The sequence below is a fragment of the Amphibalanus amphitrite genome, unplaced genomic scaffold (assembly GCF_019059575.1).
Source record: "Amphibalanus amphitrite isolate SeventyFive unplaced genomic scaffold, NRLGWU_Aamphi_draft 000763F_arrow, whole genome shotgun sequence".
In the NCBI taxonomy this organism is placed as follows: domain Eukaryota; kingdom Metazoa; phylum Arthropoda; class Thecostraca; order Balanomorpha; family Balanidae; genus Amphibalanus; species Amphibalanus amphitrite.
The window spans coordinates 1-288,358 of record NW_024882257.1 but is presented as its reverse complement, the minus strand read 5'-3'; the positions used below and the strand labels follow the sequence as shown (position 1 = coordinate 288,358).

At 51.7% G+C, this 288,358-nt stretch overlaps 10 protein-coding genes and 2 non-coding genes across 17 annotated transcripts in view; 7 read left to right on the top strand and 5 right to left on the bottom strand.

The window, feature by feature from the left end:
- The window catches only part of LOC122365775, a 24,276-nt gene extending 18,113 nt beyond the window's left edge, over positions 1–6,163 (top strand). Inside the window, exons 3-6 of the mRNA XM_043337301.1 lie at positions 3,101–3,225; positions 3,386–3,589; positions 4,750–4,836; positions 5,315–6,163. Coding sequence (XP_043193236.1) covers positions 3,101–3,225; positions 3,386–3,589; positions 4,750–4,836; positions 5,315–5,540 — 642 coding nt within the window. The 3' untranslated portion in view covers positions 5,541–6,163. The remainder of the gene's footprint in view (positions 1–3,100; positions 3,226–3,385; positions 3,590–4,749; positions 4,837–5,314) is intronic.
- A 17,740-nt stretch (positions 6,164–23,903) lies between these two features.
- On the bottom strand, positions 23,904–24,251 carry LOC122365776 (TATA-binding protein-associated factor 2N-like). Its single transcript, XM_043337302.1, has one exon. The coding sequence runs from the start codon at positions 24,249–24,251 to the stop codon at positions 23,904–23,906; it is 348 nt and encodes a 115-aa protein (XP_043193237.1).
- Positions 24,252–29,489: 5,238 nt separating this feature from the next.
- On the top strand, positions 29,490–41,392 carry LOC122365786 (NEDD8-activating enzyme E1 regulatory subunit-like). The gene is made up of 11 exons (XM_043337323.1): positions 29,490–29,721; positions 29,932–30,096; positions 31,567–31,749; positions 32,222–32,315; positions 34,471–34,729; positions 35,458–35,609; positions 35,906–36,039; positions 36,826–37,028; positions 38,649–38,785; positions 39,399–39,516; positions 40,324–41,392. Exons 1-11 carry the CDS (start codon positions 29,645–29,647, stop codon positions 40,434–40,436), a joined length of 1,635 nt encoding a protein of 544 aa, XP_043193258.1. The 5' UTR covers positions 29,490–29,644; the 3' UTR covers positions 40,437–41,392.
- On the top strand, positions 38,479–38,560 carry Trnas-cga. Its single transcript has one exon. It is a non-coding gene; the product is annotated as a tRNA-Ser (tRNA).
- Positions 39,006–39,087, bottom strand: Trnas-cga. The gene has a single exon. It is a non-coding gene; the product is annotated as a tRNA-Ser (tRNA).
- LOC122365788 (vesicle-associated membrane protein-associated protein B-like) lies at positions 41,196–50,187 on the bottom strand. The gene is made up of 6 exons (XM_043337324.1): positions 50,018–50,187; positions 47,027–47,182; positions 46,508–46,614; positions 43,972–44,082; positions 43,256–43,351; positions 41,196–41,938 (listed from the first exon to the last, which is right to left on the bottom strand). The coding sequence occupies exons 1-6, from the start codon at positions 50,073–50,075 to the stop codon at positions 41,771–41,773; spliced, it is 696 nt and encodes a 231-aa protein (XP_043193259.1). The 5' UTR covers positions 50,076–50,187; the 3' UTR covers positions 41,196–41,770.
- Positions 50,188–53,705: 3,518 nt separating this feature from the next.
- LOC122365782 (actin-1-like) lies at positions 53,706–55,238 on the top strand. The gene has a single exon (XM_043337315.1). It carries the CDS (start codon positions 53,916–53,918, stop codon positions 55,029–55,031), a length of 1,116 nt encoding a protein of 371 aa, XP_043193250.1. The 5' UTR covers positions 53,706–53,915; the 3' UTR covers positions 55,032–55,238.
- Positions 55,239–100,008: 44,770 nt separating this feature from the next.
- Positions 100,009–103,010, top strand: LOC122365779. The gene is made up of 2 exons (XM_043337310.1): positions 100,009–100,134; positions 101,487–103,010. The coding sequence occupies exon 2, from the start codon at positions 101,512–101,514 to the stop codon at positions 102,832–102,834; it is 1,323 nt and encodes a 440-aa protein (XP_043193245.1). The 5' UTR covers positions 100,009–100,134; positions 101,487–101,511; the 3' UTR covers positions 102,835–103,010.
- Positions 103,011–103,744: 734 nt separating this feature from the next.
- Positions 103,745–162,387, top strand: LOC122365777 (cytosolic carboxypeptidase 1-like). Of its 2 annotated transcripts, XM_043337303.1 has the most exons (24): positions 103,780–103,912; positions 104,208–104,341; positions 121,831–121,913; positions 124,186–124,252; positions 128,462–128,475; positions 128,525–128,657; positions 129,294–129,425; positions 129,829–129,960; positions 131,720–131,863; positions 150,273–150,494; positions 151,251–151,713; positions 152,056–152,178; positions 152,595–152,711; positions 153,091–153,208; positions 153,463–153,619; positions 153,923–154,056; positions 154,388–154,501; positions 155,592–155,723; positions 157,078–157,253; positions 157,546–157,633; positions 157,907–158,083; positions 158,553–158,717; positions 159,291–159,409; positions 160,073–162,387. In XM_043337303.1, exons 2-24 carry the CDS (start codon positions 104,227–104,229, stop codon positions 160,194–160,196), a joined length of 3,249 nt encoding a protein of 1,082 aa, XP_043193238.1. In that variant the 5' UTR covers positions 103,780–103,912; positions 104,208–104,226; the 3' UTR covers positions 160,197–162,387. The 2 variants fall into 2 exon arrangements, with proteins under 2 accessions (XP_043193239.1, XP_043193238.1); XM_043337304.1 differs by lacking the exon at positions 128,462–128,475 and having other exon boundaries at positions 103,745–103,912; positions 128,511–128,657.
- Positions 134,282–142,100, bottom strand: LOC122365778 (balbiani ring protein 3-like). Of its 4 annotated transcripts, none has more exons than XM_043337307.1 (3): positions 141,987–142,100; positions 135,122–137,468; positions 134,282–135,040 (listed from the first exon to the last, which is right to left on the bottom strand). In XM_043337307.1, the coding sequence occupies exons 1-3, from the start codon at positions 142,009–142,011 to the stop codon at positions 134,860–134,862; spliced, it is 2,553 nt and encodes an 850-aa protein (XP_043193242.1). In that variant the 5' UTR covers positions 142,012–142,100; the 3' UTR covers positions 134,282–134,859. The 4 variants fall into 4 exon arrangements, with proteins under 4 accessions (XP_043193242.1, XP_043193243.1, XP_043193244.1 ...); XM_043337308.1 differs by having other exon boundaries at positions 134,282–134,949; positions 135,130–137,468; XM_043337309.1 differs by having other exon boundaries at positions 134,282–136,687; positions 136,985–137,468.
- Positions 162,388–162,665: 278 nt separating the features above from the next.
- LOC122365781 (thrombospondin type-1 domain-containing protein 4-like) lies at positions 162,666–272,780 on the bottom strand. Of its 2 annotated transcripts, XM_043337312.1 has the most exons (17): positions 272,650–272,780; positions 247,441–247,513; positions 240,967–241,127; positions 240,464–240,548; positions 238,745–238,844; positions 233,679–233,824; positions 181,726–181,930; positions 169,703–169,875; positions 168,267–168,465; positions 167,742–167,951; positions 167,311–167,440; positions 166,766–166,964; positions 166,200–166,439; positions 165,558–165,704; positions 164,993–165,311; positions 164,017–164,472; positions 162,666–163,399 (listed from the first exon to the last, which is right to left on the bottom strand). In XM_043337312.1, exons 1-17 carry the CDS (start codon positions 272,670–272,672, stop codon positions 163,296–163,298), a joined length of 2,970 nt encoding a protein of 989 aa, XP_043193247.1. In that variant the 5' UTR covers positions 272,673–272,780; the 3' UTR covers positions 162,666–163,295. The 2 variants fall into 2 exon arrangements, with proteins under 2 accessions (XP_043193247.1, XP_043193248.1); XM_043337313.1 differs by lacking the exons at positions 233,679–233,824; positions 238,745–238,844; positions 240,464–240,548; ... (1 more) ...; positions 247,441–247,513; positions 272,650–272,780 and adding an exon at positions 217,366–217,491.
- Positions 272,781–278,786: 6,006 nt separating this feature from the next.
- Positions 278,787–286,892, top strand: LOC122365780 (kelch-like protein 10). The gene is made up of 7 exons (XM_043337311.1): positions 278,787–279,731; positions 279,873–280,054; positions 280,950–281,161; positions 282,062–282,210; positions 283,777–283,963; positions 285,078–285,200; positions 285,693–286,892. Exons 1-7 carry the CDS (start codon positions 278,874–278,876, stop codon positions 285,992–285,994), a joined length of 2,013 nt encoding a protein of 670 aa, XP_043193246.1. The 5' UTR covers positions 278,787–278,873; the 3' UTR covers positions 285,995–286,892.
- Positions 286,893–288,358: the final 1,466 nt, after the last annotated feature.

Below are 288,358 nucleotides of genomic sequence, written 5' to 3'. Positions count from 1 at the left end.
TATATGCGTGTGTGCGTGTGTATGTGTGTGGGTTGGGGTGGGGGTGGGGCCCAGTGGCGGTCGCAGGGGCATCAGGGCCATGCCCTCCACTGGCCCTTGAGAGCCCTGTACTGGTCTCTAGGGCTCCCAAACCGGTCTCTGAGGGTCCACGCCTCTCAAGGCCTCATTTCTGTTTCTGGGGGCCCAAGACTGGCCTTTGGGTGCCCCCGAGGGCTCGACTGACTTCTGAAGGCCCGATGCCGGTCTCTACGGGTCCACATCGGCCTCTGAGGGCCCATACTGGCCTTTGAGGGTCCTCTGCTAACCTCTGGGGTCCAACACCGACCCATGCTGGTCTTTTAGGACCCCACACTGACCTCTGACTTCTGAGGGTTCCACGCTGGCCTGTAAGATACCACACCGGCATCTGAGGGCCCACGTCGGCCTCTGATGGTTCCAAACTGCCCTTGGAAGGCTCTGTACCTGTTTCCGAGGGCCCCACACTGGCCTGTACGGACCCACGCTGGTTTTTATAGGGTCCAAATTGGTCTCTGATGGCCCAAACTGACCTGCCAGGGCCCAACACCGGCCTCGGATGGCCCAATTTCTGTCTCTGGCAGACAAAGACTGACCCTTGGGCACTTCTGAGGGCCCGTACTGGCTTCTGAAGGCCCGTTGCCGGCCTCTTAGGGCCCACATTGACCTCTGATGGCCCATTCTGGCCCATACTGGTCTTTGAGAACCAATACTGGCCTTCGAGGGCCTTACACCGACCTCTGAGGGCGCCGAACCGGGCTCCTTGGAGGGACCCACACTAGCCTCTGAATTCTGATGAACCCACTCCGGTGGGTATCTCGCACTGGGCTCTGAGGAACATTGACCTCCGAGAGCTCCACACTGGCCTGGAAGGGCCCATATTGGACTGACCTCTAATGACCAACTGGCCTTGGAGGGCCAGTACTGGCCGCTCAGGGTCCCAAACCGGCTTTTGAGGGGCATGACCGGCATTTGATGGACCGAACCGGACCCTGGTGGCCCGAAACAGGCCTCAGAGGACCCAACAACAGGCTCTGAGAGTCCCATCTCTGTGGTCTCTGTGGTCCAAGGAAAAACTTTTGGCGTTTCATGCCGTCCTCCAAGGTTCCCTGTCAGTCTCTGTTGGTCCCCATGTCGGAATTTCGGAACTTGAGGGCCGTTATCTTGTCGCAGCGGGCCCATTATGGACTATTGCCATATCGGGGTCATATCGGTTTCTGAGGGCTCATGTCTGCTGCCATGGGGCCCACACTGGTCTCTGATAGTTCCATTTCGGTCCTTGAGAGCCCGGGCTTCTGAGGCATCATGGGCTTCTGAGGCTTCTGATGGCATCATGGGCGCCTCATGCTATCTTTTTAGTCTCTGCCGGTCTCGGAGGGCCCCCTGTTGATCTTTTTGGCCCATGCTGGTCTTTAAGGGCCTCTGCTAGTCTCTGAGACTCCCATGTCGTTATTTGTGACTATTGTGGGTAGGATTGGCACCACACATATCTCTTAGGGCCCATACCAGTCAAGGAGTCCCACATTGACCTGTCAAGGCCCAACGCTGGTCTCCAAGGGCTCACACCACCTCAGAGGTTCCCAACTGGCCTTTGATGACCCCGCACTGGCCTCTGATGGCTCAGCCAGGTCTTGTAGGACCCACGTTGGAGTTCAAAGATCCATACTGTTGCGCGAGCTCTCACCCGGTTTAAGAGGGTCAATACTAGCCTTAAATGATCTAACGCCTGACTTATATGTATAAGGGCCTCATACTGGTTTCAGAAGACTCTTGTCTGCTCCTGAGGGGCAAAACTGTCCTTTTATGGCTCCTTTCCGCTCTCTAAGGACCATCCCCATTCCGTCAAATGAGAGCCCTACCGGCCTCTGATGACCCCACGTCGATCCTTGGAGATCCCACGTGGGTGTCGTTAATGCCCCACGCAGGTCTCTCCAAACGCTATATAGGCCTCTGAAGGACCAAAAGTTATACTTTTTGCCCCCCCCCCCACACCCACTTCTTAGGGCTCTATGCTGGCTTCATAGGAATCCATACTAGCCTATATAGGTAGGTATGTACCCCTTGCCGTCCTCAACGTGCCCCAAACCATCCTCTGGTGGACTCTTACGGGTCTCAAAGGGCCTCAAGGCGGCTTTCAAGCATCCCAATCGGTTCGGTTCTCTTAGGTCCAACGCAGACAAGTCATGCCGATCTCCGAGGAGCGATGTATGAGACCACCTGCGCGGCATTATCTCGTTCCTGTAAGGAGTTATTTGCAAAAAAAAAAACTCTGGTGTCCTTTGATGACTTCACATGACTTTACAGTTGCCCAAGAGCAAAAAAAGGCCTAAAGGTAGTCAAGGTTGATCTTATATGAAGCCATTCATGGTATATTAGGCCATTCCAACGCGTTTTAGGGGGAAAACAAGGCAGTTGATTTTTCCCCTTTGACTTACAATGGGGAGGCCAAGAACTTGACCTGAACTTAGGTCATCGGTATCAAAAAAGAGATAAACAAATTGTAGCTACCAATGACCTCATTACATCCTGCAACTTGCAAAGGACTCCGTCATCTACTATAGCTCTGACACGGTGACAAAGTTGAAAAAGTGATTTGAGGTCGGGTCATTCGAAGTGACCTGGTGACTTGACCTTGAAAGATAGGCTGGTTCAAACTTGCACACAGTATGTAAAATTGATAGGGGAATAGTCATGCGAAATTTCGCGGTTATCCGTTATTTACGAAAAACCTCAGGGGTGGGGGGGGGGGGTGGATATCCGCCCCCCGGCGGTACACGGGTTAATTAAGATAAAACACCGCCCCCTCCCCCCGAGGGTCGACAGGGGCCCCTTTGCCAATTCGCAACCCCCCCCCCCCCCGCCAAGTTTACGACCGTCCCTGGTGGCGCCCACTTCCGGACCATTGCGCCCCTCGGAACCGCTTTTGGCGCCTTTTCAGGGCTGTGCAACCCCAATGAAAAACAAAAAAATCCACCCCTGACCGTAGCGACACATTTCCGAGCCTCTAGAATTGTTTCTGTAGGCCGGCTTGAATTTAAATGCTAATATGCTGAGCCTGGGCTGACAGGCGCCTTTTCTGTCGCAGAGTAACATTGTTCTGGCTATCAGCGCCACGGGCACCTCTGTGGCGTTGATGCACCCTAACGGTCGCGTGTATCAGTATGGAAGTCGTGTGGAGATTCGCACCAACGACACGGAAGGCAACTGCAAGTAAGTCGATACTCATCGAATACGCGAACGGGGTTGATATAAAGATCACACAGATCGCCAGGCTCACAATATGATAGCCTTGACGCAAAAGATAGACTCCAATGCCTATAGCCTTTATCCGTCCATTCCTCAAGTCCTTGTCCTTCACCTCCTGGCGCAGGTACGCCAAGATGTGGTACAAGGGCGTCAGCTTTACGTCGGACAGCTGCGCGCTGGTGTACCTGGTCGATGCTGCCGGCACGCGCTCCACCACGGACACGTTCTCCGACCTGAACCGGGACTTTTCGCTGGACGTGTTCTACTCGGAGTCGCGCTACGGGCCCGACTGTGTGCACGAGTGTCTGGCCGCCATCGACGAGGCCAGGTGAGACGGCCGCTCACTGCACATGGACGGGGTCTAGGTGTCATTTTGTCTTATGGAAAGCGTATTGGATCGAGGAGAACTCCCTGGGATAAAGTTAATGCATCATCGATAACGAAATGATCTCGTAAAAGCTGGATGTTGCGATTTTAGAGCTATATGATTTTAGATCACCTCACTTCCAACGAGCGAGATAATTTACCTGTCAGTGGTGTCGCCTAATGGTAGTTACTCTTTTATAATTGCATTTCGGTGTCATCTTCCGGTTTATCTGTTCTAGACGGAGTTACACTTTCATGCACCGAAGGTTAATGATGCCGTCGTGCGGTAGATGGCTCCTTTGAACGATGGATGGTCGGGGACTCTCAGCTGTCGATGACACAAGCTGACGGAATATCTTGTTAGCGATTGATTTATGGTATGATTTGGGATGACCGTCTCGAATGTAAAGAAATCGTTTGCGGTGTATGGAATCGAAGGACGATATCGTTCCCGATAATACCTATCCCCTCTATCTATAGCGTCTAGATTGAGATGTGAAAGGACCGAGCCGTGGTCATTTTTTGGTGATGATAATTATTACCCAACATAAAGCTAGATTAATTGAGCGTCTCCTCCGCTTTAGATAAAAAGTGCCACTATAGATTTATTATGTTGGCAAACCCGAAAGGCCCAAAATGATATTTTGTCACTGGAAATAGACACTTCCAAAGTTCTCTCAATTAAGCCGAACCGTGTTTAGCCCTATGATGGGCTGATGCTGTCCCTCAATTACCTTTTCCCGTCCGGTCAATTTAGAGTCATACTCCACTTCCTACCATTAAAGCGTTGTCAGAATTTCGCGTTCAGTTGGTGGAAGCAATATCGATGCTTGGGTAACGCTGAGCTGACTGAAAGTCATGCCCCGGCCATCTCAAATCGTTAAAGAGGACAGACAGGAGCCGGGTCATCAGGCACGGCTGATCTCTGTCCGACCGACCGCGGAATGTGTAACGACGCGATCAGTACAAACAACGGGTGGGGCTGAACAGCGCTGCCGCTGGATCAGAGCCCGGATTACAGGCACGCAGGGCTGGGTGGGTACCGCGGTATGTAGTGAGAACAGCTCCGTGCGGCGGCTGGAGGTCGCCGCGTGCTGAGCCGGCGCTGCCGCGTCCCCGCAGGTACTGGGTGGCCGAGGACGGCAGCGAGGTCTGGGACGTGGCCGGCGTCCGCATCACCCAGCAGCTCAACGGACAAGTCAAGCTCGTGTAGGTACTAGCGGTGTATTGGCGGTCGGCTGTGTAAGCCCGCCCCACACAATGGTGTCGCTCGTTGTCCGTAATGTCGCCCTGTTTGGATCGATGACTCGATACGACCGCAGCTTTTCCTGCTGCTCGGCCGGTGTCACGGGCACCGGTCTGTGCCTGACGGCTCGGTAATGATATTATGAAGTTTGATTGATTAGTTCCATAAGCTGCTTGAAACGTGCATTCTATAAATAGCGGCATTCGGTGCGCTTGTTTAAACTGAAGTCGTAAGAATGGCCCCTTCGAATTCCGAGATATTTATTGGTATGTTTAGGCGTCCCTTTGTAGTTTCATATATCTCTATTGGCTAAAGTCAGCCGATGATAAATAGGACGTCTCTATAATCCCGCTATTTTATAGTCTTTCAGCCGGCTCCCATTGCCTTTTCACTAGGTAACCTATCCTAGGTCCTCACCGTCAATTTTCCCGTCTATTTCAGCGTCCAGCGGGACAACGGTAAGCGTCTGCTGCGCACCTCGTCCACTCTGGGCACGGCCAACATCACCACGCCGTTCATCCACACCACAGCCTCGATGGGCCAGAACCCGCACATCTTCGTGAGGCGCGGCGAGCGGCGGCTCCATTACGACGCCACCAACTTTGTGGTCCGTAACGCCGGCCACTCAGCCGGCTTTGACGACCGCGGCCGCCTCAAGGTGTACTAGATGTACGGCCGGCAGAGCCCGCCCAGACGGAGGATAGCCGGGCGGGCCGGATCAGGAAGGTGCCCGGTGAGTACCGCGAACCGGGGGCGGCCCCAGAGGGAGGCCAATGGACGCCGCCTGTGCTGCTGCTGTGAATATCCGGCCGGAAAACGCACCGGCTGCCGCGGCGCGGCGGTGAGGGCCGGCTGAGGCGACTCCGCCGGCGGGTCACGCGGCCGACGGCGCCCAGCCAGCCTCCCGGTGATCGAGTGAGGACCGTGGTGTCTCGCTGCTATGACTGGAATCGCTGTAACCTTATTCGGATGTTTTAGAGAGCGTGCGACAATCATGATGTCAAGTAAGATCTTTACACTCCGTAAACGGCGAAACTAATTTGATTTTCTCCTGCATTCGGCTTATGTTGTCAATTTTCATCGGAGCAGTTTACGCTTTTACGGAGGGATGCCTTAGCTGCATCGCTTAAATATTGTCAGCGTGTGTTTACTTGTTCTTTTCCACTATTAACTTCAGCTGGTTGATTCAAATTAATTGTTTGTAGTTAGTGTTCTGCAGATCGACTTCCTATTCGTGATTTGATTCTTCAACAAAATCATTCAATTAATAAAGTGCATATTGTTACCATATTATGTTTTTCATAATTTACCAATTTGAGCAGTTACTTCGCTATTGGAAACAAGCGAATTAAAAAATGAGGTGGCGGCGCACCAATGAATTTTACACATCAATGAATACGCTAGATGAGCAACATTGTTGCAAGTTCGTCAGTACCGGGAATACAAATAATACCTTCGAAGGTTAATCCTTAGGCGTCTGAGCTGTTCGTTTCGCTTGCAGCTCGCTTTGAGCGGTCCGAACCAGAGAGAGAGAGAGTCAATAACCTTGGGGGCGTCAGACGGCGTAACGTGTTCCCCCGCCGCCGCCGCTGCGGTCAAACGGCAGCGGCTTGGTGACCGCGCCGTGTTGACTGTCACATTTGTCAACGAAAAACACGGCGCCGATATTTGAATCCCCTACTTGTCTGAGCCTAAGCCTCTGCTACCAGGATGCTCGGATGATCCGCTCATTGAAACGAGTATAGCGCCCATGAAAAATGTCGGCTAAGCCAGCGTGCCGCGCACTTCATAGCAGGATCTGTGTAGAGTGAACCCTCTAGCTGGTTGTGGTAACTTGGTAAGCCGCAGAGGGATGTCTCTATTACTTTTTCTGAGTGAAATCCGCCGGGAAATCCAGTGTCATGAATGCTTATTACTGCATTACTGCAGTCAAAATAAGCTGCTGTTGCGTACACCATTCCGAATAGATGGGTCTGTTTATCCCTTCCGTTCTGCCATGCACCGTGCATACCTTATATGCGGACACCATGTCTCAACACAGCATCGCATCAGCTTACACATCTGACCCTAAACACGCAGCACCTAGAGCCTCACGGAAGTGTATAAGCCCACAGCCTCTCCCAATGTTATGCAGTTTGTCGAGTATTTACAGTGCGGGCTGCCCATCTCGGCTGAATCTCTGTGCCGGTTGAGGACTGCCGGGTGCTGACTGCTGCTCGTCGTGACCGTAGTGACGGGTCGTTTGACGCGGACACTTGGGACGAGCGGCGTAGTAGGCGGGCTGTACCTGTCAGAGAACACGGACCGGAGACTGACGGCGCGGGAGGCGGGCTGTATGGGGGGAGGGTACACGGAGCGGAGACTGACGGCGCGGGAGGCGGGCTGTATAGTGGGAGGGTACACGGACCGGAGACTGACGGCGCGGGAGGCGGGCTGTATGGGTGGAGGGTACACGGACCGGAGGCTGACGGCGCGGGAGGCGGGCTGTATAGGGGGAGGGTACACGGACCGGAGACGGACGGCGCGGGAGGCGGGCTGTATAGGGGGAGGTACACGGACACTGGAGACTGACGGCGCGGGAGGCCGGCTGTATAGGGGGAGGTACACGGACAATGGGGACGGACGGCGCGGGAGGCGGGCTGTATAGGGCGAGGGTACACGGACAATGGGGACGGACGGCGCGGGAGGCGGGCTGTATGGGGGAGGGTACACGGACAATGGGGACGGACGGTGCGGGAGGCGGGCTGTACTAGGGGAGAGACGGTGCCTCCTGTCTTATCGAAACGGCATCCGGCTGAGGGGCATCATGAAACCGCATCGCTGATCAGCAGGTGACATAACCAGCCTAGATGTTGACCTATGAAGAAATCGAAAGAATGGACTGGTGGAAGAATCAAAGAGCTCATCTGTTAAAACGGTCGGCAATATTCCAATGGACCCTTCAGCATTTAATTCAGTAGCGTGAAGCATACTTGAAATATCACGTTAATGGTAGACTGTCATTTATCAACCAAGTGACATCAAAACCGGTTTCTGTCCATCAATTGGTTGTGTGACCGCTAGCCTCAGAGTTCACATGCACATACAGCGGTGAACAGGAGTAGGAATATCGGGTGACCTGCACTTAGGCATGCCTATTGCCCTTCCTGTCACCCATTTCACTACCCTTTATCTTTCTCTTCCACGACATTTATCTCTCACAAAAGTATATTTTTCCAGACAGTCGGCTAGACGGTCGCCCGTTTTCCCGTCTTCACAAGGTCAGCCGTCCGTGGATGATTTCCCAAAACAAACGTGTAGCTACCTACCCATCGAGTGGCGCCAGGTATTTCCTGTCGCTGCCATGTTGTACGCACATTCTGCCATTGATGCTATAGCCGCCGGAGGTGTAGAAATGCCCCCTGTCGGCCCAATGCAGCATATTTGTCGCTCCATGCCGAATAACGTCTCATGAATGGACAGTCACCGTTTCGACGAATTCGCTGCAGATATCTCCGACGGCCCATAGCGCCAGCAGTGTCATTATTGTTATCTGATACACTGCTGCCGGCCGAGGGGAGATCAAGTGGTGAGATTGTTTTTGAAACGCCATTAGTGTCGCATGTTTCATAACTGCTCCGAGCTAATCCCCTATACAGCGTCGTCATCTCAACAGTCGCCGGCGCGGCGCTGTATTCCGTTTTGATTGGTGGGAGGATCAGCTGGCCGTGGTGCTTCCAAGAAACATTTTGTACAACTCGCCTGAGCTGATCACTCTTGTTAAAATTTAGACAGATAAAGGGGCACATTGGAACGCACTTAAAAAAAAAAACATCGCAGAACAGTTGAAAGCTGCTGCTTGTTGCAATCTCGATGAGCTAATAAAGCGGGGTATTATCCAGAATACGTAATATGTGTTTCAATCACAGTGACTTGTCGCGTTTTATATGATTTCCAATGTCCGTGAACAAATGTTTGCGTTTAGTGCTGACTTAAGTCTTTTGTTTTATGGTGAAATTCAGACGGTTTCTCTGCCCCTGCGCTTATGCACCTCTCTGACTCTGACACTGCATAATAATCCTTTTTAAGTTGTAATACAGGCTATGCCGGAACAATTAAAGTACCCCGAACCATGTTTTTCACTAAGTTCGCTTCAAAGTGTTTCACGCCAAGCAAAAACACGCGCTAGCAATGTTTACCAATAGCGCTGACAACTGCCGAACGAAGCTCAGGCGCCGCCGCCACATCTCAGCGCCATCACACAAAACAGAGCCGCAATGCAGAACGAAAATAACCCCGTCGAACTGGTTTGATTTGTGGCCAACTCAAGCAGGCTGCCTGCAGCCCCAAAACACACTGCCCTCGGCGGGGTGTTGCCAGAGAACCGTTGAGTCGCCCTACGCATCTGGCAACTTCGCACGCGGGGCGGGAAGGTCGCTAGCCCCGGCGGAGGACGGTGGGTCATGTCCGTGTCGGTTCGGAGCGGACCGCCACATCGCTGGGTGGACGATACGACCGGGAACGGCAGATGGAGCGCCGACAGTTCGGGTGACGGACGGTGGTTTCTGTCAGCCGTCCATACACACCTAGCGTGTGTTCGGCATCCGCAACATGTTGGATATTCTCTCGGATATTCCCTCGGATATTCTCTGTCGGATAATTATTTGCGTGAAGACACGTTCGGCATGTCCAGTTTTAGGGAGACTTGTTCGTTAGACATTTATTCCCAAAATTGACGTTCGGCATCTCGGTGTCGGCTGGCTATCAGCTGACGACAAAAGAATCATATCCCCTCGGCCTCGACTCTGCTCTGAGGATCCTCTCCAGCGAGGGAAAATTATCGGCGAGAATTTTCCATTTTCGCGATACCGAACGTGATGCCGAATAATATCGGTGATAATCATCCCTCATTTTCCGGTTGCGGAACACGCGCCTGGACTCCCCGCGAGGCCTCCGTCCCGTATCCGGTCACTCACTCAGCGCTTCTGCCGAGATGAGCCGAATTTGGAGGCAGCCCGTCGGCTCCCCGGCCGGCTCTCGCGGCGTAATTAGCTTGCCGAGTCGAGCCGATTAGCATGCGGCGACTTTGTGGCGAGACTTGGCGTAGTAAGCCGAGATTTTCCATTATGCTCTTGACATGTGCTGACAGAAAAGAACTGGAAGTTGGCATTCGTAGGAGTGCCCTTATAATTGGTTGGAATTGCGAAACCGCGAGCGCAGGTGGCATAGAAGTTACAAAGTGGTCCAAAGTGAGTGTTCAGAAAAGATGAGCCTCATTTTTACACTGGAGTTTACAAACTGCGGTGTCATCAAACGTTAATCCTCTGATATGCTTTGTAAGTCTGTATTTTATTTGGCTTGGGATGAGGAACCAGACTGGAGATCACAGCTCTGCAGTCTGACGCTCAGTAAATTTGTCGCGAATTTATCAGCTTACCGTGCCGTAAGAGAAGCATACTGCCTGAGATGGGACGCCGCAGAGGCTTCTCAATCGGTGTGATTTATCGGCATTATACATGCAAGCTTCCTATCTCCATAATCCCTTTGCCCTCGCAAAATTCGACAGATCGGCTCCCTCGGCGCGGCCGATTTCCCGGAACTGGGCGGCTACTTAGCACACTGCGCGGCGCCGGCGGACTTCACACGGCCCGGTCCGGTCCGGCGGCGCCGTCACCACGGCAGCGTCACTGCCGGCCGCTACAAACACACCGTCTGTCCGTCATCAGTCATCGCCGAACGGCCTGCGTCACCGTGTGATGAGCCTATAGCCGGCATCATCAGCGCACCGTCCGAGTCGCCCCGAACGGGACGGAGCCGCGGGTGTGAGCCCGTCTGACCTGACTGTCCCGATGGCGCAGCGGGCCGCGCCTGTCACTGGTCTGCATTGGAACGGTGCCGGCTGTATCCGCGGCGTCACTGGGGAGGATCCCTGTGAGATTGTGGTGTGACTGTGCTGTCTGAGCTGTCTGCGGGGTGTCTGGGCTGTCTGTGTTTCGGCGCCCCCCCCCCCCCCTGTCCTGGCTCCTCCCCGCCGCAGCGGCGCGGTGTCGGCGCGGCCGCCCCGTGCGGCGCCCGGCCGCCATGGACGGGTAGTTGGCCGTCGGCTGTCGATGGGAGAGGACCGTGCGCGGCTCCGCGGAGCAGATCGGACGTACGCGAGCGCCAGTCCTCGGTCTGCGGCGCCGGCGCGGCCCCCTTCAACTGTCAGTCAGCGGCGGTCGAGCGGGACTCATGCGGTGCGGAGCTGGCAGGTCGCGGCGGCCGCACTGCAGAGATCAGTGAGTTCTGAGTGATTGGAGTGAACCGGATCGGAAACGGACCGCGCTCTGTCCGACCGTCGATCCGTCTTATCGACAAGTGATCGCAAATTTGAATAGCCGACCGCGCTACTGTTAAAGTTACATCACATTTTCGTCGTGGGACGGCCTTCACAGAAAAATGATCGCCTGAGTGGGTCAAGTCGCGTCATCTTTCGGAGTCATCTGAGGTACTGCATATTCACCTTCCATTTATCGGGCTGCAGAACCTGTAGCCCATAAACTTTCTCCTCCCGCCGTCGCCCTCCTCTGTCCGCGATGCTGTTCTCGCAGTGCGCGCCCCGCTGCTGCGGCTGCGTGCCGCTCCGCCGCGGCGTGCTCGCCATCGGCGCCGTGCTGCTGCTGGCGCACGTCGGGTTCGTGGCGGCCGCGGCCGCGCTCTACACCCTGCTCGGCGACCGGATCCGCGCCGACCTGCTGCCGCGCCTCTATGTGGTCCACCTGCTCAACTACACCAGTGCCGAGCAGCACGCGGCCGCCGTGGACACCACCAACCGCTACATCTTCATCCTGGAGCGCGGCCTGCTGGTGGTGGTCGGCCTGAGCGCGCTGGGTGCCGCCGCCTCGGCGCTGCTGCTGCACGCCGCCCGCCGGCGCGTCAGCCGCCTGCTGCTGCCCTGGATCCTGCTGCACGGCTGCCTCTTCCTGCTGGGCACCGTGGTCGTGCTGGGCGGTCTGGTGTTCGGCATCATCGAGGGCAACCAGCACTGGATCCGCTACAGCCTGGCCAGCGTGCCGGCCGCTGTGCTAGTCTGGTACTGGTTCGTCATGGTGTTTGTCTTCTACATGCAGATCCGGCCCAGCCCCGGCCGACACGACCCCTACAAGATGGCGCCTCTGCCCACCAGCGAGACTGTATAGCGGCGGCAGAGCCGTCCTCCGCGCCCCGCACTGACCTGGGATGAGTGACCCGAGCTGGGTCATCAGGCGCTCCGGTCTCGGGGCAAGGTGGATGCAATCAAAGTCAGGTTTGTCTGTCGTATGGAGTCGCCATATGACTCCCATCGGTCGCGAGGGCTGGAACGGCAGAGACGCTCATGAAGTGTGCTGTGAATCGACTGGTCGGACAGTTCTTGTGGATGGGCGGTGCCACGCTACCTGACAATCGTGCTGCTTCATCAGCCTGCCGGGCTGAACGGGCCGGTTTGCCTGTCCGTACTATCTGTGCGTGTGTGCGTTGTGCTCGACTGGGCTGTGCTAGCGGTAAGTTGTGGGCGTCTCGCGGGCTCTGAGCCGGTCTCGCCGGGCGTGTGATGAGGCGGACACCTGTTGGAACTGGCGCACCCGCCGCTGATCCGCCGACCGGTCTGTGCGTGCGGCGTAGTGCGTGCTGACGTAGTGTGACGCAGGGACGCACCTCGGCCTCTGACGCAGGCAGCCTCTCGCGGTGAACGCACTCGTCAGCGGAGCCCAAGGCCGGACAGGTCCCAGCCGACGCCGAGTGCGGGCGGGACGTGGTTTATTTATTTTCTGAAGCGTTCTGGCTTCTGTGCTACATCGCAAAGCTTTTGTATACGGCCCATGTAGGGCCGGCGCCGCATTCAGTGTATCTCGGGGCCTTACATGACACCGGACAGGTTGTATCGTGAGCGACCTGCCAACTGGCCACCGGCCAGCTCCATGGAAATGCTGCGGCGATGGCGCCTTCAAGCACTGTCAGCGCTCGGGCTCGACCTTTCCGTAGTGTCTGTGATTGTGGGATCTTTGTCTTTCAGGGGCCGCTCTTCGCTCTCCTAGCACCCAACGTTCATTCAACATCCCCGCATCCAAACACTAAACAGACCAGGGTCCTCTATCCCCAGTGTTGCTCCCTGCAGGAGTCTGTCAGTCTGCCGTTGCTCTCGGGAGTGCGCCGGCCGTCTGAGACTGACCACCTGTCCGGTGTCGCGGGGGCCAGAGCCGCCCACGCCGAGGGTAATGGGCGCCGGCGGCTCGGCCCGGTCAATCTCGCGGTCAGCGCCGATGGCGGACCGGATTGTGGGGCCGGTATTGGATGACCTGACCCCGATCCGTCCCGGCCCATTAAACGCCCTCGGTGGCCGCTGCGCCGGTCACTGAATGGGAATGACAGGGAGTCGAGCTGATATTGGGGAGCACATCGATATCACATGGCCCCGAGAAAATGACGCCTTTTGTTTGTTATTGCGCTGTTGCTTTTCGACGTTTATTTATCGTGTGGACGAAGTGTTGTGCGGTTGTGAAATGACATGGAACATGTTGCTTGGTGTTTCTGACAGACGAATACAGTGAACTCAGCTTTATTCTGGGTAGTTACTTTACGTTTTATTCGTCAGCCGCCCTGTGATATTATAGTTCATAGGCACAGCGTTAATACCTAAGGGCCCATATTGAACTTTTATAACGATTAATTGAAAAAGTGCAACAAGAAAACCCATGAAGCTTTGTGCAATCATGTACCAATGTCCCTGTGTCACTAATTTATGTATCCCTGACTCACTCGTGGTGTTCTTCCTTCGTCATTTTTGACCGCTCAGTCTGAGAACAGTGAGCTTATATAAGGACCCACCTGAATGATAACTGGAGTTTCGACCATTTTATGCTCAATAGATTCACCTTGCACCAATAACAAAATGTGGCACAATGAATCGCATGCTAGTTGAAAACAAATGGAGCTGGACTAACAGGATGCTAGCCCGTATATCTTGTTAATACCGAGTTACCACGGGGAAGTTCAAGCCCACAGGAAGTTGGAATGAACGCTGAACGCTATCATTCGTCTAGAATTATATTGCATTTAATTAGTTATACCTATTTTATATGCGTCAATACGGAGCTATAACATCGCTTTTAATCGTGCTAACTGGTAGATAAAATAATTTAATTGCATATCTGATGACTAAAATGCACAGCCGTTATTGAGTCGCCGCTGCTCCCCGGGGTCTCTTTGCCAGCAAATTGTCCTCAGTGTGACATAAATCGGCCTGGCCCGGTCATTGGCATGCAAAATGGGACTGAACGATGGCACCAGCGAATTTAATCGCAGGATCGGCCGCAATGCTGGACGCTGCATTTTTAATCGTGGATATATGAGAAACGTTCCGAAGTGTTTTAACTCACACACGACACCCGTTTTAGGCTGCTCGTGTAGAAGCAACGAGGGCGATTTGATGGCGAAATTGAAACGTTGCTGCAGCAACGTTATACCTACCATTCAACGGTTGGGGTTACGAATGCATGCGTATCCCCAGAAATCAGTGGGTAGGTATCAGTAATTCAGTATGTTTGTTATGAGGATGTTTGGGAATGATATGCACATACTCACTGCTCGTTGGAAATGAAATGAAAGGACCACCATTTGAATATATGTATCTTCTTTCTCTTTCCATTTACCATTTACATTCCATGATATAATAAATCCAAGGCCATCTACCAATAAGTAGGGATTCTATCTATGACATTCCATCATGCCTATTTTCACGGCTTACAGGCATGTATCTATCTATCTAAATTAGGGATCTCAAGTGTGCATACCTATAGCATAGTCGTCAAAATAGTTACGATCTCACGGTAACGACAGAACAAGCTGGTGCCTCAGCGCCCGTATACGGATGGTGATTCAGGTAAACTATCGCAGTAAATCACACGCGGTATTTGCTGCTTTATGTCTTACATTATCTAACATCGCTTAACGATGGAAAGAACGCCACAAAAACAAGCCTATTTTCTATGAAAAACAGTTAACTTTAAGAATTCGTTTCCTTCCTGTGCCTGCAACTGCTTAAAATGGCAGAGTAAGACTATATTGCTTGGAAAGGTTGGTAACTACAATTGTGTTTCCTGGCAAACAATTCTATCCACGTCACACGTTCGAGATGCATAGCCTAAAAGTCTCATTCATGTCATGGACGTGCCATTATTCAAAGATATTCACCCAGCTGGGATATTGGCACCATCGTGGGATTCATATCGCCGCTGCATCCCAAATACAGCTGAATAGCGGCTCGGACGAACCCAGCGGCAGCAGCAGCGGACAGCGACGGCAGACCGAGCTGTGGGACTGACGTCTGACGACATCAGGACCGTCACTGGCGCCACAGGGCCGTCACTGACGCCACAGGGCCGTCACTGGCGCCCTCAGAGGCCGTCTGACGCCCGTCACTGGCGCCACAGGGCCGTGAGACGCCCGTTACTGACGCCACAGGGCCATCACTGACGCCACAGGGCCATCACTGGCGCCACAGGGCCGTCTGACCAAGTGAGCCTGGCCTCACTTGGTAACTGTCCTGACCCGACCAGCCGCCCGACGGCTCATGAAAACGGGCACGATCCGTGGACACAGGCACTAATGGACAAGGTGGGCGGTGGGCAAGACGTGACACCGCCCACACAATTCAGTAGATATTGTACAGAGAACGGCACTGGACGCGCCGCTGATCTAAAGCAGAGTATTGCAGAGGAATTTGAACAGCTGTACATAGAACGTGTCTGGAATTGTCCTTAAAGGTGCTTGCTCTAGCATTAATGTCTCGTCGTACCTGTCACGGCCTTTGGAGCAGAGGTGCCGTCGGAAGTCGGAACCCTCGCCTCTCCTCCCACCCAAACCCACACTGTCCAGTTAGACTGAAAAACAGGTGTGTTGCGATTGATCAGAATCATACCGCGCAATTTACCGAATAGCTGATCATGTTATACCAGCCCGAAAGCGTCAAAGCTTAGGTACGATTCTGATTTCTGATAGCTTCTGAACTAATATTGCTTGAAATGCTGTTAATTTGGGAATATTTTGCATATGCTCAGCCCATTGGCGTAAGAGCTTCAGCTTAGTGAGCCATGCATGAATTTTGACAAGGAATGCGGTAACTCGGACCTGCGCTGCCTATTCAGATCACCAGCGTACCGTACCGACGTGTCTCGGGTGCCTATCTGCCTACCCGTCAGACGGCGGTCCTGCAGACGGTATAGGCGTGTCACGTGTCACACACGGCCAGACGCAGGGGCGGGTCACATGGTCGGTGAGTGGTTTACCTGGCTGTCGTACCCGCTCACTGGGGTATTCCGGCCGCAGCAGACGAAAAAGGCACGTGTTGTCTGTGATCCAGGCGCCAACGGTCCGAGACTGGCCACAGCAGCTCCAATGTCTGGGTCTGAGGGATCAGCGGCGTATGTGACTGGCTGGCGGCAGACGTTGACGCCCCAGAGGCAGATTTTGGCGCGGCTGAGGCGTAATGCACATTGTTCACAGAACCCTCCGTTAATCCACAGTTGGCTGGCGGGGAGTGAGCCCCCTCAAACCTGCCTGGGACCACCACTAATTGACAGCCGCGCCGGCTGGCTGCAGTCTGAGGCCCCCGCCGCGGCACATGTCCCACGAAAATCCACCCATCGCTAGCCGGGTGATCACAAGCTCCGAGAACTCAGCAGGGAGTTGCGGAGCTTTTAGCCGTGACGCAGACGCCGCCGGAAGCCGCGGCGATCACTCACCGATAGCCTTTGACTTTCATCTTGGGCGACCTTATGCGGTCGTTTTACATATACCGGCCGCCGCTCGGACCGTGGCAGGCGCTCAGCCGGCGGCGCCCGAGGACCGCGATATTCCGATCCATGGACCAGCCGTCGCCGGTCGGGATATCAGACACTGATCGGGAGATGTCACCGTCGGGCGTCCGTCTGACTGACCTGACGGGAGGAAGGAAAGGTGCCTCCGTCAGCGGCAAAGGAGAGGTGACGTGCCTGCCACACCCTGGACCCTAATGGCGCACCACTGGACCCGGAGGACGCACCTCTGGACCCGGAGGACGCACCTCTGGACCCGGAGGACGCACCCCTGGACCCGGAGGACACACCTCTGGACCCGGAGGACACACCTCTGGACCCGGAGGACACACCCCTGGACCCGGAGGATACACTCCTCTGGAAACATGGACAATGGATGGGTAGGACCAGCAAGCCAGATCAGCATATCTCCAGCGTTATTGAGTAGGTGGAGCGCAACATATACCTACGTTTACTTATGCGGTAACGATAAGTAACTGGCATCCTATAATGTAGACTTTCGCAGTTTACGACGGATGGAAGGGTTTCTTTGTTGACGTTCTTTGATAACGGTCATCCATTGGTAGGTATTGTTGATGTTTTGTAGTTTCTCAACTGGCATTCCTATACCCCCAGTAATGTGAGCAGTTAGGTGACGTGCTTCTCTTGTTTACTCTTCTGAGACCGATGCCATTTTCATGCCAGTATTCGCATCAATATGTGTCAATGCACGGCGCAGTATGTACAACCAACCAGCCGCTAATGCATTATGGCCATCGGCCGGGGAAAAGTGTGTGTATTTTTAGGTACGGGTGTTTGCGTAAGTCATGGGAGCTCATTTTACGTGTTGCTGAATAATGCATTTGTTTATGACAATGGCTATTGATTTTACTGACTCTGAGGACGAAGGAAGTTGATAGGTACAGTGACCGCTCAACAGTCAGCTTGACAGCAGCCAAACATGCAACAGCTTAACAGTCACTGACGCTGTGCAGCAAAACAGTCAAGCAACTGTCCGACAATTATATAGGCTAGGTATAAGGTATATGACATTTACCTATATGAGAAGAGGGGAGGGCGTAACAAATGCAGTACACTTATGGGGCAACGGTTTCGTCACGGCTTATTGCAGTGATCTCGCACACATTCCGAGAAATGCCACCACTACTGCCACTGTGCACGGAAGAGACAACTGCCTGCCGACCGAATCATGGATGGAAATCGGATACGCGATCTGGCGGTCCCGCCGCACTAAGGCCGGGGGGATCCAGGGCGTCGCAAGTCCATCTACGACACGTCGCAAGTTACGACACATGTCCCGTCGCAAGTTGTGTCGTAGCGAAAAAGGAGGGATGTTGAGGAAAGAGGGGTTTGTCGGAGGATACGACAGAACGTAGCTGCGACAAGGTTTAAATACCCACTTTACTCGAGAATTTAAAAGGCTACACGATCAGCTGATCCCGTAGTAAGCGTCAGTAAGGTCGAAAACTCTATCAAGCATAAAGGAACATTCGTCCTTCTGGTTTGCGAGCTTATGAGACAGCCAGTTCAAGCATGTTCTCTGATTCTGAAGCTTTGTCTCATCTGGGTGACTTGTGGTTGCTAACGCTCACGTGAGTTGCCATGAATTTTGGGATCGATCACAGGAGATTTGTGGCGCTATAGGGCATCTAGAAGCGATGCTTTAGAAGAAATGAGTGAAGAGAGTATGAGGTCACAGAGAGTTAGTAGAGTTGGAGATTGAGGTCACAATTGGAAGTTACAGAGGTCATCTGGGACACTTCAGGTCACGGAGGTCAACTTGGGGTCATCACAGAGCTCAATTGGAGACCACGGAAGTAATCTGAGACACGTCAGGTCACAGAAGGCAACTTGGGGGCACGTCAGGTTACAGAGGTCAACTCGGGGTCATCACAGAGCTCAATTGGGGGTCATCTGGGACACGCCAGGTCACAGAGGTCAGCTTGAGGTCATCAAAGAGCTCAATTGGAGGTCACGGAGGTCATCTGGGACACGTCAAGTCACAGAGGTCAACTTGGGGTCATCACAGAGCTCAATTGAAGGTCATGACGGTTATCTGGGGCACATCAGGTCAGATAGGTCAGCTTGGAGTCATCAGAGGGGTCACTTAGAGGTTACAGAGGTCATATGGGACACGTCAGGTCACAGAGGTCAACTTGAGTTCATCACAGAGCTCAATTGGAGGTCACGGAGGTCATCTGGGACACGTCAGGTTACAGAGGTCAACTTGGGATCACCACAGAGCTCTATTGGAGATCACGCAGGTCATCTGTGACACGTCAGGCTACAGAGGTCAACTTGGGGTCATCACAGAGCTCAATTGGAGGTCATCTGGGACACATCAGGTCACAGAGGTCAGCTTGGAGTCATCAGAGAGCTCAATTGGAGGTCACGGAGGTCATCTGGGACACTTCAGGTAACAGAGGTCAACTTGGGGTCATCACAGAGCTCTATTGGAGGTCATGGGGGTCATCAAGGGACACGTCAGGTCACAGAGGTCAACTTGGGGTCATCACAGAGCTCTATTGGAGGTCACGAAGGTCATCTGGGACACGTCAGGTTACAGAGGTCAACTTGGGGTCATCACAAAGCTCAATTGGAGGTCATCTGGAACACGTCAGGGCACAGAGGTCAACTTGGGGTCATCACAGAGATCAATTCGAGGTCATGGGGGTCATCTGGGACACATCGCTTTTAGAATTTGGAGAATCTTTTGGGGGATGCCCCTCGCAACGTCCAAGACCGCCTTTCTGGATTCGCCAGTAGTTGCTGGAATGGTGTTAGGATACTTCATATCCATGAATACCCCAATAAATGTGAATATAACATATTATGCACCATGTTCAACACTCTCGCTGGCGCGGATTGAGGCCTCATAGACGAACCGTTGGTCCTTGCTTTATAACTCGCGTTAGCGGCAACGGATTGCAACGAAATTTTCAGGATCTCAAGTTTCAACAATTTTCCACGTACCATGCAAATTTCGTGACCATGACCCCAATGACCTGTGACCTGTGACCTCTCCCTCAAGGCCATATCAACTTGCGACACAACTTACGACTGCTATTTCAAATTCGTAAGTTGTGTCGTAAATCAGGCACTTTGCGATAGACTTTACTTCTTAAGTAACGCTACTCATCAATTGATCCCTCCAAAAACGACTTACTACACAACTTGCGACACGTCGCAGCTGCGACGAGGCTTACGACGCTCTGGATCCCCCAGCCTAAGTATGTACAGGGTGTCTCAAAAGTTCGTTCACAGGTACCAGCCATGCTTTTTTGTCAATAATTCTGAATCAACAATTAATTAACGGTCGAAATTTTGCATGGGCATTCGTAACAACCTTCCTCAAGCAGCCTCATTGTTTTCAAGAGCATTCGACCCTTCATGAGCTCACAAAAAGGGTTCATCTCTGACCATGGGTCAGGCATGAAAATGGAGGTCGCAAAATCGGGTCGGCTAAGAAACTCTCTATTTCAGGAGTAATGGGAATGGTTAAGTCGGAAATGACCCATGGCAAACTGTCGGCAAGGATGAGTACAACATGATGATCATCTAATAAAAACGGTGGCTAAAATTTTTGATGGACAAAACCATGCGAGACTAACAGCGTTTTGAACGACCCTCGTACGGCAGCAGACTCGTGCTCCGGAAAACAGCTTAAAATGAAGTCATAACTATTGAAAACTGACAAGAAGCTCACAGACAGAGGTTACCCAGTTTCACAAATTGCAGGTCATCGTAAAACAAAGACAAAGTATCATTTTAAATTGTTTATTATATCTATAACGCTAAATTTTGGGGGAAAATAACACGAAAATCGTCAATGCCAAGGACAACTGACCCTTCAAAAGTGTCAATTAATGTAAATTTTTATCTTACGAAGTTTCAAGAGGCAGATCTGGAGCGAAAAGCTTTCTTTTAGACACAAAATCCCGACAAAACCGCACGATGGACAGGTTTTGGCCGTTTACAAAGCAGAACCTCTCCTGAGGAAAACACTCCGCAACCCAGTGAAGATCTTGTCATGGGGAATGATGAGCGTTTGGGATTTGCAAAATTTGCACAACGTGTCTAAGAAACAGATGGCCGACACATTCTTCTACGATATGCTGCGAAAAATTTGCCCCTGGCACTTCCCATTTGTTCAGGAATGGGGTTGTTTTGAAAAGGACAATGGTGCTTGGGAGGTCGGCGCCAGTCATTCATGAAGGAGTTAGCGCCAGAGAAGACCTACAAAATACTCACGGATGGTGTCGATGCAAGCTGTCAGCTTTCAGAGAGAAGCGGATGTTGCCGGGGAGCTCGTCAAACCTAAATCCGACGCAGAAACTGCAGGGGATTCCCCTACAAAAGCTTGAAAGCTGGTAACCTTTTATCAGCCTCCGGCAGCTGACGGAGCGACGAAAATCGGTATGGACAAATATTTTTGGAGATACAGCAAATAGTTTGATTTCCAACCTTCCGAATCAGTTGTCAAAGCATGCATATTTGTCTAGTGTGCACACAGACACCAAAACCTTAGATTTTTGGCCGGTTCTTATATGCTTTATGGGCATGGGAAATGTGTGAACGAACTTTTGAGACACCCTGTATTATGTCGGACGGTTGGACGGCTGACCGCCAATCACTCCGGCCCGCGCTCGCGGCCCAGGTCCGTGCATTCCGACGCAGTCCGAAACCGGCCCACATCGCTCAGTGGAAATAATGCAGAGGATCTTCAGATTCCCGCTGGATCCCTTTCCTCCGCTATGGGAGCCTCGCTGACTGCATATGTATCTCACTGACGGAGATTACCGCGTTAAGTCAGGCGGACGGTTGCGTTTCAATGGCCCGAACTGAGATCTGTCGCCGCTCCGACCGGTTCCTCGGGTGATGTCAGTCCCTAGTCGGTCCGTCTCTGGCATACATGGAGATCGGCAGCTCGGAACTCTGCCGCCGATCCGATGCGTATACCTACTCCCCCGGTGAATGTGCTGACAAACGTCCCGGCCCGGCCGGCAGTAGGTCGTCCGCGCCTCGGAAGCCAAACTGCACTTGAGACGGCTATTTATGCGCATTTCATCATTGTAATATGACATGAGCGTATGCTTTTACCCATCGACTGAGCCAAGCGCGACCTTCGATCAGGTGGTTGTTTTAATGGAATGCATTACATCAGTCAAAGTGATTGCCACAAAGCTGTTAATTGGTCCCAGACACCCACAGGAATGCGGGGATCGCGCATGGCATCACTCAGTGCGGTTACCAATAGGTATAGGTTTTCGCATACATATCAGTATGTACAAATACGATTTACCGTTAGTTTAAGCGTATGATGAAATTCAGACTGCTTGAGCCTCGACGCAAAATTATGGAATAAATGCTGTTTGATCGGCAGTCCCATACAATTAGACAGTAAGACAGTGTGATTTTCGTGATGGAAGTTGTGTGCCATTTGAAGTTATATTGATAGTCTCCCTATGAGCCCATCGTTATCGCTGCCATACAAAAAAGCGAATGAAATTTACAAATTAAAACGATACTGGTTTTGCAATGTTCAGGGGCACCTACTACCGCCTACTATCCGTCCCATGAAACGCCAAACAGAAGGAAACTGAATGGAGGGTCAGTCCAATCTAAAATCTTTGTACGCAGTGGCGTCACACGTGCTGCCAACATAGAGATCTGATATAGCTGCCAGGACCAGCTGCTCCACGTCGGAGCCGGCTCTGCCGCTGAGTCGGCGTCTCAGATATCAACAATTCATCGCCGGCTCTCTTGAGTGGCGGTAAATTTATCAAACCGGGCGTTAATGCTACATTATGGTGATAGACGAGACGGTAATGCGACTGCTAGTGACGGCCTCGTAAGAGAGATTGATTGTTGTGTTAGCCAGTTAATGCACTTTATTTCTTCCATTTATTAAGGGGCGAAACTGTTATCTTACCGAAAGGTTTTCCGTTGAAACCGTTATTATGCCAACTTTCCTAATGACCTGACGGCCGTCCCCACCGTGGGACGTTTTACGACCGTATCGCCAGCAGCGGGGCCTGATGAGACGCCTCCGATACCGCCGGACCGTCACCCGGAAACTGTCGAGAGCAGACCGGCGGCAGAGATGGATCGGTGACCTGGGCTGGTCGTGAAAGGGAGGGGGGGGGGAGAGAAGGTGACGTGAGGAGGTTCATAAAGGCTAGGAGAACGGCACTGGACGGTGGGCGGACCGCTAGAGGCGCAAATTGAGGGTGGGTCTAAGAGACACTTTAGGTACTTTAATCTCGGTGCTAGTCGAGTATTAGCTGACGCAGGTATGTGATTGATGGTATCGGTTCCTTGCAAGACCTTGGATGTCTTCATGCGATTCGGCAGTTGTAATGGGTTCATTGGACTTAACGATAATTGAACTCGGGTAAAAGGTGTCCGTGATGAGACGTTCTGTTGATAATGTACCGTTATGCGGCGGCACGATTCCCCCGCGGTGGAAGAGTGATTTGTTGACGGTCTGTTTGCACCACATTTCTTCATTTGAAGCACTGTAATTTCACGGCCGTCTAGGCAGATAGTCAGCAATTGGACACCATTCCATCGGGGGTCGGCGGCGCTGATAAGAGGGCTGGGGTTCCGCTCCAGTCAGCACATCTGTTGGGGGAGATTCAGGTAGCAGGATATATCCAAAAATAAATAAATACCACAACTCGCGACATCAAGGCCTGCTCGAGGCCTGGGCCAGCAGCCTTCCCGTCCGGCCGCGATCTTCATGAGAGCCGTGTCACAACACCAGCTCATTGGCGATTGTTCTGTCCGTCACAGGGACAGGCAACAACCGCACTTCCCTCCACGACGGCGCGAGTGTAACATGAATACACACGGCGCCCCGCCACCATCCGGACGGGGCACTCTCAGGTGTACTCCCGGGCGGCATCCGGGTCAGACGGGGGAGGGCTGAGCATATTGAACTACTTACGCTGAATGTGCGGCATGCGTTTGACTGCCATATTTGCAACCATGCCAGGTAGGCATTGGATAGCACTCGGAGTTAGAGATAAGCATATTTATTGTATTGCAACCAGTTAACATTATAACAATATCTGAAAGATGTCTCGGTGCTGAAGACGATTATGATTCACTCGGGATAGCTACAAATCACAACACAGAACATTAGGGTAACGCACAGAACGGCAAAACAAACTCTCCAGGCTGGATGGCGGGCGGCCGGCCGCCGCCGGAATTCGACCTCAAAGCTCGTGGTCGCCGTGGTGCTCGCTGCCGAACCGGTCGCCACCGAACTGGTCGCCACCCTGGCTCCGGAAACCGCCGGCATGGTCGCCGCCGAAGTCGCCGCCGCCATGGCCGTGGTCACCGCCGAAATCTCCGCCGTCATGACCATGGTCTCCGCCGAAACCACCATCGTGGCCGCCGTGGTCTCCGCCGAAACCTCCGTCGTGCCCGCCGAAGCCGCCGCCGTAGTCGCCGTCGTAGTCTCCGCCGTGCTCTCCGCCGCCGTAGTCGTCGTACTGCGCGCTGGAGCCGCCCAGCAGAGCGCAGACACACGACAGCAGGAGCACTGCGGTAGCCGGACGCATGGTGAGAGAGGGCTGGATCAGGCTGTGAGCTGAGGTGAGCTGCTCTGTGAGCTGAGCTGAGCTGTGAGCTCCGGAGCCGGCCGCGGGCCTTTTATGTGGCCGCAGGTGTTACACGGGACGGCATGTCGTGGGTTGCTCAGTAGGGCTCGTGAAATGTAGTCGTAAGAGTTGACGCAACGTTGGCCGCACGCGCACTGACGGCGTGCGGGGTCCGGCGGACAGCGCTCTGCGCCGGGCCGGGGTCGGGCCGGGGTGTGAAACTCGGCGTCACGAGTCCCGATGGCGTGCCCGCCGCGCGCCGCGCGGGCCAGCGCAGCTCGTGACACGGGAGCACCGATTCACGGGAGAGACACGTGCTGCTATACGAACTTCAGGCGCTGCGAACTTGCCGCAGATTGTCGTGATCCATCAAGATAAATGGATGGCACAATGGGTGTTTAGTTGCAACTTGCATATACCTTCAGCGCTTTTCTTCTTAGAAGCAAGCTCATTTCCTTCTTATGATAAATTGCATGGTTTTGCTGCCAATTTTTGGCTGGGAGCCTGACATCATCCTATACAATGCTTTATTCACTTACATAGATGACGCAAACATCATTATAAAGCCACCTGGACGTTATTCCATGTCTCGGGACCCTCTTTCGAGATAATCATTAATCTTTCTTCACACGCAAGTTCTGATGAACCGTGGATGAAGTTGCTATGCCTACTAGAACTCTACTTTAACTCTTATAATCTCACGATTTATTATGAAATCTCATTTTTTATCATTTGATCATTTAAAACTACTGCGGTAGGTATCTTATCTTCTCAGCTGTCCATATTATTCTATCATGCCGTTTTACCATCTCGTATGTGAGAAGAGAAAAGGAATTATGCATCTGCATAAGGCACGTAATTGTTCTATCAAATAAATGTAATTTAGGACATTTCTTCGCATGGTTGTTAAGTCGTCTTTCCAACCCCGTGGGAGCCCCGGGCGTGCCCCGCTATTCTTATTCCTCCGATGTCTTATTGACAAGTGGCGCAGCCGTTTTCTTGTAGCATCCATCCAGCCTGTCAGAGTCACAGCGTTCAGTCAAACGAATGGCACGCCCGGCCTGTATGTCAGCTCCTATTTTGCTTCCTTGTTGGAAATTCCAAGTCCGCTCCATCAAACAGACAGTCACAAATAAAGTCGTCGTAGCCCGAGACGTGACTCGGACAGCAGTGGCCGACTCTGGACGCTCCGTGAGGCGAGGGGGGCTGAATGGTTGAGACATGAAGGGTTTAATGTCACCGCAGTAATCGGGACATTCTAGACATGGACATGCACATGTGCAGGAACAAACTGATTCTTATTGCACCAAAAGCAAAACCTTATAGGTACATATGCGCCCTTCTCATCCTCGACGTAGATAATCAGAGACTGAGGTGTGGGGGATTTTCCGGCGTTATTTTGCCACTGCATGAGGTCGCTAACACGGCTGAGCGGCGCGGTTTAATTTGCCGGTGCCGTGCGGTGTCGTCTCGAATTACCTCTGGGCGGCCGGGCCTCCCGCACGTGACCTGTGTGTGACGGTGGGCGGCGGACGGGGCCGCTCAGTCGCCGTGTCCAGTTCCATGTTGTTAGAACTGGCCGAGCCGCCGACTACACGATACGGTACGGCTTCGTGCCCGAAGTGCCGACGGTCGGCCGGCCAAATCCAGAAACGTGATCAAGAACCCTAAAATATAGGTAACATGTTTGATATAAATGCGAATGTTATATGGCATCTAAACGATTAGGCGATACTTTTACAGTGAAGTCCCACTTCCCAGTGCTCCTAACCATTACATTTCAATCGAATCTTCTTCTCGTGTTGTCCCCGATGTAGGTAGGCGACGACATCTTTGATTGCAACCAGTGGCCACTACTTCGCTCATTTACATACTTGGTCTTACTAAATGGGTTTAATTGGCAAATATGCACTATTATCTAACCTAATGAGGAAAGCTAACTGACGCCAATCGAACATTGAGCGCCGACCACTGGTCATACGTTTACAAGTTTTACAACTGTCGGAGGCAAATCGTTAACTGTGTGTCAACAAATGCGGATTTTACCTGTTTCACTCCTCGATCTTTCAGAGGACTCAATCGTAAACATCGGCCACGATTCAGCCGACGCTGAGCTTGAGAATGTCATACACTTATTTTTAGTCATGAAACGTTTGTGATAAACCTTCATCTGGATCGATATGTCGATTGCTGTTTATTAACTGAATGTTCAATCCGCCTATCGTATTTCAGAAATGATTTGGTGAATCGTAAATAAATTGCTCACGCCAAATTTGGTTTGCTTTCCGAATGTCAGGACTGATCGGATAGCATTTGCGGTCTGTTTGAATAACGGCGCCAGATTCCCGACCTCCATCAGTGACCCTACCTATTGGTCAATATCAGTCCGACCAGTAGGTATACCGTTAGGCGTTACTGATAGGTATCCAACAGCAAAATAGCAGTGAACGTCTTTACCCTGAGCACTTCTTCTGCACGGCCTGATGCGATTATTTATTTCTTTTAAAAAATCGCTCCAAAAATCTTATTTATAGCGCTATGTTTTGCAAGGCTGTCGCCTGTCTCAGTAGCCAAAGGCGATATAAATGCTCCTGCGTGTCTCTAAAATTAGCGTTTGAATGATGACAATGTCAGATAGCTAGAGCAGGATGATTAATAACCAGCGATCGGCTGTCTGCAAGATGGGATGAATGGTGCGTCTGTGGCTCTGCTTCCATTGCTGCCAACACAAATCCCGCCATCTTATTTATGTACATTGCTAGTCATTATATTGGGAATAAATCCCGGGAGGGTTGGATTGTTACCATCCGCAGAGCGATGCCAAAACCTCGGATGTCCGAATATCATCCCCGTAACATTAGGAGTTAGGACCAGTTTTGTTTTCCTTTTAACACTTTTAAATATGCCTTTATATCGCCTTCTGTTTACTAGACACCGTCTTCATGACAATTTTGCTGTCATACCTCCTGCTCCTCTCAGAAACCTTGCATTATGTATGTCTCTTAGTTGATCGCCAACAGTAGCTATCTGTCTTAATTGGGGCTCAGAACAGAATTCTGATTGATCTTGTGGCTGGGATGTCCCATTTTGTCTAGCTAAATAAATTCTTTCCGATATTTTTTCCATTCATATTGGATAACAAGATAACATTTCCCACGGGCAATAATTATTTCGTAAGCAGACAATGGTTGACAGAAGCCGTTTATTATACGTAAGTAACCTACAGTAAGCAGCAGCCGGCCCGACGTATAGAAAATAGTCATTAGATTCATACCTATATCCATCTAACGGTCATAGGACAAAAAAGAGTCACATTCGTAAGGTACTCGGTACTTAGTTTTAACGGTGACCTGTACAGATTTCTGTCAAATGAAGCAGACGTGATGCCTGTAATCAAATGTCATCAAAGATAACAGTCACGTCGTCAAATGTCATCCGACCTCCACAGTCAGACTGTCACAGAGATAAATGGCACAAAACCAACCTCCTGTAAATTATCGTTCTCATTCACTTTAATTGCCTGCACTGCCTCCTGAGCTGCAGAGCCGGCTCCCCTAACCTGTATAGGGCATAGTGCGTATAGTGCATGGGAAACTTGATCTGTATTGCATGGAGACGAATGATATAATTGTTTTGTCTCCAGCCGTCACTGGACCCAGTCCCTCCTCTCCCTGCCCCGGTCCGCCGCTCCGGCACGGCGCGGTGGCTACAAGGACGCTGTCACTCACATACTCTCACCGACTGGTATAAAACTCCCGACATCAATCGCTCATCGGGTGACTCATAACTCAAACGCTGGACATCACTCGCTTCCTCGGCGTATGGGTGGCACTCACAGGGTCGAGGTTAGCCGATCTTTCAGCCAGCTTATCGTCCGTCGTCCCGGCCCTTCGTTCATTCATTCAGCATTTATTGAACCAGTCCACAACGACCGGGAACACTTTGGATGCAACCTCCTTTGATCTCAAAGACGGTGTTTGATGTGTGAAATAGGGGACTTTAATCTGGAGCTATCACTTATGAATCACAAGCAGCTAGGGCGCGTTTGAACGGCAGGGAAGTCGTCCGAAAATCTTTCACTATTAGCATTATCCATGTCTAATCTAATACGGGATACCTAGGACCCAGCCATTCAACTTTCAAGGTTTATGCTTCCGAGCTGAAAGGAGAAAGTACCTAACGCCAGCACATTTCTGATTCACTATACGTTCAATGTTCAGTGTGCAGTGTGCACTGTGCAAAATTGCACATTTCAAACATAGAGGCATACCTAAGCAAAAAAGCAATATCGTGTTCATTACGCTTATGTTGATGCGGCCGATAATGTAACACTCTGCTTGCAGCATAATACTAGGCATAACATATCCGCCACAACGCCGTATACCGTTTTGACAGTGTTTGCTGCTGAACTTGACTGCAGGGATCCGTCCCCGTTGATGATAATTGTGAATTGATCAGTAGGTACCATTTGAGCAGTATGAATCGCAAGGGGCCCCGGGCGCGAGGCGGAACCAAGTAAACGACTCATAAGCATAACGCATATAAACGTTTGCACTACGCGTAACTGCAACACACCTTTTAGGTACGGCAGTGTGTGGCTATTAGCAGTAGCGGCGAAACACCTTCAACTAAGGGGGGGGGGGGGCACCGCCGACTTTTGGTCCCATTCTTTCCATGCAACGCCCATACATGGGACTAATGTTAAAATGCCCAAATCAAAGGGGGGCACGGCGCCCCGGTGCCCTCCCCGTTCCGCCGCCTTAGCCTATGGCTATTAGCCGTTTTCACGACGGCCATCGGTACACATTTGGGTCAGATTAGGTGCAGGTTGGCCGATTGGGTGTAGATTCGGTCAAATTAGGTTTACTGTGCTTCTTAAAAGTTGTTAGTTTGGGCTGCACAGATGGCCTAAACCTCATATTTCAAATTACCTATCAGACATTACTTTCGATTAGCACTGAAATAAATTCATGATATGAAGATATTTGTTGTAAAATATTAAGAGATTTGGGGCAGATTTGGCCAAGGTGCAATTGTCACTTGCCAGATAGCCCGTCGTAAAAAAACGGCTAGATCCATGCCAGCTATTATCCCGCACACCCCGCAGGCTGAGGAGCAAAAGCAGTGAAGGATTTTTTCCTTATGAAGGATAACTTCAAAGACAAATACATATCCTGAGCTGCTGTGACGAATGTCGGCGCAGGTATTCCTTTGATGTGCCGGCCGGTGACATTTGCTTATGGCTCGGATATTGATATTTGCGTGCTGTGCGGATTATTTTAATGCTGATAAATTTACGAATGCTCTCAAAGTTGAAGTGAAACGTGCGTGAATCTGAATATTTCACTGATATTATGTCCGCCTCACCTGCTTCGAATCCGAAATCTCCGGATATTTCGGAGAAAAACAAGAAGTACGATCGGCAATTGAGGTATGAAATATTTTTTTTTTGTGTTTTCAGTGCTTATGAAAAATAAGGTTCAATATTTCATATTATTGTTCTAATTGCTGCTTTCAGATAACGCATCAATGATCAAGTATACACTAGCTGATTTTGGCAACCATATTTATCTTTGTGGGCTCCTAGGTACCCATTTTGATTTACTGATATTAACAATTTCAACAATTACCACATTCTCAGGCTATGGGGAGACCATGGCCAGGCAGCTCTGGAATCTGCATCCGTCTGCCTCATCAATGCCACAGCCACAGGCACAGAGATGCTGAAGTCACTAGTTCTGGCTGGTCTGGGGTCATTCACTATTGTGGATGGCAAGATTGCAACTGCGGAAGACATCGGCAACAAGTGAGACATGACCTGTGTGAGATTTTCATCACCTTTAAGTTAAGCTGAATATATGCAATTTTCAGATGGCATGCTTGTAAAAATAAAGTACGCACAGGTAGTGTGAAAATAACTTTTTATGATGGCAGTCGGGGGAGGTTTGGTCAATCGTTGTCATTTTTAGCACGTGCTATTTTTGTCACACGTGCTAAAAATGACAACGATTCTGCTATTTTTGACAACGATGAGGCCGATTTCACTCCTCAGCGAGGAAATGAAGATTTTGGAAAGATAAACACTGATTTTGGAAAAGAAGTGCTGCCACCTGGTGCAAGACGAAGAATCCAGCTTTAATATGCCTGTTATTTGTATGGTAGTTTGTTTTGTGGCATGAAGTTGGAACTTAAAATTGAAGCATCCGAAAATGATCGATATTGATCGAAAACATGATGTTGATGAAAAAATAATATTTTAAGTTGAGAGAGGAGGCCATTTTATCCAGATGCAGTAGTTTACTTCTTGAAATTATTTTTGCTAATGACGGCTGCTAATTATCCCTCATTACATGGCAGTCGTCGTAAGCAAAAATAATTTCAAGAAGTAAACCACCGCATCTGGATAAAATGGCCTCCTCTCTCAACTTAACATATTATTTTTTTTTCATCAACATCATGATTTCGATCAATATCGATCATTTTTGGATGCTTCAATTTAAAGTTCCAACTTCGGGCCACAAAAAAGGGTATACTTCAACGTTGGACTACCATACAAACAACGGCCATATTAAAGCTGGTTTCTTCTTCTTGCACCAGGTGGCAGCACTTCTTTTCCAAAATCAGTGCTTGTATTTCCAAAATCGTGATTTCCTCGCTGAGGAGTGAAATCGGCTTCATCGTTGCTAAAAATAGCTGATAGCGTTGTCATTTTTAGCACATGGTTGCCAAAAATGGCATGTGCTAAAAATGACAACCATTGACCAAACCTCCCCCAACTGATGGGCAACAGGTAAAGAATACCAAAGGCTGGTGCAGTTAACATTCAGATGGGTGATATTCTATTTTCCATCCTTTTGTCATGTCAAATTGCTCATTATGTATCAGTGCAATAGGCCATTAAAGGGAACTTTTGTAGCATTCAGTACTCAGTAGTTAATAGGAACTACAGCAGGGTGATGCCAGGCTGCTGCCCAGCTCTAATCCTTTTACATTGAGACAGTTGATAGACCCATGGATGGCACAGTCCTCTCTTGTGTAATTTTATCATAGTTCTTATCCTATCTCTGTCTGAAATAATGGATAAGAAACACAGTTTCATTTTAATTTAACCTCAAACTCACTGATACAAATTAAGTAGATATTGAAATTAAACTGATAAAAATCACTGATAATAGTAGTTGAAATATTGCTCTAATGAACAGTAGCATCCATCATTTCTTCCCTGTGCATTCAAATCATTTCACCCATTCCCTGTGTGCTGTCTCTGCCCTGTCAGTTTTTTCCTGCCGTCGGACTGCGCGGGGGAGAGCCGCGGCCGGTCCGCCTGCCGGCTGCTGCTGGAGCTGAACCCGGACGTGCGCGGCCAGCATGTGGAGCAGCCGCTGGAGAGGCTGCTGGACACGGAGCCGGACCGGCTGCAGGCCTTCAGCGTGGTGGTGGCCACCGAGCTCACCGACAGGTCAGCAGGGGCCAGGGGGGGGGGGGAGCAGAGACCTCACAGGCAGGTCAGCAGGGGGGACCCAGAGACCTCACAGAGACCTCACCAACAGGTCAGCGGGGGTGGGGGTGGGGGACCCAGAGACCTGACAGGTCAGCAGGGGGGGGGGGAGACACAGAGACCTCACTGACAGGTTAGCAGAGGGGAGGGGGCAACAATCCTACCGACAGGCCAGGCCGGAACTGGAATCCCAACGGCCTCATCGACATTCTAACGATCGACATTCTTACGATACCTTTCCGAAGTAGCCCTTTTGCGTTGTTCAACTTTGTTATTGCATTTATGGACACTGCAGATTAAAATATGATGTGCCGAGAGAAGCTGACCGGACAGATAAAATGTTATGGTCTCTTAGAACGTTAGATAAATCATTGCTCTGTCTGGTATTGTCAACCCGTCTGGTCTCGCTCCTAACTCTCTCCTGCGTTCACAGCTGCCTGTCGCGTCTCTCAGAGGTGCTCTGGTCGCACAATGTGCCCCTGCTGGTCGCCAGAAGTTACGGCCTCGTCGGCAGCATACGTCTACAGGTGAGAGCGATCGACCCGACACCTACCGGCCGGGCGGGGAACTAACGCCCCAGCGCCTTTTCTCCGCGGCGCCTGTCGGGTCAGAATCAGAATCAGAATCAGAATGTATTTCGTAACAAATCCATTAAATCATGGTTTTTCGTCGTCACACGTCATATTATTAAAACGTATGTACAGGTAGGTAGGCGCTACAGTACCAGTACAGTGCATGCATCTACAATCACATATCGTCACGTCCAAATGATTATTGCACAACGCGCAGATCACGGCGCTCGAACACCACCGTGCTGGACGCGCAACAGATGGCGTCTCAGCCGGGACCTGAAGCCCCGAGCGTTCACGTCAAATGGCAGCCGGTTGTACTCCTGCACGCCACTGTAGCACTATTTATAGTCTGTAGCACAGACGGCGGCGACCCAGCTCCGTCCGTATTCTCGTTAGGGCGCGCTGCGAGGAGCCTCGTGTCTGGTATTGGTGCTCAGCGACTCCACCGATGCAACCAGCTACGCTCTCAGGTCTCCCCGTGGTTATCGCAGTGTGAACCAGGCACAGCCGGTGGTACATGACAAGGCTTGGCGCGTCTAGCCAGTTGTCGAAGTTGTCGAAAAAGTTGTCGAAACACATCAGATATGTGGTCATGTTTCCGCCTGCCGCTGACGACTCGAGCTCCAAAGTTCAACAGCTTTTGCACTCTATGGAGCTGCGTCGCGTTACACGTGCCATACACTGAGATGCAATATCTGACAACAGACGTGACAAGGCCTTGCACGATGGTTACAAGAGTACTTTTTGGTATGGTGTGTTTGGCGTGCATTAAACCTACGAGAATGCCCGTACACTTCGCTGTAACATGGTCGACATGTGGCTGGAAATTTAAATGGCAGTCCATGATCACTCCTAAGTTTCGTACCACCCTGGAATCTGGCACGACGGTACCCAAGAAGTTCATCGCGACCGGCGGTAAGCCCCTCAGCATTCCAGGGGTCCCCATTACCAGTGCCTGCGTTTTGGCTGCGTTCAGCTTCATGCCGTGAGAGCAAAACCACGTGTATACACACTCGAGTGCGCGTTCCATGAGAGCGGTTATGCGCGGCAGGTCGCTCTTCTGGCCGCTGACGAGCAGTTGTGTATCGTCCGCAAACTGCACCACTCGGACTCCGTCCGGCACAAACAGACTTAGCTCGTTCGTAAACACCGTGTACAGGATGCAGCTGAGTGAGCCGCCCTGAAAGACGCCGATCGAGTTCGGCTTCGCCGCAGAGCGCGGTCGACCTTCCTGGGTGCGCAATAGGTGTCAGGATTGCCCCAATCGCTGTCTGAGCCGGTGTCTGGGACATTGTCTGGGCTCCCGTTAGTCGGCGACAAATAAGGACCGTCTGCGAATGGATAACGGGACGGTCCGAATCCGTCGATAAGTCCGCGAGTTTTGCGTGCAGCTCGAGTATTTGCATGGCGCGTGGGCAGTAGCTACCTACTTCAATGTGCGACGATACGGCACACCTAGGGGTTGGTTTGTGACGTGTTGGCACTGGACTGGAAAAAGTAGCAATAAGTTCGTGCTGTAACGAGTGCGGTGCTACTGTGCTACGACGTCCAGCTGGGTTGCAGGGAACCTCATGGCACTCATTTCTCTGACAAAGGAGATTGCAACGTCGCACATGCATTGGCAGATGGTCGATGGCGACATGATCTCCCCACTAGTATGTTGTCTTGTTTACTCCAAACTCGATGCAGTAAGGGCATTCAGACGATATTCATCGCTGATTGTATCATACATGGAACGTGTTTTAGCAGTTTTCGGCGTAGTTTTCTCCTGTCCTGTGTTGCAGGCAATGGAGGCGTATATAGTCAAGACTCAAAGATATAAGCTGTTGACCTGTATCTACCATGTGATCGCCGGTGCCCCTCTCCCGTCAATGAATGCCAATGTCTTCCGCTATCCTAGTGCCGTCGAACCCGAATGATCATTATTGCTGTTAGTTGTTTAACTGTCTTGTGATAAACATTTCCCTCACGGTGATCGGTGTAACCCATTCGGTAACTCCACTGGCCTCCGTCCCACCTGTCGGTCAGGTCCGGGAGCACCTGGTGATCGAGTCCCACCCCTCCCCTGACCTGTGACCCCTGCCCTGACCTGTAACCCCCCGTCTCTCAGGTCCGAGAGCACCTGGTGGTCGAGTCGCACCCGGACCCGGACAGCGTGGTGGCCGACCTGCGCCTGCTGCGGCCGTTCCCGGCGCTGGCCGCCTTCTGCGACTCACAGCAGCTGGAGGCCATGGACCGGGCCGCGCACGGACACACGCCCTTCCTGGTGCTGCTCTACAAGGCGCTGCAGCGGTGGCGTGACGAGCACGACGGAGCGCCGCCCAGCGGGTACCGCGAGAAGAAACAGTTCAAGGAGACACTGCAGCAGTGTAGGTGGCACGGATGACGAGGGAAAGCTCTTTGGGTGTGGATTTGATGAGCCGTGTACATATATGTGCTTTGTGGTCGAAGGGTCGTAACATGCAATGCCGTGTCGGGGCTCACATGACGCACCACATTGATCTGATCTCTGACCCCTCACCACCGCCCTTTGACGGAACCTCTCCTTTCAAACATATGTCCTATTCTCACCTGTGAGTTTTGATTGACTCCAGACCCTTTGTCCTCTGACGATCCCTAGTCTGACATATTACCTTGACCCTGTCTCCGACCCCTAGCTCTTCCCCTCCCCCTGTGCCCCTAAGTCCGTCTGAGGACGTCTGACGGCGTCCCGGAGCTAGATTCCCCTGACCTGTGACCTCTGACCTGTGACTTCTGACCCCCGCTGTCCCACAGTCCGTCTGAGGACCGCTGACGGCGTCCCGGAGTTGGAGTCCCCTGACCTGTGACCCCTGACCTGTGACCCCTGACCTGTGACCCCTGACCTGTGACCTCTGACCTGTGACCCCTGACCTGTGACCCCTGACCTGTGATCTCTGACCTGTGACCCCTGACCTGTGACTTCTGACCTCTGACCCCCGCCCCCGCTGCCCTTCAGTCCGTCTGAGGACCGCTGACGGCGTGCCGGAGCTAGAGTCCCCTGACCTGTGACCCCTGACCTGTGACCCCTGACCTGTGACCCCTGACCTGTGACCCCTGACCCCCCGCTGCCCTTCAGTCCGTCTGAGGACCGCTGACGGCGTGCCGGAGCTGGAGGAGAACTTTGACGAGGCAGAGCGGGCCGTCAACACGCTGCTGACGCCGCCCTCGGTGCCGGAGGCGGTGCGGACCCTCTTCGCCAGCCAGCAGTGTAACAGCCTCACCGCCAAGGTACCGACTACCGACGGTGGAGAAACTACGGCGGGCTGTAGGACATTGGAAGACGTGTTGGTGGTACCTGTTAACTTAACGGTGCTGGAAAACGTGGAGCCACAACACTTTTCTGAATATTCACTGAACCCCCTTCTCTTTCTTCCTCTTCCCAGAGTAACGACTTCTGGGTGTTGTCTTCCTCTGTCTATAGGCTGACTCGCTCCCTCCCCTCTCCCCCCTCAGAGTGACGACTTCTGGGTGTTGTCTCCCTCTGTCTATAGGCTGACTCCCTCCCTCCCCTCTCCATCTCTCAGAGTGACGACTTCTGGGTGCTGGTGAAGGCGCTGCACGAGTATGTGGAGAACGAGGGCGGGGGCCTGCTGCCGGTGCGCGGCCCCATTCCGGACATGTTCTCCGACTCGGACCGCTACATTCAGCTGCAGAACATGTGAGTTACGGCGTGAGAGAGGTAGTGAGGCGTGGGTGAGAACGGGTGGGAATGTGAGAAGGGACATGCCGAAGGCCTGGCTTGTATTGCTCGCGACCTTTGGAGGGATTCTGGTGGTCGGCTTGCGGTTTGGACTATGTCGCGACAATAATCTGATAGGTGTTCGGTGACGAGTGTTAAACTGTGGCGTGATGTGGTTTGTAGTTTGTACTTTGGTCTAATGGCGCAAGGTCGAAGTCTCCCGGCTCGATCTGTGGTATCTTTGGCAACACGATAGCGCGACGGTATCACTCACGGATTTATTGCAATCTTCGGAGCCAGACATCGTTTATCAAAGTATACGGGCTTTACCTCCCTCATTGTGACCTATAACTGATGTTAGTTGTCTTGTGCACATATTGCCGATGGAATATAGTCTGACTGCTCGCCTGCCCAGACCCCTCTCTTAGTCACGGGGGGGGGGGGAGAGACCCCTGTCTCCCCCAGGGATGTTAATCCGCGCATTTACTGCACTTAATTAAGCAAAAAGTAATTTGTGTCAAGAGAGGCGTGTTTATGCTCGTTACTATAGGTTGTGTACTGTGTAGCCGTGAAGTCGCGCGGGCCAATGGTGACCCAGACAGGGACCCCCAGTTACCGTGAGGAAGCGCGGCGTCGACCCTCTGGCCCATATGACCCCCTCCTCACCCCCTCCCCCAGTTACCGCGAGGAGTCGCGGCGCGGCGCCGAATACTCTGACCCCTCTCTGACCCCTCTGTGACCACTGTGACCCCTCTGACCCGCCAGTTACCGGGAGGAGTCGCGGCGCGGCGCCGAGCAGGTGCAGCGGCGCGTCCATCTGCTGCTGGAGAGCCTCGGCCGGCCGGCGGACGTCATCAGCGAGGAGCAGGTGCGCCAGTTCTGCCGCAACACGCACGCGCTGCGCGTGTTCGAGGGCACCTCTGTACAGCAGGAGCTGCGCCACCTGCGGCTGCCCGCCAACGAAATGGGTACGTGGACGGGATCATATGGTGGGGGTGAGAGGGTGGGGTCGTGACTTAACCCTCGCCGGCCGAGGGGGGGGGCGGGTGCCGCCCCCCATAGGGTTTTTTCGCGATAGCTCCGAACACGCTGGCGATAGAGAGCTGAAACTTGGCATACCTGACCTTTGATCCAAGCCGCATCTTTTGACACCAACCGCATTTTTGGGTCAGGTCAGGTCACTGACCTATGACGTCATAAGTGAACCTCTGCACGGTCTTCAGATGTCGCAACTTCGCAACGCCCTCACTGCCAGAGGAGATGTCACAGGGAAATGAAACTTGCAGGATCTAGTATCCATTATGAGTGCCACAACTTGTATATCTCGGATTTTTCCTAAAGGTCATATGAGGTCAGGTCATTTTCGTGACCTCACCATTATAAGTCAATGGGGAAAAATTCAAACTGCTATTCTGGCGCCGGGAACGATCTCCAACTATCTCAAGCACACAGAATCGTGATTTGATGCACTCCTTGCAAGGTTAGATGCGTCACTTTTGCAATGTTGACCTTGCGTGACGTCATTTATGACGTCATCAAGGTCAAATTAGTTTTTCGTCAATAACTCTTGATCAAATTGAGCTAGCGAGTCGGGGAAAGCACCAATGGACTCAGGAAGGCCTGCCGAATCGAATGATATGCGACATGACCTCTTTCGACCAACTTCGTGACCTGGGGGTGCTGACCTGACCTTGACCTGAGGTCAACACCCCAAGTTGACCTGACCCGGACAAAAAGTATATCATTCGACGCGCCTGAGCGAGGCGAACACGATGCTGCCAAAATCGGCGCTCTGCGGCCGTTTTTTGCGAAGTTATTCACCAAAAACTGAACCGTACCTTGGGGCACTTGACCTGACCTCAGAGGTCACCGGTTGACCTAGGACCTTAAAATCGGGTACCAATCTCTGCGTCTCGTAACGGCGCACACGCTCGTTTTTTCCGCGACGCGCTAGCTCCACCAGGGGCGAAACGGCGAGGGGGGGGGGTCGTACCCGCCCCCCCCCCCTCGGCCGGCGCGTATGTAGAAAACCAATACGTCCGGCGAGGGTTAATAGTAATGTGTCCTCCTGAACGGACTGTCTTCACAAAACAACTTTAGGATGTCCAACTGCGTTTACTCAAGGGATAATGAATGACCTATTCCCATATCACCCCTGTATGCCATTATGCTATAACTACATTACCTTCATGACTTCTGTATGACCGATATGACCATTGACCAATATGGCCCTTTACACTCTAAGCAAATTTGATAATGCTGGTTCTAGAAACAGATATATTAATGTGTGTAAGCATTATATGGGGCGTGCGCTGAGTGTGCAGCTCAGTTGCCACGGTTGACAGTGATGTAAATGTATGATTCAGATAATTTTTTAAAAATTGCCTGCGATTTCAGCCCAAACCAAAGCTGTTTGTAGCAGTCGTGGCCGAGTGGTTAAGGCGTCAGACTCGAAATCTGATGGGGTCTCCCCGCACAGGTTCGAATCCTGTCGGCTGCGTAGTTCCTTTGCTGCTGCTGCTGACCTGTCCGTCAGGTCCATCCCCCCCCCCCGTTCCCTGACCGTCCCCCACGGTCTGGGCCCCCAGCGGCGCACCTGCAGAACCCGGAGAGCGAGATGGTCATCTACGCGATGCTGCGCGCCGCGGAGCGGTTCCGATCCGAGTACAGCACGGCGCCCGGCGCCGAGGACGACCAGGTCGAGACGGACGTCATCAAACTCAAGGTACGCGGCGCAGGCGGCGGGCAGGGAGGGGAGGGCACGGGAAGACCGACACTGACATGGGGAGGATGGATGTCAATCCCATCACTTACTGTAATTAGGCAAAAAGCAATTTGCGTCACGAGCGGTGTATTTATACAAATTACAGTACGATGTACAGGTGTTAGGTCGCGCGGCTCAACCAACATGGTGAACCATTTTCGGGGCAAGGTCGAAAAGTGTTCGCAGCCGACAGGATTCGAACCTGTGCGGGGAGACCCCATCAGATTTCGAGTCTGACGCCTTAACCACTCGGCCACGATTGCTTGTGTCAAAGTTGCTCTGAATGTGCAGTCAAATTATAGTACAGTTAACAGTACGCCACGCTCACGAGTGCTTATTCATCGAATGCTCACATGGCGCACGCAAGTAAGTAGAGTGTAGAATGCAGTATGCACCCTAGTGACATTGTCCTTCCAAAAGGAACTTGCGGAACCACCCATTCCCAGTCTGCCCACGGTAGGACGAAAATAGCCGCCTCTCCGTCCCGATCCGTACCGCCGCACACCTCTGTGCAGTGTTGGCCGCTGCGCCGGGATGACAGCCGTCCCCCCCCCCCTCCCCGTGTCACCTGCAGGCGTGTCTGAGTCGCCTGCTGTCCGACTGGGGCTGCCAGAACACCATCAAAGACGACTACGTCCAGGAGTTCTGTCGGTACGGCGGCTCGGAGCTACACACCGTGGCTGCGCTGATCGGTACGGAACGGGGGGGGGGGGGGGCAGGGGAGGATGAGACGGGCGCTGGAGAGGGATTGAACTCTGAAAAGAGCGTCAGTGTTTGGAAATGGTTTCCATCCTTTTCACCGTTCCTAATTCACTTTGAATGAATTTGCGTCTGTATCAATATCTCGATACCCGTGACTATATAGTCACGGGTATAAGCATACTTAACCATGATATTCCTGTCTTGTAAGGTCCCCTGACCACACCCATTGACTGCTAACCCTGACCTCAGTAGCTGACCGTGACTTTTCCATAGTCCGCCGTCCGGCGGTCGCGGTGTTTACTCCCCGGGCTGCGGCGGCCCGCTCGTCTCCGTCCGCTGGCTGGTGTTCTGGCTCGACACAGGTGTTTGTTCAGTGTAAACAGCCGGCGCCGTCCGGAGATACCGCCGTCTCACCTGGACTGGGTGGAGGGAGGGATGGCCTGTGGGGGCTAGAGAAGACTGTTCTGTCAGACTGTGACGGGCCTGCGCTGTGAGACTGTGACGGGCCACGGCGTTGAGAGCACGACGCTGTGTCCTGTCAACCATTTCATCACGTTACTGTCGTCGTCGTCGTCATTCCCCGTGCACAGACTGTGACCTCTATGTGACCTGTGCCTCCCGACTGTGACCTCTCACTGACCTGTGACCTCGCGGTGACCTGTACCTCCCAACTGTGACCTCCCGGTGACCCGTGCCGCTGACTGTGACCTCCCGGTAATCTGCACGGCTGCACCGCCTATGACCTCTCACTAACCTGTGCCGCCCGACTGTGACCTCTCTGTGACCTGTGCCGCCAGGGGGCTGCGCCGCCCACGAGGTCATCAAGCTGGTGACGGGGCAGTACGCGCCCATCGACAACACGTTCATCTACAACGGCATCAGCTCGTCCAGCGCCGTGTTCCGGCTGTGATAGGACTGTGCGATCTCCGCTCCGCCGCCGTCGCCGGTGCCGGCGGCGGGGCCCGCTATAGGACGCTTTGTGCATCAACTGTGCTATGAACTGTTAGGTGAACTGCGAGAACTTAATATGAACTGCGAACCAAGTGTCAAGGAAGTGTCGGGAAGAAATGCGGTAGAAGTGTTGAAAACCGTAGCTAAGACCATTATTACCCTGCTGAATTCCGTTTCTGAATGTGTTTCCGTGCCCTCAGTGTTCCGTGCTTTGTGCCGAAGTGTACCTCTGTGTTGCCTCAGCCGTGCCGTGTTTGGAGAACTCTCTAATATCTCCCACAATGTGTGAGATGGTGTTACCACTCAGAAGGAGCGCACCCGTCGAGGACCAGTGGGTCCCGTGGGAGGTCTGGGAGGGACGGCGAACCGTCTCCCAGCCGCCGGTCGTGCCGCGTTCCCCGCGTAACCGGCGTGATCAGTGTTCCGTGAAATATCTGCTGACAATAGAAGTCACGTATGAATCGTAGAGAGGCACGGAAATGTGATGGCGATTGGCGCGACAACTGAGTGATGGTTAATGTATCAAAACCAAATGTAACATCTCCGAGGATTCGGTATATTTATGACTGATTACCGTCTACCTATTCGACTGACTTTGACTTGACCTTTGACTTGTCCGGCGGTTTTTCAGCGCCCAGCCCCCGGGAAAACGTTCCCGCCGGACGTAGACGGCTAATGGACTGAGCTGGAGCGGCAGACGGACGTCAGACCACGTCTGTAAATAGGTAGAGCGCGCGGCACAGCGATCACTCGAGCGTGTATTGATCTGATCCTGGGAGGCAGCATACAGCTATACAAATGGCAAATTAAACCGTATATACAGCGGGGCGGGGCGGGGCTCGGGTCAGCCGGTTGGACCGTGACCCAGACTAGCGTGGCGCGCGGCGCTCCGAGGCGCGGCAGCGCGGCCCCTCCGCTCGGGCGGCCCGCTGGACCTCCGCCGGTCAGAGCCTCCTCAGAACACAGCGCCGGCACCGGGGATCGAACTGCGGGCGACCGCACCGCGGGACGGCGCGCCGGCGGTCGCCGCTCAGGGGGCACTTCCACTCGGGGACACACCCGGTCCGCCGCGGCGACGGGAGCGGCGCGGCACACACACACCCAGCCGCCGCCGACACACCGACAACTCTCCAGCGGTCCGCTGCAGTTTCACCCGTCCTCAAATGTCTCTCTTCTCGACTCAAACCGTTCTTCCTCTCCGTCTCCTCACCTCAAACCGTCGCTCCTCTCGTCTCCTCCCGTCTCGGCGCGTCCCGTCCCGTGTCAGCGATAGGCCCGCTCCGGCGGCCGGCCCTAGATGACCAGCTTCCCGAGGATGACACCCACGACCAGCGCTACCAGCGCCAGCACGTAGTACATCATGGGCTCGGCGGGCGCGGCGGTCGGCGGCAGAGAGGCCGCCGCCGAGGTCACCGGCCGGTCGCCGGCCGCCGCCTGGCGCCGCAGCCGCAGACCCTCCTCCTGAGTACGGGTGCAGAGGGGAGAGGTCAACTGAGGGGTAGGGGTGGTACGGGGAGGGGTGGTACGGAGGGAGGAGGGACGGACGGCGGGGTCGGCAGTGAACAAAAGGGGAGGAAAGGCATGGTGGTCAGGGGGGGGGGGATAAGCTGGAGGAGTAGTCGTACGAAGGATAGTCGTGCTAAAGACGGGTTCTCCACTGACAAGGCGGGCGAATGGCGATCTTTCCGGAGGATGATTCTACAGCGACACCAAACATGAAAGGTCGAAGCACCGAAAGAACACTGTTTTGGAGGCGGGACTCGGTGGACGGTACAAAACCACTTAACGAACGGACGGTGAAAAACTGTTGGGACTGGGAGGACGAGTCAAACGTCAGGACATCTGAACGGTCAAGCGAACCAAGCACAATAAATAACTGAGTGCCAGGAAGAGTGGAAAGAGTAGGTAGAAACGAATTGAATATAAAGCAGGACGAAATGAGATGTCGCTAAGCGGCGCTACATATTCAGCGCACGCTGGAGGAGTGAAAGGCGGCTATGGCCCGGCTCAGCGGCTGAGAAGCCCTACGAGAGCTCGGCGAGGGCTGGTCAGAGACAGTCGGCTTCCTGCGGCCGGGGTTTGATAGGAGACGGACCAGTCTGGTCTGTGCGGGTCGCTGGGTCCGGGTGGGAGTGGCGCCCAAAGCTCTGATAGTACCGGGGCTGACGGGAAGGGGTAGAGTACGCTGTTGCCGGGGGGGGGGGGGGGGGGATAAGGCTCTGGCGCACACACGGCCGTTGTGCGCCTCCAACATTCACTACTGTGTACCGGTGATCGGAGGGACGCATGGGAACTACTGATTAATTCAGTAGTTCCCACTTGCCACAAGTTCACTTAGCAAAGGGAACCTATCCTTCAATGGAACGGCTGACAGGAATCATCGCAGGCCTTGCATGCGTGATAGCTAAGACGTTACAATGCAATGAGTACATGAGTTGGCGCTACCCGCATCAAACACAGCAGCGAGTTAGTGCCACGCAATATCACGTTGGAGTCACAGCGAAGCAGGCACACATGATGTGCGGCTTCCTCCTGTTGATGTCTGCGTTACGGGACGGAGTCACGACTCGGCGTGGTTTCATTAGCGGAAAAGCCGCTACCTCCCCTCATTAATTAAGGATTCCACGTTCATTACCGCAAACCCAGTCCACGCCGCATCGCACGCACGGCGAGCCACAGCGCACACATGGAAAAAGGTGGGTTCATGCGTGGCGCTAGGGCTTGTTCTCAGGCATGGTATAATATGTGTGCCGTAAGGGGCGGTTCACACGGACGCACCTTGAGCTGGAGATTCTCGGCCATGACGTTGCTGATCTCGTCCCTCAGGTGTTTGACCTCATCCGTGGCAGTCTTGATGTCTTTGGGCTCCGGGTGCTGAAACCGATCCATGTGTCAGTCGGTTAGATGGTGGTGACAGCTCCCTGAACAATTAGCATGAAGACGTGAATAGAGAGGCCTTCGAGGGGTTGTAGTAGTTTCACTGGCGAACTTATAGTGATAGACAGCAACCGAAAACAACCAGGTACTTGGCAACGGCAACCACAATAACTGCAGACTTCAGAGTTCTGGGAAGCAATAGCATGTCCATACCCTCACGATAACATGAACCAACAGCAAAATGCCCGTTCAGCTCCCCCCTCCCACACAACAATCACAGCGTACATTGGCTATACCTGAACCGTCTCAAAGTTCAGGACACCACCAGCAGTGGAGACCTGACGAGTCCGTGGGCGGTGGACATACCCAGCGGCCAATCTGTTGGGTACGACCACTACCCTTTCTGACGGCGGGGCGGGGGCGGGGAGGCCACTAACGATAACGGCGGGGGCAGGGGCGGGGTACTGACCCTACCGGAGGGGGCGGGGAGCGGCTATTGACCCTGACGGCGGGGGCGGGGAACTGACCCAGACGGCGGAGGCGGGGGCGGGGCACTGACCCTGACGGCGGGGGCAGGGCACTGACCCTGACGGCGGGGGCGGGGGCGGGGTACTGACCCTGACGGCGGGGGCGGGCGCGGGCGCCTCCTCCGCCACGTCCGTCGGCAGCTCGAACACACAGCGCATCTTGCTGGAGGTCATCACCTGCTCCGGGCTGGCGTTCTTCCACTGGAACAGGGATTCGGGAGCGGTCAGAACAAACACGGCAACGCCATCGAGACACAACACGATTTACCGCCTTCTGGAGCAGTGGAACACCTGGCAACACAACTCATAAACAGGGATTCATAGCCTACATCAGATTGGCGCTCCATCATAGTAACAGAAGGGCGAGACGGTTGGCACCATCAATTCAAATTCACCGTGAACAAGGCACCATCGTGCCACCCGCATCCTCATAAACAACGAACGAACGGGCATACGAACGGACGGGCCCAATCACCGACACACAGGATGGCGAGAGGACTCTGATCATCGGGCGCAATCAGCGCCCCGGCGCGGCGAATGTCACAGCTCGGGTCAGATCGAGAGCCAAATGTCAGGGAATAGCAGATGGGCGGCGGACCAGCTCTCTCCCAGGGCTGAGTGGGCAGACCAGCACTCGGCAGTATTTACTGAGTTGGTCGGCAGGCACAGATTGTATTCGGTCAATTTATCATATATCAAACGGAAATTAATCCGTTACTCGCCAATGCAAACTCAAATCACCACGTACAAAATGTGAAAATGTATTTTTCATAGCTCGCACAGGCCCATGTATTGTTTTCAATATTGATAAATCTATTCATCGCCCAAATACATTGTCCAGTGGCCGCAAAACATCAAACCTTACAAAACGTTGTCGCCTGCAAATAGTTCGCGTTCCCAGAAGCGCGTGTCGGTGCCCGGGGCCCCTCTGCCCCCACCCCGGTGTTTACCGGTCGCGCCATGACAGCAGCTGGCAGCCGGTCCGGTCCAGACGGGGCTATTCCCGGAGCCCATCGGCCCAGCAAACGACAGCCACTTAAAGCCCCGCGCGCCCCGGTCCTAATGAAGACGCATAAATCGGACCGGGTCGACTCAGCTGGGCCGGCCGGCGGTGACGTCACTCCGCGCCCGTGACGTCAGAGTGACGTGGTGTCGTGACGTTATATGACGGCGGGGCACGGCAAAGAGTTGATGCTGGTCGGGAATCGTAGACAAGGCTCTGCCGGATATATCTCCAGCGTTAAACTTGGCACGGCTGGTCGCAAACCGTGAGCCCAGCAGGAATACTTTTGTCGACAGCCCACGAGACGAGACATTGTTTTGGACCGACTCCCGCGATCAGCCACGTTCAATTTGTGCAAACAGCATTCTCCCTGCTCGCTAACTTTCCGCCGTGGAATATTCCGGCGTGACTCCTGGACATTAAGATTGGCGAACACACAGTCAAGAGAGTGACGGACGACCATGCCGTCACACGTATAGACCATCAGTCATACCGTCACAAGAATGTGAGTCGGCCAAGACACCGTCACGATAACCCCATCTGGTCATGGCTTTAGCTGGCCACCCGTGACCGCTCTAGGGGTTACCGTCTGTCTGACTCGGACAACGGGTCGATTATCGCCCCGATTACCACCTGTGACGGTGGACCCGCCCGGCGACTGAAGGTCAGGTCACTATCATTTTCAGTGATCACGAAAGGCGATATCGGTCTGGAGAGGCTGGCGATGCATCCGATATTGTACAAACAGAACGACAGATACGATATCTCGTGCAAGGCCGGTTCATAGATCAAATTACAGCCAATATCTCGACTAGCATTCATTATTTGCGTCGAATTACGATCACATTTCAGCGACTTATGACAAGTAGACGGCGAAAGCGAAAGTGACCCGAAGACAAACAAACATAGGAAAAACAGAGCGACCATAATGGTCAATGACTTTCGCTACATGAGCAACCAACCGCAAAATTATCGCGTGCCATGATTGTTTTGTCCAGCGCCTGTGTGCATTTCTTCCCGCTCCCCTTCCACAACACACAGCCTGAGTGGACGTGCCGGGACAGCCTGATCGCGTGTCGGACGTTACACTACCCGCCCAATCTCGGCCTAATCGTCACGGCAGCGGCCGCGCGTGACCGTCCAACGGTACCTCCTCGTCCGCTCCTCCCCCACCGTAGGCGAAGAGCCGAGACCGCAATATCAACCTCTGCATCGCCAAGTTTGGAAAAGTGGAAAGACAGTGAATGTCCCAGTCACCAGACTTACTTGAGGCCCACAAGCTCGACGAAATACAGATCGAATCAGCGAATCACGATACATGAAAAACATTCCACGATATACACCAGAACATCGCCGGCAGCTGCTGCAATGGATATCCACACTATAGGAGGGTTTCAACATTTCTGACATTTCACGATCCTTCAAAAAAGAAAAACAAAAGAATAAAATACTTTGAGGCTCAGTGCAAGTTGACACATAGTACCTAAGCAAAAAAAAAAGAGCAAAGTTTGAGCGAAAATTAGACAGAAGTCCTTGACATTATCAATAATATTATCATCGTGTAAAAGCCCGTCACATCCTTTCCTAGGGACAGTGTATGAGGGGGCTCTGCCAGGCACTCACCAGAGATTCTAGGTCGCCCGTGTCTCCGTCTGGCAGGAACATGGTCTGCACCATAAACTTGTGCTTGTTCTTCTCAGCAGGGTCATAGTTAAAAGGCTGCAGCATTACTGTGAAGATATGAAACATGGTCATCAGTCAGCACCCAAGAGGCTGTGGAAGTTGAACTTAACTACACCTATCTCTGGAGGGTAGGACTCCTGTGGTTGCAATGAAAACTGGATTGCCCAGTTGTCACACAAAACAGCATCACATATTTCACATTGTAACACTGTCAGAAGGAGATGGAACTGGGTGCAGTCTCCCCTGTCAGCTACAGGAAGGCCAGCTGCCACATAATGAGACCTAAATGTGATCTGTCACACAATGACAGGTCACCAGCAGCTGTCACTGAGTGACAGAACATGACAGCAGACAGGCAGGAGAGATTTACAGGACCGTGGCTGCCACTGAGCAGACTATCAGGCATGCAGATCAAGGCCCAGAGTCCAAGCAGTGACTTGGGAATGGGATAGCCCTCACCTGCAATATTGGTTGATGCTCCTGCATTGAGGACTCCCTGGTTGGGTCGCACACAGTATCGCTTTGGTGCTGTGGTTTTTACCTTGAACGTAACCTTCTTGTCAGAAGTATTTGTAATTTTAAGACTGCTGCTTGACACTTCATCTTTAAATGGACCTGGAACATGAGGGCATGGTAACCTGTTAAAGGCATGTAATGCAAAAAGGACACATCACTTAAAGGACAAAAAGAGCTTCTAGAAACAGAGACACACATAAGGTATAGTCGACTACAGAATGATGTTCCACTCCTCAGAAGCTATCAGTTGACCGGAGCGCTAAGTTGTGCCGTTTATCAGCATACAGGGTGTCCGGATAGTTCTGGCGCTTTTCAACATTTTCTAAAACAAATGCCATTGGTTCATAGATACTAATCAATGGATCAAAACAATGACCAGGGACACCAAGCCACATGTTTCCGCTACCTGCTCATTCAATGTAACCATCGCCGGCGCCGACGACGGCCTCGACGTAGGGGAGGAAGCGTCTGCGGGTTTTGACGATGCGGGGCATTTCCAGGTCCTCCCATGCTGTCATGATGCGAGTCTTCAGCGACTCCAGGTTGGGGTGAGAAATGGCCTAGATCCTGTTCTACAAAACGCGTAGCACGCCTTAGTCGAGCGGGTCAGGTTAGGAGAATAAGGCGGCCTGATCTCATTTCGCCACGGTGATCTGGCCCGGCAAGCTCCTCTGTCAGTTTAGCTTGAATGGCAGCGGCGTTGTTGGAGGGTGCTCTGTGCTGTTGAAATGCGAAGTGACCCTTAGGGCATGTCGTCTTGACCCTCGGGTTGATGTGGCTGTCCAGGAATCCCTCGTGGGCCAGCCTGTTATTCATTTATTCGACATTGACGAAGATGATGGGACATTTTTGTCCATCAGACCCCTGCACTTTCTTCGATTGCCGCGTTGAAATGCTGCTCCGTTCCCATATCGCGTTCGAAACGGTCTGAGAATATTTTCTAAGGAATTCCCGATTCGAAATAAACCTTTACCTGCTAAACCATTCATCGAAAAACGCCGCATCGCGCTGCAACTCGAGCCTCGTTCAAGTCGCACCCGGCCGCCGCGCGCAGGCATTCAGCGACAAGGCGCATCTTCGCCCATCTACCCATCACTGAAAACGATTTCAAGGTCATATTTACACGACCTCTGGCTGAGCAATCAACGAGGGGTCATGTCTGTGATGATTGGCTGAATGTCCAATAATCACAGCGCGCGTTACACGGCGTCCAAAAGAAGCGCCAGGACTTTCCGGACACCCTGTAGGTGGGCACCGTTCCCCAAAATTGTAACTTCGTTACTCGTTCCTCCGTTCCCTCAAAACGTGACTTCCGTTACTCGTTCCTCCGTTCCTCTGTATATAATGTAACGGAAGTTCTTTTAGTCCGTTACTCTGTTACAGCAAAATAAAAAACGTTAAAATGTTGGGTATTTCAAACATTTTTGAGACCATTCTGACACAAACTAAACCTACCGAGAAAGCGGAATGCCCACCAAATCTACCAAGACAGTGGGCACTGATTGGACACTAAACCTTGGAACGTCTGGTGGTACTGATGCGCATCACTTGTCCCCGGCCAGATGCCGGTTGCACTTCACGAACACTAGACGTTCCAGGTTGGCATCTGACAGCATAGGCGGCGGAACGGGGGGGGGGGCACCGGCGCACCGTGCCCCCTTTGATTTTGGCATTTTAACATTAGCCCTATGTGCGATGCATGGAAAGAATGGGACAAAAAGTCGGCAGTGCCCCCCCCCTCTCCCTTAATTGAAGATGTTCCGCTGCCACTTTCTGAGAGGGTAGCCCTTTTTGCACGTAGCACATCTTTTCCCATTGAGAACATGCGCTCTACTGAGGCGCTTGAAGGGACGCCCGTGTTGAACTTTGCGAACACATACTGCAACGCCGGCTCATTGCGGAAGGCCAGTATACACTGTACACTGAGGCCATCTTCCGTCTTCAAGTCAGGGCTGCTCAATAATCCACTATTCCGCTGCTGCATTAATGTCTGTGGGTTAGCTGAAAGATCAACCCGCTCGGACAACGAAAAGTAACGGAGGAACGAAGGAACGGACTAAACTGTTAACTTGTAACGGAGGAACGAACAACCAATGTAACGGAAGTTACTTGGTCCGTTACCCTTTTTAAAATGTAACGAGTCCGTTCCTCCGTTCCTAAAAATTGTAACGGCGTTCCGGAACGGAGGAACGGAGGAACGGATCGTGCCCACCTATGTTTATCAGGCAATTAAGCATGTCGATTGTGAGCATTGGGACAAAGCTATAATTTGTTAACTCAGCCCGTGTGATACGGCACAGCCTACCACTCCAGACAAATAATTGCCTGTGAAAAGTGGAACATCATTCTGTAGTCGACTAGGTACATTTTTACTGGGCAGCATGCATTTGCAGTGCAAAAGACTTGAGCGCTTACTTAGCAATAATTCTCTATTTGAAAGAGGCTTATGCAAATGATTGCTACTATAAAGAGCATTTAAATTAGACAGTAGAAATAATCAAAGATACCTGCTCTGCTTCATCATCAAGAAGAATAAATCACAAACCAGAACAAACTGATTTAGCTGTTCATTACTTTCTCAGAACATTGTAAAGCTAAGATCCTTATAAATCATATGCAATGCATGCACACTTTTTATATAATTCATAGACACAAACAAAATGCAACTCAACCACCCAAACACTACAACTAACACAAAAAAGCTGAAAATTGGTCTCAGAATAATGATAAGGTTTAAGCATCTCAAACATGACATAGCGAAGACAGTATCTGAGTATAACAAGCTTGAATTATCCAAAAAAAAAACAAGGAAAATTCCTGAGTACTAGCACCCCGCATGTATTGCCAATGACATATTTTCCAAACTCATACCTAGCAACTACCAATACCCGGAATGGCAATATTGGCAATATTGGCAATGTCGCATAAAAATACCTTTGAAGCGAAGTTGTGCGGGGTCAATGACAAGAAAGGAGTCTGATGTCGCCGCCATCTTCAGCCAACTGATCCAAATATTACTGAATAATCTCAATATTACCAAAATAATAAATACAGAAATCCCATTCAGTTCACGCCCCTCCTTTCCACACCGCCAGCAGATATGTTGTCAAATTAGCGCATGCGTGACATATCTGACGTCAAACTGGAAGCAGTGCTGCCAGATTGCTAGTATTTCAGACTCGATGAAGGAAAGGCAAGACCTGATCACGCTTTTATTTTCGCCACTAGATGGCAGTGTAAAAACGCCTGAATGCATACTGTACCGCAGTGTACGTCCAGGCCAGCGCGGCGTCGATGATGTGAATGGTGACTGGAGAGGTATTTCTCGATTGAGCTGTAGTGTAGCCAAAGCCAGTTAGATGTCAAAACCTGCCAAGATGGCTCCATTTTTTTTTACTAAAAAATATAAACGTTCACTTCCCTCGTAACTTTCAACCATTTCTCTTGCGAGTGTTGAAATAATCTCCGTTTATCCTCGTAAATTTTAAACCGCAATACTTATACTTTATTACATTCAGCAGCGATACATTTCGATAGACGATAACTCTAAATCATAAATGACGTTAATCATGAGAACAGCCAACGTATGCCACAGTGGCCTTCTATAAGTGAACTGAACAATATTGCCTCATGATATCGTCACATTCAGTGGCAGCTGATTCACCTTGGCGACGACAATGCTAAGCACGGTCACTTGGTGACTAGCGACTAGTGAAAACATTGAAATGTTTACGACCCAGCGCACGCACGTTGCAAAGCGCCGACCATGTCGCATACAGCAGTTTCTAATATCTTTGGGTCGGACCATACATTACTCGGTGTCAGTCTATTTCTTATTTACCAACTAGGCACAGCGCCGTACCTACACTATGAGGTCTGAAACGATGGTCTCGGTCTCTCCGATTCCCTGGAAGAGACCACATATGGACCTTGAGCACTGGCCACACCAGACCAAAGGCATCGCCGCGGGTTAACCGTGCACGGATTCTACAATATGCTATATTCTGGTTATTGAATATCGGTAGAAAGGTAGGGTCAATATGCATGAAAAGAACATCACATATCAAACAAATCTTTGTGCGCTTAACATAAAAATCGTAGCATTCCTAGTCAATAGGAAGAAGCTTTAGATACATATTTGATTTACCAATGCCTTCAATATTCGATACGATATCGATAGGTATTGATACAATACACAGTCATGGCTACAGAAAGAAAAACAACAACTACGCCAGCGTAGTAAGACGACTGACGAGTCTGACACAAACTTGCAATTAGATTAGACGAGATAACAACACAGCTGACAAAATATTGACAAAATAAACGCTAACAGCACAGCGTTTACAAATTATTACGAGAACACAGCTGAACGCTTATAAAAATACAACCGTACCTATATGAAAAAGCAAATACTTTTTTGGTAATGAAACATAGCAAAATCATTGCCCATCGCAACTGGATAACATAATTGGTAAACGGTCACACGGCTGTGACTGGTCAGCAATCGGCCCAATCGGTATAGGCCTGTCTAAACACAGAGCAGCTGCACGGTTTACCAACTATCACAGTCACATTCGAGCCAGATGCGTCGAAACTCTCCACAATGAACCCCCCACCGAGTCCAGAGCACACGCCGTTTGGGTTTCACGTAGCCGTTGTCTCGGCGCGGGAGCGTCCAGCTGCCGTCCGGCCATTGGACGAACTGGACCCGTGCCAGCTGCCCGGCCGCCTCGGGGCACACGCAGGAGACCCCGGCGACGAGGACGATGACGTCACAACCACTCTGACGTCACACACCTCAGGACGGCCGGCGCTGTTCCGTCCGGCTGGGCCATCACTCGGAATCGGGGTCAGGTGGTTCGATGTGTCACCGTTTCCCTTTGAAAGCAAGCTTCCTCCGAGCTCTGTTTCGTAGGACACTATCGTACTGTCTATTCGACTATGAGACGGCGCCGTGCCGTCGTCTGCCTCCAGAACGATACAGTTTTCCTCGACGTCGGGCGACATTTCATCCCCAGACAGCGCTCCTATCGAGTGGCACAGCGAGGTCTGCAGGTCCGGCGAGCGACTCAGATCGATCGACAGCCGAGAGCCGCCGCTCGGTCTCGCCAGCACCACCGTAATGTCTGAGGCTTCGGACGAAGAGTCCGAGGCGCCGAGCCCGTCCAACACCGAGAGCGCCGCGTCCGGCGACAGGCAGGAGCTGTTCAGCACCTCACTGAAGGCGGGCAGGCCGCGCAGCACCTTCAGGGCCATGTCCGGAGAGAGAGCCGAATCCCTCGGCGGCGGCGGCGCGTCTGAAGGAGGCCGGACAGACGCTGTGGTGGAGTCAGGTCCAGCCACCTCTAGTGCGGCCCCTCCAGTGCTGCCCTCTGCCTCTGTCTCGGCGTCCTCAGGCCCGCTGAACTTCACCACTACGAAGTGACCTCCGTTGGCCGTCACCGGCAGGCAGTTTGTGACGCCGCCGAGCTGAGCGGCAGGACCCGGCTCCTCAGAGTCCTCTGTGGAGCCCTCCTCCAGACAGTCGGAGTCGCCCTCGGCCAGCGGCGCCGCCTCGTCACAGATGTCGCTACCGTCGGTGTCCGAGGGACTGTCCTCGGCAGGGCTGCCGGCTAGCGATCGGACCGAGCTCATGTCCTCCGCAGAGCCGCACACCTCACTGCTGGACGTGATGACGTCATCTTCGGCCGCCAGCTCCACACACACCACCACGTCCCGGCAGCCAGTGCCCAGAAACTCCGGCGAGTCCCTGCCCTCCACAGCGGCCGGCGGCGACGCGAGACCCGAGTTCCCATTCTCTCCGGTAGATGGCAGGCTGGGCAGCGGCAGCTCGGACACGTCAGTGGCTATGGAGCGGACCACCTCGCTGTTGGCTCTCAGCGCCTCCAGAATGCAGCGCGGCCGGCACGAGCGGCGGTGGCGCCACCTGCCGGTGACGGAGCGCGGCCGAGGGCTGCCGGGTACCGGCTGGTACCGGCGGCCCAGCGAGCCGCGCGGAGCCCTCGGCGGCCTGCGGCGGCCCCCGCACGGCGCCGAGGCCGTCCGAGAGAGCAGACAGGCCGGCCGCGGCGGCAGCAGGTACCAGGGCTGCGTCTGAGAGGCGGCGCTCTGCTGGCTGGGCCCCTCGGCCGACCGGCGCGTCTCCTGACTCGGCCGGAAGCGCGCCGGCACGATCTTGGAGGCCGAGTCTCGCGCCTCGAACGTCATCACGCACGAGGCGACCACCACAAAGCCTGCGAACAGAAAAAAGGGTCAATAGACAGAAAAGAGTGAACCGAAGTTGATGTACTCAGTACCCCAGTCTCGACGAGAATGGCCAGCGGTATTTGATAAGTGTGTGGCCATTATGATAGGTATATGGTAATGGATAAAGCATGTTCAAACAATTTTTAATAAACCGTCGTAGGTATAGCTGATCAAGGCGTTTAGTAAACGACGTAATTTCATGCTCCAAAAAGGTAGGTACCCATATCTGACTTCCTCACAGCTTTTGAGGCTCGGGGACTTTGATGTTTCTGACGTTTACAAGTTTGACTACGAAGGGTATTTGAAAATCAAAGCACGTGAAACCTTTGAAAAGGCTGTTTTTGTTCCGCGGGCAGAAAAGTCGATCGCCGATAATGATGGTCTTTGTGGCGCAGTTGATGCAGATGGCGCAATCACACACTTTTGAAACAGAGATTGCGGCACATTTGCTATACTCCGAATAAATTAACGGTTATGATTATGATAAAATCTGAAGTTATTCTCGTAGTCTAGACATCGTCAGCACCATTCTATGGGACAATAACAAACCGCAAATCAACGGCATTCACCCGAGGGCTGGCATAAGATGGGCGATGGTCCACCGGCCGCAGTCCTTGATAACGGATCGGGCTTCTGCAAAGCCGGGATGGCGGGGGACGACACTCCGAGCGCCGTGTTCTCATCGATCGTCGGTCGGCCCAAACATAAAACCATGATGATGGTCGGCGCAGGCCAGAAGGACTCGTACGTAGGTGAACAGGCTCAGGCCAAGCGAGGTGTACTCAAACTGAAGTATCCGATCGAGCACGGCATGATCAAAGACTGGGCCGACATGGAAATGATTTGGGACCACATGATCAACCAGGATCTGAAAATCCCGCCAGAGGAGCATCCGTTTCTACTGACTGAAGCGCCGCTAAATCCTCTGAAAAACAAGGAAAAGATGATGCAGATCTTTTTCGAGAAATTCAACGTGCCGGCGTTTTACGTGGCGGTGCAGGCGGTGCTGTCTCTGTACGCCTCCGGACGGACCACGGGCGTGGTGATCGACACCGGCGACGGCGTGTCGCACACGGTGCCCATCTACGAGGGGTTCGGCATGCCGCACGGAATCCTGCGCCTGAACCTGGCCGGCCGGGACATCACCGACTACTTCTGCCGCCTGATGACCGAGCAGGGAACCAGTCTCACCACCACAGCCGAAAAGGAAATCGCCAGGGACATCAAGGAGAAGCTGTGCTACATCGCCGTCGACTTTGACGCCGAGATGAGCAACAAGGACTCGGTCGACTACGAGATGCCCGACGGCAACATCGTCACCGTGGCCAACCAGCGGTTCCGCGCGCCCGAGGCGCTCTTCCAGCCCTCCCTGACCGGCATGGAGTCGGACGGCATCGCGCACCTCACCTACAACTCCATCATGAAGACGGACATCGACGTCAGGAAGGACCTCTACGAGAACATCGTGTTGTCCGGCGGCTCGTCCATGTTTAACGGGCTGGACGAGCGACTGCAGAAGGACGTGCAGGCCATGGCACCCAGCACCATGAAGGTCAAGGTCATGGCCGACGCGTCGCGAAAGTTTTTCGTCTGGATCGGCGGCTCTGTGCTGGCTTCACTGTCGACGTTTCAGCAGATGTGGGTCTCTCGAGCGGAATATGATGATGTCGGGGTCGATATCGTACACCGGAAGTGCTTCTGAGTAGGACAGAGTTTCATGTCGAGACTGCTTTGTTTGAATATCAACGAGGACCATGAAGAAGTTTTCAACTTCGTTCGAAACTATCACCGGACTTCATCTAAACTGTTCCTGAGATGGGCGAGTGTGAGGATAGTGTAGTATGTTCGATAAAATGTGTAAAAGTTGAAATGGTAAACGGACAGTTTACATACAAGACAACATCTACCAGCCTCAGTCGTATTGCGAGCAGATCTTTATGATATTAGCCTTTCTTTCGTGGGTATAGGGTCATATAATAAAAGCCCAGAGCCCTAAGGTACAGGGTTTATATTTAGTGACTAGTCATCCTCCCGATTGTATGGCTCAGTGCTTTCGTTTGCTCACAATTCGGCACGATCTCAACGAGCCCTCGGCTGCAGCAGTCGACATTCCGTCGCCTTTGCCATTTTGTGACTCTGGGATCTTAATCGCCGGCCGCCTGCAGCCAACAGTCGGCTCATAAAGTGAATGGTGCCGCCAACACTCGGCTGTCGCCCTGGCGAACGGCCGGGCGGCGATAAACAGCCGGTTCGGCTATCGCACGGCAGTAAACCAGCAGCTCGAGGGAGCGGATATTTCGAGTCTCGGTTCAGCCGTGCGCGACAATGACGAACATTCCCTAAACAGTCCATGCTTCACGAAACAGTCACTCTGTCAGAGCTGTGCAAAGCGTCAGTGGACGGCACAGAGCATTGAGCTACCAGCCACCTATGTTAGAAACGCACAGCATGGGCCCGATAATTCGGTCTTTGCAGGCAAGGACGGACAGTCCCACCAAGCGCTGCATTGCGGTACAGCATATCCGTCCAGGCGTTTCACCGTGCTGCCATCTAGCGAGCAAGAGGTAAGCTCATGCAGCAAATCGGATGGGCTGAGCGGTCTGCTGGACTCATGTTTTGACTTTTATCATTGCCTATTGATGTGTTCCCACCTACTCGTGCTGTTCTGACATGCTGTCGGCGCCGCTATCCTATTTAGCCTGTCGGCACCGATCGCCGCTAACCCCAGCGGACGGGTTATTCATCACGGCCGGACCGGCGCGAACAGCGCTGCAGCGTCCAACCCCACACCAAACCAATTAGCGGTGGCACGGACAGCGGCGATTTGGGCCGTCCGAACGCGGCTCCAACTTTGTCGGCGGGCCGCGCGGCGTCCAAATGACCCGCCGTCATTCATGGGTTGCAGTTCAGAACTCGGCGACAGGACTACCGGCTCAGCCAGCGGCTTCGAGCGCGGTCGACAGATGCGAGAACGGCGCTAAAATGGAATGTTATGACATGTGAGCGATGAAGTCACTTACGACACTTGGCAACAAAATTGATATTTCAAAAATGTCAAATAAGTAATCATATGCAAAATAACGAAACAAATGTAGCCTGCAATACAAATAATTCTTTCCTCTAATGCAAAACCTGTGTTTTTGCTAACGTTTCAATGACCGTGATTCTTCGTAATTCTGCATTTTAAACTCTAAAATGACCATATACCTATGAAATAACCCACCCGCGGGATCATCCACCCAACTCGTCAGTGGAATCCGATGTTCCCGATATTTTGACTACCACCTCATACATCAGCCCGGCGAGTTAGGTCAACCATGCCGCATTAGGGGTCAGCAATTTACTGACCTGCCACCAAACGGGCGTCCGATCAATTCTGCTGCCAAATCGACGTCATTGTACGGCTACCAACTGGCGCCGGCGATCACCGAGGTGTGATTACCCACCAGTGCTCTGGACCCTGGTGACGTCAGAGGGTGGCTATGACGTCAGAACCGGACCTTTCATGTCGGGCCTGTTGGGCTGTGCACACTGCAAAACGGTCGTTTAGTGGAATATCTCAACTATGCAGATTGGAGCTGGTTTTATGGTGCTGAACGTGCACTTCACGAGCATACATCGCTACAATTATGGCTAGAATATGTATGGGGTTGAGGCTCAGCTCGGCGATTTGACACCCTATTTACCAGAAATGGACACTGAAACATATAAAGCAATTTAACGTCAGCTGCTTTGCGCCTTTTTGCTCTACATGACACACGACTGTGTGGTGTGTTTGAGGCTTGCAGTTTTTGTTTCATAACCAAATTGGCTGTTTTCACTAAATCTATTTACGCTTAAAATGAATTTAAAGCAGTGCAGTGGTGAATGTTTGACGATTAAATTCGAAATCGCATATCTATCTACTATACTATTTGTGAAATGAAACTCTGTCTGTGTTTCTGTCTGTTTGCACCGTGCAGAGGGGTGCTTTGACGCCGTGCACAGGTCAAACGGTGCGGTCGAGGGGGCTGAAATTTTCGCAGGGCGTTGATGACGTCACGCGCACGTGCAGTGTCGTGTTTCGGGTCCCGGGGGTGGATGGTTTGCACGTGGCACGCCCTGGAAAAAGGTGCATTTTCTCCAAATTTTGCTCGGATCTCAAGCTTGCTTCAAGGCATCGGCAGCCGGGTTCAATCGCCTTTGACAGTAAAATGCATGACGATCGGCGGCGGGTGCCTCTCATTTGCGGATTGGCAGCTTATTTATTTTGATAAACAGAGGCGAATGAAGGTGTTGATTTTCGGTAAATAAAGACAGTTTTCAATGCGCTTACACAAATGCACCGCGTTTGACGCAATGCGCCACATTTGTCACGATGTGCCATTTTTGTCGCAAATTTTTGTCGATGTGCCATTTTTGCCATTTTTGTCCATTTTTGTCGCCATTTTTGTCGCATTTTTTGGAGTAGCGGTAGGGGTAGTGGTAGTATTAGGGGTAAGGGTAGTGGTAGGGGTAGTGGTAGGGGTAGTTGTAGGGGTAGTAGTAGGGGTAGTAGTAGGGTAGTGGTAGGGGTAGTGGTAGGGGTAGAAGTAGGGTAGTGGTAGGGGTAGTAGTAGGGTAGTGGTAGGGGTAGTGTGATAGTGGTAGGGGTAGCAGTAGTGGTAGGGGTAGAAGTAGGGTAGTGGTAGGGGTAGTGGTAGGGTAGTGGTAGGAGTAGTGGTAGAGGTAGTGGTAGGAGTAGTGGTAGAGGTAGTGGTAGGGGTAGTGGTAGGGGTAGGGGTAGTGGTAGGGGTAGTGGTAGGGGTAGTGGTAGGAGTAGTGGTATGGGTAGAAGTAGTAGAAGTGTGGTACAGGCCGATCCAATGTAATGTGGTGACCTATACGACCTGGCCTCACCGAAGGTGACCTGGCCTGACCCAGTGTGACCAGGGATGACCATCTTGACCTGACTTGACCCCGTATGACCCAAATTTCATCCAAGTAAGCGCTCAGAATAGTTATTATGTTCAAAATTTTCCTCTGTACGTTTCCGTCCATATCTCTGCTTCCAGACGACAGACCGATTTAAATCAAACACCATTCGAAAGCAAATTGGCTGGTGCGGCATTTTCTGGCTACGCCGCGAAGCAAGTGGCGCAGCCGCTTGTCTATTTTACTATTTAAACAGGATCCATCTGTCTGTCTGTTTGTCCGCCACGCCGTGTAGTGGGTTCAATTTAGCCGGCCTACAGGGCAGACGGTATATCGTAGGGGGTTGAAATTTGCACACCTTATAGGTGACAGAGCGGGTCAGCGCCTTTTCTAGGTTTCCACTCGCTGGGGTGCACGGTTCGCGCGTGGGGCGCGCTGGAAGAACGCCAATGAAATTTTGATTGGTTCTTATACCTTCATTGAGAGCCGGGGTCGACAAACTTTGTGGACTAAATGCATGCCGATCGGTGGCGAGTGCCTCGCATTGGCGGATCGGCAAGTTATTAATTTGAATGAAAAGTGGCGAAAAAATGTGTTGACTGTCGCTAAATGGGTACAGTTTGTGATGGAATTTACAAATGCACCGCGTTTGCCGCGAGGCGTCACATTGGTCACAAGGCGTCATTTTTGCCGCAAATCGCACAGTTTTGTCAAATATGGTCTGATAAAGGTGCAATTTGGTGCAAAGATGCATGCTCAATCACCGGGTGAAAATGCACCGCGTTTGCCGCAATGCGCCACATTTGTCACAATGCGCCATTTCCGACAAATACGATTAAGGGTATTGGAATGGCACGAATAGCGGCAGGGCCAGAACTTTTAAAGTCTGATTTTTTTTTTTAAAAATAGTTATTGGATACAATTATTATGTGACCTGACATGACCCAGTGGTAGGTAGTGGTAGTGGTAGGGGTAGTGGTAGGGGTAGTAGTAGGGGTAGGGGTGGGGGTAGTGGTAGTGGTAGGGGTAGGAGTATGGGTAGTAGTAGTGGTAGGGGTAGGGGTAGTGGTAGGAGGTAGGGGTAGGGGTAGGGGTAGTGGTAGGAGTAGTGGTAGTGGTAGGTGTAGGGGTAGGTGTAGGGGTAGGGGTAGGGGTAGTGGTAGGGGTAGTAGTAGGGGTAGTGGTAGGGGTAGTAGTAGGGGTAGTAGTGGTAGGGGTAGGGGTAGTGGTATGGGTAGGGGTAGTGGTAGGGGTAGTGGTAGGGGTAGTGGTAGGGGTAGTAGTAGGGGTAGTAGGGGTAGTGGTAGGGGTAGGGCTAGGGGTAGTGGTAGGGGCAGGGGTAGTGGTGGAGGCAAAAGTGTGGCCCGGGCTGATCCCATCGGACGAGAGGTACCTATGTGACCTGACCTGACCCAAAGTGACCGGGGCTGACTCCCTTGGCCTTTCTAGACCCCGTATCAGCCAAATTTCATCCAACAAAGCCCTCTGAACAGTTCTTTTTTAATTCTCTTCACATTTCTGTCCCTGTCCCGTAGCTCAGTTGGTAGAGCACCGGACTCCCGGTGGTGAGAGCCCGGGTTCGAGACGCTCCGGCGCTCGATATTTGAGACTCCTGACGGGGATGGTCTGCGGTTGGTGGGAGCAGCCGCAGCCAGTTGAAGTCAGTTGAGTGGGACAGGCCGTGTCCGGCTTTGAAGGGCACGTTAAACTTTGGCATCTGAATTCTCCCGTTACCCGGAATTGCGCGATCGGACGGTAGGGGTCGGGGTCTACGCAACAAGCTCTGCTTAGCGTGGGCTCCGGCTCTGTCAATCCGTCCATTCAAACATTCGAGCTAAATTTATTAAAAAAAAAAAATCCGTCCATATCTATGCTTCTAGACGACACATAGATTTGAAACGAACACCATTCGAAAGCAAATAGGCTGGTGCCGCAATTTTTTCCTACCACGCAGCAAAGCAAGTGGCGCAGCCGCTTGTCTATATTACTATTTGAGGAAGGCGTAGTTTCTGTCTATTACGAAGGTCGCGACATGGTGCTACGTAGCGCGGGTTACAGGTCACACCGTTGCACCTACCGCGCTGAAATTTGCGCAAGTTATAGAACAAGGATGGACAACGTGCCTTTGAGCGGTCTCGGCTCGATCGGATCGATAGCGAGCGCGTGGCGCGTGCCCAAAAAGTGCAAATTCGCGTCATAGACTTTACATGTATAAATCGGCTGGCAAAAACGGGCGAAAATGGCTAAATTTGCCCGACATGGGTCCGTTCCCCGTGCAATATCTCGGTAGCCGTGCGCCCGATCGGCACGGGGAAAACAGCATCGTGTAGAGAATCGAACGGGCAATCGAATAGTGTGCGGTGCAGGGGTGGCACGCGCCACGTGCAAGTGTGAGGGCAATTTCATTTCAAAAAGTGCCATTTTAGACGTATTTTGGATTTTATTTTATTTTCCCGTGACCATCAGACTGAGAGAGTTGAAACAACGTCAATTGCCAAGAGAAATGTACCGCCTCTCATGGAAAAATTGTGGACAGCTAATTGATCAAAAACAATGTGGAAAAATCGCTGAATTAAAATGGTATTTGTCCACAATGTGCCACTAAAAAGATACACGGGATTTGCTGCTTAACCTGATACGTTTGACAATTGAAATTGCTATCATTGGAAAGAGCATTCAATTCTCTCCAAGATCCAATCATCACGTTTGCATGACAAGCAACAGTATTCTTAAAAATATAAATGTTTTAAACCTCTGCAAAACGATTTTTAGCGAAAATTATCTACGCCTTTCATTTGTCTTAAAACTACGCACCTCAATTATAAAGCACATTTGACAGATTCTGAAGTGGAAAGCATGCTTATCAGACACGGGTACCTCGATGCGGTGGATATTTTTTCCACAAACCAAAACGTTTAGCCGTCAAAAAGCAATCGACCGAAATGGATAGATAACCCAACCGACACAAGAACAACCGAACACCCGCCGATCGAAAATATCCCTTTTCGCGTTGCGGAGCACGCGGGTCACCCTAGTAACTGTCCTAATCTAGCATTATCACACTTTATTGTACGACTTATAACATACCTACTGCTAACTATTCAATAACAATCTATGTGGCTAAAACAGCCCCTACTATCGTTTTCGGCGGTACGTTTCCATCAGCCAGCCATGGGTCGGTAGGACGCCGATGTTTTTCAAGGGCCTTCCTACGAAGCAGATTCGCGGAGCATTCTTGCGCGGATCTCATCAGCATACATTATACAGCACGCCTCGATAACTCCGCGGCAGCTCGCCGCATTTTCACGCACACCACACGGCGCCCCGTCTCCTCCTGGGGCATCGTTAGGCCAACACAGACCGGGCATCTCGTCCGAGCAAATCACGACATGAGCTCAGATGGCGGCATTGGCAGAAATGTCGTTAGGCTAGCGTCGTCAAGCGTCATTGACGAAATCAGTCGAGAAGACTGATGTGACAATATCGTGGAGTGATGCGATGTGACAGCTAGTAGGACTGTGTTCAGCGCCGCTCACCATTATAACGTTGACGTTTTTCTAAGCATTATTGTAGTAGCCAGTGACACAGGAAACCCAGCCATCAAGGTCAGGCAACCGTAACACAGTCATCATTACCATACAGACATTTCGAACGAACTAAGGTAAGATGTGCCAGTTTGACTGATTCCACTGACGTAATTTCTGGGCCAAGGTGGATGAGGAATATATCATACTAACACGTTTATACATTCGGAACCATAATTATACCGACGGACTTCCACGTCCCGTAACGCTGCGGTTCCCTAATCCCTGTCTCACGCCCTGGGCGCACGATCCGTGTGCCGATGACGCTCTGCCGTGTGTTGCTCGCCCAGACCAGCGCCGTGTGCTGTGACAGCTCCAGCCGAGTCAGAGGTGGCGTGACCTCCGACGTCACGGGAGGCGTTACCTAGGTCACGTGACCCGAACTGTGGCGCCAGTTCGGAGCTGTCGTGGTTCGGGGAGCAGTCGGTCGTACCTCCGTCATTTGGAGGTGCAAAACATGGCCACAAAACACGGCCAAGTTTCGAAACTGCCAAACTCCCGGATATTGAAAGTTTAAGCCTTTGGTTAACTGTCAGCAGGCGGTACCACGCAGCACCTCAATTTGAGCTGAGTAGTGTTTGTGAGACTTCCTAGTTGATCAACTTTCCACAAAATAAAACATACGGTAATATCCGATTTCCCAACAACTATTCGAGCGACAAACACACAAGCTTCGCTTTGTGCGAGTTCCTCCCCCTCCTGCCAGTGCAGCGTTCAGCGGCTCCTGCCTCCCCTCCCCACAGCACACCACCATCAGGTGTTCCTGACCGTGACCCTTCCGTCCCTCCCGGGCTGCCGGCGGGCTGCCGCGGCGCCGGGTCGATGGCCCGGCCGGCCGTCTCGGCCCGCGCCCTCACCGTGTCACGGCCCGGTGTCTGACGGCGCCCCTCCGGCGGCCGACGCCCCTCCCCTGCCGATTTGTAATGTCCCTGACCGATCAATGAAGGCGCGGCCGCTTCATGTCGGCGGCGACTCTCAGGGTGGCCCGGCCCGAGACGGAGCATCGGCGGCGGCCGACGGGGGCGGGGGGAGGGAGGGAGAGAGAGGGAGAGAGAGAGAGAGAGAGAGAGAGAGAGAGAGAGAGAGAGAGAGAGAGAGAGAGAGAGAGAGAGAGAGAGAGAGAGAGAGAGAGAGAGAGAGAGAGTGAGAGTGAGAGAGGAGTGATGAGGGAAAAAGAACCAAAGAAGGCGGATGAAAGAGGAAGGACAAATTACTGCGACCTACAACAGCAGACGTTGTCTCAGAAGACAACAGCCTCGGATGGGGAGACGGTAGTAGTTGACAATGTTAGGATGACGGGGGCGGAAAAACGGCAGATGACGGAGGGCTGCCGGCACTAGCGGTCGATGTCATACACCGGTGATCAATGACGACAGACAAAGACGGCAGTCAGTCAGCGGGGAATTACAGGCAGCTGTCGAGGCGGCAGACGGTCTAAGCCTGGACAGACTGAAAGACAGCTGCGCTATCATAAGCTTTAGTCCGTCGTAATTAAAGGCTAATGGATTTTCTGCAGTCTGGAGTGGCTTCTGGCTGTGACAGATTACGAGAACTGACCGCATATTGTCTGTGAGACTGCGAGCTACAGCCTTTGGTTGTGACTCCCCGAGTACCTCACATTAGTGAGTGAAGTAAGCGTGGGTCTGTGGAGTCTGTCGGTATCACCCGAGTAGATACAGTGCCGGCAGCGGTCTGTAGTCTGCCAAAGTCCCTGTGTTGTTATGTGGAGTCTATAACACCCGAGTAGGTATGGTGCCGGTTGTGGTCTGTGTAGTCTGCCAAAGTCGCTGTGTTATTATGTGGAGTCTATAACACCCGAATAGGTACAGTGCCGGCAGCGGTCTGTATAGTCTGTAAAAGTCCCTATGTTATTATGTGGAGTCTATAACACCCGAACAGGTATGGTGCCGGTTGCGGTCTGTAGCCTTTAAAAATCCCTGTGTTATTATGTGGAGTCTATAACACCCGAGTAGGTATGGTGCCGGCAGAGGTCTGTAGTCTGCCAAAGTCGCTGTGTTATTATGTGGAGTCTGTAACACCCGAGTAGGTAATAGGTATGGTGCCGGTTGCGGTCTGTTAGTCTGTAGAAGTCTCTGTGTTATTATGTGGAGTCTGTAGCGCCCCAGCAGGTATATCGCCGGCGGTGGTCTGCGGCGGATATGGAGGGCGATCGCTGTGGATGGCGGCAGAAATAAATTGGCCTGTTCGGGGAAATGGAGTTAATGGAGCTCTTCATCATGGCGCTTCCGCCGCTCCACTACTAAAGGCGCCCTAGCTGGGGAGGCCGGTGGTTCCCTCCTTCCCCCTGCGCAACAGTGTGAAGCTTATAGGAGGGATGCTGGTGGCTAGAAACGGTTATAGTTAAGAAAATAGGTAGTTGATGCAGTCAACTAGGTAGAAAAGGAAGAAAGCTCGTGCGAAAGATGACGATCACTACCCAAACACATTTTCAAACATCATATGTCATTGTTACCCAGCCAGCAATCCCACTCCGTTCCCGATCGGGATTTTCGGACTCAGCCCGCACCACCCCGATCGGGACCGGAGTGGGACGGGATTGGGAAATGAGACACTTTGTACGGGCTGGAACGGTCCGGATATCCCAACCTACCCCGCACGGCCGGTTGGGAGATCCCGCACGTATCCGGACCGCCTTATCACGTTTTAACAAGCGCTGAACTCCGATCCCGATCGGGATTCCCCAAATCTCCCCGCACAACCGGTTCGGAAATCCCGCACGCACCCGGATCGCCTTATGGCATTTTAACAAGCGATGAACTCCGATCTCGATCGGGATGTCCCAACTCGGCCCGCACGGCCGGTTCGGGAATACCGCAGGCATCTGACATATTAACCGCAGTCTCATAACCGCAGATTGCTGTTATGCAGATGCGACCACTTTGCTTGCGCCACCGCAACCCCCTCGCCTCTTCATTATTCTCCAATTCAACCTTTATACCTAATGCCTGCACGACAAAATGAATTACATTGGACACTGAAATATATTCACAAATTTACTGGTTGCACACAGGTCAATTTTTTACAAATTCACAGCCTGGCCAGCTCATTCGTGGCGTCGGCCATCATCTTAGCGCCGCTGCAACTTGCAAGGCGCTGGCACAGCGGACTCACTTCCGGTGTTCACAGTCATTATAGCAGGCCTGCGCCTTGTTCGTGTCGGCTCCTCTGCGGACAGTGTGTCCGTGTGCCGTCACGGGCTTCAGAGAGCCACCGCGAGACTATGTAGACGGCTGGCATCTGGTCGGGCGGTTCACCACTGTGCGAAGAGAGCATCTGAAAATGACCAAGAGGTAATTAATCAAAGTCTGTGACACACTAAAAATCACTAAGAAATAACCCACATCTGACATTTTACATGGTATGCCTGGTAATTCAGGTTTTCAAACCTACAATGCAACCATTAACGACACTTGACAATGAGACCAAACATCTTCTGTCCATGATAACTGATCAAGCTCATGCGACAGCACGATTGTAATTCACATGTCGTACAACCACAACGAACATAACAATTTTTATTACCTATAGCTTTCCCGCTCCCTACATCACGGATGAAGTGTGCACTACATATACTCACCCTGTTCTCAAAGACGGACTGATTTCCCTGCAACGACAACAGTTGAACCGACCGCTTGCTATGTAGAGCCAGTTCAAAAGCAATATCCTGAGGCAGCAGCTCAAAGGAGGGATAGACACTTGACCAACGCGGCAACGAGACTGGCCGCTGCAATCAGAGGACGCGTCTGCCTGCACGCGGCCCATCTGATTGCTTTTCCAGGCTTTCTGGGCCACCGGATATGGTGCCCGAAGCGCCTTCTCAGATCGGTTGGGATAACAACGTAAATCACAAGCCTGTCTAAACATGGGATTCGAAACATGGGATGGGATTCGATTGGGCTATCCGTATCGCGTCCAAACCGATTAAGCATGCGGTCCGGAAATCCCGAGTCACCCCTACCGCCGGCCTCTGAGGTCCGGTATCGATTGGGACAACCCAAGCCTACCCAACCCGGTAGGGACAAGTCGGGACATCCGGAGCCTATCCTGACCGTCCCCAACCGCATCCCGGACGAATTGCTGGCTGGGTAGTTAGCCTATTTTCTTTTCTTTCTTTCTCTCTCTCTCTCTCTCTCTCTCTCTCTCTCTCTCTCTCTCTCTCTCTCTCTCTCTCTCTCTCTCTCTCTCTCTCTCTCTCTCTCTCTCTCATTCTTGTTTATTTTTCCGTTATAGAAGTCGATGACAAATGAAAATATGAAATTCTTCTTTGCTATCAATAATGTAGGCTGCATAATCGATGGCCATTCGTTCGCAGTTAGCATTTGTCAACTGCAATTTCTGTTCGTCTGTTTGCCGTCCAACATTAAGCTAGATTTACGTTCGATGCGCCGTTTTCACCGTGTCCGGCCTGACAGCCCATCTTTTCTTCACCCGCCACTGTGAGACTGCCGCGCTCCCCGTGGTTCAACAATGCAATCGATCATGGTCACAAAGGTTGAACGGCTCGTGCATCATTGAGCGTGTGCCACCCGTCCGTCAGCCGGCCGAGGCCACTGGCGGCCAGCTTCAGTTTCATTTTAAATTAACGCGGAAGCATTCACTGTGCACACAGGTAAGGCCTGTGTCACAGTAGCGTGCCGTGCCTGACAGTGCTCGTATACCTTCATGACGAATAGAAAATAATGCCAGCTATTCGTAATTAGTGGCCATGAAAAGCTCGCTGCCATTCCTCAAAATTTGATGTCGAGTGCTCTGCCAAAAGGCATATGCGCCGACTAATTTGTCAGGGCGGCGTGGCTTCTGCGTGCAAAACATGCACTTTCTTTTCCTAAGGAAGTAGAACGAGCTTTGAGGTAGCGATTGAGGCCAGACAGACAATGCTACCGCATTAAAGTGACCATCCCACCTTAAAATAAGGTTTGAGTTGAGATAGCCAAAATCGGGTGGAGCGACAACACTTTCATGCCAATTCAATAACTTTTTTGAAGGTGGAAGGGTTCCTTTGAGCACAAGTTGTAACCTTATTGCGTAGCAGTACTTGATCCAATTTCGCACGATTCGGGAAGGTCCTTTAGATGATTTTCATGGCGCCATTGCTCAAAATTCAACACCCTGCTCATTCGTATTTGACATGTAGATTAACCCACGAGCCGCTGGGGGTGGGGGGGGGGGCATAAAGTTGCCCCCCTTTACGTTTTGTGGAATATCTCCAAAACCTGATGAGCTACGAACGTGAAACTTGGCATAGCTTCAAATGAATACCTAGGCAATGTTTGAGGAAAGTTTGGTGGTTGTAGCGCCTAAGATGACGTCACAGTGACGTCATTAAGTTTTGTCGTTTTCCGATATGGAACGTTTCTGACGTCACTGAGCATGACACTTCACTGTAAATGAACTAAACAGCACCTGCTGTCATCCTAACACACTTCTAAGTACACTTCACACATCTAAGTACACTTCCATCTAGTTCCTGACCAATAATCGGCCCTTTCTATTCGGTCCCCTCCCATGTATCTGATATATCATGAGGAAACTGCGAGTCGCAAATCTATCATTTGACTTATGACGTCACTGTGACGTCATTTCAAATGAGATCGACACCAAATTTAGACACAACCTCGGCTAGGTATTCAGGAAGGTGTGTGCAAAGTTTCGCTTCTCTATCTCTTCGCGTTGCGACGATATCATCCCAGAAGTAAAGGGGGGGGGCAACTATATGCCCCCCAGCGGCCGGCGGGTGGCGCGGAGGCCCAGCGGCCGCCGGGTTAATTCGGCTCGTTTCAAATTATGACTTCATACTGATCAAATCGACATCGTCATCGAGTATGACATCGACTTACAACACGATTAACTGTTTAACGTCATCAAGGCAAGAGGTCAACATCGATAGCTACGCTCATAAGCCAGTTCCGTTTCATTGAACCTTGTATGTAGTGATGGGAAATATTAAAACAGCACTTACACTTTCAGCAACAGATTGAAAAAGTTAACACCAACAAACAAGTCATTTCCAGGTGTTTGATGGAAAATGGATTGTTCTACGAACAAAATAGCCTATCCGACTCAAAACTTTTCTTCTGGTCAACGTATAGATCAACCCTTTCTCCCTGTTATACCACTAAAACAGCTGGAAGGCTATAGACGATAAGCATATCGAACTGATAGGGCTAGATATTTCCATACTGATCATTTACTATTTTCAAACAGATCATTACCTACTTTAATTCTCTACTACATTTGGTGCGAATATCTGGCCCTCATCCTGATGTACTGTACACTGTATGCAGTCTCAACATCTGGTCCGGTAGATCGTGCCGAATTCGAGCGTCACTCCTCGGGACCATCGGACTCAGAGCTGGGCGCTCACGCGTGACATGGCTGCCAAACGGTCTGAAGTCGGCGCACCGATAGTTTGAAATGGACGTCAGAAAACCTCGACGGCGATCAGAAATTTCGTCGTGTGCAGCTTGTTGACAATCTTCGAGAGTAGTCAGCCTTTACAGAATCACAATAGAGTTGCAAGCTTTCTTCAATCTTCCCGGTCGTGAGCGAACATCAATCGAATGTAAATCAGCTCACGGCGCTTTGAAGGCTATATTTGGGCGATCTACAGAGGTTGCATGGAGCTTAGGAAAAAAACGCCCGGACTGCATACATACCCTAGACTGCCGATTTCGTTACACACCGAATTGTGCTTCTTCCTCTATTTCAATAACCTGGAAATGTGTTGCCTTAGCGTAATTGCACATGTAGTTACAAGCCGCTTACATATTAAAAAAAAACGCTGCACCATAACCATCATATGCTTTCTGCTACAACATTTCGCGCTGTTGCCATTTCCATACCGGGTGATGGATGGACTTCGGTACAACAGCCGCTTTCCGACTAAGTGGATTAGCTCCAGAGTCATGTTGACACTGCCATAGGCCAAGCCAGGCCAAGGTTATGTTTATATTTCATTTATACGTGTGCCCTAAGTCTTACTCTGTCACATGATAAAATGTCGTCGTTTTTCTGGACGGTAACAGTCGTGTGCTGATGAGGGCGAGGCTAGAGTGCCGTCCAAAGGCCCGGCAGCCAACGTCTAATGAGATGAGAAATGAGCCGGACTGTCACACCCCCTCGTTCATCACCAGTAATTGCTCTCCGCCAGAAATATGTAACAGCACGAGGTGCAATAGCCTTCACATCTGAGATGTATGCTGTGCCGGCGGGCACCGGAGCCAGGCGGCGCAGCAGCGGCCGCCAACCGGGAAAATAACACCCGCCCTAACTGAACTATTTACACTCACAGGCTGGTGGCAGAATTCCTATGCAGTTACTTAATTTTTCAAAACTTAATTTGCTTGTAACTTTAGTTAAATATTGGGTATTCCCGCCTTCATTGTGTTTTCTGCAACTAAAAAGTTCTGCTGAAAAGAATATACAAAGTTTATTTAATGGCATCGTTTTAACAACAATCATCCTTCTAAGCTCGATTTTGCCATTCCTCTGTTTGGCTATGTTTACTGCGCTTATTGCAATTGATACCCACAATTAATTACTGCGCACGTAATTTCAACACGGGATAACAGGAAGGCCTGTTGCCTTTACCATATCGCTCGGCATTCGCCGCCCTCATAACCGCCGGATGTGTGCCGCCGCCAGTTCGCCGCGGCGGAGACAGCAGCCGGCTAATAGGGGCGGCACCGTCCCCGGTTCAGCCGTGTAAACAAACCGTCACCGCCGGTAGGACGGCGCGCCGGTCCGGCAAATGAAACTCCCGCTCCGTGCCGCGGGGAGGACGCACTGACGGTGTGGTGTGCCGCTACCCGGGGCTCCCGGCTGCAGTCCCGCCTGTAATAGGCCGCGCGGCGCGATAAGCCCCTGTCGGGACCGGGCTGCAGGACTGCGGTGTCGGCCGGGCCGCACGGGCAGACGGTGGACGGCGGACGGTGGACGGTGGACGGCGGACGGCGGACGGTGGATGGTGGACGGTGGATGGTGGACGGTGGACGGTGGACGGCGGGCGGCGGACAGCGGACGGTGGACGGCGGACGGTGGACGGTGGACGGCGGACGGTGGACGGTGGACGGTGGACGGTGGACGGTGGATGGTGGGCGGTGGACGGTGGACGGTGGACGGCGGACGGTGGACGGTGGACGGTGGACGGTGGACGCCACGGTGAACGGTGACGGCGGACGGTGGACGGTGGACGGTGGACGGTGGACGGTGGACGGTGGACGGTGGACGGCGGACGGTGGACGGTGGATGGTGGGCGGTGGACGGTGGACGGTGGACGCCACGGTGGACGGTGACGGCGGACGGTGGACGGTGGACGGTGAACGGCGGACGGTGGACGGTGGACGGTGGACGGTGGACGGAAGACAGGTAACAGTCATATCAGATAACATGGCTATTGGCTGTTACGTGGCTGAGACGGCGGATGAGCCCAACTGTCTCAAAGGGAACAAAACTGGCTCATGGAACCCAGAGTTGTTTCATTTGGTACAAAGCTGACTCTCACAGGTCAGAACTGTCTCACGGAGCCCAGGGCTGTCTCACGGAGCCCAGTGTCTCGCAGATCCTATAGCTATCTCACTGAGAGGACCAGAGGCACATTGCTGGGTCCCAGACCTATCTCACAAGGACACAGAGCCTCCATACTAAGGCCAGTATCACACGGAATGATTGCAGACTTATGGTATATTGCGAGTCCTCAAAAATATAGTTTTCATGAAACACATCACATGCAACTTGCAACCATTTAGTAGGGACATACATCATAGCCTGTTGTCTTTCCACAACATCATAAATTAAGGATAATGATATATTTGCCATGATAATTGAATGTTGAAACTATCAAGGTTAGGGGAAGGAGAGATAGAAGAGACATTACTTCAGCGCTGTGTTCTGAAAAACGTTAGCGCTTCATTTATGCGAAATCCGAATGCTTGCTGTACTCTTGTGATGACCATTACATTCTCCACCCAGGTCATGGCGACCCTCTCTTTCTCCGGCCATGCCTGGACCGGCCCGGAGCGGACCGTGCAGACCAATCGATGGGCACAGGTCGTCGGGCCGAGAGCCGGCGGGCCGCGGCAGTAGGCCAGCCGACCCATCTAAATCACTGACGGCACTTAGGCGAATGGCCTCTGCGCCCCTGACCAGTGGCCGGTGGCCGCTGGAGGGAGACGGGGTGAGGGACGCTGGGACACCGCTGAGCGCCGAACGAAGCCGCTGGGACACCGCTGAGAGCCGCCTTATACCGCTGAGAGCCGCCTCGCCTTATACCGCTAGGACGCCGCCGAGACACTTACCGCTGCCAGACGCAGCCCGCCGGCCGGGCGCGGCGGGACTGGCGGCCGTCGCGCCGGCCCGACACCTGCAGGAGGTATTTTTAGCCGCACCTCCATTCCAGGACAGCTCTCTCCTCTGGTGGAGACACGTCCTCTGCACCGCGCTCCGCGATAGCGGAATGAGGGGCCAAACTTTGGCAGTTCGCTGGGAAAACCCCGCTGGGCACCCCCGTTGTCAATCCGTAAAAAATACCTTATAGGCAGGTGAATTGGATGTATGTCACCACTCGACTGTCGCAGCCATCAAATCTCCGTTTGAGTTTTAACATATTCTTTCTCCTACCACTTAAGAATATCAAGGATCAGAAAGCTTCTTTATTGGCTTTACACAACCCACGTCACGTTCACGTGAGACTACTTCCGATAGGTATGACAGCCAGTCTGGCGCGACTACAAGTAATTTCCGGCATGCAAAGCTCCAGAGCCAATACACTTCCGACGGGCGATGAAGGTATAGCAGTAGCACCACAGCTCAATACCTGCAGCCAACACTGCAGCTTTTTTTGACGCTTTCTGACTTGCTACAGTACCAGAGTCGAGGTATTTATTTTCGCCTTTCGGCATGGACGATGCCGTCACACTTCGGTTACATACACATAACACAATCCCTTCAAATGCCCTATGGTCCTAATCATTTGCTTGTTTTGTTTGGACAACCCAGCGAGCGTCTGAGTAAGCCAGCGAGGGTGATCGTTCCTCGTCAGTGGGAGGTCGGGCGACGTCACCCGTCGGACGGCCGCTCCATTGGTGTGCCGTCTCCTGGAGGGCCACTCGACTCTGTCGGCCGTGTCCCGGAGGTACACTTCCCTGTGTGGAGAGTGGTCAGACCAGGCCCCGGGGAGATGGTGCCACAACACAGCCCGGGGCGGCGCGGTGCCCGCAGGGACTCCGCTGTCCGACCGCGGCGCCTAACAGGCAGATGTGTCACAGGTAATGGAAATGGAAGGGCCATTTTGGACCGGGCCCCGCCGTGCGAGGTTATAAGCTGGTTAGTGGTTATGTAAGTCACGCTGTCCTTTTACCAAGCGTTTAAGCGCTGTTGAACATTGAGCGCAATTGTTTTTTTTTTCATTCAGCAGAGGTCATGTAAAACAATGCAATATGTCTACTTAAATCTAATGTTTTAATTTTATGTGCCACCGTCATATGCCAGTATTGAAGTTCAATGGGTTCTTTACAAATATAGACATGTAAAATAATCAAATAACCTATCTGGTGTATTTTATCACATGCACCTGGCAACATTCTTTATGCATATTACGATCTTTTTCCCGGATGACGGAAGCAATACGAGCAAACTGCAGCTTAATGTCGTGGTAAACAGGCCTGAATGTCAGACACCATAAAACAACCGGTTCAATAGCCCATTGCCCACCAACTTACTGTCACCGGTTAAACTGCTTGTAAGGCATATACGAGCCCATTGCACACACGAAAGGTCATACCGTTTGGCCGGTACACATAGCCAAACCATTGGGTGACATTGCCTATCGCCAGCCAGGCTCAGTGTAGGCTCGGCTTTCCCATTGCCAATGTCCCTGACTCTCGGACGGCGTGGCGGCGGAGTCCGCACCCTCGGGGCCTTCCCGGCGGCTCCGGCGGGGAGCGCGCCACATTTCCATACCTCTCCGGATGTGATCTCTCCACATCTACCGTAATGACGCGGCGCAGACCGGCGGCGGAACTGTGGGTACTGCGAACGGAGCCCGGCCGGCGGCGGAGAGGAGGCCTATCGACCGGAGAGCGACGCAGGAGCCGGGACCGGGGCCGGGAGAAGTCGGGGTCTTTACCGCGACCGGCGACACACTCACCTGCCTGAGGTGACAGGACAACACCCCCTCCCCCCGGGGAGGGGGCTGGGGGTGGGAGGATTGCGAAATGAGGGGTCTAACACTACGAAATGATATTAAGAAAATGCGGTGGTGATGCTGTAAGTATCACGTGTACCTACATTTAAATAAGTAACGAAGTATTTGTGAGCAGTTCAAAAGCCATAAAAACATTTTTCACACTTATAATTCAGAGTATTTGATAACGATCCATGCAGTTAATAAGATGAACAGATAATTCAATGTTTATTGTATTGAGGAATGATGATGCTCTTCTGGCATGAGTCCTACAATTGAGGATCAACACAGACAAGGTACCGTACATATGTATGTCATCTGTCCCCGGTGTCGGGTCAGTGACCTTTGGGCGCAGCGCATGTCTCCGCACCATCTGATGTGGGCCCGCAGTGCCGGCGGCTCGCCACCGTCCAATATATAAGCGGACTAATGAAATCTACCCGACGCCGTGCACGCCTGAGCTGAGTCACGGCACAGGCCCTCCTGCAGCGCTGGTGTGAAATGTGTCGGGGCGGGAAACAGCGCCCACCAGTCTCATGGCCTTATGCACTTTAAGAGCATTAAGCGCTTACTTGAAGCTTACTGTTGGGAACAGCAATGAATGTCTTAGGTGCTCAAAAACGTTCATAAGCTACTCGTATTTTCGGGGTTCCGTACGGAGGACTACGTTTTGTTGTATGTAGAAATAACAACCAAATAGGCAGCATCCCGCTAGGTTCCGACTTCTTCACAGAAAGGAATCACGATCAATCCTAAAATTAAAGCTTCATCATCCCTATGAATTGACTTTGTAATGTTGATGGATTGTTGGCTACCATCCAAAATCTGAGAAACTGTACAGAACAATGACCGAACTGCTGAGCGCTCATCACGTCGTCATTCTCCGAGTGCCTCTCGTTTTTCAGCGAGCCGCGTGGCTCCGCCGCAGAGCTGAGAGCCGTTTCCGAGTCCGTATCGCTCGACAGAGGGAAGTGAGCACTCGGAGCCGAAAACAATCGGCGACTGGTCTCGGCGCGACGGTCGATCATTCGGCCGGCGCTCACAATGCCGCAGAGATGGAGAAATGGGGCAATCAGTGGCAGTCCGGCCGCGGCCATTGACTCCGGCACCGGCCGGTGAGGGCAGGGCAGTGCGCAGGCGAAATTCATACTCGCTGGCGACGAGGGAATTCGGTGGGTGATATGTTAGACGTCGTGATTCCTGGCGCATGTTTAGAATGAGGGAAGATCTTAAGTGTTACTTTTGCTTCAGGTTATTATTTTCGTTATGGGTCACCTACTCAACAACTTAACCCGCGCCCCACTGGGGTCTGCGTATAACACGCCCTACTGGGGGGGGGGGGGGCTATTCATAGCCCCCCTCCTAACTCCGAAACTACTGGGCCGATCGTCAAAATTCAAACGGCGTCTGATAGCCCTGGAAAAACTGTCGAGCGAAACCTAATTTTATTGACCTCAAGGTCACCGATGACGTCACAGGTCAGGTCAAAGTAAAAATTATTAGCATTTTGGCTTCGTCACGTTTTGGGCTCTGGCCGCCGTCTTACAAGTCAGATCAGGCTCATTTTTGGTTCACACACTCGTGAACAGATGCTCTAGATACTCTGTGGGTACCAAACTTGTACTTTGATTTTCAGGTCAAGGTCAGGTCATCACAGGTCACGAAAATATTATATCATCCGTCGGTCACGTGACACATGTTTTATGGTCCATTTAGGCCAAACATTTCGAATTTGATGTCGTCTGTGTCATTCGAGGTCATTTTGAGTCAAATTTAGCTTAGGTCAGGTCACTTTTAGGTCAAAAAAGGTCAAATTTTGAAGTTAAATTTTTTCAACAAAAAGGTGTCTATTGGATGCAGTTTGAGCTCAGGAACACGATGGTGCTATTTATATTGGCGTACGATGTCAAATTCGTGCTAAAAAAATTGATTTGAAAAATTAATAATTGTTAACTTTTTACAATAATTTGTATAACTTGGCCATTTTTGAAGATATTTAGCTAAAACTTGCTAGAGTTAGTCATAATAATGCGTTCTATCACATATATTCCGGTTTTTTCGAAAAGTCAAAAACTTTTTGAAAAAAAGTAAAAATATAAATTTTGAATTTTATTATGTTAAATTTTCGAAATTTTCAAAATTTTGAAAATCCGAGATGGCAGTTTGATAGCGCAGTCTATTCTGAGTCCTCTCATGCAAAGAAATTGGATCTCGCTTAAAAACTGAGCTCTTGGGAGCGATTGCCGTGGTTCAATGTTTTGCGTCGAAATCGGCCGAGCATGACGTCACTCTGACGTCATTTCCGGCCGACCTATGGTAGGTACGAAGTTCAAATTTTGACACAAGGTGTCAAATTGATGCAGCCGAAGGTACTGAAAGTTTGGCGTCGATACGTCAAGCGGTTTGGAAGTTATTGCAGAAAAACGGGAGGGGGGGCTATAAATAGCCCCCCCCCCCAGTGGGGCGCGGGTTAAAACATTTCGATAAGCTACAAAAAACTGTTACATGATTATTATAAGAACGTCTTTGTTTACTAATTTCGAATCAACCTATTTAATTTTAGCCGCGTCTTAACAGGTGCCTTGACCGTGAAGGAGATAGGCAAATGGTTTTAAGTGCACAGATGTTATCATGTTTTTCACAAAGGCATTTGGTTCGTTTGAAAGAAGCATTATCAGTAGCATATTACTCTTCTATATTGACGTTCCATTTCACGCCAGTGAGAGGCAGCGGCGGAATAATTAAGCTCACTGCAGGCAATCTGCCGAACGGCGATAAATCGACAGATTCTACTGCAACTTCTTCTACCAAGAAAGTGCAGCTGTATGCTTATTCAGTCCTTATGACCCCCCAAGTGCTATGAACATTGCGTCATATGGTAATTTGGCACCCATAACATTGACCCTGTCATATTGCATTCCGAGACTAAATGTGTCGTTATCTGCATGATCTGCAGTGTCAAAGCGTCTGGCTCTGTGCTCCGCTGGGAGACTGAGCTGGTGCCTCGGTGACCGAAGTGAACCCCACTCGTAGACTAGGCTGTCACACCGCCGGCTCGTGGGCAAATTGCTTGTCAAAATTCAATAGCCTGTGCGAGTTATGCGCCTCCTCATGTCTACAGCATGACATGGGGCGCGCTCCACATACCACGAACAAATTCAGTGGGGAGTAAAATCAACCGTAGTCATTTGGTCGAGCACAGATGCGCAATATTTATCCTTCCTTCAAACTGCTCATATTTGCCCATTTGTAAATTTCAGGGACCGCTCCTGCTCCTCCTTCATTGGCAGGAAACATAACAACGATTATTGATCGAAAATTACGTGACCCATCAGTCAAAAAAGAGATTCCCAAATATTCCTTGATCAATAGCGTTGGACATTTGAAGCCTGATGTCGGTGTATTACTACATATATTCATCGGTTTCTGTTGCATGGAATTGCCGCATACTGAAGCAGTGACGATTACAATCGCTAGATGTCGCTAGTAGTACTGCGCCGTGCAGCCATACTGTGCCGCAAGCTCACAAGCTTCTGTTCCAATCACTAGATGTCGCTAGTAGTACTGCGCCGTGCAGCCATACTGTGCCGCAAGGCTCACAAGCTTCTGTTCCCATCGCTAGATGTCGCTAGTAGTACTACGCCTGCTGCATGCTGTGCCGCAGGGCTCACAAGCTTCTGTTCTCATCGCTAGATGTCGCTAGTAGTACTACGCCTGCTGCATGCTGTGCCGCAGGGCTTTAGCTTGTCGGCACAGCGGCGTTCTGGCCCCTCACTGAATAAAAGCTTGCTCAGTGAAACACAGATCAATGCATGCTTTCATTTTGACAACATTTGATGAGTTTTAATGTCGCGTGTATCTTATCGCATAATTTTTATATGTTCCTAAATACAAAATGTTCACTTGTTCAGTGACCGGAAACATTGCGGAACAATTTCGCTTGCGTCGGGAAACGGTCTACATTTTCCTATCACCCCATAGCGCAGGGACCCCGCTCTGAGCCCTGGTCGGCGAGGTCGTCTCAGAGGCACTGGAGGGGAACTAAGTGCACCGTTCGTCGTCCGTTATGCCGCGATTTTAGCTGACTGCGGACAACCGGCGGGCTCAGCGGCGCGATATGGCCGCCGCGATGTGAAGATCGAGGAGGAGGACGCAGCCGAGAGGGAGTGGTCACACGGTTTGGTTGGAAGAGAATGCGCCACGCCCGACCAACACGTGCTACAGAGATGTCATGTCGCACATTCAATGGATGTATCTAAAAAGTCAACTACTGTTTGCGGACGCCAATCGTTTTATTTTGTATTATGTACTTACTCTTCAAAACCACATGCAAAGTATATCCCTTACCTCCGCCTTTGAACAGCCTCTCCCTTTCTCTTCCCCCTCCGGTTCTGTTCTCTTCCCCCTGCCGATCCCTCCATTCAACCCTACACCCACCAGCGCCGTGACTCACCTCCGATCCCCATGACGACCGAGCCCAGGTAGGACAGGTGTCTGTAGGTGATTCCGTCTGCCCCGAGCACCGGCCGGGCCGTCTGCGAACCGTTCAGCAGAGCGCTGAATGGACGGTAGGCCGGACCGGATACCGGCGGCTGCTGGCAGTAGCCTGTGGACCAAGAGAGGGAGAGAGAGAGAGAGAGAGAGAGAGAGAGAGAGAGAGGGGGGAGAGAGGGAGAGGGAGGGAGGGAGCGAGAGAAGCGTCAGACGTGTACCACTGACAGTCGAGGACTGGCAGAGCATGTCTGATTTGGAACGATGAGACGCGGGCGATGTCACGCTCCGACTGAGCCGTAAAGGGCGGGACTCGCGAGCGGCCTGTCGTCGCAGAGCAGCAATTAAAGCGAAGAAACTGTCGGCGAGTTAAAACGGGAGAAATTAGGCTCTTAAACGATATTCATGGGTTTTAATGCAAAAATGATGCTAAAAATTATAACATTTTTTTTACTCCTTGCGATATGTAAGTTTAAAACAGAAGTGCTGTTCAGGGACTCTGTGGCAGGGATACCTACTCGTAAACTGAGCTACGATCTGCGCACCTACAAGTCGCGCTGGCAAGTCATCTCCATCCATCGACTGCCACTCGAGGAGTGTCGCCCCGCAGCCTCCGCCCTCATCAGCGTCCCGCCCACATCGTCCCATATTCATCGGCAGCCCGCCTCACGTGCCGGTCAATCGCCCCTCCCCCTCCCCCCGGGCCGGGCCGGGAGGATAATCCGCCGCAGGACCGGCGACACTCAACAGGCTGGGCACAGCCGGCCGGCCGGCCGTATTGACCCGACTTTGGGCGGCCGCGGAGGAGCAGCCGAGACGCCGCACACCGGCGGACAAAGGGGGCCCTGGGCGGCCGCCGCGGCCGACGGCCACCACCTGTGGCGTTCCCCAATTTGTCAGCGAGTCGCCCCGGCGGCTCTGCCAGCCCCGAGAGGACGGCGCGTCGGACCGGCACGGCGGGATGATTACCGTCAGAGGACTGCCGGCGGGTGGGTGGCTAGGTCGGAGGTGTTGGAGCACCCCACGCAGTCAGGGCGACACGGTGACGGAGCGACGGGCCCCCGTGGGAGCCGCCAACAGACCGGGGAGGCGCGGGCCGTGCGGGCGGTAAAAGCCGACTCCCGGAGAGGGATATTCATCATTGTGGGTCTGCAGAGAGGAGCACGTCTCTCCGGCCGCGGAAATGCCAAGGGGAGGTGCTCTGTAATATATTCAGAGGAAATCACTCCGAGAGGGTGGTCGGCCGATTCAGAGACAAAGAAAAACGGTCGTTGATTTAAGAATGAAAATAGGTATTGTCTTTTCATCAGCTTGCAGCCAATGCATGATTAAATGCAACATTTTAAAATAACGACCATATCATTTATTGGTATTCACAGGTGCTTTTATAACTAGCACCTATAACTAGGTGCTTTTAAACCTATGTGTGCCCCATCGAAGACTTTCCAATACAAGTCGGAGTACCGGGACCAATAATAACTTTTACCCACTACCCAGTGAAAGTCCGTTAAAAGTACAATTTCAAATAAGCGTCGTTATCATTTAGGAGGACCCTGCTAAGCGCATCAGCCCAAATGAGTAACTAATATTATTTTTAAATGGATCAGGTATGGGCCTGTAAGCTGAAGTGACAATCATTAGCTTCCGAGTTTCGAACAGCTCGTATGTTAATCTATACGTGACCTTATGGCAGGTCATCTATTATGACCACCTGGCCCTACTTTCCTTGAGGAATCCTGTGCCATAGCAGAAGTGCAAACATGGAGGCACGGAATGCCGCTATATTTGCGGAGGCCTCTTGCACCAAATTAACTAGGTAGTTATTTAAGTGCAAGAGGCCTCTGGACGGTGCAGGCGACGGCGCAGTTAAACATAGCCCGCCGCGAGTAATCCACCGAGAGCTGACACAGTACAGGGTGGTGGCTGTTGCCACCCATCGCTCTAACGAAGCCCTACAGCCGGTGACGAGGTCGGGAGGTCACACGGCATCACGTGACACAAACTGGAGCTTTGGGGACCTGGGCTTACTGGTTATTTATGAGGTCAGACTGGTAAATGGACTTAGAATAAAGCCTTTTTACTTGGCTTACATGCATACTGTGTCCACTGATAAATCTCTGAATCTGTGACTGGTCCTCCTCACTGAGCCCTCGCGCAGTGCGGGGTCATTTGTACCGGAGACAGGTCATTTGGGCGAGGCGCCAGGCAGGGAGTGGGCGGCCTGTCCGACCAACAGGGAATGGGGCGTTACTTTGATTGTTTGTTTGTTTGTTTTGTTGGGTTAGGCCCTTTCGGTCTGGCAAGACCATTTCAGAGCCGGGAGGATGACAGGATAAAGGGGGAGACATAGGTCTGGGCAGGCACCCTAGTGAGTCGCCGGGGCTGAGCCCGTCCAGAGGACATGCCGCCCAGCCCCAAGGCACTTACTGCACCCGGCTACGGGGTGCGCTCCCTTGGGAGCAGCGGTGCCGCTCCAAGGGAGCAGCCCGCATGAGATAAAGTTGCCTGTCCAGCCCGGAGGGGGGTTGCGGCGTGGAGGAGAAGGATTTCTGTATCCTGAGGATAGAAGCACGGAACGGTGGGCGTTACTTGCACCGCTGGCGCTTATACATATATGATATATGCAGTTAGAACGCGAGCTAGTGTAAATGGGATAGCCAGTAAGCCGCCTAGCTTGCCAACAACAAACTGAATATATCATATCTGTCTCGTCAATGGAAATGCGCCAGAGTTATAGCTAGGTGCTCGTCTCCAACAGAAATAAGCAATAAGAAATAAACGTCGTTAACATATGCCATGCACGGCGTATGTACAGGTCTCGCGGGTTTTAGCGGTAGGTTTTGCACCTAGAAAATTCAGTGTACTTCAGGCTATATCTTCGTCGTCTTAAGCTTTTAAGTGTTGAAGATGCGATCGACTTGTTGGGTAACAAGCCGGCCATGGTCGTGTAAAATGGCTTCATCGTAGATCGATTAGTTTCTGAGATATAACCGGAAATGTAAAAGTGCAAAACCTACCGCTTAATCTCGCGAGACCTGTACGCGTATCAGGCACATTCACGAGTAGCTGCAATATCCCAATACGCAAAAACGACTATATGTAAGTACGATGAAGTCGTCTTTTTTGCCAATGATCAGACAGACATTGTACTCCTTTAACTTACCCACACCGTCTTTACCAGAATGAGCATAAGTTAGGGGCTCTCTAACAAAACCGATCATTTAATCATTTCCGCCGATACGGGCCCGGTTCTGTGTATCGGTGCGGTGTCCGACGGCCGGCCCCGGCCGGTCAGCCCCGTTGTCGACGGCCGGACACAAAGTTGGCCGATATACGGTGGCGTTCAACGACGCACACCGCCAGAGTTGGACGACTTTTCGGCCGCCGCTGACTGGGCGGCCGCCGGATAAAATGTGATTTACTCCCGTGCACGTATTGGAAGCGAAGCCGGTCGGAAGCGAGCTGCGAGTTACGGGATAGGATGTGGAAACGCAAACGGAGGACAGGCCAGTCAACCGCAGCTGGCGGGCAATAAAAGGGACCTAGTGATGAACAGAGGCACTATTTCACCATGGATGGCCCGTATCTGACTGTACGTGTCTGACTTTGACGTTGAACTTAAAAAGTTCCTACTATTGTGGAAATCATATGACATGTGCATTTGGAAAATAATCAGACGATATGAAACAGATCCAGTGCTTAAGTAAAACACGCGGCCTGCATTAAGGGCTGAAGCATCAGGTCATCAGCCAGTAAATGAAAAACTGATGGATAGTACAACATGTACCTACGAACATCCTCCTATATGCATATAATATGCGATATATAGGCCCCGACAAACGAGCATTCTTCATGACTCCGACTCACCTATGGTTGCCATGGTAACGCCGAGTCCGATGAGCGCTATGCCGAGCGTCATAATTCGACAGGCGTTCCAGAGACAGGAGGCGTTGATCTGGCCGCGCATGGCGTGGATCTCATGGTGCCGAGACCAGATGTCCACCTCACGGAACCCCAGCATCTTCCTCCGCGACTGCCGACGGGGGGGGGGGGGGGGGCAGGGAGGCAGGTGAGTGTCCGCCGCAGGGCGGGCCGACCAGCCAGGCGCGTGATGGCATTAGTTTCTCATTATTGGACGCCTAGCGACGGACACCGCCGGCAGCAGCAGCGCGCGGTCTTCTTTTTCCTCTCCCTTCTCTCTCTCTCTCTCTCTCTCTCTCTCTCTCTCTCTCTCTCTCTCTCTCTCTCTCTCTCTCTCTCTCTCTCTCTCTCTCTCTCTCTCTATCTATCTATTTATCTATCTATCTATCTATCTATCGATCTCTCTCCCTATCTCTCACTCTTCCTCCTTTTTCGATCCCCCGCTCATTCTTTATTGCATCTTTTTTTGCTCTCACGCTCTCTCCCCCTTTTCCCTCTTCTTCCCATTTTTTACTTCAATTCTTTGTTTCGATGAGTACATTCTCTCTCATCTCCTTCCCAAATGTTCTTCAATTCCTGTTTCCTCCATCTCCTTCCTCTCAAGCTCCTTATCAATCTGCCAGGTCTATCAAGCCGTCATCGTCCTCTATGTATCTCCTATAGCTATCGTGGTTGTGAGATGCGCTTTTTTGCCCTGCAGCTACATCCATAGTGACTGTGATAATCGTTTGGCTAAGGCCACTACAACTAATTATGTTATTGTATCAAACCTTCCTCAAAAAGCACTTCAGCTGTTGGTATGCTTCTGTGTGTTTGTGAGCCTACATTATCGTACTTCGCGCAAGGAATGAAGCTTTTGAACACACTTCAAACTCCCTAAATGGCCCGTTAATGATTTGAAACCAATTAAATCACTCCCGTTACACAAAAGGCTGTCATTCCTCAGCGCCTCACGCACCATGCATTTATCGTGCAAACAAGCCAACGAACATGCCGATGCCTAAGCGCATCGTGACAGAGCCTGAAGTCACTCGAAACGGGTGGTTTTTAGTCTGTTTATATTTTGCTCGGGAAACTAAGCCCCCTGAAATGGGATCTTTCAGCCAGCAATCTGAGCCGGAGCCTCGACACCCCACCGGCAGGCGGGCACCAATCCAGGGAAAATCCGCCCGGCTGCCTCCTATGCAGGTTAGCGTGTGTCCAAGCCAACCTGATAACATTCATTAAGACATCAATACGGGCATTAGCGCCGCTGGAGGCAGCCGCCGGCTGAGGTGCAGGAGCGCTCCCGGAGAACGGGTGCGTGCGAGCGGACCTGCGTGCTGTCATCACTGCTCTGTCTTTCATCGGCGGGATAAACAAACCTTTAAAGAGGAAATAGTGTTTGTATTAGTGGGAATCTCAGTATGCAGCTGCACAGCAGTAATAATTTACACTAACATCCCGAGATCGATATCAATCTGTCTGTCGAGCTCCACTCCCCAATAACGTGATAAGCAGCGGCCGTATAAAAACACGTATGGCAACAATAAATAACAGACTAGCCTGAAATAAGCTTGTGCTGCCTTGCGGCAAATTGTGGCGTTCTTTGGCAGAAGTTTGCTACGGGAATACGGTACAGGTGTCCCGGGATCTTGACGTTAACTATTTATTTCCACACAGACCCTGTCAACATGGCGTCAGTTGGCGGTTCCCGGCCGGCGCGGTGTTTGCTCGTCGGCGACATGGCTCCGGGGCTCCGGACCGAGTCGCCACCAGAGCTGGGCCGACGGTCCAACGCCGAGGCTGCCGGCCGGGCTGGGCTTGAACCTAACTTAATTCAACGACGAGAACGCTAAGAAATGATTTCATTGTAATGGAATTCCACTTAGGGCATTCCAATTACTTACACCGAGTTTTAATTATCACATGCGTTACTGATCTCTCTCTCTCTCTCTCTCTCTCTCTCTCTCTCTCTCTCTCTCTCTCTCTCTCTCTCTCTCTCTCTCTCTCTCTCTCTCTCTCTCTCTCTCTCTCTCTCTCTCTCTCTCTCTCTCTCTCTCTCTCTCTCTCCCTCTCACCACTCAATCTTTTTGTCATAGCTACTTTGTCTCACATTAAAAATGTATTTCATCCGCCCAGCCCAAACAGGCCCTCAACTGACCGGCTACGCGATTGGAACTCTTGTTCACGGTTAACTCGCCATCAAACACGGTGTACTCTAGCTAATGCATCATATGCACGGTCCCCGTGGCCAGTGTCGCGAATTATGAATCTCGCATCGGGTGCCGGACGCGGAAAGAGCGAGCCTTCTTTCCGATATGGTCGAGAACAGCTTAACGATTAGGTACACATGCCACATACCTAAACGAAGAATGAAGCATTTTAAATGTTTGCAATTAAGAATTTTAAAACATCGTATACACTGTTACATAAGGAATGGGGGCATCCCCCAGCAGTACTAGGGAAATGGCCAAAGCTTAACTAACTTTTTATGATCTCCAGAAACTTTTTAAAAGTTGCACACGTTTCTCTATGAATATGCTAATGACTTACACCAGCTTCTTAATAACGTGAATAATAGATGAAATTAGGAACAAACTACTCTAAAGTGAGTTAGTGACCTCAGAATTTTAATATCGGGATAATAAGGAGCTGGGCTTCCACTAAATTGTAAATTCGCAGCAGCTGACCTCCTCGCATTCTGACCGAGACAAATATAGGCAGGGACGTAGCCAGGACTTTGCTCAGGGAGGGGCCACAGGTCGCGGCCTAGTGTTGTACACCCTGCAAAAAGGAAAACTCCTCGGATTTAACCCACTATTTTTGGGTGTGTGGTGCAGCTGTTATTTATTTTTTTAGTTTTGATTAAATTTTATTTTATTTTTCGCCTTCAGGAGGGGGGAGGGGGGCATGGCCCCGTGCCTCCCCCTTGGCTACGTCCCTGAATATAGGAAGGAAGGGGTCGTGGCCTCTGAAATAGCTGAACCTTCAGATTTCTGAATTATCATAAAGGTCCATATCCAGGGCAGGGCTTTCAATGCCATTGGTTTTCGTTCATCACTTCGGATCACTTAGGAAATGTGATAATGTAAAACGGAACATTGTTTCCTTAATTATCAGAGGTGGGGGAAGGGGATCAAAGCGACTTATTTTTATACGGACAGAGGTGGATTGCACATCTGAACCCATCTACAAAAGCTCTCAATTATCTGTCAAAATTTTTGTTCTGCTCATTATCCAACTAATATGGCGGCGCAAAAGAACGACTACTACAGTCTACTTACTAGTTCGCCTATCTCATCAAAGTGCTTTCGGACACGCATAGTAAATTTATTCTCATTTTGCGTAGGCACTTGGTGTTTAAAGCCCAAGCAATGGATGTGCTTACTGCTTTTCTCCAGTGTGCAAGCGCTGCATACAAATGAGCCTTAAAAAGGTAGTGTGCCAGCTTTCCTGGACCGTATGGAGTTAATGGCCCAGATAAGGAGAACCGGATTTTTAGAACTTATCCATACCTTCAAAACTCATGGAAACGTCTTAAATTCTTCAAATTTTGAGTACCCCAGTGCGAAATTCGCCCCGACGGGTTGTCGGTCGTACCCCAACCACATTTCACACCACTATGAACAATAAATGCACACACTGAAATCGCTATTACCGATATGCTCATCCAATCAAGTTTCGATAAACCCGTTCATCATCATCTCCTGCGGTTTCGAACACGCCTGTTAGGTGGTGCGGTAGATCGCGCCCAAAGCCAGGGCCCCGGTAACGTGAGGTACCCGAGTCGGGGCAGGGTGCACTGACCCAAGCCGGGGCCGCGCGTCCTCCCGGTGTCATGTGATAGCCCGGGGCTGCCCGCGGGGATGCGGTAGACCGCGCCCAGAGCTGCGGCCCCGGCTTGGGTCAGCGCACGCTGCCCCGACTCGGCTACCTCACGTTACCGGGGCCCTGGCTTTGGGCGCGGCTTCTGCTCATACTTTGTGGTGCGGTGGTGGTGCGTCGGGCCGTGCGCTCTGACTTCGGCCAAGAAAAATGCGTCAGCTGATCTTTGTCATTTCTGCCACTTGCGTGTGGTGAAATGTGGTCATAACTTAAGAGACGGCTTTTTCATATCAATTATTTTACATAAAATCATATTTCAAACCATAAATAATGTTCGACAGCCAAATAAAAGAAACAATACCAATACAGGCTTACAGTTTAAGGCTCGACATTGTGTTGTCTACGATTAGACAGCTGATAACTCATTCCCGTACGTCGTAACTCTATAATGACCTTTGCTTATTGTCACATGTGCGCCGCATTCGCGATTGTTGCCGACGCCTGTTTGCAGCTCAGCCCACTACAGTTGTTATACATATCGAAAAACCGATAAACTTTTAGGCAAAAAAAGGCACTATTCCAGGCCCATTTTTGATTTTTTTTTGCGATATTAGGTAAAAACAGAAGCTTCTTATCCTAGGAAAAATAAAATGGGAAATATTTCAAAGGTGGCACACTACCTTTAAAAGGAGAACGCTGCAGGGATGCAGAGAGGCCAAATGCTTGGTCAGCTTTCACTTATATACGAATATTTCTTATGTAGAATCTGCTGCCACGAGTCTGTGATAGCCATATTCTTACTTCCCCGAGACTTCCTGATGAACCTCAGATAGATTTTAATTATTCCTCCAGTATCGGTTAATCAGACCCGGCTGACTATAAGCTCAGACGGTGCAGTGTTCGGGACGGGACATTTCCTCGCGGCCTTTAATCACGCGCGCGACCCTGGCCGAATGCTGGCACGAACGGGACTGCAGTCGACACGCCATCACCGCAGAAAGTCCAGGGAGTGGCGCACACAACAGACCAGGAACAACAGACCAAAACAGACCACAGGACGACGAATCAAACCAGACTGCAGAACAACAGAACAAAAAAGACCACAGATCTACCAGACTAAACAAAACAGAAATAAGCGACCAAAACAGACCAGGGAGAGATAGTTCAGAACAGACCACAGACTACAGCCTTAATAGATCACGGAACGACAGACCACAACAAATCGGACGAATAACTCCATCGCACGATGTCTCTCAAATCCAATTTTCGACGACGAAAAATATGGTTTGTAAAAATGAGTATAAGAGTTGGCTGATCAGACAGATCTATAAGCTTCGTAACATAATATCTGAGGTTACGGTACCATTTCGTTGGTCCCTTGATGTCCATCAATGAACGAATCCCGCGAATTTCGGGTCATTAGAGAGAAAGCCTGTGATCTTCGGCTAGTTTTGTTGTCATTGAACCACGGACGGTTCGTATCGACTTACTAGGGTAAGCTGAAAGGTGGAGACTTGATTGGGTGTGCTGATTGGACGGAAAAAAAAACGAGCCACATGACCATTCGCCGCTGCTATGCAATAACTACAGTGCGGTTGTAAAATTGTTATCCATTTTAAAATTAAAAGGCTAAGAAAGCTAGGTGAGACTTACTTATTAATTCAATAACTAGCATTTATGCTGAAATAATTTTCCTAGTATAGCTTGTTCGATGGTGTCGACGAAAGATATACGCAGCCAAAGAGGACAAGCACATCAACAATGTCTCTTTTTCTGGGCAGGGTTTATGCTAATCTGTTCGACATCACTTCTCGGCATGTAGATGGCCCAGCTAAATCTGCATAATTCCCGTATTTACCGCCGTCTCACCTGGGTTGTTAATGCAGCAGTTCGCAGTCGCCTTTCAATTCCAAAGTGACGGGAGTTCGCCCTGCTCCGCGAAGTCAATCGCCAAGGTCGCCACTGACAAGAAACCACTAAATGCACTTGGCTTATTCGCCCGCACCGCTAACCATTCACACATCGTCTCTTTCAGACAGCCACTCAACTGCCATACAACACAATCCGTCTTCCGGATAAGGTGATACGGAATGGGAGTGATATTATCCAACCCTTCTTGCACGGTTTGTCACAGACGATATCGCCAGTCACCATCACTCTCTCATATTAGTAGCGGGCCGTCCTTGAGACCTCAGCGCCAGTAAAATTCAAACACCGCCGCCTCGTCTGCTACCTCCAGTTCCGCTGCCGTCCGCCAGGCCGGCTCACCGCGCGTTTCCCGTCTCCGAGACACCTCTCTCCGTCTCCCGCCCGTCTCCGTCTCCGCCCGACCGCCGCGGGTCCCTCTCCTTCTCGCGTGCCATCGCCGCCCTGCCCCGGATCTGAGCGCCCACCGCTGCCGGCCGCCCGCCGCCGCCGGCACAACTGTTGCGTCGCGCGCGGCGTCGCTCTGAGATCGACGGACCGCCGTCGGAGGCGACGTGGCGGAGCCCGATCGACTTCAGCACGTGCAGCGGACAGTGATGGTCCTGCGGGCGGTGGACCGAGGACGGAATCGACGGATCGGGACCGGGGTAGGTATGCTGCGCCGCCGAACGTCGGTGAACGGCGGCACAGTCTAACACCTGACGCCTGAGTGTTCGCGGGCGGAAAACGTTGGCGCCTCGTGGAGCCGGCTGTCCGATATGAATAACTAGCTATTAAATAATCGCTCTTCATGGCCGCCTTACAAAATTATTTGTTTTAGGCTCCATAGTAAAGCTACATTTAGCGTGACATTTACCTATTTTCCATGTTTCGCTGCCCTTCATGATATAAAATAAAACTAGCTCGCTGCTCGAATGCGTCGCGTCTCCGTCTTTTTTTTTATCAAATCCAGTCTTCTATTCAATTTCACAGAGTACGTCTGGCCGCCAATTATATAAGAAATACGGTAAGCATTGCTTACGCAACGATCCGAAGCACTGCCTGTGATAAAATAGTCGGTCGGCCCCCAATAGCAGTCCCATCGCCGGCCTGGCGACTGAAGCATTCAGAGGACCACCAGTCGCCACAATAGCGTTCATATGGCGTCCCAGGCAATGGCTCTCAGAGTGAATGTGGTTTCTGGGGCCCCGACAGCTCTAAAGGTATCCCGGCGCTAAATAGAGGAACTGCGCTCTCAGGAAAATGTACAATATCGGTCATATACGATTACTTACCAACTTATGAAACGTAAAAAATGTCTCCGCTGAAATGAACTGCTAAACAAGCCGTGAGACATTTTTGAGTCATCGTGCAGGTGGGCGACCCTGTACAAGATTCGCCGTATTTTATAACAACTAACGATTGCGTCTGTAACAACGCACACTCTCTTTTGCCGTAGGCTCTAGCTCAATATGGGTGAGCATTGAGCTCCGAGATAGGAGTGCCTCCATCCCCTCTGCCGGTATGTCGAAAGCGGAAAAGGAAAATCAATAGGTCCGACGAGGGTTGTTATATGGTGCATTATACAGCATTCACAGCTAATCCGATACATATTCTTTTGTTTAAAGCAGGGATGCGGAGCCGTGGAAATTTCAGACGGCCCCGGCTCCGGCTTCGGAGAAAAAAAATCGGCTCCGGCTCCGGCTCCGGCTCCGGGTGAAATGTCATGGCGGCTCCGGCAGGTCTCCGGCCCCGAGTAAAATGGTCCGGCTCCGGCGGCTCCGGCGGCTCCGGCTCCGGCTCCGGCTCCAGTACTCAGTACATCCTTTATACAATTAAATACGGGTGGAAGAAAAAGGCGAAGGGATTGGTTCACGCTGCCTCTGTATTTGCATAACAAGGCTTGTTTGAATATTACATGTTTTACTGCCTTGTACTGTCAAACCGAACTAGCTGAACAATTTTTTCCTCTTCACAAAAAGGAGCCGGAGTCGCCGCCTTTTTTGACGGGTCCGGCTCCGGCTCTGGCTCCGGGCTATATTGTTTTACGGCTCCGGCTCCGGGCAAAATATTCCGGCTCCGGCGGCTCCGGCTCCAGCTCCGGCTCCGGTTCCGCACCCCTGGTCCTTGCCTCGACTCACCTCACGTCAGAGGAGGTCGCGTCAGGCGTCAGCGGTGTGTCACGAGTGTGTCGGTTGGTCGGGCACCCGGTTCCGCCGGACACAACAGCAAGTCTGTAGAACTCCACTGACGACGGGACCATCACCGGCTATCAGCAGCCCCCGATACAGGCCAGGGGTCATTAGCAAGGCTTAGTGTAATTAATTTTCCCGTGCGACTCCTGACGGGATACTTAGTGGTCTGCACGGTTGGTTCATGGTTGGAATGGAAGTATCTGGCCGGCTTGTTGAAGGCAGTGAGCGGGACGGACCGGCGTATCCGGCTTAGATGGGCCGCAAACAAAACTTATCCATTGAATTTCAGTCTCCCAAATCCCAGGATCACCCGATCGGACAGCCGTGGTCGGGGCTGTAAAGAAGCGTCTCGACTCCCGTGGACCCTTTATTCCACAATCAAAGGACCGCGTTGGCTACATGACACTTAACGCGGACCGATATTGGAAAATACGCTGTTAGAAAGCGGAAGTTGGCTAACATTATGCCTATTATGCCTGTACCTAGGTACTCAGCCTTTCTTAGGTTTTACCGTCTTCGACCAAATTTTGATTGTAGAAGTAAATAATAAAATAAAATAAAATAAAATAAAATAAAATAAAATAAAATAAAATAAAATAAAATAAAATAAAATAAAATAAAATAAAATAAAATATAGGTAATAAAAGAATAAAATAGGTAGAATAAGAAAATAGAAAAATAGAAAAGAATAGAATAAAATTAAAATTTAAATGAAAGCAATTTCGCTCATATTTTGTCTTATTTCCGCGCTAAAATTACGCACAAGCTGCCAAAATAACTACTATAAATGAATGTGTAATGTTCTATTTATAGTCACCGTGGAATGTTCATCTTCGTGGGACGCCAGGCTTCTTGCTAATACCGAATATCTAGTCTAGGACGGTGAATGCTTGGTTGCATGCAATGCAATTATAAATATAAATCTGCTGCCTAATTGACGAACACTACTCTGATCATATCCCTCGCCCGCTGACATGTTAGTTTCCCATCTTAGAACGCACATGGGGGTGCCACCCCCGCGCCATTTTGTTCCTGTTGGAGATAGAGCTTCGCGGTAAAGACCAAAAAGATTCTTTGAGAAGAGACGAATCCAATGATACCCAGTTTAACCTTCTTAGGTCAGTCATTGACCTTCCAGGTCAGGTCAAACTAAAAAATGTTGCTGTTTTGGGTCACCGTTGGATATCAAGTGCGCTGCTCATCATACACCAATGAGGCTGCCGAATTGTGGTGCCAAGCCAGCTAGAGCCTCTTTGTCACACTATCCGACCAGGTTTTTGCTGCTGAGGTCATTTCAGGTCAAGTAAGGTCAAGGTCCCGTCAATGATATGTGTTTGTATGTCTGTGTGTGTCTGTGTGTATACTGATGTGTGCACCGATTGTTTATGTGTCCATATGACATGAAATCATGATCTGAGAAGCTTTTACCAAAAATGCAGTCAAAAAAATCACGAAAAGTAAATTCAGCTTGCCTAAAACGCAATTATTTTAGATGACCTAGGTTGACCTTGACCCTGACCTTGACATATGTACAACGTCGAACAGCATGTTGTCAGCGGGGCCTTTAGCCCTTACCTTCAGCAAAGACGTCTGCTGGTGAACTGGATTGTATTGGCGTCAGATACAGGACTTTATATACGATGAAACACACGTGTACGAAACTGGGACGCTGACCGACACGCGTGAATGTAGGACGCAGGGCGGCCGGCTGGGCACTGCAAAGCGCAGCGTCAATCAACTTTATTATTGTACATGCGTGCGGGCCGGGCCGCCCGTCCGTCACACGATGAGCGTAACGAATAGGATTTTGCAAGGTTTCAATTAGTGTAAACTGTGAGGGTGCAGGATGGAGCAAGGCTGTGCGACATTATCTCACCCTCCCCGGGAGCCGACAATAGGAGGCGTCAATGAACACTTGCAACAAGACATGATAGTATGATGCACAGGTATGCATTGTTGGAGATCGACATCGAAAGCAGCATCAGGTAGAGATCCCATCGGTTCGCCAGGCATCATGGTGAGCAGCAGAAATATTCTCGGACGCCGTAGAATGTAGATGGACCGTAGGTACTCGTATGTGCGCCTCTGGAGTGGCCAGCGCTTGGTGCTGGAGTACAGCGGCGGCCGGCTGGTATCCTGATATCGCCCGAGATGGTGATAGTGAGGTCACCAGAGAGGTGACGGCGACGTCAGGTGATGTTGTAGCCGGATGCCTGCAGGAAGGCGCTGCCACGGGTGTGGTGACGTGGCGCAGAGAGTTCGGTCCACCGGTACGCCGTGCCGTGTTGATGAGGCGGGTGTGTAGACGGCGTCGGCGTTAGAAGACTGCTGCTTGATGTGGCTGGAGAACCAACAGGGGAATCTCGATGGCAGGAACAGACGGATGTCGACCAGTGCAGGTCTTCGCGGCTGGACTGGACCCTTGTCCAGATGGATACGCGAAGATGGAAACCTGTGACCATAACTGACACATCGTTGTGCAAAGCGGCTGACAACCTATATTGTGACTCGAGGGGTGTTGAGATAAATGGTTAGGTAGTGAAATGTTGGGAACTTGGAAGAATTGGTAATGCCTGTATCCGACTTTTTACGTTTGGACAAATCTACAAACTATAGTGAAGCAAAATATACAAGAACAATTGGCCATCGATACAAGTACACACGATTTACAAGTAATACAAGGATACACATTTGACAAGCAAGACAAGTACATACCATCATATTTGCATATAGAGGTATGTGGACGGCACTTGGCCGTGTCTTCTTTATGAACCATGGTGTGTGACGTTCAAGTGACAATAAGCGTCATGTGACACAAGCAACCAAAATGTACAATCAAAAACGTGAGGCTTAGAAGGGAGCAAAATTTTGGCCTCACCATGTTGCACTTCCGCTTACATGATAATGTGAAGATCCTCGAAGTTGTAGATGTATCGGGGCGCCGGCCGGGCGTGGCACGGTCGCACTGTGGTACATTGTATATAATCAGGCTTGAAGAGCCTGGCGGAAGCGAAACATGATAACGGGGAAGTTTGAAAAAATTAACGTTTAAAAAGAGTGATTACGAAAGAGAGGGTAAAAATACCAGCCAGAATGGCTAAAAACGAGATAACGTAGTTTTTTATAGATGTGCCAATGGAGGTTGTGGTCATAGAAATAGAGTCGAAAAGACCACGGGAGTGCATAAGAGCTGTGTGTTGAACAGAGGTTTCACATTACGTTGCGTAAGGTTCAAGATAGGAGCGTCTAAACAAAAGGAAATAGGTTCACAGCTTTTTATTGAACGATGAGAACGACAAATTCTCTCTTTGTGGCATTGTTGGGAAGTAATAAATTCGATGGTAATGAGGGAGTCTTCAGTAGAGAGTGAAACGGCTCTAGTGGACAGCGGGATAGCGTGGAAGGAAACGGATGCGGGTCCTGACGAACAAAGGGATTTGGCACGTAGGACGATTTTTGCAGCCAACGGACATGAGTGACATCCGTCGACCGATACTACGGATTCTATCCTAGGACATATTTTGGATGTGGAGAGGGATAGATACGTATCGTTGGTGGTGAAAGGGGCGCTATGCAAATAATTTTGATTTACTTACTCGGTTACTTTTCTGTTGGCGGGTACAATCAGAGGCAGCGTCCGATGTCGTTCTCTTTGGTGCCACAAGAATGAGCAGCACGTATTTGTGATCAAAAGTATGAATTGGGTGGGAGGGGGGAATACCTATAAAGTTTCCTACCGAGCCATTATCGTTATCGTTCGGGTATGTAGCAGTTAAGTATAATAACAAGGCTTATGCTTTTGGCGGAGTCCGGTAGGTAGTTGTTTGGTTTTATGTATGTTCGTTGATTCAAAATCAGACGAGGTGCATAATTGTACCCGCAATCTCGAAGATTGGTATCTGTGGACAGAACAAGGCTGAAGTGTCAAGTAACGCCATAAGGAGCTAGATTTCCAAATGTCAAAATAATGTCACAAAAAATGCGAAGAACATTGTCACACAAAACACCATATTCAAGACATTGCATGTCATTTCATGTCAATTCATCTCATTTCATTGCATGCCTTTTCATTGCAATTCTTAACTATACTTATAACTAAAGGGATATATACAAAAGGGAAGCGCTTCCATATGTACAGGTACCTACAACAATCTTTGTCCTTGGCTATTCTTGAGCTCTATCTGATCCTTTCTCTCTTTTCTTTTACGGTACCGGAGCTCTATAATATATTCTTTCTCAATTCTCACTTTTTTCAGCACAAGGACGAGAGCTCTTTTTCGATGTAACTGGCAGTTACTTTACTGTCCATATCTTGGAGGTGCCCGTAAGTTGGCTCTTGGCCTTAAATTATGGGCCTGTTCCAGCGCCTCCAGAAACCTCCAGAAACCTCCAGAAAGCTCTAGAATCCTCCAGAGAGCGTTCCAGCGCCTCCAGAAAGCTCCAGAAAGCTCTCGCCAAAGCTCCAGAAACCTCCAGTAGCCTCCAGAGAGTTGGGAGGTCCCAATTTCTCTGGAGGCTCTGGTCTACAATTATGGCGCACATGTGACAATCACGAATGTAAACAAAGAACTTTTGACTGATAATTTTACAACTTGAATGTAAAGAAAATTACATTGCTATAATTTTGTTAACCTTTTTTACTAAAATTGAAAACAAATTTTGCGTTTCAAGAGAGAACAATCGTCATTCTTTTGGTATCAATGACACCAATCTCCAGAAATCTCCAGATTGCGTTCCAGCGCCTCCAGTGAAACCTCTGGTAGAGCCTCCAGTCAAGAATTTCTACTGGAGGCGCTGGAACAGGCCCTATAATGCGGTGGAGCTTGTGCCATCGCTGGTCCTCGGGCATTGTAAATTTCCTCCATTTCTGCCAGTTCAAACCGTCGCTGCGGCGGCATTCTATCTCGGACCTCTCTCTGTTCCTGCGGTCTTTCGGGTTGAGGGTCTGCATGGGTCCCTGGGTCGGCCAGCAGCGTAATGGGAGGGTTCTCGCCAGTATTGCTGCCTGGGGTAGCTTCGCCTACGGAACGTGTAGCAGATTCACCACTGTGAGCCACAGGAGGTTTCTGAGCTTTGAAGGGGTTGTCCTCGGTGAATTTTTTTAATCGGTTGACGTGCACGAGTTGCACGTCACCGGGATTTTCCAGATGCTGGATACGTGCATTGACGGGACTAGTCAAATGCAGCACTCTGTATGGACCTTTGTTTAACTTTTGAAGCTTGCGGGTGAGTCCAGGTTTGAATTGAGGGTTGTGAAGGTACACCAGCATGCCTTCATGGATGGACGGAGGATTGGATTGGGTTGGATGGGATCGTTCTTGCGCCAAGATGGCGGCCTCATTGTTGTCGCGCACCACGTCGTGAAGTGCCGACAAATGTTTATGGAGCAAGTCACGGTAGGAATCAATGGAGGCAAAAGGATCAAAGGGCAGTTGAGCATCGACGTCCAATGGAAGAAGTACATCACGACCAGTGAATATCTGAGCGGGAGTTTCACCGGTAGAACGGTTGATGGAAGACCGAATGGCTAAAAGAGCCATGGGCAGAACTTCGTCCCAATTCTTTTGGGATGGATCGACGAAATGAGATAAGATATTTGCTATAGTAGCATGCAGTCGTTCCACACGGCCGTTGGCCTGTGGGTGACGAGGAGATGAAAGGATGCGTTTGACACCCAGAAGCTTACAAATGGATTGCATGAGTTTTGAAGTGAAATTGGATCCACGATCACTAAGAAGAATTTTACTGATGCCGTACCTTGAAATGATGTTTTCAACAAATGCTTTTGCGACAGCTTCGGTCGTGGTTTCGGCTAAAGGAATTGCTTCCGGAAATCGACTAAAATGATCAATCCAGCTAAGGTAATGGGTGTTTCCACGATACGAAGTTTTGAGGGGACCTACAATGTCAAAAGACGAAATATGCATTGGATATGCTGGTGTGAGCGTTCGTTGTAGTGGTGCTTTTTTGATGGTTTTGTGAGCGTTGCGTTCCATACACTGCTGACATGAGTTGACGTATTTCTGTACGTCTGTGTACATATGTTTCCAGAAGAACAACAAACGAATTTTTTGAACAGTTTTGTCCAACTTGAGGTGACCAGACCATAGAGTATCATGATATTGTTGTACGATTGTCTTTTTCATTGGTTCTGGTACTACAAGTTGATCGACAAAAGGACGGGTCTTGCTATTTTGAGATGAGACATGATAAAGCAAGCCGTCTGAGCTGAGGAAGTAATTTGACAATGGCTCATGAAGCTGTAAATCCATGCGAGCAGTTGAATGGCCAGATAACTGGTTGATAATGGGAATGAGGTTGGGATCTTTTCGTTGCTCGGCTTTTATCTTTTCTCTTGTCCAACCTTCATGTTCAAACGAAGTGGCAGAAACAAACCCTAGGAAAGTATCCTTTGACTGGGAATCAATTTTAACGCGAGACAGAACGTCAGGTTTCACGTTCAGACGACCAGGTAAATACGTAACATCAAAGTCATAACCGGAAAGTTTGAGTGACCATCTGGTCAGACGGCCACCTGGGTTGGTAGCTTGGAACACACCTCGTAGAGGGAGGTGGTCGGTGATGACATGTGTAAAATGACCTACAAGGTAACAACGAAGGCTGTCAAATGCCCAATAGATGGCTAAACATTCTTTTTCAGTAGTTGAATAATTTCGTTCTGCTTTGTTCAGCTGTCGGCTGATGAATGCTACGGGATGAAGTTCTTCACCGTGCTGTTGTTCCAAAACAGCGGAGATCGCAAAATCACTAGCATCAGTAGACAAGTAAAAATCTTTTGTAAAATCTGGAAATCTAAGAACTGGGTAATGAACTAACGCATCTTTGATGGATTGGAATCCATTTTCACATTCTTCAGACCATATAAATTCAACATCTTTCTTTGTCAGAGCGATCAGGGGCGCAGCTAATTGAGACATTCGCGGGATGTGACGACGGTAGTAATTCGCGAATCCTATAAATGAACGAATTTCTTTGACTGAACTTGGTCTGGGGAAGTCTCGAATCGCTTGAATTTTGGATGGGTCTGGACGTACGCCATGCTCATCCACAATGTGACCTAGGTATTTAATCTGACGTTGCATGAACGAACACTTAGATGGACGTAGGACGAATCTAGTTTCTTCGAGTCGGGTGAGAACTCTATCAAGCTTTTCTAAATGGTCATTGTAACTTCTACTAGCAATCAGAATGTCATCGACGTAAAGAAATGCATCGATACCTTGTAAACCAGAGAGAGCAATTTATTTGCAACGCACGATTCAGTGCGGCGGAAGCTGATTTCAATCCAAAAGGTACAGAGGCATATTGGAAATGCTGGTTGTTGGCTGTGAATGCGGTATATGGTCTCGACGACTTCGAGAGAGGGACTTGGTGAAATGAGCTAAGCAAATCCAGTGTCGAGAAAACAGTACAACCAGAAAGTTGATCAATTGCGTCAGAAGCAAATGAATTGGGATACCTATCATCTTTGATCTTTTCGTTGAGAACACGGAGATCAGAAACAAGGCGGTAACCACCTGATGACTTTTTGACTAAAATGATGGGTGCATTGTACGGTGAAACAGCGGGTTCTATGATACCACTAGCAAGTAGCTTGTCGATTTCAGACTTAACTATATCGCGATGGGCAAACGGGAGTCGATACGGGTTTTTGTACGCAGGGGTTGGATCTGAGAGTTCAATGTGATGTTCATACACATTTGTGATTTTGATATCATCTAACGTATTACCAAACGTACCGACATGTTTCATGAGCATATCGCGCAGTTGCGATCGGTATGGCTCTGGGATGTGATCGAGCTGAAAGTCGTTTGGAGACACTTTGTCATCTTTGTCAGGTTGAGTGGATGCTGAATAAGTTTGTCCTGACGAGTTTTCATCTTTCCTGTCAGTTTCTGATTTGGGAGCAGCAGGGTTGAGCTGCGCTATGCGCAAGTTCTTCCGAAGTAGAATTGGACGAGCCGTAACGTTTGCTACACGAACTAAAACGTACGACTTGGTCAAGAACGCTATTGAGCGAGCGACCTGTATACCTGCTGTTGATTGATCGACGTGACCCTGGATGAAGTATGGGGCCTCAGAGGGTACCAAGTAGCGCGGTAATTTCATTTGAACGAACATTTCTGAAAAGGCTGGAATTTCGACTGATCTGAACAAAAATAAAGGGTGATTTTTCCCTTCATCGATAGTGAAAGCATCGTTTTCGTCGTAAGAGATCAACGGGTTATCAATGTCGCGCGGTGAGTCAGTGGTGCCAAGTAAGAAGCGGACACGTTTTCGTCGCCTCGGGCTGAGCCGTTGCGGCGTCTGTCGCTGGGTGGATGTTGCGGCGCTAGGCTGCAGGAAGGACACACTTTTTGTGTCCGGATTGAACAGTAGCTGGTGGCGGATGATGAAATCTATGCCGAGAATGATGTCGCAACCGAAGGAAAGTGACTTATCGGTCACATAAACAGTATGCTGAATAGTACGGTCAGACACGTGGATGGGTATTTGACAATGACCTAAAATCTGAATTGGGGTACCGGTAACTCCTAAAATAGATAATGACGACTTCTCCAGAGGACTCGAAATGCTGCACGACTGGAAAAACTTGTGACTGATTAGACAAATGCTGGATCCGGTGTCGTACAAGGCTGAACCAGGTTGGTCCTTAACAGAGATTTCCAGGATTGGTGGACGAGGGCGTGTACCTGAATTATCGGCTGCCACGCTCGCGAACGCTGTAGTCCCATTTTAGCGTCGCGAGCGGTTGCCGTTTGGGGATGGACTCCGTCGGGAGTGACTCGATCCCCTCCGATCCGGAGATCGGGATTGCGACCTTGAATAAGATCGGTGCCGTCGGTCCCGAGAGTGAGACCTTGATGAGCGGCGATAACGATCATAGCGGTCCCTCGATGAGTGACAGTGATCTGAACAGCATTGTTGGTGCTGTAAATGCGAGGGAGGACGATAGGAAGAATGACTTTGGCGAGCTGGGTATGCGTTTCGCTGGTGAGTATATGACGGTGGCGTTGAATAGCCACGGCCACGATTGGGAAACGACCCACGCTGGCGAAAGTTTCGCCGGAAGGGCTGTCGTCCTCTCCCACGCTGAGGGGTTTGGGAGGCGGCGAGCTCGAGGCTGGCCACACGGTGCTGCAACTGCTGAACCACGTCCGAGTTTAACTCCGTGGCCGACACAGAATGTGTAGCAGATGTGTCCGAAGATGGAAGGAACACACAATTTAATTCTTGGGTTCTTGCCAAAGCTATGGCGGCATCAAAATCGGATGGGTTTTGTGGCAAGACCAGCTGACGTAGGCTTGGTTTTAAGCCTTTGACGAAAGCTGCTGCTGCGGTTCTGTTTTTTAGCTGTTTGGTTTCGGGGGTGGCGTCCCATTCGGTCAAACATTTGGTTTTGTTTCTGAGTCGGAATGCATACGCATCGACTGACTCTTGCGGATGTTGTGTGCAAGTCATTAGATCTTGTAAACGGGATGATACGGGGCGATCAGAGTTGATCGCGGATGTCAGGCGAGTAGCGAATTCTTCAAAGGTGGGAGCATGATTCAAGTCATGACGGTTTCGGACCAGTTCGGCCACTTTACTGTCCAGTTTTGTTTTAGCTACTTTGAGGGTGACGCTGTCGGGCCAGGAACCCATGGTTTTAGCGTCACGGACTTCTTGCAAAAAATCTTGAATCGGGAATGAACCGTCATAAATTGGTATGAATGTCGAAATTTGGTGAATGTTAAGGCTAGAAACTTGTTGGGTATGATCGACCGGCATGGTGGAACCAGAGAGAGATCCTTTAAGTATTAAACCAAATATGAGAAGAGAGATTTCTATACGACAAAAATTACAGAGTTTAAGACCTTTCTACCTAGAATTTGACTATACACAACGGGACATGGGTCCGGGTTGGGGGGTGGGGGTAATAGATACCTACCCCAGCCACCGCTGCCACCAAATGTCAGCGGGGCCTTTAGCCCTTACCTTCAGCAAAGACGTCTGCTGGTGAACTGGATTGTATTGGCGTCAGATACAGGACTTTATATACGATGAAACACACGTGTACGAAACTGGGACGCTGACCGACACGCGTGAATGTAGGACGCAGGGCGGCCGGCTGGGCACTGCAAAGCGCAGCGTCAATCAACTTTATTATTGTACATGCGTGCGGGCCGGGCCGCCCGTCCGTCACACGATGAGCGTAACGAATAGGATTTTGCAAGGTTTCAATTAGTGTAAACTGTGAGGGTGCAGGATGGAGCAAGGCTGTGCGACAATGTTCCATGATAGGCTGGCAAAAAAGGCCGAAATCAAGGCGTCAAAAGCTCACAAGGCCCATAGCCAACGCCGCAAGATGTCGAGAATTGGTCATTTGGGTCAGGACATGACCTGAAAAAACAAAAACCACAGAAACTTGAAATTTTCAGTGGACATCAAGAAAGGATAGAGGAGCAGCTATACGAAAAATCAGGTTTCTACCTCTAAAAATGTTGAGTGCAGAGCAGAAAAACTACCTGGGGGGAGGGAACCGCAAGATTCCTTTAGTAACCCCCCCCCCCCCATGTGCAGGTGAGGGATATGGCAGCACAAATAGAAATATATGGTAGCACAAAATCGCTACATCCATGGCGCACATGAGTCATCTCTGGCGGAAGAAGCCGCTACACGTGGACGCCTGGGTCTCGAGGCTGCGCGTCCTAACCCAGCAAGCAAGCAAACGTGTGTTTTGAAATGCGGCTTTCTGTTGATCTTCAAATTGTTATTTGTTTTAGATAATTGATCGTGATAAAGGTATGGTAAAATTTGGGGCACATCAACAAAGTACATTTTGAAGTACAGTAAAACGCACAATGTGCAAAGTCCGACGTACAAAGTACAGTCCAATCAAGGCAGTATGACACCAATCCTGATCCGGAATCCACCACAAACATGAGCCATGACAATGAGGCATCTCATGTTCTTTTTTGGCCAAATCAAATTATTGTGCTCTAAAACTTCTCTTTGTATTCTTTGGTTTTAGTATGGCTGAATTTGAATTGGGATGAAGTATCCAGGATATTTCAAGCCATCACTAATTAATAATATTTGATGGAATATTTGATCAGTTTGCAGCGTAAACTCAAAACTGTACAATTTTTTTTAGTTGTGTGCTTTAATGTTGACTGCTAATTAACTTTGAGCTAGTTAAGATCTGTATGTGCTTGCATGTAAGTGTAAATAAAATCTAGTTGGTCATGCTGATTTACATATTTGCAATAATCCTTGCATGTTTGAAACTTCATCTTGGAATCATTATCTGTAGATACAACACCAACAGGTCACTGGTCATTTTATGCTTTTCATTGCTGTCAAGCATTAAATGTGAATGAGTGTATTTCTCAGAATTTGTCGGAACCCATTCAAAGCATTTTTCCTGTAAAAATCCACTAATTTCACACCAAGCTCAAAACCCTCAGTTGTAATGGGCTGTAGGCAAACCGTGGTACCTACATCTGAAAAGTGTTGTGTTCATTCCAGTTCTCATAATTAAAATTGCATTCTCTTCTATGTACCAATAATTAAGGATTCAAACTTATTTAGCTTTATCAAAGTGTAATGCAAATTGCACTACAAAGTAATATAAAAAGTAATATAAACAACACAAGCCTCATATTTAAAAGTAATTGTAGAAAAAAATGATAAGCAGAATTCAGAAAGAAATTTGCTGGTCCCGTAGCTCAGTCAGTGAAGCATTGGACTCTGCAGCACGCATTCTCGGTTAAAACGGTCTGGGTTCGAAGCGCGACGGGCGCTTGACGTTTATGGGCCTCCTGAGGCCGCTTATGGGCCTCCTGGTTGCGGTTGGTGGCAGGCCATAGCCAGGCGAAGTCAGTGAGGGGACCGGCCGTGCGCGGCTATGTGCGCACGTTAAACTTTGGGCTCTAAATTAAATTCTGCCATAGAATTGGAATTGCGCGATCGGAGGGTAGAGGGCAGGGTCAACGCAACAAGCTTCGCTTAGCGGGGGCTCTGCCCTTGTGAATCCTCCCAATCAAAAGGTTCGGACTAAATTTATTTAATAAGAAATAAAAAAGCACGCCTATGATTTTCATTGCTTATTAGTAGTTATCATCATGGCACATGTTTTTGATGTTTATTTTCAGGCTCAGTATCTCCAGTAGCTGCGAGATGCCGTCTCCGAGCAGCAAGCAGCGGCGCCAGGAGACGTGCGCCGGCGGTCTGCTGGAGCACGCGCTGCTGGAGGTGCGGCCGCGGCTGCGCAGCGCCTACTGCTTCCTGCGGCTCTCCGTGGACACCGAGGACCCCACGTTCCGCGTACTGTCGGTGCAGACGCGCGGCGACCGCGGCGGCCTGGAGCTGACCCTCGAGTACCGCGGCCGCGTCTACACGGAGCCGGTGCAGGCCGCCTGCCGGCTGGCGGCGCTCAGCGGCGGCGTGGCGCCCGCCGGACGGTACGCCACGCTGCGCGCCACGCTCGAGCCCGACCAGCGGTGTGGCAGCGCGGCCGCCGAGGTGCTGACGCCGGTCGCCGAGCCGCCGGCGCCGCCGCCGCTCTGGCGGCCCGTGGTGCCCGCCCGGTACCGCGCCGTCTGCCGGCAGTGCGGCGCCACCGCCGTGGACACGCGGTTCCGGCGCGCGCTACCACTCCCCTCAGAGAACTGGCGCGAGATGCTCGGTAACGTGTTCTGCCACGGTGACGGGGCCGACCGCGACATGCACGAGCGGGTGCGCGCGCGGCCCGGCGACTGTTTCTACGCGGCCTCTCACGTGGTGCTGTCGGCGGAGGAGGTGCGCTGCGCGGCGGCCGATAGCCGACTGAGCTGCGCCGAGTGCGCCGCGCCGCTGGGCGAGAAGGTGGAGTTCGGCTCGCGGCTCTGGCACCACCGGCTCACCTGGAGCTGCGGGGGAGAGGAGGAGCTGCGGCTGGCGCCCGACCAGGTGCTGCGCCGACTGCTCGTGCACGGCGCCGCCTCGTGCGACGCGCCGGCCGCCCGCCTGCTGGCCTCGGCGCCCCGGCACGACGACATACTGCTGTGGCTGATCGACACGAGCCTGACAGTGCATCTGATCAGCCCCGGAAAGGACGGCGATGGTGGCGTCACCTGTAACGGCGACAGTGGCGTCTCTAGTGACAGTACCGGTAACAACACTAGCACGGCATCTTCTGGTGACGATAGCTCCCGCGGTGTAAATGGTGTCAACGGCAGCAGCACTAACAGTGATGACGCTTCTCACACGAATGGTCTCAGTGCCAGTAGCTCTGCTGAGCCGCCGTCCGCGGGCCGGGCGCGGACGGCGGTGAAAATCCTCTACAGGAGCTGTGACGAGGAGGAAGCCCGCCAGCACCGCGCCGACCTGGCCGTCCAGAGTCTGGAGCTGGACGAGGTGCTGATGGTCACCCTGCGCGCGGAGCTGGAGCGCTCCCAGCGCTGGTACCCCGAGCCGCAGCGCACCCAGGGACAGGACCGCGTCGGCCTCATCGTACTGTGATGCTTTGTCAGCATGATTCGCTCTTGTAGTGAATCCAGGCAGGGGGGGGGGGGAAGGGGCTGATCACGCGATTTCGAGGCCTTTGAAATCGGTGCTTTTCAACATTCTGTTTTTATGCTGCCATGTATTGTATGCGGTATTGATACTAATGTTAAATACATCGCAAGTTTGTGATAGACAATTGTTTGTCAGTGTTATGGGGAATTATGTTGGCAACATCTATTGATGTTCCTGCAGAGTTGGATTACTACAAGTTTCAATGGCACAACTCATATTGCATGTAGGAATAGGTGCATTTTGTGTTATGAATGGAATAATATTTCTTGTTTTTGACGACCAGGCATCTAACCATATTTTAATGGTTTTATCATATTTTTTAACAATTGATAGAGCATAACAAACAAAATGAAAGGGTTTGGAGGGTTATCAAAATCGTTCAAGAAACTTGCGAAGCAATGTCCGTCTGAATATGTGGCCAGCGGCCAGGTCAGGAACGCTCCGGATACGAGAGGCACAATTTCTAGGATTTATTGGCGGTAAGGATGAAGCTCGTGATATGAATGGTGATGAAAATATGTGCAGGGAAGGGATATAGAGGAAGGCAAAATGAATATTGTCATTTAAGTCATCGTCATGATCTGTGGAATAGATAAAGATGCTGTCTAGTTGGGCATATTAAAGATTATTTTAATAAGTTATTTTTACAATCAAGTAAAACAGTATTGCAATATGCTATGAACAGCCCCACACTCCTGAAAAGTCTATCATACCTTTGTTTCAGCTAATCTTATTAATTTGCAGCGATTTAGGCGATATCTTCGCATGACGACAGCGACCGTCAACCAATCAACGCAGCGTGTTCAAGGTCGGGCTTGTTTACCGAGCCGGAGGCGAGTGTTGTGATCTGTCAGATTCGTGCCGGTGATGGTCGGGGATGCCGGGTGGGGCGCGCTGTTAGATAATTATGGGTCAACGTAGGCACAGCAAAAGTTGAACGATATGATTTTAACAAGATATGATGGCTGTTCATCATGACGTTTCTGAGTAGTCGATCAAGAAAGTCTACAGTTGTGTAAAGGTAAGGCAGGAGCTGACAATTTGAAGGGGCCTGTTTTATACCAATTTTGAGCATGATTTTACTGATTAGAGGAAACATTGACAAATGTTTGATCAGCGCTCTGGAATATTTATAAATATACCAAGGCCTTCTCATGTTACCCTGTCTATGCTTAGATCAGGCACTATTTAAACTGAGTGCTTATTTTAAGATTTATTTACCAATCAAAAATGTCACCATACCATAATGATGGTCTCCCTCCCATTTTGTATGGATATTAGCTTATTTATTGACTCAATGTATTGCCACACCACAGGTCTACTGTCCCAAGAATCATGTCTGGTGAGGGCCAGCAGCTGCTGCAGCTGATGCAGCAGCTGGTACGCTCCAGCAGCGACAATGACATCAGGGCTGCCGCAACCAAGCTCAGCAACACAGTTCTGGCAGCAGGTCAGTTCTACCATACCATCAAACTGGCTAATTTGAGAATGCATTATGTAATTCTCAGGCTGTCAATTATCCATGTTTCCTCTATTTGATGCCTGTTTGAAAAGAAGCACTGTTGATTGTTGAAATACTTAATCAAGCATAAGCTGAGCTATATCATTTAAATCCAGGGGCCAAAAGTACCAGATGAGATGACTGAATTGGCTGCAGGTCACTGCTTTTGTCAGGGACTCTTTTCCTGTAGCTGCACATCACAGTTTGAACCAGAGGTGGCAAAGGGCCAGCACAAGATCATAACTGGTGGTGTCTCAGGCATTTGGGCATTTAGGCATAAAACAATTTTATGAGAGAGTAATTTGACAGTTTGAGTAACTGCTAATAAACCTGTAGCACCCTATATGTTTATCATGCTATCTGTGGCTCAGTGCATTATCAGGAAAAAGAAGCAATCGATGAACCAGAGACAATTGAACTGTCATATTTGGGGCAAATCTAGAGTTGCTATTATTTGACTTTTGGGTCCCTGATACGAGTACATTGTTGACATGACCTTCATTGGCATGGATTGAGTCTTGGCGATAACTAAGTGCGCGAACTGTAGCTGAATCGATGCCGTAATATGGCTCGGTTTATGCTGCACACTGCACATCGCGGGCCGTTAGGCGATATTGGCCGCTGGCTTATGAAGATCGTTTCCAAAATTGGTTCAGATGTTTCGTTGTACTGTGGACGAATGGATGAAGTCTGAGCTGTTGTTGCGTAGGGGGTACCGCTACCTTCCGTCCGAAGAAGTCCCGCTCGTGAAGACACCATTGAAGCCAAAGTATAACGTGCCCACATAGCTTGACATGCCCCGTCTCACCCATCAACGGGGTGTGGTTGCTCCCACCAGCTGCAGACCGCTGCTGTCAGGAGCCTCAGTCCTGCGAGCTCCCGCAGTAACCATGGCTGCACCGCTCCACTCCGCTGGTCCCTGGCACCCAACTGACCAGTCACTGGTGGCCGTTTCCCCTGGAGGGTGCTGAGGTCACATAGTTGTGCGGTTTTGTTCGCACATTTTCTTTTTACGAGCTTGAGCCGTAAATTGGCTTGAGCCAATTTTTATCTTGAATGGTTTTTAGCACAGTTTTGAGAGACATTATGAATATAATAAGAGATATTAACCTTACTCTCATATTAGCCAAAAGATATAAAATTTCAAAAAGACAAAATACAGTTTCGGGAGCTTTCGGCTTTGCGCCTTTATCAACCGTTATGTATTATTTAGATCATTTTCGTCACAAACTTGCATGGAACAGAAAATTCGAATTGGTACGAACATGCAGAAATCACACACGCACTTCCCAGCTACTCTTTAAAAACGCATCTATGCAAAACTACAGAGACATAAAAGATTTATCTTGAAGTGCAGAACAAGATAGTCATGTCGAAAACATGAGTCATACGTTCAGCGGAGATAGTATATATCGTGGGTACATCATCAATAATGGGTCCCGACCCGACCCCCCGACCAACATTAAAAATATGGAGATAAGCATATATGAGGTAAGTACATGCATGCATACGATAACAGAAGTGTACAACAGCGCAACCGCACGGCGCACACCCGCGCACACAAGTTTCCACGGTCAGTCAGTTTAGATATAATGACCACTCAGATGATAGGCCAAGACGAGGTTTGCGTGTTAAGAGTGGGTTGAAGTTCGCGAATAAAAATGGATTCCCAAATTTTTCTATCTGGGCCGTCTTTTGACACATGCAGAATCTTGATTGAGACGTTTGAGCAGTCCAGTTGCACAGAGTGTTTCGTTTGGTGAAGGCCAAAAGGGGTGTCTAGTTTGTTGTTTTTTGCATCTCTCATGTGTTCATTATATCTAAGCCTGACAGATCGGCGTGTTTCACCGACATACACAGACTCGCCTTGTGCGCACAGTTGACATTCCATCTGGTACACCACATTCTTTTCATGACATCTCCCACGCAACCCTGCCTCACAGCATGGACACTTCCTGCCCCCACCTGGGCAGGGTGCTGGTTGGTAGGCCGCCCGCACTAGTTTTTGTTTCAGGTTGGGACCTCCTTTCCATGCAACTTTCAGGTTGAGGTGACTAGCCCTAATGATACCCTCAATCCTGTGGCTGAGTGCATCATCAATGAATGGAAGCGCAAGATAGACGGGGGCAGAGCCCGATCTAGTCGGCCTTAGGCGGTTATCACGTTGGGCTTCGTGTTGGAGCCTGCTAACTAAGTGGGGCGGGTAGCCGTTCTTTGTGAATAGGTCATGAATGAGTTTAAGGCTACGGGCTCGTGGTAGACCAGGGGAAGAGATTTTGATAGCACGTAACGTTTGTGAGCGGACGGCGTTTTTCTTAGTCGACATTGGCAGAGCTGAAAGGTAGTGAATTATCACTGCTGATGCCATCGGTTTGATGTATAGCTCACTGGAGTATGCACCTGACTCAGAGATCGATATTTTTGTGTCCAGGAACGCCAATACTCCAGTGTCACCGGTGTGTTCTATGGTGAACTTGATGGTGGGATGGACCGTGTTTAGGAAATTGAAGTAGTCGAAGAGGGCGTCCCTACCGTGCGTCCAGACTCCGAACACGTCGTCGATATACCGTACGTACAGTGAGGGCTGTAGACGACTAGCTGACAGAAACATGGACTCTAAGGCGTTCATAAAGACTATCGCTAGCGGGGGGGCCACCCTGCTGCCCATCGCTATGCCTTGCGTCTGTCTGAAGTAGTTCTGACCAAAGCGAACGAAATTGTTGGTCAAACAGTGCTCGAGTAGCTTACGCATGCTGGACAGCTCCAGACCAAATGTTTCCACTCGGTCTACGTGGTGTTGTAGGAGTGTCAGCGTGGCATCAATGGCCTCATTTATAGGGATGTTACCGTATAGGTTAACGACATCGACACTGAACAGTATTGTGCCCCGTTCAAACCCGTGCGGATACTTAGCTGAGATAGTTTTGCATAGATGCGTTTTTAAAGAGTAGCTGGGAAGTGCGTGTGTGATTTCTGCATGTTCGTACCAATTCGAATTTTCTGTTCCATGCAAGTTTGTGACGAAAATGATCTAAATAATACATAACGGTTGATAAAGGCGCAAAGCCGAAAGCTCCCGAAACTGTATTTTGTCTTTTTGAAATTTTATATCTTTTGGCTAATATGTGGGGCGTTCCACGACAAATCGACAAGTGCCCTGCACCCTCATATTTTATTTTTTGCTTAAAATTGGTCTAATGGGTTGTGATGGGCGGGGAAGCCAGCTGTGGCAGGGATTTTTTTCTTCGAACAACGGTTTCCGAGATATAGCCTCGGGCAATTCCTGGAGTTCGCGCTGCAGCCCTATGTTTGGCGGCCTATAACTCAGAAACTATTGGTTTTTACGATAAAAAATTTATATGGTTCAACTCACAATCAACCAACAAACATTTTGGCTATCTCGGATTTTCAATTTTTGAAAATTTTGATCACGTGACCTTTTGTCCTATTTTTCGAAGAGTGACCTTGATATTTTCCCCACTGAAAGTTGCAATTTTGTCTGATGACGATTAAAGCCTTATCAATTGTCATTCATATGCAATAATAAAAAAAGTGGTTATCGCCCTGCGTTGGCCTCAGGTGAGGTCATTTTTATGACCTGTCCATTATTACGAGCGGGAGCGACAGCGACATCTCGAGAATAAAGCAGGATAGCGACAAGCGGTAAACGGTAAAGGGTACACACGGATAAGGTCTATAATTTTTACTGAGGTCATTTTCAGGTCAGGTCAAAGATGACGTCACAGGAGCTAAAAGGAAGTCAAAATAGCGGCACTATACATATATATGAAGTTTTTCTCGAATAACTTTCAAGGTATTCCAGCTAGGAACAAACTAATAGCACCATCGTGATCCTCTCGTCGATCCGCATCGAAACATATGTATGTTGACCTCGAAAGGTCGAAAGGTCAAAAGTTGACCTTAGATCACGTGACCTGTGAGCTACCCCCTTCGCGTGCTCCGCAACGCGAAGGGGGGATTTTTTTTTAACCCGTGGGTATTGGGTTGGTCTGTGTCGATTTGGTTGGTAGATATCCATTTCGTTCGATTGCTTTTTGACGGCCAAGCATTTTGTAAGAAAACAAAAAGATACATCGCATCGAGGTGCCCGTGTCGTATTATCATGCGTTCTACTTTAGAATGATTCGAAAACTGACGTGAAGTCTTTTGAGGGCCATCGATGAATTCCGGTAAAAATGACAATGTAATGGTTTGGAACATTTACATTTTTAAGAATACTGTTGATCATCATGCAAAAATGAAGGCTGAGCCTTGGACAGAATTGAATGCTCTTTCCAACGGTACCATTTTTAATTGCCAGAGATATCAGATCATTGAGCAAAACCCGTGTGATTAATAAAGTGGCACAAAATTGACAAACACCATTTTCTTCCGTGATTTGTACCACCTTGATTTGGAGCAATCAGCTTTTCACAATTTTTCTATGAGAGGCGGTACATTTCTCTTGCAAATAGGCGTTGTTTCAACTCGCTCCGTTTAACGGTCACTTAAAAATAAAATCAATTCCAAAATCCGTCAAAAACCGCAATTTTTCCAATAAAAGTATCCTCACGGGTGCACGTGGCACGTGCCATCCACTGCATCGTACACCATTCGACAGCCCGCTCAATTATCTACACGATGCTGTTTGCCCCGTGCCGGTCGGACCCCTGGTCACCAAGATATTGCACCGGGACCGGAACCGTGTCGGCCAAAATTAGCCGTTTTCGCCTGATTTCGCACGCCGATTTATACATGTAAAGTCTATGACGCGAATTTGCACTTTTTGGGCACGCGCCACGCGCTCCCTATCAATCCGATCGAGCCCAGACCCCTCAAAGGCACGTCACGCATCCTTGATCTATAAGTTGTGCAAATTTCAGCGCGCTAGGTGCAACGGTCTGGCCTGTAGTCCACGCAAAGCACCACCAAGTCGGGACCTCGGTAACGGACAGACGCACCCTCCTCAAATAGTAATATAGACTAGGTGACTTGCTTGCTCCGCGCGCATGATTGGGCCACAGGAGATTTGCAGCAGCCAAACGACGGGATTAGCCAATTCGAGCAGTGAATGTTTATGTGAAATCTAGCAGCAGCGATTTACCTAACTGGGCCAGGGGACAGGTCACAGTAGTTGACATGGCGAATCATTCTGACATGAATTCAGAAGGTTGACAGTGGTAATGCTGGCGTGCTAAGCTACGCTACAAAACAGCCCTGTGTAGGCAGCATGCTCAGTAGGAGAAAAAGAGCAGTGAAGTAGAAGTAGTGTACATGTAGCGGGCTGCTATGGCGATACACAATAGGAAGGCCGATTAGGAAACAGAAGTAAGCAAAGTGTCAAAGCGGCATTAGGCGACACACTGACCGGATTAGACACAGTCAGAATGACTTGCTGGGATTAGCTGGACTGGTCTGGTCCGATTGCCTGGCAGAGCTTATCGGATCCGGGGTTTGTTGGCGTCAGCTGCGGTTGCTGGCGGCAGCCGGTGTCGATGACTGACGGCCCTGCTGGTTAACTGCATGGTGGCGAGAAATGTAGTCAGGGACACGGCATAAGGAAGTCAAAAGGCTCGGAGTCTTAGCCAGGCATAGTTCAGGGTCGCCGTGCCGAGGTGATGGATAGATTGTGGGTTTTATAGGGAACATCAAGGTCGGCTCCGCACACTGAACACAGCCTGTTACCAGGGTGCACTGTCGTGGAAGTGCTCCGAGCGCGCACCCCGCCCTTAACACGTTTTTAAAGTAACTTTGAAATATGATCTAAGCACAATGAAATGAGTTAAGCACACTGAAATGTCAATGTCAGCCTCCTGATGAACTTACGTTAACGATGTCAAACTTTTAGTATAACGGTTAAGGGCCCGTTACGTCAGCGCGTACCGGCACACACACACTCACGCGCCATCATTCACCACTCCAAATACCTACAGCACCGAAAGGGTTAAGCACAGGATGCAGATGCAGTCACGCACTCACTCACTGGCACTCCCAGACGTAAGACTCGCCCCGCAGCGGTTTAGACTCCCCCTATCAAGGGGTGAAGTGTCCGATCGATCACACGACACGGACTTCAGACGTTCACACGTCTGAAAGGGGGTCTCACAACCAACAGCGACGCGCTAACATTTCCAGACTAAAAACTCCCAGCACACGGACCACCAGCCGTACCACACGACTGACCACAGGGGTATCTGACCGCTCTTGGACGCCGCCGCCTGACTATACTTCCGATAAGGTTGAAGATTACGCCCGATGACGCACCCGCTTCCTAACGCCCAATACGATTGGCCGCAGCCCACAGTTGGCCGTCGACATTGACCACGCGGACAGACAGAGTGGCCCTCCCACTCAAGGAGCAAGGGCTTCCTCCGGCCACTCCGGGCTCAACGTCATAGCAATTGGGTGAAGGACGGCACAACGCGGGGTACATCCGATCGTCGCTCGACAACCGAACCAAGATAACGCCCCATAACGCACCCGTATGACGCCCGATCCTGGCGCGCGCACCTCAAAGAACCTCTCTGTATACGACATTCCGCGTGCGATGGTTGTGCGTGGAAAGCACCTCGACTGAATCAAGGCTGCCTACGCGCGAGAGAGCCACGTAGAACTGGCCATGAGTGAAGGCCGGGGATGGCAGATAGATGCCCACGCGTCGCTTAGTCTGCCCTTGGCAGCGATTGATGGTCATGGCGAATGACAGCTTGACGGGGAACTGACAGCGGCGGAATGGTCGGCCGATGCCGGAATCGACAGCGCTCACCACCAGAGGGAGGCGCGGCAAAAACAGCGTCTCGCCACGCGCGACTCCACTGGCGATTCGCAGCTCGAGCACGTTGGGCGCGGCGCGCAGCACCGTGCACAGCGTGCCGTTCACGACGCGCGGAGCATCGAGGTTGCGCATCAACACGACCGGGGCGCCGACCTTGACCTGAAGTCGATGCGACGGCATGCCCGACACGTCGATCGCGTTGAGCACCTCGGTGGGCACCGGAGGCCCGTGATCGTCGTTGTCGTCGTCACTGATGGTGTCGACGCTAGCGTACGTGACTGTTTCGCCGGGCAGAAGGGCCAGCGCGGCCTCGTTCGCCCTGTCAACGGTCGCATTTAGCGGCGAGAGGATGGCGCGCTCATGCAGCCACTCTTCATCACGGTGTCGCTCGGCCATGTCAGGGAAAATGCGCTCGACCAGGGCGGCGAGACTGCGCGCCGGACTGACCACCAACTCGGGCACCTGCACCGTGTCCGGCTGTGCCACGACGGGCAGCCGGCCGTCGCCGACGCGCAGCAGGAAGTTGGCGAACTCACCGGCCTGGTCGTCGCCGTTCAACGCCCGCATGTTGGTCGCGAGCTCCATGGTGTCGATCCGAGGCCACATGGGCGATGACTTGAGGCAGGCGTCAACAACCTCTGCCCGCCCGCCGCGCTTCACCACTGGCAGAATCTGTCTCCAGTCGCCAGAGAGCAGCGTCAGAACGCCGCCAAACAGCTCTTGCCTGTCGCGGACGTCTTGGAGAGCCCGGTCGACCGCCTCAGTGGCGCGCCGGTTCGTCATGGCCGCTTCGTCCCATACAATGAGGCGACAGCGGCGAAGGTAGTCGGCCTCGGGAGAGCGGCGATCAATGCCGCAGACGTTCTCGTTGTCACGATGCAGCTGCAGAGGAATCTTGAACCGATGATGGGCAGTCGTGCCGCCCTCCAACAGGCTGGCTGCGATGCCGGATGTGGCCACTGCAACTGCCACGTGTCCCCGGCTGCGCACCTTGGCCAGCAGCAGGTTCTCCAGGTATGTCTTGCCGCAGCCGCCCGGAGCCTGCAGGAAAATGACACCCGATTCGTCATTGTGCAGCCGTCGCAGCACCTCGTCATAGACGGCGCGCTGGTCATCCGTCAGACGCGGCTCGTCGCGCTCAACGCGATCGGCCAGAGCGGCCGGGTCGTACTCGGGACCGCCGGGCGGCTCGTCGTCGTCGCCATCGGCGGTGGCGGCGGCGTCCGGCACCGGCGGCACCGGCAGTCCGTACTCCGCCAGAGATCTGCCGCGCAGCCGGCGGAGAATGCCAGCGATCTTCCGCAGCGCCTGCTGGCGCACTTCGTCCTCGGTGAGACCGCGTCTGCCAGCCGCGCGAGCGGTGTGCTGACGGCGAGCGATGTCCTCGGACATGGTGTCGGCGAACCTCATCCACAGCGCCATGGGATCGCACGTAGCCTCTCCCTCGATCAGAATCAGAGCGAAGAGGAAACGCAAACCACCTGCAAAGCGCGTCACACTCGCCTCCTCCAGTGCGCGCGCCCAGTGCGCTCCGTCCTCGAGCAGCCCCAGTGCGGAGCACGCCTCACGCATGGTGGCACACACGCGGCCATCGACCGTGCGGAGGTGCTCGTAAGAGCGCGGACCTCGAACGCTGTGGAGGAGCAGGCGAAGATAGAAAACTTCACCCGCGCGCGGCGTCGTGTTGTACACGCGTGACAGTGTGTCAGTGACAAACACGCCCGGCACCTCGGGGTGAGGCTGGCCACGGAGGCGGCGTTTCCAGTGGGCCGGACGGGCGTCTGCGCCCCGGCCGCGTCGCACCTGCCACGTGTAGTATCGCGGCACCTCTGTGTAGAGCAGTGTCGCCGCGAACGCGTCACGCTGACACAGCTCAAAGAAGGCTGTGAGCATGGATATATTAGCCTGCTCGCCCGCGAGAACCGCTTCCAGATTGTCATCGCCGCGGAACACGACGCGTCTCTCGTCCGCACCGAGATGCAGCTGCAGCCGCTGGACCGGCGGATGATGGACGTGGACTGGTCGGTCCAGCAGCCGCCACGATGCCTCCATGGATCCCAGGTACCGGCTGTTCTGGTACTGGGTCACCTCGTCAACCACGCCGTCGGGCTGTACGGCGAACATGATCCTGTCCGAGCCCTTGGTGACATACTTGATGCAATAGCGGATCGCCCCCATCGCGTGCGTGATCAGCTCGACGTTGACGTGCGAGTCTAGCGCGCGAAGGATGTGAGGATTGTATGGAACGATCCATCGATTGTCGATTTCCACACCGCGCCGTCCGGGCGTCCGAGCACGCTGACCGCCGTCCTCCGGCGCGCGCCGCCTGTACTTCGGATAGCTGCGCTCGGGCAGCTCTGTGACCTCTAGATACCGGCGCGGGTAGCCGACGCTACAGCGGCCGTCCTTCATACAGACCGCCTGCGGGTTCAGCGCACCACACGGACCGTGAACCATCTTGGTGCAGACGATCGCGTGCAGTTCCGGATCAGTCTCTGGATCTGGCAGCTCAGCGCACACGCACTCGTCCACGTCTTGCGCGCGAGGTTTGTCGGCGGGCACGACCCACAGCAGAAGGTGAGCGTGCGGCAGGCCACGCTTCTGCCACTCAATCGTGTGCAGAATGGCCCGCTGCCGACCCAGGATGCCGCCTCGCAGCTGCTTGAGCAGCGCCTGCAGCTTCAGTCCAAACACCTGACTCACAATGTCAGGGTGGTCGCACGGCCGATCGTGGTCGCCCGGCCTCTCCCCCGGGTAGAGGGTGCGCAGAGTTTGCTCAATCTCTGGCCAGGCCGGGTTGCACGTCACGGTGATGAAGAAGTCGGCCGCGCCAAAGTCCCGAACGTAGCAGAGTGCGTCCTGCAGTTTGGCCATCATGTAGCGCGGACTGCTCGTTACGGATGCAGGCAGCACCACGCGCCGGCCGACGGCTCCGCCGTGCTCCTCGCCGTCAGCGAGCGCGTCTTGCACGCCGCGGATTGTCTCGGCGCGGAAGCCGTTGAAGCCGTCCTGGTTCGCGCGCACATACGACAGCCGACTGGACTCGACTTTCGCCTCAGTGTCCACCAGGTACTGTTGAAACAGCCGGCCGCCTCGCGGAATAAGATTGAAATGGCCCGGTCGGTAGCGCATGTGGAACGCCGCGTACTGACGCATCGTGACCCCGCGCTCGGCTTTCAACTGGAGTGACCACCCGTCTGTGCCGCGCGGGTGCAGCAGCACATAGAGCAGCGGGTCGTACTGCCGGCTCAGCTCGTCGATGCGGAACAGTTGTCCGCCGCGCTCGCGAACGACGATGTCGCGCCGGCCCCCCATCTCATTGGGCATCAGGACCGCCACTTCGCGACCGATCGGTAGATTGAACCGGCGCTCGTGCTCCGACAGCGGCCGGTGTTCGGCCGACAGCACGATCCGACAGTTCGGCACACCGCGCGCCATCAGCAGAGCCGGCTGGAGCGCACGCACGTAGTTGTTGTGCTCGTGCAGCATGCCCAAAAGGATGTTGAGAACGGCTCTGTCGAGGCCGCCACACATGGTGGCACGTCGCGCGGTGGCCTCGTCTGCGTCGAGGAAATACACCTGCATGAACTGCTCCTCGCCGTCGCGAGCGGGCAGCAGAGATCCCATGCGATGACACACGCTACCCTGAACGGTGAAGGCCGCGTGATAAGCCCCGTCGTGTCGGACAACGTTGCACCCCATACTGGCCAGCTGGAAGGCCGTGTTGTAAGCGCGAATTTTGCCCCGAAACTCGTCATAGAACGCCGTGCCGGGGGTCATCAGCTCCACCAGCTCGTCCGGCGGCGGGGGATGGAAGTCAAGCTGCACCTTGCCCTGATGGCAACAGGCGCCTACGGCCTCGGCACGCCAGCGCAGCGCTCCACAATGGGCACAGACGGTGTCCATTCGGCCCAGCTGCATGCCAGCCGGCGGCTCGAACTCGGCGGGAACATAATTGCGAGCCAGCAGGTGCTGGTCGCCTCGACGACGGGCGGGCGCGTCCACCGGAGCCTGACCATCAGCGCCCCCCACTGCCTCCGCGTCGTGCGCATCGGCCGCGGGCTGGCGGGCCGCTGCGCCGTCTGGCGCATCGACCGCTGCCGCCTCGACAGCGTCTACGGCACCATCGGGCGGGTCGGACGCCGCCTCTCCTACAGCACCGCCCACTGCCTCCGCGTCGGGCGCATCGGCCGCGGGCCGGCGCGCCGCTGCGTCGTCTGGCGCATCGGTCGCTGCCACCTCGACAGCGTTCACAGCCCCCACTGCCTCCGCGTCGTGCGCATCGGCCGCGGGCTGGCGGGCCGCTGCGCCGTCTGGCGCATCGACCGCTGCCGCCTCGACAGCGTCTACGGCACCATCGGGCGGGTCGGGCGCCGCCTCTCCTACAGCACCGCCCACTGCCTCCGCGTCGGGCGCATCGGCCGCGGGCCGGCGCGCCGCTGCGTCGTCTGGCGCATCGGTCGCTGCCACCTCGACAGCGTTCACAGCACCGTCAGGCGTGGGCGGCGCGGGCGCGACGTCCGTGATATCACCCACTACCGGCGGTTGGAGCGCGACCGGTGGTTCGACCGGTTGGTCCGCCACGCCCGCAGCAACAGGTGGCTCAAGACCTGCGCCGTCTCCGCCTGCCCTGACCTCAGCGCGAACCGCAGCCATACCCTCACGATTGCGTCGCCGACGCTCGGCGAGCTCAGCCTCCGATTCCCGCTCCCTCCTGAGTCGTTTACGCTCGCGATCCCGCTCGCGCCGCGCGGCCGCGACGTCCGCGGCAAGGATGACCGACGGCTGAGCCCCTGACGGACCGGCAACCTGTGCTGCATCGACTACCACCTGATGGGAAGGGCCCGCGCTACCTGTCTGACCTCTCTGCCTGGCGCGAGCCAGAGCCCTACGTTCACGATCACGTTGCTGGCGAAGAAGTCGCTCAGCCTCAGTTTCCCGCTCTCGGGCGAGGAGGTGACGCTCGCGTTTTTGCGCCCGTCTGGCGGCCGCGGCGTCCATCGGCGGATCTACGGACTGACCGTTACGTTGACCGTTTGCGGGTTCAGCTGCATCGCCATCGACCATCAGACCGTCAGCGCGCCGAGCCGCCGTCTCCGGCGCTGGCCCCGGGGGGTCGGCAGCGGTCGGGCGATCCGGCGACGCAGGCGGAGGTGTTTGACCTGGCATTGCGAGCAAGTCTGAAAAAGGATAAAGGAATGGAATTACGATAAGGACCTGGTAAAAGGCAGCAAACACTGTCTTCCTATCAGGTAACACTGTCTTCTCTTCCCCATTATTCGTAGCATTGTTTATTATGTAAATTTAAATGCAGCACAATGTAAAACATCCCTAATCGGGAAAATATAACCGTCGGGTCGGGTCGGGTACCCCAAACACTGAAAAAAATCAGAAATTTAAAACACAAAAAGAAGTCATCATTCTAAGCTTCAAAAGTGAAACCACACATCAAAACCTACATTACATTTTACACATAAATTCCCCATACATCTAAAATGTCAAATGTCTTTTCTGCTTGATCTGCCCTACGCACACTCCAAAGACTGGGGGAAAAAATCAGAAATTTAAAACACAAAAAAGAGGTCATCCTTCTAAGTTTCAAAGTGAAACCACACATCAAAAATTACAATACATTTACAATAAATTTTACACATAATTTCCCGTACCAACCTGATAACCTCTGAGTGAGGTAAGTTTGGGCTACGTTAGGTAGGATTTGGTCAAGGCAGGTTAGGTTCTGCAAATTTAAATTAGGTCCAGCTTCTATATCAACTGATGACTGGCTGGAGAGAATTAAATTGTCTATCATCTAACAGAAAAAAAAACTTTTGCAGAGAAAGCAAAAAAAACAGGTAGCCCTAAATTAGCTCTTCGGAGAAAATCATACAATCAGGAACAGATAGCCCTAACTTAGCCCTTCAAAGAAAATCATACAATCAGCTGACAGCTGCGGCTGTAACTGCCTTTACCACCATCTACAATGTAGAAACTGAAGAACTTCACAGAATAAAACATGAAAGAAAAACACATCCTTCTAAGCTTGAAAAATGACATCACACATTGACACTTCTTGCCATACTTTTTACACAAAAGTAAAACATTTATGACTTTCACCCGACCACCCGCTGGGCCCAAATTTAAATTAGGTCCAGCTTCTATATCAACTGATGACTGGCTCAGGTTAGGTTCTGCAAATTTAAATTAGGTCCAGCTTCTATATCAACTGATGACTGACTGGAGAGAATTAAATTGTCTATCATCAGCTTCTATATCAACTGATGACTGGCTCAGGTTAGGTTCTGCAAATTTAAATTAGGTCCAGCTTCTATATTAACTGATGACTGGCTGGAGAGAATTAAATTATCTATCGTCTAACAGAAAAAAACAAACTTTTGCAGAGGAAGCAAAACAAAAAAACAGGTAGCCCTAAATTAGCTCTTCGGAGAAAATCATACAATCAGGAACAGATAGCCCTAACTTAGCCCTTCAAAGAAAATCATACAATCAGCAATACATTTACAATAAATTTTACACATAATTTCCCGTACCAACCTGATAACCTCTGAGTGAGGTAAGTTTGGGCTACGTTAGGTAGGATTTGGTCAAGGCAGGTTAGGTTCTGCAAATTCAAATTAGGTCCAGCTTCTATATCAACTGATGACTGGCTGGAGAGAATTAAATTGTCTATCATCTAACAGAAAAAAAAAACTTTTGCAGAGAAAGCAAAAAAAAAAAACAGGTAGCCCTAAATTAGCTCTTTGGAGAAAATCATACAATCAGGAACAGATAGCCCTAACTTAGCCCTTCAAAGAAAATCATACAATCAGCTGACAGCTGCGGCTGTAACTGCCTTTACCACCATCCACAATGTAGAAACTGAAGAACTTCACAGAATAAAACATGAAAGAAAAACACATCCTTCTAAGCTTGAAAAATGACATCACACATTGACACTTCTTGCCATACTTTTTACACAAAAGTAAAACATTTATGACTTTCACCCGACCACCCGTTGGGCCCAAATTTAAATTAGGTCCAGCTTCTATATCAACTGATGACTGGCTCAGGTTAGGTTCTGCAAATTTAAATTAGGTCCAGCTTCTATATCAACTGATGACTGACTAAGAGAGAATTAAATTGTCTATCATCTAACAGAAAAAAACTTTTGCAGAGAAAGCAAAAAAAAAACAGGTAGCCCTAAATTAGCTCTTCGGAGAAAATCATACAATCAGGAACAGATAGCCGGGTTCAGAAGGCGACTTCCATCGGCTTTCCAAGTTCCGCACATTTCACCGTATTACATCAGCTTTTCTAAGAAAATAAATTGCAGGATAAAATGATTTCAACAGCACTTTAATACACGTTTCACCATATTTTATCAGCTTTTCTAACAAAATAGATTGCAGGATAAAATGATTTCAACAGCAGGCTAATAGATACAGGCCAAAACTTAACTTCTTTAAATTGATGGAAGCAAAATATTGATATTACGAACATTAAAAAACAGCATGCATGCGCCACGTAAGCCGCGTCACTTGCATTTCGTAGCAAATAAGCCTTTACACACCAAAACCATCTTTCAGAATCATCCCAGTAATCAACAGCAGTTCTCAAAGTCAATTAGCAATTATGTGTAGTCCGTAACACCCTTCAAATTCAAAATATTTATCTAAATCACTATCGCGCATCCGCCATCCGGGCTCACCCGTGTCAAACACAACGGCCGATTTAGTGTTGAATATTAGGTGCATTGAAGGAAATATCTATTTGAAAGAGTTCATAAGTACTTTGTTTAGACAGAAACACTTGCAATATTTTTCTACCTTTTTAGAGCCAAACTCCATCTTTTTATGCAATCCCTCTATCTTATTGTGTTGTGCAACTATAGTGACGACGGTATGCTCTCGGCAGCTGGAGCAAACAATTGTCGAACGCGGGTCTGACGGAAATTATACGATTAGATTTTTGTGTCCTACTTCCGAAACGTTTTACCTATTATTTGTATCATGTTTTTTAACCGTCCCTCCGTCAATTCCACACTCTGTCGGCCCCAACAAACCTGGATTGCTGGCGAGTCCGGGCTCGCCCGGTCCTGAAATACTGCCAATCGACGCGGGCCGGCGGTGATTGACGGCTCTACGGGCCGCGGCAGAGCAGACGGGCCGTCACGGAAGGTGCAGACGGGAGGCGATCGGCATAAAACACTCGTGTTTCTCGGCAGCAGCGTGTATTGAGAAAAATAGACGATTTCATGATTTATTGCCGATATAGTACGGGCCGCGGCAGAGCAGACGGGCCGTCACGGAAGGTGCAAACGGGAGGCGATCGGCATAAAACACTCGTGTATCTCGGCAGAGCGTGTATTGAGAAAAAAATAGTCGATTTCATGATTCATTCATTGTATTACGCACATCACATGTGCAGGCACATAGCACACGCTGCCGCCGGCCGTTGTATTTTTCACAGCCGTCGGCCGGCCGACCGGCAGCGAATACCGTCTCTCCGGAATCGGCGGTACCATCGCTCATTACAGCGCGTGAATTCAACCGCATTCCTGTGTCGTCGTCAATGCTGAAGAGATATGTGTTTCCGCGGCTATCTCACAGGCCCTAACAGGAAAAGCTCGCTGCAAAAACTGAGCGTTTCAAATAACGCCAAATCCTACTCAAATGAATATTTAGGGTTACCCGCGTGAGCCAATTTTTGTTGAATTTTGTGCCGGTAACTACGCATTGAGAAGGATATAATTTCCCCGTTTATTCTTTATACTATAACAGCCTTTTGAATCAACGTCATGGAACATAAAATATTTCATATAGGCACTAACGTTCCACGAGCGAAGCTATATTTTTCACGGCGCGTACACAAATCAAAATTTTACAGCCGAATTGTAAACGACTGTCATTTGTCAATAACACTTGAAATCAGTTCCGAGCTCTTGCCAACCCTATTGAACCCAAACCAGTTCAAACCAGTGTCAGTAGCCGCCCTCAGTCCCGGCTGTCAAAGCCCGGCCCTGGCGATACCCGTCAGTTGGTTACGGTCGGTCGGCAGCCCCTCTGTTCCCCGCCGAGCGGGCGGGCCGCGCGCCTCGCATTCTGACCTCGGTGCCCCGTGTCCCCCTCTGCCCCCTGTGCCCCCCCCCCCCGACCGGGCTGCCAGACGACAGACGAGTGGACGCACAATGCCGGCGGTGGTCACCGGGGCGGTCACCGGTGCCAGAAGTTGGACACGCGTGTGACGTAACAAGGGAAACGGGAGTAGGAGAGACGGCGGACCGGGAAGGGAAGAGCTCCAAACGGGTACGGGTGGAGGAGGGACTGTTCGATGCTGTTGATGGCTGGTGCTGCCTTGACCTTGTCAGAGCGGGAGGTCAGACTTTCTGTTCGTTTGAGGTTTTAATGAAAATGATCCGTGTTATGCGTCTGAGTGGCTTCCTCGCTCCCATGCTGATGAAAGTTGGAGCAGCTGGGCACAATTTCTAAGACGGTGGATGGAGCTAACACATAACGACGGACTTATGAGCCGCGGTTCTGAGAGCTCCCAAATAAGCTGTCGTAGGTACTCGACGGCGCCGTCTGGGACGGTCACGCGACACATGCAACCACTCCGATGTGGCTGTCGCTGCGCGGTGCTACATTCAACAAACGGGGCTTTGGATTGCATCAAATGGCAAATTAACAACGAAGATACAGAAGTTCAAATCATTGAGCTGATTCTTTAAAGGGTTTCTTGCAAAATGCACATTAACTACCGACTATGAAATGCCCTTATCCCTAGGCTTGCACGAAAAAGTCAATGAAGGTCGACTTTAAGCGGAGTGTCTTTCAACGCTCGAGCCCTCGGTTCCCGTCAGGGAGACGGTGCCACCCCTTTGTCTCCGGGTGGAGGTGAGCAGGCCGCTGAGGCCGGCCGGTGGAGTGGAATCTGTCACCGTCCGCCGCCGACAGTGATGTGTCGTCGTGTTCCGCCGACGGCACGCCGCCCCGTGACGTCATAAATACAGGGATGACGGCTGTGACGTCATATGACCGACTATTGTGACTGACGTCAGTGTGGTCCGGCGCCGCGGCTCCGGGTGGCCGCCAGTGGTCTGTGGTTTACTACCTACTTTGGTTTACTTTCGTTTTCTTCTTACGTTTAGTCGCTTTCGGTTCCTTATACTCCATTGGAATCAACATTGGATATTGCCTATTGCCTTTATTGCGTTGGCCAAATGATGTAAAAGACTGTTTCCTTTTTTCTGTCCTGATGTAACCTGACCTCTCTTCGTCCGGAGGATCTATTAGGTAGGTGCCTTCTCTCTATTAAAGGCTATCCTGATCTTTGACCTCCCTCTATCCATTGCAGTCTGTGCTGACCTCTTTCCCTCTCACCGTTTTAGGTTGCTCGGGCTGCCGTTCAGTCTGTGACCTGTTCTTGGCTGTGCTGACCTCTGACCTCTGTTTCAGGCTGTACTGACCTCTGACCTCTGTTTCAGGCTGTTCGGGCTGCCGGTCAGTGTGTGACCTGTTCCTGGTTGTGCTGGCCTCTGACCTCTGTTCCTAGCTGTACTGACCTCTGACCTCTGTTTCAGGCTGTGCTGACCTCTGACCTCTGTTTCAGGCTGTGCTGACCTCTGACCTCTGTTTCAGGCTGTACTGACCTCTGATATCTGTTTCAGGCTGCTCGGGCTGCCGCTCAGTCTGTGACCTGTTCTTGGCGGGGGACGGTCATCTGGTGCAGCGCTACGTCGCCACCATGAAGGTCAGTCAAAAACACCACCTTATCACTATGTAGGTCTAGGCTAAAACGCTGGGGCACACACCTATGTGTCTCCACTTATGGAGGTCAGTTCAGTTTGTCAGACACAAGCACAACGCCGTGCCACTGCCAAGAGCTCATTCAGTTTTTGGCCATAGTCGGTTCATTGTGCTAAACACAAGCACGATTTGTCAAGGTCCAGCAACAAGGGTGAGTTGTGGAATGCTCGCCTGTAGGACATTGTGTCGTTGCCAAGGCGTTTGTGGTATTTTTGGATGACGTGTATGTTGGTGATTACCATGCGGACTTACTTAGTCTTAGTTCTTTTTGAAACGTCCTGATTCTTTGCGTGTCTGAAATTTCGACCGATCTGTTATTTGTGAGCTGACTGTCACGACTCACAGATACTCACGCGTCGCCTCTGTATCACTGGATGAGTCTGACATGTTCACACCATTCAGTCAGTGTCACTCCCTCCCCGGGTCAGAGGTCATTCAACTGCGGCGTCACCAGAGGCAGTGACAGGGACCGACGGCGCCGTGATGGGTCCATCTGCCCGACGGTGTCAGTTGGCACCACCCCGGGCCGACTGTAGAGACACCGGGGTCTGATTGGTATCGCCTCAGCGGACTGCACTTTTTTAGACATCGAACGTGCTACGAACAGCTGTGGGATTTATCCTGTCAAAACATCTCACCTAGCGATGCAGACACGTAGGCTCATTTTGAGCTTCCTCAGTTGTTATGTTTTCGCTCAGTCCATCACTGGCGCCGTGTTTTGGGTCCGTGCCGTGCCACAGCCCAGCTGTTTGCCTGTTTCCGGTCCTGTCCCTCCCTCCCTCCCGTCCGTCCATGTTTCCTCCGCTGCCGCCACTGGCAGCGGGGTCTGTCGGCGGGCTGTTACCGTCCGGACCGACGCCGCTGGGGGCGGACGGCCGAGCGCCCGCCCCGGTTTGTGTTGGCTCCGCGCTCCCGGGCGGTGGGCGGCGAGCGGCGGGCGGTGGGCGGCGGGCGGACTGTCTGAGTACGTCACCCAGAGCCGACAGACTGGCTGGCGGTCCTTTGTTACACGGCCGCCGTCAGTCGGTCGGTAGGCCGCTCAGCAGGGCGGGACGGCCGGGGGACGACCCCCCCCCCCCCTCCCCCCGGGGGTGGGTCATAGACTGTCGACAGTCGCCTGTGATCGGCCGCCAGGCTGTGGACTCACCGACCTCCCGTGGGATGTGATGGATGACCGGGCACATCCAGCGACAAACTGTCTCCTCTGTTTGCCGTGGAGCCGGGCCAGTGGATCGGGTCGGCGGGCCGGTAAATCACAGAGCAGCCCTACCTCCCTCCTTCGGTACCTTCAGCTGGGTCGGTAGACCGCCTGGAGGTCCAGGGCGGTCGCACCTATCGAAAGACAAATTTATCGCCGGGCACAGGTGATCGATATCGGTCGCTGGTGGTTGTTGTTTTTGGCTGGGGGCCGTTGGCATGGAGCAGTGTCATGGACACAATTCTCACAGGTGGTTTATATCGTTTGACTACTGTTGTACAGATGTTTGTAACATTAGAACCGGTGATTCACTGAAAATTGTTGATGTTCCGGGGTGCGAATCGTTTGCGTCTGGTGTTGTCTTGTAGTGATCAATGCAATTATTTGCAGAAAATGCGGTTAAATCAACTGTGAACTATAATTGTATTCAGAATCATAACATTTTGCCTGCTGATGAAACCCGAGCAAGCGGAGATAATTTTAACATAATGTGTACCTACATTCAAGCAAATTATTTTGATAACAAAACGCAAGCCAGCACCGGAAAATAATAAAAGAAATGTTTTCTTGTGAAATAATTTTGCTGAATATTTAGGAAGATGCCGCTCTGTGCCAAGCTACTTACTCCCTTGCTGAACATTTGCCGTGAGGATCTCTCCCCACGAGCTACTCTGTCGTCCAGGGTGCTATTACGTCCCTTTATTATCTCCCGTTAGCGTTCGTCTTTCAGCGCGGTATTTAGTGAGACGTCAGACGGATCCCTAACACCAGCCCCTGTGGTGTTGATGGAAGTGACAAACAGCCTCATCAACAGCGGTGTTCTGACCGCCGCGCTGATGCAGCCTGTCCGTCAGAATCGGACAGCGGTGTGCTCTGTCTTGTGCTGACCGGGTAGTCTGTGTTCGGTGAACTGTGTTTCTGAGTTCACACTTCACTATGTTCTCTGTTGACTCTCCAGTGGGTACTGCCTTTTCTGCTGACGGTGATGTGTTCTCTCTTGACGTCTTGTCTGTTTCAGGGTGTCTCAGACACACAGAGTCTAGTCCATCTCACCAACGTGCTCGCCGAGTGTCTCAAAGACAAAGGTGAGAACCGCTTGGTGACACCTTTCGTCGAGCTTGATTGCGGCGAGTGTGTTTTGCATTTGTCGTCTTGTCTGTGTTTTACATTTTTGCGGGTGGAGTATTGTATTTTTGATCCCTTTGTTTTGAAGTTCAGTGTCAACTCAGAACCATTCCCACGTCATTAATCTTTGTCTAATGCACGCACTGCTGGTCTCTCCTGATCCCTCACTGATCGCTGTCAAGTTACCTGAAGTTGAGATGGTTATCCACGGATCGAACCGCTTTACTCCGGTTGTTGTTTGATGCAATCTGCTGGCGCGGCGCCCGCCGCACACCGCGCCTGCTCAGCTCGTCAGTTTCACCCAGTGCTGTGTGTGTATTATCGTAACAGGTGACCGTGTTGGACGGTACTTACACAACAGGCCGAGAAAGCGGGCTGCCGGCTGCCAGCCTTTTGTTTAAAACACCGTGTGCCTGACGTTGGTCCTCCTCCGTTAGCTGCGGCAGCTCAGCTGTGGCATCTCAGACCGATGTACCGTAACGAAGGAGGCTGGCAGAGTAGCGGCCTTGGCTCGGTGACGGTGTTCTGTTGTACCCCCCCTCCCCCCTTGTACCCAGTTGTGACCCTGCGGGGTCCAACTCCCGGGCTGTTTTGCCGCCGGTCGACCGTCGTTACCGTCTTTGCGCCGTCGTTAAAACGTCACCACTTCGCCGCGAAACACAAACAACCACAGGAGAGGGGTTCCACGACAACGACATTCTGGGGAGGCTTCTATCCGGAGACGCTCTTAGTTGGCACGCCTCACCTTCAGATCATACCTCTGGACGTTTTCCCATCATGTTCTAAAAGAGTCTATTTATGTCACGTGGATCCGTCGCGGCAACTGTGGCAGACATGCCGCTGAAATGTGTCAGCATTAAGTATGAAATAATACATCCAGTACATCCAGTAGCAGCAATTCTTTGCCCTGTTTGACGCTACCTCAGGCAGTTTGAGACAGAATATAGTGGTTGTCTGTGGGCGGAGGGCCATTAACCCGCGCGGGGCTGGGGGGGGTAAATTTTACCCCCCCCCTCGCGAATTTTTGCGATATCTCAAAAACGGCGGCGCGCAGCGCCGCCAAACTTTCAGTACCTTTTCTTACATCAATTTGACACCTTCCCTGAAAATTTGAGCGAAATCCGTCGGAAAATTTTTGAGAAATTGACGTTTTAGTGACGTCATGTTCGCCATTTTCGCCTCAAAAACGGCAAAAGTTCAAACGCCGCTAACATCTTCATTTTTAAAGGAATCAAGACGTAACAAAAAAGGTTATACGTAATTTTACTTTGTCTATCAAATGGCTATCTCGGTTTTTTGAAAGTTTTGGATTTTGGCCTAAATTTTTTCAAAAAACTGATTTTTTTGGGAAAATCATTATAAAATCCAAAATTTTGAGTCTATCGAAAAAACCGGAATATATTTCAGAGAAATGGTCTATGTGCACCTACATACCAAATTTTAGAAGAATCGGTTCAAAAATGTGGGAGTTATTCAAAATTTTATGACGTCACGACACACAAAATTTTTGAGAAATGACTTTTTTGGAAGTTCTAGACCTCGTACGGAAACAAAAATAGCACCATTCGATTCGCCGTGAAAAACTGCATCAGATAGACACCTTTTTAGGCCTTAACAACCAACTTCAAAATTTGACCTCACTTGACCTGACCTTGACCTGACCTCGACCTGAAATTCATCCAGAGGTGGTCCATATCACTTATTGAGTGTGCCTATTGAATTCTATGAGTAAAATGACCCATAAAACATGTGTCGCACATGCCCTTTTCTATATTTTGTTTTTTGGTGACCTGACCTGACCTGACCTGACCTTGACCTTGACCTCTGAATGATATTGTATGCAACTAATATTGTCTTGGTAGCCTAAGAACACGTTTTGGGCGATCAGTCTCAGTCCATGACTCCATCCTTCGGCAACTACGGTGCAAGGCCGATACTGTAGAAACTTGCAATTTGTACCCTTGACCTGACCTTGACCTTGACCTCAAACTTTAAATTAAGTACATGTTTTTAGTAGTTCGTGATGAGAGCTTTCGATTGGCGTTTGAATTTTCCAAATCGGACCATTAGTTCGGGAGATAACAGGGGGGGTAAAATTTACCCCCCCCCCCAGCCCCGCGTGTTCGGCTGGGGACCCCAGCCCCGCGCGGGTTAACACTAAGTGCGTGATTAACACTATACACTAATAGTAGTGATCAGGAGGCAGAGAGTGAAGACACTGAGTGACGATTGCAATCTGTCTGAGGTGGGCTGTGAGCGAAGGGCGGAGACCGGGACGACAGCCAGCTGTAATTAGTGGAGAAGTGTGTGTTGAGTGTTTAACGCGAGGTCAGATTCCGAGCGGTGTGGGCGGCGCTGCCAGCTACTGAGGAGCTGTGTGCAAACACCGACACACAGCGAGCTTGGCGTGCCGGGGCTCTGGCTGCTCCGTGGGACGATAAAATGGCAACTTCTCAGAGCATTAAACTGCGCGAGTGTCACTGGCCCCGGTGTTCTAGAGAGCGTCAGAGAGCTCGAGATAAGAGTTTAGTAGGTTGCATCGCACTTTCCGAGCATTGCTCCCGTCTGAATCGATATTGAGTGTTTGAACTTAATTCTGTTGAAATGATACTACCCCGTAAACCTAACTTAGGCTCTGACCTGTAAGTACAAATTACTGTCACTTGAAGTTAAGACGTCTCCCGACAAGTTGAAAAAAAAAAACACTGTTTACCCAGTGGAGAGAGATGGGTCCTCATAACCTTACCAGTAACAGCGTCATCAACCACGGGTCTCCGCTATAACGAGCTAATATTACCTCGGCCGATGAATTTCGAGTCCCCGAATCGGCCGATAAATCCCCAGCTTAGAACTCCTGCCGTTCGCGGTTTGTTGTTGAAGCTAGCAGAACAGGTGGTCTCTGATCGTCCGCTCTACTCTCCTGGCGTCGCGCTCGGATGTGGGTGTTGTTGAGAGCCGGCAGAGCTGGTTACGGAGCGAGCGAAGCGAGCGTAGTCTTTCCTTATATTAACGGAAATTTCTGAGTATGAGCGGCCGGCCGGCCGGCCGTGGTCACGCTTTTGCGAGGCTTATATCTCAGCAACCACTTGACCGATTTACACGCGGTAATTTTTGTAGGGTAGCTTCATTCCTTCTACCAAGTATTGGACTATTCCCGATGCATGTGGGTGACCCCTTATGCACGTGCCACGTGCAAAACGAAGAGGTGTCACTTTTGTAATTGTTGCACTATCTCCGTAACTACTTGGCCGATTGCGCTGAAAGTTGGCATGTAGGTAGGCACCCACTAGGCAATGCATATCCATGTGCCAGAGTTGGGGTGCTGCTGCACGTGCGCACGTGCAGGGGTCGATTCCAGATCTCGAGAACGGCTGGACCGATGGCGCTAAAATTTGGTACATGGTTAGGGACCGGTTAGTAGGGTGCCGTGCAAAAGTCAGTTGGGACCCATTTTGCACGTGCGCACGTGCAGGGTGCCGCTTCCAGATCTCGAGAACGGCTGGGCCGATTGTGCTCAAATTCGGCACATCGCTAGAGACCGGTAAGTAGGGTGCCGTGCACAAGTCAACTGGAGGTACCCCCTCGAAATTTCGCACGTGCAAGGGTCACCCTCTCGCTCGCTCCGTTAGTCGCCCCAAAAGGCGTTATACTGGTGGAGTAGTAAAGTAATCTTTGGGTTGGTGTGTGTCAGTTCTGCTGAGCCGTGACGGTGCGATACGGCCCTCACACCTGGCTGGCACACTCAGCAGACCTCGACCCGTCCCGCCTCCCGCCGGCCTGGAGTTAACAGGTCCGGGCTGACGTCAGCCCCCCCCCCCCTCCCCGTGCCCTGGCTACGCGCTATCGGCGCTCTTTAGGCACGCGTTTGGCTGGTGTGTGGGCAGTGAGGCTGAGTGTGAAATAGGCCCCGCCCTGGTGCCAGCAGCGGCCGAGGTCGGCCGTCCTTATGAGGGTTATGTGGGTTGCCTGAATGGTGCTCTGCGTGGTGGATGGACGAACTCTGTCTAACAAAGCATCAGCTGTTTCATGTTTGCACTTATCCGAGTCATTTAGCTCCGAGGTTCAGGTTTAAATGATTATTCTTGACCCCACGATTTTGATCAACAGTTTCCATCTCGCAGAGTGTTCGGGAGAGGCACGTGTCTTGACCCACCCCTCTTCTCCCTCAGAGTGTTCGGGAGAGGTGTGCCGTCGTCTGACTCTCCTCTCCTCTCTCAGAATGCTCAGCAGAGGTGTGCCGTCGTCTGACGGACTCGGGCGGCACGGAGGTGGTGGTGGCCTCCCTCCGTTCGCTGGGCCCGGCCAGCCAACAGTACCAGACCGTCACCGCGCTCTACACAATACTCTACAAGATCGGGAAAAAGGGTGAGTCCGCCCCGACCCTCTCGATCCAGCCCGCTCGACTGACTCGGAGGGTTTATGGCCGCTCCGAACGTTAGATGGAGACGTATTGAACGACTCCTGTCAAACACAGCAGACAGGGAAGACACAGTGGGCAATAGACGTCAGTCGCGAAACATATAACTGCACCTTATGTGACAGACGGATCGTTTATTAGTCATCATTTATCGTCAGCTCGAATGCCTTGAAGCGTCTCGATTGTCATGCTTCTGGATTGAATCATCTCTTTGTCGCGCAATATGGACTGCAAAGCCAGGCTGCCTTGCATATCACTGCGGATCTCTTGTATTTACATGGTCCCAACCCGCCCACCTTGCCGAGTGTGGTTAGTCCATTTGCATAGTCCGTCTACTCTCTGCTTTCATGCTTTTTCGGTCTCCCCTCTTGTTTATTGTTTTTTTTTTCTGAACAGCTCTCTAGCCCTAATCATTTCCCTGCCTCTGATATAACCTTTAGCCGTCGCAGACCTGCGGTCTCCCGTCCATCCCTGCCCCTGGTGTTGCTCTGACCCGCTCCTGAATGTACCGCAGACCCGCGGTTCGCTGTCCGACGTCCGTGTGCGGCGCTGACTGGCTCTGATGTTGTTGTGCTATTTCACAGACCCACGGTTTGCGGTCCGTCTCCGTCTGTGCGGCGGTCTGAAGGTGCTGCTCCGCCGGCTCCAGGATAACGCCCAAAAGTGCCGCATCTGCGTCCCGGCACTGCAGTGCGTCAAACTGGCCGCCGGAAACGGTGAGAGGGGATTAGGGAAGCGCTGGGGTCGGATATCGCTCGGCTGAACTGCTGTCTGAGAGCTCATTTATCCGTTGGCGCTGATTGAAGGGTGTCCGTTCAGCTGTATGACGAAGCTGCACATTGTGACGCTGCGCCGGTCCGTTTAATGTTATGTATCACTTTCATGCTGAAAAAGTGGATCACTCTTAGTGAAATACGCTTTTGCTCCGTTACGTTGACTTAATGATTATTTTCGGAGTAACGACGACGATCAACGACAAGTAACGACGGTTAACACGCATGTTTTATTTCTAAACCTTTTTTCTTAATATGAGCAACACACCCGCTCGAGCTGGAACTGACTCTCGTCTCCGCTCTCAAACATCGATCTTTCTGACGCCCGCCCTCGGTCGCCCCACAGACCAGAACGTCTCTGTCTTGGGCCGCGGTGAAGCGGTAGAACACCTCTGTCGCCTGGTGCCCCACCTCTGGAACATGTCCGGACTCAAACAGCAGCTGACGCTAGAGTGCACGGCGCGACTCATCAGAAATAGTGAGTGGACCGGAGTGGAGAGTTTGGGAGGAGTTTGACCGACAGTAGCCGGTGGCGGTGGTACCCGGTATCGAGCGGCTGTGCCGAGTCAGACCTGCTGGGGAGGCGTGGAAGGGGAGGGATTGCAGCTGCCGCTGTCTGTGAGGTAGCTGGTTTTGTCCAGTCACGATCCCACCCTCCCTCCCTCCGGGAAGTCGGAAGTGTGGGGAGGGAGCGGAGGGATCTGAGCCGTCTGCCTCGGACACCTCTCGCCAATTACCATCGTGTTTACTCGACCACCGGTTGTGGCCGGCTGGTGAGTAACGTCCCGAGTCTGGTGAGTTACGTCCCGAGTCTGGTGAGTTATGTCCCGAGTCTGGTGAGTTACGTCCCGAGCTGGTGAGTTACGTCCCGAGTCTGGTGAGTTAGGTCCCGAGTCTGGCGTGTTACGTCCCGAGTCTGGTGAGTTACGTCCCGAGTTATAACTCCCACTCGCCGCCCTCACCGGGCGTTGTGTGTCTGATCCGGTGGGCTGGTTAATTATTTACGAGCCGCTGCAGAAACAGTGGCCTGTCGGATGAATTTAGCGCGGCGACTGTGAGAGTGCCAGGACCCCGCGTTTATATGCGTGATTGACCGAGCAGGTGTTCTCATTAGTAATTGCTGTGATGTTATTTATTGCGGAGTGTTTCAGTGTGCTGTTGTGTGTCTACCACCAAGTGTTGCGGAGGTGTCGTTGCTGTTTTTCATGGACAATGTGTGCTCGTATATGTCATACTCTGCTCTGTTACGTGCTTGATGTACCGACAGGGAACTAACTAAGGAGATAACCATGACAATATGTCGTCTGTCAAGATACTGACTCCTGTATCGTTTGTGGACCGTTCTGTTAAAGCTCTGTTTGTTTTACTCTTGTCTCCATCCCTCACTACTCTCAGTCGTGAACTTTACTTTAGTGAGAAGCGGGACACACCATAACATCCGGTCTCCAACGTCAACCTCCGCTACCGCGGACAGAGCCACAAACCCATCATCAGAGCCATTCGCAGTGTGGGCCCACTCGGGGCCGGTGTGAGGGGCAAACAGTCGGCTGCAGTGTTGACTGTCCCCCCCCCCCCCCCCCACCACCACCACCTGGCCGGCTGGACTGGATCCAGGACCAATCCAAGTCGTGACCCCTCCCTCTCCCACTCCCTCCTCCCCCCGCCCTGCAGTGGTGGGTCACGTCTATCCCCAGCCTGGAGAGAGCGGGAGGGGACTGATGCTCTGTAGAGTAAACGACCACGCCCAGTGGAAGGGGGGGGGGGGGGGGCTGACAGACCGACTTTTGTTCAGAGAGTCATAGAGGTGGCTACGGGCGGCGCACGGAACTGAGTCATTTATTCTTGGATCGCTATGAATGTGTGTGTGTGTGTGTGTGTGTTTTTTTTTTACCTCGTTAATAAGACCATAGCTTAGATGTCGTTTTCAGTATCATGGGCATATGGAGGTATGCCGTTACGCTACCTTATTGCATCACACCGAACTTTCTTGCAGCTGCTTCTTTTGTGTTCTGTCAGTCATTCTGGGATTAAAAAATATGAATGGTCCTTATGGCATTAGCACCGAACCATTTCTTATGATAAAAAAACTTGTAGCAGCGCAATGCAATCTAGAGGCGATTAGAAAGAGGACGTCTTTCTGGGGTCATTTTATGTTTTTTTACCTCCAACAGAGCTGCATCCCTTCTTTTCACGACCCTTTCATCATTTCACCGCCGCCGCTGCCTCTGTGTCTTCAGGAATGAACCGTCGGCGACTGCTGAAGGAGAACGTGATCCCGCGCCTGCTGCCGCTGCTGCAGCCGCGCCACAAGCTGGAGAAGAAGACGCAGTACAACGTGCAGAAAGCCGTGCTGAACATCGTCTTCGCTCTCGCCGACCTAAGTGAGTCCCGGGGCCCGGGGGCCACTTCTGCCGACCTCAGTGAGTCCCGGGGCCCGGGGGCCACTTCTGCCGACCTCAGTGAGTCCCGGGGGCCACTTCTGCCGACCTCAGTGAGTCCCGGGGCCCGGGGGCCACTTCTGCCGGGACCGTGAGGGAGGGCTCCTGCATGCACCGACGCACCGTCTCTGATTCATTTGTTCACGGGTCTAGTGGAACCTTTTTTTCCAAGGTCCCAATACCACAATATCACCCGTCCTTGGTCTAGGAAAGTGAACCTCGAAATTGAGCCGCCCGTTAGACGTAGCTCTGCAGGTGATCAGTCGCCCAGTTTAGCCACTAGAGGGCAGCAGTGACCGGCCGCTGAGCCGGAGCCTCGGTGGCTGACCACCAGGTGGCAGTCGTGTACCGTGGCGGCAGGTATACCTCAGAGCTGCTTGGCTCATCGCCGGCCCAAGACAGACGTTGACCCGTCCGGTCTAGGTTTGGCAGGCGATCCGTATTATTGCTTTAAAAAAGATTAAATGCTCGACGAAGCATATAAGATAGTCACCTAACAATGGAACATCTTTGGAGTCTGTTATAACTAGTGATGTCAATTACAGAAAATCGGAATACCGATACCAAACCAAACACCAATCAAAATCGTGAGGAAATACCGAAACCGAACCAACTTGGGAACATGAGGAAAATACCAACTTTTTTACCAATTCCTCGGCATCTTATAGGTACATTAGTGAGATTTCATAATACCAACAAAATACCAAACACGTTAGGATTAAAATACCAAAAAGCAAGTTGGTATCGGTTTGGTGTCGGTATACCAAAAAGTTGGTATCCGTTTGACATCTCTAGTTATAACCCATTTTATTCATTCAGAATGATTCCCTCGAAGTCGCTCGAGGCGATATTTTACAGTCGTGCTCACGTTTATCCGCTGCGTTCCTTGCTGGCTCTCATCGTTCCACTTAGGCCAGTCAGCCGCTCTTGTTGTGTTGCTGTCTGTGGTGCAGCTGCTTCTGTCATTGCCTATTCCGATTGTGAACAATAGCAGGGTATGCCTAGTTTTTCACTCGTTTGTAATGCTTCATATCATTTTAGTCGCATGCTCGTCTATACCCTTTTCCGAACTGTGTGCCGTGTGCATTTGAATAAACGGATGCCCATATTTTCAGACTTTTCAACACGGTCTAGTGGTTTTTACGATCATTATTGTGAATCATAGTGACGTTTGAGCAATGGACCAGCATGCCATCTGGCTTTTGCATCTTTATCTTTGGTCGTTAGTTAACCCGCGCCCCGCTGGGGGTCCTAGATTTCCACGCCATGCTGGGCCTGTCTCCTGGGCCACGTAACGATACGAGAAAGGTGGCGTTCGAAAAGGCGTCAAAAGTAAGGAAAAAATCACTTCGTTTTTTGGTCAGGTTAAAGGTCAGGTCACCAGAGGTCATTGAAGGCCAAAATTCGCCGATTTGTAAGTCAGATTTCAACAATTTTTAACAAATCGACGCACAGCTCGGAACGTAATAAAGCTACAGCGCCACGAAAAGGCGCATTTGCTAGCTCTATTAACGATCTATCTGAGTAATTCCCTCGATTTGACCTACTGTCAACGGTTTTGCCTGCAGGGGCAACTGCCAAAATAGGCGATTTTTTCGGAAACAGTTTTTCTGCAATAACTTTTGACTCAAACCTTGCACGAACTTTGTTTTACCAGCATCGTGTTCCTCTCGTGAAGACGCGTTGATTTAAGTATCACTTGATCTTGAAAGGTCAACTTGAAAATTTGACCTCAGGTCAAGGTCATAACCTGACCGGTAAGGATCAAGTTGCATATCAGTCGATCTGTATCGTCGAGCCAAACATAACTAAGGTGTTTTCATCGCTCTAGTATGCCTCTATCAAAAGTTATTCGCCAAAAACTGTCAGATATCATTGGTGACCTGAGATGACCTCGGGGTCATAAAAAGGGGTCACGGGTGCCCTTTTCATGTTTAGTGTGTCAAAGACACTACTAATTCAGTGTTTTAGAGTGTTTATAATTGCTTTCGTCTAAAAGAGGCGACTTTCATTTTTCTTCTTATAATGGGGAGGTCGCAAAATTGACCTGACCTTAGTTCACCGATATCAAAATTCCAAGATATTAATTTTGTACATACTGCTGCTCTTATCAATCACTGAAATTTTCAAAGCGATCGGTCACTCGGTGTAGATATGGCAGACATTGAAACTTTGTATGCAGTGAGGTCACTTGGCCTGACCTGGTGACCTGACCTGACCTTAAGCGACCTTGGTCCGAACAACATATGTAGAAAAGTTGTATGATAAGGTGTGCCAAAAACAAAACGATATTCGTGAAAAACCGCAGGGGTGGGTGTTCAAACACCCCCAGCAAGGCGCGTGTTAACAGACGGTGTGGTATATTTTTCCAACATTTATTGACAAACCGTACATATATGACAAGTATATAATAATTGAGGGCTCTCAAGCCCAACAAGGACAGTCTCTGTCATGGCTTCCGACACGAAACAGCCGCTCACCCGTCTATACTAACGGGCGCACCAGGTTGAGACGTTTAAACCCGCAAACGACTGATATGCTCCGACACAATAGGGCTTCCAAAGCCCCCACAACATGCGAGTAATATTTGGCAAGCGTACACGCTGGCATACAGTACTGTTGGCAATATACACAAAACGGCCCTCACATTTCAGCTGCATTGTGATTGGGGGGCGGCCGAGCTATAAAAATATAACGCCGCTCCGATTGTGACCAGACTCTAATCGGGTGCGATCTATCTCCTAGGGCAGTTCAACTGCGAGGTACTGTGAGCAATCCAAACTCCGGGGTTAATCCTGAACACAGCAGCACGGAGGTGCGCTTCTCACGCGCCTCCGCCACTGGCGACCGGAGCTGGCCAGCGCCTCCGGTTCCGCTCACAGCCGTCCGCGTCCGCCGGCGTCCGCAGTGGTTCGCCGCGCGGATTCCGCTCAGTGCGCTCACACGCAGCTGCAGCCGTAGCCGCCGTCATCGGCACTGCCACTGTCACCCGAAGGGCTCTCGCGGTCGACACACGTGCACTTACAGTCCTTGCACGTGCACTTTCCGCCCTTGCAGCAGTCGCCGGCATTGCAGCATTTGCCATTGCAGCAGCATCCGCAGTTGTTGGCAGGAGTGCACTTGCAGTCTTTGCATGTGCACTTTCCGCCCTTGCAGCAGTCGCCGGAGTCGCAGCATCCGCAGTTGTTGTCAGGAGTGCACTTGCAGTCCTTGCACGTGCACTTTCCGCCCTTGCAGCAGTCGCCGGTGTCGCAGCATTTGCCGTTGCAGCAGCATCCGCAGTTGTTGTCAGGAGTGCACTTGCAGTCTTTGCACGTGCACTTTCCGCCCTTGCAGCAGTCGCCGGAGTCGCAGCATTTGCCGTTGCAGCAGCATCCGCAGTTGTTGTCAGGAGTGCACTTGCAGTCTTTGCACGTGCACTTTCCGCCCTTGCAGCAGTCGCCGGCGTCGCAGCATTTGCCGTTGCAGCAGCATCCGCAGTTGTTGGCAGGAGTGCACTTGCAGTCTTTGCACATGCACTTTCCGCCCTTGCAGCAGTCGCCGGCATTGCAGCATTTGCCATTGCAGCAGCATCCGCAGTTGTTGGCAGGAGTGCACTTGCAGTCCTTGCACGTGCACTTTCCGCCCGTGCAGCAGTCGCCGGCGTCGCAGCATTTGCCGTTGCAGCAGCATCCGCAGTTTTTGTCAGGAGTGCACTTGCAGTCCTTGCACGTGCACTTTCCGCCCTTGCAGCAGTCGCCGGAGTCGCAGCATTTGCCGTTGCAGCAGCATCCGCAGTTGTTGTCAGGAGTGCACTTGCAGTCCTTGCACGTGCACTTTCCGCCCTTGCAGCAGTCGCCGGAGTCGCAGCATTTGCCGTTGCAGCAGCATCCGCAGTTGTTGTCAGGAGTGCACTTGCAGTCTTTGCACGTGCACTTTCCGCCCTTGCAGCAGTCGCCGGCGTCGCAGCATTTGCCGTTGCAGCAGCATCCGCAGTTGTTGGCAGGAGTGCACTTGCAGTCTTTGCACGTGCACTTTCCGCCCTTGCAGCAGTCGCCGGCATTGCAGCATTTGCCATTGCAGCAGCATCCGCAGTTGTTGTCAGGAGTGCACTTGCAGTCTTTGCACGTGCACTTTCCGCCCTTGCAGCAGTCGCCGGCGTCGCAGCATTTGCCGTTGCAGCAGCATCCGCAGTTGTTGTCGGGAGTGCACTTGCAGTCTTTGCACGTGCACTTTCCGCCCTTGCAGCAGTCGCCGGAGTCGCAGCATTTGCCGTTGCAGCAGCAACCGCAGTTGTTGTCAGGAGAGCACTTGCAGTCTTTGCACGTGCACTTTCCACCGCTGCAGCAGTCGCCGGAATTGCAGCATTTGCCATTGCAGCAGCATCCGCAGTTTTTGGCAGGAGTGCACTTGCAGTCTTTGCAAGCGCACTTTCCGCCCTTGCAGCAGTCGCTGGAGTCGCAACATCCGCAGTTGTTGTCAGGAGTGCACTTGCAGTCTTTGCACGTGCACTTTCCGCCCTTGCAGCAGTCGCCGGAGTTGCAGCATTTGCCATTACAGCAGCATCCGCAGTTTTTGTCAGGAGTGCACTTGCAGTCTTTGCACGTGCACTTTCCGTCCTTGCAGCAGTCGCCGGCGTCGCAGCATTTGCCGTTGCAGCAGCATCCGCAGTTGTTGGCAGGAGTGCACTTGCAGTCTTTGCACGTGCACTTTCCGCCCGTGCAGCAGTCGCCGGCATTGCAGCATTTGCCATTGCAGCAGCATCCGCAGTTGTTGGCAGGAGTGCACTTGCAGTCTTTGCACGTGCACTTTCCGCCCTCGCAGCAGTCGCCGGCATTGCAGCATTTGCCATTGCAGCAGCATCCGCAGTTGTTGGCAGGAGTGCACTTGCAGTCCTTGCACGTGCACTTTCCGCCCTTGCAGCAGTCGCCGGAGTCGCAGCATTTGCCGTTGCAGCAGCATCCGCAGTTGTTGTCAGGAGTGCACTTGCAGTCTTTGCACGTGCACTTTCCGCCCTTGCAGCAGTCGCCGGCGTCGCAGCATTTGCCGTTGCAGCAGCATCCGCAGTTGTTGGCAGGAGTGCACTTGCAGTCCTTGCACGTGCACTTTCCGCCCTTGCAGCAGTCGCCGGAGTCGCAGCATCCGCAGTTGTTGTCAGGAGTGCACTTGCAGTCCTTGCACGTGCACTTTCCGCCCTTGCAGCAGCCGCCGGCGTCGCAGCATTTGCCGTTGCAGCAGCATCCGCAGTTTTTGTCAGGAGTGCACTTACAGTCTTTGCACGTGCACTTTCCGCCCTTGCAGCAGTCGCCGGAGTCGCAGCATTTGCCGTTGCAGCAGCATCCGCAGTTGGTGGCAGGAGTGCACTCGCAGTCTTTGCACGTGCACTTTCCGCCCTTGCAACAGTCGCCGGCGTCGCAGCATTTGCCGTTGCAGCAGCATCCGCAGTTGTTGTCAGGAGTGCACTTGCAGTCTTTACACGTGCACTTTCCGCCCTTGCAGCAGTCGTTGGAGTCGCAGCACTTGCCCTGGGAGCAGCAGTTGCAGGCACCAGCACAGCAGCCCTTGCCGCCTGAAAGAAAGGACCTCTTTCAGAATGGAACGATTGTGGATTTGCTGTCTTTGCTGTTGATCAAACTGGGAATTGGACTCGAATTCCATAGCACATACCTTAGCTCAAAACAAGATTTCAGTTGTGAAGAAGGTGCCTCTGCTTTGGGTGATATGCCTAAATTTTGCCCTGAATAGCGTCGATGGAAAGACATTGTTTTTGACAAGGCACAAGACGAAGACAAGCATGAAAAATCATGAGCTATTTTCTAGCTCGGAGCTGGTCAGAGCAGAGCTAGACGGTAAATCAAAACCAAGTACGGCTGTCGCGATATTAGGCGGTAGGTTTTGCACTTTTACATTTCCGGTTATATCTCAGAAACTAATCGATCTACGATGAAACCATTTTACAGGATCATGGCTGGCTTGTGAACCAACAAGTCGATGGGGTTGGGAACTCGATTTTTTAAGAATGCATGAAAATGATCAAACTATTTTCACAGAATTTATGGTGCATACCATTGCCTCATAAAATCAATAAGCTGAGAGAAATGGGGGAAGAAAGATAGGAAACTTGTTTTGAAAAGTTCTTGAAAAAAGATGATCTTGATGCTGTTACGTCACATGTCACCTTCTGCGGTTGACAAATAATGGCGCATCTGGCGCACCACAGATTACATGTTATATCAATGGGTGAAAGTTGTTGTTTGCTTCACTCTGCCATTCGCGCTGTTTTTAACTTTAAATTATGCTAAAACATTTACGGATGAAATGTTCAGTGTCAAAAATTGATGTGTCGGCCGTGTACTATATTCCCACTTAACATGAGCGCGTGATAAACATTTTATGTACCTCGAATTTTCAAATGATAAAGATGATGAATCGGAGGATGCTGAAAAGCAAAAGCTCATTCCAATATTTGGACTACTTTACGATTAAAATGTTTACATTCCTGTCATCTTATTGATCATTTATTTGTTCTTTTTTATGAAAATAACTTAAGGCGTTGAGAACCGAGGTAATTTCTATCTACCGTGCCTTAACTTACCAGCAACAGCAATCTATCTACGCCCTACGGTGGCAAGGGAGACTGTGAAAGAAGCGTAAGATGGATTCTAAACAATTCTTTTGTGATATACTGAAGGGCAAAGTGCAGAGAAGAGCGTACAAGTCCTGTTTTGTGCCAGGCTGTTGCAGTAGCACTTATGAAACTCCGAAAACGATCTTCGTTCATGTCCCGAACAACATTAGGTACCCTGAGGAGATGATCGTCTGCAATAGCAGGAAGAGCTGATGCAAGTACTTTGAAATCCACTATCAAGTCGGTGCTATTGTTGTAATGATCACTGTGAGGTGAGATATTTTGTGCAAGGGCTGAGTGTAATGCCCAGGAAATGACCTCCATTCGCCACCTGACCGGTCAGGGTTATAAAATTTGAGTGGATGGCGGTCCGTTTGGGGTTCAGATGTCAATTGTATTTTGTTACTGTCAAACAATACATGTTATGCTGGCAGCGAATGTGTGTAACGTCGTTTTTCGAAACAGAAGTTAGAACTGTAACGGCAGAGTGCTTGCTGGTCTCATCGTAAGTATTGTAAGTGTTGTAAGCAAAAGCATTGTCAATATTGTAAGTATTGTGAGCATTGATGTATGGTAGATATCACCTCACATGATCTCGGCTCAGATAACCCTCTCCGGTGTCCTTGTCAGTAAATGGCACCTGGATCATTACAGATAAGATAATTTGTCATAATTCTTAAAGAATTGGGTGGTTTTGACTCGTTTACTCGAGGTGCAGGTCGCATTTCAATACTTTTCCATAGGCTTGCAATGTAAAGGTCACGACTCTGACCTAACCTCAGGTCACAGATAAAAAATTCTGAGATATACAAACGACACATACTGCAGGTACTGTTTTGAGAACTTGAGAGGAAATAACTTCGTGAAAAACTCAAGCTCTGACGTGTTTGCAAACTTTTCTGAGGTGGGGTCAACAAACCCGCTCTGGTTACCTGACCTGACCTGACCCGGCATTTTTTTTTTTTTTGCTGAGATGTGCGCAATGAGCATTTAGGAAAAGTCACCAAATATGAGCTGAATGTCTCGCGGCGTTTGGCAATTGTACAAGAAAATCCTGAAAGGTCTCCCCGTCCGAAATAGGGTTAATGAGTATATGAAGAGTTGCAGATGCCAAACATACCCAGATTTAAGACTGCAGTTCCCAGCGCCGCAGCAACGTTTTTAAAACAAACATACATAGGACATACAAACATGTTTATTTGCATCTGTTTTGGATAATAGCAACTCATGGCGCCATCACCCGCGATAACTGTTAGGATTTGAGATATATTTCTATTTAGGCCATTAGTTTGGCTATAATGTTTATTAATATTAGTTCAGTTGGGCGGAGTTTGGTAGTTTTTTATTTAACTTGTGGTATGTTGTGCTGATTGCGGGTTGTTCAAACCTTTCAAATGTAAGAACCTTATTGAACTCAACCCTACCCCTACACTACCCTACATACGACTGGACGCTTTCCAAGCCCACAAGCATCACGACGCCGAGATGGAATGTAGCCGAGAAATCACCCTCGCCATCTGCTCTAGAGCTAATCGTGTGGGGCGGCGTGTGGGGCGCCGCTTAGCCTATGGGGGTGCACTTCTAGTGGATGGGGGACGGGGGTGCACCTGCACCCCTTTCATATGGAAAGTTACTTCCCTGATTACAGCTCCCCGTATTGCACCTAATCAGGGAACGGCCAGCAAACGAAGGAACTATTTCTGGATGACAGGCGAATAACCGCTCACGCAAGGAGCGGAGCTCCGCCCCGTCCAAAGTGGCCAACAAAGCAGAGACAGAGGCAGCATCACATCTTCCATCAAAGAACTGGTTTCTGGCTTGGAAGATGAGCTCCATCTTTGCATCCGAGTCGGTGCTGTCAGGAATCAGCTGGTCTAATGGAGTGAGAGTAGTGAGACGACTAGCTATTGTATCAGAGCTGCCTGGTCTTCGTAGCATTTGCACCGATTCTTCTCGATCGGACTCTGAATTCTGTCCCTCCTGCGTATTACTTGAGGCATTGCTATGTAGCTAAGTCTTTGGCAGAGTTTCATTATCCATGCTTTGCAAACAGTGCCATAACAACACAGTTAATTAATCACCAAGCTTCTTTGCAAGTTCCAATACAGTTGAATCGCACGCGATTTGAGTGCAAAAATCAAGAAAAGTGCCAACTTGTTCCCGTAAAATATTTTGAATATTGACCTGAAAAATGAGTAATTTCCAGATAAAATAACAGCGAAATCAGTTTTCGCTTGCCAATAAAACTCACAGATATTGAAGCTCCATTATTAAAGGAACATTTTAGTATATGCCATTCTTGATAAAACTTCTTAGCCACGCAATACCAGCGCAAAATAAAGAGACACTGAAAACACGACCAATCACTCCGATTTACCATAGGAAAATACATAGAAAATGTATGTCTCAACTGCGCCAAATATACAGACAGTTATATACCTACATGTGACGTCATGATTAGCCCGACCAATCAGAAGCAAGTTGTTTTCAGCCACAAATAATTAATTTCTGAACTAACTAGGCATTTTTATAACAAAGTGATTTTAAATTAAATCATTAAAAATTCTGAGCTTTTTTATTTTACCAAAACATACAGAGCATGCAGATAGGTCCCAACCCTATTGCATCTTAAACACTTAAATGCTTAAGACGACGAAGATATAGCCTGAAGTACACTAAATTTTCTAGGTGCAAAACCTACCGCTAAAACCCCCGAGACCTGTACCTACATAGGTAACATAAAGTAAGGTGTAAAAATGAAAAGTTGGTGTATGATTATGACAGGAATCTGAATTCCGAATAGACTTTGCTTGTGCTCTCTTATTTTCTGACGGAAGCAGCATAAACTGTTGACGTCTCCGTTCACGTTCTGGTTTTGACCGCGTCCCTCCGTGCGAGTTTTGACCGCGTCCCTCCGTGCGACAGCTACTGGGATTTAGGTAGATTGCGCCGCCGAAACAGGGCCGCTGCTACAGCCCGGGTCGCTGCCCCGGGCTGTGAGCGTTTGATACCCGGAGACCGACCAGCGGCCACGGATCACCGCCCCGAGGGGTGTCACCGTTTGACATTTAAAGGCGGAGGGTCACCGCCCGAGGGGTGTCACCGTTTGACATTGGCGAATGGTTACCGATGACCAAATCTTCAGTCACCTCCGTCGTCCCTTGAACTTAAATGCTGCTTTTCTTTTATAAATGGGTCTGTTACTTATACAAATTTATGCGGGGGGAAGCTCGCTGCGCTGCTGCAAATACGCTCCATGAACTATGTTAAAACTATCTGTATGTGCCGTACGAAATTGTCGAGACTAAACTCGAAGTGAACTGTTGTTCAATGTTTAAAGAAAAGTTACATTAATTTACTGTTTCTGCTTTACGTGACATGGCTACATATACCATTTAGACGGGGTGATGGATTTCGCTGGCCGCACAGAGCCAGACGGACGCCGGGCCCGCTCCTTACCTTGGCAGCACTCGTCACGAGGCATGGTCTCTCTGTGTAGCGCTGACAGTTGACGTCCGAACCCCACGGCGCACCCTCGGGAACTGATTGCCCCCGCCCGCCGGCCGCCGCTTATAAACGGCTGCCTTCTCCAGGCTGTACCGTGTGCAAATCCAACGTCATCCTCGGGGAAGAGGTGCCGGCACGAACAATGTCGGGTGCAAAGGTGCGCAGCGGAATCGGGAGCGTTCGGCGGTGGCCCGATAGCGGCGCTGCCAACTGTGCCGTGGGCAAACCATGGGGATTGGGGGCGGTGCCTCGCTGTACCGGGTGCACCGCTCGGCCCGGCGCGCGGTGCCGAGCGGTTTGATGTTAGTGTCGTGTGAACCGATGCAGTCTTGGCTGTACCGTGTCTGTCAGTGTGTGCAGTGTGCAGTGCACTGCCGTTCCGGGATGCAATGAATATTTCATTATTTCAATGAAGCCTGTAGTCGAAGTACGGCTAATATACCTACTACTACACTTTTGCTACAATATCCTAACAATTATAAACCTTGCTTATGATTTTGTTGATGTGATTCTGTTTTCTAATACGTCTGGATTGGAATTTGTTTCGTTGTTCAAGCTGGTATAATGTTGCATCACAGTCTCCAGCATCTTGAAGCGCTCTTTCGCTTCATCAACCTCTTCTTCAAACAAGAGAACAGCCAACGGGCAAACACCTCTCATCGATGATGTCTCTAGGCCTTTACCTTTGTCCCTGGATATAGGTAAAGGACAGGAATATGATGCATTAGTGTGTCCTCAACACCAGTGAGGAGCAGCTGCGGCGAATATCATGTCACTCCCAGCGCCGTGCCGAGCAGCGCTGCCCGAAACAGAGCGGTCATTTCGAGCGCCTGCCCTGAGCGTACAGTGAATCTGTTCAAATGTCTATTCTCTAAGAAGCTTTCATAGCGGTGTTCTGTGTGGAACTTGAGACAGTCCGGTTCGTTTACAATTAAAAAACCTAACTGCTGCCTGAAGGAAGATGATTTGTTTGCAGTTCCATGTAACGTTGGGCGATACGGGGACGATGTTGTATGGTATAGGTAGTTATTATCTTAGTGCGGCATTTGGCCCCCTGGCCCGGTGCTCGGTATACCTTAGCTGCAGGTATGCGCTGCGGTGAGCCGCCCTGAACTCGACTCCCACCGTCAGCAGTGGTGGTGTGCGGTGGGGATGGAGGGAGGGGAGGGGGGGGGCGGATCGATTGGATCAGCCAACCAAGTATTGCAGGGTTACTTCGTGCGCCCAATGATCATCAACTTAACGACAGTTGGACAGTTTTGCACAACGCATTGTCCGATTTCGGATCACCGCTCAATTCCTGTTGATTCCGTTCCTGTTGATGCTTAACCCGGCCGGGCCCGGGGGGGGGGGGGGGTAATCCCAACCACCGCAGCCCGGGGAGGCGTTTTTCGCCCCCTCCCCCTGTCTAACTCCGTAAATAAGTGAGCTACGAAAACAAAAGCGATACCAAACGAAAGGTCCTTACTAGACGATTCTAAAGCACCTAAAATGTTTGACCTCAGGTCAATATTCAAGGTCAGAGGTCAAGGTCAAAGGCAAAAACCGGCACATGTGCAGTGATCTCAAAGTAAGCGTTCTAGAGGACGGCAGGATGCATAAAACCGGCAAAATTGGGTGCCAAACGAAAGAAGAGAATCTGAGGATTCCGAAAATGTGCTCAAAATTAAAGGTCAAGGTCAAGGTCATGCTCAAAATTGACATCAAACTTTGTACGGGGACCCGCAGTTGCTACTGTACACGAACCTCAAGTCTAACCTTCTGTCCTGTCCAGTAACAACCGATAACAATCACATTGATATCGACTGCCGATCCCTGTACAAGAGCAGCTAAGGTTTACTGTACGTGCCCTCTGACAGCTTATCGTTGTTCCCTGTGTGGGTGCTGGGACAATTTACTCAGGGTCGCTGTACCGTAGCAACTGCGGGTCCCCGTACTTTTTCATACATCTTGCGTGCTAACTTCCAAGATGTTTTGAAATGTTTTGAGGCTTATCAGGTCCCTATTTGTGGTTCCATCTTATGATACAAGGCTGCTCAAAGGTCAAGGTCACAGAAGAGTATCCTTGCTAGAGGCTATTTCACTGATTCAAGTTAGTAATAATAAATAAGACAATCTTGCCATCCGGAGGCTCTAAATGAAGGCTTAGAAGAACATAGATGCCAGATTCGTAATCAGCGGGTACGAATCCATCATAAACGACCTTTCATGTGTCAAGGTCAACCAAAGGTCATTCGAGGTCACATGAGGTCAACATAAAACTTGACCTTTTCCTAACAAAATATATAGCATTCGACGCGGTTTGACAAGGCAAATGCGATGGTACCACTGCCGTAGCTCTAGGACCATTTTTATCGAAGTTATTGCGAAAAACTAAAACCACAGCTTGGGGTCGTTGACCTGACCTCTGACCTCAGGTCGCCAAACTATTTTTCTGTTTTTCTCCAGGTCAAACGCTACACAACGGTGCTCGCAATTTGTCTTTATCTCTAAAACTCTATCTCTATCTCTAAAATTTTTAGCAGCTACATTTTAGCAGCTAGGGGAAAGTGGGGTAAGACGGTCAGGGTAGGTAAGACGGGCACCCCTTCTGCAGACCAAACCAATAGCGCTACGAGCAAGAAAAGTTAGGACCAGAATTGCCTTTCCCACTACACACCACCATTCAAGTCTGGTGAATTTGTGTTCAGTCGATAATCTTTTATTTTGATTTCTTTAAAACACTCATTTCATTGAAAACATCCATAATGTATTGTGCAAGCTTTTGTGTACAGCACTATAGAGTTAAAAACTCGCAATCACTTGTGGTACACTCATATGCCAACAGTGTTCATTTACGGCGGATTTGCTTTGTCTGCATCAAATTGTCCACAGCGAAAAATCGTGCTGAACTTCTGACATTGAGTTTGGGGTAAGACGGGCAACTATGAACCCAATGGGTCTGTAATGGTGAAAATATTTTTGTTGCTGTAGGAAAAAAGAAGCATTTCTAATAAGAATATGTTCGATTCCGATACTCACAGACATGTTAGCAATATTCCTTCGGCACAGTTTATTCTCGAATAATGAATGTGAAAAACGGTTCTACATGGCTTCTGAACTAGGGCCTATATAGGAGCATACGCCTTCTGCACGAATCTCGTATACTGCCATTTCCGAAGCACTTGAGACCAACGAGCGACTGTATAAATGCGGCTAATCTCGGGCATTTGTTGCGAGCTGCGCTGATCGGTGAAAGAAGCTGGCCGTCTTGCCCTACCCATGTGACCGTCTTACCCCATGGGGTGGGGTAAGACGGGTTTTTGCAAGGTTTTGCAAAAATAGCTGCAGTTTATTTGTTGAATCAGGTCTAAGTCTCATCTTCTGGCAAATGAAAGTAAAATGTCTGAAAAAGGTTTTCACCCAGTTTCCCGTTTCTATGATGTTTCTAACCGGCCGAAAAATGGCTCCAAAGTTAAGGTGCCCGTCTTACCCCACTTTCCCCTACAGCTGTATTTGAAGCTCGCGTACGTGACGCCGAAGTTTGCCGTGCAGGGGTCTAGAAAAATCGACGCTGTGACGTCATCAATGGGGCTAGGTCTAAATTTTTTACTTCAGAAGATGTCAAATTGATTGGAGAAAAGGTACTGAAATTTTCGCTTTCCTATCCCTAAGCGTTCGGGAGCTATCGCAAATATTCGCCAGGGGGGGGGGGGGCGAAGACGCCCCCCTCCCGGGCCCGCGAGGGTTAAACCGTTTCCCGGGGCGGTAAGGTATGAAATCCCGTTGTTTCCTTCTTTACCCCGTGGCCCCTTCGTTATTGGTTTGGCCGCCAACTTATTCCCCGATCACTTGACATTACGTCTATTCGGTACTCTCAGCTTGCAACTGCGCATTATACGTTCGGTAACTGCGCATTATATTTGACTGATATTCATGGAGTTCAGATAGTTAGGCCCTGGCGCTCCGCTGGTCCGATTTCTACGCGCCTTGTCTGATGGAGTCCCATTAAGCCGGTCGGCGTCCTCCACAACAACAATTACGCCAGATGTGTGCGTGCGTCTCCACTCTCTGTACCGTGTGCAGCAGGGAGTGGGCGGTGCGGTACGGCGACGTCAAGGTACCGGGCGCAGCTGATCGATCCCCGTGCCGTGCGCTACCTCCTGACCGGCGCCGCGCAGCAGTGCCGGGTGCAGCCGTCCAGGAGGCCGGCGGCGCCGTGCCGTGGGCAGTTCGAGACGGCGGTGTACCGTGTGGTACCGTGTTTGTACCGGGTGCACTGTTTGGAGCTCTGCTCCGAGTCATTTCTGCAGGAATTCGCCCGGTTTGTGTTTGACGCAGGCCACGGCTGTCAGCGCGGTGCAGCAGCTCTTCTAACTGTTTATGGTGCACACTTCGTGAACTGTCAATGGCGGGTCGCTCTAAGAACCGTTTGAAGCTCTTTTTGTAGACGAACTTTGGCATTATTAGGGATAAGATACCTCCGAGAGTATTTTGGTGTGATATCTATATTTTTGAACGAACGTAGCCTAGTCTGCTCTGAAAAGGGGAAGAGCATGATACTTTTGACACAATGTGTAACATTTTAACCCTCGCTAGTCCCATCAGTTTTACCTATACGTTTTACGCCCCGGCCAAGTGGAGGGGGGGGGGGCGCTGGTGGAACACCCCATGCCGTTTCTCCCCTAACTGAGCTAGAGCTTCGCGGAAAGGAGTATTTGTACTGTAACTAGACACAGCGACTGGTACTCTCTTTACTTTAACCCTCGACCCGTTGGGGGGCATTTTGGCCCCCCCCTGTGGTTTTTCCTGAATAGCAAGAAAACGGCGGCGCGCAGCGCCGCCAAATTTTCAGTACCTTCCCGGGCATCAATTTGACACCTTCACACCAAATTTCAAGTCTTAGGTCACCTTAGGTCAGGAGTTATTGAGGTCAAACTGAGGTCATGTTCGAGCAAAAATGAGCAAAAAACATGCAATCTTGAAACGCTCACCAAATCTACAGTTATCAAGCAATTTCAAAGTTCTTTATATGGTCTGGTAGACAAAAAGCGGCGCTACAAAACTGCTATCTCGGATTTTCAAAATTTTGGGTTTTTGACCCTCAAAAATTCAAAAAATTGTTTTTTTAGAAAAACTAAAAAAATCAAAAAAAAAATCCGAATTTCGAAAAAACCGGAATATATGTGATAGTCCCTGCGCTCTTCTATATACATACCAAATTTCAGATCGATATCTCGTTTTTTGGCCAAGTTATAGCGAAAACACTGTTCAAAAATGATGACGTCAAATATTTGAACTCAATTTTTAGCACTTCTAGACCACGTACGGCAAAACAAAGACCACCATTGAACTCCCCGTGACGAGCTGCATCGATTCGATACCCATTTTATGCAAAAATATAAACTTTGAAATTTGACCTAATTTGACCTGACCTTGACCTGACCTTGACCTGACCTTGACCAAAACGTGACCTAATCTGGCCCCAAAGGCTGCCTGACCCACATAATCGCATTTGTCATGTAAAATGGACCATAAAACATGTATCACACGACACTTTCATATTGTGACCCCCCAGTGACCTGACCTCTGTGACCTGACCTGGTATCAGTGACCTCAAATAGCAAAATATGTGTTTGAAGAACATTTCCCCATCGATGATTTTCAATGAAATGCATTTTACTCGATTTTACAACGCATTTCTTGAAATGCCTGTAAACGGTGAAAATTGGACCTTTGACCTGACCTGTGACGTCATCGGTTTGACCTAGGTCAATAAAATTGGGTCACAAGGTAGTTCCCTGATAGGGCTATCCAACACCGTTTGCCGCTTGTCGCTAGGTTGCGTGGTTCTCGAGATCTTAGGGGGGGGGGGCAAAATGCCCCCCCCCCCCCAACGGGGCGCGTTGCTCGGCAGAGCCCAACGGGGCGCGGGTTAAAGGTCTCAGGTCAGTCCGTGACCTCTGAGGCCAGGTTAAGTGATCCAACGTGGGGTTCGGTTTAGGTGAAGAACTTTGCCAAGAAATCGCGTAGCCGCAATTCCGGCACCATCGTGTTTGCCATGATCAGGCGCGTCGAATGATATACCTACTTTTTGAATGGGTTGACCTCATTTCAAGGTCAGGTTACAGCCTCTTAGGTCACGCACGTCATTTCGAGTCCGTTCTTGACTTTCCCTGCTCTTTTTTTGGGATTTCGGCCCTCTCCGGACTTTTCGTGGCACTCGTCCCCTCTTGGCCGGCGAGGATTAAGATAATTATGGGCGATACTGAGTTACTTATTAATTGACCTTATGCATTATAATTATCCCCACATAGATGCTGCGGACTCTAGGAGATATTTTTCAGCGGACGTTCTGATGTATAAGAAGGGAGTTACGATACTCGTTCGTTCCTTTGTTTGGATGTGGCGGCAGTGCATGCTACTCAGGATTTATATATGGTCATTCTGTATATAGTGCAGTTGAGAGCTCTAGCCTCTAACTAACCCAACGAACCCATTGCCCAATGCATTTTTAATAGGCTTGCCATCCGCCTGTTTTCCATAATAATTTGGCATGTCAATAGTTTTTTGCCTGATGTTTGCCTATATCTGTAGATGATGGGTTGAAGGACAACCAAAGTCCTGCCCCCTATCTCGGCTCTTTGTCTTTTCTGTTATTGTGATCTAATCTGTTCACTAAGGCCGAGATGTTGGTTTACTCGTATCGCTGTTAGTACCGTGCGCATCCATTGGGCGGCGAGGGCGCCAACGGTTAGTGCCGCGCGGCGTTAGTACCGTGTGCACCTCCCCATCAAAACACTGATCCGCCCCTATCGCGATTTGATAATTTCTTTACCTACTTGGTTCATATCGGCTGATTGCTTAACGCAAACGTTGATTCATTGTTACATACTGAGGACAATGTGTAATATACTAGTGCGTGTTTTGCCGCGTGTGCAAACATTTGCAGGTAATGCGATTCGGTATACGGCCGTGTTTTTTTTTCTTGTTAAAAATACGACGCACGACAGGACTTGAGGGATTTCATTTGCAAACACGATGTCATGATGCTGTGTTTGTCTCCAGTAAAGCGACTTGAAGGGTGACAAGCAAAGGAACACAATACACCGCACGAGTGCACGTCACTTGCACGTGCGAAGTGAAACCCAAAATATTGTGCTGGTCACCTTCCTAACCGGTGTCTAACGGTGTCGGGTGTACTAAAGTTAGAGCAATCGGCTCAGTCGTTTTTGAGATGTTCACATGACCTGGCGCAGTTCCAACCAGAACTCATGGAAATGTATCGCTCGTTGAGTGCCTTAAGATTGGGAAGGTTTGCCAAAGCTGGTGACGAAGATAAAAGTCTCAAAAGCATTTCAGACCGAGTCGAGCCGATCATGCAATGACTATTTCGCTACATAGTATAGTCTCGCTACGCGCTTCGTGCTCGCTTGTCAGCATAGTGGAATATTTGTGGCATGGCGGTGGGCGGACAGTGCAGTCATGGCAATAAACAGAGCGGACTGCAGAGTACCTACTGTGCTTGTCAAGGTCACGCTTCTCGCTGCAATATCACAAACAGTGGACTCGTGTCACTCTTTGAACGCTCGCGGGCTTCTATATGGCCTCCCTGCCGCTGATATCTAAAGGCTGAAGTTTGATTTCGGCCGCTGGCGGTCGCTGAACTCAGCTGGCCTCTGTAGGCTGTGATATACCCCTGGAGCTCCGCGGTATAAACATACTGAGCTTCTGGATTCCTAGTGGCTCAACTTGACTGCCGTTTGCTCACTTCACGATCAGGAACTTTCCACGGATTGCTCGTTTTGGCTAATGCCATTACGTATGCTGGAAACTGATTTTTATTTCAAACCATTGACCGTGTTTCGTGTTCCTTCTTCCTCGTCGCCCCGCTCTCTTACTGGTCCTCGCCCGGCCCGGCTACCTTTCCGAATCCACGTTGTCGGTGAAATGTGAATCTCCAACCGTTTCTGATCTTCTGAACCCCGTACCAGGACCTCCGCCCGCCTAGACTTTAACGTTGAAATCGCTGAGGTCCTGGTACGGGGGTTCAGAAGATCCGAAAGCGTTGGAGATTCACATTTCACCTGCAACGAAATCAGTGACTTCTTATAGGTACAAGTATACCAGTGCAGTGGCCAGTGGCCTTTCTAATATCTACATATAACGCCCTCTAAACAATTTGTGACCCCTCTGGACCGTTGGTAACCTCTGACCCGTTGGCTACTCCTCTGACCCGCCGGTGACTTCTCCCCTCAGAGCCGGGCCGGGAGGCGCTGATGGAGGCCCGCGTCTGCGAGGCGATGCAGTCGTTCCTCCGTTCGTGTTCACCGGCGGAGCGGCACGACCGGCTGTTCTGTCGCGCAGCCAACACCGTGCTGCGCTGCGTGGCCAAGTGGAGTCTGCCCGTGGCGCGACTGGAGAGTCCGGTCAGCTTCACGGCTCCGGCGGCGGCGCGCGCCACAGCAGACGGCAAGGGAGGTACGGCACCGCGCCCCGGGGGAACGGGGCTATGGGGCTTCTGGGGGCTTCTGTTGGGACCTATTTAGAGGGACTCGGGGTGTTTGTTGATACCTGCGCTATGATGTAAATGGGAGCCTTGCTATTATGTTTTTTTTTGCGCTTGATTATAGTTACAAAAACTTAGGCATATATAACATGATTCATGCTATCTATGGCTCAGGTAATCATTATAGCTACACCAACATAAGTGTATGATTTATGCTCTTGAATGTAGTGTTTCGTTGCTGTTAGGTCGGCAGAAATCGTTGTACGTACAGCGCCCGAATCGAAGTTCTGTTCGCAGGTATGATGGATAGCTCCTCTGTGGCCCGAACAGGACAACACTCTACGTGGGTTTATCGCCTCTTAGTGGATAGTCATTAGACATTTTAGTGAAATTATCCCGTTCTTTTTTCTTACGCAACTTCTCAGTATCATCCAGCGCAGAACAATGAACATGCGTAGTTTTGATTGGTTTCAGTTTACAGTTCAGTACTAAGCGCGCAGTTTTTGTAAGTGGCCGGCTCTCTACTGCGCTGGCCTTACGTCGACCGTCCCCGTTGATTATTATTGCGCCGTGAGCGCGGCACTAACCGTGGGCACGGTACTATTACTCATAGCGCGTGGGTGACGCAGCGCGTTACGTAACGGCAGTGCGTTACTATTGCGCCGCATGTTCTCAGAAGGCCGCCCCGCCCCGCCCCTCTCCCACTGACCACTCTCCCCCTCCCCCAGACGCCGACGGCGGGTCGGACGACGAGTCGGGATCAGAGACGGAGACGGAGACGGAGACGGAGACGGAGACGGAGCAGCCGGCGGCGCTGGTGCGCGCCCACCCGGCCTGCCTGCCGGAGCCGGTGCGCGCGCCGGCCGCCGAGCTGCTCCGCTGCGCGCCGCTGTTCGCCGAGCTGGCCGAGCCGGCGGCGCCGCGCAGCCCGCCGCGCGCGCCGCCCCCCTCGGAGGCCTCTCCGGCGCTCTCCCCGGCCGAGAAGGGCGCCGGCTGCCAGTGCCTGCCGCGCTGCCTGACCCGGCTGTGTCGGCAGCGGGCCGGGGTGCGGCCCTGCGCCGCCCCGCCGCCGACAGCGCTGGGGGCCGCCGAGGGCCGGCTGACCCCCGGCCGGCTTCAGGAGGCCTGGCAGCGCCTCTCGGAGCGCGGCGGCCAGGGCGACTCCCGCAGACAGTACACCGAGGTGTACAGGTACGGCCGAGGGCCCGCTGCGGTACAGGACGGAGGTACTGCAGTACTGAGATAGCGGGACTATGAGACACCCGACGAATGGCGCTAAATTGAGCGTATAATCGATGACATGCGTAGATAGCAAGCTCAGTCGTCTTTTGATGCCAAAGTGAAGCAGCTTGCAAACTATGTACAGTGTACCGAGACCATACCGTGAAGAAAACTGTGCCTCTTATATCGTTCATCCCATTGGCTTTATCGTACACCATTACTTTCAATCCACACGACAACCGATGCACCCCCAGCGCACCACTGAGCTGCCGCTACCCAGCCGTAACGAGCCTGCCCGCTGCCGCCCGGCAGGCGTCTGGCGCAGAAGACGCGGCACGTGGCGCCGTTCGTGAAGCTGGCCTACCCGGATATGGTGGGCGCCGCCAGCTCGGGGGAGAGCGAGCCGCTCGGGACCTGTGACCGCATGGTGTGCAGGTATCGTGGGCTTGTGACCGGAGCTGATTTCAACTGAATAGCAGGGATTGGGGGGGGGGGGGGGAGACTTCGCGAGAGAAGTTACCGGGAAATTGTCGGGGACGGTCTGTTTGTGATTTTGGGGGCTGTCGTGCATGACTCAGTGCGGCATTCCTTTTTTACGATGTATGGCCGTAGTTATGAGAGCTCTTTCATAGACTATTGGGGTTTATCTCACTTCATCTCACCAAATTTGCGATGGTCGGTCTGTTTTGGATCAGAATGAGCCCAAAGGGAGCAGATCCTACCAGCTTGCATCATTCCACTATCCTGTCTCGGCTCCTATCGTGTCTGTCCCGCGGTATCTGACACACTATGTCCGATATACACCCGCTCACCGTACCCGTCTGACCGTGCCTTCTCGGTCTGTACAACAGACGAAAGGTGCAGAGTCTGGTGGACGACGCGCTGGGCCAGCGCAGTCTGGACACCAAGGTGGTCTACGACTACGACTTCCTCGTGTCCACGTTCTCCCGGGAGGACAATAGCATCAGGTGAGAACCTTTTCCAGGGAGGACAACAGTCTCAGGTGAGAACGAGAATAGTCTCAGAGAAGAACTTTATCCCATGAGATCAAGTCTCAAGTGAGAACACTGGCTCGGGAGGACTGTCCGGAGGGAACGATGACATTCTCAGAAGAGGCCGTCAACCTTCCTCAGAGAAGATAACGGCCTCACCTCGAGATGAGGACTGGTCGTCTTTCCACGTTTCCTCAGGAGGATGAAGTGAATGGTTGAGCACTGGTCGGTAACACATAAATGCGACAGCTGACTGAATCGTCTATGATTCTTCTAACCTTCACTCTTGTACGGCTCTATCGCCCCTCACCGACTCGACTTCTGTTCTTAATATGTTCGAACGCTATCTTTCCAGGGTTCTGGACAACCACGACGAAAAGACGGTGTCATCGACCCTGATCGAGATCAACCAGGAGTCCAGCCTGCGCTTCGAGTCCCGCTTCGAGTCCGGAAACCTGCGTAGGAGCATACGGGTAGGTTTGCGATTGCGACACGAACAGGCAGTCACAGCTAGCTTCCTAAACCAGTCACTATTTCTTGTTTTATCTTTTCTGCTAGGTGCCCTCACTACGATTTTTTCTGCACCAAATGTAAGTCATACATTCGGTTTATCGTTCTCTAGTCAAGTCTTTTAGTTAGTTCTCTTCTTTCGGCAGACCTTTACGATCGTGTTGCTTGTTGTTCTTTACATATTGAGGGTATGGGTGTTCATTTTTACTCTCCGCAGACGGGTCCCCACGAGTACGACCTGATCCTGTGTCCGGACGTCAGCTCCAGTCGACACCAGCAGTGGTTCTACTTTGAGGTGTCCAACATGCGCGCCGACCTGACCTACACATTCAACGTCATCAACAACGAGAAGCTGCGCTGCGAGTACCAGACAGGTGCGGTACCAGCAGCGCCAGACGACGACCGTCAGCGACGGCGGTGACGGCTTCGGGGAGGGGGGGGGGGGCTTCACCCTCGCCAGACCCGTCGATTTCCTTCGTTCGTCTTGACCAAGGGGCCGACGGGGTGAGTGCAACCCAGCTCTCATTCCTCCCTAAACATGGAATGCCAACTTGACTTTGATTACTCAAAATACTCATAGCGCCTTCCATATGAGGCTGTGACGACTGTTAATTTCCACTCACAGTTCTCCCGCTCCTCCACTCGCTGTCACAAACCCCCTCTCTGCCCGACGGCAGGGATGCGCCCGGTGTTGTTCTCTGTGAAGGAGTCTCTGCGCGGCCGACCGCACTGGACCAGGGTCGGGATGGACGTCTTCTGCTACCGGAACGCTTACCGCAGACAGGCGCGACACCCGGGGAGTCGAAAACAGGTGCGTTAGGGGGAGGGGATACCGCGGACAGGCCCCGCACCCGGACAGCCGCAAACAGGTGCATTGGGGGAGAGGGGGGGGGGGTACTGTGCGTACCGTGGGCACTGGGCAGGCCCGACTCCCGGGCAGTCGAAAGCAGGAGAGGTAGGGGAGGGGGAGTACTGTGCGTACCGTGGGCACTGGGCAGGCCCGACACCCGGGCAGTCGAAAACAAGTCAGTTAGGGAAGGGAACGCGGCGGTACTGTGTAGAGATCGGGTTAAAGATAACACTGTGATAAGTGGTGGTACGGTCTGTGTCCGTATTGATGTTACGTTCCTTGTGTTTTGCAGCAGGGAAAGCACAACCGTGTGTACTGCACGGCCTCGTTCTGCGTCAAGTTCCCGCACGACGCCGACGTCTGCTACATGGCCTTCCACTACCCGTACACCTACACCAGGATGAGGGTGAGATAGATGCCTACCACTACCCGTACACCTACACCAGGATGAGGGTAGGTGCTGGCTAACGCTCTCGGAATAGCCACAACTCTGCTGTTGTAGTAACGTAATCTCTTTGTTTTTGTTTTGTTGGGTTAGGCCCTTTCGGTCTGACGAGACCATTTCAGAGCCGGAAGGATGACAGAAAATAGGGGGTACACCTACACCAGGATGAGGGTAGGTGCTGGCTAACGCTCTCGGAATAGCCACAACTCTGCTGTTGTAGTAACGTAATCTCTTTGTTTTTGTTTTGTTGGGTTAGGCCCTTTCGGTCTGACGAGACCATTTCAGAGCCGGAAGGATGACAGAAAATAGGGGGAGACATTGGTCTGGGCAGGCACCCTAGTGAGTCACCGGGGCCGAGCCCGTCCAGAGGACAGGCCACCCAGCCCCAAGGTACTCACTGCACCCGGCTACGGGGTGCACTTCTTCGGGAGCAGCGGTGCCGCTCCAAGGGAGCAGCCCGCATGAGATAAAGGTGCCTGTCCAGCCCGGAGGGGGTTGCGGCGTGGAGGAAAAGGATTTCAGTATCCTGAGGATAGAAGCACGGAACGGTGAACGTAATCACTCCAGTTTGGGTGTAGAAACTTGCATTTTTATTGGTATTATTTGTGTAGATTGGGTAACTGCTTTTAATTGAACTGTAAAGAGAGAAAAAAAGAAAAAAATAGAAAAAAACTGTAAAGTATGATGGTGATGCATGCGAGTTTTTCGAGCCCTTTGTAAGTTAGGATGTTACTCAATGCAACCCTACCCTACCCTACCCTACCCTACCCTACCCTACCCTACCCTACCCTACCCTACCCCTACACTACCCTACCCTACCCTACCCTACCCTACCCTACCCTACCCTACCCTACCCTACCCTACGCCTGCGGTTGCGCAGGCTACAGCCGCAGGCGATCTGTTGGAGATAAGCGTTCCTGGTTTTCTTGGAGCTATTCGATACACCATTCGGATGTAACACCTGTGTCCGGCCATGAGTCAGTGAGTTCTCAGGCGCTGTAGGAACTGTTACTCCTGTAGCGTAACACCGGTCCCTCCGTCTCCCTCTCAGACGGTGCTGGAGCTGCTGGGGAGCTGCGCCGTGTCACCGGACATCTGGTGGGGTACTGAGACCCTGGCGGCGGACCTGGACGGGAACACGGCGTCCCTGGTCACCGTCACCGGCCACGGACCCCAGCACAAGGTCAGTTCAGAAACACGGCGCCCCTGATCACCGTCACCGGCCACGGACCCCAGCACAAGGTCAGTTCAGAAACACGGCGTCCCTGGTCACCGTCACAGGGCACGGACCCCAGCACAAGGTCAGTAATCAGAAACACGGCGTCCCTGGTCACCGTCACAGAGCACGGACCCCAGCACAAGGTCAGTTCAGAAACACGGCGTCCCTGGTCACCGTCACAGGGCACGGACCCCAGCACAAGGTCAGTAATCAGAAACACGGCGTCCCTGGTCACCGTCACAGAGCACGGACCCCAGCACAAGGTCAGTAATCAGAAACACGGCGTCCCTGGTCACCGTCACAGGGCACGGACCCCAGCACAAGGTCAGCTCAGAAACACGGCGTCCCTGGTCACCGTCACAGAGCACGGACCCCAGCACAAGGTCAGTAATCAGAAACACGGCGTCCCTGGTCACCGTCACAGGGCACGGACCCCAGCACAAGGTCAGTTCAGAAACACGGCGTCTCTGGTCACCGTCACCGGCCACGGACCCCAGCACAAGGTCAGTAATCAGAAACACGGCGTCTCTGGTCACCGTCACCGGCCACGGACCCCAGCACAAGGTCAGCTCGAGACGCTACGAAGACGTGCGCTGATAATTGAGGGAGCCAGAGTGGGCGCCCTGTTGTAGCGTCAACATGTGTAGTAATGACGTAGGTATATCGTTTCTTCTGTAGTCATTGAGACAGTCACTGATTGGCCTAAAGAATGAACGGGCTCAACGATACTACGGATCACTTTGCTTAATTATTCCGCCTATTCTTCCATGCCTTATTGATTTGATTGTCTCCGCGTTTTATTTCTTGAATCTCTCGTCTTAACCTTCTCCCTCTCTCTCCCCGTAGGAGATGGTGTTTTTGGACCACCTCCTCTTCTCACTCTCTCTCTCTCTCTCTCTCTCTCTCTCTCTCTCTCTCTCTCTCTCTCTCTCTCTCTCTCTCTCTCTCTCTCTCTCTCTCTCTCTCTCTCTCTCTCTCTCTCTCTCTCTCTCTCTCTCTCTCTCTCTCTTTCTCTCTCTCTCTCTCTCTCTCTCTCTCTCTCTCTCTCTCTCTCTCTCTCTCTCTCTCTCTCTCTCTCTCTCTCTCTCGCTTTATCCCACCATCTCTCCCCTCTGCCCCTTCAGAAGGAGATGATGTTTCTGACAGCGCTGATTACCCCTTTGGCCTCTGCCCCTCAGAAGGAGATAGTGTTTCTGACCTTCCCCACTCTCCTCTCCCCCCAGAAGCAGATGGTGTTCCTCACTGCGCAGATCCACCCCTCCCCCTCTCTCCTCTCAGAAGAAGATGGTGTTTCTGACCTTCCCCACTCTTCCCTCAGAAGGAGATGGTGTTCCTCACTGCCCGGATCCACCCGGGGGAGAGCGGCGCCTCGTGGTCGCTGGAGGGCACACTGCGCTTCCTGCTCAGTGACGCGCCAGAGGCGGCAGCCCTCCGAGACCGGTTCATATTCAAACTGGTGCCCATGCTGAACGTGGCAGGAGTCGTCAACGGATGGTCAGTGAGAGGGGGGACAGGGGTGAGGGGGGAATGCCGGGTGGGAGGTATGAGGACTGAATGAGAGGGGATGGAGTTGGGAAGGCGGCTACCAGGATGAGCATCTACCGTCTGTGGATAAAGCGGATAAGGTCCGGCTCCAGGTAGCGCCGAGATGAGTCATTTGACTTGCTGAATCATTGATATTCTTCAGAAACAAGTGCAGTTTTGATAAGTAATCAGGTGACAGGTGACTATCTCAGTGACAGGTGACTATCAGGTGACCGTCTCTGTGTTTCTGTCATTCCGGCAGTCACCGGTGCGGTCTGACGGACGAGGACCTGAACCGGCGCTGGAAGACGCCCGACCCCCACCTGCACCCGGTCATATACCGGACCAAGGTCAGTGAGGTCAGCGGGGGGACTCAGGGCGGTCAGTTCCCAGTTTGAGCGCCGGTCGCGATAAGAGTGATCCCACCCCTCCCGCCTTCTCAGTGCGATAGCATAATGCAGCTCTGGTTTGCTCCAAGAACCTCTTGCAATGCGTCTAGGGCTCGGAGTGTTATCCGATGCATTGTTTTCACATGCTAAACCGTTTTCAATACGGTCGTTCTCGTTCAGTCTTTCCGAAAATGCAGTATTCTCAAAGCCGTCCCGCCGCCGCTGTCCGTTCAGGCGATGCTGGAGTACTCGACGTTCGTGCTGAAGCGGCCGCCCTACCTGTTCTGCGACTACCACGGACACTCGTGCCGTAAGAACATCTTCCTGTACGGCTGCAGCAATCGGCGCTCCTGGCTGGCCGCCGACCGCGAGGCGGCCGACAACGAGCCGCTGGTCAGCTGCCTGCCGCAGGTGAGACCACGAGGCGACTGCCTGCCGCAGGTGAGACAGGGAGCCGCATGTCTGCCTCAGGTGAGACAGGGAGCCACCTGTCTTCCTCAGGTGAGACAGCGAGCCGCCTGCCTGCCTCAGGTGAAACAACAGTCAGTCGATTAATGCCGTCTTCGACGCTAGTCACGGCTTGAGCTGGTCCATATCGAATGACTTGCACCATTTGCCTGTGCTGATGACGAGTGGAACCTGAGCCATATCTCTTACGGCCGGCTGCTGGTTTCCAGTTATTAATAACTTTGAGACAGGGGTACGCTTTCTTGAGTGCGTTGCGCTCGTGTATATGTCGGGGGACAAATAGTATCTGCGACTGGCTAGTAATTATCCGTGTGTCGTACAGGCGCTGTACCGTGTGGCGCCGGCGTTCAGCCTGTATCAATGTGTTGTATATACAGGGCCGGTGTTCAGTCTGTATCCGTCTGTTAAACAGGCGCTGTACCGGGTGGCGCCGGCGTTCAGTCTGCGGTGCTGCCACCTGTCGGTGGAGCGCTCCCGCGAGACCACGGCCCGGGTGGTGGTCTGGAGGGAGCTGGGCGTGCAGCGCAGCTACACACTGGAGAGCAGCTACTGCGGCTGCGACCAGGGACCCTACCAGGTACCGGCAGAGGGCGGAGACGGCGGGAACGGGGCCGGGGGAGGGGCGGCCTGGCAGGGTCCTCCTGGTCTGGTCTGGTATGGTCTGGTGTACGTTGTAATTGACAACTGGTCGTTGTATTTGATGATTCTTGGGAGAGTACGCCTAGGAAGATACGAAAGTGGCGAGCTTTGCTTTGAGATGTGGTGACTCGCTCTGGAACCTTTATTAACGCTAGTGGTTATAATTGCGTACGTGGACGGCGAATATTCATCGTACGCACCCTAAACGTGTCACCATGCGTCTGTAGCCGCGCCGATACCGCTACCTTTGTAATCTGTCGACTGTGCCCCGGCTGTCTCCCTGCCACAGAACCGAACCACCCTCTGTATGTAACGACTAACGCATGTTTCATTCATGTGTCCGTGAACATTCCACCTCGGCTGGGCCAAACCCCTAATCTATATATTTTCTCAATCCTTCAGTTTCCTTTTCTTCTCCTCGCTCGTCCTACCTTGCCGTCTGTCTGATTCTAATCCCCTGATGAAGCTCCCAGAGCCCGCCTGACCCCTCTGCCGCGGCTGGGCGCGCCAGGGCTCCCACCTGTCCACCCAGCAGCTGGAGGAGACGGGCGCCCGACTGGCCGTGGCGCTCCACCTGATCTCCGTGCCCGGCGACCTGGCCAGCCTGGAGCGCGCGCGCGCCGCCTACTGGTCGGTCACTCAGGCGGCATAGGGAGGGGTACTGGTCCGGGGAGGGTAGGGGGGGGGGACGATAGATGAGCCGGCCACGGGACTCCGGGGCGGACCTACTGGACTTAACAGTGGGGGGCAGCTTCAGTGTTCCAGTTTTCACTTTCGTTTTCTCGCATTTTTTTAACCTGTTGATAAGCTAAACATTAAGTTTTTATTTGCTGGCGTTAACTTTCGTCGGATGCGACACACTTTTCACATCAAATTAACCTGGTTTAATCAACCTGTTTAAGAGCTAAATTACACGATGAGTCTATTTATTATTATTTATCACCACACCGCAATGCCGTTCTTTACCCACCGCCAACACCTTTGTTGCACGCTTTGTAACTGTTTTGTGTGGATCCTTTGCGCTTATAACTTGCACGGCTGTAACGCTGCCTGCCCGTGTCCTCGGCTATACTCGTAAACGTATGCCAAGTCTCACTAAAAGATTGCTGTCCCGGTCACTGCAGTCACTTCAAATTTACCCAGCTTTATCTAATGTCAATATAATGGCACATTTCGCTCTCGAATATTCGATGATTGTTTTCCTTGCTGTTTTTCCCAACACCACCTCTCCCCCTCTCGCCCCCTCCCCGCCCCATCTGACCCCGTGTCTCTCCGTGTTCGCGTGACCGGCAGGTGGCGGCCGCAGGATGAGTTTGAGCGAGAGTTCGCGCTCAGCTCCGCCACAAACTCAGACATGACCGAGTCCGATGACGACACGGATGACGTCACCTCCAGCACCGTGACGTCACTGCGCTGATGGAGTGATGACGTCACTGCAGTAGGGGCGCCGGCCGTCTGATGGGTGGTTACGACGGAGGATTGGGGGGTATAGTCGGAGTTCTCGCTGTTTGTTTTGATGTGTACCGAAACTGCAGCTGTGGGGGCAGCGTCACAGAGCTCAGGAGACGAATCTACGCGGGTCTACCAATCACTAACTGCACAGAGATTCAGGAGCTGCTCTGCGCCAAATTTTATCATGTAACGGCATTGCTAGATAGTGTTTTTGGCATCGTACATTTGACGATCCTGTGTCGGCGACACTGCTCTCCGTCTCTCCTGTTTTAACAGCCGTAACCCAGAGCTTCCTATCCGTCCTGGGTCCTCTGAGGCCCCTGTGTGTGACATTATGGCCCTCTGAGGGTCTGCCACTATGGGTCCTCTGTTGCCACTATGAATCCTCTGAGGGATCCCGTGTGCTACTAGTGTCCTCCAAGGGTCCTGTGTGGCACTATGGGCCTTCTGCGGGTCCTGTGTGCCGTAGGGGATCCTGTGTGGGATACTGTGTGCCATTATCGGTCTTCTGAGGGTCCTGTGTGTCACTATGGGTCCCCTGAGGGTTGTTGTGTCGCTATGGGTCCTCTGGGTTTCCTGTGAGCCACTACGAGTCCTGCGAGGGTCTCTCGTGCTACCATGGGTTCTCTGGAGGTCCCGTGTGCACTATGGGTCCTATAAGGGTCTCATTTTCCACTATGGGTCCTCTGGAATCCTGTGTGCCACTATGAATCCTCTGAGGATCCTGCGTGCCATTATGGGTCACATGAGGGATCTGTCTGCCGCAATGGGTCCTCTGAGGGGTCCTGTGCGTGCCATTGTGGGCCCTCTGAGGGTCCTGTGTGCCACTTTGGGTCCTCTGAGGATCCTGTGTTCTCTGAAGATCCTGTGTATTACAATGGGTCCTCTGAGAACCCTATGTGCCACTGTGGGTCACATGAGGGTCCTGTCTGCCGCTATGTTTCTTCTGAGGATTCTGCGTGCCACTGTTGGCCCGCTGAGAGTCCTGTGCGTCACTATGGGTCCTCTGTGTGTCACGCGGACCCTCAGGAGATCCTGCGTGTCACACGGGGGCCTCTTTGAGTCTTGTGTGCCACTGGGGGTCCTGCGTGCCACTATGGGTCCTCTGGGTTTCCTGGGTGGCACTAAGGGTCCTCGGGGTTTCCTTTATGTGCCATTGTGGGTCCTGTCACCTGTGTGCCACTATGGGTCGTCTGAGGGTCCTGTGTCCCACTATGGGCCCTCTGAGGGTCTTTTGTGCGACTATGGGTCCTCTGTGTTACCTATGTGCACCACTATCTCATTGTGTGCCACCAGCGTGACTGTGTGCTGTGCTGTGTGTGCCTGTGACACCACTCGCCGTGCCGTGGAGTGACCGGTCACCGGGTCACGTGACCGGTCACCAGGTCACGGGGTCAAGGCGCCCTGCCAGCTCCGCAGGACGAACACCAAGTGCTTTCCCACGTATAATATGCGACCGGAGCATTCCAAAACATCTGTAATATCACATCGGTAGCAAATTAATGCTCTCACCTTAGTGGGCGGGTTAGACTCATGCGGCTTAGCACACGAAGCGGCATCTGTATGCAAGTGTTTAACAGTGTGGACTATAATTGTATGTGTTGACGGAATATGATATTTATGTTGGACTGTTAATGATATAACTATATTTTCAGTGATGCATGCCGGTCATGCCATGTAGATAGTAACACTGCCATTGAACCTAACTATGCCTCGCACTGGACAGTTACTGGACTTGTAGTGTTATTTGTTATGGTTATCAGAGTTTAACATGTCGGCCGTGCATTACACAACTCCCAGCGAATGAATGGTAAATCTCTTTTTAGCGTAATCAATGTTCTCTAACCTTTGATAGCACTCTATCGTCACCGTTCACTACACACCGTCTCAATCTGATCCCCGCCGCGTCCACCCAGTCAGTCCCCTCCCGTCTGTGTATCGAATCCTCTCCCTAGGTAGGGCCTACCCTGGGTCCTGACGTGTTGTTGTGGCGGCGGGCCGCCTCAGTTGTTGCGTTTGTTGTGTTGTTGCGCCGGCCGGTCAGGCTGTGTTGGGTCCGTCCTGCTGTGTTGTGGAGTGGTGTGAAGGTCCGCCCTCCGCCGAGGGGATGTCCAACGTCTCCCAGAGAACAATACAACTGACTTGTTTGCGGCTAACTGTTCGATCAGCTGACCAACTTACGTTGCTGAGGAACAAGTCCGGGGTCACATGGAAGTCATCTGGCGCAGGAACCGGATCCCCGTCTTCTATACTGCGGACCAGAGTTCAAATCCCTGCGCAGAGCTCTGATGAAGCCGACCTAAGGAACCTTGGGTGTAACAGTCAGGCACTCCGTCCTGTAAAAGACATGGCGAGTAAGACAGCGTGCACACTAATAAGCCTCCCGTTGTGTCACATTTCCGCAGACACTATCACGTTTACAAGCTCGCCACTGGACAGCGATGATCATATATATTACCGACGATGAGTGCGTGGAAGCGAACATTCGAGAGCCGTCCCGGGGCCCGCTCGCGGCCCGAGACACACACAGGGGGGCTCAGATGCCCCTGCTCGCCGTCTACCGCCCGTCGGGCCGCCGCGCGGCGCTCACCACTACGGCAATGACCTAGACCACGAGTCGTGACGCGCGCGCTTAAATACAGTACTGTGTTAAAAGCGTCACTGGAAGCTGAGTCGGGCGGCCGGCCGGCGCTGCTGCAGGCCGGCTGCCGCCAATACACGCTGCAGGCGGGACGGGCCGCCCGCGGGGTCCGCCGGACTGGGGGCCGCCTCCGGGGAAGCTCGTGTGTCCGTCTGACGGGGTCCATCTCGCTGGAACCCTGCACAGGGTCCATCTCACTGTGACCCTGCACTAGTGGGTGGGGTCTGCCCCTGACTGAAACAGGGCGCCCCACCCTCGGCGATCACTGTGCCTCACGTGCCGGCCCGGCCTGGCTCTCATACAGAGTCCTCTACTGGGCCGGCCGCGCACTGCCGGTTCGCCGCTGGCTCACTAGGTGGCAGTGCGGGCGCGCCGCCAGATGGCAGTGCTGTGTTGTGTGATACCTCAGCCGGTCGGCCCGGCTCAGACGCGACTGCAGGTCTCGCAGCAGTGCGTCTTGTAGTATTTATATCTGCAGAGGCGCGCCTGCTGTACCAGTCGGCAGTTGTTGAATCGGTCCACACAGTCTGCGGGAGAGGAATGCACGGGCGCGTCAGATGCGGGAGGGGCCTGGGACTCAACATTAACAGGTACGACTATAAAAAGTAAACACCGAGGTGGCACACCGTTCCATGCTTCTATCATCAGGATACTGAAATCCTTCTCCTCCACACCGCAACCCCCCTCCGGGCTGGACAGGCAGCTTTATCTCATGCGGGCTGCTCCCTTGGAGCGGCACCGCTGCTCCCGAGGGAGCGCACCCCGTAGCCGGGTGCAGCGAGTGCCTTGGGGCTGGGTGGCCTGTCCTCTGGACGGGCTCAGCCCCGGCGACTCACTAGGGTGCCTGCCCAGACCAATGTCTCCCCCTATATACTATCATCCTCCCGGCTCTGAAATGGTCTTACTGGACCGAAAGGGCCTAACCCAACAAAACAAACAAACAAACCGAGGTGGCAGCAGCGAACTACGCTATTATCGGTCACAACTGAGTCCATCACAAACGATAATGGTTCACGTGCAAGCAAAGCCAAAGATAACGAATCATTCACATTGCCTATTAGATATCATTAATGGGAAAGGAGAAACGTTCAGGTCTTCACCCGCCCGGCCCTCAGCCCTTCAGCCTCGCCCGGTCCTGTCTCACCGGCCGCGAGGCTGTTGCTCTGGTCGCTGTGCTGCTGGTCGCCGGCCGGCCTCTGTCTGTGTTTGTGGTGTTTCCGCGGCCGGTCGCGGTGACCGGCGCGGTGCTGAGCCGGCCGCTCCACGGCCGCCGGCGCCGCCGAGGCGGCCGCCTCTGTGGCGGGGGCGGGGGCGGGGGTCAGAGGGGGCGCCGCGCCCACCCACGGCTCTCGGGTCGGCTCCAGAGAGTTATCCCTCTCTGACGGAGGGTCGTTCACTATCGTATTGACCACGGCGTCATACGTCTCCGTGGGACTGGCCCGGAACGGCTCCAGCGAGCCGCTGGCGCGGTCACTGCCATCTACCGGCGGCGCGGCCAGTGACGAGTGTGCGCCGCTGGCGCCGGGCGGCGCTGGGCTGCCGGAGTCGGCCGGCTGGGCGGCGGTGCTGGTGCCGTTTGGCGAGGCCCAGTCGAACAGCGCTGCAGGGGAACAGAGAAGCGGTGCGGTCAGCCTCTGAAGCCGGCGGCTAGCGCGGCCCGAGAGACACGCAAAAAGCAGTGCGGACGGTACACAAAGCAGGGCGAACGCGCGGACATCCGTGGCGAAAAGCAGACAGTCGTGGCGAACGGCACACACATACATGGCGCAGCGAGACAGACAAAGCCGAGGACTTGTGCTCAGGCCTGACAACGAATAAGCATGTGCTCAGTTACAAAGGATGCTGAAGCTATTTATGCAAAATGTGTGCAGTTGAACAATCACAAAAGCAGATGCGTAAATCAGGAATCTGTAAGCAGTAAACACAGTCACCCTTACCTACCTCTACAAGCCTTAACTACCCATTTCTACTTTCCCTGACAATCCGTACAAATTCCTGTACCTCCCTGCGTTAATGCTCGTCCATACGTACCTCTCCTGGGACAGTCGGCCAGCCGGCAGGCCCGGCTGTCCTGTACCCCTGTCCTGTACCCTACTGTACCCCCCGTCCCCTGTACGTACCTCTCCTGGGACAGTCTGCCAGCAGGCAGGCCCGGCTGTCCTGCGGCCGTCCGTCAGCCGGGCAGCTCTGTGCCGCCGCTCCGGCCGCCGCCAGACAGGCCACGGCCCGGCTCTGGCGGCCGGCGCCGCAGCTCGACGAGCACACCCCCCAGTCGGAGCCGTGCCAGCGGGCCGCGCACGCCCCGCCAGAGCACGGCTGACGGTCGGCCGGCCGCGGCGCCGAGCACGCCGACTCGGGCACGACGGCGGGCCGGCCGGCGTCCAGCCGCACACAGGTCACAGGGCGGGTCTGGGCGCCCGCGCCGCAGGCGTGAGAACACTGGGGGACGGGGAGGGGGAGTTAGAAGCACATAAAGGCGAACATCACCAGATCCACCAAAAACCTGAACAAGAGCAAAATGTTCATCAAAATACAGAGCATACCGTCCACAGACAATCAACGACTTTCAAACGATTAAAGAACCAGAAATCAGCACTACCAACTGATAATTTCAGCTACATGCTCTGCCGTATCGTCATGCTCCGTCATGTCATCAGTGTCACCCCTCCACCCACGGCGACTCACCCTGCTCCACGGTCCTGTGAACCAGACTCCCGCGCAGCCTCTGTCTGTCTTACAGGGCCGGGTGTCCTCGGGCCGGCGCTGGTTCTCACAGGAGCCTGAGCAGACCACCTGGCGCCACTGGACGCCCTGACCGCAGTCCACAGAGCACTGGAAGGGGGGGGGGAGTCAGTTAATATCACAGGAGCCCGAGCAGACCACCTGGCGCCACTGGACGCCCTGGCCGCAGTCCACAGAGCACTGGAGGGGGGGGGGGGGAGTCAGTTAATATCACAGGAGCCGGAGCAGACCACCTGGCGCCACTGGACGCCCTGACCGCAGTCCACAGAGCACTGGAGGGGGGGGGAGTCAGTTAATATCACAGGAGCCGGAGCAGACCACCTGGCGCCACTGGACGCCCTGGCCGCAGTCCACCGAACACTGGAGGGGGGGGGGAGTGAGGGGGTCAGTTGTCAAACGGACGGTGTTTACTTGATGGCTTTGATACTCAAATTCATATGATCAAGTGCTGCACCTAAAACAAAACAGCAGCACACACTTTGTAGTCTTTGTGTGAAAGCCTAGTTCGAACTTTTTACACTGCTTCCAATGGCGATCTCTCTCCCCTCCTCCCCATTCGACCATCCGTTCCGGCCGTACACTGACCTGTTCGCTCCACTCGCTAACCATCCACGAGTCGGTCAGCGACTCCGACTCTGACTCCGACTCTGACTCCGAGTCGTCAGAGTCAGTACCGGTGTCGGTGTCCTCAATCGAGCCGCTGCGACACATCCTCCGGCGGCACTGCTGGGTGTCGCGCGGCCGGTCCGCGTCCGAACACAGTCCCTCGGCCGGGTGGCAGGTGACCTCGCGGGTCCGCTGACCCCAGCCGCAGGTCACCGAACACTGCGGGACAGGTCAGAGGTCAGGGGTCAGGGGTCGGGTCAGATCATCCATCTCGCGGGTCCGCTGGCCTCAGCCGCAGGTCAACGAGCACTATGGGTCAGGTCAGGTCAGGTCAACATGATTCAAGCCGGCGTATTACCACGAAAACGGATCCAGATGTATTGCAAACAACTAACGTCCCTTGTGCGTAACACAATGTTTACTTTCCGTTGACAGTTTTTTTTTTATCCCGACATCAACTAAATTTTACGCCAGCGTCACTGCTGATCAGTAGCTCTATACCTATCAGTAGCCCTCCCCGCACAGCCCCCGTCCCCTCTACTGACCGGCGACCATCGTCCGATGCGCCAGAGGCCGCCGGCGCCGCAGGCCGGCTGCTGACAGGGCCGGCTCTGCTCGGCCGGCTGGCCGCCCGGACATCGCTCCGGCGGCTCCATCCGGCCGTCCCTCACACACACCATGGGACGGCTCTGCTGGCCGGAGCCGCACGACACGCTGCACGCAGACCACGCGCCCGGCTGCCACCTGAGGGAGATGCAGCGGGATATACGTCAGGACTGGGGAGGTACAGCAGCGAGACGGAGACTGTCACCTGCAGAGACACGAACGGCACACACATGAGGAGTCGTGGGGTAGAACAGCGGCAAGAGAAGCTCGAATGGCATTATACGTTGTCGAACATCATTTTCTGTTAACGAAAACTCATGAGACAACAAACGATCGCTGGACATAACGTGTCAGGACGGAATGTCACTGCAGCATTGTGAAGTCTTGGCTGGCTTAACACGGCGGTATGATGCTCTTACATGGCCGGACAGGGCTGCGGGTAATACATATTACCTGACTGAGCAGGGCTGTGTGATTATCTTACATTGCCGGGCAGGGCTGCGGGTTGCAGCTGAGTGTGGTCGGCTCCGGCCTACTGAGCTCCTTACAGTCGCGGTCGGGCGCCAGCTGCTTCCGCTTCCGCTTCATACACACCACCTCCGTCGTCTTGGTACCTGTACAGGGGACATCGGAACATTGGCCAGCCGTCAGCAGGTTTAACACAACTGACAGCACCAACGTCTTCCCTCTGCCGCTGACAGGACGGTCAAGCAAGCAAGGTACGGTGCAAAGACCATTCTCCTAAAAAAAAAAAAAAACACACCTTAATTCCATGTACAAATATCTGCGTCTGCCACCAAATTTATCCAATCTTCCCCCTCCTCTTCCACCCTTTCCATTCTACCCCACTCTCCCCTCCCGCCCTCTCGCCTCCCAACTTCACTCCCTTCCCTCCCGCCCTCTCCCTCCTCTCACCTCCCCCGCAGGTTTTGGTACACTCGCTGAAGCCGGTGACGACCCACTGGAAGCGGGAGCGCCGCCGCCGCCGCCTCCGACGCCTCTTGTGTCCGCCGGGAGTGACGCCGGCGCCGCCCGGCCGCTGGAACGGTACGGCCGAGTCGGGCCGCCGGAACGGAGCTGTGCCGCCCGCAGCGGGGGACTGGTACAGCGGCGAGACGAAACCGCCTGCAGGGGGGGGGGGGGCAGAGCGGTTAGATTGGGGAGAGGTGTGAGAGAAGGTTGCGAACGGGCAGCGACAACAGACGAGATAGCGAGCAGCCACGCTGCGACGTCTGCTGCAACTCTCAGATGACGACGCTGGCATATCAAACTTCATACAGCTTGAGCCTGTATGCGGAATGCGGATGCACATGAGAGCAAGACAGACGATACATAGCAAATCAATGCCGGTAAATAAAGCATCACGACCCAACCTATGACCATCGTCCGAAGACAAACTAACTCCATGACCCCTCGTCCGCGTTTAGTTCCCCGACTGACCGCGAGAGGGCAGCGCGGGCGCGTCGTGCGCCGGCGGCGGATCGGCCGGCCGGCGCAGGGGCACCAGGCTGTCCGGCATGGCGGCCACCTTGCCGGCGTCCGGACCCGTCAGAAGCCGCGGCAGCACCGAGGTCAGTGACGAGTTGCGCTTGATGGCGTACTCGTACTTGATGCCGCGGTTCACCTGGCGATATAACAGCTGGAGGGGGGAGAGGTCAGGTCAGGTCACAGCTCAGGGGGCAGGTCAGGTCACAGGTCATGTCAATTATAAAGGAGCGAAAAACAGCGTCGCACAAAAGAGTATATATAACAAAGTAGAGCTATGCGTGCGTAAACCAACGTAACCCGTAAAACATCGGCCCATGCCAATAACGTCAAAAACGTCAATTCAAGTTCGTGTACTTTAACCCGCGCACCGACGGGGGTCTGCGCCAACTTAGTACCGACGGGGGGGGGGCGGATGACCGCCCCCCCCCTGAGATCTCGAGAACGAAGCAAGATAGCGACAAGCGGTAAACGGCATCGGATACGCACGGACAAGGTCTACAATTTTTGCTAAGGTCATTTTCAGGTCAGGTCAAAGATGACGTCACAGGGGTCGAAAAAGTCAAAATGGCGGCGCTAGATATGGAGAGGGTTTTTCTCGAATAACTTTCGAAGTAGTCAAGATAGGAACAAACTAAGGGCATCATCGTGATCCTCTCGTCAATCCGCATCGAATGATATATATGTTGACCTCGAAAGGTCAAGGTCAAAGGTTGACCTCAGGTCACGTGACCTCGAGGTCATCATGTATATCATTTGATGCGTCTTGACGAGCTGAACACAATGAGACCATCCGCGCGGCTGTATCTTGTTCCTGTAAGGAGTTATTGGCAAAAAACCTTTGGTGACCTTTGATGACGTCACATGACCTTACAGCTGCCCAACAGCAAAACAGACCTCAAGGTAGTGAAGGTTGATCGTATGTGAAGTTATGTATGGTATATGGGGCCATTCCGACCCGTTTTAGTGGTAAAAACAGGGAGTTGATTTTTCCCCCATTGACTTATAATGGGGAGGTCGCGAAATTGACCTGACCTTAGGTCACCGACATCAAAATTCCGAGATATACAAATTGTAGCTACTAATGACCTAATAACATCCTGCGACTTTCAAAGGCCTCCGACATCTACTGTAGCTCTGGCACGGTGACAAAGTTGCAAAAAAGTGAATTGAGGTTGGGTCATTCAAAGTGACCTGGTGACCTGACCTTTAAAGTTAGGAGGTTCAAACTTGCACACCATGTGTAAAATTGATGAGAGAATAGTCATACCAAATTTCGCGGCGCTACGCGCCGCGGTTTTCCCGCTATCCGCGAAAAACCTCAGGGGGGGGGGGCGGATATCCGCCCCCCCCGTCGGTGCGCGGGTTAACGCCTTTCTGCGACCACTTACGAATATGTCGACGGGCTCTGTGGTGGGTCCTTTGGCCGATATGATTTCGCCGACTTTGCGTTTGTGGTGCTGCCGCTGGTATTTGAAGGTGGTGCCGGCGCCGGCGTAGTTCCCCGACAGGTCGATGTTCCAGTTGCCGTTAATGATGAACTTGCCCCGCGTGTCGCCCAGCGCTGAGACGGAACGGTGTTAGTAGCATGCGTCAGTAAAGTACAAACAACCGACATGACACCATATCAAAATACGGACGCCACCACACACCAAACATCAGACATCGTTCCGAGACGGACGTTCATGTGTACCTTTTTCTGCCCTCTAGCCGTCCCCGAAAACCGGCGGTGACCTGCACAGAGCTGGCAGCCGTTCAGAAGATCCCGCCCGCCAACAGCCCTTCATAAACACTTCACAAGTTCAGACCTCTCCAAGACCATTTTACCAGTTCACTCAGATCCAACAACAAGCACTAATCAGTACTTAAAGCAATCCTGGCTATATGGGCTGGACGACGTCACTGTCTCAGACCGGACCTGTCTGACCTCCAGACGACCTCACTGACCTCTGACCCCCAGTCCCCTCCCTCTGAACCCCCTAACATCATCAGACCGGATAGACGGTAACCAGGTGAGCCCGCTTGTTAGTGTTTGTCCGTCCGCTCCCCTGGGCTCCTCACCAGCGAACACACCCGTGTCTCAGGGGTACAGGGCCGGTGAGGTGCTAATATAATAAACGGCGGTGAGTAGCAGCGGATGTTTGGTGTCAGTATCTGGGTGACTGACAGGTGGGCTGTACGAGATGACTCGACCTGGCAACCGGTCGAGAACTCCATGGAGTTCTCGATCGGTCAGGAGTCAGACAGGAGTGTCTGCAGACACTCCTGTCTGACGTACTGGGGTAGTTTCTGAGTGGCGCCACGCTCTGCTCTAGGCTCCCTCGCTTTCTCACCCTCCCGTTCCCCGTCCGGGTTACGGACAAAAGTACGTATTGCTAAAGTACGTAGGACAAAAGTACGTAAGCAAAAGTACGTAGGATTAAAGTACGTATCGCAGAAGTACGTACAGTATAAAGTACGTACAGACAAAAGTACGTCAGGGACAAAAGTACGTATCGCAGAAGTACGTACAATATAAAGTACGTATGGACAAAAGTACGTCAAGGACAAAAGTACGTATCGCAGAAGTACGTACAGTATAAAGTACGTATGGACAAAAGTACGTCAGGGACAAAAGTACGTATCGCAGAAGTACGTACTGTATAAAGTACGTATGGACAAAAGTACGTCAGGGACAAAAGTACGTATCGCAGAAGTACGTAGGGTATAAAGTACGTATGGACAAAAGTACGTCACGGACAAAAGTACGTATCGCAGAAGTACGTACGTAGGGTATAAAGTACGTATGGAGAAAAGTACGTCACGTACAAAAGCCTACGCATAGCAAATGTACGTAGGGTATAAAGTAGGGTGGCCTTGGGCAAGACGCCCCAAATAATTTGTTTTGCTACATAGGTACAGCCCACCGCTAAAGTAATGTAGGGTTTTACCAATCTCAACGGTTGGCTTTGACTGGCGATTATTTAATGCGGAGTGATCGAAAAGAAGATGTCAATAGCTACTAAAGTTGCAGCTGCAAGGGTGACGATACATATAAGCTACATTCAAAGTTTCATTGTAGTCTGGCTAATCGTTCCTAAGCTTCAGAAGCAGAACATACCCATGACTGAAACCGCAGATTACTTCTGCTGTGGACTGTACCTTCTTTTGTCTCACATCACCTGGAAGGCCAAATTTGTGCTCAATATGTTCTTTGGACATTTATTTTAAATTCCACCCCTCAAATTCATTCACTTATGATCGGACTCCCAGCTAGGAAGTGATTTGTGAAGCAACTGCAAATGGGGCATTTTGCCCCAAACCCAGGGCAAAACGCCCCACGGCCTGAGGCAAGAAGCCCCATACACTAGATTAAAGATTGAACATGGTAGTTGGCTAAATCTTACATGAGAGGTCCGTTAGACCGCTGGAGGCACGGCATTGAAGGTAATACCTTCCATCCTATCAAGTGTTCAGCTATGACACTATTGTATGACCAGGTTTTTCACCTGCCTCATAAGGCCAAATAATAAATTATTGCAATGCAAATCAGTTAACAATATACTTCTTTTGCCATACAGTTGCTGAGAAAAATACATATGAATGCATAGAAACTTGTTGTTCGCCAGCTACCGAACATTAGGAAGTGGATAGTCCGAACAACACATGAGGTATTGAAACGCCCCACGGGGCTTTTTGCCCCGCGACCTACTGGGGCGTTTTACCCCATCACGTAGTTCGGTCAGCGAACAACGCCTTGCGCTCCAGCAAGACATAATTTATTACGAACCAACCCGGCATCATAAGCGTTAGACAACAGTTGTTCAAAATACATAGAAGTTGTTAACCTGATGTGGACCACAAAAGAACGCGATTATGTATAATCAGACAACCAAACATAAAAATCACTCAACAAACACATTTTTGGCTATATCTCCCTAGAGAATTATCACAATTTCTTTCCAGTCTGCCCATATAATGATCATATAGTGCACATTTAACAGAAGAGAGGATCTTTCCCCAGAACCCTGCCAGTTCCGAGAAACATCGGTGAGGCGTTTTACCTCGGCGGGGCGACTTGCCCCGGTCTACCCTACGTGTGGACAAAAGTACGTCACGGACAAAAGTACGTAGGGGAGAACGGGGCGATTAGGCCGCCCTTTTGTAAAAACGATATTTTGATAAAACCAGTGCGCGTTTGGTCGACTTCTCCATGGAGGGGTGTGGGGCGTTCAATTGTTGTTCCGGCCTGTTACTTGCATCATGTCGGGACACCTCGTTTCGGTAGCAATTAACCGTTCTTTCAAAGACTGCACGGCGGCCAAATGACCCCGGTACCGGGGTCATTTGGCCGGGGAGTGGGGTCATTTGGCCGGGCATGTGATTCAGAGATATACCCATTACAGAGCTGAGACAACCTGAAATATTGACGCCCAAGATTGTGCTTAACTCATGAATTCTGGATTGACTCGACGCATGACTGATGTGACGATCCAGACGCCCCAATGCTGACACAAATGATGAACATCGTGACTCATCTTTGATTCGCCTGAAATCCTTAATTTTTCCAAAGACTAGGCTTGCACTCGATTCATTTGAATCAGTGCAAGTGAGGAGCCACATTTGATTTACGAGCTTACGACTCATGAGTTGAGCACTGCCCAGTGATAACAAGAGCCAACTGCAATGGCTGCCAAATCGTAGATTGCTTTAGACGACAATCACACTGCAAAAAAGTCATTTGTGCACGAGTTGTTTGTTTATTTCAAACTCTGTCGTAAACATGAAATAAAAACGATTCCAGCAGGTCCCGTCTTCGACCCAGCACTTAACACGCGCACCGACAGCCCCCCCCCCCCCCCGCGGATATCGGCGGGCAGAGGCGGACGGATATCCGCCCGCCCCCCCCCCCCGTCGGAGTTATTGGCGGCATGGACACATGTCCAGTCATCACTGCGCTTCACTGTTTTTCGCCTTTGCGCCCCTGTTTCTTCGACGGTCCAGCTCCCAACGTTCGATGGTTCGACGGTCCAGCTTGTGGACCCCGCTTTTTGCTCCTCGCAATACGTGCCTGTTGCTCGCCCTCCAAAGCCGTCCGCTCCGGGCTGTTAGTCATGATTTTAGAACGCCCTTTCTTCCGACCGGCTTTTCGAACGTTGATGCGCAGCTGCGGAAGTGGTCGGATCCGGATAGGCTCTGGGCTTCCGACAAGCAACTAAGACACGGCGACAGCAGGCGGCTGGAGCACGGCCGCGGCAGGCAGCTGGAGCACGGCCGGCCCCGGGGCTGGCGGCTGGAGCACAGCCGCGGCAGGCGGCTGGAGCACGGTCGAGGCTGGCGGCTGGAGCACGGCCGGGGCCGCGGCGTGCTGATTTGCCGTCGCTGGGGCGACGACCGGTGCGAAGACCGCCGGCGGCGCAGTCTTCGTCGTCGAAGATATCCCGGTTGAGCGGCGATATCCCGGCTGCTTCGAATCCCTTAACCCTATTCCTGGCGGGCTCCGCCGGGACAAGAAACTGGTGGGGGGGGGGGCGATTCGGCCCCCCTTCAGATCTCAAAAACTACACATCGCAGCGACAAACGGCGAACGGCGTTTGATAGGTCGTTTAAAGATCTACAACTTTTACATAAAACATTTTCAGGTCAGGTCAATATTGAGGTCACCAGAGGTCATCAACGATAAAATGTTTTGGAATTAGTTACCTACTAGGGTTACCCGCGTGCTCCGCAACGCGAAGAAGGGTTATTTTTGACCCGTGGGTATTGGGTTGGTCTGTGTCGATTTGGTTGGTATCCATTTCGCTCGATTGTTTTTTGACGGCCAAGCATTTTGTAATAAAACAAAAAAGATACATCGCATCGAGGTGCCCGTGTCGTATTATCATGCGTTCTACTTAAGAATGATTCGAAAACTGGCATGAAGTCTTTTGAGGGCCATCGATGAATTTCGCTAAAAATGACAATGTAATGGTTTGGAACATTTACATTTTTAAGAATACTGTTGCTCATCATGCAAAAATGAAGAGTGAATATTGGACAGAATTGAATGCTCTATCCAATGGTACCATATTCAATTGCCAAAGGTATCAGGTTATGCAGCAAAACCCGTGTAATTAATAAAGTGGCACATCATTGACAAACACCATTTTCTCCTGTGATTTGCACCACCTTGATTTGGATCAATTAGCTTTTCACAATTTTTATATGAGAGGCGGTACATTTCTTTTGCAAATAGGCGTTGTTTCAACTCGCTCCATTTAACGGTCACCCAAAAATAAAATTAATTCCAAAATCCGTCCAAAACGTCAATTTTCCACATAAAAGTGCCCTCCCGGTGCACGTGGCGCGTGCCATCCCCTGCACCGCACACCATTCAATAGCCCGTTCGATTCTCTACACGATGCTGTTTTTCCCGTGCCGGTCGGACCCCTGGCCACCAAGATATAGCACCGGGACCGGACCCGTGTCGGCCAAAATTGGCCGTTTTCGCCCGATTTCGCACGCCGATTAATACATGTAAAGTCTATGACGCGAATTTGCACTTTTTGGGCACGCGCCACGCGCTCCCTATCGACCCGATCGAGCCCAGACCCCTCAAAGGCACGTCGCGCATCCTTGATCTATGAGTTGTGCAAATTTCACAGGGCTAGGTGCAACGGTCTGGCCTGTAGTCCACGCAAAGCACCACCAAGTTGGGACCTCGGTAACGGACAGACGCACCCTCCTCAAATAGTAATATAGATATAACTTTTAAACTAAGAAACATAGAGACATAAAACCAATACATTTTTTGTTGCTCTCGCCGAGGCGATGCGAAATAAGTATGTGATGACCTTCACAGGTCAATTTAAAATTTGACCTGAGGTCAAGGTCAGGTCATTCATCAATGAGGTTGTGGGGTATGGTCATGCTGCATACCAAACGACGCGCCTTGACCAGGCGAGCAGTTTGGTACCACTTCCAAGTCTTTAGCACCATCATGTCGTGATTTATTGACAGAAAAACGATTTATGACGTCACATGACCTCAGATGACCTTTGCCGGTGCCCCTGTCAATTAGCGGCACCAGGATCATCACCGATGAGATAATCTTCCATAATACTGAAAGAACTGGGTGGTTTTGACTCGTTTACACGAAGCAGGAGGCGTTTCAATATTTTCCCATAGGCTTACAATGTAAAGGTCACGAGTCTGGCCTGACCTCAGGTCACAGATATGAAAATTCTGAGATATACAAATTGCACATACTGGTACCCTAACTAAAGCCTGAAGAGAAGAAATTGATCGGTCAAAAACTCTAGCTCTGGCGTGATTGCAAACTTTTCTGAGGTAGGGTCACCAAACCGCCTCTGGTGACCTGACCTAAGGTCAGATCAACTCAAAATTTTCAGAAATGTTGCGTAAAAGCCTTTTAGAAAAAGTCAGAAAATTTGAGCTTCCTAGCTCAAAGCGTTTGGGAGATATAACCAAAAAACCTCAGGGGGGCTCCTGAGGCCCCCCCCCGCCAGGAATAGGGTTGAGGATGTTCTTCCGCGTGAAGGTGGCGTCTTAGGCACGACGAAAAATCGGCGCCACCTGGAAGAGGTCGATGTGACGTCCCGGGTTCACCATCTGCCGCCGGGTGCCGAAAGCCAATCAGCGGACACCTTGGTTAGGTCGTCCCTTGCATTTAGACTGCGCCGCATTACCATCCTCAGTCGCAGAACTTAGCCAGCGCAGCGCGTCGCTCGCAGACTAGGCAAAAAATCAACTGAGTCGCTGGGCGGCCAATTCGCCCCGTATGGGGCGGCCAATTTACCCCAATATGACATTTTTAGGAAAAGGGGTCCGCAGACAAGCAAAAATTGTTACTTAAACTTGCAAAAGGGTCAGACAGCTCCCTGAATTACCAGATTGTTCTACCAATAGAGTTAAAATTTTGATCTCACCCAAATAAGGGACACCATGCAACTTTTCGTAAAGAAGAAAAAGTTACGTTTTTTAGCCAAAATTCAAATATCGTTGGCTTTACAAAAAAACTGGGCGTCGCCGAGTTTCCTTAGTTTCTTTCAAAAGTAGTTCTTATGACGGCGGATGAAGTCATATTAAAAAATAATCGCTCGGGGCCGTCAAAACGCGTAGGCATGGGGCGGCCAAAGTGACCCGGGCGGCCAAATGATCCCGCTCTCCCCTATAGCAAATGCACGTAGGGCATCAAGTAGGTATAGTACGTATAGTCGGTCAAATATGTATCTTTCCCGGCCGGCCCACCCCACGCTGGGCAGGTCGGTAACTCAGTCGGTGACACTACAGGGAAATAAGCTAAAATTAGAGCGCTCTATTTATTGCTCCCGCTACTTCACCGTCTCCCATAGGGTCCTGTGTTGAGCTGGTGTCGAGGCTCTAAAAATGACGCCGATTTTTGCACCCTTCTCACGAAAACCGCTCGGACCGCCTGGAAACTAATTGTTCCGCTCTAAAAATTTCATGATCGACGGGAAAATGAACGAGGAAAAGATTGGTCCTGAAATAATTCTGAACTCCCTGTAGAACATATCGAAATATGGCTGCAAACTAGGAGCATGTCAAAATCGACAAAACAATACAAATAAATTTCCCGGGATTTTTTTATTTTCCATGCATCTGTGTATGAAATCAGTCGGTTTTTCGGAAAGATCGTCTTCTGTTTAATAAATAATTCCATATTTGCAATCGAGAATAAAAAACATTTCTGCTGTGACAGCAGTTTTGGCATTGCGCCAGCAGCCAGTAGTGTGGCGTGCGCGGTGCTGCGTGGTCGTCGGGACGGAGTTGTGAGTATTTTCGGTGTTTTAAATGGTTGATGGCCATTTGAACCAGCTTTATATTATTTCCTACCAATTTTTGCATCAAATTATTGCTTTGAAAGACCATTGAAACCCCTTATCTCTTCATGAAACACGATCATATTAATCGTCGACGAAAATGGCGCGTGACTCCATGTGCGTTTCGATCGAAATAAATCGTAAATTAAATAATATTCGATGATAAGTATCATATTCTAGTGACACGTTTTCATAAAATAAGGCATAAACTTTGCAAGGAAGTCAACATTGGATAATTGGATTCTTATTTTGCTCACATATCCTTGTGGTAGTCAAATGGCTCAATTGTTAGATAAATGTAAATATATGTTTTGGCTTGATGTTTGCTGTGAAACCACCCAGCCACTTGCTGGTTGAGTGGTTTTCTGATAATTACCTGATAATCATTTCTCCTTTTCCTTAAAAGAAACTAAAATTCTTTTCAAAGTAACCCATTTTTAGGAAAGGCGGCCTGCTCATTGACATTTCATGTTCTTGTTTTGTTATTGCTGGCAGTATTTTGATACAATAATGCAATATGAATGTTTTTGTGTAATAATAAGACCTAAGACAAACTTAGTTAATGCGTCAATCAAACACCCAACAGAAAGATTGTGAGTCCTTGTGACGTGAAGTAGAATATTCTATGAATGTGTTTTATAGAATATGCCAAATTTTAAATTATTTTATTTTTGATACTGATAGCTGAGCATGTGAATTATGCCACAATATAATTTCATTTTCTGGTATTGAAATAGCCGGCAGTATTTTACTTCAACAAATGTAATATACATGGAATACATGTTGTTATGTTATGTTAAAAGTTTAATAACAGCCAACAGAAGGGGCTGTTTCAGCAGATAATGTTTGTACCTTATGCATTACCTTTCTTTTCTGCAGGACCATGGTTCCGCTGGGTGGTCGACATTTGCCTCCTGAAGAAGTTGAGCAACATGAAGACCACCAGATGAGGTGTCTGCAGTTCATGTGGAACTCTGCAGACTACAAGTGTTATGCCAACCACAACCAAAGTGCTGTGATCATGGAGGCATTTTTTTTTAATAAATTTAGCTCGAATGTTTGAATGGACGGATTGACAGAGCCGGAGCCCACGCTAAGCAGAGCTTGTTGCGTAGACCCCGACCCCTACCGTCCGATCGCGCAATTCCGGGTAACGGGAGAATTTAGATGCCAAAGCCGGACACGGCCTGTCCCACTCAACTGACTTCAACTGGCTGCGGCTGCTCCCACCAACCGCAGACCATCCCCGTCAGGAGTCTCAAATATCGAGCGCCGGAGCGTCTCGAACCCGGGCTCTCACTACCGGGAGTCCAATGCTCTACCAACTGAGCTACGGGACAGGCATGAATCTCATAATAACACTTCAGATTTGCAGTTGTATCAAAGTGTGATTCAAACCACCTGTGGCATCTCACACAATGCGTGAACAGTGTGATCATTGTGCAGTGTTCAGCTGCAACTATGACATATTTTATTAGTGACTTGTTTTGCAATTAGCCACCAAAAGCATTTTTGGGCTGGCCGCTGTAATATGTTGTGCACTGCGCAATATTGGTAGTGTTTTGTCACTTGTCAAGTTGTCAGTTGTGCATGTTGCCTGTTTCTCTGCCCTCAGCCCTCATTATCAGTTAAGTGGTGAATTGGCATCACTCAGTCTCCCCAGATCTCCATTGACTGTCTGTCAACCACCTAACTTGAGATGGTATTTGCTAATAGTGTCAGAAAGGAAGTGATTGTAGACATTTTTAGGAATATGAGCTCCGTTTCATGCGTGTTCCAGTGGTCATTTTGTCACATGTCCCATAGTGTAATAAATGGAAACTGTTGTTCCCTTTTGAAGGTAGGTACTCGCGGATGCAGAAAGCGTTGGGCCTAATTATTAAACGCACCCTCTTATCAGCGACGCACGAAATCGACAAATATCATCCTTTTTAGAACAGGAGGAAACGAAAACTTGTGAACGTAGCTGTACCTACAACAGTGCATAAGGAATTGAAATTCTGGGAGTTTTTGAAATTCGGAGAAACTCAAGTTGTCGACAGGTATGCCCCCTTGTACGTCAAAGACCGCTTAAAAAACAAACGTCAGTGAGTGTTTTTATATACCTTGCAAACGTCTACAAATGAAGGCAGTATTCGTATGCTCGTTGTAATTGCAGCAGCCTAGCAACATGCATTGTGGTCCGATGGCGAATTAAACTCGTGCTCAAAAACTATGCCGGTAACTGCCAATGCACTTAGGTCATAGGTGAGGAGAGGAAGGGTTATGTCAAATGTCAACATCATGGAAATGGCTTCATCTATTGAGCTGTGCCTATTGTACATAATTCAACCAATCTATGCATTTCGTTTCTTGCAATCTACTCATGCTTTCACTCCAGCTTCAGAGTAATCATCCCATATTGTACGTCTTAAAATATTAATTTCTATGGCGGTTTGCAATTGCTAGCCACGTCTTACCTCAGTTTGGTGGCCCCGCATCGGCCCACTCGGCCGCTCTAAAATTGACTTACGGAGGAGGATGGTGGCTTTTATTTTAGCTTCTCCGCTGACTGCGGGGAGTGCCGTCGCCGAGGTAGAAGCAATAATTAGCTTATGTTTGGGACTAATTTCCACGCTTAATTAACATTTTAATGTTATTTTAATTAATTCATTTTAATCTTTGACGCATTCTCTTTCTATTGATACCATCCACCGGTCTGAGAATTACTGCCTTGCTGCGTAAGGGCCGATAAAAGATCACGTTTTTAGGGGTATCTCTTCAACATGGGGCAGGAGCAATAAATAGAGCACTCTAATTTTAGCTTATTTCCCTGGTATGTCACCAACTGAACTTGGCTGAATCCGCCGGCCGCTGCGAGTACTACGGAGGGGAGGGGACAGGTTGTGCGGTTGCCGCGTCGGCCAATGAGCGCGGACCTGGCGAGCGGGCTGGGGCCACGGCGTGTTGACCTAATATGGTCAAAGGTTCATGCCCTGCGGGTATGGTCTGCGGCCAGCTGGCCCACTGATTGAGCCACAGCACCGGGTCGCGGAAAGGTTTCGATAGGTATCTGAATTGGAGAGTGGAGACCGTTAGCTTGAACTTGAGTGTAGTCGCTCTAGGTTTGAGATGCCGTATCACTGCACCGTTTTTGAAAAGGGGAGAATTATTCAGTTGAGTGATGAGGGTAGAACGGTTGCAGAAATCGCACATCAAGTTGGCCGGTCATAAATAAATAATTGGCCGGTCGTAAATAACCGGTCATAATTCGATTAAATATTTCTCTTGCGCTAATCATCATATCACCAAGCATTCGATCGTATCAAGAGCAACCATCTTAATTTTTAGGTCAGCGACCCCTGTTGAAACACCAGATAATCCTTTGATAGCTCATAGCACTCAGTCTACAATTTACACGGCGCATGAAAGCACAGCCATCATTAGACCATCGCGCTGCCCTCACATTCGTTAGATTCCTAACGCATCCGCTTGCTCGCCTCTCCCGGCCAGACCCGCCGGAGCACCCGGCGGCGAGGCCGTCCAGTGCTGGTCTGCGGTCACTCTCCAGCCGGCCGCTGTGTAGCTCCGCCCCCCGCGCGTGACGTCACAGGGCCGCCAGAGCCGCCAGGGCAGCTGGGGTGTGGGCTCAGCCAACTATCGAATCCAGACCGTAGCGCCACTTGGCGGCCGGGAAAGATACATATTTGACCGACTATACCTAGCCCACCCTTGGGTTAAGTTGTTCAACGTATAATACCTTTCTTATTCTTTATTTAATGAGCATTTGTTACAAGGCATAGCAAAGCTTCTCGATGAGTAAATGGGCGAAATGGACAAAGCTATATTATTTGGTATATGAATTTATCATGAGTTCCCTGTTAGTATGGCAACAGAGCAGCAATAAAGAAAAAGTGGCTCGACTTACACTACTATACCCTACTTCTAGCATACGTACTTTCTACACTACGTACTTTGGAATACGAACCGTACGTACTTTTTACATACGTACTTTTACATACGAACATTTGCGTACCTACGTACTTTTGGCATACGTACTTTATACACTACGTACTTTTGCATACGTACTTTTGCGTACGAACATTTGCGTACGTACTTTTGGCATACGTATTTTATACACTACGTACTTTTGCATACGAACTTTTGCGTACGAACATTTGCGTACGTACTTTTGACATACGTACATTTTACACTACGTACTTTTGCATACGTACTTTTGCGTACGAACATTTGCGTACGTACCTTTGGCATACGTACTTTATGCACTACGTACTTTTTCATACGTACTTTTGCGTACGAACATTTGCGTACGTACTTTTGACATACGTACTTTATGCACTACGTACTTTTGCATACGTACTTTTGCGTACGAACATTTGCGTACGTACTTTTGGCATACGAACTTTATCGCCTACGTATATTTGCGTACGAACATTTGCATACGTACTTTTGTCCTACGTACTTTAGCGATACGTACTTTAGTCCTAAAATCCCCCGTCCCCTGTCTCACGTACCGAGGTAGTTTTTGGTGGCACCCCTCTCCTATGCTGTAGGACCCCTTCCCTCCCGTGCCCCGTCCCCTGCTCACGTACCGAGGTAGTTTTTGGTGGCGCCCATCTCCTCAATGCGCACGGAGCAGGCGCCGGCCGGAATCTGCACCACCTGCCGGTAGCCGACCTTCATGTACGGCTCGGTGAACAGACCAGAGATGATCTGGCACGTGCTGTTGTTACCTCCGCACTCGCCGCAGGCGTCCCGTACCCGGCCCGAGCCGACCACGCCGTCACAGCCGACGTGCTGCGGACAATACACACACTTTGGGTTACACAGCCGCCGACAGATGGCAGGCGCGGCGGGGCGGAGCGCACAGGCAGGCACGCCTGAGAGCACGTCAGGCTTGATTTGGCAATTACAAACGCGGATGAATAAAACATCAGTTGTGGTTACTTGGTAATTAGGGACACAAGCGTGCAAGCGGAGGTTATGAGACAGGGCCTCGTCTAAGGAATTTTCACTGGGGGGGGGGGGCAGAGACTGAAGGACCCTAACCTAGGGTACCCCCAAATCCTGTTTTCTCACCGGATTTAGGCCACTTGTTTTTCGTCACAGCCCTGAGACCATGATTTTTTTTAACAAAAAAAAAACAAAAAAAAAACAAAGAAGGCAATCCGAGCCATGGTCGTTTGGGGGGGGGGGGGGTCGAACGGACCCCCTCGGTTTTTCACGAATAACTCACGTAAAGCGGCTGACCGCGACAAAACTCTCAGTACCCTCGCGTTAGTCAATTTTACACCTACTCTGAAAATGTCATGACCCTGACCGTAATGACCTTTGACCTGTGACCCACTTTTCAAGACTATTTTTGGCCGGAATCGTGATTCGGCGTATGTCGGCTCGCACTAGCCGCGCGATTGCAGTCTTTTCGTGGTTTCAAGCGTTTAAACATGGAATATGATATTGCTCCCATGCATTAGGGTGGGCGTCAAGGTCACCCGGGAGGTCAGGTCATGTCATTGACCTTTGATGACTTCGGTTCATTTTTTCGAGTTTTACATGAGTCTAGGCCAGTTTTTGGAGCTGAATTCGAATTTAGCAACCATTTGAACATTTACGAAGTAGTTTTGGTGCCTTCGTAACATGTTACGAAGCTGTCAGAGCCAGAGGCGGTTGCCACCTACTACGAATACCCGGCAAAACCCTTACTGGTTGACCTGACCCGACCTGGCCTAAATGCATGAAGACATTATCTATGATCATAACTATTAACTGACATGATATTCGTGATCAGCACCCCCCCCCCCCCAAAAAAAAACATAACAGCCACCCTTTACGACGTTGTAACAGGTCCCGCGATTTTCCCGACATTTGGGTCATTGACCTGACGTGGAAGGTCAACCGATGACTTAGGACCTTAAAATGAGGCATCATCGGCTTCCTCTCGTGACGGGAAACACGGTGGTTTTCTCCGCGGGGCGTTTTATTGAGTGGGGGGGGGGGGGGCGCAAACACGAGTTGGGTCACTGGTCAGCTGCCAATTGACAATTTGCAACTTGAATCACAGTAGCAAAATCACAGAATCACAGTGGGTACTCTACTCAGCTCTATAAAGCACAAAACTCTGGCTTTTCCCATAGTGATGGAGTATGAACAGTTTTTGAACAAATAATTTAATGTGTCTCGTGAAATCCATGTAAGACTCCTTACAAAAACGTATTGCAGAGAAGGTAATTTTCTGAGAAGTTCACGTTTTGACTGGGGGGGGGCAAATGTTGGCCACTGGGGGGGGCAATCCGCTCGACTGGGGAGGCAATTGCCCCCCCAGTTAACATGTTAGACGAGGCCCTGTTATGAGATGCATTTGAAGAGAACTCTGGGAGGGCCTAGAAGGGTGGGTCCCCAAAATACTTACCACCGCCCGGACGGAGGTAAGGAAGGGTCATTGAGCTCCCCAAACCATATGCACGATCCACTAAAAGTCATACAAAGCAAATTGAATCTTGGAATCGCTTAAGCTTTCGGTTAATTCATTAAAACGTGGGTGTTGAGCAAAAGTTCGGCCCAACTAGCCCTTCATAACGAACCATAACCTGTGTGAAGGAGCCGAGCCCCGTGAGTTCACCGAACAATCAACAGACGAGCAGCTCTCTATCCATGAGGGAGAAGTAGGTGTCCCGCCTCCTTTGCTGAACCCCACACCTCCGACGCACCCCGGCCCGTGCCGCCGGACCATCTCCCCCGGATTGGGAGGGTCGCGGCGGGCGGTGGCAGATGGACGGTACGGCACCGCTCACGGATATCCAATGTTTACGTGTCGGACCGGACTTCTGACTGCATCACTGGTAATCGGAGCCCGAGCGACGACTGAGGCCCAGTGCCGGCTTCTGTGTGGCCTCTCGAACGACACGCTGCGAGAAACTGACTCGGGTCATCTCTGATACTGCAATGACTGATACGCAAATGCAGGGCGATATGTGACGGGGAACTACATATCTGTCACTACCGATACTGTGAAGAAGTGACTGAGCCCTCTTCGGAACTGAAGGTACAGCGAGGATCTGACCGAATCCCCTGCCGAGTGATGCTGGGAACTGCGTGTCGGCCGGCGTGGGGGATTCTCAGAGCGACCCGACAGGCACGGGAGAGGAATGATGGATCAGGCCCAGCTATGGGGCTCGGACAGACCGGCAGTAATGCCAGGAACGGCAGCGTCGCACAGCCGTTAGGGGGGTGGCGGGCCTCCCAATATGTATATTTGTCGCCCGTGTTTCGCCAAACATGTCGGCAAACGTCACCAAATCCGCCGCGGTTCTCTGAACCCGAGCGGTGATTCATCCGTGACGTGATTTCTCGACAAGTAGGTAGTCGCGTACCACTGCGTCGTTCTGAAGATTCTCGGGCCCCATTGCTCTGAATCTGGATGCAGTCAGCGCTAAAGGCAGACGCTGAGTCACAGGTGAGTCAAAAGGAGTACGGGGCACCATACGCCCCTCTTTGGCGGTTTTTCCGAGCTGCCTCTGTTCCCCATCAAACACGTCCTCGTCATGGACAAACACCGGTAACCATGTCCCGTGTCCGTCTCACTGAGCCGCCGTGTTCGGCCCAACACACAGAGCAAACATACAGAGACTGAGGGCGTGGTGTCGGCCTCCCGCCCTCTCTCCCCGCTCCTCGCTCTCTCCGGGCCGGGGGACAGGACATATACCCTGGACAGGACCACCCGGTGACGGTGGTGACACGAACACCGCTACAGAGGCGTCGCCGCGCCGCCCTGATTTGTCAGACAACACGGCCGCCGCCGGCGCGTCAGCGTGAACTCATCGTGTTTGTGGATTAAACTAGCATCGATCAGCGAAACTACACCGCTGGCCGCGGCAGGAGAGAGAGAGAGAGAGAGAGAGAGAGAGAGAGAGAGAGAGAGAGAGAGAGAGAGAGAGAGAGAGAGAGAGAGAGAGAGAGCGAGAGCGAGAGCGAGAGCGAGAGAGAGAGAGAGAGAGAGAGAGAGAGAGAGAGAGAGAGGAGAGAGAGAGAGAGAGAGAGAGAGAGAGAGAGAGAGAGAGAGAGAGAGAGAGAGAGAGAGAGAGAGAGAGAGAGAGAGAGAGAGAGAGAGAGAGAGAGAGACCGAGCTGTCAGACCCGATCTGAAGACGCCGCTGCCGTGGGCGCTCGGCTATTGTTTGCATTCCGGCTGTCTCATCGCACCGCTCGCCGTGCCACAACTTTCCGACACACTACCCGACAGGCGGGACGACGTCAGAACCAAGTCGAGACAGCACGGAGAGACAAAACCGACGCAGACAAAACGAGCGAGCCTTCAGAGGCGGCAGGCACGCGCCACCCCCCGTCGCGCCGTCGCCGGGAGACCCTCAGCGCTCACTGGTGGCAGTGAGGCCGGGAGCGGACACTTTTCGGACACTTCTGGGACGCCATCAGTCGGTGATCCATTACGGTAAAACTCGCCGTCCGGCCGGCATGTAAATCGGATTGTTTAGAAGTCGCCGCCGCCGCCGTTGTCGTTAGCGGAGCGTGGCCGGACAGGGAGAGGAGGAGCCGGGTGGTCCAATTTGGTGGAGACGGTCGCCGAGGAACGGAGATTGGAGATGGTCCGATGGCTAGCGCTCGGCTCCCGCAGCGGAAGCGGCGCGTTCCAGACCTGGGTGGCGCGCGACTCAGCCGTCCAGGGGAGCTGCTCCAGAGAGCTGTATTGGGGAATGACCGTCACCTGCGTATAACGGGCACACCTGAAATGGCGACAAGTCCCGGGATGAGTCAGACCCAACCGAAATTGCCACCAATGAGAGTTCGATTGCTGGGGAGTCTGCTGACGTTTGTATGGCTCAGCAGGTTCCGGGGCTGACAGGCAGTGTGCGAGGTCTGCCCATGACGTGACACCGCGGCCGTTTGCGGGTTCGACGCTCTATGGTGCCCCAGTGACCTGAGCTGACCCGGGTCGGCGTCACTCGTCACTGCTCACTGCTCAGCTCGGTGACCTCCAGTGAGCGGTCCAGACCACGTGGGTGTCTAGCCCTGCACTGGATCGAGCCGCTCTGCGCCGCGGCCGACTGCTGATGCGCCATATATGTCTAGCTAGCCGAGTGGCGATCGGTGCCGATAGGCTCGTCACTGGCCTCAGAGGGTCTGATATGGCAGCTACAGCTGACCCTGACCCTGAGCTGGAGGTCATAGGGACGGACGACCGCGGGTGGGTGGCCGGAGGCGCCCGTCTGTCTGTGGCGGGGGTGGGGCCGGCGGTCACACGACATGAGAGGCACAACTGGCTCTGCCGTCTGACAAAGTACCGGTCACGAAAGGACAGAACATCGTAACAGTCATGCCGTGTCTAGCTATGAAGCAACAACATGAATGGCGACAGGCCACCACCAGCTTGATAAGTGCAACACTCCATGAACCCCGCTAAAAATATAAACACGACGAGCTAGAGTTGAGTCCGAATTGAATCACCAAATCGCTCCCTGAATAAGAGAACAGCAAAATACGATCGTACAAACGCGGACACCGACCGAAGACCCGATTATCACGATGATAGCGATGCCTTTAATCCACAGCGCCCACGCCAAGTAGTCGGACAGAAACTGATGAAAGGAGCGCCGAGGTGGTCCGGCGTGCCAGACAGCCTCCGTGTAGAAATTATGATGGATCACCGTGTTAAATTGAGATCGGAGCCGCGGCGGGATCATGAGCTCATGTCGTCTGGCGAATAGATCAGCACGACGTTCATCAATAATGCTTCTGATAGCGTCACTACCAGCTCACTCTATCATGTCGAATTAATTCCTCAGACGCCCGACTCAGCACCTTGTGTTGGCCCTCACTCGGACGAGCATTAAATGCCTCCCGTCTGGGCGACGCGTTTCATAACTAGAACATCAAAACACGCGGCCCGGACAATGAAACACCTGCGAGCCACCCGTCTGCGGTTCAGAGAAGACCAAAACAGCCAGATCTCTGAGCCACCAACAAGACAGGAACATCCTCACCACCCACACGCCCCTGCTCATGACGGTACATGTTCGAACTGACGTCGTCACCGCCTGGGGACGGGTGCGCCGCCTCCGTCACTCCCCGGAGACATTCCTGACGCATTCTGGTGGCGTGTTCGCCGCATTCCGCGCAAATCGCGGCCGCCGCCAGAGCTGGGATGGGGAGTCGGGGCGGGGAGGGAGGTGACGAGCGGCACATGGCTCCCGTGCACCGCCCCGGCGCCGCCCCGGTCACTGCCGCCGGCGGCTACCGGGTCCCGCTACTGGAATCGCGTGTGTTTGTGGCGCAGAATCTCTGCCGGAGATTGGATCGGGTGTAAATGTATACCGTTTCAGTCCGTGTATGAGCAATAACATACCGGTGAAGCGTATTCGCGCATGAGCCGAAGGTCCATTTCTAGGAATGCATGGTTGAAAATATTAGAAATATAGGTGAACGGTCATGCATTAAAAAATAACATCGCGCCACCAAAATAAGACAAACTTTAGACGCACCTAATTAGTTTCCGTGGATTCGACTTTGTGAAAAGTCCCTTTGAACTGTTCCAACCTCCCACGCCTACGCAGTTATGCTCAAATGTGTCACAAATGTTGAAAGGGACGCCGTATCCGGTGTCCCCAGACGTCAGACGCGTGTCGCCGCCCGCCGACCCCGGAAACCGCACCCCTCTCCGCGGCTGTCTGCCCCGGGGCAGAGTGTCGGCACAGGTCGGAATTCAGGCCGGAACCCATCATCCCATAGCCTGTGGGAGGTCCATCGGCCGCCACGGTTTTAGGGTGGCTAAACACCCTCTAATGGCGGGTGGGGTAAACTTAGGTGGGTTTACACCGCTCGCGGAACATGAATTTTAGAGCTCGTTTTACATCGATGGTGGGCTTGCGTGGATCGTTTTAGAATCATCTTTTGATGGACGGCTCATATTCGACCCGAAGGTGAAAATATTGATCTTGTAAACAGCTCAGAATAGATTGGCGCTACGACCAATGTAATCTGTCACATGTATTATCCAGCTGCCTGATCGCTCAGGAATGGGCGGCATGTTGACAGGATAATATTGTGATAACAGGTGAAAAACAGCGCGGGCAAATATCGGTGTCTATTTACAACAGTAGAAGAAATGTGGTGAGCCCAGGATTATCGGACTTTAAAACAGTCTAGGAATCAGTGACAGCGAAGCCGATCAATATCGGATACGGCATTCGAGGAACATGCTGCAGGAATTTAATTTTTCCAGTGCATGTCCATTGTTTGCCAAAGGTATTGTCTTCCTATGCAAACCCAGCATTCTGAAAATACCGATATCATGTCCTTCTGAGACTCAAACTTTTCGCCCGTGTCAGCAACGTAACTTGAAATGACATTCCGTGCGCTTTTGCGCGTCACTATCGGAAAATGGCACCATGTTTTGATGGTAAATCATGACATTCTCGATTGCCTAACAGAGGATCCGATTATTCGCCTTTTGCACGATCACGGTGCCCGTCGTGTGGGCGGCTATTTACACGGATATTCAGTTGTCACCGGCGATAAACCGTCCCAGTCAGTGCTGCAGTACTCAATGTCAAATCAACCAATATCAACACGACAGGCTGAGGCATGACAAGCGTCGCTGATGCATCTCATGAATAGCCGGGCGACGGCCGACTGACAGTCGCCGTAAACGCCCTGCAGTCCAGAGAGACGGAGAACGTCACCCGGGCCTCATCCCTATACCCGTCCCTCTGCCTCTCAGCTCCAAACCTCCCTCCACGGGATTCTCAAACGCTCCCAAAATCTCCGTTATCGCCACCGAAGAACGCGCATGGCCAACTGCCCCGCGCATCCGCCGTCAGGACTGACAGACACACCGCATGTTACTATCGCTCGTCGTTCGATCTGCTGCGCGACTGTGAATGGTCCTCACAGCTCCCGCTGCCGGCTCCACGATCAATCCCGTCACAGGATTCCGGTCGGTTTTTGTGCAGGCGTGTGAGTATGTAGGTACCCTGGGCGTGTGCCGCTGCCGGTCCCTTCCCCGAGCTGTGTTGGTGGTTAGGACGGCGGCGGAATCCGTCGCGTCCCGGGCGGTCCGCCGGGCGGTGGGCGGCGGCGGAGCGTCTGTTCCGGCTGTCAGTCACCACATCACCTCCCGCGGTACGCCTCTTCACGGCACGTTCTTTCCCCTCGATCGCACCATCCGCCGTGTCGCCTCGCCTCCTGATCTCTCCGGCAGTTTTCTGACGACACAATGCCCTCCCCTGCGGCCTCAGTCACTGGTGCCGGCGTCAATCACAGGGTGTCCAGTGTCCATCTCACACCCCTTCAGCAGCGGCATTGACACTCAGGCCCTGACACGGGCCGTCCCGGCCCACGCACACTGGTCGGAAACGCTCCAGCGAGAGGCCAGCGGCCTTTCCGCAAAAGTTTTTTGCTTGTTATTCCACAACTAGTGAAGCAAACTTCATAAAACTTTGCATACCTCCTCTGTCATATGTAAGCTATCATTTGGATGTCAAGCACTAAATATATGACGTAAATCTGTTAAGTTATGACGTCATAATTGAGTATAGTACAGAATCTAGCACCACTTTAAGTCAACAAGGGAAATTGGGAGCTGCTATTCGGGCACCGGGAATGGTTTCATGCACTCCTTGCAAGGTCCAGTGCTTCACTTTAGCATTGTTGACTTTGCGTGACGTCATTTATGACGTCACTAGAGCCATATAAGTTTTTCGTCAATAACTCCTGATCAGATGGAGCTAGAGAGTCGGGAAAGCCGCCACTGGACTCAGGAAGACCTGCCGAATCGAATGATATACGATATGACCTCCTTCAACCATTTTCGTGACCTGAGGGGCTCCGACCCGACCTGATCTTGACCCGAGGTTAACACCTTAGGTTGACTTCACCCGAAGTATAGCATTCAACGCGCCTGAGCTAGACAAGCACGATTATGCCAAAATCGCGGCAGTGCGACCATTTTTGGCAAAGTAATTAACCTAAAACCGAGCCCGTGCCTTGTGGCACTTACCTGACCTAAGAGGTCACTGGCTGACCTAAGACCTTAAAATCGGGTAGTACCTAATTGTTGCGTCTTATAACGGCACACAAGCTTGTTTTTTTCGCAAGGCTCTAGCTCAATTAGAGGCGAAACGGCGAGGGAGTTGTACCAACCCTCCCCGGTCAATATAAAAAACCAATCGGTCCGGCCAGGGTTAAATACCGGAATTGTGATCTAATGTAAAAAGACGGCCCAAGGTAACCCGACGTCAGTGACAGGGCAGCGTCTTATATTCACGAAGGTTTCAATTTCCACTTTCTTCAGCCGAGTGATAGTTGTCAATAGCAAGGCTCTCTAAATGCAAGCCGTAATCGCCACGCAATATGTGATTGTGGAAGGCTTTTGATGTCAATACATACATAAATGCATACATAAAACGCGCTTTTCACAAAATTCATAAACTCAAGCGCATCTGTTTTTAATGACCAGTCAACTACGCATGGATGCGTGCAGGCCACAAAGGTTAGCGTAAGCCGGGCGCGGCGGCCGAGCCGAAACTGGGGCGGGGCGGGCGGTAGTTGGGTAGGAAGAGCGGCTCCTGCAAATTTTGCGCAAATATGCGCAGTTAGCTTTTATGTTGCCCTGGTGTAAATTTAAATCCTGCTTCATCTCACAAAAAATCAGAGTGGAACTAGATGGGACTACCTGTTGTTTCCTTACCTAAACTTTGCAGTTATATTCCAGAATCACTGTAGGAAAGCCTTCATAAAAAAGCTACAGTAAATCTTAGTTAGGGAAAAAATATACCAAAATTTTTGCACTGACCAGTCGGCAACTTCATAACGAACATTTTGATGCATAATATGTGGGATTTCAATTTGGTGTCTATCAGCAATAAGACTCTGAATATCCGGCTCAAGAAACCTCTTGCTCCGCGTCAGTTTCCGAGTTCTGGGATACCCCATCTTCGGGGGCTGATTACAGTTATTTTTGGTCACCCGGATTAGTTTTTTTGGCCTAAGTATAATAATTTGATCAATTTCAAATCGATCTATATAAAAAATAATCCAAAACTCCGGAATCGCCCGTGGCCTCTCGTGAGGGCGTTTCCGACCAGTGTGCCACGGGTGGCCGCGGGAGTTGTGGGGACTCGGGTCACACTGGGAGGAGGGCGGACAGCGGCGGAGGGTCTCTCACCGTCCGTGTCGGGCCCGGGTGTGTCCCAGTCCCACCGACACGGGATTAATCACCGCTGTCGGCGGATCTGACAGAGGGACCGGTACTCCCCGGACCGCAGGAGCAGCTCCCAGCGCCGGCCCGACCCGGGAAGCAGCTCCGACAGCCGCCGACGGCCCTGCAGAGGCGGCTCAGCCGTATTTCTCAGCTCCCACCGCCGGCGAGTGGCAATGACACCCATACATTATACACCGGGTGGATGAAGATGTCGGTAATGAACCGACCGACGGTAGTGGATTAAGGGACACTTTTTAGCGCCGATAGACGTGGCTTAGGTGGAGGTAATAGATATATCAACCGCAACACTGACAGAATCTGGTTGTCAGTAGGCGGCTTCTGATAAAAATTCAACAAGTGCTTGCACCATTCCCGCAAAATATATGACAAGAGGATTGAAATATATGTGAGCCGCCCTTCCTCGGCGCGGAAAAATAGTAGCGACATGACACGGCTATGCGTGCCTGATATGTTTAGTGCTTGTTACAACCTCTGTGTTGTGTGTTAATGGTCATTTTTGTGGGATATTAAAATTTATTGGCGCTACAAACCGTCCTGGGCATTGTTCTGTCCTTCACACTTCACAAAAGACAGCTTCAGTCGACGTAAATCCGTAACAAGACATCTGACTTTAATTTACAGTTTGGATCTTTCTGGATGTTGTGCTGGGCAAATACAAAGAAATCTTATTTGGGATTTCTGTAAAGTGATATTTCTAATTCACAGCCTATTATTTTCAAGTTGTTTAATAATGGAAAGTAATCATGGTTCGAAATTTGAGCCAGCAATGCATCTTCAAATAGCTCTCATGCATCACACTGAGTCACCATGCATATTTGTGCAATATGAGCCCATGTCAGGCAGCAGAGAGACCGCATATCGGTATATGTGACCCGATACATTAACCCGGTCACCTTGGGCGCCATCGGTGACTCATTCGGCGGTCACTCACCACCCGCTCTCTCCCTCCCTCTCTCTCTCTCTCTCTCTCTCTCTCTCTCTCTCTCTCCCTCTCTCCATCATCACCCGTCCCACGTCACTCACGGGCCCCGGTCGACTTCCTCCGGCAGTTCTCAGCACATCATCTAACAACTCGATCCCAAAGACGACGTGAAATGATTGCCTCGGGGCCCAGTTCTGACCGCTCAATACGGGCCGGGCGCGCCTCGGCCGGGCCTTTGGCGCCAGCACGACTTTTGGCGCGCCGTGGAAGAGATACATCACTGCCAGTGAGCGATCGAGCAGATAGAAAGGTCGCGGGTCGGCGGTGAGTCCCGGCTGCGATGACCCATCCAGTCTGAACGGTGCAATCATCGCCTCAGACTCGCACTGACGCGGCGACGGGGGCGGGTCAGATGAGGTGAATTCAGGGCCTCTCAGAGATCCTCCAGATGAGCTGGAACGATCCAGGAACGAGCGTCGTTCCGGGGACCGTTCCAGGACCTCTGTGATCTGGATAAGCTGCGCGTGCAGTCCAGGGCTGACTCGGAAAGGAGCTCAGGAAGGAGCTGATTCAAAGCCGGAAATGAGACGGCGTATTTCGCGGAGAGATGCGATGTTAGACCGGACCTACTACGAGGTAAGTCTGGATAAACGGATTCCGTGATTGAAAATGGAAGAGATGAGTCCACAAGTCCTGGTGGCAACGTGTAGCACACATTTGCAAGAAGGCTTTCATGACATACAACTAGCCAAGAAGATCAAAGCCATGTGTTCTGCGCGTCTCGAATAATAAATATTCCGAGAGGTATGTGCCGGATTCCTGTGCCCTATCCACCTGATATTCATTCACCTGATTAAAGCAGCATTAGATATCGGCTGTTGAGCTGTAAAATAGCTCAACTGTTTACCGTTCCTCACTGTTCGCTAACTACCGGCTTGGCAGCTGGCGCAGCGTTTGACAAAAACGTGATCAGCTTAGCGAGCGGGAAAGGTCAATAATAAGGTAAGTAAAAAAATCACTTAAAAAGGAATAGGGAAGCCATGAAAAAAAAATCATTTAACGCTAACATTTATATCAATGGCGCATACACGACGCTGTGAAAAATAAAAGGCTGTGAACCTTACCTAGCTGAGCGGACCCACCCTAGGTAGTCAGTAAGCAGACCAATATATTGGACAGTGAACGTGCGGGACTGACGAGACTCGCCCTGAGTGACCAGACGGCCGGTGAAATCCCTCCCTCCCGGCCTACTGAGGACCCCCAGTGCTGCTCTGACCTCCCCGCCTCCCATCTGCCTCTCAGCCTCGCCACCGGGCGGTCAGGTCACTCCACAGACGCAGCACTAATCCCCAGCTCTGCTCCCGCTTTCTAAACCGACCTGCGTGTGCCGCAACAGTGCGGGGACAATGGGGCGGACAGTCGGGGACAGCGGACCGGACAGTCGGGGACAGCGGGCCGCACACGGACCGAGCCGTGTAAGACGGAGGACACAACATGGTCCGACGGGCGACACTTGGACCGGGCGACGCGGGGGGTAAGTCGGATCATCCGCTCCGCCCCCCCCCCCCCCTGGGCGCACCTACGGCTGTGGTCAGCAGCGTTTCCGGCGGCTGAATGGTCGCCAAAGACAGACATTGGACCAGACATCGCCTTCCGGCTGTCACTTACCGCGTGCAGCACAAGGCACCGCGCACTGGGTCCAGACCACCGCACACCACCCAGCGTATACAGACAGGGTACACAGTTTACATAATTCAGCCAATTAATACCCAATTCATTGTGAGGCAGACGCTGTTAGCTGATCTCATCTCGGTTTGAGTAATTGTTCGGAAATTGCAGTCCCTTTGCGGTCCAAAGTTTAAATTGGTGTCAAACGATCACACACTACCTACTCTTATTTTTGCTGCTTAGTTGCAGTTATATTTAGTACAAATAAGAACCGGTTTTAGCATTGAACTGACATTTATACCAATTCGTGTGCCAACAAGAAATGACTAGGATGACCTTCGATTTGGATCAAAATCCGATGGATCATGGACACTGACTCGATTGTTCACGGACAGAGATGCGATCGGTCACGGATCACCCGTCTCTATCGGTATTCTTGGCCCGGGTCACCTCGAGAGACAACTCCATATAAGGCAATGGGTCACAACACGCGCCGTGACGCAATATCAACGGACAGGGGAACCGGGGAGGCATCCAGATGGGCAGGCAGATCAGAGGCCCCGCCGAAACCCCGACACTATAGACCAGACTTGTAAACGACTCTGAGTTGATTCGTGAATCGACTCAGAATCAAACCGTTTTTCGATGAGTCATGAGTTGATTCGAATCACTTCATCGAGGAACTTGATGAGTCATGAGTTGATTCGAATCAATTAAATTTAACATCATGAGTCATTTGATGAATCGATTCAAATTTTCAGACTCAAACAAAGAATCGACTCAAAAAAAATTTGAGTCGTTTACAAGTCACCATCAACACCCTAATAATCAATGCTAGATCACCCCCTCAGCTTTAGCCATCACTTAACTCCATATTTCAGACTTACAAGAGCCTCAGAGGCTTAGGCACAGGCGCCTAATGAGCCAAAAGCATTTGGCAGTTGGTACCTAGGTACTAGAGGTGGCAAAACTGGAAAATTTTGGGACCCGGACCCGGACCCAGTCTGACTGGCACATTTCCAGAACCGGTCAGACCCGGTCTAGGTCAGCATTGGAACCAGATGGACCCTTTCCCGAAATTCATTTGGAAAATTGTGTACTGTGCAAGAAGAAAATATTTTCTTTCCAATTGAGCAACCTTGTGTTGCAAAGTAAAACACTCATGCCATGGTCATTTCACTTCGCTTCACAGTTTGTATTTTAGAACCAGATTCAGGTCATATTTAATAATATAAGGCGTAAGAAGAACAATGAATTTCATGCTCACCTAAGCCCCTTTTACTACAGCTGCTAAAAATGATGTGAACTGGGGATCCATGGAGCAGTGACTTCATCAGTCAGAACCTAACATCAAACATGGAACAAGATAAATATACTGATACCTTTGCTAATATTCTTGGTAAAAGATATTCGTTTTTAGAATGGAATACATAAGTCCTTCAAATATCAACTATATAACGTCCCAAACCAGAAAATCAATCAAAATAGAGAAACATAAAACAGTGCATAATAAAACTGTAAGGTCCGCCAGAAATGTCGACACCAATAGCAAGACAAAGCAGTCGTTAAAACACTGCAAAATTTTGTTGGCGTTAAAGTACTGCAAAATCGAAATGGCATTAAAGTACCGCAAGGTTGCGATCATGACTTAGTGCCAATTCATTAGAAAACAAACTACAATTTGTTGTTAGTACTTAGATATAGAATAAAAACCAAAGTTTCTGGGACTGACCTGATTTTGATCTTAGCGTCTTTGAGCTGGGATCCATGAGCAGAGTAATTGCGTATTACAAACGTATCACTATGATGAACAAGTAGGAAAATCCGTTCCTGATGCACATTTACTCGTCAATGCATTCGGGGTCTTTGTATCAATGTCATTAGGCGTTTAGTATGTGCTAGAGTGGAGACTTTGTCCTCTTCCCGATCGTGTTCCATAATTGTTACCTTTATGCAGTAGATTAGCGTGCGTAAGGCTTAGCATATATGACGCTCAAATGCGCCGTTTTCATATCAACACGGAATCATTGGCCTTGTAGAATGGCATTGGTATTGACTCAGTTATTTGCCAACTGTTGCCGTATGATGGCGCTAGTAGAGCGCTAGTGTTGTACGCTCTGCTAGCGCCACCATGCGGCGCCAGTTGGCTAAAAATCTGTTCAATATCACGGCTTCTGGAGAATGCCTTAGATTCATCTCATACAGATAGAAATAATTTCAAAGCCGATTGAGTTATGAAATGCATTTAAATATCAAACCAAGGCCATGGGTATCAGACATGAACTGCGATTTCCGGTGGGCACAGTGACTTTGGTAATTGGTATGTCAATGTCTTTGAAAAGGCAGGTAAGATTTGCAACTGGTCAGCCTTGCTTCAATTGGATTTGTGTCCATTATAAATGGATTTCAGTCATACTTACCTCATATGTTATTGGTATTTGATTTCTACAGCCCAAAATATTGTTGGGTGTGTACAGCAAACTGAATGGAAGTGATGTGTTCAAACATTTGAAGTATTTTCTGGACTGCTTGCAGTTAGAACTTGTTTGCTTTGTTGTAGGTGACAAGATAAGAAATTGAAGCAAGACTGACCAGTGACCAGTATGCTACAGAATAGGTAGCCCAATCTGCAGGAATATTAGAATTCAAAAGTGGAATTGGGACTAAGGAACTGGAAACTGCATCAACCATGTTTGCCAAAGTAGGTACCTATGTACCTAGTCCTACTAGGTAGCTGCTTGAATCTTTGGTCAAGGCTACTATGCTGCTTAATACAATTGTGGTATGCGGCATATTCATTTTATCATAGCTTTGAGTCAAATAATCAACAAATGCCTATAGTGAGTCATGGGTTGAATGAAATAAGTTCAATAAAAATGTCGTGTGAGTCATGAGTTGATTTGAATCGATTCATCAAAATGTGTGAGTCATGAGTTGATTCGAATCATTCCGTTGGCTAGTTGCTCGAGTCATGAGTTGATTCGAATCATTTTATCGAGGAACTCGATGAGTCATGAGTTGATTCGAATAAATTAAATTTAACATCATGAGTCGTTTGATGAATCGATTCAAATTTCCAGACTCAAACAAAGAATCGACTCAAAAAAATTTGAGTCGTTTACAAGTCTGCTATAGACAGACCTGAACGACACTCAGCGCGACACAATGATTTATCAGCCACAGAGTGATCGTAGAACTAATCTCGTCCATGGGTTTTGAGGTCGCAGTTAGTTCAGATGTAAAAGCTGACCATATGTGTACGTCCCTGAATTGCCTCTGATCTACATTCCACAAGCGCCAGACAGTTTCTGTGAGTCACTCTGAGTAAAAAACGCGGCCCTGGCGGCGCATCACGTCACCACGCGCCGTCACAGGCGCAGCTCCCGTCCCCGGGGTACCGGTACGTCCGTCTGGGGTACCGGGCCGTCCGTCTGGGCCCTGTCGTGTCCGCCTGACCATACGCGGACCCGTCCCGTCCCTGCACGCCGACCAGATTTGTTGAATGGCCGCTGATACCGCTCCCAGGCACTCGGTCCGCGTCACGGAGCACGAACACGAGAGCAGCGTGCCCAGACGACATGGCGTGCAGACCAACCCCGCCGACCGTAATCTATGGAAATATGTAAATATCGCGTGTTGTGCAGGACTGCACAGTGCACCTGCTCGTCCACCCTTTCTCTCTCCCCCTCTCCTCTTCTCTCTTCCTCTCTCCTACCTCCCTCTTAACCCTCTCCACCAAAACTCCTCCCGTGACGAACCAGACTGCAAACACTCCAACGATGTATTCACGGGAGCGATGGACACTCGCGTTTCGATCCGTGTTACCGCTCCCGTTAACACAAACCCATTAAGTTCCAAGTTGTTATTGCCAGCTAAGTGCCGCTGAAATGAGGCGCTCAGCCGCTGTAAGCCACTCGGTGAGCTGGTTAAGCTGAGTGCCCAAAGTGCCGTCAAAGACGACCTTCACATGGCAGTGGCCGCGCAGCTCACGGGTTACGCCGCTGACGGTAGGGACGGACGGACAGCGGACAGCAAACGACGGGCGGACACACGGACACCAGCGGACACGGGCGGACATAGACGGACACTTCAGCTAGACAGAACCGGTCTGTTTAAAGTCTGTTGGTGATAAAATTCAACAGGACTTAAGAGAATTGGGGCGAATGCATCTGCTGCTATTTTTGTCGCGACCCTGCGGAAGCTTTTGAAGACGCATTTAGATAACCTTACTTGTACTGCCCACTCAGAACAACAATTAAAGCATCCCTATCGCTGGACCATCGGGTGATCACATCAGCGAACAGTAATATATCACTGATGTGTATCGGCACAGAGCAAACGATACTCTATTTCCAATCAAGATCGGCAGCCAGTGGTGTGTCGGCGCGGTCGGCTGGTCCCGTCCGAGCGGAGCGCCGCCCCTGGCATTTCCGCCATCATCCATACGGCGTATGTGATGATCCGGCGTTCCGCTAATCTGCGGAATCCAAATACAAGTAATCTCCGAGCCGAGATTGGATGACCATTGCAAACATTCCTTTTAGCTTGACCACATATGGTGTCATTTCATTGCAGATGAGTTTAAATTAGTTTGAAGAGTTCAATTTCTATATAGTGAGGGCCTGAATAGCCGTCTGTGGCTATCGCGGCAAAATATGACGACAAGCGGCATTGGTTGTTGTACCAGCAATGCAATGCACGCCGCAATAGCTTAGCCAGTTCCGATCTCCCCAGATTACCGCCTGATTAATGCGTCCTGATTGCTGATATTAATGCACCGATGATTGCAGCCAGACACTGGAAAAAGTCGTCGAAATCGCCGACCAACCCGGAAACGGAACACGGCCCGGGTGCATCTAATTTCGGCAGCACCGTTTGTGGCACAAGGTAACTCGACTGGTCGGCACCACGAGCTCCGCTCTCGGCCGCCGCAGTCACCACACGCGACCGCCGACGGTCTCACGGCAGATTAGAGTAAATTTGTTTTGTGTCTGGGCTGTGGCTCGTGTCAGGGTCAGGGAGGAGTAGCCGCAGTCTGGACGGTGCTGGAGTCGGTCAGCGGAGGGGAGCGGGTTCATGGAAGGAGAGCCGGACTGACGGGAGACCAGCTCAGACAGGAGTGGCTGCACGGGTCTGTCGGGAACTCCGACAGGACTGTAACGTGGCCAGTTCCGTGATCGTATCTCAGCGAAATAAACCCAATGACAAACAGATGATCGGACTCGAATAAGGAGAGCTTTACCGAGCAGTGAGCGCACCACCAAACTTTTGGCTATCGTAAACAAGGCGCATGACACCGCTGATCTACCGTGGGCCTTTCCGTCTCTACCGACCGCCCGCGCCGATCGCCAGGGCCGCCGCTCGGGGTAATGGGCCGCTAAATTAGCAGCAGTGACAGAGGGTCAGTCGGTCGGGAACCGAGCAGCGGTGACCGGAACAAGGCGAGGTCGTCTGGCGGCCCGCCAGCCAGTCCGGCCAGCCGGCGGTGAGCAGACGGTAAACGATCGATCTCCATTATATACTTGTCCGGTAGCGCATGCAAAACCAATCAACGAAAACAATTATAAATGAGGTATTCGATTGAGACGGGTCCTCCTGAACCCACGACGATTACCATCATGCAATATTTAATGATTATGAGCTGTCACGCCAAACGATTATCAAAGCCGCTTCTAGCATAATTGTACAAGCTTCTCCGACACTCATATCTCTCAGTTTGGTTGTAGCTTTTCCCTAAGCCGTCCATCGTCATTCGTCAGTCATATCGCTGCTACTCGAGTCGTTGCAGTATGACGGCCAATCCATCACCACCGTCCATTCACGGTCAAAACCGCCGCCTCTCCACTACCGTACCACCCCTCGCGCCGCCTCTGTCGCCGTTCCCGTCACCAGCCTGTCCTGCAGCACCTCTGGTGAACACAGACATCACGGCGGCCCGGGCACGCCGTCCATCACGCCCCGGGCGCGGCGGCGGCCGTGTGCGTAACGCCTACCGACACCCACTAATTGTCGCCACAAATCACAGCGGGCTGGCTGCGGGGCAGTGAGCAGCCCGGGGGAGCTGACGGGCACCGGTGTGCGTGCAGGTGCACAGGCGAGATGAGCACAGAAACGATGCATGGAGAGAGGAAGAGTGAAAGAGGCGGAGACCGTATATAGACTCTCTTCGATTACAATGGCCTTCCGTATGGGGGTAGAAAGGGCGACGGAGGCCAAACGGCTGGAGGGAGCTGAGACAGACGAATGGCGAGGACAGAGACCATCAGGGTAGAGAGAATGGAAGCCAGAGGCGTTGCCGTAATGAATCTGCCGCCCGACAGGCACCCACCCCATGTGCTGCGCCCGTCAGCGGCCGCGGTCAACAGTGTCGACATGCGCTGCAACCGCTGAAACTGAGCTGGTGGACGGTGCGCCGGGTCGGGCCGGGTGGCATGGCAGCGGGCCGGTCCGGTTACCGTCACACTCGGGATAGGCGTCAGCGGGCGGGGGGTAACGGTGAGAGGAGAGGAGAGGAGAGGAAAGGCGAGGAGAGGAGAGGAGAGGAGAGGAGAGGGGAGGAAAGGAGAGGAGAGGAGAGGAGAGGAGAGGAGAGGAGAGAAGTAGGTATTGCTTATCTTTTAGCCGCACCATTGCATGCAAATAAGCGTGATTTGACGAGCGTGACAGTCTACCTTTAAACGATTCCATTACAAGTGTTCTAGATTATGCATTGTCCGGAATACGGGTGATGGCTTGGCGTTGAGTGAACGGCCACATTACACATCATTGACGTTGATCGGGCCCGACTCCGACAAGCCGCGGCCGTCACTGGGCCTGATGGCGGCTGATAATGACGCGCCATCAGTCCGGCGTGTGACGTCACTGACAGCTGATAACGGGTGACATCAGTCAGACCCCGGTGTGACCGGATGGGGTCGGCCAGTCGGCGGGTCGTACCCGCCGCATATAGTCACCCCCGCTGAAGGCGTAGAGATGGATCGGTCAGTTAGGCCGCACAGGGCGCTGAATGGTAACGGGCAGTGACGCGGCGGTCTGTCAGATGTCAGCAGGCGGTGTGTCAGCCTCCCGAATTGGACACAGACGGGTTATATCGGACGGATTTCCACGGACCGAGGGCGGCTGAACAGATCTGACGGCCTCCTCCAGCCGACCAGAGGAAGGTGGTGATGGCTGACATTTACCCCAGAGAGGCAGCTGAGAACAGATCAAAGCACGGACAAACATCCTTCCAAATACTATGGAAGAACCAGATCCTGCTGCCGCGCATACTCCGCTCTGATTAGAAAAGCGGCTTGTTGTTGCTCGTTTCTGGCAGCTCGCCTCAGGACAGCGGCGGCGGAGCGGCGGCCACAAAGCCGCCACAAGCCGACCACCTCATCTCATCGGATTCCGTTTTCGCTTCGGAGCGCACTGCGATAACAACATCGCACAGACGGGCTGCGGCCACCACTGGGTCACAGACGGTGGGCGGCACGGAACGACAAGGGGCACGCAGTATGGAACAGAGATACGGCAGATATATCTACAAGCCTATGGGACCTATAGAACGCACCGGACACATGCTCAGGACACTGTGTCCGGGCAGGTGTGCCCAGGGCGTAAGGAGGACACCACCCGCCGTGACCCCCTCCTGTCCTCCGCCCCTCTGCCACCTTTCCCTCTCCCTCTGCCACCTCTGCCGCCAGGGCGGGCGGCACCATCCCTCATGCGGGCCGTCACCCGCGCCGGTCGGAGGGAAAACAAACAGAAGGTGTGGGAATAATAGGAAAAGTGAATTGAAACTGACCGAGACTCCGTCGCGCAGTCGATCCTCGTAGGAAATAGCACATTTTCTGAAGCAATAAATAAATCATCTAAAAGAGCGCAAGCACGATAACGGTATTGAGAATAAACCTTTTTGAATAAAATCACACAATTTGTAGAATCAGAGTCCGTAGTAAAATGCTATCAACATTTGACCAGGTAAATATACTTCACTTTAATAGCGCGGTTAAATGCTGACGCCACCTTTTGTCATTACCGTCGTCGGTGGTATCTAATTTCAGCCACCTGCCAGGAGAGTCTTCTTACACGCCGACAGGTTAGCAAGCAGCGTATCACCCCAGCATACCAGCGGTGTCCCCTCCCACATTCCTCATGTCCTCTGTGTCCCCCGGTGCCGCTCCTTCGTGTCTGACCCAGCGGGGGCTGGCCCGGTGACCCGACCCCCGCCGGCCGACCGCCGCTATAAAGGGAGCCGACGCTTCCGCGGGCCCTCCGCCGTCAGCCGGGGATTTATCACCGACACTCGGCGGCGAGGATGGACGTTACATAGGTGAGGTACACCGCCTCTGTGCGGCGCACCGGACAACGGTGGGGAGTGGCGGGCCTTTTGCAACGCTGTCGGCGAAATAATACGAGGAATTGTCAAGGGAGAACACTAAACAAACGATCATCGATGAGCTTATGAGCTAGATGATGCCGTGAAACATTCACCCACAAAAAAATATGCCCAGTAGGTCACAAATGTGCGTGTCACAGATTCCCGAGTTCCGCTGTCGGAATTTCTGGCGTCGGTCAGCGGTGAGTGTGCGTCTGTATTCATTGCGCGGGTTTCCGTCCATTTCTCAGCCCCCGCCGGTCGGTCCGCCGGTCTCCGGGCCAGTCATCCGTTATGACCAGCGCGCCGCCCCGCCGCCGTCCATTGTTGCCCATATGGGGAGAGCGCGTCAATGAGTCCATACTTCATACGGCCGATGGAAAGCGGATGCGTCACAGGCAGAGAGCTGGCAGAAGCTGTAGCGACGCTCTGCTGGGTGGTACAGTGTCAACCGGACTAGGGCAGAGTAGGGGCAGCCCAGGGCAACGGAATGACGGTCTGGGTCGTGAGTCGAGCTAGGAACTCTGGTGATAATTTACGGAAAGTTCGCCTACCGACTTCCATGCTTCTAAGGCACGTCGCCGTGGACCTTAAAAACTGCCACGAGCTGCTCGTTTGTCTGATGTGTAATGGTTCGTCACATATCGGCTGGCTGCTCGCCAGAGTTGGCGATGCATTGATATCTGTTACCCTGAGGATGAACCACGACCAATATCAGACCCTATACCCCGGTCCCGTCTCAGCCATTGACGTGTTTTTATCACCTCGATGCCCATCTCCAAAATGACGCCGACGATCTCTCAGAATAGAAATGGACGTAACTATCGCATCCATTATGCAGAATGCGTACCCCGTAATCCCGAGAATCCGCTGATATCTCGATTAGAGCGCACATCTCAAAACAGAGTCCCGATAACTCCGGAGTCGTGAGTCGCCTCAGCGACCTAGTCTCCAGCCTTGGAAGACCATGGAGTAAAAGTTGTTTGGGTGACTTCCTGCGAGCCAAGGTCGCTCATGTCACATAGGGGGTGGTGCACGCCGCACGGCCAACTTTATGTCCCCTGTTGCACCGTAAGCCGACTGTGCAATGTGCACTGTGCAGCGGCTGATACCGCTCTGCCGATCTCGCCGTCTTATTTTCTGTCCGGAGTTTCCATCATAACTCCCCCTGACAGTATCGCGTGCCGTACTGACATAATAGCCGCTGCAGTGAGCGATGCTCGACAGCGCCGTAAGACGCTCATGATAGGGTTCATAGCGACGAAGCGCGTCGATTGCTCCTCCTCAGTATAGCGGCGGCTACGTCCGGCGACAATACGGCCCGGGTCGACACGGCCATTTACAAGACGTCGCCTGCTAAAACGACGACTGATAATGTAGCGGGGCTCGGCTGCAAGATATTTTATTTTTGTTTGTGATTTGCGAGGCTGGTCAGTCACTGGCGGGCACATAGACTGCTACACTGATGGAGTGGGCAATGGGGTTAAGTTGGAATGCAAAAAAAAGGATTTCTGACAAGGTTACCCTGATAAATCTCTCTCCCCGATCAAAGGACTAAAATAACAAAAGGTCATTAACGCTGCAAACTCCATTAACTGCACAGAGGGGCGCCTCCCACTGGATATAACCATTCATGCTCCCATTCACACCATCATGCATACCTTCCTTTGATACAAATTAAAACGCCAGGTCGCTAAACTGGCCCCTCCCTGTTTACCTAACCTCCCCCAGTGGTGTACAGTAGCCGTTCGTAAGCATGCGTCAAAACCTTTGTCCTTTACCATTATACATGATCTCTGGAAATTTCCTTCTTAAGATTTACGCCCATTGCTTGATAAAATGTATTATTCCCCATTCGACTGCTATAGTTCTCTCTTAACTTACAGCTCGCCCCTAAAAGAAATACGACCCTTCACTAGCTGTTCCATTAGCCCTTGGGTCGCGAAGCGTGGGTTATAGCATTTGTAACAGCTTAGGATTCCTTCCTCTCGATGCCTCCTGGTCCTCTAGGTTTTCACCGTCACTTGTTTTGCAATCATTCTTCTCTGGGTTCGTGAACATGCGCCTTTCTGCCGGGTTTATGTGATGCCATCGACTTGACTTGGCCCCACGTTGGGCGTGCCAGTCTGTAGGGGGGCCTCTCTCCTCGTACGTCCCGGGCTCTGTCTGGGTTGCCCTGGTGCGGGTCGGCTCTGTGCGGACTGCGACCTCCGCCATCGGTGAGGAGTGCATTTAGCGAGGCCATTTTGAGGCAAGTCAGTCTTTGGCGAACACACAGGCACTGCATCATTGGGTTTCACCACAACAGAGGGGGGACAGTTAAGCGTTTGTTCTGGGTCCCTCGGGTATGGTCCATCCCTGAGGATAATAGAAGGATGCTAGGTGGTCGAACTGATTAACCTAAGCGCAATTGCTCCCGCAGACACTCATCCAGTCTCACACACTTTCACTCATCTGACTCAAACTTGTCCGTATTACCAAACTGCGACGTCTCGCTTCCCTCCCCCTTTTCCTTTCCCTGCAGTCGATCCCACATCCTAAATTACCTCGGCTCTGGAGTACCCTCGGAACCTTTGAACTTCCACTCTGCCTATCGGATTTTATCGAAACACATTAATTAATTCTACACGTTCCACCTAACGGGCCCTTTCTACTCATCGATGGTCTACACTTGGGATCACAAAGCACGTCTTACTACGTATTATCTCGCGTCTTACTGCATCTCCCGACGACTTACGGCGTATAACTCGCGTCTTACAGCGTCCTTGCCCTATAACGACTAAGTGACGACTTACAGCGTATAATTCGCGTCTTACGGTATCGTCCCCCGATAACCGGCGTATAATCGCGACTTACGGTGTCTCTATCCGATCACCTGCGGTTATTCGCGTCTTACCGCGTCCTTGCCCTATGATGACGACGTGACGACTTACAGCGTATATTTCGCGCCTTATTACGGCTGGCACCGCTTTATTGCGTATTCGCGACTTACGGCGCGAACCGTCCTGGAACCGGGACTAGCGTCTTACGGCGTAACTTTCCGAGGCACCTCGTATTAAACTGCCGTCGCAGCCTACCTAAATAAACAAATGCACAATGTCCCCCAAATTACCCGACTCACCGCGATGTGGATCCGTTCATCGACTAACTGCGGTCACTGGGTTACCATTGTATCGCATATAACGTTCTCTGCCGCTCTGCCGATGGCATCCACCCTGCCAGTGATGGATACGTCCGAGCTTGACGCAGGCCCTTCCTATATTTAAATTTTACCCGAACTCTACTGGAGTTATTCCCGAACCTATCGAGGTGTAAGTACCAGTGAGGGACCTATGTTCGCGACTTACGGTGTCTCCCCGATCACCTGCGTATCGCGTCTTACGGTGTCTCCCCGACCACCAGCGTATCGCGTCTTACGGGGTCTCCCCGACCGCCAGCGTATATCGCGCCTTACGGTGTCTCCCCGACCACCAGCGTATCGCGTCTTACGGTGTCTCCCCGACAACCAGCGTATATCGCGTCTTACGGTGTCTCCCCGACTACCAGCGTATATCGCGTCTTACAGTGCCGCCCTCCGGTCACAAGCGTATGTTCGCGCTTTACTGCGTGCTCCTAGGTGTCTTAGTGTCCCGTTTCCGTTTGCTCCCATGTAACTAGACTTGGACGTTTTTCAGGTCCCTTCTCCCCAATGATGCGTCCTTACCGGCAGAACTTAACGCGCAGGGGCGTGGTCGCATGCTCCTTCCTCTCTTCCGCCCGGGCTAAACACGTCCTATTATGTCGTACCCAGCACCCAATAACCAAATTTACTACTTCCTCGTCTCATACCCTTGAATTGTAACCGTAACTCCCCGACCTCCTCTTGGCCCAGAAACCCAACGTCCCGACCTCCCGGTGGCCTTACTCGTACCTGACCTGTACCCCCCATTAGTCCGGCCTTCCTACCCTTTTACTACCTTGGCTTTCTATAACCTTCCCTGTGAACTGTAATCTCGTTCTGACTCGGTACCAACTTAAACGAGCACTGAAATACATTTACCATAGTTTAGACATTCAATAGCTTAATTTAAACTCTCCTCCCCACTCCCATCTCTCATCAGTGAAGTAGTCGCGTCGGTGGGCTTATCACACACAGGGGTGCCACATGCATAGACAGCCTCGCAGCCCCTAAGCATTGCGTTAACCCATGTATCCCATCTTTGTATCACTTATCCCATACCTGGCTCGTAATCCCTCCTAAAGTATCCCATCCTTAAAAAACATAAAAAACATAAAAACAAAAACTACGACCATGTTCGCCCTTAACATATTGAAATTACCACTGCTGCCGACACAGAATCTAAGAAAGCAGGGCCCTACGCACATCGGTCGCCGAACCGGGTTTCGGACTGTAATCAATGACGTCATCAAAGGGTCGGAATGAGACTTTTACTGTTCTCAGAAGCGCGCGCGTATGAATGGTGCACCCTGCGCCGGCATGTCGAGAGTCCTGTGTCAATGTCGTCACTTATCGATGGTCACGGCAAGGGTAGTTCCGATGACGTCATCAAAGGTTCCAAACGAGTCCTTTTCCTACTCTCCAATGTAAATGCATATGAATGGCATGATTAGCCCGACGTACCGAGGGCTCCGGGCCTATGACGTCACTCATCTGAGGGCACTGTTGGCATTAGGCCCATGACGTCACGAGGATGATCGACGTGAGTTCCTTGGTCACCATGAATAGTGGGCGCGGTCCGGGAGAGCACGCGTGGGCCGGGGCTATAACACCCGTCAAGTGCACAATTGGAGCGGTCTGCATGGCCCCGGAGGGCACCGATCGACAAAAGCTCCTTTCACATTGCCTGAGGGCAGATGTCACGCCCCTGACAGCGATCGGCCAGCTCTGCAGGGAGCTTTGCAGCTCTTTACTGGGATAGAACCAGTAGCTGCCCATACCGCACCACCTCCGCCCCTCTGGGACGGACTCTGCTCCCCGCTGGCAGTTAATCCCCTTTAATGATCGCTCGCTGGGGTCGGGCGGCTGCCTTCTGCTTGAGAATGGCGCGGGACGTCATGCCAGCCTGTGTAGGATGGCCCTCTGGACCGTCTCCAGGAAGGGGTGATGCTCTATTACTCCACGGGGTGGCGCGCAGAGCATATTTGGCGATGATCGGTGCCGCGCATCACCCAGGCCATAGTGACGTCATTCAGGGGTGACCGTCGCACTGGACCACCCGTCAACTCGGTCGGCCAGCTCGGCAGCGAGCTCGGCAGCGGGCTAACTGGACTGGAGGCACTAGCCGTCCATACGGCACGGTCGTCCGCTGTTCCCCTCTTGGGGTCTCCCCGGCCAGACGGCGGCGTGTCCTGACCCGGCGCCGGCCGGCTGGTATGCGCTAATGACCTGTCGCCGCCGCGACCCGAGCGGACAATGAGGATTATCGGGGCGGGCGCCGGCCCGGCACGATGACTGCTCGACTGCGGGGACCGCTTCCATCTGACCCGACGACACACTATTATGAGTGCGGCGCGCTGGACACCTATCGTACTGATCATTTACAATCGTGATTCCTTCCGTGTTATGTAAACAATCGACACCACTCGCAATGGAGGGACCTTTCAGGGCAAAATGAACGGGAAGGCGAAAGATAAAGGAGAGAGGGAGAGAGAGAGAGAGAGAGAGAGAGAGAGAGAGAGAGGGGGGGGGAGAGAGAGAGAGAGAGAGAGAGAGAGAGAGAGAGAGAGAGAGAGAGAGAGAGAGAGAGAGAGAGAGAGAGAGAGAGAGAGAGAGAGACGAGGGAAGTGGATGATGTGAGCGTTTTTAGGGAAGGGCTGACTGCAGGGAAGAGGAGCCAGACCGCCAGACATTCCTGAACGGTCAACAGACGCACCGATCGACATTTTGACAAATCCACGGACCGACAATCTAACCCATTTGACAGAAGCACGTGCAGACAATTGGACCGACAAAGCGACGGGGTGGCTAACGAGACAGGTCGACTCCCTCACCGACTGGATGACGTGCAATCTGACGAATAAACAGACGAACGGGCTGGCAGACCGACATGATTGACCGAACAACAGACTAAACCATGGACTGACCGATGGACTGATCGACCGTCGGTCTAGCAAAAAGCCAGATAGACAGACAGACAGGCAGACAGGCAGACAAACAGACAGACCGGCAGACCGACAGACTGACAGACTGACAGGCCAGACCGACAGACAGACGGGCTGACAGAGAGACAGACAGACAGACAGACAGACAGACAGACAGACTGACAGGCAGACGACTTATCGACAGACTTGACGAGGACAACAGGTGGGAAGGCGGCGGTGTCGATTATTCACACACATGCTTGAATGCACTGTGAGAATGGGTCAGCTTTAATGTCCGTTAAATACTAGATGACTTGAATGGTTCTCGGGTTTAATCGGATTATCCAGACCTTTGACGAACATCTGAACCAATTAACAAGGAACGAGTAAAATTGAAGCCGTCGTTTCGTTCTCAACTAATGCTATGCCCTAATTGAACAACTAACCACATTGATCTCCTCCTTTACAAACAAAAGTCCATGTTCAATCGTTCTTTGACAGCGTAATTGTTTGTCAATGACCTAGCACGGCCCCGACACGCCCCCGACGCGCGCCCAGCCATCCGTCCCGCTCTGACTCGCTAATCCGCTGGCTGCTCAGCCCGGGCCGTCTGATCCCTCCCCGTGCGGCAGACCGTCCCCCTCATTATTCCCGAGAGCGCAGCTGACCGTCGCCACCCGGCCGCGGGTTGAGTGATTAATGGCACGCGATTGTTCCTATTTTTTTTCTTGAATAATCCTATAACTAAATCACCAGTACAGCTCATGATATAAATGTGAAGCGTACTACTGCATTTTTGCCGTGTCGTAAGGAATCTAATCGCAAAGCAATTCTGTAAGTCGATCGAGGCGATATCGAGCTATTCATGAATTAAGAATAGGAAGTTGGACTGCTTCCCATCAAACGTTCTACTTAACTTTGGAGACCGAACTATAATTACAATTTCAAGTTAACCATAAGCACGTCTATTTCATTTACATTATTCCATACGACGAAACGACACGGCAAAATACAAAGCGCAGGGTGATGAGGCACGAACGGACATTTCAGATAATGACCTAACACGTTTTTACCTGAACTCTAGCTGACCATATAATACGACTGTTAGCTATTGATTCTAATCCGAAATTAAACCGAGATATTTGCAATACCAAAGTGCTTAACGTAAAATGTTGATAACTGAAACGACAATAATTTTCAAGTGATAAGCTGAATCCACTGGAAACTGAATTAAAAAAAAACTTCCCTACTGATCCTAAGCAGAATTCACAGCAAAAATGATGAACATGGATGAATGAAAAAATCGATAAATACACTAACAATGATTTGCAACTGATAGGCTGAATGAACTAAACAAATTGAATAAAAAAAAACAGCAGAGAACAGCGACTTAATGCAGGTGCCTTTAACTACGGGAGCGCCGTCACCAGCTGCTCCCGGGACGACCAACTACATGATCTCAGTGAACCGTCGTTCGGCCGGTTCGGCCGCTCCGCTAGCATGGACGCCGATTTGAAACGAATCATTTTCGCAACCGGATTCCTCGTGATTATTGGACCCAAGTGTGACCCGATAATACCCATACGGTGTCCCTTCAGTATTGTTGTTGGCAAAACCCACGGAAGCACCCTCACCCGACCATGGACATGTTTTAGTCTCCCAATCGATCCCCAACCGTTATCATATTTCCCCAATGACCTCTGAAAGAATCGTTTCACTATCCCCGTTTTTATTCACAAAGGCAAAGGATGAAAACAGTCAGAAAGTTTTTAAGCAGAACAATGCTAATGAAGTTTATATCAAATGTTGAACCGCGCCAATAATCAAGTTCACCTTGGACTTTAGAGGTGGTGACACGAATGATGAACCAAAAGCAACCAAACCCTAAAAGCAATGATAAAACAAAAGCAATGACGAGCTGCAATCAAACCCGGTGGCCGTACGAAATGCCGGTCAGATGAATGCGCGCAGGCAGTTAACATTCAATCCCCCCCCCCCCCCTTCAGAGATTAACGGCCGGTGGGCGCCTCTGACCTGACGAGCGGAGCAGAGCCCGGTCCTGACGCCACGTCACAGCGCCAGGTGCCAGGGCGCACCGCCGCTGTGACCCCGCTAATGGCCCCATCAATCATCCCACACACCACACTCACATACCCTCACACATACGCTACTGCCCCCTCTAATCAGGCCCATCATTAAACTAATTATGCCAAAAAAAAAACTCAGGGAGAGAGAGAACCAGGGTGGCAGACAGGGGCACAGGGTAAGGATGAGACGGGCTAGCAGACTTAAGTGTCACCGGTGCTGAGTGCTGACCTTACTTGGTGGTGGCTGCCGAATCTCGTACAGTTGCTCGCTGGGGCACTGGGCTGACGGTTGGCTGACGAGGGCGGCATCGAGACGAGTAGACGGGCGGGGCCCCGGCGCAGACGGGCAGCTCCAGAGGTTCTACCAGCAGCTCGGTCCTCATCCTCCGGTCAACTCTCAGCAGCACGGGTCACGGAGCCATCCTCCACCGCGCCGATCCCGCTACCCAGGCAATCTCGTCTCCTGCTCCTCCAGCGCGGCCGCCTTCCTCCTCCCGGTCGATCTGACTGCCCCTCTCCTCCGTCCCAACTGCTTCTCTCCTCCGGTCCTGACTGACTGCCCCTCTCCTCCCGTCCTGACTGACTGCTCCTCTCCCATGCCCTCTCCGTTCTGCCTGCACTTGCCCTGGGGCTCTTCTCTGGTGCTCGTCCCTAGCTCCGCCCCTTTTTTGCTGTCCGCCGGTTCTCTCGAAGGGTTAGGTTCCAATAGGTTCTGCACGTTCTGTCGACCTTGACGTCAGTCCGCTGGCTGGTCTCGCTGGCCGGTTCAGTTTGGTTGAATCTCATGTAGATTTATACAGGCTGGTCGACCTTACTCCGCCGTTTTCTGACGCGCAGCCTCCGGAGGGGCCGTTGTCATGACAACGCCGGTGCCGGCTGCCCGGCCGCGCAGGTGCTGTACCGTTATGCGCGACCGTGTGACCGGGCCGTCCCCCCTCTTCGCGCCCTGTCGGCGGTCGGCTGTTATGACCGCTTTTGGCCGCTGACGCCGCGCAGCTGTCGTGGCGGGTGTCTGTTTGAAGCAGTTTGCTTTTGTGCCGAAACGTTTGAAATGTTAGAACCGAGAAATACGCTGCTTGTAAGAGTTGTTGTTCAGCAGACGGGCGGCGATCCCGGATCTCGAATAACGGTACTAAGCCCGTTATGCCGCTCCGACACCCTTTTGACGATGTGGCCGGGCTAAAAATGGATGTTTTCGGTATCTCGGCGCGGTGGGGGACCTGGTGGCCAGATGGGACGCTGATCAGCCGTAGCGTCGTAGCCCGTGTTTGCAGCCAGGAACAGAACGGAATTGAAGTTAGAAAAAGGTCTCCGTTGCAGCCAATGATGCTATTTGCAAAAAATGATAGAAAATGTAACCGCATTAACGTTACATTTTGTATCCTCTTCTTTGAGTCGCGCCGCGGGGTTGAGTTGTAGTCTTATGTTGAGGTCCGTAAAATTGGCAAAATGTAACCGCCAGCGTTACAATAACATCAGGAGCATCATCCATCAAACCTGGCGGCCGAAAACATAAAGCAGACGTGTTCCCATTCCATGGAAGGTTATCTATGGTTTGTAAAACAGCACCTTCGTCAGCCAGCAGCTGACATGGGCAGAATGGCGGTCAGTTGGCACCGAGCGTAAAAGCCCCTCTCTCCAGCTCCGACAGAACTGAATCCGTCTCGCGGTGTGGCGGTACACCACCCCGACACTCACTCCCAGCCTCCAAATACACCGCGCACCCACCAAAGACCCCGGCGTCATCCCGCTAAAACACCCCGTCACTGAACGGACCGCTGAGCCCCTCAGACCTCCGCCGGCCGCTCGCCATATTTACAACTGAAAAAGCCATTGCTTGTCGGCAGTCAGCCGGCCAGCGCGCACGTCAGGGCCACGGCACAATACGGACCGGGCCGAGACGGGAGGGACAATAAAACACCCAATCCTCGCCCGGCACATGGCGCTGGTTAGGCGCGCGTCTCGGTCCGACCGTGACTCAGTGGGCCGAGACGGGACGGGGTGCCACTCCGAGTCGGCGGCCCGCTCCCTGACTCAGCAGTCAGCAGCAGTGCCGAATTCGAGCCGACGGCCCGCCCCAAACTCAAACACGCCGAATGCGCCGCAGGGCCCGCCAGGGTAGCCAGGAGAAGGTGGTGAGTCAGATCATCGGTGGACGGAGCCTCATCCATTCCTCATGAACGCCTCCGCCGCCTGCCGTCCGCCGGTCTCTCAGACCTCAACCCCAGCGCTCACCACCCTCAGCCGTCCCCAGCACGGGCCGACGGGGGGGGGGCCTGCGGGGGCGGTGATGGCTCGGAGGGGGACGTGCGCCGTGCAGCCGTACCCGTGCCGTTCACGCCACTGATGCCCACATTGGCCATACGCGGGATACCGTAATGGCGAGACACGATTCTCGGCACGATTGGGTGTCGATGAATCACTAATGACGGCCCGGTAAGGCGCGAGCCGGCCGGGCCGGGACGGTTACTCAGCCGCCGGAGCGGGGGAGGGACCGCGCTGACGGCCGACTGTCGGACAGGTCACCTCACTGCGCAGACAGGGCCTCAGTCGCCTCCCTCTCCGCAGATAAAAGACCAAGGTGGCCAGTGCAGTGGGAGGAGTACCTAGGTAAGGCGACTGACTGTCAAATTGTCACCTCACTCTCTCGATAATATCAGTGACCGGTGGGACGTCAGACGTGTTCTGAGGCGACGGCTGGCGGTCAGGCAGGTCCCTTCACTCTCCAGAAACGGCATCGATGACCGGTGGGAGGAGCACTGGGCGGACTGACTGATCGGGGGCAGTGTCCGACAGTTACATTCTTCTACAGACAAAGCCTCTGTTACCCCCTATCCAGAGACCTCAGTGACCGATGGACTGCCGGCCTCCGCTTGGTGCTGCATCACCAGAACACCTCTCTGATGAAGTTCATCAATCAATCTCTGACACCATCTCAGAGTATCCTGCCTGAACCTCAAAGCGACTGCACCTTCATCGCCCACTCTTCGCTCTTTGCCGCAGACCGAACACGGTCTCGCCTTTCGGCCCGGGTCGGCCCTGCACGGGTCAGCCTGGTCCTGTCCACACCCGCCCAGAGCACCGCCTGCACCGCCGCCGAGTGTAACACAACTCCCCGGCATCCAGCCTCGTTACACGTGACCCGCAGGTCAGCCGGCCGGCGATCAGCTGACCCGAACACCACCAGGTCACTGGGTCAGAACGAGTTTGACATTTTTTCGGCAAACGCCACACAATCTCCGAAAGTGCTGTAAAATGAGTGTCACCACCGCGTTGACCAGGTAAATTAGAGCCGCTCAGCGGCCCCGCGACGCGCGCTGCTGCCCCGCCGACCTGTCACCAGTCTGTGTCGGGCCGACACGGTACACGATGTTGACGGGCGTGTCCGGTCGTGTCCCGACATCGGCATCCAGTCGGCGACCATTCCGTCAGCCGAGGGAACGGGCACGGATAACCCGTGTTGGCGGGACGGGTGACATCGCACGGTGCATTACGACCGCGTAAGTTAGGGGACGTCGGCAATTTCCTTACCGTCAACGTAAGACAGGCAATGGAGCTGAAATTATGGGCGCTGCAGCTGACGATAGGACTTTGCCACGATGCAATGTTCCGAACTCCGATTGACCCAACATTAATGATGCGATAGTTGATTCCAACCGCTATCGAAACCCGGAAGAGTTTCGGTATGAATGGTAAATGATTGTAAAATAGGGTGGTAGTAATGATCAAGACAATTAGAGTGACGGATGATTGACCTATGGCTAATTGATACAAATGTGAGCCGCGTATGGTATGTTTAAAAACGTCATAAACAAGTCGTGATTACCACGTTACGAATGACAAATCAAACATGCATGATGTTTTGAAGTGGGGAGAACAGTGTTCCCTGAATGAAATATGAAATAGCCTGTTTGGAGGAACTACAACATTTCCATCCTCGTAGCAGTGCTTGAATGACTCACTGAGCCCATTTATTTAGCCAATTATTACGAGCGAGCGAGCGCAGCGAGCGAAGTGAGTCTTTTCAATATAACGGAAAAATCTCAGTATGAGCGGCCCGGCCCGGCCCGGCCCGGCCCGGCCCGGCCCGGCCCGGCCCGGCCCGGCCTGTAACGCTTTTGAGAGGCTTATATCTCAGCAACCGCTGGACCGATTGGCCTGCAGTCTTTTTTGTTGGGTAGCCCCATCCCTTCTACCCCGTAATTGACTACTTTTGATACATCTCAGTGACCGCCGTGGCACGTGCCACGTGAAAAGTCAAGGGTGTTCAAGCAGTTTTGCAAAAGTAATGATTTTGAGAGGCCCATATCTCAGCAGCGGCTTGAGCGATTGTCTTGCGGTCATTTTTATAGGGTAGCTGCATCCCTTCTTCCAAAGGTCGGATACTTTTCATCTATGTGAGTGACCCCCACTGCACGTGCAAAATACAACAATAAGAGGTGCCAAATTTGTTCCCATTTCAGTAGCTCGGTAATTACTGGGGCGATTTCGCTGAAACTTGGCATACAGGTAGGCACCCACCAGGCAATGCATTCCCATGTGTTGCGGTTAGGGTGCTACTGCACGTGCGCACGTGCAGGGGGCGTTTCCAGATCTCGAGAACGGCTGGGCCGATTGCGCTCAAATTTGGTACACGGTTGGGGACCAGTTAGTAGGGTGCCGTGCAAAAGTCATTTTGGACCCCGTTTGCACGTGCGCACGTGCAGAATGCCGCTTCCAGATCTCAGGAACGGCTGGGCCGATTGCGTTCAAATTTGGCACACCGCTAGCGACCGGTTAGAAGGATGCTTTGCACAAGCCCGTTGGAAGCACCCTCTCGCCCTTCCGCACGTGCAGGGCTCACTATCTCGCTCGCTCGTTCTTCGCCCAAAAGGCGTTTTACTGGTTTAGACACATAAGTGTCTTATATCCCGACAGACGTGCAAAGACATGTGCCGCCTTTTCAACCGGCGCGTCACGAATTCATCAGCCGATAGACCGACCACCGCTGTGACCTGGTGCGGGGAACGGGGAGCAGTGCCATACCGGCCCACGGCGGCTGCACAGTGCACAGAGAACAGTGCCCAGTGCACAGCATGCCGCTGTGACAATGCCACCGCACGTGCCGTGAACGAGGCGGGGGCGGAGCGGGGATTCGCGGGGGAGGAGAGGCGAGGGAGAGGGAGGAGAGGGAAAGGAGAGGAGGAGAGGGATTGGCGGTCAAGGCGGCTCGATGACGCCCGGTGGCGGCTCAGTCAGCTGTGAGATGTCGGTAATGTTCGCACCATGACCGGGCAACTCTGCAGTACTGGCGCAGTAATCTCACCACACCGGACAACACTGGCCAGCCTGCCGCACAGCCGAACCAATGGCAATAATCGCTGGTCTCACAGAGATAAGGACCAAGCGCCGGCACTGAAGGCCACCCGAACTGGCAGCAAACGGCCCGCAAATGAGATCCGTTTCAGGCCAGTCCCGCGCTTAAAAATCCGCAGAATAAAAGTAGGAAATCATTTATCGGCGAAGGCGCCTGGCAACCCGACCTCAAGGAACCGGTATCGATCACGTCATCACACAGTTCCAGCTGCCGACTCCGTGCGCGCGATGGCACGTCCCTGCTATTTATCTGGAAACATTTGGCCAGACGGCCGCGGCGTCCCCTCCCTCCGATCGGCGGAGATCGGCGCCCCCTCCCTCCGACTGCCAGAGATCGGTCGTGAGCGATGTCACCCTGCAGTGTGGCGTTCGTCTGATCACCGGCAGCGGTCCCGTTACCCCGGGCCGGGATGGGGAACCGCCTCCTACAGCACCAGATGCCTGCACTGAGCGTGAGTAGAAACAAACAGCGCGAATTGATTAGAACGAGCCATAGAGGTTCAATTGAGCTATAGGTTTGTGCCGTAACGTAATCATCCGGTAGAAGAAAGCTACTACATTACTGCATCTCCCTCGTTGCAAAAATGTTAGGATGCACCACAAAACTATTTGACATTTATAAATGTCGAAAACGATGGCAGGGGCAAAGACAAATGCGCGTGTGTGCGTTCTGTCAAGCAATAATCTGATAAGAGGACCGATTTACGAGATTGATCGAGAGACCACACAATTGGAAAAACAATCCTCCGACCGGTTTGATGCCTACGCAGTCTCGGAAAACAAATACACCCGACAAAAGATCATTAATTGCTGACACGATCTCAAAACGGCAATCATCTGATGTCATCGAAGTACAAAACACTCATCTATAGATCCAACAGTAATCGCCAATCGTCGACCACAATGGGACGGCAGAAACTCGTCTGCGGGAGGAATTATACGAGCCCATCTGATGGGCACGCGACGGAGAGCTCACTGGCCCGTGCAGGAGACAGATAGGGAACGGCGCGGGAACGAAAATGGACGCTGATAAGGCCGATTAAGGCCGAAAGAACGTGTGACTAAGCCGTCTTCTGTGTCTGATAGTGTTAAGCTCGTAAGGGCTAGCACGGTATTGAGCAAGCGGGGAGAAGGAGAACTATACTAAACGCGTAAGATATTACCAAAATTGTTTCTAATGAAATTTAAACAAAAAGTCTTAGCAACTTGCTGCCGGGGCCAGAAGGGTTCAGTGAATACATCAGAAGAATATTGTAATATCCAGTAAATTTTTAATGCATACTTGAATTACTCTAAATGAACATTTTCCGTTTAATTTATGACGTTCATTCTAAAAACTTCAGTCTGCATCTTAAATATGATTGAGACCAGTCTGGCGCTTCGATACACTCAAGCCAACATAAAACCAAAAAAGCTGAAGTTCATAAAGCAACTGTGATTTTTGGGCGACCATCGTCAACACTCAATCGCAGAGTAGAATAGTCACGAAGCCGATCAAGTGGGCTACATCTCAGGGGTTTGCACCTACCAGAAGCGCCAGCAGCAGCAGCCAGCGGGGCGTCATCTTCAGAGTGCGCGCTGTCCTGTCGCACCTCACACCATGCCCCGGGCACGACCTGCCCATGTGCCACCACCGCCGCCGACTGTTCGACCGAGCGACCTGCACCTGAGCGCGCCGGCCGACCGACCGAACCGGCCGCCGACGGCGACCCGGGCGCCCCTGGCGGCCGAACGTCGAACTACCAACGGTTACCGTGCTACTGCCCGAGACGGCGTTGCAGTCTCCGAAATCGTGACGGAAGAAAAGGTCGCCGCTTGGTTCCGGAGCCAGGGTACACGCCAGCGAGCTGAAACGTGACCTTGTTGGAAAATGCAGTCCGCTTGTAAACACACGCAGAACAAGCCAGACACCGTTTCAGAGAGGTCACTTGTCAAAGAAACGCGCCAACTTCAGGGCTTCGGGAAAAGTGGATGGAAATCAGCGCGTGCAATATTCCATTTCGCATGCTGATGAGCTCAAAACCCGTCCGGCACATGTGTATGGAAACGCATAAAACGCGTATGATAGAGTGCAGCCATGTGCATGTGTGACGACTGCCATATCAAAATGATATGTAAATGATCGGGCCGATCTGCTGGATAAGGCGTATACGGTTCCGTGGAAGGTGGTCTCCCTGCCCGGCCATATAAGATCCAACCCCATATCAACCACAAAGCATTAATTTGGAGAATGAGGTATGCGATATCGAGACTCAAATAGGCAGATGCTTCTTTAATGAGTTAAGTTTTTGCAGTAAAATTTAAATAAGCATACCGCTGGCATCTCAAGTATGTAGGTATGCATGCCAATAGCCAAAGCAGCTGATGATTAGGATGACATTGGTCGGGACGGTCAAGCATTATGCATTTCATGTTTAAATAGTTCAGTGTTCAAAACTAAACTTGATCGCAGTAAGACGGTAATCAGGAAAATGCGCACATTTCGGGCCCAGAACCGTACCACTGCTATCGACCACGAGCTCGTCATGTTCAAAACATCCCAAACACGCGTGTTACGTGCCGCTGGCGGTATTGGCACGCCGATCAGGAATATGACGTCACAGCCTACTTCTCCCCTTAGCAACACACCAGTCGGGTTCACCTCCACACGTGAGCTCAGTTATTTGCCAAAGCCATCCTTCGTCTGTTCATCTAGCATCGGGCGTTCTCTGTCTCTCCCAGTGACCCGATTGGCGGCGATGACCCACTGAGGCACCAGGTCAGTCCCGCGGCCCTGCTCAGTAACCGGGTGCTGGAAGTTGGCTGATATAGTAGCTCGTCGGCGCAGCGCAATATGATGAAGACGCTCATCAATCATGTTGGAGCGTTATGAGACAAGTTGTGAAGAGATGGGCAGTCGGGAGTGGATTCACCGCTTCCCGGTAAAGTGAGGAGAACGGAACATTTAATATCCCTGAGATGGAAAGTTCATGCAAACTTCAAATAATGTAACGAACCTGGGAGTCGCTCTCAGAAACATTCAACAAACTGGAAAGTGGACGAAAAGCATTGCCCGAGTCAACATGTTACGAATCTGTTTCTGCTGGGCGTAAATGATATGTCTAGGTTTCACCATGGTGAAAGTGCACTTAGATTGGCTAGTTGTTTATCTCACCCGAAAAAAAAAACAGAAAGGGCAAATACTGCTGTCAGGCAGTGCCGTTTTTAAAAGGCCGGTTATCGTGAATGAAACACGAGACGAAAGGGGTGAAACACAGCTCTCCTATAGCTGACCGCGGGCTCCAATATCCACGGTAAAAAGTCCGCTGGTCACTGTGGTCGGTCAGTCAGCACTCCCGAGAATTCGAGAGCCGAGTGAGAGGTCAATGGCCTACGGGCTGACGTAGTAATGCACAATAACAAAGCCACAATCTACAGGCAGAGTAACAAAGCCACAATCTACTTATCGACAGATGCGCTCGATATTGAACGCAGTCGATATCAAAGCTCCGTCCCATGTGCGTGCCCTAGCTGAGTATATCAGCAGTACATTACTAGTCGTACATCCATCCCGGATCATCTATTTTGACACTAAACGACTCTGCAATCTGCATATTCCCGTCGGGCCGGCGCCCGGTGCCACAGGTCACTGAGGTCAACGCCCTCGGGTCAGCAGCGCTGATCAGGTCAGCGGAGCTCCGGGAAACATCTCCTGATTGAGGAGAAGGCTGATGGCTCCTGCATAATGCCGTCGGAAACGATGGGCTGTCACTGCGGCGATATGCGGCTCCGTCAACCCGCACCCTATCAGGCACAGGCGTAGAGTTACCGGTCGAGTTTTTACGGCGCGGGTCACGCGGGGTCAGCAGTGCGGTGTTGACGTTTGGGCCATCAACGGCACGCCGAGCTGCTAACAGGGCGACGCTCATAAACTGCAGTCAGATCAGGACGGCTCCAGTTTACGGGCACGTTTAGTGAGATCGTGAACGGTTACGGGACTATTTTGGGACGGCTCGTGCTCCGACGGCCCAGGCGGCGCGGTGATGAACTGGAGCTTCTAGTTCTGACCACTAGGTGTCAGGTCTGAGCCATTGGATGTGGTCCATGCACCTGGCCTGAGGGACTGGATACGTAACGCCGCATCGGTTATAGGTATACACCAAATACATGCATTCAACAAAGGCATCCCACAGAGCATTGCAGCGCTTAATCACCACCAAATGCTTATCAGCGTTACAGGCATTTTTCTTCTCCCCATAACCAAGCTTACGCGTGCCAACAAAGGTTCGATGCAATATAAGCGTCAATATAAATGTCGCGGGATAGGTGGCCGCAACTTGAGGAGGCGCCCAGGGCCTGTCGTTGTCGTCGATTTTTATGGCTAATCCCACCGAATGGTCTCCAGATAAGGAGCGTCTGACTCATGGGCTGAACTCACTGCATTGTTCCGACACTCCCAAATATGCCATGTGGTACGGAGTCGGGACATCATGGACTGCCGGCCCTCTCCCAGATAACCTGCCTGGCCCGCCGCGGCTGAGACATCGTCCGTCTTATTTAACGTGAGGTTTACAGAGCTGGGAATCGTCATTAGCGCCGGCCAAGGCAGCCTTGCGTCTGATTAATCGCTTCCCGGCAATCATTAGCAGTGGAGAGGGCAGGCATTTTGGTGATGAAGTAGCTCGCGGTCAGGAACGATCTAAAACCACGCCTCGCTTTCAGAACACGTTATGGCTTCTTTTAGAAACACTTCCCTTAAGTGCTCAAAGCCACTCAGGTGCTGTCCGTACCAAAATGCGGCCACTGAATCCCGTCTGGAGTTCTTGTCCCCCCTGTCCCCGACTCTCCAGCTCCCAGAGAAGGACCACCGAGCACCACAGCCTCGTCACGGCGGCACGAGCGGCGCCGTCACCTTCCGTGACTGCCGTGACACGGCGTCCCGTCACAGCGGCTCCAGCTGGGGAGCAGGTGGTCCGACAATGCCTTCCGCCGGTCCGGGACAGCCGGCCGACAGCACAATGGTGTCAGTGCACAGCAGGCGCCTCCCGGCTGGTGGAGAGGGGTGACTGGAGAGACGGGGAGCCGGCCGCCGACACCGTGACCCGTCAGTCGACCTGCTGTCACACCGTCCAATGTCAGTGGCGCCCCGTCCACTGTCCGCCACCGTTCAACATATGTATGTAACTCACAACGGAGAGATGTTTCATGCACGAGTTACAACGGCACTGAATGCCGTCCGTCCACTAACGTGGCTTCGAATGATCAGCGTCTCTATAGCGTAATCCAGGCACTCATTTCCATCTCTGTCGACTCACGACTGAGACCTTGATACGAGGAAGAATTTGCACCTTACGGTCATCAATACACATGCCGCAGACAAGGAAAGTCAATCATGTCAATTCTCCAACAGTGCGTCCTACGTCTCACTTCCATCAATGAGATGAGGGGAACTCCATCTAGGCTATGAAGCGTGCACGACACATCAGTCATGTCATCTCAGTATATCGGATCAGCTCCGATGTCCCAATCTACATCGCCTTCCTCTGACTCTCCTTTTGCATCACATCTCTCAGTTACCGGCCGTGACTCGGCCGCTCGCCTCTGCAGTGACTCTGCAGTGACTCTATCGGCGCTGACGGCCGGTCGGTGAGTCAGAGGTCGTGACCGGGACGCCGTCAGCGGCCTCCTGCTGATGTCAGCCGTCAAAGGACCGGCACGTGCTCCGTCAGCGGCCGCGCAAGGCCGGCGGGAACTCTGCCCTTCTCTCTGCTCCTGTTCCCTCCCCCTGATATTGAGATCGTTCAGCGTTCGAATCAGGGGAACGAAAGGATCGCTGGCTCACTCAGTATCGTCCGTTGTAGAATCGTCAGACTCAGCAGCATCCAGCCTGGTTAGATCAACTCCATGCCGGGTCCAGTCAGGCAAGATCGCGATAGGTAGTGTCAGATCTCCATTCCCCTCTGACTCTCTCAGTGCAGCAGTCTTCCATGAGCTAGCCCGTGTGTGGTTTGGGTGGCGGGCGGCGGGCGGCGGTGGGCGGCGGTATGGGATAGGAGAAGTCATTAGTTTGCATTAGGTGGCAGCGTTCGGATCGGCGCCGGCGAGTAAATAGGAGGCAGGCAGACCGGCAGAGGTCTCAGTCAGCCATTACTACCAGCCTGGCCAGACAGTCGTGCGCGGCACTGACAGCCCGCTAGTGGAGCCGTCACCGACTGAAACCAACCCGAGAGCGCTGATTAACGGGGTAACGCTATTATACATGCATGCCGATATGATTAATTAACAGTCTGACAGACGCGGAAATTTGCAATCATTCACGGTAATTGAGTTACCGAACAGCCTGTGAAAGTCTTCTAACGGTATATAGGCTCCATACTCCATAGTCCACACATGACGCCGGAGCTGTGAGGTTCAACTTTCACAGGTCTTCATACGGAAAGCCGACCGTATGCCACTCGTCCCAAGAGGCCGCTAGAGATGCACATTGGACAAAGGCGTGCTGAAGAGCACCACCTGCAAGGACCCGCCACTAGTGCCGTCCATTCTGTCCATTAGCTCATAATCATCACGATCCCCTTGTCTGTCATCCTGTTTCTCTAATCCTCACATCCCAAAACTCAGTCCTCAAATCCGCAGCCCAGTCCCCACCTCGCAGACTTCCCTATTTCGGCGACCATGTCGCCGCACAGTCCGTGAGCCGGCGCCTCGCCTCGGCCGACCGCCATAGGCCTCTGAATGGACCAAATCAAACGTCAGATCGACCGCATGCAAATCGGCCGCCGCGCTGAGACCGCATGAAGGCTGGCCGGGCGGGGTCGACGGGCGGCCGAGCTGTGAGGTCGTCGAGCGCCGCCCTGGACGCTCGGCCGCTCGGCGCCGTCTATAGGTACTGATTGGGCCGCTCGAGTACCGACAGGCTGACAAATTGTCGGCCACAGACAGAGGTGCAGGCACCGGTGGCATTGGGTACACGACTGGCGCTCACTGGACAGGGCGCGGTGGGCTGAGGGGAAGGATGCTGATTGCTGACGACTCTTTTGGATACATCATAATTGGTAGCCGGAATAAAACAGTTACGAGCCAGTTACAAATATCGATGCACAACGTATTTTTTTATCCGTATTAACGATGCAGGTCAGAAGTTAGTAAGCATGAATGCAGGCCGTGAAAATCAAGCCACAGAGAAACGATAGCTAACCAGTAAGCGACAATATCCAAGAGCTTGAAGCCACAGTGTTTCACTTCTCGCTGCCAGATAGTTACTTCCAGGGAGCACAGGGACCCTGTTGTTCCGCAGTCTACATTGCTGGCATTGCTCGAACGTCACCGTCTCATGTCGGCAAGCTGCTGCCGCTGCCATCGCCGGGATGCAGCCGCCTCAGCCAAGGTCACCGGGCGGGGGCGGGGGCGGGGGCGGGGGCGGCCGACCTCCGGGCCGCCGCCGGCGGTATGCAGGGGCACGGAGGAGGCTCGGTGCCCCCGCCCGGTCCCCCAACGGCTCACACTGGACGCAGAGCCATTGTGGAGCGACAGTGGCGAAGAGTTAACAAAAAGAGACAAGACGCTGATGACGGAAAGGAGAAACAAACAAACTGGTTAACATTTTGTTGCGAGTGCGGATTGCGGAACATTTTGATTTAACCCGCGACCTGGTGGGGGGGGGCTATTTTTTGCCCCCCCCCCCCCTCCAGACTTTTTGATATATCTCCAGAACCGCTGCGCCGATCGTCACCAAACTTTCAGTACCCTCCCGGACATCAATTTTACACATTGTGACCAAAAATTATTCCAAAAGCTATGATAGGTTGGCCGGAAATGACGTCAGAGTGACGTCATGTTCTGCCGTTTTCGACCCCAAAAAAGGGTTTCGCGGGAAGAGCTGTCAGGCCTATAGCTTTGCAAATACAGAAAAATGTTTAGGACATAAAAGCTGTAGAATTGACAGGGCTACAAAACTGCTATCTCGGATTTTTGAAATTTTTTTTTATTTTGACCCCCAAAAATCAAAAAATAGATTTTTGGGATATAATAGTCAAGAAATCCAAAAAGTTTTTTGAATTTCGCAAAAACCGGAATATATGTGATAGTCCTTACCGCCTTCCATCCACATACCAAATTTTAGATTGATACCTCTTTTTTTGGCGAATTTATAGCGAAAAAACTGTTCAAAATTGATGACGTCAAATTTTCAAACTCAATTTTTAGCAATTCTAGACCACGTAGTGCAAAACAAAGACCACCATTAGACTCCCCGTGACGAGCTGCATCGAATCGATACCCATTTTATGCAAAAATATCAACTTTGAAATTTGTCCTTTTTTGACCTGACCTTGACCTGACCTCCACCAGAAAGTGACCTAAACCGTACCTGATGGTCTTATAACCAACACCATTGGGTTGGAAATGAAAAACTGGCCATAAAACATGCATCGCACAACCTTAGTAAAGTTGGGTTCATGTGGTGACCCTTGGTGACCTTTGGTGACCTGACCTGTGACCTGACCTGGTATGACCAGTGACCTCTAATAGCAACATATGTACTAGACAACTGACGTCTTATCGCTGATTTTCGACAAAATGCGTTTTACTCGGTGTTATAGCGCTTTCCCTAGAAGCCCCGTGAACGGTGAAACATTTTATCTTTGACCTGACCTGTGACGTCATCGGTGACCCCGAGGTCAATGAAATTTGGTTTCCCTCGACAAATTTGACAGGGCTATCGAACGCCGTTTGAATTTTGCGGATCCGTCCAGTAGTTTCGGAGATACGAGGGGGGGGGCAAAAAATAGCCCCCCCCCACCAGGTCGCGTTATAAACAGACCCCACCAGGGCGCGGGTTAATACTGGGCTGACAAGCGATATAAACATCAAAAGTGCATTTCTTGCCTGATTCACTTACGGGGACATTTAACCCGCGAGTTGCTGGGGGGGGGGGCGTTAAACGCCCCCACTTTTTTCGCCGGGCCATAGCATAAAAACGGCGCGCCGCAGGCGCGCCAAATTTTGAGTACCTGTGGGGAATTGATTGAAGTTTATTGTGACAAAGTTTCAAAAAAATCGGTCGGAAAATTTTTGAGATATCGAGGTTTTAGTGACGTCATGATTTCTGAGTTTTGGACCAAAAACGGCATATGTTCAAAAAATCATATAAAATCACAGAATAGACATACAGACATGCCGTAAACGCCATTAGACTGCCAATACCATGATCAATCAAATGGCTGTCTTCGATTATTGATTATCTTTCCGCATTTTCCATAATCTTGAACTGAATCTTGGCAATTTTTCGTGACTACTTCACGACCATGATACATGAATTTCTTAAATTGAACTTTTTGAGCCAAACACGTACATCATCATCATCATCATCATAATTTATTTAGCATCGCATTGTGCGACAATTGATAACAATAAGTAATAACACAGTGTAACAAGTCAACTGCAGGGCGGTCAGTAGCAGGTGAGCAGCCTTAGTAGTCGCCGGGATGCCTCGCAACTGCCTTGTAAAACAAACTTCAAGCTGTCTTTCAGGCCATCTGGCATGCGAGGAGTCCGAACCCGGTCACTATCTACCGGACCACCAGCGGCAAGTTCCAGCACTTCTCTGAAGTCATTGTTCAGCATGCCGATTACCTGCATCACGAATGAGCCCTCCAGTTCACTGGGATTCAGGGTCAGCTTTGCCAGTGAAGTAATGAGGGCTTGCTGTAGACGGTGGCGGGTGCACATCGCAGATCTGAAGGTGCGTAAGATTTCACCTCTCAATTCCTCTTGGACTGTGGGAATACCTGAGGCGTCCATCAAGGCGTAGTGATGTGCAGAGCGCGGAAGTCCAAACGCAGCCTTCACGCAGCTGGCTTGCACTTTGTCTAAGTGTTCCACATCAGCCGAGCGCAAGGCAGCCGTGCCGCAGCCGAATATCAAAACAGGTAAGACCACCGTCTGCCATAAATACGCCTTGTCTGCGGGAGATAGGTTCTTGCTCAACATACCGGCGGGCGTGAGGCCATAAAAGGCGGCACGTGCTCGTTTTTCTCGCTGGTTAACATGACTGGCGGCTGATAGGCGAGAGTCCAGCACCACGCCAAGGTGCTCCGATTGTGACCTGGTCAGGAGCCGCTGGCCAGACAGTACCCATGACGGTGTACTTGCCAGGAGTTCTCCACCAAAGAGGACACAGTGACTCTTCGTTTTTTCTGGGTCAGGATGAACGAATTCAAGCCTCCATTCCTGTGCGAATTCTCCAACCAGGCCCAACAGCCCACCAAGATGCAGGGCGTTTGCAGACAGTAGGAGCAGATCGTCGGCATAGCACACAGCCGGAACGTGGTGCTGATACAGGTAGGCGCCACATCCATTCTCGTCCAACGCTGCCAGGAGAGGGTGCAGATACACATTGGCGAAGCTGGGAGAAAGGATGGCACCCTGCCTAGTGCCCCTCAGTACCGAGAAGGTCTCGGATATGGCTCCCCCGAATGCAACTCTCGCAGCAAGATTACGGTACCAGTGTACAATTAGAAGCCAGCTGTTGGTGCTCAAGTGGCTTGCAAGTCTGTAAAAAAGACCGTCGTGCCAAATTCTGTCAAAGCACTTGCGTGCGTCCAAATTGGCTGCATATACAGGAAGGCCTCTTCTAAGATTGAACTGGACCGTCTCCGCAGCGAGAAGAGAGGCCTCTGCTGTGCCCCGTCTGGCAATGAACCCAAATTGCAGGTCATGTGGAATGAACGACAAATGCAGCTCATCCAGTATTAGAAGCTCAAGCAGCTTTGAGATGCACGACGTAATAGAAACTGGTCTGTAACTGTCCAGACAGTGTGGGTCCAGGTGAGTCTTCTTCAGCAGTGGTACTATCATGCTCTCTGTAAAGGAAGCTGGGACAGTGCACGTAGACAAACATCTAGACAGCAGGCGTGCCAAGAAAGATAATAGCATAGGTGTACAACCAAACAGAAGATGTTCAGCTGTCACGCCGTCAAGACCGGGCTTCTTTCCGCGATGAAGACGGCGCAAGAGAGCGGCCACCTCAGCTGCTGACACAGTGCGGTAGCAGACTACAGAGCGAGCGGCTTCCACACGGGACTCAACGGCATCGGCGATGAACTTCTGTTCGTCGCTTAGCTGATCGCGACCGTCCTGATGCACCACCTGGAAATGAGCGCGGAAATCGTCGGCACTGCGTTCGGAGACGGCCGGGAGTCCACCCCGCCGGGCCAGCTGAACGCGACGCCAGAAGGCAGATTGATTCCTGTCGCGGCGTAACACACGAAGAAGTTTCGCTTCTTGCTCGATGTGATGGGCTGCTGCTTTACAACGAGCTCGGCGATACGACCGCCTCGCCTCACAATAGCAGTCTCGGACGGCTCCTGCGTTGGGCCGGCCGCAGTGGATCCAGAGACGGTGCCAGAATCGTGAACGATTCCGAGCGGCTGCAGCACTAGAAGACCACCATGACTTGGGCGGGAGACGTGGTTTGGAGCAGCCAGAGACGCGGGCTGCAGCGTGCAGGCAGCGTGAGATAGCTCCATCCAGCGCATCTAAGGAGTCGCCGCATTCCGGAAGGCTGGCAGTGAGCAGCTCGTCAAGGGTTGATTTATACATCTTGACCTTCTCCGTGCAGCTCCAATCTAGAATATCGGAACGCTGCATAACACTGAAAGTACTATGAGCGGGAAGGCTCAAGCTTACCGGAGCAGGGACGACCAGCTGGCAGATTAACGGCAAATGCGGACTCAAATTATTCTGGTCTGGTGGCAAGATGCTGCAGTCTAGCATATGAGGTATGAGGGAACATGGCACAGCGATGTGATCAATGTGGGTGCGGTGACCTGCACGGGAGTAGGTAAAATCAACAGATTGGACGAATTCAAATTCAGCCACTTCGAGGTCATGATGGTCCAAAAGGTCTTGCATCACTATACTGTGCTGAGTGAAGCCATGAAGACGGTGCCACCCTGAGGGCCGTACTTCTCGAGCCAGTGGACATAACGCGCAGTTGAAGTCGCCAAGAAGTATGGTGGGAGCACTGGGTTGAAGAGAGGATATAAGGGCGTCTAGTTTCCCAGTTACAGCAGCGTATTCTTCTGCATTATCACCAGATCCATCCCAGTAGGGCATGTAGCACCCAATAACGCTGAGGAGGGGAAGCCCGGCGAGCAGCACAGTGACTCCACAAAGCCGTGCATCGCTGCAGTCAATAGCACGGAAGCTGAGCTCCGAACCGCGCCGGCAAATAAGAGCCACGCCACCCCGTGGGCGACCCTCCCTGACACGGGGCGGTAACTCCATTGCAAACTGTTGCTCATAGAAATAATCGTCAGGATCCAGAGATCCTATAACACAAGACAGGTAAGTCCCCTCGGCTCGAGACAACCACACTTCTGACAGGAACAGGATGTCACATTCTGGCAGCAGCTGATCAACGATATAGTGCGCCGCAGATAGGAATCCCTCACAGTTATAGGTGCCTAGCGTTAGGCTGCGACCAGCGCCCGGCGTCAGACTGCGACCAGCGCCCGGCGTCAGGCTGCGACCAGCGCCCGGCGTCAGGCTGCGACCAGCGCCCGGCGTCAGGTTGCGACCAGCGCCCGGCGTCAGGCTGCGACCAGCGCCCGGCGCCAGACTGCGCCCAGCGCCCGGCGTCAGGCTGCGACCAGCGCCCGGCATCAGAATTCCGTGTCCAGACGGTCTGCTGCGCGCGGCTGGCTCCACCGCTGCCGGTGTACCGTTGGCCTCTGCGGCGGCGGCGGTTGGTAGCCACCTGCCAGTCGCCGTGTCCCTGAGCGTAGCCGGTGGTCGGTCCCCCGGACTGTTCCGTCCAGCGTCGGCTCCAATGAGGCTGCTCCTCGTGCCGTCCACCGACGCCGCCTGGCTCCTGAATAGGTTGGGGCTCGGCTGTCCCTCGGCATCCATGCGGTGCTGAAGCTGTTCCTCTTCCTCCTGATGGACCAGAGGCGCGATTATCAGACCTGGGGTAGCCACGAAAATCCTTACGACGCTGAGCAGCTGTAGGCTTATAGCGCACTGTAAGACCGACAGGCCACCGAGACGGGTTCATGACACAGGTCTCGTCTGCGGCCTCCACCTCTATCATGTATGCCTTATATGGCATGTTGTCACGGCGTGGTAGCGGGCAGAAGGTGCAGAGGTTAGCGACTACCGATGACACAAGCTCACGCACGTCTCCATCTGAGGCATCATGTCGGAACCCCTCTATCACATACTTAAGTTTTCGAGCCCCATGATGAGACGGAGCGTTCGCCACAAGAGAAGAGGCCGCTCCAGATCCTGTCATGACGTGACGTTGCACAACAGACTCACCGGGTCCCGTATCGCAACAAGAGCCCACCTCCGAGTCGGCAGCGGTCGGGCGAGCAGACGGCCCGCCCCCTGGAAGAGCGGCGGGGCCGCGACGACCGTGCGGTGGTCCAGATGGCCGGGCCGGCAAATCTGACTCACCATCATCATCTGACTCTCCAGCACGCCACTTTAGTGCACACGCGATAGCGCCACCCAGAGCGCGAAGGTCGATACGCTCGGCGATTTTTGCGGCTATGTCACAGTCATGGTGATCGGCGCGACTCTGCTGGGAGTCTGTGACTCCGCTGTCGGCCGCCCTGGTGCTGGACGATTGAGCCTGCGTGGCTTCATGCGGCGCAGTTGCTGTTCCAGGAATGGCAGCTGCTTGTTGTGGTGCTGGGAACGAGTCACGGGCTAACATGTCTTCCACCAGCGTCACCAGTTGAGCGATACGGGAGTCTCGCTCAGCACACTCCTCCCTTAGTTTAGATGTTTCGCATTCCAAAGTTTTCAAGCGACCTTCGAGGGCGACTTTTCCGTTGCGGAGCTGAGCTACTTCACGCTCTAGTCTGAGCTGTATCGCGATGACCGCCTCCATTGGAGCAGACGCGTCAGGGCTGGTGGAGGCTGGAACAGACGGGCGGATCGGGCCCGGTGGTGGGAGCAGCTCACGTCCAGCCGGCTTCAACGTGTTGCTGTCGGCACGCTGTGTCAGCAATCTTTGCGCCGTCGAATAGCCAAGAGCCCAGCAGTCTTCTGCCAGGGCGCTGACGTTGCCGGCCACACGGCGGCTGAGGGGGCGACCAGCCACGGCTGGCACAGCCGAACACAGCGCTGAGTGAAGCCTCTCACGGAGGTCTCGGAGGTCAGCTTCCTCCAGCGACATAAGTACACTGCATACTTTGGTGGGGTCAAAACGGCCAGAGAAGATAATGTCAGACTCGGTGAAGATGTTTTTCTTCTCAGCGGATGAGGCATTAGTTGGAAGCACGTCTTCTAACAATACCGTATTCTGGCCATTTGTTTCTGGTGCGTCGCTGAAGATACTCTGCGGGTTCGGAATTTCAACACTTTTTGGTACCGTCTCCTCTGACATGGTTTGTCATGAAAAATATGCACGAGACTTTTGGTGAGAAATCAAGACGACATGTAGCGCTCGGATGACAGCGTCTTTTACAAAAATGTTCTAAATATTGTTATTTTTAAGTGTCTTTAATTCACAAACGACCGATTCGTTAAACTGAAAAACTATACCCAGACAATCTATGGTTAATTATGAATGTATCTTTCACTTTTCAGCAATTAGTTACGTCTGCAAACGGCATGATAAACGAAATACTGGAGCATATCCAAACACGTCCGTCCGATCCGATCACCGGCCCTTAGTTCATTACACATATGATAAGTGTAATATCAGTTTTGATATAATATCATATGATAATATCAGTTTTGATTTTCGGGGATATGTGCCTACCCGGTTGACCTGACCTTGACCCTGACCTATGCTTGACTGACGCCTACATGGAGCTGACACTCTTGTAGGCCTTATAAGATGGATTGTGCACCGTTTTCACAGAGTTTATGGCGAGAGGCGCCCATTGCGAAGTCCTGAAGTCCATGCTACTGAAAGCCCGATTTCAGGTGTTTGACCTGACCTTGACCCTACCTGTGACCTCAAAATTCAACTTTAAAGTACTCATCTGAAGCGTCTCGTCGCGCTCTTTCGTTTGCCGCCTCGTGCGTTTCGCTGCGCCCATTGGTTCTCGAGTTATCGGCTGGGGGCGTTTAACGCCCCCCCCCCCCCCCAGCAAACGGTGGGTGGCGAAATACCCCAGCAACTGCCGGGTTAATGACTAAAACTGAACTGAATTCAATGAGCAGGTAAGTATTTCAAATTCAGCAATGTTGCATACATGCCCTACCAAAAACGTCATTACAGCAGCACATGACGCTGTATCTTAGCTCATGAGCGATTAAGACGGTGATACCTGATAAATCCGATCCAGTGAGTCTCTTTGTCGATCTAACCGCAAGCATTTTTTCCAATCAAATATGGTCTTATGGATAATGGCTTCCATTACTCAGTCGCCACCTTTTTACGGCTACCAGTTGAAAGCGGATTGCAGTGCAGCTCACACAACTCAGTCCGGAAAACCCTTCGTAGAAAACAATAATACTACCGCTACTTCAGGATTTCATAATGCTCACTAAAACCGAGATATGCGACACCATAATTATGTCGCCTTCAGGAACTGTGGGCATTCCTTCATCCAATGGCCGGTCTATTATTTTCAACGAAACTCGGCTGCGATCGGAGCATTTTTGTGTCTAGTTTGCCGCATACGGTCTGAAGCGCGCCCGGCCAGTTGCAGACGACCCTTTGGATGACGTCAGGAGACGTCTGCGCCACATTCCTGCAATAATCACCCTAATTGCCAGATGTATCGACGATACTGGAGGAGTAATGCCAAATGGCGGCGCAGCTTTGTTACTATCGAATCCATTTACGGCCGACCACACACATCGACGGAGCGCTGTTTGCAAAAAAAAAAAAAACTAACATAATGCCATTCAAAATATAGATATTTAAGTCATTTAGAGAAGCCCAGTTGGATTCCGTAGCTCCATGTGACAATTCACATTCCACACACAGTGAAACACAGTCGATTAGACCAGGAACGGACTAGACCAGGAACGGACTAGTAGACCAGGAACGGATTAGACTAGGAGCGGTTAGAAGCAGGAGCGGGTTTAACCAGGATTGTGTTAGGCGCTGATCGGAGCAGTCTAGGACCCCGCTGCAGGCCGGCAGAGCGGGCTCAATTGGCCGCTGATGGGTGCCGCCTGGCTCTGATGGATGGCGGTCGATTATCCCTCCCCGGTGACACTCCTACTGACCGATCACCGGCGGGGACCTTCAGCTGGCGGGCCGGGGTGACCCAGGGGACAAGGACAGACGCTGACCCAGGCCCGGCGCCGCCAGCCGCCGGCATTGTCCTCAGAGAGGCGCATCGGCCGGCCCCAGCCGGCGCATCGGCCGGTAACTGGCGATTTGTCATGGTGTGACCGATCACACGGGGAGGAGAGCGGGAGCAGAGAGAGGGGAGAAGGCGAGGAGAGGGAGGGAGGGAGAGAGAGGAGAGACAGGCTGGGGCGGTGGCAGAGTCAGGCTGGGAAGGGTTAGGTTAGCAACAGCCTGCCATCCATCCGTCTCGGCTGACACGTGTCACAGCTATCTGGGACATCCAGACGCGGCCACGGCCGGAGCGATGGGGCCATGACGTGGCCGGTCACGGGCGCCCTCCAGGGGAGCCTGTCCGTCTGAGGCCGGCCGGGCTACGTCAGCCGACAGATACGGCAGCTGCGCAGGCACGGGACGCTGCACGGCGCTGCGACAGCCCGCCGGACGCTCCGTAAACACCTCAGCGGGGCCGCCAGGGGAGCCGGCGGGCGGCTGAGGCGACAGAGGGAAGCGGAGCGAGGCGGCGAGGATGAGAGAGATGGCCAGGAGGCGACACAGCGCGTCTTTTCGGCTCCGGCCGGGCGTGTGATTGAAACGCACCGGTCGGATGAATTATGCAGGTGAAGAAATCCAGTCACTTTCACAGGAGATACTTACTCGATTTCTGGTGCCAGGGGATCGGTTCAGGAGAAAATACAGATGCACTGCTACAGTTACACATGGGGTGACATCATTCATGCAGCAGTTTACGGGTACGGCATGTTTTACAGATGTATCTGCTACTTTTCAGTTGATTCACATATCATGATCCACTCCAGACTGGGGACTGAAATTGCTTTCAATGCCAATCTAAATAGATATGAAAATAATCGACTGGACTCAGTAAAAGCCTCTCTGCATTTGCTCCTCGAGTTGGCGACAGCCAAGGCACTCTCCAGTCTCCAAACATAGACGACAGACTTCCAAGCCAAGTGATGGATATTTTGAAAGCCGGCTGCGTGTGGCGAGTGTCACAATACATATTCATTCGCTTGGCTTTGGGATTTCATCGCGCCATAATCTTCTAAATACTACCAAATGTGGTAGTATTTATGTGACATATGTATATGTCAGAAGAAGCACTACCATATACGCTGTAATGGATAGAGCACACAAGCATCAGCATTTCATCTGCTCCCAGTTGCCTGCAAACATTCCAGAGCTGTTGTGGACACTAGAGCAACATGGATAAGGATGAGGTCGCCAGAAATTCTCAGATCGATGTTTTGGTACATGTGCCACACCTCAGCAGAGCTGGGAACTTTCCCACATCAGCACCCGTGGTCCTCCACTAGGAATGCCGTACTCGGAATGCAGGCTACCAGACACCGGTGACTGGCTTGGTCTCGTCTAAAATCGGTTAGAAGGCATTATATTCACGGTCTTGATTGAAAAGTTTACAAAATAATTACTTAAAGCCTTCCTGAAATACGAATTCAAACAGATAAACTAATAAACAGCACCGTTTAATTAACACCTCGCCGTAACTATGCAGTATAAGCGCTAGAACCGTCATTCGTACCCGGGAGCTGCGTCTCGTCTCGGTGAGTGTCGGGACCTACCTTGCACATGCCGGCGGCGCAGACGTGGTCCTCCCGGTCGGGTCCTCCGTCGGGGGAGCAGCGCGTGCCATCCCGCACGGCGCGGGCCAGCGTCACGTAGAAGGCGTACCCCACCGGCTGGCAGCTGAGGGCGCACGGCCGCGATTCTGCGGACGGCGGAACGCTGTCACATTACATCTTATACTACAAGAACTGAACAGTGAACAGGGTGTGGTGGCTGGTGACGGCACGGCTCATGTGTAACACTCCCACACCATCAGCATATGTTGATTCTCCGATTTCCACATTGCTGAGTTCACGGAAGCCGCGGCGTTGAGTCTCCTGCCGTGCGGCACAGTATAGCTTCAGGCGCTCGTCACCAGTGCCATCTATCGGCAGCAACTCGCATGCACGCACATCGATGAAGGGCAATGATAAACAGCGTCGCATCTCGTATAACGACTGCAAATCACATCTCGCAGCTGGCGCTACAGTTAAAATCACACATTAATGATTGTGAATTACAGTTAAAAACATTTCACTTGTTAATCTATCAACGATCATTCACATCAAAATAATGTTCCATTGCTCGAATGGCAGGAACGGGAAAATCCCCGTTTCATGCCGCCACAGGACCACCGCCCACCGTTTTTTACTACACAGTCCATACCACAGTCTTCAATGGGCCTTCAAATCAACATCAACAGCGGCATACCTCTCTGCGGCATCTGAGTCAGGGCCGCGGCATGAGATCACACACCGCGCGCGGCGCGAGCGGGGCCTCCTCGGGCATCGAACGTCGGCGATAAGTGTCCGTAGCGCGGCGCAGTCACTGATTAATCGGCCCGTGTACGGCCGGCGGCGTGACAAACAGTGACATCAGCGCGCCGCGATCGCCGCCGAGACGGGAGCGTCACACGGCACGCTTCCAGCCGGCGGCGGCGGACCGGGGGACGGGTGGCGGCGCGGTTAGCGGTCCCGGTCAGCTCCCTGACATGTCTGACGAGAGAGACGAGTGACCGCGGCGCGGTGGACAGTCCCTCCGAGCTGCCGGGGAGGCCGGGGAGGGTGGAGACACCGGGTCTAGACGTCTTGCTGCATGGTTATCAGCCTCAATCAGACGCCTAATGCCCGCTGATCCGACTCACACGCCTCCAGCAGTTCGTCAAAGTGCCGCCGTGCGGAGCCACCAGCGCCGGCTTCCAGACTTGACAGGCTTATATTACCGACAAAAAATATCGTAATATGAGAAGTGTTTGGTTATGGCACAAATAAAATCCCATCAAACTGAAAGAGCTTGATTAATAAGCTGAAGGCGGCAATTTTGATCTCCTAAGAGCCGTTCCAGACCTGGAACGGCTCTTAGGAGATCAAAAAAGCACCTGTGCTTATGATGCGGTCACAAAGACGACCAGCCGGGATTTTTGGAAAACTTAGCCGGGCTCCGGAACAGTAGCATCCGGGATTGCCATCAATTGATAACATTACAGTAACTGCACAGCGAATAAGCTGGTGTAACAAATCTAAAAATAGGCACAGCACGCCATTGGAGGATTGCAAGAGACGATGCACTCCTTCCGTGTTGTCACGACTTATGAAAAGACCGAACAAGAATAACTATTCGTGCTAAAGCATAAAAATACATTTGGTCATATAGCAAATGCGGCGCAACACATTATCTTTTGGCGGTATGGTAGACCCAAATGATTATTTTTAAACGTAGGGCGTACATATATTTCACCAAATAACACAGTTACACTTTTTGACTGGTGTCACATCAAATCAGCCGAACGTCAGCTGTCCACGCACCCAGCACCCCTACCTGACCTCCTCAGTCTCCCCCCCCCCTCCCCATACACACACCCTTGGCTATCGGCCTTGGCCGCTGCCATATACGCCCTAAACATATGCCGCCGCTACTTTTACGGACCAGCCACGACGGCACCAGCCAGCGAGTCTGAGACGCACCGCCGCAGGAAGCGTAAGCTGTCACTGGGCCGTGGGCCTCGACCGGTCGAATCACCTCTAGGATAGGAACGATACGGAATGGGGGGGGGGGGGGGCGGCCGTCCCACTCTCCACACGGGAACGGTAGGCGGAGTCGAGAGGGGGAGGGGGTCGAGCCGACCTGTCAGGAGTCAGATCAGGTCGGGTCGGGACTGATAGGTATTCTGAACGGATCTCTGCTCAAAGGGAAAGCGGTCACAGAAGAATAGGTGAAACGGAGGATTAGTGTCGTGCGTTACGACAGAGCGAGTTGGGCCAAGTGGTCGGCACATTACAAAATACTTCAATGTTAACATTTTGCTTGGATACGCATTTGTATTCGAAGCGACTTTATTTACTCCAACAGTCATGAGTGTACGGATTACCTCGGAGTCAGATACACCACTTTTTGTAAGTCTCACTTGTGAGTTATAGACTCCAAGTCCAATAAAATAAGCGAGGCCGTGGTAACCAAAAAGTCCGGGAAGCAGATCATGCAGAGTTCCATTCTGAAAAGCAGCATTGTAGGATTTTTTTAAAATAAATTTAGTCCGAATTGTTGAATGGGTGAATTTGAGGAATCAGAGCCCGCACTAAGCATAGTTTGTTGTGCTGACCCTGACCCCACCACCCGATGGCGCAATTCCAGCTGTATGGCAGAATTTAGTCCGAACGTTTAACGTGCCCTCACGACTGGACACGGCCCCCTCCGCTCACTCACGTTACCTGGCCTCTGTGCGGCCCCTGCCACAGACACGCACGCCATTACACGTAGGAGCTAAATGTGGCCGCCCGCACCGGGGCTTGAACCGGGCTCTCAATACCGGCTTAGCGTCGAATTCCGGCGCTTTTATCCACTCGGCCACGAAGGGGACTTTTGGGGGGGGGGAGGATTTGTGGGTAGCTCCAACAAAAAATAACGAAAAGGAAAAGGATGCCGCCGAGGCTTACATTGATCGTCTATGGTAGGTCGGGATCTTTAAGTGATTACGCGTAATTATCTGCATCCTCAGCTGTTCTGTGTTACTTGACGCTGCTTGCTATTGGCAATGAACAGTTTAAATCACAAATAACAAATATCTTCGTTTGAAGCTGATATTTCCGATCGCAGTTCAGCTTACTACTGAAAGGCCTTGCCACGATGCTTTTCCTGCCTCATGAGTGACACATTTTCGACTGTACCGTCCGGCTGGAGCGCGGTGACCCGACCGCCCCGGGCGGCGGTCCACTCAGCCGACCAATCAGCTGGCGGCCCGGCGTCTGACGTCACGCGGCCGCGGCTCCGGCGCGGGCCGGCCGCTCCGACCCCTGCCCCCACCTTCCCGGTCCCCACAGGTGGCGATAGGACGGGAGCCCGGGGTATGACCAGGAATAATTGAGGATGAGGATGGCATGCACTCATTTGTATTGCACTTATAACAATCCGTTGTAAAAACTGACAATGCATTGATTGCAATGCTGTCAGTTTTGAAAATGAAAAGGTACCCCACAGGTAGGAACCGTTAGCTGAAAATATCAAAGCAAAGGATGAGATCCACCAGATGAGTTCGTTATCTGTGCATTTGATTGAGCTTCGTGGCCAATTAATTGGTTGCAAAACAGCCCCCATAGCACGACCGAGATCGCCGATAAAGCTGACATATCACATCATCCACTAGCGAAGGAAAAACGCCACCCTGTCTGTCCCCAGCAAATCGGTGATCTCACCCCATGTAAAGTTGCAGCCAAACCTGTCCGGGGCTCAGCTGCTGACATCTTTCTTTTTCTGATCCGAGAAAACACATGTCAAGTCACAACAGCGTCTCGACTCTCGGTGGCCTCTCACGACATAGCCAAACCCTTATGTTGAGTAGCACGGGTGCCAGCGGTGTTCCTTTTGTGGCACCCCAGCACAGGGGAGTTCGGAGGCTCAGCAGACGGGTCAGCACCCGGCGGCCTTCTCCATGTATCAGTCGCGGTCAAGTTGAGGGCAATTGTGTGTCGTTGCTGTACCCGTGACAGGACAACATTAATAACAGAGCTGTCGGCAGCGGGAGAGAGGGAGAGAGGGATAGAGAGAGAGACTGGCGGTGGCGAGCGCCGACTGCCATTCACCCAGAATACAAACAGCGCCTAATGCATATACACTGAGGACGGATAGGCATGGGAAGCAATTAGTGCTATGGTACCACACTGGGACTCAAATTTGAAATTCACCCTACCTGTTACATATACCAATTGTGAAAGAGTTTTAAAGATATCAGTCAAAATAGTTTTACAAGTGCCTGGCGAGCAATAAAAACAATAACACAATTTCGAGGTAAATACGCGTAATTTATTTGGCAAATCACTGATAACGGTAGTTGACGAAAAGGGTCTTTTAAACACAAGTCAACTCTAGCGTAAAAAAAGAGCATCGTAAAACCATGGATATGGGTTGATTCCCTTCAATTTTGCGCATTCCTAGCGCCCAGAGAAAAAAAAATCCGTTCAACTTCTGGAAGTGAATCACACGGCTTCAATTCCCGGAGCAGAGATAAGCAGGACCATTACGTGAAACCGGCTCATGAGGCGTAATATTTCTCACCGAGTATTCGCCCTTGTCGCCTTCCTCAGACAGGTTTCTGCAGGCCAGCAGTGAAGTAGTGCCGATCAAAAACCACAATCTGAACACCACGGCCGTATACCCGTGTTTCCATGTACTTATCCGACCCTTATCGCGTTATGTTTTTTGACGAGACACCACAGACAACAGGGGTTTAATTTACGGCCTATTGTTTGTGCAAAAAGTCTGCCTAAAGCATGTATCCGGTGCTGATTCTGCCGTGCGAAGGTGAACGGAAGGTAGGGCGCCGTGGGTGGTAGAGGCCTGCAATCTAGTTATCATCTATACAGCGGCTTAGTGTTGTTCGCAGTTTCTTAAAATTACTAGCTATGGTACTATTGTAGTTACTTAGTAGGTCGAGATTTACATTCACAAGAGCAGGAACACTTAACAACAAAATACAAATGTAGCCTTAGGTCATGAAAACAAATATTGCTGGAAAACGTTCGATCATAGCTATATCTACAAATAAGTATGACATTATGTAAATATCACGCAAATTTTGATTTCTACTCACTGCTGTAGTGCGGCCGCCATTGGTACAGCTTGCCCATGTACGGTTTGGAGTCGAATGCCGTGCACTGTTCTGCCCTGAGGTCGGTGGGCTCGGGACACCCCTGTCAACACCAGACACATCTGTCACACACACACGTGACGGACTGTCATTACGCAGTATGCTGTCCAGTGGGTCAGACTGGGACGGACTATGCTGCTGTGCGCGTCGGGAAGATGACTGCGATTGAGGTGTCTAACATGTCGTTATAATTTACACATTAATGGTTTAACGTAAACTGCATAAGTGCGTTTGCGATTATCTAAAGATTGTGTCATGTTTATAACTCCGAATACCAGGTATTTAGCTGTTTTAGATACACAAAACAGGTAAGCAGCGGGATAGTCGGCCAATTTTGATCGTAATGGCGAATTTGACCTTCTCGACATTTTTGTCAAATATTTACAACCTAGTGTTTGCTGAAACATTGAAATGTCAGCCAGTTCATTGCTCATTAGCAGAGATGATGGTACCGTTTGGTACCGTTTTGACAATAACGCATTCATTTCATGTCCAGGCAGTTTATCTTATCTAAGCCATTAGCTCAAGCAAGAAACGTTTCATGCCAATGGTTATTTGTATAACGTCATTTAGCAATTTGAAGCGGCCAGCGCTGTTTGTCCTGTCTGTCGGCCAGTGTTCTTTATCGGAACTGCCAGCGCACTCTGTTGTTATCTGTCAATGAATTGGCTGTCAGCACGCGCTCTCTGTCCACTGTCTATGAGCCTCTGTGGTGAATACATCCATCACATTTCGATAAAACAACACGGTGTAGCGCCCGACGATGACACTGGACATGGGCGTATGATTGACGCGGCCCGGCCACCTCAATCTGGCACGCCGCCCGGGACGTTAGGCTTCTATAGTGTGGACAGAGCGTTGAATATGACACTGATGATGACAATGTGAATGACACCGCCCAGCCGTCAATCTATGATGCTAATGTGGCCGACGATGTGCGCCGTTGAAAGAGAGGTGTGCTAAGAATAAACTGATTTTAGGGTGATTGCCGTCTTCAAACCTGACGGCAATATCGGTTTTACTTTTAGCTTCAGTGGCTATGCCAACGAAGATACGATGGTATTCGATGGTATTCGATGGTATGCGATTAACCCGATGGTATTATCCCACCACAGGAGCAGAGTGGGTACCCCATGCGTGACCCACTTCACCCCACCCTCCCCTCCCCTGCCCCGCCCGCCGTCAGGGCGGCCCGGCCCGGGGTGGCGTCTTTGGCACCTCGTGGCCAGTTTGTTGTAACATGCCGGCGTGTTTTAGAGGTGCTGAAACGCCGGCGCGCCGCCCGCCGGGGACCGTCTCTGGCCGCCACATTAACCTCCCCGGGTCAGGGGGGCCGTCCGCCGTCGCCCGCGCGGCTAAAAGCCGGCCCGGGCGGCAGTCTCCGGTCCGTCATCGCCCCCTGATCACGGGGAGGGACGGCAGGGTGGTCGGCGGACCCACACACGGCGCCGGGCCGTCACTCGACGGCCGGACGGCCCTCACGTACTGAGAGAGGGGAGCTAGCCACGGATAAAACGCACCGACACTCGGCCCCTGACGCCACTCGGCCGAGTGAGTTATCACCTGAGTGGGCCCGATAGAAAATATCAACACGGAAGGGCGGCGCGCGCGTGCGGGTGAGAGTGATCAGGCGCGTGTGCGCCAGCGCGGGCGGCAACTGACCTGCTCGTTGCACATGTGGAAGCGCTTGTAGACGCCGACACACTGTGTGTTGGAGAGCCGCGTTTTGAGCCGCTTCCGGGTGTGGCTGCGGGCAGGGGAGGGAGAGGGGGTCACGGGGCGCACTCAACAGACAGACCGCTGCATGACCGCACACATTACGACCGGCTATGGACAATGCCGCACCGGAAACATAACGTTCATCCAAATGGTCCCGGCGCTCAGAACTTGCTTGGAACATGCCCAACCGCCAGCGGACACATTCGTGCCAGTGTTTTGAAACATGGCTTGTGTAAACAGGAACATGCGACGAACATATAAGCAATGTCACGCTCCGTAAAACCCACCAGCTCCAAAACAATGATAGTAATGCAAGCCTCAATGGGATCTCGCGCGTCCTAATTTGAGAGACAATGTATGGAACTGTTAGGGCATGTATCTTGGACAAATCTTCAAGCTGCTGCAGTTGTGACGAGTAATGGCACACCTATCCAGCCGATACTCACTGTTTGAGGCTGCCCGGGTGCGGCGTGCAGTGTCGGGTCTGTGTGGAAACTCCGCCCCCACAGGGCAGGGAGCAGGCTGACCAGGCGCCCCAGGAGGACCACTCGCCGACGTCAGCTCCGTACCGGTGGCGGGCCAGCCGCTCCTGAATCATCTGGTGCACCTGGGAGGACACAGGGGGGTAGGGCAGGTCAGTGATGGGGACGAGATGGGACACATCTCACGGAGGAGGCATATCTCAGCGGGGGGAAGTGGTTCGTACATACTACACTTCATACATGAGCGACATTGATGGTCTGAGCTGTTAATGCTTGGGCACACAAATTGCACAGGCTGAGTAGCGAAACGGTTCAGCCATTTATTATTCAGACATGTCCCATAGGCGACAACATTGAAATAAAAAAATGCGGACTGTGGTTGGGGGCAGTCACCAGTAAGCGATTTATCAGCTAATAGCTCAGAGAGAATGCATAGGAACTCGGAGCGCAGCTGAGACACATCAGCACCCACTGCCCTGACACGGTAGAACGCCTCCAAAGAGGGCCAGTAAAAATCGCTGATCCAGCGAATCAGACCGACATGCCGCCTTTATGCAACAAGATCCTCTCCCCAGCTGTGCGGGGCACATCCTCCAAACTGCTTAGACCGAACATTCCTGCCGAATGCCGGCGCCACCAGTCACTCTGAGCTGCTGAGTCGAGTGCGGCATTCCCAGGGGTTCACCGTGAGGCCAAACAACGCTCCGGCGGCCGTTCAAAGGGTGGCCGGTGTCACGAGCGCATTACCGACTGGTTTACTCCCGCCTCTCACAGTGCCAGAGTCAACAGACCCCTCACGACTTCACAGGCGCCCCTTTACCGTCCTCGTACTTCACAAGTAGGGTGTGCTCATCGTTTTGGTCCCTTTCCACTAAGTTCTTGCTTGATTTCCTCTCCCAGACTCGCCTTCCTACGCTTGCTCATTTACTTTCTCCAGCTATACCATTTAGAACAAACGTATGCTCGGTCCTCACTTTGCATCTCACACTGTCAACGCCCCTGTGACGCCAAAAGCAAGCAACACTCTTACATTCTCCCCGAAGATCGATTGGTCCAAAGCGACACACCGCCGCGCCCACAAATTTCCGCAGTTCTGTAAATAGCGTCACGCGCCGTGACTGTCGACGTGCGCCGTGATTCGTCTCCGCGTCACGGCGGCTCGGCGGCCGGGCGTGCCTTGACGCCGCCGCCGCCTCCGGGCGGGGGCGGGGGCGGCGGCGGGGGCGGATTGTGGGTGACTGGTTCATGGTCGCCCGCCGCCGCCCGGCTGAATGGGTGTCCTGTGCGGCGCGGACCGACAATGCGCCGCTGTGGGGCGGCCGTCGAGCCGCTGCAGGCGCCGCGCGCAGCCGATTCACTGCAGATAATTGAAATAGCGACGCTCAATGCATGCACGGCTCAGACGCGCGCGTCACAGTCCCGGGTCATGATATATTTGTTATGATAAGTTAGGCGGGACGGCTGTCGACCTGCTTTCTTGCAGCATGTTCTTTATTGTGGGCGGCAGTCGGGAGCCGGTTCCGCTGGTTGCACGTGGGAGGTGCCCGTGTGTGCTGTTGCAATGCTCGCAAATAGTCCCAGTGTAAACAGTGAATTCCATGGCCAAACGATTTAGCTGCAGAGAGAGTTGTTTTAGAGCCAGGGCGCGGCTGGCAGGTGCTATGCAGTATGCACTCAGCAGCAGCTATACACCCACAAAGCGTGCAGTCCTTTCCTCTTCGCGAAAAATGCAAAACACGATAGGGGCAAACAAACAAAATGGTCTGTCTGACAGCATTTTATACAAACTGACCGTGTAAAAGTACTTGATATTTGATTCCCTAATTGATGGTTACCATAAGCAGTGCACACACAGTACACACGCTTTGTTACATGTGACAACGCCCTGTTACATGGCTGTCACCTGTGACGCTATTAATCTCATCTACAAAACCAACAAATCATAACATATTTGGCTCTGGCTTTTAATCACAAAGCGCTGCAAGTACCCTACCTAAGCTGGCGTCTCGTGTCCAGCCGAGCACCTATTTGTCCCTTCCCAAAACGGTCACCGCGCCGGCAATGAATCACGTCGATGGACACGCTGTGACCACAGTGTCATTGGGGAAGGAGGAGGCGCCTTCCGGTGACATTAATCAGCCAGGGCGGGCGGCGCGGTGACCAGTCGTGGGAGGGAGGTTTGGAGACGGCAGGTATGATCGTGGAATGGATAGGAGGGATATCAGGCACAGACTGGTGCCTTTTGCAGAGGGATAGGTGCCTGGTGGGGGAGGAGAAAGGAGGAAAAAGGGGGAGGGCAGGAAGGGAGAAGAGAAGAAAGAAGAAAGAAGCAGTCTCAACTACTCTCCCAACAAGCCGACAATTGGTGGCTGGTTTGCCCCGCGTTCCTCACACGGGTCCAAGACCGATACACTTGCTGGAACCGTACCGCGTCCGTTCCATGGCGGGCTAACGGCGCCACCACACAGACACTTTTCATCGCGATATGCTATTGTGGGCCGGCCCAAATACGAGTGGCTCGTGCAGAGCCGATGGCACCCGTGTCAAACGCCAGATTAGCCGCGGATGCCGACAGCCGGCATACGTGGGCAGTCATTAATTTGTCGCATTTTTAACCGTCACAGACGGGTGCCCTTTGCAGGCCGTGGCTAATGAAGACGCCACGATATGGCCGAGTGCTGGCTATAACAAATAGACTGAGTGATAGCGTTATGGCGATGGAGTACTACAGCAGCCAGTCTTTATAGAAACAGTTGATTTAGTCCATTACGTTTGAATAACCATACAGCATGGCATCTAGTTTGATTGGGTTCGATAATAATCGAAATGCACTTCTTTCAATTTAAATAGAGTTGCTATTTATGATAAATTAGTTATGTGCGTTTTAATTAGAAGTTAGTGTAAAATAGCGGGAAGAACGGGCCATTTTTAACATAACGGAGCAGAAGCATTCCTAATGACAGATTAGCGTCTCTGTAATCTATTTGATCTTTACCATGCATCAGCATTTACACGCCCGCCTGCCCATATGTCGTCGGATCAGATATGAGTTCAGTAATTTCACATTAACCCGTGCAGCAGGCGCCAGTTTCATGTCTAAGCATATAACTATCGCTGCAATTACACATTTAAGACGCATTTATCGATGTTTTCCAGTTTTATCCATGTCGTATCTGCATAACTGCGATTTGAGCTATCAGAAACATGGATTGATCCCGAGAATCAGGGCGAAATGGACGCCAGTGTTTGGCCGGTTCATTCCACCATGCCACTACCGTGCCAACTTTTCCAGCAGCTCTCTTAGCACGTGCATCACAAATTTATGTATGAATCAATCAATACTCTAGTAATAAGCATGGATTTTAAACTGAATATTTATGGTCCAACCGGCAAGGCTTCGTGATCCCGCCGTGAAGCTCAGGAAGTAGGTAGGTACTGACTCAAGAAATATCAGCCAATCCTACACAAAGCCTCTGGTACATACGGCCCATACGGCCCGGTTTCTGACGGGTGAATGTGAGGGTGTGAGCCTCAGCCACCCTGCCCCACCGATCCAGGGGAGCTGGCAGCCCCGCAGTAAACCTAGCCGGATAGGTAACGGAGTAACGCGGCCCGTAAAAACGAGTTGACTGGTCACTGCACCGGCGAGCCCCACGCGCCGCTGTCGACTGCACGTGCAGATAAACTGACCGGTCAGGAAGGCACGGGCACCCGGACCGACTGCCCATCAACGATGCGCTTACACACCACAGAGGATGGAGAGATGAAGCAGCATATGATATGCAACTGCGCAGTGCACAGCATGTGCGATGTAATCTACGCATCAAATAAAATAGACGTTCTTCATAGAAATTTAGATCAGCCAGCTATACTATATCCTATTCACTAGGTCAACCAGTAATTTAATAACTTTCCGTAGTTGCCGGCCTAATGGATTGGAACTGATCAGTCACCTTTCCTCCAGCGATCCTCGTCACTTAATCAGTTCCACGTGGTGCATTTATCACCGGCTGAGCTGAGTTCATATCGTGGTGTGAGCCAACAGTCACTCCTAATTGCATCTTGTTTGCGTTCGGTTGGGACGGACGCCGCCATCAACAATCAATCGGCACCTTTAATTGGTATGCCGCCCACTGGATACCTCACTGTTTACGATCGCACTATTTGACTGGAGAAAAATGCACCTCGATGTTCAACGGGCCACGGACTGCGCTGTTGAATGACGTTGAAGCATTGTTTGAAACAAAAGGCGTATATCAAAATTATCTTATTCCTGCGCCCGTCTTTTTATTCCTGACCGGCCATCCATACCCAGAAATCAGTCGTTCAAATTGAAGGCCTAACGACCTGGCGCCTCTCTATCACATCGTTCATCAGACGAGACCTCCTCGGGCGTATTTGAATACGCGCTGAAACGGCACTCATGGATCAGCGGATGGAATGTCTACGGTCCGCTGACGCCGGCGTGCCACAATGTTTGCACAGAGCCGAAATAATGCCATAAAATAACACCCAATACTCGCATATCACTGCCCGTTCATAAATGGGGTGGCCCGGCCATCAATACATCATCGTCGCCACTACCGCATGTTTTATGCAAGCGAGCGGCTCTGACGAATGTTGCAGCATTGGACTCAAATAATCAAAGGGTCCGCGAGGCTCGGACGCGTGACCCGGCACAAACTGCAAACTCGAGAATGGCTCGCCAATGAAGCATTCGAGGCGATGCGCCACGTCTTGAGCCAGCAATGCAGCTCACATTCCTCCCGAAAAAAAAAACAACAGCTCGAGTTGATGTTCAGGAGTATCCTGCAGCCCACGCCATCGAGCGATCGGCGGCTGTAGCGCGTGTCATGCTCAGTCACTTCCGAGGACCGCCGGTGCCGAGGTCGACCTTGATGAGGCGCCTGTGGTGGCCGGCGGCGACCGGTCAGGAAGGAAGCGGGCTGATCAGCTGAGCGGAGTCGTCCTGAATACGGGAGCGGCCCGACCCGGCCGCGCTCCACTGCACGGGTAGGCGTGGTGTCCCGGCACCGAACTACGTCAGCGAGCTGCCCGCCATTCAGACGTCCCCACACAGCGCAGGCAGCCTAAATAATTCAGTGAGACGGACTCGAACTCGGCTATGCACCCAGTTACCAATTGCGACTTCAGCTGATAAATCATTCCACCAACCAGAATTTTCAGATCAGACGATAGCATTTCAGTGAATCTGAAAAACTCAGTCTAAACAAGAAAGCATTTAAGCACGAGTACTGTCGAGTTTCACGACAAAAAGACATTCAGCAGCAGCTCAAAACAGACTCCCATAAGAATGGCCGTTTTAGCAACTGCGTTACTGCGTTGTTCTCCATCATCAATATGAAGCCACTTGGCCACTGAACGGGCGGCAATATTCAAACAACCCCTCCATCCATTGCCAATAGTGTTCCCCCGCCTCACGCCGGCGTGTCTGTCGGCTCCTTTGGAGGACACCGCCGCTGTTTGGCGGACCTTTTTTATCGGGAGACGGTGAGTAGCTCGTTAGGGGGATGGAGAACTCCTTCAACTGGACGCCTGTCAACAGGCTACAGAGCGCTGGGAACAAGCGGCGCGCAGATGCAGCGTCACCGAACATCGGACTAATGAATGTCGCAACACGGCTCGGCCGACGTCCGCTGCCGACCGATCGACACGGGAAAACTGGCGGCTCTGCCGCTCACGGGACCGAGCCGGCCATTTTTCAGGATAGAGCTGTCATTGACCGCCAGATTCTGTCAGATGCAGACGACGTTATTAAGCTGCTTGACGGGAACCCGAGACAGACATCCAGGCATTACGAAAAAAGAACAATTTCACGCAGCGCTGGCTGAAAAAGTTGACACGTTTTCCTTTTCGTTTGGCACTTGTCTGATAAATCATGCAGACAGCGGGTACTAATGTAATGGTCGCATTTATTTCACTTGTCGAATCGAATGAAGCCCAGCTCACGTTGCGTTGCAGACTAGTAAGCCGTACTTGGTTGGGAACAATTTTGTATGCCAGTGAAGATAAGTCGAATGCAATAACCGAATTATTCCAGACTATAACTCCCTGCCCTGTAGCAGACAGATCGTTCTATTTCCGACGGATCCCCGACCCATCGCCCAGCACGGAGGATCCCCGCGCCCGACGGCGCCGGCCCGCCCATGACGCCGATCCCTCGGCGCCACCGATGACGGCAGCGTCATCAGGTTGTCAATGACGCAGCCGTCATCACGCTGACTCAGTCGGTGACGCTGCAAAACAAATACGTGCTGCCGTCAAATAAACACGCGTGCGACCGGAGGACAATGCGCCGCGCTGAGGTCACCGACACCGGCTGACCTGGCGACCCCGGTGGGCAGTCCGCAGCCACTGCCGGGCAGCTCTGGGGGAATGGCTCTGGGATGAGGGAATGGTGGTCTTTACAGCTCTCACCTTCTCTGGGTATTTCCGCCTGCCGTGCACGCAGATGAGGAACACCAGCAGTGACCCGAGCACCGGCAGCGCCCTGCGAACGGAGAGCAGACGTCAGTGAACGGCTGAGGAACAGGCCTTAGTGAACAACTGAGAACAGACGTCAGTGAACGAAAACAGACGTCAATGATGGAGATACAGGCGTCAGTGATCAGGGGAGAACAGAAGGAGGTGATCAGAGAATAAATATCTGCGATCGGGGAAGAACAGCTGGGACATAACGTAGTAGGCCGGCAAAACAAAAACGCGTCAGTTTAGCCTACTCTTGGAACTAACTGCACTTCAGCAAATCTACCCAGAACCGGGAAGAGATATATCGCTAACCAGGAAGTAACAAAGTTGTTTCATCACCTGTGCCGATCCACCCAGTCTCATCCCCGAAATCATTCATTAAGCCCGGTTCATATCACTCCGATGACTGAGGGAATGGCAGATGCAATTCATAATCCCTGATCGGTTCCAGCTCCGCACGTGCGGGTCTCACATCGTAAGTAGCACGTGAGCCGTCTCTGTCGACAGCCAACGTCGAGAAGACGCCAGCCGTGTCGGCGGCGACGGAGGATCGCCGGGCTATTTCCAACCGATGTCGGCTCGACCCTGTATATTGTGCCAGGCCGGGACGGTGAAAGACTATACGCCGCTGGCCTCGGAGAATATTATTTGAGCCGGCACTGGTGAGTTTTATTTACAGACCCAGCCGACGAAAATTAAGGCAAAACACGCACGCGACCCTCACGCGCGGCGGTGTCGGCGGCTTATTTCGGACACGGGGCTGTTCGACGGGCAGTGACGTCACACGGGGGTCAGTGGAGCGGCTCAGGGGCGGCTCTGGGGCAGCTCTGGGGCGGCAGGGGCGACCCTCGCGGTGACCGACGCTCGTCTGTCGGCGCAAGGCCCGCCGCGGTGATGAGCGGACCAGGTGTGAGTGACACCAGCCAGCGGCCCTGTGAGCTGTTTGCTTTTATAGCGTTTCCGCGAAGAGTTTGATGTCGGAGGAGCTTGGAATTCCTGGCGCTCATGGATGTTAAAAGTGCGGTAAATTGAGAGTTCCTGGAACCTATCATTCAGTCACTCAACATGTTCTGGAGCGTTATATGACAGCGAAATTGCTTTTGCCAGCACCTTTAGCCCACATCAGAGGTCTCTTTCATATTCTTTCAATTAGAGCACACACGGAGAAAAATAAACTTTCCATGAACGGATTCATTCAAGACTCGCTGAAGTGTGATTTATGGATTGCCCATTCGGACTCTTGATGCAATAAAACGTCAAACCGTTTGAGCATTGAGAAGCTCTCGCTGAGATATGCGCAGCGTGAAGCTTTTAGCTGACAATCAAGAACTCTGGAAATTAATAAATGTGTCTGGGATCCAAGGATACTACGAGGGTGTCATGAGCCATAACTTCTTTAGATCCTGTGTGGCGGCGTTACTTCAAAGACCCCCGACTCGGGTTACCTTTTCTGGAATTGCCGCCGCTACCGCTCTGACGCCGAACCGTCCATTGGCACCTCGTCAGCGGCGGGTACTGACGGCTCTCTGATGGTACGGGAGCCGGGCGCACCCTCGGCGACCACCAGGGTCGGGCCGCGGCTGCACCTCTCAGCAGGCCCGCCGCCCACCCCGCCGCCGCCACCGTCCCTGGTTAGAGCCCCGGTCCAGCCACAACCCGCCGCCCACTGCGGTCAACAATGCAGCCCGGCCACCGCCTTCCCAGCCCGGAGTACACAGTGAGGCGCGCCCCAGCACCCCGTCCAGGCAGGTCCTCAGAGAGTCATGGAGAGGCCCGACCCTGCACCGAGACAGCCGCGTCAGCCCCGCCGTCAGTCACTGCAGAATGGGGCGTTCATCACTCTGTTGGACCGCCGACTGGCCGCGCAAATAAACCCGCGCCGCGCGTGCCACTACGAGACGCGCAAGGCACACTGGGTGTGACACATTGACATTGTGACGCGTGACGCGTGCCGGTGTGACGTGACGTCACGCGGTGATGGGTGGCTGAGTGACGCGGTGACCGGGTGACGGAGCTGTCAGTGGTGACAGCTCGGCTGCAGGGCTGTCAGTCTGCAGGTGACAGGTGACAATGACTAAGGGGGGAGGAAGGATAGCACGAGGTGGAGCACGAGGAATGGGGTAGGATGGGAGGCAAGACGATACTAGTCTTCTAGCCGAGCTGGAACAGATAAGACCGGACGGGCTAGGGAGACAGGACGACACGGGATAAAACGTCATGCGATGAAAAGAAGCGGTTACTGGAGTCTGGACTGGAGGAGACAGATGACAGACCTAACGAGGAACCGGCTGAGACCGGTTGACTGCCGGACCATGTATGGACCGCCTGTGCCTACTGCTGTCGGCTCGGACTGCCCTGATTGCCGCCTAGTGTGGGAGGGCGTCTCTCTCCGTCAGGGGATACTGCTCTCCCGCTGACCGGCCGTCCGCCCACACAGTCCACATTCCGCAGTGGACAGACGCCCTGCACCTGCACAGGTCGCCAGGCCGCGGAGCAGGCTGGGCCGCGGTCCGACGCCGGCACATAGCAGCGTCCAACCCGCGGCAGGGCAGCCAATTCGTCTGGCATGGATGTCTGACACAGTGATGGGGTCTCTGACAGACCTCATCCGACAGATTGAAGCTCCAGACTAGACTATAGTCTGATCAGTCAGCAGAGGGCTGTGGAAACGCCACTGAGCTGCGCCCGGCCGGTCAATCACATTCCGTGGGTCTCAATACCAGCGGGAGCCGTGTACGCGTGTACCTAATGATGTGGTGATTACTGCAAGAACGGGAGGTCGGGTTACTAAGAACCTCGGTAATTACCAATGAGCGATTAGGTTACTTAGTCACTTAGCTACGTGGCTGCCGAAGAGTTACCACTCGGCTACTGCCTACTGGCATGCAGCTGTATGATGTATTAAAGGTTACCCCTTTATGCAACAACACGTCGGAATGTTTCGTCGAAAGGAAATGCTCACGGCTGTTAAAGCTTCAAGTCTTTGATAATGGCATTACACGGATCAACATGTACATCCACGGATCAACATTGCATTGGTTAAACAGCACTGCCGACTATGAGTCTACGAGAAGTTTATCTACCTACGACAAGTTTATCTGAACCTAAATAACGCCCAATGTGGACCACTATAAGCTCTGCTCCGCGTCACTGCCTAGTGGTAACCTTCGACCCCACTCCCCCTCCCCATGGCTGTTGGGAGTTTTATAGTGTCCCGCACTCAATGAACCCTCTTAAAGCGACGGTATTTACGGCCTCTCTGGGCTGCAGAAAGCGATACGAAAACATCCGCTCCCTTTACCTCCTGATGGCCGGTGACGTACCGACGACGTGACGTGACGTGCGAGGGACGTGACGTGATGAGGGGTCACGCCACGTATAGTGAAGGCCGTCGATTGACCATTACCAAAGCAGCGCAGTAACTGCTCTACTGCTCCAGTAGCCAGCATAGGTCAACAGTCCGGCAACAAGTTGAGAACAGCAGCGGCATAGCGTTGCTGTTCTCAAGAGAAGGCTGTACAATCGCGTGATTGGGATCACGAAATGACCGAGAGTGAATAAAATTATATACATTTCCGTCCGTGAGGCAATGCGACCACTGCTAATCATGACATTCGTATTTCATACCGCACTGTCAGTGAGGTTGTCGCCACACGTAATGACGCCTTTGGGCGCCCCTCCCTCCCCTCCCGGCCCGGTCGCCCGTCCGTCCATGACCCACCGGTACGACACCCTATATTTTATCCGGAACGCCGTGCACGCCGATCACGTGCCTTTTATTGTCTGCGGACACGGCACGGCTGTGTCATAGAGGTCACGACACTGGCACACCGACACACTGCACCACCGTCTGCTGCACCGAGCTGTACCTATGTTCAGCCGGCCTTGATCCGCGCCATGACTGCCTTTTTGATCCCGCGGTCCGTCCGCGACACTGCATCACAATGGCCCGCGGTCGGCGGCGACGTTAGGTGCATGTGGTCGCCACATCTGCAGCCCGGCACGGCGGGCGGGCTCGACGGTGAGCGTTTGTTTTTCTAGCAGTAATTAGTACCCCGTGCCACCGGGGTGGCTTCTCATGATCCCGCTCCTGTCACCTCCGCGAGTCGCAAATCACCGTCCGATTCCCTCCCGGCGCGCGGATGAAACAGGCCGCGGTGATCGGAGCCGATCGCGGCCCGCCCTGCGCGGTGACAAATCCCTCCCCTCTCCCCGCCGGTCCCTCCCCTCCCCGCGTCATCCGCGTCCATTGTGGCGTCACCGGCGTCACCGGCGGCGGCGGCGGCTGCACGCGCGATACGCCGGCGATGACGCGCCGATTGGACGCGCCTCCGACTCTGCGCCGCTCGGCGGGGCGTCCGTAGAGGCGGGGGTCGGAGCGGGACGTCAGAGACGGGACCGTCGGCCCCCCGCGCGGCTGCCGGGGACCGCAGAGGACCGACTGTCGGGCGTCCCACCGGCGACAGTAAATCACGGCTAAGTGACGGACCGTGCGGCAGTGTGTGAGCTGCGCTGTGAGTTGGTGAGTCGGTGTGAGAGGACACGCAGGTGCACACCTGAGGTGGCGCGCGTGCCGTCTGTCCCCGCAGGTGCACTGCAGGGCCGCCGCGGGAGGGACAGCTCAGAGGGAGGGCTGGTGAGGGAACAGTGGACAGCGGTGCAGAGGGGCCGCCGCGGGAGGGAGACAGTGGACAGCGGTGCAGACTGGAGACGGGCCCAGTCACTGCGGCAGCGCACACAGAGGGTGCTGGAGGGGAGCAGACAGCTGGTCACGGACCACCAACCGGTGCACAGACCACCGGCAGAGCCCGCCGAACTGAGCTGAACTGCGCTAACTGAGCTGCGCTGAACTAGCCTGAGCTGAATAACAGTCGACTGACTGAACAGCTAGCTGCCAATAAAGGCAGAGCGTCAGCAACGACCGTCTGCTCAATCACATGGACGATTTCTGGGCAAAGTCCAGAGATTTATGAAGAGATTACTTCCATTGTGTTCCCCCGATCGTCATGCATGAGAACGGACGGCGGAGAGATGATCATGAGCTCCCATCGCCGTCTGGGCCCGCCTATTAGCTGCAGCTGAATGATGGCCATCCATGTCCACCCATTCGTTTAATGGTCACCATAAGATCGTTTCACTTACGCCCCTCGACGGCCGACCGTCTGGCCGTGAGCCCGGGTCTGTTCCTCGTGCCCTCACCGCGGGCGCCGGCACGACCTGGTCGAGTGTAATCACCACCGCCGCGATCGATGCCATCTTTTTCCATTGCCAGAATGAGACCACTACATCGCATAACCACAGGCCACTCTCAGCCCCCAGACAATGAAGCACACACGGCACCCGAGATTACATTGCAATTGAGCACCGCTGGTACAGACTCCCCGCGATCAGCCTTATTGATGGGAGCTATCAAGGCCGGCAAAATGGGGTGCTAATTGTAACTGAGCTAAACCTCCGTCTGGAGCCATGCCGTTGACCCGCGGTGACCCGTAGCGAGCTGAAGGGGGCGGCAGAGGTCACCTAGGGTCGACAGAGGTCACCCAGGGGTCAGAGGAGAGGTCAAAGGTCACGCCAGGGGTCAGTGTGATTGGTGGGGCGCCGGGCTCACGGTGAAGGCACCGGGGAACACCAGTCACGGACAGGAGCCGCCCACCGGCTGGCCAGCACACGGCGAGTTGGTGCAATGAACCACATAGCGCAGCTACAGCTAGACGGTAGATAGACGGCCACTCAGTCTCGAAAGCGGGTACCTGCATCTGTAGATGAGCCAGTCCGTTTGTTCCTACTACATATGCATAGTTAAGCTCTGTAGAATTAATAATTTGAAAACGTCGTCGAAGTTTGTTACCTGTCGCCTATTTCCCGCTGCCCAAACACGCTTCGATTTCATCACACGGGAGCGTTATGGCTCACATTCACGGCTCATCGGTATGCCGTCAGTTCTGTACGCGCTCTATTACGTAAATCAATAGCCCCTGGTGGGGTTGGAAGGGATCTGTACGACGGTCGATATCAAAGAAGTCGGGACGGCCAGCGCCTGGGGCAGAATAGCAAATACGCATATCGAAACCGGGAGTCATTCACCGACCCAGTTTTGTGCTCGTTTTTATTCAACCGATGTGTGCGTTACGCACGTCTTTTCTTTTGTCCTGATAATCTCTCCTGTAATAGGTACCATCTCGTTCACCCTTTCCATCCTTTCCTCTCTCCTCCCTCACCCTCTCTCTCTCTCTCTCTCTCTCTCTCTCTCTCTCTCTCTCTCTCTCTCTCTCTCTCTCTCTCTCTCTCTCTCTCTCTCTCTCTCTCTCTCTTCCTTACTGATGATTCCATTAGACCTACGTTTGATGAATTTTACGGAGGCAGTGACGATGACATCTAAGAATCTCCTGCAAAATATCACCAAAAAACAACACTAGCGCGTAATGAAACGCTTTCAGGCGCAGCCCGTTCCTTAATCACGTCCAATTTATCCCGTTGGCCGATCACTCTCCGTTCTCGGCAGTCCATTTGCAGTGTGTCGATGGGGTGCCACCGCGTTACCGCCGCCGGCCCGCACCGCTCGTCGTCACGTGTTCACGCCAGCATCGCTCTGCGCTCCGTGAGCAGTTGCGCACCGAGTTAACCAATCGCCTACACCGCCCACTAATGGATCTAATTTGTGGCCGTCACGCGTTCACCGCAGACAGACCGGCCGGGGAATGGCAGCAAGCAGAGGATGTATAGGAGGGGAGGGGCGCGGCTCCTCCCGCCGGCCCGCCCCCCGCGCCTCTCTGTGTGCCCGCGTGTCCCTCTGTGTGTCCGCCTGTCCCCTCACACCCCCATGTATAGAGCACGCAGAGCACGGTCACGGACAGCACTTCCTGCTCTGACGCGACTCGCCACGCTCACAATGGACACAGTGCGATGTTCATTTGGGGCATAGACAGAGCCCGATTCGCCTCCGTAGTGAGGGTTTGTGTGGACGGAACGGGTGCCTGGCGAGGCGACTTTATGCTGCAGATGGAAGGGGTGTGATGCTGCTGAAGTGTGCGGTGGCTCACACAGCATTTGGGATTGAAATATGTTGATAATTTACCACGCATAACGATGGTAAACTTTGCAGAAGCGCGTGCAGGCGTTGCCACCGTGTAGAATATCATGCAGCTACCTGCTTGAATGTGCACATGTAGAACGCAAAAATACTCATATCAATATGAAGAGAAGCAAGCAAACACAAAGGCATAACAATAACAATGATGGTTGGAGCGTAATCGAGAAAGAACAGAATAACAACTGGTTCAGAGTAGCAGCTGATCCACCGAATGTCTTTGGACGTCGCTGTCTGATGGCCGTCACATGGTCCGAGCGGGGTGGGGGGACTCGTCGACACACGGCCGGTGTCGACGCGCGCCGATCTCCGTCCGATAGCTCCGGCAGCGGCGTATGAGTCATCGGGGAGCGGCCCGTCGGCCCTGGACCACCCCCTCCCTCCCCAGACCCCTGACAGACCGGCTGGTCATGGCTGCGGCGGCCGCCCCGTTCAGAAGTCGGCTCCTGGACGAGCCAGACGGCCAGTCATGCCACGCGCTCCTGACTCGAGTCTTCACTCAGCCCGGACACTCAGCAGCCGCCGGGGGGGGGGGGGGGGGCTCTCCGAGCCGAGAGGCTTCTCAGTCGCGTGCCGTCGTGACAGCTTCACTGGCCGGTCCCAGTCGGCTCTATAGCAAGCAGCCATGGTCGGTCAAGCGTGCTATTTCAACTCGTTATAGATGCTTTGTGACTTAGGTCGCGTGCTGCGATAGGAGCCACTGTCGTCTGCACGATTGCCAGTCGTGAACCTTGTGAGAGACGTGTGCTGCTTTAAGCACACGAAATGTGCCAATTAGCTACTAACCCTATCCCTTCGTCAACCTCGACCCAAGCTCGCCCAATGTCCGACTGCCAACAAAGCCATCCTCCCGTCACAGCAGTCACAAAACAGCACAGTCTGGCATCCCGGCGGCTGAAATTCCGAGCCAGTCGGCAGCCCTGCTTCTCGGACAGGTGGGTCTGCTTCGGCATCCACCCGCTGACAGCTGAGGTCCAGCCGACAGCGTCTGTGACAGCGGCTGTGACAGCGACAGCGGACGGCGGAGGGCGAGGTAGATGTTGCAACACCGATAGCTTGACGGTGGCAGCCGAAGAGGCAGTGGGTTGTGGCGGTGACAGTGCCCGCGGCGCTGTATGGCTGTGGCGGCAGTGACGGACGACGGTGGCCCTCCCGAGTCCCGAGTAACCCTGTTACCCTGCTGGCGGGGCGCCGCGCCATGTATGGCGCTGCTGCGCCGCTGCGTGCCGCAGTCCGCACAGAATGCCGATGGGATGTGAGCGGCGGCGGCACGTGGCGCTCGGTCCACACTCCGACCCAGGGGCCCCGGGTCCACCGTGTACCGGATAACATCAGAGGCGGCCGCCGACCGCAAAGGCGGCGCCGCCGTACCCTCGCCATTCAGCCGTGCACACTGCACACGTTCAGACCGACTCCAGCCATCCAGGCATACTCTAGCTGGCCTGTTCTCCAGCAGTTCAGCCCAGCCGTTCAGACTTCTCCAGCCGCCCAGCTCTCTAGCCGTTCAGCCGTTCAGCCGTCTCCATCCGTCCATCCGTTCAGCACCCAGCCGTGTGTGTTTACGGGCGTGTGAGATTGGCCCGGCGGCGCCACAACACCTCTCCCGGGGGTCCGTCCGACGGGCAGATACAGTGCCCGCCGCTCCGTCCGGAGAGGAACTCACAGTCACTGCCCGAGTGCTTATCGTGTCCATCTCAGCGGAACGGCAACCATCCGAAAACGAACACAATGCACCGCACAATGGCACGTGCATTGCCCAACTGCTCACCAACCGCAGTAATTTATGTATCTCGGCAATCCAAATGAGCCTGTGCTCTGCCAGTGCAGTTTGCTTATATTGACATTGACTTATCGGAAATCGGGCGTCAGAGAGCGCTCCTGTGTTCATTCATGCTTGCAAGATATAGACGTTGGCTGGGCTGCCGTATAGGCGGCGGGTAGCTCCGGTAGCTGTACGATACGCTGCCGCCGGTGACATCAGCTATGGAGAGACCCGCCCGGCTGCAGACTGGACACAGGGGGGGTCAGCGCGTGCGCCCGCTGACATGACATGACAGCTGCGGTGTAGGGACATCAGTGCCGTACCGACGGGCATAATTTGTGACCTTCCGTCCAGACAGCGCGGCTAGAGAGGGTGCTGCTGAAAGGGAACTCCATCGATAGTGGTAGTAGAAGGCGGTTTCACTATCCAGGAGTTATGGTAGTCTCGAGTGAAAAGAAACACGGTGTTATCAAGCGACCAGTAGTTCTTGGCAGCTAGAAAAAAGTTCACCGTACAACTCGGCACGGTGAACGGAGGGCCCTCGAGTCGACTCGTCCAAGCCGTGTCTGTCTCAAGTGGAGTCGAGATATGATACCGCTCAAGAGCGCGACACTGATTTCTTTCCGTTCAATTTGATTATTTGGGCTGTGAAGCCTCATGTGATATTCGGCATTTATTTGCAAGGTGCTAGCACTGCATGTTTGCAGTGCTAAATCGCTTGGAATTTGAAAAAGACCTGATTCTTCAATATGACCATTTACCGTGTCGACTCTGCTAGTGATGAACGACGAGCTGTCGATCACCGACTGAAAGTCCCGGATTAAAAACCAGTCACGTGGACCCAGTGGACTGAATGATCACAGCCACACTTGATCAGTATTTCCAATACATATTACTTCTGTTAGCATATTTTGAATATCAAAGCTACGCTCTCACACACCATCACTTTCGCTGAATCCAAACCCCTTCAATCTCTGCTCCTCTCCATTCTCATTCCATGACCTTCGCCACGGCTACCGCCAGGACTGGCACGGAGCGTCCGAATGGGAAGGTGTGCTGTGCACGACCACGCTGCACGGCCGCATGTGGACGTGCCCTGAGCCGCCGAGCCGCCGGAGTCCGGACGCAGTCTGCATCCCAACTGACCACCGGAGTCGAGACGGACCGACTCCCGCCGGGTCACCGGGCAGCGTCATCGAGCGATGAGTCATCGCGCGCGCCGGGGAGGTCAGAGGTGCCGGGTCAGGTCACAGAGGTGCCGGGTCAGGTCAGTCACAGAACGGTGTCACAGGCAGGGTGGATGTCAGGACGGCGACTGGTGAGTTCAGAGGTCACAGCGGTGCCGGTCAGCGCGGACCGATAGAGGAGCCGAGATTTACAGTCGGGTCATCCGTGCAGGGGGACGGTGATTTAGGGCGGCGAAAACCAACAGGATCGAGAGGCCTCAAATGGCGCTGAGTGGCGGGCGGACGCCGGATTTATGTGTGGGAATGATGTCGGACATGCATGGCAATTGGCGAATCGGCAGGGGTGCGCGCCCGGGAAGGTGCAGGCTGTCTTCGGTAGATACAGCGCCGTTCATCACATGGATTTAGAGACACTCAAAGCGCACATGACGCTCATGATTGCTCGGTTACGACAAATCATTTTTGTCAGTAAAGCACCACCGATCATTCGAGACCCCATGTTGCGGTTTACAATTCTACAATTCTACCCACAACTATGCAGGTATCGCCTATAACAAATATCCTCTCTAATTTTCGCTAATCCGATTGATCCAATAAATTACTATCATGAACCAAACCACAATAACAGACTCGTTGCAATGTTCCGTTGTGTTGATAAAAATCGTGAACAGCACAACCGTCAAAGCCAGGCCTTGAAAGACCCATAAATACAGCTTCCTGTTGCCCCCAGCGCCACCAGACATTTGAGTTCGACGATCGGTTCACTCGCTGACAGGAACTTTCAGCCACGCGCATTGCATCATCTGTGAAACTAATTAATCGCGAACATAAACAATCGAGCCAGTCCAGCTGCGGTGATAGCTGAGCTGTGTTTCATGGCGCTGTCAGCCCACCCAGAGCATCACGGCCAACCGGACCAGGTCACCTCTGACTCAGCCGGTGTGACCTGGGCTGGACGACCATCCCCTCCTCCCCAGCACAGGGGAGCAACAGAGACACAGGAGCAGTCCTCTGTCACTATCCTAGCAGAGACACAGGACCGGCCGGCCGGTCGGGCGCAGGTTAATCACCCTCCCACCGGTCCTGTCATGTTCTCACCACTCAGCGGCGCGGAGTGGTGCCGTCATGTTCTCACCCCTCAGCGGCGCGTGGAGGTGCCGGCCGCTGACAGTCTGATGTATTACTCCCGTGAGACACGCACCCCGTGCCCCGTCCGTTACCGGGACGCTGCGGGCGCGGCGCGACGCACACTGCAGACGCTCATTTATTGTCGGCAGATAAAGTCCCACTGGCGACACGGGGCCGGTAGCACCGTCCGACACACTGTCGGCGATCACCGGAACAGAGACAGACGGGGGCGGAACCGGTGAGGGAGAAAGGAAGATACGAACAACGGAGGTTGCAGACCAGCAAAGACAAATAGCCCACTAATGCATTTCGAATGCATAAAGGCCTGGCTACACTATGCGTTTTTTGCGTGCGTTTTTTGCGGGTTTGCGTGTTTTGCGTGATATCGTTCTAGAAAAAATAACGATATTACGGTTTTGTGATGTTTTTTATATTAAATTTTAGTTAATATCAGAATTATATTAACTTTTGTATCCAACTAATGGAAAAGTTACCTATATCACTTGTGACTTTTTTCTAGAACGATATTACGCAAAAAACGCAAAACTGCAAAAAACGCACGCAGAAAACGCATAGTGTAGCCAGGCCTTTAGGCCATATAAGAGGGCGGATAGACATTGTAGCGATAAACGGAGAGTCTAAAACATCAGATGAAGAAAGTGGCTTACTATCAAGGATTTACTCATTGCACAGGACAACCCAAAAGTGTTGGCAAATATATGTTTAGGTGCATTTGTTTGACTACATCTCCAAATCTCAAAACGATCTTTAAACAGTGCTCAGTATTATCATAAAAGCGCAAACACAGTGGCTGATGGTCACCGTCTGCAAATGCGATAAACACCGTAAAGTGCACACTGCACCGTTTCACCACTATCCGGAGTTGTAAACACACCTACACAGCGTCAGTTAATGTCCCGAAAGAATGTCCTATCACCGGCCAGGAATGTGCGATATAACACCTCCGCATTCCCTGAACGGCTCTCAGCGGATACAAATATCCACCGCTCTTCTCTAAAAGCCCGTCTCTGCCGAACGTGCTCAGCACATCTCAGTATCTCTACCGTCTTTGCGCATATTGCCGATGCCCTGGAACCACCGTGACTTCTCCTTACCCCACTCCTCCATGACTTCTCTTCTCTTCTCTTCTCTTCTTCCTCCATGACTTCTCTTCTCTTCTCTTCTCTTCTCTTCTCTTCTCTTCTCTTCTCTTCTCTTCTCTTCTCTTCTCTTCTCTTCTCTTCTCTTCTCTTCTCTTCTCTTCTCTTCTCTCCTCTCCTCTCCTCTCCTCTCCTCTCCTCTCCTCTCCTCTCCTCTCCTCTCCTCTCCTCTCCTCTCCTCTCCTCTCCTCTCCTCTCCTCTCCGCCTCGTTCCACGCGGCCCGGTCGGCTGGCGGGGCGGACCGGTTCGGTAACCCGTTCCGGTGGCTCTCCGTCGCCCGCCCTCAGCCGTGGAGCCGCCTCTGAGGTCAGCCGCCCTGTTTGTTTGTACACACAGCGACCGCATGGGATTCGTCCTTCACACCTGCCCGCCGCCGGAACACAGACTGGGGTGAGGGGAATACGTCACCGCGAGGGGGATACATGGCCAGACCGGGGAGTCACAAATGGCGACTGAGCTGAGTCGCTGACTGAGCTGAGACTGAGTGACTGGATCACACAGGACGGAAGACCGAAAGAACCTTTCGAGGTGATTGACTTAGAAATTTCACCGACGAAACTGTGGTTACAGCGAGTGGGTTGCTCAAGGAGCCACACAGCTTCCGATTGACTAACTAATTGACTGAAAGACTGCATATATGAGAATCTATTGAAACCTCCTTCGGTCAGTCACTATACAGTCGCTAATGGAATCACAGCCGGAGCTCTGGGATTCCACCGGGTCCATTCCATGGAGTCCAGTGTAGAGCTCTGGAGCGCGGGTTCGTTACCCACCAGCTGTGGCATCCCGCCGGGAGGACACCGAGCAATACGAAACGTGAAGCGTCGCGATGGCTAGAGATCATGAGCTCAGTGTGGAGTATTGGAGTTTAACTACAAGTACATGGAGCAGGGATGAGGAGACCCGACTGCATAAATCTTAATCACGGAGAGAAGCACGAATATGGAGGTAAGCCGCAGACCTGACCCCTGATCATACGCCAACCCAAAGCCCAACTATGCCTGCGTTCAGCAGGTATCGTGATTATTGATAATCAACCACAACCTTCAAGACGCAAGTCGACCTCATGAGAAAGTTTCCAGGGCACAGACATCCTGTCCTTGAATCTGGCTTCTTTAAACGGGCACGAACAAAATGATTACATCAAAATTCAATTAACAAAATCGTACCTACTTAATTCCTGAGTCCGGTGACAATGATCGGCTTCTTTTATCGACAACATGATGATCATACATGTTCGAAGACGTTTCATATGTTCATGGTGCATTGTGAAGTACTGATTATAGCCACTGATAGCAGTGCGTCGATAATAAATGTCCTGTTGAGTGGCAATGCAAGGTGCGTGCTGAGGTCGCGACATGCTATCTCTATTAGCTGAACAACAAAATCAACTTAGCGCGAACGCAGGGACCCGACTACCAAAAAAGTCACAAACAACCATTGGAGCTTCCGCCGGATTGAAAACGAATACCCAATCGCAAAAAAACATCATTAACCATAAAACGACACACGAGTAAGACCGTCGTCGGTAGCGGTTTCCGACCCGCCCAGCCCCCTCACAGTATCACCCCCCCCCCACCCCCACCTCCAGCGGGTAACACAAGCCGCATCTGAAATGCAAACGGTCCGCGCGCGCCCCTAAGTAGGCGCCGATGCAAATCGGCCTCATTGACGCCGGCGCGGCCTTGGCTGGCGCGTGCGCCGGCCGCCGCTCGCGGCCCGTTCCAGTTGAATGTACCCTCATCCATCCATCGTCGACGCCTCGACGGAGAGTGGTGGATCTGTGACACGGCCCATGGCGCGCTGGCGCCGACCCGGGCCGCGCCAGGAGCGCGTACCGTATGTGTGCTAAGGTCGGTGGCACTATGTGCGCCGTCTGGGGCATGAGAGGGAAGCGGGGAGGGAGTTTGGAAAAAAAACATAATGCTTAAATGAGAGGAATTGAAGGAAGCAGATGACGACCATGCTGAGCATTTTCCTTTTGACGGAGACATGTGCTAAATGAAGATACAATCCATTTTGCTATGAATGTAGCAATATCGTACCGGAATGCGTTGCGGGGACAAAGTCATCCGCACTGGCAGGCTATCGAGCTCGGCACGACAGTTCTGCCGTGGTCCGTGACTCCGTACAACAAATAATCAGCCCACTGCTCAGCATTCAGGTGCCCCTCTTTGAAACGGCGTGTTCACTGATACGCCAACATAACCGGACAGATTATTGCGGGATCAACTACTCAAGAGGTCGGTTTGATACCGACCGACGATACACCGGCCGCAGATCCTGTGAGATTCCGCCTAATCTACCGATGTTCCGCCTAATCCACTGAGATTCCGCCTAATCCGCCGACGCAAGGGGCGAGTGCACCGGTAGCACTCTATTGTTTACTGTCGGCACGTGCAGGATGGGTCGGGCAGGGGCGTTTTGTGACTAACGGGGGCCACCTTCTGACCTGGCCGTGGTGGGTTTGATCCTGAGCATCGACACAGCTCAACTGCATCACTGTATCCTGGCCAGCCCTGGATTAAAACGCACGCACACGTCTGTTTACCACCTCCTGCTGTCACACGGGCTACCTCACAATCTACTCCACTGATCCGCCATTCTTCTGGTGCCCTATTCTGCTTCTGTCGCCGTTATAGATCGCCGCCGTCTGGGTGTCGACGTGTGAGGGTGAGGCGGCAATTTGTCAGCGGTGCGCTCTCTGTCCGTCTGTCCTCCTATCGTCCCGCCCGCTTGTCTGTCAGCCTGCATGTCTGTCAGCTTGTCTGTCAGCCTGCCTGCCGGCCTGTCTCTCCGCCCACCCATCTGTCCTCACGTCTGTTCGCTAGTCCGTCCGCCTGTCTTCCCGCCCCTCTGCGTGTGTGAACGTCCAGCTCCAGCCTGCCTGTTTACCAACAGAGGACGACCAGTCGCCACACACCTGATCACCCGGCCAGAGATGATGATGCATCACACTGCGTCAGAAGTGACTTACCCGCGCCACCACCGGCGCAACGCGACGGAGCGGCACCTCAGAACGGCACGCGCACGCAGAGGAGGTGGCGAAAGAGAGTCTAGATCTCCGTGGTTGCGGCTGTGAGTCTCCTTATCGGACGCTTGAGCCTGACGGCTACACGTCCTAACTCACCAAGAAGAGGAGGGCTGTAAGTCTGGTTAAATGTGACCGGACAAGAAAGCCGTACTCGTAGGGCAATTGTGACAAGGAGACTGGAACTTGGACTACAAACTGAATGGCTGAAATCTGACTGGTCTGCTTGTCGACAGAGTGACTGTGACTGAGTAGTCAGCCAGCTTGTGTAGTGTACAGATTCAGCTGACCACTCCCGTAAAGCCTGTTATGGTCTGGGGTTGTAGGGCGGGTTGTTACATCACAGGCTCATGTTGCCGTGTGCGATACAGCACACTGATAGCCTCGGTGCTACCCGTGGCTTCCGGCTCCCTCCAATGGTAACTTGGTACCGGGGCATTCTGCAATGGTCAATTTCATCTACATAAATATCCACGAGAAACGAAAATTGAGCAAGCGTCAGCGAAACGAATTATTCACTCAGAGTTCTAGCCAAATGATAAGGCAAATGAAGCTCAGGATTCGGTTCATTCCACACCCAGGTTACCATGCGAAGGCTGAACACACACAGATATTCCAAGTTTACCGCGGCGGGCAGTCTCTCTGTATTTGTGGCGCCAAGGTCGAGACCCGGTCAGGTGGCCGCGACTCGGCCCGTTCCGTGAGCTCGCATTTCCTGCTGCCGGTTCCAGGTGACGCCGCAGTCCCAGTCATTCTCTCCAGCTTACATGCAAGCTCACATAATAAAGTTGAGGGCTGTTGTCACAGGGACGTAATCGAAATCAGAAGCGATGTGTGGTTGCATCACGATAACGAGTACCTGGCGAAGCTCTGCAACATACAGCCAGTAGCACGGACACGACACGCCATGACGCGTCGTCATGGCTCGCTCACACGACATCAGCATGTCTTCACTTCGAGCCTCTACCAGATTTCGAAGACCGGTTGAATAATGGCCGAATTTATTGGAAGACTATATCCAGTTTGAATGAATGAATTGATTAAAGTCAGGAAAATATAATCCATCGTCAAAGAATCAGTACCAATATCGGGACCTGACCTGTAGCCTAAATCAAACAATCTGGTGGTTATAAAATTCCGGAAATGTCTATACGTCCTTTTATTGCCGAAGTACAAAAGGTGAAGGCACATGTCCCTCCAATGATCCCATTCAATCTCAGTTATTTGCAGCGCCTACATTTATTCGATCATAGGCTTATAACGGAAAAGGGTTTTTCGAAAAGGCAACGTGTACGACTGGTGACCTCAAAGCTCTTCGAGTGACAAAATATTAGCGATACTTAAAGTTCGTCATACCTTTCCAGTTTCATACACCTAACTTGTATGGCAAATTCATGGTACAAAAGACCACTGCCGCTCCTTTGCCACCGCGAAAATAAAGCAAAACTGAGCACAACTCCTCATGATTTAGTGCTAGCCATCACTGCCACCGAATTTTCTGCTCATCGCCAGCCCTCAATAGATCACACCCAGATACAAACCCGTGCAGCCCATAAAAGATCGCGGCATCTCCGGCGCACCCCAGCAAAACAGCACCATTACGGCGCGCCACGACCGCCGCGTAATCGTCGCCACCCGTCCACAGATGGTCGCGCCGCGCGCCACAATGGTCGCCGCGGTGCGCCACAATGGTCGCGGCGGCGCGCCGGGTTCGTCGCCGGGCGTCAGTAAACAGGCGGTGGCCGGGGTGTGCTGGCAGCAGTTCGCTGATGGTGGCGGATTATCGGAGGGCATCTGGCGATATCAGCAGGTCTGAGCGGGCAGCTAAAGGGATCGGAGACTGAGCTGCAGTCAGTGACTGAGATCGGCGGGACGGTCCCACGGTCACACGATGACCGGGGCGGAGACGGCAATAATTCACTCGGCGGGGCTTGGATTCTCCACAAATATTCCAAGGTGGCTGCAAAGCATAGACTGTCACTGATAGAATGTGGTTTTACAATCGATTTCGCAAAAGCAGAAAAACTAACTTTGCAAAAAAAGTACTCATACGGTTAAGAAAAATGTAAGCAAACGTTTGTGCTCATCATCAGCTGAATACCTAGCTGACAAATGATTCTCTCCATAATGAAACGGACTTTTTAATTAGCCTATTTGGGCATAATGCTCCTATGGAACTGGACACTGGTGGTATGGCGTCAGGCACTCTTTTGAGAGCGAATACTCGTTCTAATATAGCTAGAAACCGCGGTGGCTGAAATTCGATTTATCAAATTTGTTCAATGATACCTTTGATGTGGTTTGCACAGGTAACCATCATCAGCTCAGTGGTCTAAAAATCACTGGTTAGGGATCAAAAACGGGTATAACAACGCACGCAAGTATGTGCAGGGAATAATTTGGCCATAGTAGGAGCAGTGCATTTTAAAATGCGGTTTCAAATACCTGCAACACGCACAAATGCTGGCCGCAGCTGGCAAGGTCAACTGTAACCTTCGCCTAACCGTCTCTGAAATAATGAAATATTATACAAGTTCATTAGCTGACAGGAATTTAACAATAATGGCCGCTTCATTCAAATTAATGAGCAGAACTTAGCCAGACCGGTTGGCACCACGGTAATTTCATACATAGTAGCACGAGTGGTTCTTGCTTGTGCGACAAAAATTGGCCTCCCAAACTGGCTACTAACGCTGCAAGATTTGTGACGGTCAAAGCAATCATGCTATGTAGCCAATCTTTACATATCTTGCGGTCTAAATAGGGGAGAGTGGGGAAAGATGCCCAGGGTTTTACAATGTCATATATTATTCGAAAATGACGATCGGAAAGCAAAAACTTGTAGTTTCAACGGAAGCCGACATCATTTTTCTCCAAAAATATCACACTTTCGTGCTTGAAATATGATAACTTTTTTTGCTATTAAGCATTTTCCTGAAGAAGTGAAAGGGGGCATCTTACCCCACAGGGTGGGAAAGACGCCCCCTGGCGTTGGGTAAGATGCCCCCTGCACTATAAGTGACATAAATGGGCACGTGAATCGCCTGAACGAATCAGTAATCCCTTCGGGCCTGCAGTAGACACCAAACGTCATCGTAAGGGCCCTCAAAAGTAGTCGTAAGAGGCTTCAGAGGTCATCGTTAGGGCCATCATAGTCCAGCGCGGCCAAACAAGCCTCCGTGGTGGCGTTCGGAGACCACTGTGGTGCCCTTATAGGTCTTCATGATGCTTGATGGCCCTCGAGCCCATCGTGGGGACCTCAGATGCCAGCGCGGCCCGTGGAGCCAACGTGGGAGCCCTCAAAGGATGTCGTGAGGGGCCCTGGAGCCAATAATGTGGCCCACAGAGGCCGTCGTAAGGGCTCTCAGAGTCAGATGCCGCCCAAAAAGTCGCTGTGTGGGCCCAGAGACCGGCATGGGGAGTACCCGACCGTACTGGACTCTCAATAGTCCCAGATCGGCTTTTGTCTCTCATCACAGGCATGTAATAAATGATTTGACGGGCTGCTTGAAGGACAGCCTACGGATTTAGGGGGCGTCTTTCCCCATCAGGACAGGGGGCATCTTACCCCAAGGTACCGAGGTAACATTAAATCAGTACAATTTGTTAACCATAAAACTACACCCTGAAACAAACTGTTTGGGACACAGTACACGCATGTTAATTTATCACGACTATAGCAAGGGACGTAAAAATTATCTACCTTCTTTGATATTTACAATGTTTTGACACCAAAATATTTTTTGAAAGCAGCAAATAAAAAACATGCAATCACCAGCCAGCCGTTGCCCAACTGAGCCTCACAAATTTTTGTGCAGTTAACAAGGCAGGCTTCCGCTTTACGCTAAGAACATTAATTTCCAGGTTCGATTCTTTGTTTCGCCGCTAGAGGGGGTGGGGCGTCTTTCCCACCCTGGGCATCTTACCCCACTCTCCCCTACAACTGAAAAATCCATGGTAACCACCAGGAAATACGCTCTCTCATCTCCCATACCCAGTCACAGATCTCCTGTCCCTGCCCTCGCTTCCTCGCAGCCCAGTCCTCTCATCCTCTCCTCTCGTTCGCTCCTCACGCAGTTCGACGCTCGTTTGACAGGTCGGCGGCAGTGTCAGACGCGGACAATCGGCTCTGATGAGGGACGACGGCCCGCCTCCCGCCGTCCGTGGGCGGACCTGTCTCGGACTGCATTGACAGCCGCCCAGCGCACCGGAAGGTCGCGCCTGACGGGGTCAAACAGCGGCCTCAGACCAGCGCCGCACGTACGGGGATTCGCCTGAGGAGACACGCTGGTCTGCGAGGTCCTCTCGACGGGAACTGACGGCTATTCATGTGACTGAAGCAGCCCTGACGAGAGGGTAGAGGCTTAATGACACGAGTGCCATCTCAGTGAAATCAACGTAATGTGTGCAATAGTATGCAATCAGAAACGGCGACTCATGGATCAAACAGGCCTGACTCGACTAAAGGAGAAGTAAGTTCATGATCAAAGCGTCAGATCTAATTTGGTTTATTCTTTACTTCTTGGCTCTAAGCAGCGCCCTCAGCCGGTAACGCTTCTCGGGCAAGTGAAAAATAGCCAGACAATACCCGCTCTCGTGCCTGGTTTGACTCAAACCACGAAGTAGCGACTCTCTTGTCATAGCATCGATCCTAAAACTCACCCGGCAGACTCAACCGACTCTGCCCGACCGAGTCACAACTCATGGGTGACTCAGAGTCTGTATTTGGCACTCGGGAAGACCGGTACTGTCCGCTGTAACGGGTACCAACACCGTCGCCCCTGGGTGAAAGAGACGGCAGCCGCACCCCCGGCCAGAGCCACCGCCGCCCGGCAGGGGTGCTCGAGTTACCCATATAAGCCGCGGCAGGGCCACGACTCGACTTATAGCAGAGGGAGAGAGGGAGAGAGAGACGAGACAGAGAGAGAAAGGTGGGAAGGAGGGAGAGAGATGGAGGGAGAATCAGAGAAGGGGAAGAGAGAGAGAGAGAGAGAGAGAGAGAGAGAGAGAGAGAGAGAGAGAGAGAGAGAGAGAGAGAGAGAGAGAGAGAGAGAGAGAGAGAGAGAGAGCAATACAAGTTCCCACTCCTCTCCGACCATGGAGCATGCATCGACAAACAGCGGCCGCTGCCTTTTCCATGTGCACTGTGCACTGTGCAGGTCGACTGTAGTTCGCGCTCTGCAGCTGAGGCCGCCCAGCCGGGGTGCCGCACGACCCACGGCGCCCGGCCTGCGCCGGGGCCGGGTCAGCGCAGCGGGAGGACGGCACGCGGGTCATCAGAGCACCATCAGGTGTCAAACGGCCGACGGATAATCCACAGTGATGAAGTACGGCCTCAGAGGCGTCCACTGACTGAAGATCAGCCCCGGCTCGCTCTCCCCAATCCCTTAATCGTGGATGGCCAGGGACCAGCACGTTGGGAGATTATGGTGAGCTGATTGAACGATTTGATGGATGACTGCACCGCCAGATGAGCCGGTCGATGTGGGAATGTTCGCACACCGCGAGTTGATACAGCTGATGCGAACCTGCAGCGAATTCCATGAATCAGTGGCTTGGCCTTCATTTGTTGCACTAATTGACATCGATGATGAGACCCAGTGACACTAATTTGTCGCGATTGATACGATTGAATGCTATTAATCGGAAGCATAATGTGTTTCATTTTACGGAGAATCAATGATAAACTTTGAATGATACCTACACTATACAGTTTCAGAGGGTCAATGCTCCAGGCAAAAAGGGCATGATTATTAGAATCAGAGCAGTCTCCTAAACAATACGGTTCAAGCATGGTGCCCACTGGCGGATCCAGAGGGAGGGGCATCTGGCGCAAATCCCCCCCCCCCCCGCAACGCCCGACATCGAAAAAATTTGCCTTTTTCTTAAATAGAGAGAAGACCAAACCACTAATATTCGGAAAAGTTTGTTCTAAACCGCTCAACAGTACATAATGAAGCGAAATCCAGAGCTTTTTTATTTTGGATACACTTTTTTGGGGTATGCCCCCGTAGCGTGCCAGACCACCTTTCTGGACCCACCTATGAGAGTGCAATGGACGCTGTTATCATTATTGACAAGGCCGCCAATTCATGGAAGCAAATACATACACGACTGGGGATCACAAATAGGCGGCTTCCCGACGGATGCTCATGCCATTTCAGAATGAAAATATTCAATGATAAATACTGCGCACATGCCCAGGCCCGCAGGCTGTACGCTGCCGCGGTTCCAGGACCACGTCTGTGGTTTCAGCGCTCATGACCGCGCGTCAGTGACTCTGACCCTGGACCTCACCATTGTTCTACCGCTCGTGCGAGCCTCTAAAACCGCCAGCACGGGCGCAGATGCACTTAAAACACAGCTGACTCGATAACAGAGCATCATATCGGCTTTACCAAACAGGGCCTCGCTCACTAGTTTACAAACATCTCTCTCATTATCCCTTGCAGAATGGGACCATGGGTTACCCCAGCCGATCCCCGACTCAGCACCAACAGAGCCAGCCCACCTGCAGGGCGGGATCTCCTCCGTGTCTCCACGCAGTCTGCACAGAGCCCACAGTCTCCACGCAGTCTGGGCTGAACAGACATGACCGTCCATCGACCGCCGTCCCCAGAAAAGGATGTCCCCTGTCCACCAGTGACGTCAAGTCATATTACGTCACTGGTGGAACTTTGACCAAGATTTATTGCAGTAATATGCTACAGGGAAACTGGGCGGTGTGATTGATTTGGTTAGTTGAAATCACCACCGAACCTTCCTGTGTTTTTTTTTTCTCACCTCAGTTAGATTCAGTGTGAACCCTAGGCGTGATTTCGGAGTGGGACCGCCACTGTCAGCTTGTGGAATAGGGTGCGGGTGATAGGTATCTTGTCCGAGGTTCGACACGGGGCGGGTCGCGTTAGCTGCCTTGTCGATCGTTATCCCCCGTGTACCATGTCGGTAATGGCGACGGAACACATGTTAGGTAATGGCGATATCAGGGGAGGCAGACTGGAAATCACCCAGATGGGTCAGAGATAGCTGGCCTGTTACCATTTGGAAATACAAGATCACCACGATCAAATGGAATAAGTTACACGATTCTCGATCCACACAGCCAATGGTCATTCCTTTAAATGTATACGTTTTCACAAGCATGCCTATGAAAGTATGTAGAGATCTATCACTGATCCTTAGTTAGCAACGCCGATTGTGCGTTGCCCATCTCTCGACATGCAATCAACGAACTGTAGAGAAGGTTTTGGGCCAGCGCAGCACCCTATAAAAGCACTAAAAATATGTTACTATAAACATTTTAAAGCTTAATAGATTCTCACAAAAATACGACCGATCAGTCTGTGTCTCATATACACCTCGTTCTAGCGTAAAACGTTATAATCCGCAGTATCCACGCTTTTTTATCCAATCTGAAGTCTCACTTAGCTCACGCTAAACCCTCAGCCCTGCGCCCACCCAATGACACCGGTAGGCGCTCGACCCACAGTCGCGTCGCGCCGACCGGGCTACCTGAGCCAATGACGCGGCGCAAACCTCTAATTGCATTCGCCGAGGCATTGTTGCATTGTGGTAGCGGCTGTCGGTGGGCATTGTTCAGCGAGTGGCGCCAGCTGACCGTGATGGCTACTTCTCTCTGCCCGCCGGAGGTGGCGGCCATCCGTAATTTACCGGGGAACCGCGGAGGGTGGAGAGGGACGGGTGATACCGGGGAACTTACTGGCCCGGCGGCGGCACGCACTGCACACACTGCACATGACAGCGCTGGACTGGGAGGAGCTCATGGCAGCCCCTCGAAAGAATAGAGCGCTAATAGTGAGAGAGCAAAATAAGGCGGTGTTAGTCAATTCACGCAAAACATAAGTATGCACATGATCTTACTTACCTATAATCTAAATACAGTTTTAAACTATAAAGCTTTAAGTTTCTGAATAAATGAAAAACTGATTGCTTTATTACATATAAAACAAATGCAAATGAGCCTTTCACCTTGAGACGACGAAGGGGCTATCGGACATCAAAGTTTGATCAAAGAACCATTCCGCCGTATGAATGAGCGCCGTCAATGTTGAGCATCGTTCAAGATAAGAAATAACGTAGCATTCCGATATCCCGATATGCATCAGGCAAACAGCAAACTCACGAAATAGTTACGCGATGAAAACATGACGCCATAACAAAATTGGACGGAACTTCAAAATAAAAAAGTTAGAACTTTAACTATCAGTTATAGAAGATCGAAACCAATACCTACCCAAAGTCACACTATCTAGACAAACGATTCCCAGGGTGTTTACAATACGACTAAGCACAACCCACGCCAGACAGCCGATTAACATAACCGGTTAGATCTGACAGTCGTGGCAAACCTTTAAATGTCTCGGTTCACTCATGAATATGGATCGAATGGGAACAATGGTCAAAGAGCTATCATTGTACTGCGGCCATTGTGGCAATACGTCGGCATTTATTGGTTGGGAACATGCAAATTAATTATCTAGTTAGTGCACATTGTTGGTCTACGGTGCATTCATCGCTGCAACTATACCGTGGGAATGCCGCCAGTGGTATGTTACCTGTGATGGCACTGTTTGGTCCCGTGGTGGTTTCAAACAACGATTTACTGACCCGTTAAACTGTTGGGTGGCAGCTTTTAGGCATTTAATTATGCGGTACCTTAACCTATAAATAGTTGGATAGACGCACCCGATTCCACAGCTTTGTAACCTATTTTCTCTAGAACGTTGCAGACATTGATAAGTCGCTACAATGAACCGAGCTATCTGCGGACAGTGGATGCCGCCGTAAATAAGTGGCAACAAATCAGCTGCGATTTTATCACAGCGTCCCTAGGCAGACCTTCACGAGGTGTTCGAGAATGCCCCCGGGGAATAAAATGAATGGTTAATAGTCTCGCCAGCAATAAAAGCATCGGTGGATCATCCAGTTATGGATTTCGCAAACTTAATGATAGTAATTATGTTGCAAGTAAGACTACCGGTAAATTAATGTTCCTGCCGTATGCAAATTAACTGCGTCATGTTTAACCGTAAACACGTAATAAAGTAAATTTAGTAGGTTAACGCATGCAAACTAAGCATGCATTAGATAGAACAAACAATGAATAATTTTAACATACTGATGAACTTGACCTTGGTCCTTCCGGTATCCAATTACCTAGTTGTTAACAATAAAAAACACTTTAGCCATTTCATACAGAGCACTGTTTGAGTCGTGTGTTGATATTCCCGATTGTCAAATCCATGAGAGATGTTTGAATCGTATCCGGGCAAGGTATGAAATTCATCCAAATTGTAAAACTAGGGCATTAATTCGATAAAATTAATTTGCCTCGCCACATTCCCTGAGGGACATCCCCACACCGCCACCTCGCCAGCCGCGCACGAGGCCCACCCCGTCGTCGGTAGCCGGTTGTGTGCAGGGATCAACATTCAACAGGTTTGTCCTGCCGTGTATCGCGCCACCGTACGAGAGCGTCTTATCGGACCGGCACCGCTCAGCAACACAGCTCGATAGAGGGGGCCGGTTACAGCGCGCCGGCACGGGACAGGACCAGGGGTGCATGGCATAAACCGATTTAAACGCTCCATAAATCGGTCGGCTAGATAAGCTGCAGGTCCAACGCCCACTGTCAATGTCAAGAGGCACGTCGCGTGGTGTGACAATCGGCACAGGGAGAACACAATGTAAAGAGGTGGTTTGGAAAATCCAGCTACTGGACCTCACCACTTCATACAATCCCGTGCCCCGAGCGGTCCCCACAGCGGCGGCGGCCACTCACCTGGGTCCTCCGAACGGCCTCATGGCGCGCGCTCTCTCCGCCCCCTCTCACCCCTCACACCAGACTGACACTCTCCGTACACAGGCGACAGAACGGGCGTCTCTAGCCGACACTGGCCTGGCGCATGGCCCGGTCCGACCCCGCTCAGGAGACACCACCGCGACCCCCACCGACACCGGCGCGCGACTGACCGGGCGGCGGTGGCGGCGCGGCCACCTGGGCCCGCGCGGACCGCGCCGAGAGCTCGAGCTGCCGAAGCACGCCCCCTGGCCGCCGCCGCCGTCGCCGAGGGTCCGCCGGGCCGCTGAGGGTCCGACGGCCAGTCGGCTCTGTGAGAGGGAGGTCCGGCCGATCGCACTGCCATCTACCGACGACACCACAAACTGACGCAAGTCAAGAACGACTCAGACTCAGACTACGAGATGGATGATAGTATCGCGAATTTACCGCAAAGGTAATTTGCAGTTAACCGTGCAGTAGCTGGACAAAAAAACGACGATTTGTCTTCTTTTCCGTTCATATTTCTGGTAAATTTCAAAATAAAAGGTATTCATTCATTCATTCATTCATTGCTTCATCCAACCATTCATTCATTCATTTAATTATTAATGTATCTGTTCAAATACTTTTTAAGCGGAGTTTTTATGTGAGGCACCTTCTTGAACTGCCATGAGCATATTATCTTAATGCCTACCTATAACATAAAAAGGGAAAATATCTCGCAATTTCAAGCCGAGGCGTAAATGCAAGAGTTATTGAAGGGAAGCATGTTAGCTCCAACTTTATTCTTCGGCAGTGCACTACCGACAGTGTCACTTGAAGCACCCTGCAGGCTGCAAGTGCTCGTGCATCTTGGTCCTGGAGCACTAGACAGTGGACACTCGAGACAGGGGACATTCCAACATCCTTTGATACAACACTCATGGCTCCTATCCTTCACCTATATTAGCTCTTTGGTTGCAGACATGAGAGCGTTCAATGTAACTTCGTCATGACCGCTTCTGCACATCGGCTTTTGAATTGGAAAAAAAATGATAGAGTAAAGCCAATTTGCAGAATACGGGTACTCGTGTACTGATCATGATCAAGGTTGGTGCATTTCTGTGCTAGTAGATTGATAATAAAAATGCAATAACAAGAATCTAGTACACAGCCAAGCCTTGGTAACAGAGAGTCCTGTAATATCGATTATAAAAAGAACGGTATCAATCTAAAATGAAAGAAACAGACATTTTCAAAAAAAAAAATAACCCAACAAACACCTTGCCTCACATCAGCTTACTGATCAGAGATCTAAACAGCTGAGCAAATCTCATGTTTTCTCGCATCGCACCAGGGCTACTACAATCCCAGCTGACAACCACAGCCGCAGCAGCGAGGGGTGTCTCGACTGTCCGCGTCTCAAGGCCTGTAACCCGGCGGCGGCAGTGCGGTCCTTCACTCTCTAAAAGTACCGGCTGCCTATTGGGGAGCGACACTCAGTGCTCGGTGCTCGTCTCCCGAGCTTAGAGCTGTGACGGCGGTCTTGGATTGGGACAGCTGTCTTGGGGAGGTGGGGCTGGGACAGCCCTGTTTGGATTACAGGTGGGGGCAGGCCTGAGACAGTCCGCCTTATCTATGGGTTACAGGTATGCCGAGCGCCAGTAACTTCACAAAATCTCGTTAGAACCAAAATCCTGCAGTATGTGCGCAAGGTACATACCTATAGCACTTGCATCAGCAAGGTCGTAAAACAAGCCATGTCGTATTTTGCGACCAGCCATAGGTATGCTACGTCCAGAACGTCAGACTTTGACGATCGTTTTACCACAGCCGCGACCAAACTTAAAGGCGACCTCTTATACATATCGCACTTTTAATTTTCACTAATGATACATCTAGAACGGCACTCATCCTCTTTCCCTTGGCTGACGTATATATTTAGAGCTAATGCAACACATCAAATAACGCGATGAAACTGTTTGAACTGAGCGCGCTCTCACACGCAGATCTGTCACACACTTCAATCGTTCCTACACGTTCTAATTTGTTATTCTTTCCATCGAAGATTTTTATTAATAGATTCGAGCGTGTGAACGAATCTGAGTGCGCGCACAGTGTAAATAAATACACGTTTTAGCGCTGCTCATCAATTAACCTTCATTCCTTACGGGTTACGTTTGATGTGGGGGTCCATTAGCCCCAATCTGACGACGCGCCTCTCCGGCAGCCCCAGCTCAGGGGGGGGGGGGGAGGGTGCTGCCGTCACTGAGCCGTCCGGCCAGTGAGGTAACACCGGCAGCCGGAGACACTCTGCAGTCACTTCACTGTTCGGCCCTCTGCAATGGTCAGCGCACCACCGAGCAAAACAAACCGATCCAATCGCGTCTCCGCCGTTCACCCCATGCTGACTGCCGACGACAAACGAGTCCACACAGCGGGCCCCGAACACCTGCGGTGTCTCCGATGCTACATTATGAGCCTACCACGTCTGACAGCATCGGGAGGGGATCCGCCACTGGCGACACTGATCTCCAGTCTCCACCCAGCTGCCCGGCAGTGCGGCTTCATAGCACGCCAATGATGGGCTCCTGCACTGACGGGCAGGTAGCGTAGGGTCAGGATCACGAATCACAGTTAGTGACAGCATGTGTTAAACTTAAAGCGCCTGTGTAGAAATGTTGAAGTGGAACTCTATGTTAGACAGCGAAGCTGTCACTGTCAATGTGAGATAAAAAGTCACTTTTGAAAGACTAAGGGTAAAAAGACAATAGGAAGACTTTATTTATTCCCAGTTAACCCTCGCCGGACCTGTTGGTTTTCTACATACGCGCCGGCCGAGGGGGGGGGGGGTACGACCCCCCTCGCCGTTTCGCCCCTGGTGGAGCTAGCGCGTCGCGGAAAAAACGAGCGTGTGCGCCGTTACGAGACGCAGAGATTGGTACCCGATTTTAAGGTCCTAGGTCAACCGGTGACCTCTGAGGTCAGGTCAAGTGCCCCAAGGTACGGTTCAGTTTTTGGTGAATAACTTCGCAAAAAACGGTCGCAGAGCCGCGATTTTGGCAGCATCGTGTTCGCCTCGCTCAGGCGCGTCGAATAATATACTTTTTGTTCGGGTCAGGTCAACTTAGGGTGTTGACCTCAGGTCAAGGTCAGGTCAGCACCCCCAGGTCACGAAATTGGTCGAAAGAGGTCATGTTGCATATCATTCGATTCGGCAGGTCTTCCTGAGTCCATCGGTGGTTTTCCCGACTCGCTAGCTCAATTTGATCGGGAGTTATTGACGAAAAACTAATATGACCTTGATGACGTCATAAATGACGTCACGCAAGGTCAACATTGCAAAAGTGACGCATCTTACCTTGCAAGGAGTGCATCAAATCACGATTCTGTGGGCTTGAGATAGTTGGAGATCGTTCCCGGCGCCAGAACAGCAGTTTTCATTTTTCCCCATTGACTTATAATGGTGAGGTCACGAAATTGGCCTGACCTCATATGACCTTTAGGAAAAATCCGAGATATACAAGTTGTGAGACTGATAATGGATGCTAGATCCTGCAAGTTTCATTTCCCTGTGACATTTCCTCTGGCAGTGAGGGAGTTGCGAAGTTGCGACATCTGAAGACCGTGCAGAGGTTCACTTATGACGTCATAGGTCAGTGACCTGACCTGACCCAAAAATGCGGTTGATGTCAAAAGATCCGGCTAGAATTAAAGGTCAGGTATGCCAAGTTTCAGCTCTCTATCGCCAGCGTGTTCGGAGCTATCGCGAAAAAACCCTATGGGAGGGGCACCCCCCCCCCCCTCGGCCGGCGAGGGTTAAGCCATAAGCGTTATGACTTTCGTAATGATCTTGTCACCAGTTTCTATGCAGGTTACCCCGTTTCAATGAGTCATACCACACAAACATTGATTGACAGAGGAACAAATGCTGCATTTTCTCGCGCATGCCAATATTTGCCTTGCCCCAGCCATCCGCTAGGCTCACCGCAAACATCTCAATTCCGCCCCGAGTGATCTAGCTCCGCCGCCTTTCTTCGCCTCGTCAGTTGGTCCTGAAGCCCCGCTCTGTTCCGTGCCGTGACGACGCACCTCGCGCCTAATGTGAGCAGCATCACGGACCGTGACTCGTCCGAAGCGGCCCTAACTGCTCGCCTGCGACCGATGACCGGGCCCCAACGCTGAATGCAAGGCGGCCCGGCCAGTAATTGCAAGGCTAACCATGTGCATGAGCTCCAGTGGCCTGGAAGCAGCATTTAACATGACGACTATCTTCCTCATCGAGATAATTGTATGTCAAGCATAAAAGACAGATGTGTGCTGACAGTGGTTGTGAGAGTTTCATGCAATAGCATTCGTGCAGCCAAATATTCTCTTTTTTTTTCTTACCAATGATGTTATACAGACCAGGAGCTACGTTAAAACTTGCAAGATAAACGCTTAACGATGAACGCACTTCAGCTGGCAAAATGACGTTTGAATTTTGATCGATAACAAGAGTGAGGTGATTTAACCCGCGCAGTGCTGGTGGTCTGAGTTTTTCGTGTCGTGCTGAGGGGAGGCGTTTTCACGCTCCCGTCTAACTCAGCTCCTGGGCCACGTGGCGACACGCAGTAAGCGGCATTCGAAAGAACGTCAAAAGTAATGAAGAAAGCACTCCAGTAATCTTTACGTCAGGCCAAAGGTCAGGTCATCGTAGGTCATCAAAGGTCAAACTTTGCCTATTTCAACAATTCTTTGAAACCCGGCGCATAACTCGGGAACCAATAGAGCTACAGCGCCACGAAAAGCACATTCGAAAGCTCTTTTAACGCTTTTCCGCTAACATGTACTCAGATTTGACCTCAGATCAACGGTTTAGCCTCCAGAGGGCAAAAACTCGAAAAATAGCCGTTTTTACGAAAAATGCTGTTCTGTAATAACTTTTTACTCCAGCGAGACACCACATTTCTTTTGCCAGCATCATGTTACTCTCGTCGAGACGCGTCGAATGAACTATAACTTGACCTTGAAAGGTCATCTTCAAAATTTCACTTCCGGTCAAGGTCATGACCTGATCGGAAAAGGTCATGTTGCATATCAGTAGAGCCGTATCGTCGAGGTGATCGCATCCGAGGTATTTTCACCGTTCTATCATGTCTTAATCAAAAGTTATTGTTAAAAAACTGTTAGGGACCTTTCATGACCTTTCATGACCTCAGGGGCACAAAGAGGGGTCATGAGTGCAATTTTCCGATTCAATCTGTCATGTTTACCCATAAAATGATGTTTGAGAATATTTAGAACGATGTTCATCCCAGAGAGGCTCATTTCAATTTTCTGCCATTGACTTGTAGGTAAAGGAGAGGTCGCAAAATTGACCTGACCTTAGGTCGCAGATATCAAAATTCCGAGATATTTTTTATATACATACTGTTACTCTAATCAATCGCTGAAGATTGAGTTCCGCCTCTGCGTCACCATATATTACGAGCTTAGCCCACAGTGGTGACAAACAACTTTTCTCGACTTCTTCAATAGAGTACCGCCCGTAGCTAGAACGATGACTAGCTGTTATAGGTGCGACTGAGGACATCCGGACGCAGCCAGGTCGTAAGAGGTCGTCATGACAATAGCGACATAGTGCTGCAAAAAGAGGGTAACACAAGCAAGATGAACTTGTTTGCAGTTTGCTGTGCACTGTGACTTGCATCTACTTCCAATGGGCAATAGTGTCTACATGAGCTTACCTTACGTTTAACGAGTACAGCTATCATTCGCAACAGTGTTTGATGAGAGAGCATTTGGGTTAAGAGGGCGCAGCCAGACCGATGTTGAAAAACATAGCCACAAAAACCGAAAACTAGTTTCCACTTCGGTATATTTTGAGCTTCAAACGATGCATGCGTGTTGACCTTTTCAAGCGGGTACAACGAATCAGCTGCGGGCGTGAAGAATCATATCACCAGACCTCGTTCTTATAAAAGCTAGTGAGAAGCCCCCCCCCCCCCAAAAAAAAAGTTTTAAAGCAACAAATATGAGGAGTCAAAACAAGGAACCAATTTACTTCTTCCGGATGGTTTAATTGCGAGTCATAAATAAATTTGAAAAGTCTGCGGCTACGAAGTATACCGTAAGGTTTGTCATAATTTCTCAAGAGATTTTTCACGCGCAATTCCAAAAATTTAAAATGGCTCCGATAAATTGAAAGTCTTTTTCGGAATAGGTTGATTATGGCCATGTGGTCACCATGAAATGGCCCTGGAATGGAGCGTCCGAGCAGAGAACTTCGAAGTACCCGTTCGCGCGTGCCGACATGCCCCTGTGAAGCTGAAGAGCCCACCAGAAAACGGCGAAAACGCTGCGTTACGGAGAAAAATCACGACGAACAGAAGCACCATTGCATGGCGGCCAGATACTCATCTGACGTGACAGAAGTGCTATCGGAATTGCGATCACAAAGACAGTTGTGTGACGGTGTGCTTCGAACTGAAGACGGGGGCGTTTTTTACGTGCACAGGGCAATTTTGGCCGTAGTAAGCCCCTACTTCAAGGCTTTGTTCATCAACAGTCTAACACAAGGCGACCCCGAAACAAGCGACGCTACGATACGGGATATTTCAAGTGATCTGCTCGGACTAATCGTAGATTATGCATACACGGGTGTTTGCAGCGTCACTCATGAAAACGTCGGACGTCTTCTCCCGATATCAGACCGCTTGGGAGTTTTAGGTGTCGTAGGTCAGTGCTGTGATTTTCTCATCAGAGAGCTCAAGCCCAACAACAGTCTAGGTGTTTGCAAGTTCGCCAAGGATTACCTCTGTGCTAACCTGGAGAAGGTAGCAAGAGATTATTCTCTGGTGAACTTCGCAGAAGTGATTCGGAAAAGTTCAGAACTAAAGGAACTATCTGCATCAGAGCTTGAGGGCCTACTTTCAGATGACAAGCTAAACGTCAAAAGCGAAAAGCAAGTTTTCGAGACAGTGGTGGCGTGGGTCGAGCACAAAACAGAGGAAAGAATACGCTGGCTTCCGTCCCTTCTGAACTGTGTCCGTTTTGGACTGACAAACTACCGGTACCTCTCCAAAGATGTCTGGAACCACCGTCTCATCGCAGAGAACCAGGTAAGTGCATTGGTACGGTAGAACCTGAGATATAAATCCTAACGTAATGCTAGAGTGTTTCGTAACAAACAGACACTGTTGTCAATAAATAAGCCCATGCTGTAACCAGAGGACTGACATTACAATTCATGTCGTTTTTAGGATGCTCAGGCCGCCCTGTATGGGCCATCCATCTTCTTGGCGGAGTTCGACTCATCTGATGACATGGAAGTGGATCTCACCCATCCTCTAGCAAGGCCAAGACAACCACACGAGATCCTCCTATCAGTTGGAGGATGGACCGCTGGAAGCCCCACCTGCTTCATCGAAACATACGATGTCAGGTGAGAAAAATATGTGAGATCTATCGACTTCTTGATTAGCCAGCTTAAATCAACGTATGTAAACGAATTGACTGTTACTTAAACTCAGCAAATAAATAAGGTAGATCACATAAAGTTATTTTATCTATAGCATTTGCCTAGCCGTATTAACCTTAAAAATATTTCTCGCCGGATCGTTTGCAATGCCTATTTGCTCATAATAGCATGACTCCCCTTCAAGCTTTCTATTTTGCAGTCAACCAAGCCGGAAAAAAAATGAAAACGGACAAATGAAATGTTGAACGTGCGTAATTTAAGTAACTTAGCCTCATTACGCATTCTTTCCACGTTTGCAATGCAAAGTTTTGGCGAAAACATCACAAATGTCATTTGAAACTGAACATGGTTTAATTGGTAAGCTCAAGGAAGTTGGATCAACACTGTGTGGCTCACATTTTTTTTTTGTGGTGGAGGATAAGAAAACGTGAAACTACTGAAAAGAAATTGTGACGAGTATCCATTGTAAACATTCCCAAGCAATTTACAGACTGAGAGTCGCACTATATTAAGTATTTTGCAGCAGGGGCGGAGCTTCCTATACAGTTGGTGGGGCGGCTGCCCCACCAACTTGCCATTTTGACCAACCAATAAGCGTTTTGCTTCACCAAGTTTAGCTGATCTGTACCTAGGACTTTGTTGCTTTGTAAATCAACCTTTTTCGTACTGAGGAGCTTTGAAATCTTTTGTGTAGCATAAAAAATTGTCTCTACTCGTATAATGTAAAACATTGATTCAGTGTAGCAATTTATTTGACTTAACAACCGGGTATTGTAGGTTTGACGACTTTTTGCTCCACTAACTTTTCTGGAAAAGCTCCACCCATGTTTTGCAGTGTTACAGAAGTCCTGCATTGCAGGGCAGACCGGTGGTTCCTCTCGATGGACGTGGATGTGCGGCCGAGAGCATACCATGGTCTTGAGGTGATCGACAACATGGTATACATGGTCGGAGGTTTCGATGGCAACGAGCACTTCAACTCAGTGCGATGCTATGACCCTGTGAAGAAGGTCTGGTCGGAACGCGCCTGCATGTATACGCCACGCTGCTATGTCAGCACATGCGTCCTGGGTTAGTAAAGTTGCACGCTTATTGTATAGGTTTTCAGGTGCTATCCTTTTGTGGAGGGTGCCCTTTCAGTCTAATGAGACCTTTTTGGAGCCAGACGGATGAAAGATATAAGAGGAAAACATCTGTCTGGGCGGCCACCCCTGGTGTACCGCTGGTGTCAAAACACAAGTCAACCGGTCGCTTCTTACCTCCAAGTATATCGGTTGTATTTGGCGACTGATTAAATAGGTGTTTTGGTAAATAGCTTACAAATATAATAACAATAATTCGCATTTTATATTATTTTTTTGAAATGCCGCAAAAATGTCGTTTTCGATAAAATCATCTAGGTATCAAGTAGGTAACCACAATTTCGACTCGCAAAATGGCAATGTCACATTGCAACATACCGAGGCAGTTGCTACCGCCTCTTTTAACTCGGCTCCATAACTGGGCCACATAACGACAAGCGGTAGTTGGCGTTCGAAAGATCGTCAAAAATCATCACGCATCAGACTAAAGCTACAGAAATCATCACCAAAAAAAAAAAATCATAGCAACAACTTCGCGGAATTAGCATTCGACAGGTATAGTTAACTCTTTTTTTTCGCCTGTGTCCTTAGGTTAAGCTTGCATTAACATCTAAGGTCATTGACCCCGGATGATTTCAAATTACTTAGCTCATCGGAATTATTGTTATCAAAGTGACATTTTTCGGCACTTCACGATGCATACCGATTAAAAATATGTATAAAGAGCATGTTGCAATATGAAAGGTGTATGCACGGCACATTATTTAATTTACTCGTGTGTGGCATTTGTTTCCTCAAAGTCTTTACAGCCATTATGAAGCTGTGCCGATTTTACAGTTGTACAGCGTTACGGTGTAAATATCTTCGCAAATTTTCAAACACTTTCCAGACTCCAAGATCTACGCGATGGGAGGCTACGACGGCCGGTCGCGGCTCAACAGCTGCGAACGGTACGACCCGGTGACCAACCAGTGGGAGATGCTGCCCAGCATGCACCGGCGCCGCTCGGACGCCTCCTCCGACAGCCTCGCCGGAAAGGTGACCTGACCTGACCTCACAGCGGAGTGACATGACCTTAGAGCGGGGTGACCTGACCTGACCTCACACAGCCGAGTGACATGACCTCACAGCGGGGTGACCTGACCTGACCTCACAGTGGGATGACCTGACCTAACAGCGGGGTGACCTGACCTGAGAGCGGGGTGACCTGATCTAACAGCGGGGTGACCGGACCTTAGAGCGGGGTGACCGGACCTTAGAGTGGGGTGACCGGAACTTAGAGCGGGGTGACCTGACCTGACCTCACACAGCCGAGTGACATGACCTTAGAGCGGGGTGACCTGACCTGACCTCACAGCGGAGTGACATGACCTTAGAGCGGGACGACCTGACCTCACAGCGGGGTGACCTGATCTGACAGCGGGGTGAACTGACCTCACAGCGGAGTGACATGACCTTAGAGCAGGATGACCTGACCTAAGAGCGGGGTGACCTGAGCCTCATATGAAAGAGGCTAATGATTGGAATGGAATCCCATTTATGTTGCCCTGACGCTGACTTGAGAACATAGATGATCATTGATCCGGCTCCACATATAGTGAACTGACCTGACGACAGGGGGTAACTGACCTGAGAACAGACGTGACCCAGCTCCATAGATGAATTGACCTGAAACAAAGACAGACACGGCCGTCATAAAGTGGTAAATAAAAACCAAAGTATCCCACACCTGAGAGCAAAGGTGGCCAATCCCCCTCCCCCAATTAATGCTGACCTGAGGCCTCTTGCCCCAAACTACCTAGCTAGGTAAAATCGAAAAACCGGTTTCAGAATAAGGTAATCTGACGGTGGTAAATTTGTTTGCAATAGCCCAATACATAATCCTACAGGTGCATGGTAAATTTCACACGCAAATTATCACACTTGAGTCTTGGATTGGGTACACGATGCAAAATAATCCAAGCATTGGTGCAAGAGGATTTTGGTGCAAGAGGCCTCTGACCTGACAACAATAGGGTAAGCGCCGCTGCCCCACATCGCATTGATAAATAGAAAGACCTGACCTGAAAGAGAGGCAGCTGCCCGACTACAGCAAGACAGCTTTTATCTACGTCGTTAAAGTTCTACCTTTGTTTCTATTTTTGCCCTATTTTCAACCATTTGTTGGGACGGGAGTGCCCGTTAATGCCCCTATGTCGCTGAAACGGTCCCCGCAGGCTTTGTTGGAATTTTTGGGGCCCTCAGTCCGAAGCAGGGGTGTTTGACCATACTGACCAAAGGTGAGGATAACTGGTCCTGAGGATTGAAAGAGGAATCGGATTTGCATATGTGGCCTGATAAGGTTAAAATAAAATGGGATTCGTAAGTCATTGTCAGAGTTATCAAGGTGAATTGGGAGATCGCGAACCAATCGATTTCGTTTAATGCAAAGATATTCATTTAATACAGCAAAGACAAGAGACCGATAGAGCTCGTTGATTGTTCATGACATCATTTCCCACCAGGAAATTCGTGAAAACTGCGATCCACCGTACAAAGCAGGCGTACTGAGGTGCTTGCATTTCATCATTGCTGTCTTTACCGCTGTGTTCACGTTGCCGGCAGGTGTACGTCGTCGGCGGCTTCGACGGCCAGGAGGTGCTCAACAGCGTCGAGGTGTTCGACCCGGCCGAGAACACGTGGAGCTTCGCCGTGGCCATGAACAGCCCCCGCAGCGGCGTCTCGCTGGTGGCCTACAACGACTCGCTGTACGCCCTCGGTGGCTTCGACGGCGCCCGACGCCTGCGCTCCGGTAGGTGGCGCGCCACGGGGCTGACCGAGCTGCAGGGGACGCTGGCAGCGCCGTACCGATCTCGATAACACTGGGCTCACGGGCTGGTTAGCAGACTCGACCCCAAATACCATCGTATCCGTCATTTCCATGCTCAGGACCAACTAATGATGTCAATTACGGAAAATCGGAATATCGATACCAAACCAAATACCAACCAAAACCGTGGAGAAATACCGAAACCAAACCAACTTGGGAACATGAGGAAAATACCAACTTTTTACCGATTTCTTAGCCTCTTGCAACATTAGCGAGGGTTCATGATACCAACAAAATATTTATTTATTTACCTATTTATTTATTTATTTATTTGATTTATCATCTACAGGCATAGAAACCCAATAATGGACGAAGTCTCATATAAAAACGCTGCACACATACAGCACCATAAGCACGCACATCACACACGTCTCACACACATACATACCAAACACATTAGGATTGAAATACCAAATACCGAGTTGGTATCGGTTTGGTATCGGTATACCAAAAAGTTGGTATCCGATTGACATCTCTAGGACCAACCCACCCTCATCCCTAATCCCGGGCCGGCGGTCATTCCCCTCCCCCCTCAGGCAGCTGGTGAGGGCAGCTCCAGTAGGTAGGAAGATTCTCTACAGGATGACCGAGCTAGGTGACCTCAGGCGCCTGGCTCACCGGGGCATCCCACTCCTAACAGAATGGGTTCAATACAAAACCCATTCTGTTATCTGTTAAAGAATGGGAAATCCTTATTTTCTTTAAGGATTTCTATCTATTTTGTAGCCATTTACATATTTTACCATCAGCTTGTATGCTGATGTCATGCACCTATTTCATTGCCTTCTATATTTCCACTTTTATAGGGTGTTCATTTTTAGAGTAGCCACAGTTTAGCACTACTGTGCAATTTAACATTGTATGTTTGATAGATAGGTGTCTGGCGTTGGTTTGTCTGTGCAATGTCTGTCAAAAGTGTTTTGCATTTATGTATTGACGTGGATACCATAAAATCCACTTTGTGGAGGATCCTAATACATTATCTATCTATCTATCTAAAACATTCCAGCGTTATGTTCACGCCTGTTATCTTCAGGCGAGCGCTTCACTCTGGGACACGGCGGAGGCTGGGTGAACGTGAGGAACATGTTCAGCCCGCGGAGCAACTTCGCCTCGACGGTGCTGGACGGCAGCATCTACGTCATCGGTGGATTCAACGGTAAGCAGCTGAGAATTAAAAAGTGACATCACGTTGACTAGCAGCTGAACTTTGTAACCGTGCTCAGTGGATTCCAGTACAATCCAGATGGTGTTTATGTAGAGATGAAAGTGGTCAGTTGATTATCAGTAGAATGTTTACCGGCGAAGTGCTCGCGTACCCGCTTTGAGCTTCATAAAATGCTTACTCCGTGATGTGTCATGGCACAAACACCCTTGGACAATGCCAATACTCGTAATATTGTTGAGGTAGGACGGACGGAGAATCCCTGAGCTCAGAGCTTAAACGATTGAGGTTTGACTTATAAAGCATTTTTTTTTTTGTATCGTACCTAATAATTGCATCGACATCATACTATACGTACGATCCGCTTTGTATGGATGCACATTCAACGTCGAACATGTTCAATCTTCACTCCCACCTGGATAAGGATTGAATTTACAGCAGTCATGTAACCCTACGGTCTCTGAGTTCTCCCCGTCCGTTCGACAGGCTCCACCACCATCCCGGACGTGGAGTGCTACGACGAGCAGCGCGACCAGTGGGAGGACGTGACCAGCATGAACGTCAACCGGTCGGCGCTGTCGGCCTGCGTGCTGCGCGGACTCGTCAACGGCAGGGAGTACTCGTTCCTCTCCCGGCTGCAGCAGCAGCAGCAACAGCAGCAGATCGTCCAGCAGCAGCAGAGCGCCGCCAGCGCGCAGCCGACGGAGGTGCCGCCGCAGTCGACGCCGTCGTCGCAGCCGGCGCCGACGGCGGCCGCAACCGTGCGCAGCTCACGGCGCAGAAACTGAGACGTGACGTGACGCGATCTGTGACGTGACGTGGCTCACAGTGACGTGACTGGCCTGTGATAGACTGTGGCCGGCCGGGGCCGCCGCGGCCGCCCCGGCGCGGGACGCTCGGCAGAATGGTGACCGCCGGGTGCCAGCCAGCGGCCACTCGGCGGGGGGCTGTGTGTGATCGGGTGACATGAATGGAGCGAAACAGCGAGAATGGCAAACGGAATGGAATGACTGAGAGACTGACACAGAGGCCAACTAAATCGCCAGTAGCAAACTGGAAGGGATCGGTAGGTAACCCAACAAAAGGCTTCGATAGAAACCATGCTGATAAAGCGCAGCTCAGTTCTGAACCTGGGAAAGCATGACTGTTCAAAAAGCTTCGCTAAAAGCTCAACCTAATCAGCTTAAGTTTCGGGAGATCGGAGTCAAATTAACATCCCACTCATCCTCCAGATGTCAGCTGAAACGCATGAGGCCCCGACTCCTCGAATGGATGTTCTTTTCGAATCTTGCGTCAAGAGCATGTTAACGTTTCACTTTCTGCTTGTAAAACGGTCAGCTGTTACAAAAAGTATATCTATACTCGATATGTTTGGGCTACTCCAATCATGACATTTGACGATCAACTGTTTCCTAATCATGCTTGATATTTGTTAATTTGCGAACTTATATTTTGTTTATATATTATGGGTGTTTGTTTCTTATCGATTCATACCAAAACACCAAAATTATCAAGTGTTCGTGATTCTTGTTTTCATTACTTGTTGCATGGTCGAATGTAGACAAAGGGGTGATACATGAGCAACGGTATATCTCTGACGATGGCTTGAGTGCTGTATTGCCCTTTTATAACCATTTTTTGAGGATTCCACTAGTTATTTTGCTTAATAAAACCATTTGTTTCTGATGGCATGTTTAAGCATGGTAGATATTTTGGTATGTGCGTCAAAAAGCACGAAACAAAAGAGAAAACAATTTGGGTGCAATTTACATGACATTACCAGATCGCAATAATCCTGGCAACTGGATTCTGGGTTATCAAATGGAAAAGTACGTCGCGAGGATACTACAGTCGCGAGATCGGCGGTCAAGGTTCAGCCGCTGAACTGCCAGCTCGGCTGGTGACTGGATCGTTTATAAGTTCTTGTATTGAATGACGGACCCTTAACCATGTGAGTTCATTGAATGTGGCTCTCGACGAGGCATAAGAAGTTAGTCGTCAATCATCACAAACAAGATGTTCTGAACATTTCGAAAAGATGTAAGACTGACGGAACCGTTTAACTTTATTAATGGATCAAATATGAGAGCTTCTTTGCTATGGTGACGATAAAAACAAACCTGGGGCTCAGAACCTACAGCCACGGAATATATAGTCTACGACAGACTATATATTGTCGTAGATTATATATTCCGTGCTACAGCTAAGAAATGAAAAACAGCAAAAAGCAAGCAAAAATTGCACGAAGGTCAACAATGTTCTAACATTGTGATTGTACCAAATCGTGACTCTGTGACCATTTATTTTTGGCGAAGTTATTAAAAAAACAGACCCTTTCTTAGGGCCTTTGACGTGACCTCAGTAGTCCCTGATCGACCTGAGGCCTTGAAATTCGACATCAGTCACTGTAACCACACTATGCTCGTTTTTTTTGTAATTCTAGCAGAGGCGAAACACAGGGTGTCTCCCTCTCCCCTTCACTCAGCCTCGTATGGAAAAACGATAGGCAAGACGAGGGTTACATTTTGATGTTAGATATGGGTTTGTATTTAAATTGTTCGAAATTTCAATAATATCGTCATTTCGGAGACAGAATATGGATAACCAACAAGCTCATAAATAAAAAAAGCACCTGAAAGTTGTTTGCGTGTGCAAATAAAACCGTGGCGTGCAGCGCCACAAAACCTGATATAGCTCATGATACATCGACTTCGCATCGCGTGGTGAAATTTTGACCCCAGGTCACATAAGGCCAGGTCACCCAGGTCACGTTAAGTGACCACGTTTCTAAAAGCTGTGTGATACTGTCATTCCTGCACTTACATCCTAGGAGCTGAAACTCGGGCAGTTGCACGAGGGAATCAGTACCAACAAGTTTTCTTATCTCGGAATTTTGATATCGGTGACCTAAGGTTAGGTCAGTTTTTGCGACCTCCCATTGTAGTCGATAGGAGAAAATTAAGATGCTCTTCTTTTTGAGCGAAAACACTCAACATCGGATATAAACATGACACACGAAACGGAAAAATCGCACCTGTGTGAACCCCCTTTATGCTCCTGAGGTCATCTCAGGTCATGAAACGTCTCAAACTTTTTTTTTTTTACAATAACTTTAGGTGGGAGCATGCCAGAACGCTGAAAACACATGGATG

Coding starts and splice junctions, on each gene's coding strand:
- LOC122365786 (XM_043337323.1), top strand. CDS start 29,645: ATGTCCGCCTCACCTGCTTCGAATCCGAAATCTCCGGATATTTCGGAG. Junction 32,316..34,470: donor TCGGCAGCATACGTCTACAG/GTGAGAGCGATC, acceptor CCCGTCTCTCAG/GTCCGAGAGCACCTGGTGGT. Junction 35,610..35,905: donor GTAACAGCCTCACCGCCAAG/GTACCGACTACC, acceptor TCCATCTCTCAG/AGTGACGACTTCTGGGTGCT.
- LOC122365780 (XM_043337311.1), top strand. CDS start 278,874: ATGGAGCGTCCGAGCAGAGAACTTCGAAGTACCCGTTCGCGCGTGCCG. Junction 279,732..279,872: donor GTCTCATCGCAGAGAACCAG/GTAAGTGCATTG, acceptor TGTCGTTTTTAG/GATGCTCAGGCCGCCCTGTA. Junction 281,162..282,061: donor TGTCAGCACATGCGTCCTGG/GTTAGTAAAGTT, acceptor AACACTTTCCAG/ACTCCAAGATCTACGCGATG.
- LOC122365779 (XM_043337310.1), top strand. CDS start 101,512: ATGCCGTCTCCGAGCAGCAAGCAGCGGCGCCAGGAGACGTGCGCCGGC.
- LOC122365778 (XM_043337306.1), bottom strand. CDS start 142,011: ATGCCTCGTGACGAGTGCTGCCAAG. Junction 137,469..141,986: donor TCGTGACGAGTGCTGCCAAG/GTAAGGAGCGGG, acceptor CCTTTCTTTCAG/GCGGCAAGGGCTGCTGTGCT.
- LOC122365788 (XM_043337324.1), bottom strand. CDS start 50,075: ATGGCGGCGACATCAGACTCCTTTCTTGTCATTGACCCCGCACAACTT. Junction 44,083..46,507: donor CGGGCGACCTAGAATCTCTG/GTGAGTGCCTGG, acceptor TCCCTGTTCCAG/TGGAAGAACGCCAGCCCGGA. Junction 41,939..43,255: donor CCGAGAATCTCCAGCTCAAG/GTGCGTCCGTGT, acceptor ACCCGTACTCAG/GAGGAGGGTCTGCGGCTGCG.
- LOC122365776 (XM_043337302.1), bottom strand. CDS start 24,251: ATGCGTCCGGCTACCGCAGTGCTCCTGCTGTCGTGTGTCTGCGCTCTG.
- LOC122365777 (XM_043337304.1), top strand. CDS start 104,227: ATGTCTGGTGAGGGCCAGCAGCTGCTGCAGCTGATGCAGCAGCTGGTA. Junction 104,342..121,830: donor CAACACAGTTCTGGCAGCAG/GTCAGTTCTACC, acceptor TATCTGTTTCAG/GCTGCTCGGGCTGCCGCTCA. Junction 158,718..159,290: donor GCGACCAGGGACCCTACCAG/GTACCGGCAGAG, acceptor TGGGCGCGCCAG/GGCTCCCACCTGTCCACCCA.
- LOC122365782 (XM_043337315.1), top strand. CDS start 53,916: ATGGGCGATGGTCCACCGGCCGCAGTCCTTGATAACGGATCGGGCTTC.
- LOC122365781 (XM_043337312.1), bottom strand. CDS start 272,672: ATGAGGCCGTTCGGAGGACCCAG. Junction 233,825..238,744: donor ATGGCGGCCGCACTACAGCA/GTGAGTAGAAAT, acceptor CGCCGTCCGCAG/AATCGCGGCCGTGCGCCCTC. Junction 168,466..169,702: donor CAGAGCCCGTCGACATATTC/GTAAGTGGTCGC, acceptor TCCCCCCTCCAG/CTGTTATATCGCCAGGTGAA.